Source organism: Cricetulus griseus, chromosome 6 (genome assembly GCF_003668045.3).
Source record: "Cricetulus griseus strain 17A/GY chromosome 6, alternate assembly CriGri-PICRH-1.0, whole genome shotgun sequence".
Classification (NCBI taxonomy): domain Eukaryota; kingdom Metazoa; phylum Chordata; class Mammalia; order Rodentia; family Cricetidae; genus Cricetulus; species Cricetulus griseus.
In genome coordinates, this window is record NC_048599.1 from 150,190,684 (window position 1) to 150,479,041 (window position 288,358).

General features: G+C 42.5%; 8 protein-coding genes, 1 long non-coding RNA gene, 1 other non-coding gene and 1 pseudogene across 28 annotated transcripts in view; 5 read left to right on the forward strand and 6 right to left on the reverse strand.

The window, feature by feature from the left end:
- Window positions 1–234: 234 nt before the first annotated feature.
- Window positions 235–30,206, forward strand: Olfml2a (olfactomedin like 2A). The gene is made up of 8 exons (XM_027423648.2): window positions 235–339; window positions 8,340–8,603; window positions 14,068–14,175; window positions 15,980–16,189; window positions 18,268–18,529; window positions 24,175–24,387; window positions 26,736–26,921; window positions 29,602–30,206. The coding sequence occupies exons 1-8, from the start codon at window positions 235–237 to the stop codon at window positions 30,204–30,206; spliced, it is 1,953 nt and encodes a 650-aa protein (XP_027279449.2).
- Window positions 30,207–39,578: 9,372 nt separating this feature from the next.
- LOC113836514 (golgin subfamily A member 2-like) lies at window positions 39,579–68,650 on the forward strand. The gene is made up of 5 exons (XM_035447099.1): window positions 39,579–39,583; window positions 40,682–40,689; window positions 41,066–41,403; window positions 41,950–42,060; window positions 68,477–68,650. Exons 2-5 carry the CDS (start codon window positions 40,686–40,688, stop codon window positions 68,648–68,650), a joined length of 627 nt encoding a protein of 208 aa, XP_035302990.1. The 5' UTR covers window positions 39,579–39,583; window positions 40,682–40,685.
- Window positions 68,651–69,088: 438 nt separating this feature from the next.
- Window positions 69,089–72,307, forward strand: Wdr38 (WD repeat domain 38). The gene is given in 9 exon segments (XM_027423647.2): window positions 69,089–69,166; window positions 69,785–69,905; window positions 70,641–70,757; window positions 70,843–70,940; window positions 71,234–71,314; window positions 71,391–71,522; window positions 71,627–71,776; window positions 72,013–72,060; window positions 72,167–72,307. Coding segments are annotated over 9 exon segments (957 nt in total). The 5' UTR covers window positions 69,089–69,097.
- Window positions 72,308–72,450: 143 nt separating this feature from the next.
- Window positions 72,451–76,456, reverse strand: Rpl35 (ribosomal protein L35). Its single transcript, XM_027423646.2, has 4 exons — window positions 76,304–76,456; window positions 75,925–76,061; window positions 74,957–75,038; window positions 72,451–72,631 (listed from the first exon to the last, which is right to left on the reverse strand). Exons 1-4 carry the CDS (start codon window positions 76,304–76,306, stop codon window positions 72,482–72,484), a joined length of 372 nt encoding a protein of 123 aa, XP_027279447.1. The 5' UTR covers window positions 76,307–76,456; the 3' UTR covers window positions 72,451–72,481.
- A 1,156-nt stretch (window positions 76,457–77,612) lies between these two features.
- LOC103160253 lies at window positions 77,613–80,871 on the reverse strand. Its single transcript, XR_003486828.2, has 3 exons — window positions 80,457–80,871; window positions 78,049–78,141; window positions 77,613–77,672 (listed from the first exon to the last, which is right to left on the reverse strand). It is a non-coding gene; the product is annotated as an uncharacterized LOC103160253 (long non-coding RNA).
- Window positions 80,872–80,909: 38 nt separating this feature from the next.
- On the forward strand, window positions 80,910–88,427 carry Arpc5l (actin related protein 2/3 complex subunit 5 like). The gene is made up of 4 exons (XM_027423645.2): window positions 80,910–81,178; window positions 85,333–85,405; window positions 86,121–86,297; window positions 87,630–88,427. The coding sequence occupies exons 1-4, from the start codon at window positions 81,030–81,032 to the stop codon at window positions 87,690–87,692; spliced, it is 462 nt and encodes a 153-aa protein (XP_027279446.1). The 5' UTR covers window positions 80,910–81,029; the 3' UTR covers window positions 87,693–88,427.
- A 330-nt stretch (window positions 88,428–88,757) lies between these two features.
- Golga1 (golgin A1) lies at window positions 88,758–139,448 on the reverse strand. 7 transcript variants are annotated; one of them, XR_003486827.2, is made up of 24 exons: window positions 138,910–139,208; window positions 138,546–138,593; window positions 137,062–137,344; window positions 129,565–129,655; window positions 125,621–125,695; window positions 124,750–124,847; window positions 122,756–122,788; window positions 120,530–120,658; window positions 119,866–120,035; window positions 119,295–119,406; window positions 113,133–113,258; window positions 111,030–111,125; window positions 110,570–110,665; window positions 108,391–108,540; window positions 107,420–107,515; window positions 96,199–96,288; window positions 95,154–95,256; window positions 94,936–95,069; window positions 94,473–94,616; window positions 93,055–93,114; window positions 92,431–92,601; window positions 91,958–92,044; window positions 90,845–90,991; window positions 88,758–90,406 (listed from the first exon to the last, which is right to left on the reverse strand). XR_003486827.2 is itself a non-coding variant. In XM_035446971.1 (24 exons), the coding sequence occupies exons 4-24, from the start codon at window positions 137,194–137,196 to the stop codon at window positions 90,911–90,913; spliced, it is 2,277 nt and encodes a 758-aa protein (XP_035302862.1). In that variant the 5' UTR covers window positions 137,197–137,344; window positions 138,546–138,593; window positions 138,910–139,072; window positions 139,296–139,393; the 3' UTR covers window positions 88,758–90,910. The 7 variants fall into 7 exon arrangements, 5 of the variants coding, with proteins under 5 accessions (XP_035302862.1, XP_027279443.1, XP_027279442.1 ...); XR_003486826.2 differs by having other exon boundaries at window positions 88,758–90,431; XM_035446971.1 differs by adding an exon at window positions 139,296–139,393 and having other exon boundaries at window positions 88,758–90,991; window positions 138,910–139,072.
- On the forward strand, window positions 114,438–117,353 carry LOC103160254 (annotated as a pseudogene).
- A 7,976-nt stretch (window positions 139,449–147,424) lies between the features above and the next one.
- Scai (suppressor of cancer cell invasion) lies at window positions 147,425–265,575 on the reverse strand. Of its 12 annotated transcripts, none has more exons than XM_035446261.1 (21): window positions 265,403–265,493; window positions 264,794–264,838; window positions 256,676–256,912; window positions 255,731–255,849; window positions 255,060–255,175; window positions 210,724–210,855; window positions 195,426–195,521; window positions 194,384–194,470; window positions 192,611–192,709; window positions 188,527–188,623; window positions 182,615–182,713; window positions 182,047–182,199; window positions 176,875–176,976; window positions 176,427–176,528; window positions 175,455–175,533; window positions 173,322–173,421; window positions 171,798–171,879; window positions 159,720–159,792; window positions 155,879–156,052; window positions 155,584–155,684; window positions 147,425–150,147 (listed from the first exon to the last, which is right to left on the reverse strand). In XM_035446261.1, the coding sequence occupies exons 6-21, from the start codon at window positions 210,828–210,830 to the stop codon at window positions 150,001–150,003; spliced, it is 1,698 nt and encodes a 565-aa protein (XP_035302152.1). In that variant the 5' UTR covers window positions 210,831–210,855; window positions 255,060–255,175; window positions 255,731–255,849; window positions 256,676–256,912; window positions 264,794–264,838; window positions 265,403–265,493; the 3' UTR covers window positions 147,425–150,000. The 12 variants fall into 12 exon arrangements, 11 of the variants coding, with proteins under 11 accessions (XP_035302152.1, XP_035302150.1, XP_035302151.1 ...); XM_035446259.1 differs by having other exon boundaries at window positions 255,731–255,965; XM_035446260.1 differs by having other exon boundaries at window positions 255,060–255,234; window positions 255,731–255,965.
- On the reverse strand, window positions 253,183–253,289 carry LOC113836530. Its single transcript, XR_003486856.1, has one exon. It is a non-coding gene; the product is annotated as a U6 spliceosomal RNA (small nuclear RNA).
- A 6,054-nt stretch (window positions 265,576–271,629) lies between the features above and the next one.
- Window positions 271,630–288,358, reverse strand: part of Ppp6c (protein phosphatase 6 catalytic subunit) — a 26,518-nt gene continuing 9,789 nt past the window's right edge. The window contains exons 1-7 of one of the 2 annotated variants that reach the window (XM_027423629.1): window positions 285,951–285,998; window positions 284,911–285,006; window positions 282,236–282,301; window positions 281,020–281,161; window positions 275,271–275,350; window positions 274,907–275,116; window positions 271,630–272,541 (exon numbers count right to left, since the gene is read on the reverse strand). In XM_027423629.1, coding sequence (XP_027279430.1) covers window positions 272,293–272,541; window positions 274,907–275,116; window positions 275,271–275,350; window positions 281,020–281,161; window positions 282,236–282,301; window positions 284,911–285,006; window positions 285,951–285,983 — 876 coding nt within the window. In that variant the 5' untranslated portion in view covers window positions 285,984–285,998 and the 3' untranslated portion in view covers window positions 271,630–272,292. Of the gene's footprint in view, window positions 272,542–274,906; window positions 275,117–275,270; window positions 275,351–281,019; window positions 281,162–282,235; window positions 282,302–284,910; window positions 285,007–285,950; window positions 285,999–288,358 lie in introns of those variants that run through there. The other variant, XM_027423628.2, reaches the window with a different exon arrangement.

The window sequence follows — 288,358 nt, forward strand, 5'->3', positions numbered from 1 at the left end:
TCTCTCCTCTCTCTCTCTCCTCTCTCAGAGGCACTTCGCAAAGCCACAGAACCGCAGGGAATGGGCGTGGAGGGGAGGGACGGGCACCCCCTCCATCCTAGCTCCGCCCCCAGCGGCGCTGCAGGGGCAACGGGCTGGGGGCTCCCCAGCAGCAGAGCCGGGCTGCAGCGTCAAGCTCGCTGTGCTGCCGGTGCTCCCCAGCGTGCTCGCGGAGACATCTGTGTTCGTCGAACCATGGCAGCGGCAACCCTCCTGCCTTGGTGCCCCCAGCTGAAGCTGCTGCTGCTGCTGCTGCTGCTGTTCTTGCTTCGTGCCGGTCCTGTGCAGCCCGACAGTAAGGTATGTGCGCACTGCCTGGAACTTGGCGCAGCTCGGCGGTAGCCCGAGTGAGGGGGCGCTATGGCTAAGGGTGCACGCCAAGGAAGGTGCCTTCAGCCGGGAGATGGGGACTAGGAAAGGCAGATCAGACTTGGGGCTCAGTCTGGACTCTGCTGGAATCAAAAGCCTTGAGGAAGGAACACGTGCGAGAAAAAGCGCTGGTAGTAATAGGGCGCTTGGGTCCTAGAGCCTGAGGAAGGGCACTTGGACCTTGCTGTTATGCTCAGAGATCAGGCCTCAAACACAGGATCAAGCAGGTGGTCTCGGGTGGGCAGGGAACTGGTTGAGTTTTGGGGGGCTTTGGGGTTTGTTTGTATTGTTTTTTGTTGTTTTGTCTTTCGAGACAGGGTCTCTCTGTGGCTTTGGAGGCTGTCCTGGAACTAGCTCTTGTAGACCAGGCGGGCCTCGAACTCACAGAGATCCACTGGCCTCTGCCATTCCCTACTATACGTGGTTTCTAGATGCAATGAGATTATGCAGAATGTTTAGGACCATACCTAGTAGGTGCCCAATAGATGACACTATGCTACCTCAAGAATCCCAAAACCAGGTATTAGATCCAGAACATAGAGGGAACAAGTATCTGAGACAGACCAAGAGCCCCATAAGGGTAATCTAGAAATGACCTGATGAAGATGAGCCTAGAGCAGCATTTTTCAACCTATGGGAATTGATTTTTATTTTATTTTATTTTTATTTATTTATTTATTTTGGTTTTCCGAGACAGGGTTTCTCTGTATTGTTTTGGACCCTGTCCTGGAACAAGATCTGTAGATCAGGCTGGCCTTGAACTCACAGAGATCTGCTTGCCTCTGCCTCTCGAGGGATTAAAGGCATGCGCCACCAGGCAGCCTGTGGATCTTGAACATTGTGAGGTTGAATGACCATTTCATACATTTACAATTCATAATAGTTATGAAGTAGCAATGAAATGATTTTTTGGTTAGGGGGTCACTAGCCTAGAGGGAAATGCTCACAGAGAATAAGGGCTTCAGTGACTTCTTTTGATATCACTCCATTTTTTTTCCTAGTAGAATCTGAGCCTGCCTGTAAGCAGGCAAAGGGTAAAAGTGTAGTCTGAGTTTCTTTTCCGCCTAGTCCCAAAGGCATTTAGTCCCAAATAAACACAGTGACCCTGGATTAATTATAAACTGTGTAGCTGATATTAATTATAAACTGTGTAGCTGATGGCTCAGGCTTCTTATTGGCTAGCTCTCTCTTAATTATTAACCCATTTTTATTAATCTAAGTATTTCTATGTGTTCTTATCTTAACCGGAGAATGCCCAGGCCTCTTGCTCCCTCAAGATATATATGGCATCTCCCTCTCGGCTTCTGTCTCTCTTTCCTCTTCCCCAGAACTCTCCTATACTTCCTGCCTAGCTACTGTCCAATCAGTGTTTTATTCATCAGCCAATAAGAGAAACATACATACAGGACATCCCCTATCATAAAAACTATTCTTTTCCTGTGCAAACTTGGAAATATGACTGCGTGTCTCTGGGCCTCAGTCCCCTCTGGCTTAGTGAACAAAATCCCAGATGACCTGCTCAACACTCTCTCACCCCCTGACTGTCTGTCCTCTGTGGCTGGGAAGGACTTTTGGACTTGAGCATCTGTGAGCTTTGCAAAGGGCTATAGAGGAGGAGGGCTTACATCCAAAACAAAGCCAAGACAAAGAAAACCCAACACCCTGTTTATATAGTGAGTCAGCCAAACACTTGCTAGGTTGGGAAGGGGGCATATTTACTTGGTCCAAGACAAGCTGGAGCTGGTGGAGTAGGAAGGATAAAGCAGCTGGGGACCCAGCATAACCCTCCCCTAGACACTTCCCATCCCTTCTCCACTTGAGCCAGCTGAGAAAAATAAAAATCAGGTGATGGGTGAATTTACTATGCATTCCTGCTCAGCCAGACTCCTGCTGGCTCTGCAGAGCTGTTTTCATTATCACCCTCTCTCTCCACAGTAATAACCCAACTTCTTCCCCTCCAAACCTGGCCTGTTTTTGTTAGGGTAAGATGGGGGGCTTAGAGGACCACCTTTGTACTCGAAGTGAATTGAGGATTCTAGAGCTTTATGTTTGCTCCTCTACAGGCTTTCTCTTTCTGGCAGGCTCCTGCCCATTATACTCACCCTGGTACTCTGTTGGTTTCCTTGCATTTTAAATTGATGTTTATAATGAGGCTTTCCTAAACAGGATTTGGAGTTTTCCATCTAAGGAAGTGCTTTGTCTGGACTGAAGTGAGAGGGGAAACTCAACTGCCTTGCTATTTCTGCATGGCTGCCCAGCTTTGAAGTTGGGGTGGACAGGCAGGTAGTGCCCCATGACACCCAGGCATGGCAGCAGACAAAGAGCCACTGGGACCTCACTCTACTTACATGCAGGGGTGGAAAGGGACTTGAGCAAAGAGAGAAGACTGATGCCTGTGGGAGCTAGAGCAAGGGACCAGACCACAGTGAGCCCAGCAGGCCATAGTTTCCTGGGCCAGGTCAGATGTTCCAGGCAGGCCAGTCCCAAGGGCTTAGGTGTTGTTCCACATTGATTCCTGGAGTTTCTGTATGTGGAGTAATTGGAAGCAGGCCCCTGAGCTGAACAAGCAGAATGACAGGGTAATGGAGTCATCTTTCTGGTACAGTGTCAGGCCAAGCCACACCTGACCATCTCTCTGTAAGAAATGGACCTGCCTAAACACTCCTTTGAGAACATAGAATACCAGGACCAAGGTCCATGCCCAGCATTTTACATTCAGCATCATGAACTATCAACGCTGCCAAGGCTTAGTGGTCCCTCCCCAGGGAACAGATTTGAACACCCTAAAGAATCACACTGTGGCTGGGTGGTGGTGGAGAACACCTTTAATCACAATGCTCAGGAGGTAGATATCTATGAGTTTGAGACCAGCCTAGTCTATAGAGATAGTTCCAGGACAGCCATGGCTACACAGAGAAACCCTGTCTCTCAAAGAAACAATAAAATAATAATAATATAGTAATAATATAATCACTCTGGGACACTGAGGTATCTGCATTTTCAAGTGTAACCCCAGGTACTTCTGAGACATGGTCCCCTTTGCGGCACAGAACTTATGGGGGCAGTATGGAACTAAGATCTGTGGAGCCCGAGAGTAACAGATCATCAAAGAAAGTGATTTTGAAAGATTAATCCAGCGGAAAGGAATGCATCCTGACATTGGGCTATGGTCCTGGAGTTGGTAGCAAGGTACAAAGGTGGGAAATATTTAGGGTAACCCTCAGGAAACCAGTACTAATAAGTTGTCCAGGGTACAAAGGAGGTGCAGAGACATTGTATGGGCAGGAGGGAAGGTAGACTTAGGGTGGAAGAGATGCTGCATAGAGCTTACCTGGATTGAATTTGGGGCCTCCAGAAAGAGGTGTCCAGATGACAGTGGACTTCAATTGAGGGCTTTTCGGGAAAACTGCCTGAGATGAGATGGGATAGCCATGAAGAAGAAAGCAGCACCAACCTCAAGACAACCACATATGAGCCTGCCCAGCCATTACAAGAACACACTCTTATTCCAGCTACTCTCTTTATCTGGCTCTCTCCAAAAACAACTCAAGCTACCTACCCTCTAGCCATCTCACTGTGAGCTTTCCTTGCAAATACCCAGAGGCCTTCTAAGCACTAACCACCACCACTGACACATTTGGGAGCTTTGGCAGAGATGTGTGCTGTGCACAGCTTCAAGGAAAGATGGGGGCTGAGGCAGGGACTTTCCTATTTGAAAGCAACTTTCAGCCTTCATGCCAAGGAACAGACCCAGGAGGTAGCCCCAGATCCTATGACCTCCTTCTGTGCAGACCTGTGGGTCCCAGCTCAGTTGCTTGGGTAGAAGTCTTGGTGTGGTGATCACAGGTGTTCAGAGGAAGAGCACTATGTAAACAAAATTTTGGAATCAGGCTGTGTGGACAAGCTTCTAACCTTCCCTAATGTACCATAGAGGGTGTGGTAAGGGCAAAGAGAGATGGAAAACATGGAGGTGATACAAGGGAGGGCTTCCAGAAGCAGCATATATAGCACAGATTGCTTAAATTAGCAATCTGGGCCAGAACTGTGGCAGGTGCTCCCCATATGCTGACTGCAGATTCATGACAAGCACAAGAAGGGATTGATAGCCACCCCATTTTACAGAAGAGGAAGCTCAAGTTCCAAAGGGACAAGACCATGAAGGAAGGAGGTATAAGTGCCAAGACTATCTATAGCTTTTCACCATAGTGCTTGGCTGTCTCTAGCTTTACCCCCACTGGAGGAAGGACCGTGCTGCATTCCCAGCAACTGGATCTGGGATCAGAGGTCTTCTTCTAGCTCCTAGTAGTGTGAGAGAGCCTATGTGTTTGGCACATAGCACATCATCTGAGGAGGAAGGAATGTAGCAGTATAATGTGGAAGCAGCTGCTAGATGGGTGTGGTTAGATTCAATAGATGGGGAAGCCCACAGTGGTTTGGCCACACACACACACACACACACACACACACACACACACACACACACACACACACACACCTACCTACCTACCTACCTGCTGGGCTTTTGACCCTGATTGGGAAGTAATACAGTGTCATGGAGTTTTGGCAGAGCTGAGAGAGGACTTGAGTTCCTCTCTTGTGGGGTTCTGGTGAGTCTGGCTGTTCAAAAGCAGGGGAACATTAGCCTGCAGCACCCAGAGTGCACTCCACCCACAAAAGACCAGGACAGAGAGCAGGACCACAGCCTCCTGTCTAACTCTCCTCTCTGCCCACTGTTCCCTGGCTCCTTCCTGCACAGCTACAGAAAAATAAATAAATAAAATAGGAAATCTACACTGCCCAGGCTCATCTTCTCCAAACTGGCTTAGGGGCTATTTCCTCATCTGTAGATGTTGCTACCAATAGAAGAGTAGACCAGTGCACCCACACAGAAAAAGATAGCCTACAGCTCAGCATATTCCTGCCCTGTCTGAGTGTGGGACTGGCACTCCACCTCTCAGCCCACCTGTGTTCTTGGTGGGACAAGCAGCAGGGATCTGTGTCCATAGGTGTCAGCTAGCCTGGTTAGCCCTGCACTGTAGTCTCCCTGCTATCAAACAGTACATTGAGCTGGGATGGGATGGGAGGCACACCTTTAATCCCAGCACTCAGGAGACAGAGGCAGGCCTCTTGTGAGTTTGAGGCCAGCCTAGTCTACAAAGTGAGTTCCAGTACAGCCAAGGCTACACAGAGAAACCTTGTCTTTTTGTGTGTTTGTGTGTGTGGGGGGGGGGGGTTCAAGACAGGGTTTCTCTGTGGCTTTGGAGCCTGTCCTGAAACTCGCTCTTGTAGACCAGGCTGGTCTCCAACTCACAGAACTCTGCCTGCCTCTGCTTCCCAGGTGCTGGGACTAAAGGTGTGTGCCACCACCGCCCGGAGAGAAACCTTGTCTTGACAAAACAAAAATTGCACACTTGAGGGGGTGAGGCCCAGGCTGTATGGACTTCCTGTGTTACTTCTGAAGCTATGGAGGTTGCAGGTTGCAGTGAAAAAAATGAAAGTTGGGAGGAAAAGGAAGGCAGAAGGATGGGCTGAGGATGAGATCCACTCTTCAGGGGCACACCCTCAGTGACCTACTTCCCCCCAACTAAGTCCCCTCTAGGGTTGCATACCTCCCAAAAAATGCCATCCAATTATGAATCCATCAGTGAATTAAGCCGAAGATGAGCTCAGAGCCTTTGTGGTTCCATCTCTGTGGCCCAGCAGCAGGCAACTGAGCTTTTAGCTCAAAAATCTTGGGGAACATTTCTTATTCAAGCAGAAAGCCAAGATCCTCAGCCAACCCTAGGACCCTCCAAGACTGGACTCTGCCATGTCCGTAGCCTCACCTCCTGCCACCCTGCACCCCTGAAAGCACCAGTCAGAGTAACCTTCCCACCTCCCCCAGGCCTCCTGTAAAGCAAGATTCACCCTTGTTTTGCCTGTCTAATTTGCTTCCCATCAATGCCCTCTCCACAAAGGTACCCTTCTCCTGGCCACATTCAGCAGTCTTTGTGTTCACTGGGTGGTGGTGAGGCATGTCTTAGTACCAGCACTCAGGAGACAGAGGCAGGTGGGTCTCTGAGTTTGAGGCCAGCCTGGTCTACAAAGCGAGTTCCAGAATAGCCAGGGCTACACAGAGAAATCCTGTCTCAAAAACCAAAACCCAGAAAACAAAAAAAACACACACAAAAAATAAAGAATGTTCCCTGATCTATTTCTCCCACACCTCTAGCTGTCACCCACTCAGGCCCTGGCAGAAGCCGGGGGTTCAAACAGATATCTGAGGGTCTAGAGAGGAAGTGGAAATCTAAATCCCTTTTCTTAGGGCCTTGGGGCTTGGCAGAGGCCCAGGGTGCCATGAGCTCACCTGTGTCCTTATGTTTTCTTATCCAGTGATTAGCTGATCATCTGTAGGCCTAGGGTGAGTTTTTGTGGACTGGGCTGGGACTAGCTGTACACTAAGCATCTGGAACCCAATGTGCAAACCAGGTGTATCTATGCAAGGAACCTGCCTTGCATCTCACTGAGTTGATATCTGAGAACACAGAGCTGGTGATATCCCAGAAACAAGTGACCACATCTGGTCATGGAGTGTTGAAGGAGGAGGGGGAGGAGAAGGAAACCACTGGCTTAAGGTCATGTTGTCTCATGTGATCTTCTCTTTGAGAAGGCTGGTTTTTGCAAGTCCTCCATTCTGCCATTGTACCATTGAAGAAATGGGGTTAGAACCTGTTAAAGGGCACCTCTACCCAGGGCATAGGAAATCAGATCTGTAGAAGTCACCTAGAAAAAGAGGGCCTTGAGTCCGCATTCCTTGCTGAGACTGGAACAGAAGAAAAACAAATATTTTGGACTATTGTATTGCTACTAATCTCATAATTTTTGTCATGATATTGATGGTCATATAGAATACTAACCAATTCTAGAAAAAGGATTCATCTACCTTCCTGTACATGATTCTGGTTTGAGCCTCTATCTCTAACTGTGAACCATGACCATGCCTAATAGTGACCTTTGAAGTCTCCAAAAGGAGGATGGTGCCCCCACAACAATTTCACTAGGACTATGACAACACTATGGAGCTGAACAACTCCAACTAAAGATTGGTTACACAATGTTGTTGGTCATAGTCAGGAAGAAAGTTGAACAAATGGGATTAAATTCAAGGTTTTTATTTTGAAAAAAAAAAGAATATAGATATGATAGGATTAAAAGGGTGGATTATTGGATCTACTCTGTTTTGTTTTGTTTTGTTTTGTTTTGTTTATTTTTCAAGACAGGGTTTCTCTGTATTGCTTTGGAGCCTGTCCTGGAACTCGCTCTGTAGACCAGGCTGGCTTCGAACTCACAGAGATCCGCCAGCCTCTGCCTCCCAAGTGCTGGAATTAAAGACCTGTGCCACCAACGCCCGGCTTGTTTTTTCTATATTTCATTGAATCTTCACTAGCCCCTGAGTCAGAAGCCCACTTTTCCAGAAGCAGGAAGATTACAGAAACAGAAAGTATGCTGCCTGCTGCCTTCTCACCCAGGATCCAGGCCTTATGTTCTTCCTTCCTTCCTTCCTTCCTTCCTTCCTTCCTTCCTTCCTTTCTTTCTTTTTTTTTTTTTTGACTGGGTTTCTCTGTGTAACCCTGGCTGTTCTAGAACTTACTTTGTAGAACAGACTCGTCTCGAATTCACAGAGCTCTGTCTGCCTCTGCCTCCCCTGTGCTGGTATTAAAAGAGTGCACCACCATGCCCCACTGACAGTTCTCTTTTTTGAACTTTTCCACAGCTGGGCATTAACATTTGAATTATAATTGCAATACTGTTGCTTAGTCCCTGTTACTTCTCTGCTACCTCTAAGTGCCACCCAAAGACCAGCAGGCTAGATTCTGCTACACCCTCCCATCCCCCACATCCTGTCCCCTCAGTACTGGCCAAATGGAACCACTCTTGCCCACCCTTTGCAGATATTCAGCAACCTGGACCAGGTACGGATGACCTCGGAAGGCTCTGACTGCCGCTGCAAATGCATCATGAGACCGCTGAGCAAGGATGCATGTAGCCGGGTACGAAGTGGGCGTGGACAGATAGAGGACTTCTACACTGTGGAGACATTAAGTTCAGGGACTGACTGCCGCTGCTCCTGCACTGCTCCGCCTTCCTCACTCAACCCCTGTGAGAATGAGTGGAAGATGGAGAAACTCAAGAAGCAGGCACCTGAGCTCTTCAAGGTAGGCTGAGACAGTAAGGGGATTGGCTTGGCTCTCCCATGATGTCAGTAATACAGGTCAGAAAACTGAGGCTTCCTGAGTGAAGCCAGCTAAAGTCAGTGGGGCCGCTTGAATTACTCACTGTCCTGGGTATCACCTAAAAAAAACATTTACCTTTTCCTAGCTGTGTTACAAATGCTGGGGCAGCTTATTGTTTTGTTTGTTCCATCTTGCTTTTTGAGACAAGGTGATACTCTGTTATCCATATTATCCTAAAATTCACTATATATACCAGGATAGCCAGCCTATGCTATTTGAAGCAGTCCACCTGCCTATGCTGCCCAATTTCTGGGATTATAGGCATATGCCATCATACCAGGCTTATTTTTGTTTATTTTAACTGATAGAGGTTCGTGTATTCCAGGCTTGCCTCAAACTTCCCATGTAGCCCAATATGACCTTGAATTTCTGATCCTCCTCTATACCAAGTACTGACATTACATATGGGTAGTGCCATGCCCGCACTTAGTGGGTCTGGTAGGGCTGGGATTTGAACCCAGGTCTTGTGTTTAAATCATCTCCTCCTCTGCCTCTCTCTAAAGGATCTTATAAAGGGCAAGTTTGTTTCCTAACTTATAAAATTACTTTACTTTTTATCTTATAATGTATGAGTGTTTTGCCTACATGTATATAAGTGTCTGCTGCCCATGAAGGCCGGAAGAAGGCATCAGATACCCTGGAAATACCCTGGAACTGGAGTTACAGGTGTTGAGAGCTGAACCCAGGTCCTCTGCAAGAATAGCAGAGGTCTTTTTTTTTTTTTTTTTTTTTTGACAGGGTTTCTCTGTGTAGCTTTGGAGCCTATTCTGGCACTTGCTCTGGAGACCAGGCTGGCCTGGAACTCACAGAGATCTGCCTGCCTCTGCCTCCCGAGTGCTGGGATTAAAGGCGTGCGCCACCAATGTCTGGTGAATAGCAGAGGTCTTAGCTGCTGAGCCATATCTCTACCCACTTCTTGGTATCTTTGTACGTCTTTCTCTTAAAGTCTCTTCCAGACATGCATCTCATTGGCCTGTTTGGTGTCAGAAACCATGAATGGTCTGAGGTGGTACCCTACTTGTTATATAAGTTTGCAAGGTGACATAGCCTGGATGCCAGTGGAAATCACAGACAGCAGCATCCTGGGTCACAGACAAAGAACGTCATGATTCCCAGCTAATCTCCATTCTCTCCCGCTGGTTTGATGTGTTCCAGCATACTGATTCAGTATGATATTCAGTAAGGTATGGGATAGAGGAACCCTGACTTCAGAGAACTAGAACACCCCGGCTGACAATCTGTCTTTATATCTCTGTTTTTGAAAACATGTGATTACTCACATTTCCTTATTATCTTATATATAGTTGGTAATAATAACTTTCAAGGGAGCTGGAGAGATGGCTCAGTGGTTAAGAGAACTGACTGTTCTTCCAGAGGTCCTGAGTTCAGTGTTCAGTTCCCAGCAACCACATGGTGGCTCACAACCACCTTGAATGAGATCTGGTGCCCTCTGCTGGCATGCAGGCAGAAGACTATACATAATAAATAAAATCTTAAAAAAAAAAAAAAAAAAAAAAAACTTTCAAGAAGTAGAAACCCGCTAGGTGGTGATGACACGGGCCTTTAGTCCCAGCACTGGGGAGGCAGAGGCAGATGGATCTCTGTGAGTTCAAGACCAGTCTGGTCTACAGAGCGAGTTCCAGGACAACCTCCAAAGCAATACAGAGAAACCCTGTCTCAAAAACAAAACAGAACAAAAAAGAACTAGAAATTTGCATTACATTGCCAAATGAGTTGTATAGGTACAATACCTTGAACCAGATTAGAAACATGTACAATGTTTTAATTAATCTCAAATTTGTATCAATACACAATATTTACATACAATATACAAAAGTCCAATCCAATGTAAAATATTTAAAACTAGTAGCTGCCTTTGAAAAGTAGATCCAATAATCTCTACCTTTTTATCTCATCATATCTATACTTTTTAGAAGTAGATTCAATAATCTACCTTTTTATCTTATATCTGTATCTTTTTTTTAAAAAACAAAAATCTTGACTCTAATCCCCTTTGTTCAACTTTCTTGCTTGACCGTAAGCAACAACATTTTGTAACCAATCTCCCTAAACAATGACAAATATCCATAACCCATTGAATGACAAAAAAACCACCCACCCCACCTCTTGGGAATGTGGGTGTTGTGGTTGGATTTGGGGTTTTGTTTTGTTTTGTTTTGTTTTTGTCGTTGGGTTTTGGGTTTTGGTTTTGGTTTTTCAAGATAGGGTTTCTCTATATTGCTTTGGAGGCTGTCTTGGAACTCCCTCTGTAGACCAGTCTGGCCTCCAACTCACAGAGATCTGCCTGCCTCTGCCTCCTAAGTGCTGGGAATAAAGGCATGTGCCACCACCACCCAACCGGGTATTGTGTTCTTAAAGTTACTTCTTGCTGTCTGGGGACAACAGCATCTTTAGGGGAACCTTAAAAGAAAATTTTGGAGTTAACTGTCAGGCTGCCTTATTTTTGTCCAGTCTCTGCATATTATGTAAGTGGAGAACTTGTCTCAAGTCGTAGCTAGAGTATTCTGTGAGGATAGATCATCCTAGTCAGCCTCCTGCAAATTGTTCTGAGCGTGTTTGTGAGGCTGGATCATCTCAGCTGACCTCCTCAAAATTTTCCTGATCAGTTTGTAATCCAAAGCTGATCTTTAGTTGGTATTGTTCAGCTTAATGGTGTTATCATAGTCCTGGTGAAATTGTTGTGGGCTTCCTTCCTCCTCCTCCTCTTCTTCAAGAAAGAGGGGGGTTCTCTATATTAAGAGTCCTGGCTGTTTTAAAACTCCCTTTTGTAGGTCAGGGGGCTTCAAACTCACTGAGATCTACATGCATCTATCTGCCTCCTGAGTGGTGATATTAAAGGGATGTGTGACCTCCACCCAACTTGGATTCAATCTTCTTTTTTGAGACTTCAGAGATCTCATTAGGTCAGATTCTTTCTTTCTTTCTTCTTCTTTTTTGTTTTGTTTTTTTGAGACAGGGTTTCTCTGTGTCGCCTTGGCTGTCCTGGAACTAGCTCTTGTAGACCAGGCTGGTCTCCAACTCACAGAGATCTGCCTGCCTCTGCCTCCCATGTGCTGGAATTAAAGGCATATGCCACCACCACCAGGCTAGGTCAGATTATTTCTTTTCTTGGTAATTTTTTCCAGGTAGTTCTTCCTTCATCTTTGGAAGTTTATTTGTCCAAATGTCTTAAATTCCTCAAGATGTTTGTTTTTATTTTCCTGAAAAGACAAAAACAAAACCCTTCCCCAACACTAACTTTGGGGAGGTTCCTAATCTAATCCTTATCATTTTTGGTCTACAACTTCTAAATTTTTTATTTGAGCTTCTAAAGCTCTTCTTTCATCCAGAACAATGTTTTCTTTCAATAGGTATTAGGGTATTTAATTGTCCTGGGAAGGAGTTTCATCCACAGTGGCAGGAAACAAATGAAATGGTGTTGACATAGGGACTTTTGACAGGTGCCTTCCTTAAGGCATTTCATCGGCAATATAATAGTCCTTAAATATGTGTTTTTCCTCTGTTCCATATCAGGTGGCTTTTCTGACATGAGACAGACATTTTTATTTTTCTTTAACTGGCATGATTGGGTTTAGAGAAGGAGAGAGAGCCACACTCTAACTCCAAAGCCAGCTTTAATCTTTAATTGGACTACAAAAAGACCAATTTGCATTATGTCTGTAGAGAAAAGCAAACACAAACATTTGGGAAGATTTATGAAGTTTTATCCTGTTGGAAATATGGTATACCAATAGACCAATTTACTCCTTTCCTTGGAACAATTTCTCTGTATTATTTGTTCCTTTTCTTCAGGTGTCTCAATTGTCCAGTCGATTCTGGATTCTGGATTCTGGATTCCTTAGTCTCCTGAAAAAAACAAAAATAAAACCCTTCCCCAATACTAAATTTTTTTCTTTTTCTTTTTGTTTTTTCTGAATCCTCAGGCAAGCTTTATTAAATCATAAATATGGGAAAGAAAGCCGGTGGTGGCACATGCCTTTAATCCCAGCACTCAGGAGGCAGAGGCAGGCGGATCTCTGTGTGTTCGAGGCCAGCCTGGTCTTCAGAGCAAGTGCCAGGATAGGCTCCAAAGCTACACAGAGAAACCCTGTCTCGAAAAACCAAATAAATACATAAATAAATGAAAGAAAGAAGAGAAAGCAGGCATGCCAAAGTTTAAGTATAATATCTTATGGGAGTCAACACAAATAAAATTGCTCTGCCAAGTGGCTACAAAACATCATAGAAAACCAAAATCTGTTCTCCTGCTCTGTACTGACTTTTACCACAGGTACCATGAGTAGTTTGCTCCCATCTCACTCACCCCAGCTCTGAGTGCAGGCTACTCCTCTGCCCAACATGTCTTTTCCCGACAGCTCTGCCAGTGAATGCTCAGTTCAAACAATACTAATCTACTAGGGTAGGAGGAGGGATGGTACCTCGGTTGAGAGCACTGGCTACTCTTGCAAAGGATTCCCAGAACCCACATGGCAGCTCACAAACATCTGTGACTCTAATTTCAGGGGATCCAATGGCCTCTTCTATCCTCCACATCACCCACGTGGTGAACAGACATGCATGCAGGCAAAACACCCATACTCACAAAGTAAAAACAAATTAAAAAGTAAAAAGGTTCATACTTTGGGTTAGGTTAATCAATTGAAGCAAGCAGGCCTCTTGGCCTGTGATTCCTAAAAGTCTGTTATAAAAGCATGCCCCAGAGACACTATAGCAAAAGTTCATAAAGGAGACCTCCCAGGTAAGGATGTGTCCCCAAGCCAAGGGACAGCTGCAGCTTGGCTCCTCAGTACACTACAACTATTGGTCATACCTCAGGGCTGCCTCTGGGGAAACATCCAGACTGTATCTTTGGAGTTTGGCCACTTTGTCACTCAAAAAAGAGGCTTACACAGACAGAATGATTGCTAGGTACAAAGTTCAGGTCAGGGGAAGAGCTCTCTTGTTTCATCACACAGAAGGGTGACTGTGGGTGATAACAGTTAATAGTCTATTTTGAAATACTTTATCAGAGAGGAACTTGAATGGTCCCATCACATAGAAACCGGAGATATATATCACCCACATATATCCCCCACTTGCTGGGATGTGATCCAGTGGTGGAGTATTTGACAAGTATGTAGAAGGCCTTCATATATATCCCCAGAACTTCAAAACTGAAAAAACAAATATGCTTATTTGTAAAATGCATTAATAAAATCTTACCTGTTCCTTGTCCTGTGATTATGAGCAGGCTAGAGCCCAAGCCACTGTGAGACTCTAGGATTCTGGGCTTCTTGAGGCATTGGAGCTCCTTTTGTGCCCTCTGGCCTATATGTTTATATCGTTGCTTTACCATCTGTCTCCCTCCTCCACCCCTCACCTTCAGTTGCAGTCTATGGTGGATCTCCTTGAGGGTGCCCTGTACAGCGTGGATCTGATGAAAGTACACGCCTACATCCACAAGGTGGCCTCCCAGATGAACACACTGGAGGAGGTAAGGGCAGGACAGGGCCAGTGGCCCAGGGCTGTATCCAAAGGGGCCTGGGACATTCTGTTTCACACTGGGGGCCACAGAAAGCAGAACTCCAGCAGGGAGTTCGAAAGGGAAGAGGTGTAGAGGTCTGGGGGTTTCAAGGATCCAAGATAGCGTAAAGCCTGGATGAAGAAACTAGGTACTCTTTGGTAGTATGAAATGAGTGTTGATAGGGTGCTGCCAACATCAGGGTCCACACTGCACAACTCTGGGGTACCATTCACAGAGAAGTACCATGTCAGTGGTGCCTCTGGATTGGTACAACGTAGTAGAACTGATAAAACCTTCCTGGGTTTGATAATACCAGTACTACCTGTATGGAAGCAAAGGCATTACAGAGCAGACTGGACAGGCTATGTATTCTATAGGACTACCCTCTGGGTACAAGAACAGCCAAGCCTGGAGAGGTCCAGGCTGAAGGTTCAGGACTTGCCTCTCCCTGGCATTGCCTGGTCTCCACCCATTTCCTGCATCCGGCCTCTGCTGAGCGCCAGGGGTCTAGGGACATGCAGGAGCAGGCGTGGGGACTTCCTTTCCCTGCTTCCTTTCCAGAGGGAGGAGGTGGCTGGGCATCCTGTGCCATGGGAGGAAAGACTAAATCCCAAACTGGGATGGGCAGGGGGTGGGGGTGGGGTGGTGTCACAGTGACTTAGATTATCTGAAACCTAGTGGATCATCTCCTCCTAGCTGATCTCAGGCCAGCTTGGAAAACTAACATGAGAATCTTCCCTGGGTACAGTATTACTATACATACTCTCATACTGCAGACTCTGAGGCCATCCTCCACTGACCTTTCCTCTTATTCTGTCTGGAAATGCAAGCTGGTTCCCCATAGCTCTGAGTCTGCCGATTGTCTCTTTTGCAAATTTGGTTTGAGTGCTGGGATCACAGGCAAGCACTACCACACCCAGCTCTGAAAAAATAATTTTAAATTAACAGACTATTGGAGACTTTCAGAGACCATCCTTAGACTAAATTATGGCCTAAGCATACAGTGGCATACTATGCATCCATGAAAAGGAGTGGGGAATGCTTTGTAGAAAGATATGGAGCTAGCGGGCGCGTTGGTGGCGCATGCCTTTAATCCCAGCACTCGGGAGGCAGAGGCAGGCGGATCTCTGTGAGTTTGAGACCAGCCTGGTCTACAAGAGCTAGTTCCAGGACAGCCTCCAAAGCCACAGAGAAACCCTATCTCGGAAAAAAAAAATAAACAAACAAAAAAAAGATATGGAGCTATTTCCAAAATAAGCAGTTAAATGAAAAATCCAAGTGTTGAAAAAATGTGCAAATATATATGTATATATTTGTCCCTATCGTAAAAACATGTAACATTTTGTCATCACTGAAAAAATAAAAGCGAGAGGGATTTATTTATTTATTTCTATTTATTTATTTGAGAGGGTCTCACTATGTGTCCTTGGATGTTCTGCAACTGCCTATGTAGACCAGGCTGGCCTCAAACTCAGAGAGATCCACCCGCCTCTGCCTCTCTAGTACTGGGATTCAAGGCATATGCTACCATACCTGGTCTACTCACATCTTTTTCATTTATTAATATAAATATATATTACCTATTTTCATTCATTTGTTCCTGAGAATAAAAATCATTAATCACTGAGTCTTATAGGACATACTTTTCTTCCACTCTGTTCACTAGTCCCAGTTTTATCTATGTCCCTCAAGTCTTGATGGCCAAGTTGGTGTGACCATCTAGGGTGGCAGCTCAGAAGCAGGGCTAGGAATGACCATGAACCCTGCCCCACAGAACATCAAGGCCAACCTGAGCCAGGAGAACGAGGTGGTGAAAGACAGCATACGTCACCTTGGTGAGCAGCTGAAGAGATATGAGAACCAGTCAGCCATCATGATGAGCATTAAGAAGGAACTGTCCAGTCTGGGCCTCCAGCTGCTGCAGAGGGATGCGGCTGCTGTCCCTGCCACTGCCCCAGACTCAAGCCCTGACAGCAAGGCTCAGGTGAGACCTTCACTCTCATCACGGGGACAGAAGGTGGCTGGGCTTGAGCCTCCAAACACAGACTTGTATGTGTTTGGAGCCTTGAGAGCAAGCTAACAGAAAGCACAGCAAGAACTGGGGAGTGCGTATTTCCACTTTGTGACTTGCACAGGTAAGCACAGTCCAGGGGGATGACTGGCCCCTAAACTGGGTATTCATTCTTATCTCCATTTGCCAAAGTCCTGGAAATGAGGTTGTGGAAACCTCCCTCTGGCCCTAGGGGTATTGCTTCTAGCTTCTCCTGCTGGAGCTAGGACCCTGGGTGAGTATAGAGTAGGTGGGGGCAGTGCCTCAGGGACCCCTGAAGACTAATACCATTCCACCCATAGCAGATAGCATGTCTTCACACAGACTTAAAGTCCCTTGTTCTAGCATATCTTCTTGTTCTAATTTGCCTTCAGAAGTAGAGCCGGGCGTTGGTGGCACATGCCTTTAATCCCAGCACTCAGGAGGCAGAGGCAGGCAGATCTCTGTGAGTTCAAGGCCAGCCTGGTCTACAGAGCGAGTTCTAGGACAGGCTCCAAAACAATACAGAGAAACCCTGTCTCAAAAAACCAAAACAAAAAAATAAATAAGTAGTGCTGTGATAAAGACCACGGCCAAAAGCAATGTTGGGAGGAAAAGGTTTATTTCTGCCTACAACTGTAAGGTCACAACTCCATCACTGAGGAAAGTTAGGGCAGGAACTCAACGAAAGACCTGAAGCAGAGGCCATGAAGGAACACTGCTTATGGGCCTCCTCAGCCTGCTTTCTCATATAACCCAGGACCACTTGCTTAGGGGTAGTACCACCCACAGTAGTCTGGGATCATCAAGTTATCAATAATCAGGAAAATGCCCATAGACTTGCCTACAAGCTGATTGGTGGAGGCATTTTCCCAATTGAGGTTATCTTTTTCCAGGTCAGCCTAGCTTGTGTCAAGCTGTCAAAAGAAAGAAAGAAAGGAAGAAAGAAAGCCAGCCCACTCCTTCAGGCAGAAAAATTGACCTCCTAGTTGCCAGATAAGTCAGGAATAAGTATCCTTTCTTGTGGCATTCAGAGTGTGTCACTTGGCCAGGAGTGCAACAAGTAGCCACCCTTTGATGTCCCTCAGATCAGTCATCCATGGCCATGGGCAGGACACAATCCAGTAGCCTCATTTTCTGGTGATATTTTTAGGAGTCCTCTGAACCTTACTTTCTCACATACCATCTTAGTTCATTCCACAACCTGCGAGTAGAATTGACCTCCTGCCTACTTGGCACATGAAGAAACATGAAGAGGTCACAGGGAGAAGGGGCAGCTTAGCCAGAGCTGCAGCCAGCCTCTGTGACTGCCAAGCCCCAGCCCTTCCTCCTCAATTTGCAACCTCCTGTGCTGACAATGTGATAGTGGCACCTTTGGTGACTGCAAGTGGGACTGCCTAGACATAATAAAGCGTGAGGAAGCCTGTGCCTTGGCCTGTAGCTGGCTGCCTGCTCAGTGAGATGTCTGTTCTGCAAGTGCAAGCGAGCCCCACTTTGGCCCCTGCTCAGAAGGCGGCAGATACTGTACAAGCCTTATCTGCCTGTCTCACAATGGGTGGCGCCCCATGTCCTGTGTTCTTGTGCCAAGCCAGCCTCAGAGCATTTGAGTAGGAAGTGAAAATAACAAGGCTCACAAATGTTAGACACAGCATTCCCTAGGGCTAGCCAGACCAACATGGGACAGGAAGACTTCTCGGGATGCTAGGATTTCAAGGCTAACATGGGGAGCATTCTGGGTACTCTGTAAAGGGACCCAAGAACTTCCCCTTTCCTATACACTAAGGTCAATAAGTGAGAGACAAGGCTAGGAGGTCTCCTCAGGAGCCAGCCTGTCAGTCAAACCAAGAGAACCAGTGGACAGGAGTTGGGAGTGAGCATGTAACCCTCCAGATGGGATCTCAAGACTGCAGAGGAGAAACAGGCAGACAAATTATCCACCGTGGAACTTCACAGACACTGACCCCTCTCCAGCTCACACACACTGAGCTGCTATGTTTACTGTCACCCAAGTCTGAGACTTCTGCTTTTTCCAGGACACTGCTGGAAGGCAAGGCAAAGACCTCAACAAGTATGGCAGTATCCAGAAGAGCTTCTCAGACAAGGGCCTTGCAAAGCCTCCCAAGGAGAAGCTGCTGAAGGTGGAGAAGCTGAGGAAGGAGAGCATCAAGGCCAGAATACCCCACCCCACAGCCAGGCCACATGCCCTGGCACAGCAGCAGGCTGTGGTCCAAAGCTTCACCTACTACAAAGCAGCCAGGCAGGAGGCCAAAAAAGAAGCACCCAAGGCCACAGCCGGTGAGTGGGAGAGTGGGGCCTATCTGAGGGATGGCCAGCTCCAGACATCCACCTGCCTGTTCAGCAACCTCAAAGACACAGACCTCAGCACTATTGTTTACTTTTTGGGGGTTCTTTGCTCAACCACACATTGGGTAGAAGACCCTAGGCAGGGTTGCTGGCAAGAAAATAATGGAGGCAATACAAGAGGCCCCTCTCTATTTACAGCTGTTTTCACCTTTTATAGATTTTGTTCAAAGATTTGCTGCTGGTCAGCTATGTACCAAGTGACAGAGTGAAGTGGACATGGATCCTGCCCCTCACAGAGCTTGCATTTCTGTGGGAGGAGCCACACCTGTGACAGTGGAGGTGGGAGAGCATGGGGATTCCGGGGAGCAAAATGGGCCCTCTCACTTCCAGACTGGCATCTCCAGTTCTCTCATATGTCATCTTCCTGAACAAAAACCCACAGACCCTGCACTTTTCCGGCCAGCTTGGTCTCTGGTGTCCCCACCTGGATCACAGCCATGGACTACACAAGAAGTAACTGGGTTCTTCCAAAGGTGGGGAGGTGGGACTGTTAGAGTCCAGTGTTCTTCAAGAATTCCCTCCAATCAGATTCAGTGATGAAATCCCAGGCACTCAAGAGGTTGAGGCCAGAGTTCAAGGTCAGCCTGAGCTACACAGTAAGAGCCTGACTCAAAAACAACAAAAAAAGGCACCCCAGACTTGGCAGCACTGGCCTGTAAATTGCAGCTAGTCAATGCCAAGGCTAGAGTATTGTTTTGTTGTTGTGTTAAATTTATTTATTTAGCCAGGTAGTGTAGATGGTGGTATCTGTTCTGCCTGGTTCCACAGCCGATTAGCCCCAAATAAATACACAAAGACATATTAATTTATAAAACCATTGGTTGATGGCTAGGGCTTCTTACTGGCTAGCTCTCTCTTAATTATTAACCCATAACTACTAATCTATGTATTTCTACATGGCCCTTTCTTACCAGAGAACGCATGGCACATCCTATCTTCCCAGTCTCTACATGGCGTCTCTTTCTGGCGGCCTCTTTCCACCTCCTCTCACCAGAATTCTCCCTGTCTCATAGCCTCGCCTATACTTCTACCTGGCTACTGGCCAATCAGTGCTTTATTCATCAACCAATAAGAGACATCTCCCATCATCTCTTCTTTTCTGTCTAAATAAAAAGAAGCGTTTTAACTTTAACATAGTAAAATTATATATAACAAAATGGTTATCAAGCAAGAACTATAATTAACAATATATAGTCTATTAACATTTAGCAAAATTTATCATCTATCCTATCTTTGTGAGTCTACAGTTTTATGTGTAACTTATTTTTTATCATAACTAAAGAAAACCATAACTATCTGTCTTCAACTCCATCAAAGATCTCAGAAGAATAATATATAAACTCTAGAATTGACAGAGACATCTTGCTGCCTTGACAGTTGCCAAAAGTTCTTCTGTAATGTTGGAGCATCCATTTTCATCCCATAGGCCATAGTATGTCTGGCAGACTTCTCAGTGAAGCAGGAAATTTTAAACTGTCCACCTGTATTGGCAGTTTGTCAGTCATTTTTCTATGTGTCTTGAAGAATGTCTGGCAGACTTTTCCATGAAGCAGGAACCCTGTAGGACTGTTCAGCAGTCACTTTCCTATGGGTCCTGAATGTCCAGTTTATACAGTCAAACAGTCCAGACAAGAGCAGTTTCTTACCCAAATGGCTAGTCTCACCATATTGAAAGCAAACTCCATATCGAGTTTCTTCAATGCCCATCTTCCTCTCTGAAGTAATTGGTGTTGCCAGGAGCAGTTGTAGTCACTTTCATGAAAACCCTAAACCATTCTAAATGCCATATTCTGTAGGTCATTGAAAGGTTTGAAGAATATCTATCCATTTGAAATATATCTCTGTATGTTTAGAAAATCTAAATAGCATAACTATAAGTTTTGATTATTGTAGGTGACTATAATCTGAATTTAATTATACTTTATATTTTAAAAGAGTTGTATAAACACAATACCTAAACAAGAGGAGAAATATACATATAACAAAATTGACATTAAATTTGTATCAATAAATCAAAACCCATACCATTATAGAGTATTCATTTCTATATCATATTCCCCTTTTTTTTCTTTAGAAGGAGATTGACTGTGATCATTAACCATTTATAATCAACACAGTTTAAATGAAAACAAACATTTATAAGCAATATTTGGGAATTTGGGCATAGTTCTCTCCAAACTGCTTTCTGCTGTTTGGAGGCACAGGATACCATAGGATCCCATGAAAACCCAAAAACCTGGCCAAATCCTGGCTTCCTAGTCTGAGAGGCTGTGTCATCTTAGCTATTTTGGATGTTGGATCACCTGGGCCACTACTTCAGGGGGTCTTGCTTGATCAAAACATATTAGTCTGGAAGGAATCCACAGCTTTTCATTTTCTGTGGAAACAAAAACAAAAATCTCTTTTCCAAAGTAACCTGTCCTTAGACTTAAATTTAGAATTCAAGGCATTGTCAAAATATACAAGTTGGATTAATCCAGCAGCATTTACTTTTTTTCATTTTTTTAAAACTTAACTTTATTTCATAATATGCATTGGTGTAGAGGTGTCAAATCCCCTGGAACTGGAGTTACAGACAGTTGTGCACTGTCATGTGGGTGCTGGGAATTGAACCTGGAAGAGCAGCCAATGCTCTTAACCACTAAGCCATCTCTCCAGCCCCTTCAGCAGCATTTATAATCAAATGTCTTTTAGCAGTTGTTCCTTCTTCAGCAATTGAACAATTCAAAGACAACACAATAACATACAGTATCCAGAGTCTCTGTATTTTCCATCTTTATGGGGCTTTTTTATTACTCTATTTCATTTTTTTAATGCTTTACCTTTATTCTCTTTTTATATATTTTATTTTATGTACATTGGTGTTTTTGCCATGGGTGTCAGGGCCCCTGAAACTTGAGTTACAGACAGGTGTGAGCTGCCATGTGAGTGCTGGGAATTGAACTCAGGTCCTCTGGAAGAGCAGTCAGTGCTCTTAACCCCTGAGCCATCTCTCCAGCCCCTACTCTATTTCTTTTACTTTTGTTTTTTCACTTTTTTGAGACAGGGTTTCTGTGTACTTTTGCCTGTCCTGGAATTCACTCTGTAGACCAGGCTGGCCTTGAAATCACAGAGATCTGGTTGCCTCTGCCTCCTGAGTGCTGGAATTAAAGGCATGTGCCACCAGCACCCAGCTACTCTATTTCTTTTTTAACCACTTTATCCTTTTTCTTTTCTCTCCCAAGCCTAAGTATATTTTGAAACACATTGTAAACCCTTTAGAGGTTTTTCTTCATCTGAATCAGTCTTTACTAATATCTCTATCTTTTTCTGACCGCATGAGTCATATCAGCTAAACAACATGGCTAAAAATTAAAGTGGATGTTTTAGCAGCTGGCTTTTCAACATGGCAGGGGTATGTTTACTGCCAGCACTAGGATCGGTGCTCACCACCTGGACTCTTGTCTATGCCACCATCAAGCAGCTTGTAGCACACTGCCCATAAACTTTTTTATTGTCTGTATAATAAAAGCTAAATCTGTCATGCAGCATGCTCTGGGGCTTGGAGAGTCAGCCTCTGTGTACCATGGAGGGAATCAGCCATGCTATATTCAAGCCCAATTGCCACAGTATCTCTGCACCATGGCCTGTATGAGATTGTGAGGAAGCCCATTGCAGCTCCATTTTATGTGGAAACTCTTGCCCCGAGTTGGGTGGTGCACACCTCTAATCCCAGTACTCAGGAGGCAGAGGCAGGCAAATCTATGAGTTTGAGGCTAGCCTGATCTACAGAGTAAGTTCCAGGACAGCCAGGACAGCCAGGTTCTGTCTCAAACTCTGTCTCAAAAAAACAAATAAGCAAGCAAACAAATATTTATTTAATGTATATTGGGCTTTGCCTGCATATATATCTATATGAGGGTGTAAGATACCCTGGAACTGAAGTTACAGTTGTGAGCTGTCATGTGAGTGCTGGAAATTGAACCTGGATCTTCTGAAGAGCAACTAGTGCTCTTAACTGCTGAGCCATCTCTCCAGCCCCCTCCCCTTTTTAAAATAATTTTTTATTTGATTTTAGAGATTTTATTTATTTTTGGTTTTTCGAGACAGGGTTTCTCTGTAGCTTTGGAGGCTGTCCTGGAACTCCCTCTGGAGACCAAGCTGGCCTCGAACTCACAGAGATTCACCTGCCTCTGCCTCCCGAGTGCTGGGATTAAAGGTGTGCGACACCACCGCCTGTCGAGATTTATTAATTTTATGTGCATTAGTATTTTGCTTGTACGCATGTCTGTGTGAGAATTCCAGAACCCCAAGAACTGAAGTTACAGACAGTTGTGAACTCCATGTGGGTGCTGGGAAATGAAACCAGGTCCTCTGGAAGAGCAGTTACTGCTTTTAACCACTGAGCCATCTCTCCAGGCTGATAGCACACATTTGTAATCCCAGCACTGGGAAGGCAGAGTCAAGAAGATCCCTCAGGCTCACTGGCTAGCCAGTCTAGCCTAACTAGTTGTCTCAAAGAAGATGGATAGTGTTTCTGAGGATATCTAAAGTTTTACTCTGGTTTCCACACACGTGCATACATATGCACCCCACACATGAACATGGGCACACACACACACACACACACACACACACACACATTCATAAAAGAGAGAAACACCTCAAAAGAAAAAGTCCCTTCATTTCTGAGCCCTTCAGGGTGTACCCTCCTCCCCAGTCCCAGATGCCAGTTGCTGTCCTTGAATCCTGCCAGCTTAGTCTGGCACAGCACAGGGCCTCTGAGCCCTGGCTGGGCCACTGCCCAGGCACAGCTTTGGGCATCTGACTGCCAAAAAGGCTCATGGGAACAAGCCCCCTGTCCTGACAGGCTTCCAAGGCCACTTCCTCTAGGTCCCAGGTATGGGGACAGAGTGGCCTGCCCAACTGCTGGCAAAGAGGAGCCCACTCAGCTAAGCCTGTGCCAGCAGTGGGGACCCAGAAGGTACAAGCACAGCTAGAGAGGTGAGTGTGGGAGGTGAGCAAGGGCAGAGGCAATGACAGAGATCTGTGGTCTAGAACTGACAAGACACTGGCTGCATCCATCCCTTCCTTGGCTGGGGTAACACTAGATGAAGGAGGCTTAAAGCTACGAAGGTCCCCAGGAAGGTGACTGAGAGAAAGTCTTCAATCCCGAACAAGGAATTTTGTCCTTGGAACTAAGTTTAAGGCATAACAGAATTGGAACAGCGTACTTAATACTTAGGAGAAAAAAGAACCTCGTATTTGCCACCACATGTTTGCAGAATCAATGCAAATGTTTTAAATGCATTTTCCTCTAATCAACACTATTGTAATAACACTCATTTTACAGAGGTGGGAACAAGAGGAGTGAGGGCTTGCTCATTAAAAACTCTCCCAGTAAAGGACTGGCAGAGCTGGGCCCCAGGACAGAGTGATCAACAGAAAGTCCTACCCTGTTTACTAGGAAGTCTACCCATCTCCTACTTGAGTCCTTTCAACTCCACAATGGTCAGAGAAGCCCCTGAGGAGTTCTGTGGCAGACCTGTGCATCAGCACTACTTGGGCATGGGCACTGAGTCCTCTTTTCTCCTCAGACAACACCCTCAAGGGCACTTCCTGGCTGGGGAAAGTACCACCCAAGATGGAGACCAAGCTTCCAGAGCCGAACTCTGCCAAACATAATGGAGTTATGCCGCAGCCTTCAGAAGGAGCCAGCTTGGTACCTGACATCTCTACTTCCACCCCAACTCCTATCACCACTCTCTGGCCCAAGGAGCCACATTTGCATCCAGAAAACCCTAGCCAAGGTGAGAAAGTCTCCTAAGAGTCAGAAAAGCTCAATTCATTTCTTGTTTGGTTCTTGATTCAAGAATATTCAGCTTTATCAAATTGTTTCTGGTTTTTTGTTTGGTTTGTTGTTGTTTTTGGTTTTAGTTATTTTGAGGCAGGTTCTTGCTGTACCTCAGGCTAACCTGGAGGTCATACCCTCCTGCCTTAGCCTCCTTAGAGTTGGAATAATAGACATGTGCCACTATGCATGGCTTAGTTTGAGATTTTTAATTTTTTTTTACAATGGGTTTTACAGTAGCCTGCAAGTTTTTTTTAAAGATTTATTTATTTATTATGTATACAACATTCTGCTTCCATGTATATCTGCACACCAGAAGAGGGCACCAGATCTCATAATGGATGGTTGTGAGCCAACATGTGGTTGCTGGGAATTGAACCCAGGACCTCTGAAGAGCAGCCAGTGCTCTTAACCTCTGAGCCATCTTTCCAGCCCCCAAGATTTTTAATTTTTTAAAAAAGAGCTCTCTCTCTCTCTATCTATTCTATCAATTCCTTTTTTTTTTTTTTTTTTTTTTTTGAGGCCAGGTCTGTCCCTAAAACTGTGGCTTTTGTTTTCTTGGTTTGGCTAAAAGCCAGAAAATACCAGTAAATTTCCTATCTCTGTGCCCCTCAGAACTGGGGTTGCAGGTGTGTGTGGACCTGTGCCCCTCAGAACTGGGGTTGCAGGAGTGTGTGGACCTGTGCCCTTCAGAACTGGGTTTGCAGGTATGTGTGGGTCTGTGCTCCTCAGAACTGGGTTTTCAGGTGTGTGTGGACCTCAGAACTGTGGTGTGTGTGCCCCTCAGAACTGGGGGTTCAGGTGTGTGTGGGAAGACCTACTTGCTAGACCTGTGCTCAGATCCAAACCCAAAGCCTCAAGATTGCACAGCAAGCACTCTTGGCTGCTGAGTCACCCCTCCAGCTCTACATTTAATTTATTTGTTTGTTTGGCATTTATCTATTTTTATTTTTTTTCAAGACAGGGTTTCTCTGTGTAACAGTCCTGGCTGTCCTGGAACTCATTTGTAGACCAGCCTGATCTCAAATTCGCAGTGTTGGTATTAAAGGCATTTGCCACCACTGCGTGGCTCTGCTGTGCATTTTTAAAGAGTTACATGGAAAAAGAAATACTATGGGAAAGAAGTTTGTCCCTCAGAGCCTAACATAGTTATCCCAGGAGCCTTTACAGAAAAACTACCAACATTTAAAGTGACTATTAAACAGGTATATTTACAATAAATTCTCTTTAAAATGCAACCTGGAACCCTATAACTAAATTCAGCCACTGATATCTTTGTTTAGATCCTCTTTCCAGTCTGTTTTCTTCAGGTTTCAAGGGTTAGGACTGAGCCCTTGGCGTCCAGCTGTCACCTCTGAGCTACGCCCCTAGTACTCTTGGGCTATTTTTTGTTTGTTTCTTTTTTTCTTTTTTCTTTTGTTGTTTGTTTTTTGGTTTCTGAGTTTGTTTTGTTTTTCTTTGTTTTAGTTTGGTTTTTTGAGACAGGCTTTCTCTGTGTAGCCATGGATGTCCTGGAACTAGCTCTGTAGACCAGGCTGTCCTTGAACTCAGAGATCCTCTTGCCTCTGTCTCCCAAGTGCTGGGATTAAAGGCATGCCCTGCCACCCTGCTTCTTTCCTTCCTTTTTGAGACAGGGTCTTGCTATGTAACTTGACTGGCCTGGCACTATATAGCCTAGGCTGGCCTCAAATTCACAGCAATGGCTATCTTCCTACCCCAGCTTTCACAATCTGAGGGTTACAGGCATTCACGACACCCAGCTTTGATTTTCAAGTGTTAAGAGATACCCTGAGGTCATTTTTCTGTCAAACTGTACTTCTGAAGTTTTGGTCAGCATCTCCCAACCCACTATTACCCACCATTCTATTCTCTGCCTCTCTGAGATGGGCCTCTTTTTTTGTGTTTTATTTTTCCATACAGTAGATGCTAGACTTTGAATGGAATACATCCCCTCTGTTCTCCTGACTGTTCCTGTTTTTTCCAGTGATTAGGTATTGCTTTGCTCATAGGCCAAAGGTCACCAACCTTTGAGAGAGTTAACATGGACTCGGATAAGCCAGGCATGGTAGCACATGGCTGGGGAGGCTGAGGCAGGCTGATCTCACTCAGTTCAAGGCCAGCCTGGTCCACAGAGCCAGTTCCAGGACATCCAGAGCTATACAGTATAACCCTGTCTCAGGGGGAAAAAAAAAAAAAAAAAAAAAAAAAAAAAGATACCTGGATCACTTTCCACTTTCCTAGACCCACTGCTCTGGGTTAGAACTAGTGGCTCTGTATGTCAAATGTCATGTCCTTTGCTCCTCACAGGTAGGGAGGACAGCTGTGAGGGTACCCTCGGAGCTGTGGACCCCCCTGTGAAGCACCACAGTTATGGGCGCCATGAAGGGGCTTGGATGAAAGACCCTACAGCTCTAGATGACAGGATCTATGTCACCAACTACTACTATGGAAACAGCCTGGTGGAATTTCGAAACCTGGAAAATTTCAAACAAGGTCAGAGAAGCTGGGTAGGAGAGAGAAAAGGGGAAAGGGTGTGGTTGGCCCTTCCTGTGCCTGTAATTTCCAATGTCCAGGCTGTCCTACCTCCAGGTAGCTAGCTGCCCTAAGGAAGGATGTCTGAGGACCCAGAGAATCCTGGTATCCACTGCTGGGAACTTGATACAGGGGCAAAGGAGATAGATAAGGTCCTGCCTCGTGACCTCATGAGTGTGACCTACTATTGAGCGTCCACTTGCTGAGTATTCTGTACAATTGCTATGTGTGTCTGTCTTAGTTTGGGTTTCTTTTGGAGGGGGCGGTTTCAAGACAGGGTTTCTCTGTGTAGCTTTGGAGCCTATCCTGGCACTCGCTCTGGAGACCAGGCTGGCCTCAAACTCACAGAGATCCACCTGCCTGTGCCTCCTGAGTGCTGGGATTAAAGGCATGCGCCACCAACACCCAGCCTAGTTTGGGTTTCTATTGCTTCTATGAAACACCATGACCAAAAGCAAGTTGGAGGAAAGGGTTTATGTGGCTCATACTTCCATATCACTGTTCATCATCAAAGAAAGTCAGGACACCTTTAATCCCAACATCAGAAGGCAGAGGCCAGCCTGAATCTCTGTGATTTGGAGGCCAGTCTGGTCTACATAGTGAGTTCCGGGACAGCCAAGGCTGTCTCAAACAAAACAAACAAAAACTATGCAGCTTAGCCGGGTGTTGGTGGTGCACGCCTTTAATCCCAGCACTTGGGAGGCATAGGCAGGTGGATCTCTGTGAGTTCGAGGCCAGCCTGGTCTCCAGAGAGTGTGCCAGGATCGGTTCCAAAGCTACACAGAGAAACTCTGTCTCGAAAAACCAAAAAAAAAAAAAAAAAAAAAAGAATATACGAAATAAAGTTTTGAATATAGTTAAAAAAAAAAAAAACCTATCCAGCTCAGTGTCCACTCACATTTTCTGAATCCTCCTAAATCCATGAGATTATTGCCTGCTTTCCAAGAAAGAAGGCCTCAGGCCTTTGAAGAGTTACAACTCTGGGCAAGGCACTCAGTGGGACTTGTTAGCACGAGGGTCAGGATTTTTGGTTATTAGATCTGGAGCAGGATGAGGGGAGAGGGCATTAAAACTGTCTTACCTTCCAGAAACTCATATTCTGGAAGAGGCAAAGACTTAAAGGAGCCTTCGTGGTACAGTTTAGGACAATCTAGTTCAGAACTCTGTGGGAAGACCATGGAGACACAGGAAGACTTCAGGGGGCTTCCAGTGCTGAACTGAGCTCTGTGTAGGATCAGGAGGAAAATGAAAGAGAAGGAAAGGTGTTCCAGACAGAGGGCTCAACATGTGTAGAGGCCTGACAGAAGCAGCATGGTGTCATGGAGTGGGGTAGTGAGAATAGGCTGGGGTACACCCTGTCAGCCCCATGAAGGAGAACCATGGGATCATAGAGAATGTCCTGGAATAGCTAACATCCTTTCAAAGTTCAAAATTGGCTTGGTCTGTGTCTGGAGCAGCTCATAGGCTGGCAGATGTGGCAAGTGCCAAGACAAAGTGTTAGGGTAGACCCTTTACTGTAACCTGGGGAGGTCACCTTGGCTAAGGACACTGAAAGACAGGTAGGCATTTCCTATGCAGATTGGATGGGGAGAAACAAACCTGACTCAATGAACATCATATGCAAAGTCTCTGAGATAGAGCACACGGTTAGCATCATCCTGCACCTCAATCCTAGCTACCACCATCACTACTGGGGACCTGGAAGCCAGGACTCATGGGTAATGTTAGTACTCCCTTTGTGGCACTATTGTATGATCTAGATGGTGGGCTCAGGTCCAGCCACATAGTCAAGTTTTGGTGCCAAAAACTTGTTGGGCACTGGTGAACCTTTGTTGGTCTCTCTGGTGAATGGGTGGTTTTCTAGTTTGCTTTCTGTTGCTGTGATGAACACCATGAAGCCCAAGAGACTTGAGGAGGAAAGGATTTACTTTATACTTCAATCACTGAGGGAGGTCAGTGCCAAGAAATCAAGGCAGGAAGCCCAGAGGAACACTGCTTACTGGCTTGCTCTCTGGATCATGTTGAGCCAACTTTCTTTTTGTTTGTTTTGTTGAATTTAGGGATTTTTGTTTGTTTGCTTGCTTTGTTTTCGAGACAGGGTTTCTCTGTGTAGCTCTGGCTGTCCCAGAACTAGCTCTGTAGACCAGGCTGGTCTCAAACTCAGAGAGATCCACCTGCCTCTGCCTCCCAAGTGCTGGGATTAAAGGTGTGCACCACCACTGCCCAGTGTGTTTTGTTGTTTGTCTTTTTGTTTTGTTTTGTTTTGTTTTGTTTTGTTTTGAGACAGGTTCTCACTATGTAGCCCTTGTTGTCCTGGAACTCACTATGTATACCAGCCTGGCTTTGAACTGACAGAGATCCACCTGACTCTGCTTCTCAAGTGCTAGGATTAAAGGCGTACACCTCTACATCCAACCCAGCTAGCCGGCTAGCTTTCTTATATAGCCCTGGCCACTTATCTAGACATGGTACCACCCCAGCCCTCCCCTCCCACATTCATCATCAAGCAAGATGATATTTCACAGATTTGGCCACAGGCTGATCTGATCTGGGCAATTCTAGGTTGATTGAAACTAACCAGCGCAGGTGGGCTGGAGCTGCCCAGGATACTCTGGTATGACTCTCCACTTTCCATATGCAGGTCGATGGAGTAACATGTACAAGCTACCCTACAACTGGATAGGCACAGGCCATGTGGTGTACCAGGGTGCCTTCTACTACAACCGTGCCTTCACCAAGAACATCATCAAATATGACCTGCATCAGCGCTTTGTGGCCTCCTGGGCACTGCTGCCTGATGTGGTCTATGAGGACACCACACCCTGGAAGTGGCGTGGCCACTCAGACATTGATTTTGCTGTAGATGAGAGTGGTCTGTGGGTCATCTACCCAGCTGTGGACGAGCAAGATGAAACCCAGCATGAGGTGATTGTGTTAAGCCGCCTGGACCCTGGAGACCTTTCTGTGCACCAGGAGACCACGTGGAAGACACGGCTGAGGAGGAACTCCTATGGGAACTGCTTCCTGGTGTGTGGCATCCTGTACGCTGTGGATACTTACAACCAGCGTGAAGGCCAGGTGGCCTATGCCTTTGACACCCACACAGGCACTGATGCTCACCCCCAGTTGTCCTTCCTCAATGAGTATTCCTACACCACTCAAGTTGACTACAATCCCAAGGAGCGGGTGCTCTACGCCTGGGACAATGGCCACCAGCTCACCTACACCCTCAACTTTGTGGTCTGAATGGGGACCTATGTTCACAGAGGAGGGCAGCAGAGGAGTAGGGGCTGTACAGACCAACTCCTAAAACTGGAATCACTATCAATTGGGGGTGTCCTGGGCTAGGTATTAGCTTTGATGACAGCCAAGGCAGTACTTCCTCAGCACCCAGCAATGACACTTCCACTGCAGAATGCTGTACTGAGGGCTTTTCCTGCATTTACCCTTTCGACTCTTTCCCCTGCTTCCCTTGGAGGTAGAGATCCTTAAGCCCATTGAGCAGAGGAGGTGACTAAAGCCGAAAGGGGCAGCACCCCAGTTGTAGTAAGGCAGGCTGTGTTATTACGATAGCCACATCTTACAGATAAGATGACCTCACCTAACTCTTCCCATCTCCAGTGCCCTTTCCAAGGCTCTGCAGAGCCTGAGGTCTTTGGTGCCTATGCACTGATGCTCTGCAGCTCCAGGCCCCTCTTCTGGTAACCTTGAGCTTCAAGCTCTTGACCTGTGGTCATCCCCTGTGCTCCCCTGCTCTGACTGACCACATTCCAGAAGTTCACCATCACAAACACTGGGCAGGAACCACACCCTAAAGTAAGCACTGGCTGGGTCCATTGGCTACTTCTTGTCGTCCTGTTCCTTGTACATTCCTCAACAGCAGCTCAGCTCTGCAGCACAGGGTGCTGGCTGGAGCTCCCCCATCTCAACTTCTGTACCAGAAGCCTTGGCCTTGGCCACCCACTAGGCCTTGGCTCCTTCCCTATCCTTTCTCAAAGCCTTGGGCCTCACATCCTTTGTGAGCCTTCAAAGCTAGTACTCATACTCAGGGATTGCTAGGAGTAAGGCCTTTGTCCCTGGAGAGGGTGGCCCCAAGATGGAATAGGATCCCTCCTTCTTGTCAATCCTGATCTGGTCATTTGGTGGGCTGGTCCAGCAGCCTGGGAATCCAGGGGAGACAGCACAGAGGGGTTCAGAAGAGACCTTGGGCCTTCTGTGGTTGCCGGGCAAAGCCAGGAGGTAGGATCAGGAAAGGGGAGACTAGGATCTCAGCTTCTGGATTTTCTTTGAGATAGGACTTGGGATTGTGGATGTAAAAATGAACATGTATCAGCTACCATACAATAGTATTGGCAGCTACCCTGGTACTGCTTGTTGCTCACAGTGCCTCTAGACACGGATAGCCCTGAAAACCTTTCAAGCCAGCATATGGCTGCTTTGGACATTCTTTTTAAAGCTTCAGAGAAGTTCTTTTGCCCATCTCCAAAGATTTCTTTACCAAAGAAAATACAGATCCTAGCAGTTCTAGGGTATGGGGTGGAGTCACACAGGGCAGGGCATACCTAATCTCCTTTGGAAAAGCCTTATACCCTCCTACCTGGGAGACAGCTCTGCCTACAAATACAACAGACCCTAGCACAGGACCCTTCTTTGTGCCCTTTGCCTGCTCCTAGAACATGTGCTGTGGAAACCCATTTCAAAATCTCACTGAGTAGGGAGATTCAGGCTCTGTGCAGACTTCATTTCTTCCAGACATTGTTGGATGATGTTCTGCTTAAGGAGTAACTCACCCCTGAAATAAAGAGGGACAGTGACACCCAGCCCAGCCAGGTCTGACTTATAGTGGTAGCCACATCCAGCTCCCCCACCCAGCTGACCACCACAGGCTCCCCTTCTGGCCTTGTTAGAGGACACCCCCTCCCAGTGCCTGTGCACACCCTAACCTTTCCCTTGGTCCTGGGTGTGTGTGTTTTGTGATGTCATAGCCCAACCATGTGAGAGGTGCTCAGGCAACAGCAGCAGTCTGAGGAAAGGGAACACAAGGACACATTGGTTTGAAGAGTAAACATGTGGCATAGTTTCCAGGGGTGGAACACAGGACCTGCCATAGTCCCCAATCATTCATTCTTCAGGTCCCTCCTTCTGTTTTCAGGCCTTTTTGTGTTGTATGGTCAATACAGTCATTTCGTCATTTATAAATAGTCACACTGGATCCCAGGTGAGTCACTTGTCACATAGGCTGGTAATAGAAGAGCCAGGTTTCCAAATCAGGTCACCTGTCACTGTTACCTGAGAACCATCAGTGTGCTGGACATACCGTGAAAAATAGACTATGACAGGGCCCATGGACAGATAAAGACGATGACATGGAGGCATTTACCTAAGATCACAGAGCAGTATAGCCTGTGGCAGAACGAGGGGTTCAAGGCTGATCAGATCATGTTTTTTGCCATCTTCATGCCATTTTGGCAACAAGCTCCAGAAGTGCTGAGAGTTGGCAGTCATTTAAGATAGCCATGGGAAAAGCCCCAAAGGCCAACTTTGAATGCCATGGGAAAAGCCCCCAAAAGGCCAGCTTTGAATACCAAGCCAAAGAGTGGACCCATCTAGTCAAGTCTAGAACAAAATGGTATAAACTAACAGAGCCAAGAAAATTCTTTCTTTTAGACTAATTTATTATGTATATGGGATTATGTCTGCAGGTCAGAAGAGGGCACCAGATCTCATTATAGATGGTTGTGAGCCACCGTGTGGTCTCTGGGAATTGAATTCAGGACCTCTGAAAGAACAGCCAATGCTCTTAACATCTGAGCCTTCTTTATAGCCCAAGCCAAGGAAATTCTGACATGGATTTCGTCCTGTTAGTGATGAAAAGCAGGGAAGGAGTTTTGCAAAGAAGCCTGAATCCGCCAGTTTGTGAGCTCTAAAGGAAATCTGGCTCCCACTACCACATACACACAACCACGTGTGCACTCACACATCCCTTGGTGTATTATACCAGGCAGGGTACTTCATAGGAGGTGGGGTCTGGAGTATATAGAACTACCTGCTGGCCTTTTTATGAAGGCAAACCATCTCATGTTTGAGTAACTATATAGGTGAAGAAGCTTTGGCTTCCATCACTGATTCCTCCCCAGAGATTGCCAGGCCTTGAATGGGTGTTGAATGGGTGTTGGGAATACTAGGCAAGTATTGGATCACCGAGTCACTGGAACCCCTCAGTCTTTGAATCTAATCCACTCTTCAGGGGGAAAGAAGGGGTCTTCTACCTTGGGGCAGCACAAAAGGCACAACTGGGGGCTCCTGTAGATAATTTTATTCTTCCTGCTGTATCAAAGAAGCGTTGTAGTATAGGGCAGGACACTGGGGAGCTGCCAGAGAGTCCTAGGTGCAGGGAATGTCTCTCCCATGCTGCCCTTCCCTCAGGCTGGAAAGGGGTATTAGGTACTCTGAGACAGCTGGGACCAAGGCTTGGTGAGGACACAGGACTTCAGGAAACCCCCAGCACCTTCCAGAATTGGAAGTCATCTTGTCTTGTAGTCTCACCAATCCATCCTAGAATGCCCAAGATTTCTCTCATTATAGGTTATGAACTTCAAGTTCAGAGAAATTGAACAATGTGCTCAGGGTCAGGTGTCTAGCATGTACAGACAACTAGGTTTCTTTAAACCAAAATCCGCAACTAACTATTCATGCTTTTTCTTGGTTTCAGCCAACAGGAAGCCCAAAGAAAGTTTGAGATCATTTAAAAAAACGTTTACAGAGTTTAACCAACTTCATTCTAGCCTTTTATATGTACCTTTACCCTGATTCAGTTTCTTTCTACTGTATTAAATATTTTATTGAGGTGCCACAAGATCTTTTTGCAACAGTATGGCATATACATAAATAAAACTCATGACTACAGCTGAATGTGGTGGCACACATCTTTGATCCTTGCACTTGGGAGGCAGAGGCAGGTGGATTTCCAAGTTTGAGATCACCCTGGTCTACAAAGCAAGTTCCAGGACATCCAGAATTACACAGAGAAACCCTGTCTCAAAACAACAATTAAAAATAAACCCTGAAGCTGGGCATTGGTGGTGTACACCTTTAATCCCAGCACTCAGGAGGCAGAGGCGGGCGAATCTCTGTGAGTTCAAGGCCAGCCTGGTCTCCAGAGCGAGTGCCAGGATAGGCTCCAAAGCTACACAGAAAAACCCTGTCTTGAAAAACCAAAATAAAATAAAATAAACCCTGAAAACTTGATTTAAAATTCTTAAGTATTGTTAGCTACAACTGGGGGTGTAGCTCTGTGCCACACTACTGCTTACAGCATATATGAGGCCCTGGGTGTTATTCCCAGCATCACACAAGAAGGAAGCAAGCAAGCAAACATTTCTGGGGCTGTATCCTTATATCACATATATTTAATAACTTTTCAACCTAGGCTTGCCTCAAAAGATAGTCTTAATTCCTGATTCTCTTGCCTTTGTTTCTTGAGTGGATTGCAGGCATGATATACCATGTCCTGCAGTGTTTGTCCTAGTTAGGGTTATGTTGGTGGGATAAACACACAATCCAAAACAACTTTTAGAGGAAAGAGTTTATTTCCTCTTAAGAGTCCAGGTAACAGTTTATTACTGAGGGAAGTTGGGGAAAGACTCAAGGAAAAACCCTGGAGGCAGGAATTGAAACAGGAACTCTGGAGGAGGGCTACTGACTGGCTTTCTCAGCTTCTTAAATATCCCAGTGTGGGCTCTACCTCCAGTGGCCTTGACTGTCATTAATCATGAAAATGTCCCCACAGAACAATCTGATGGAGGTAATTCTTCAACTATGGTTCCCTCCCATTCAGACAAAAACTAACCAGTGCCAATATTTAATAGCATAAAAAAAGTACTTAGAGCTGGGTGTGATGGCTGCACTCAGCAGGGTGAGGCAGGAGGATCTTGCCTTTGAGGTCAATTTGGGATACAATAGAGAAACCCTGTCTAAAAAATAAAGAAAAGCAAACATTCAGAACAGCAACAACAAAAGTTTGGTGTGAGGAGTGGCACTTCCTCTCTGTCACTGGAGACCAACCAGTGTACTGTGCTGTGAAGACTATAATGGTAAACTCTGTGGCCATTTTCCACTTCATGTGCCACTGAAGAAATAATTTTGTTTTTCTTTTTGTTTTTCTCACTGTGCCACCATGGCTGGCCTTAAGTTCACTATGTAGACCAGGCTGGCCTCAAATTTGCAGAGACCTTCCTGTCTCTGCCTCCAGAGTGCTGGGAATAAAAACATGCACTCCCACCCCCGAGAAAGAACTGTGTGCCCTTTCTCTGGGGTCAGCAGGAAGAAGAAGAAATGTTTCTGGAGAAACACTGTTGTGAACTGGGAAGTGGCCTCTGGCAGCCCTTGAGCCCACATTCCTCAAATGCCAGCCACTTGTCTTTGCTTCTCATCCCAGGACACCTCTCTATTCCTTAGATTAATTGATCCATCTACTACCTGCCATGTGTATGTGCTTGGTGTGTGGCGCTGTGGGTGCCATGGCACAGGTGGAGGTCAGAAGACTGCCTTTTGGGTGTCAGTCCTAACCTTTCCACCTTTTTGTTTCTGTTTTTGGCCTTTTGAAACAGGGACTCACTATTTAGCTCTGGCTGTTCTGGAACTTACTATATAGACCTGCCTCTTACAATTCACCTGCCTCTGACTCTTTTTTGGGGGTGGGGACAGGGTTTCTTTGTGTAGTCCTGGCTCTCCTGGAACTAGCTCTGTAGGCCAGCCTGGCCTAGAACTCACAGAGATCCACCTGCTTCTGCTGGGATTAAAGGTGTGTGCCACTACCGCCCATCCCTGCCTCTGACTCCTGAGTGCTGGGATTACAGTGGTCACCACTCCTAGCTTCTGCCTTGCTTGAAACAGGATCTCCTTGCTGTTGTCTGGCCCACTTCCCGTCTTCCTGGAGAACCACAGTCAAGATCGCAGTCAATTGTATTGCATTACTATGCCAGTTTTTATGTAGGTTCTGAGATCCAAATGCCTATCTGCAGGCTTGAGTGGCCAGTGATTTTTTCACCCAATCCTTCTTCCCAACCCCATGCTTCCCTGTTTGTTATAAATGCTCCCATTCCTTTTATAGAAATGCTTCTTTTTGCCAAAAGAGCTTTTAGAAACTGTTAGCCAAGCAAAACAGTTGTTTTTAATTTTAAGGAGAAAACTTAATTTTGCAGTAGTAAAAAGAGAGACGGTATCAATGATTACAAATAGAAAGAGACTGCACATCATTTGAATTCAGACAGTGAGGGGGCATTCTAGCTTGTGGCATATTGGCGGAATCCCCAGACCACCATCCTGCCCGTGTTTAAAGGGAAGGTAAAGAGTGGTGGAACACTTGGTTAATATATCCTAGGGCCTGGGCTTCACCCCCAGCACTGCAAAGAAAACAAATGGACTAGTGAGACGGTTCAACGGGTAAAAGTGGTCGCAAGCCTGATGGTCTAAATTCAGTCCCTAGAATTCTGGACTTAATGGTGGTTTGGATACATACCACCATGGACTACTTAACTGATTGTTGCCCCCCCACACACCTTTTAAAAATATTTACACACTTTTATTTTATGTATATGGGTATTTTCCCTGCATGTATGTAGGTGCACCATGTGCATGCTTGGTGCCCTTGGAGACCAGATGGGGGCAACAGATTCCCCTGTAACTGGAGTTACAGACAGTTGTGAGCTGACACATGGGGGCTTGGAATTTAACCCAGGCCCTCTCGAAGAGCAGCCAGTGCTCTGAACCACTGAGCCATTGCTCTAGCCCCTATACAGACACTCTTGGATATGTTCAGGTGGGCTTCACTTTCCATAGAGTTCAGGGCTTCTGGAGCTACACCCTCACCCTACACAGGGCTGACCATAGCTGGACTTTGGGTAACCTTGACCACAGATCCTTGGGCCTGTCACCATCCCCACTGCTCCTTCTGTAGCCCAAGATTCTGGCCAGCAAGGCCTTTCCATAAACTTAGCACTTATACCTACTGTGGAGCTTTGAGTAAGAATGGCTTTATATTGGGATTGGAGAGGTGATTCAGAGATTAAGAACACTGACTGCTCTTCCATGGGATCCAGGTTCAATTCCCAACATCCACATGACCGCACACAACTGTCTGTTAACTCTACCTCCAGAAGATTCAACACCCTCATGCATGCGTACATGCAGACAAAACACCAATGCACCTAGAATAAAAATTAATAACAAATCATTTATTTGAACAAAAGCTTATATACTTGAAATATATTTGAATATGAGGCTCATAAATTTGAATTCTTGGTCACCAGGGAGTGGCACCATTTGAAAGGATTACAAGGATTAGGGGATGTAGCCTTGTTGGAGTAGGTGTGACCTTGTTGGAGTAACTGCATCACTGGGATGGGCTTTGAGGTTTCAAAAGCCCATGGGAGGCCCAGTTCAGGATGCAGCTCTTAGCTACTGTTTCAGTGCTTGCCTGCATGCCACCATGTTCCCCACCATGATGAACATGGACTAAATTTCCAAAACTGTAAGCAGACTTCAAACTTGCCTTTTTTTTTTTTTTTTTTTTTTTTGGTTTTTTGAGACAGGATTTCTCTGTGTAGCTTTGGAGCCTGTCCTGGCACTCATTCTGTAGACCAGGCTGGCCTCGAACTCACAGAGATCTGCCTGCCTCTGCCTCCCAAGCGCTGGCATTAAAGGTGTGGGCCACCAACACCTGGCTAATGCTTCCTTTCTTAAGAGTCGTCTTGGTCAAGAGTTGTCTTTGGCTGCACGTCTTTAATCCCAGCACTCGGGAGGCAGAGGCAGGCAGATCTCTGTGAGTTCGAGGCCAGCCTGGTCTCCAGAGCAAGTGCCAGGGTAGGCTCCAAAACTAAAAAAAAGATTATCTAAGTAGTTGCTCAGGCTACACAAAACTCTTTAGAATAGTAAGTGGGACACATAATGACCTGTACTGTAACCCTAGTACTTGGGAAGCTAAGGCAGGAAGATTGAAACCACCCTGTGGTTTCAGAAGATCCCGTCTCAGTCTCATGTCTCTTCGCTTATTAAGTAAAGGCCTGAGTTCAATCCTTGGAGCCACTACAAATGTGGAAAGATAGTGTCAACTCTGTAAAATTGTCCTGTAACAGGAAAAATAAAAGACCCAGAGACAGATATTGAGATTCAAGCTTCAAGCTGAAGTTCAGAGAAGCAAAGTAGACAAGCCAGTCGATCTTACCTCTTCCCAGCTGAAATGGGAATCCTGTCTCCATGAATCCTCAGAGGCAAAAGCTCTGAATTCCTGTCTCCTCCTCCTTACATTCCTTTCTCCACCCAGCCATATCCTCCTGTCTCCACCTCCCTAGTTCTGGGATTAAAGGTGTGTGATCTCAAGTGCTGGAATCAAAGGTGTGAGCTCTGTTATTCCTCACTCTTATGTAGGTTAGAGCAGCCTTGAATTCAGAGAGATCCATCTGCCTGTCTCCTGAGTCCTGGGATTAAATGTGTGTGCCACCACTGCCTGATTTCTATAGCTAACTAGTGTGGCTGGCTTTGCAAACTGATCTCCAGTGGCTTTATTAGATCATAAACAAGATATCACTACATTGTCCAGTGACCTTCAAGTGAGCACACACAGACTTACATACAGTAAGCTGGTAATAATAATAGTAATATTAATAATAATAATAACAAAACTTCTTCTGACCTGCAGGCAAACATGCAGGCAGAACACTGCATACATAATAACTAAATAACTAAATCTGCAAAATAAATAAAGGTTAAAGTTCTCTTTAAAAGTTTAAAAATATATATAAACAAACAACATTAATATAAAATAAATGTAGGAAAGGATCAGAGAACTTATAGCCCTAGTGCATCCCAAGGGGGAAACGCTGACAACATGCCTTAATGGCCATGGGGACAGACTTGGGTTGGCTTTTCCTCAGGGTTCTCCCTCCAGAGAGGTTCTAAGATATTTTCCTAAATCCTAAACTTTACACTGGAGCTCTCTGCTACTTGGGAGCCAGAAGGCCCCAAGTCAAGCTCCCTGGGATGAACTGCATCTGTACTGTGGGGTCGTTCCTGGGAAACTGAACTTCCAGCTTGAAACTTCCCCCAATCATGTCAAGCAGGGGTGCCGCCAGCCACGGAGTACACACCAGGCATTTCTAAAGCAGCTTTCTGTTCGATTCTCCTGAGACAATATAAATATTAATGGGGTTAGAGGTGTTTGCATAGATTTGGAAGATTATAAAGATGTGTCTCTGAGATGATGTTTTACTGTACTTTTCCTGCTCCCACATCGCTAAGGCTGTGTGCTCACTGCCTGTCCCCTTGGGATATATTGCTTTAGGAAATACTGGTGTGTTGGTCTTTTGTTTGTTGTTTTGGTTTGGTTTTAGAGACAGGGTTTCTCTGTGTAGCTTTGGAGCCTATCCTGGAACTCATTCTGTAGATCAGGCTGACCTCGAACTCAGATCCACCTGCCTCTGCCCCCTGAGTGCTAGGATTAAAGGCATGTGCCACCACTTCCTAATTTTGTGTTGTTCTAACAGATGTGCTAAAAATGGCCCTGGTGGAGCTGGCACAAGGTATGGGGTAAAGAGGTACCTGTCTGTAACTCCAGAACTCAGAAGGTAGAGAATTGAGGATAGGATGTTTAACGTCATACACACCTTTAATCCTTGAAGCCAGCCTGGTACAGACTGAGTTCCAGGACAGCCAGGACTACACACAGAGAAACCCTGTCTCAAAAAACAAAAACAAAAAAACAAAACAAAAAAATGTTCAAGGTCATCCCCCGCTACATAGTAAGTTTAAGACCAGCCTGCGATACATGTACCCCTTCCTGAAAGTTAATAAAATTTAAAAGCCTGGAATTGTGGCTTAGTGATAGAGCAATTGTTCTACCAGTAGTCTTATCAGTAGCCCAGAATGACCTGTAACTCACTAGGCAACCAGGCTAGCCTTGAACTCATGGTAATCTTTCTACCTTAGCCTTCCAAGTGCTGAGGTTGCAGGTGTGACCCACTGTGCCTAGCTGAAAAGCCATCATTCTGCTTCATTTAAATGACACATGCAAGAGGCTGTTCTCCGCCTCCTGGCACTTTTCTCACATGGCATCTGAGCTTCTCATATGAGTTATCCATTAATCTGGCTCACTCTTGTGGGAAGCACTGTGGTGGATGAAACCTTTATTTTCCTTTTACAGTTCTCAAGCCAATCTGAGGCCTCTGATAGTAAGCAGCAGTTACAACATGCCATGGAGGAGCGGGCTCAGCTGGAGACCCATGTAGGCCAGGTGAGGAGGATGTGTTGGGGGAGAGGATGGCATGACCCCAGGTGGCCAAGGGCCGGTGAGAACCAGTGATAGCCCTTTGTAACTTGTGTGTTGACTGATGCAGCTGATGGAGTCTCTGAAACAGCTCCAGATGGAGAGAGACCAGTATGCAGAAAACCTGAAAGGAGAAAGTGCCATGTGGCAGCAGAGGGTACAGCAAATGGCAGAGCAGGTGAGGCCTGGCCCCTGGTGTCTCTGCTCTTCCTGAGCATCAGTGGGGCGCAGCTGAGGGGTTAGGGGCTTCAGTTTTATGGAGGTGGGACTGGGAATGGATGGTTCCCGGGATCCCCAGCTCTTTCCCTCTGCCTTTGGGCACACACTGAAGGAGGAGAAGGAACACAGAGAAAGTCAGGTACAAGAGCTGGAGACCAGCTTGGCAGAACTCAGGAGTCAGTCAGATGGGTGAGTAGGGCAACTGTGACCTGAGAGCAGGAGTGGGTCCAAAGGCCATTAAGGTGGCTTCCATTGCCTTGGGGTGGCAGGCGGGTACAAGGGCATTGTAGCAGAGGGCAAGGGGTCTCTGCCAGGAGGTAGCAAGTCTTGTCATCCCTCTGAGCATTGTCCCTCTGTGCAAAGCAGGGTGCCATGGCTACTGCTACCCCCTGCAGGTGACTGAGCATCACAGAACTGTACTAGACTGGTTTGAAATGCTTACCTCCTCTCAGACCCTGACAGACAAGAAGCCAAGGCTTGGGGCAGGGGGCCTGACTTGAGCTCACAATGGAGCCTATCTGAGAAGCCAAGGGCGGTTCCCCTCACTGCCTGCTTCCTTTCTTAGAGGAGCCGCCACCCCCACCGCCCCCAGCTGGACCCTCTGAGGTGGAACAGCGGCTGCAGGGAGAGGTTGAACAACTGCAGAAGGAACTGGAGAATCTGACAGAACAGCTGAGGGCCCAGGTGCAGGATAATGAGAGCCTGAGCCACCTGAACCGGGAGCAGGAGGAGCGGCTGCTGGAGCTGGAGCGGGCAGCAGAGCGCTGGAGTGAGCAGACTGAGGAGCGCAAGCAGATCCTGGAGAGCATGCAGAGTGACCGCACCACCATCAGCAGAGCGCTGTCACAGAACCGCGAGCTAAAGGAGCAGTTGGCTGAGCTGCAGAACGGCTTCGTCAGGCTGGTGCGTGCGCAGCCTGCAGGCCTCCTTACCCAAGGGATGGGGTGCTGTCCACCTCACATGAAATGGACTAGGCACCCTGATGGGGGATGTCCTTTTGTATATATGTTTCTCTTATTGCTTGGCCAATAGAGACAGGAAGATAGGTGGGGCTAGGAGAATTCTGAGAAGAGGAGGCAGGGAGCCCGCCAGAAACGCCTTGTAGCTGCCAAAGGAGAATCAGGTCTGGACATCTCCAGTAAGCCAAGACCACGTGGAAATACTTAGATTAATAGAAATGGATTACTAATTAAGAGCGAGCTAGCCAGTAAGAAGCACTAGCCATAGGCCAACACTTTTATAATTAATATGTCTTTGTGTGCTTATTTGGGGCTGAAGCACAGTGGAACCAGGAGGGAAAGAGACTCCAGCAACAGCACCGAGCAAGCCAGAGCTCTGGGGCTTGTAGGAATGATCCAGAAGCCTTCCTTGCTCTGTGGGAGGAGGTGCATATGCAGGTCTGGGCACCCTAGCCACGTTAGGTCCTACTGACGGCTGCTTTCTGTCCAGACCAACAAGAACATGGAGATCACCAGTGCACTGCAGTCAGAGCAACATGTCAAGAAAGAGCTGGCCAAGAAGCTGGGGGAGCTGCAGGAGAGGCTGGGGGAGCTGAAGGAGGTAAACCCATGGAGGTGAAGGAAGAAAGACCAGGAGTTCAGCATCACCCTCAGCTACATAGCGGCCTCGGCCTGAGCTACATGAAACCCTGTCTTAACAATCACACACTAGTCAGATGGCTCAGCGTGTTGCACACATCTGGTGACATGAGTTCAATTCCTGGAGTCTATCTATGTAAAGGTAGAAAGAGAGCTCCACAAGTGTCCTTTTCTAGAAGACAGAGCAGTAAGTACCCTTAACCCACCAGCCATCTCTCTAGCCTCCATCTATTTCGCAACCACCACATTCAGCCACCCCGTTTTAGAGGCTGTGATATAGGAAGGGCATGGCCAAGTGTGTCTGGATGCTGTTGCCTGTACCTTTAGAAGTCAGAGAGAGAGGGAAATCCAATGGCAACCAGCGTCCAGAGGTAGCCTGGCCTGGCATGGCACCAGCAGTTCTGTCCACTGGGCAGTCTGCATGGTTGAGAGTATTCCCAGGGCACAGAGCACAAAGCACTCCATCGGTCCTCAGGCAGTGCCCAGATACTGTCCACCCCCTGCTTTGCACTAGCCTGAACTCTGTCTATGTCTGGGGACAGGCGGTTGACCCTTGGCATTCCTGCAGAGACATTATGAGACAGAAACAGACGGAGCTTTCAGAATGTGTGCCTGCTGGCAGGATGAGTATCACCAAGATTATCTGCCATGAATGTAGGGTGGCACTTCATGTGCCAAAGGTTGGCTGGCCCAGCCCCAGCCCTAGCTGTTTGGCTCCAGGGCCCTCATTCCAAGGGGGGTAAGACAGAACCCTTATTCTCTTCCTGAATGAGAGGCCCCCGCCTCCCTACCCCCAATCTCAATCATCTCTCACTCCCACTCAGGGACTGGAGTTTTCTCTGCTTGTGACTTGGCTCCAGACCAGATTAGACAAAGGCCATCTGAAGTCAAGTTTCCCAGGCCCTCTGAAGGGAGGTATTTTATTGGTAGGGGAAGTTCCTAGGGTGTCCACTCACCTGCTTTTCTGCATGAGGTCCTGACAGTTGCTAACACCTGACACTGCTTGGATAAGCTCCTAGGGAACAACTAAGCTTTGGAGACTGCCCTCCACTGCCTCTGGGTCTGCCACCTGTTGCCTGCAGCATCCAGGTGTTCCGCTGGGTCTGTGACACTACTCTTTCCATCTGTAAAGTGAGGTGATGGCCCTGATCTCCCAGGAATGTTATGGGATTGAAATGAGTTCTTGGGTATGAAAAGGCTCTACAGGCCCATGGAAGACTCTTAGTAAAATGGTCAGAAAAGCTGGCCTAGGGTGTTACCCTCCAGCTGCCCTCTCAAAGTCCTCAGGTCAGAGCAAGGCCAAGGTGAACAGTGGGCAAACATGAACATAACCCATGGCATTCTTACTGTCTTAATTAGGTTTCTGCTTCTTTTTGTTGTTGTTGTTTGTTTTTTGTTTTTTGTTTTTGTTTTTTTGAGACAGGGTTCCTCAGTGGCTTTGGAGGCTGTCCTGGAACTAGTTCTGTAAACCAGGCTGGTCTCAAATTCACAGAGATCCACCTGCCTCTGCCTTACGAGTGCTGGGACTAAAGGCCTGCACCACCACCACCCGGCGGGTTTCTACTTCTTGTGATAAAGACTATGACTATATTAGTCAGGGTCTTAAGAGGAACAGAACTTATAGAATGAACATATAACTAGAATGGCTTACAGGCTGTAGTTCATCTAGTCCAACAATGGCTACCAATGGAAGGTCCAAGAGTCCAGCAGTTGTTCAGTCCATGAGCCTGGAAGTTTTAGCTGGTCTTCAGCATACACAAGAATTAAAGAAGTGTGCTATAATGCCAGTGATGGAATGGACTTAACATCGAGAGTGAGGGCAAACAGTCAAAGAGAGAGCTTCCTTCTTCCATGTCTTCATATAGGCTGCCAGCAGATGATGTGGACAGATTAAAGGTGTGCCTTTACACCTCAAAAGTTCCAGATTAGAAGTGGGTCTTCCCAACTGGGTGTGAATCAGCTGACCTGAACAAGGGGGAGCACATGGACCCCAGACTGATGTCTGGGAGGCCAGAACAGGATTGACACAGACCCCTGAACGTGGATGTCAATGAGGAGGCCTTGGCACTCTATGGGGCCTCTGGTAGTAGATCAGTATTTATCCCTGGCATAAGAAGGGACTTTTCAAGCCCATTCCATGAGGAGGAATGCTCTCTCAGCCTGGACACATGAGGGAGGGCCTAGGCCCTGCCCAGGATGATATGACAGACTTTGGGGATCCCCCATGGAGGGCCTTACCCTCCCTGGGGAGCAGAGGGGGGATGGGGTGGGGGAGAAGGGGAGGGAGAGGGAGAGGGAGAGGGAGAAGGGATTGACATATGAAGCAGGCTTGTTTCTAATTTGAACTAATAAAAATAAATAAATAAAAAATTCCCCACAGGTATGCCTAGCCATTTAGGTTTTAGTTAATTTCAGATGTAGCTGACAACCAAGAGTAGCAATCACAATGACCAAAATGAACTTGGGGAGGAAAAGGTTTATTTCAGTTCAGTTGTAGTCAATCATAAGGAGAAGTCAGGGCAGAAATGCAAAGGCAGGAATTGAAGCAGAGGTCATTGAGAAACACTTCTTGCTATCTTGATCCTCATGGCTTGCTGAACCTGCTTTCTTATACAACCCAGACAAACTGCTCAGGGGTGGCACCACCCACAGTGAGCTAGGCCCTCGGATATCAACCATCAATTAAGACAGGCTGTTCTGATGGAGACATTTCCTCTAGTGAGTCTTCTCAGATATGTCTAGGTTTGTGTCAAGTGATGGGGGATGTCCTTCTGTATGTATTGTATATATACAGTATATATACAATATATATTGGTTGATGAATAAAACACTGTTTGGCCAATAGCCCAATAGCCAGTAGAGGCAGGAAGATAGGCGGAACTAGGAGACAAGGAGAATTCTGGGAAAGGTAGCCAGAAGGAGACAGAGGGGATGCCGTGTAGGCAACCAAAAGAGTAACAGGTCTGGGCATTCTCTGGTAAACCAAGACCATATGGAAATACATAGACATATAGAAATGGGTTAATAATTAAGACAGAGCTAGCCAATAAGAAGCCATCAGCCAACAGTTTAATAATCAGTAGAGTGGCTGTGTGTTCACTTGGGGCTGAAGCAGTGGGACCTAGCAGGACAAGAAAAATCTCCAGCAACAGTCAAGTTGGCAAATAAACAAACAAACACCAACCAGAAAGCACACTTGGCTTAGGTGACAGGCAGCAGAAGGCAAACGTCTTCCCTCCACACTCTCTAGTCAAATTGATTGGTAGTGGCTGTCTATGTGGATTACCCACCAGGCCCCAGTACAAAGCAATGTGTGTAATGAGAGTGACATGTCAGGGGGTGGAATGTATACTACACTTGTCCTTTCTCTTCTAGAAGAAAATTTAAATAGTCTCCAGTCTTGTGTGTTGGATTCACATGAAATCCATGCTTACACTTTTTTTTCTTCTTCTTAGTTTTTCTTTTTTTTTCTTTTTTTTTTTTCTTTTTGGTTCTTTCTCTGTGTAACATCCCTGGCTGTCCTGGAACTCACTCTGGAGACCAGGCTGGTCTCAAACTTACAGAGATCCACCTGCCTCTGCCTCCTGAGCGCTGGGATTTAGGATGTGCACCATTACCACCTGGCCCTCTTCTCATGCTTTTAACCTTGACTTCAGCTATGTGACTTGAATTGCTAAGATGGAAATAGGACCATTGTCCTCCATTACCTTTAGATCTCCTTCCCTTTGTCCCTTCCCCATCACTCTATCCAATCTATTCCTAGAAGTGACATTCAAGTCTTCCACTTGCTTATCAGTTTCATCCACAGCCACTAACATCCGCACATCCCAAGTGTTCTGGTTCATTCTGTTGTTATGATAAACACACTGACCAAAAGCAACTTAGAGGAAGGGTTTATTTCAGTTTATTTCAAGCTGCAGTCAGGGAAGAACTCAAGCAGAAATCTGAAGGTGGGCCTGCTTGCTACTCCACGAAGTTTCACCTCTGACCAGGGAAATCACACAGTCAAATGCAACAGTAGGGATTCTGCTTGCTGGCTGACTCATACCGAACAACTTTTCTAATGTATTCAAGTATATAAACCACAGGGAAGTGGTGGCACACGCCTTTAAACCCAGGACTCGGAGGCAGAGGCAGTGAGTTCGAGGCCAGCCTGGTCTACAGCATGAGTTCCAGGACAGGCTCCAAAGCTACATAGAGAAACCCTGTCTCGAAAAAAAACCCAAAAAGAAAACAAAAAAACAATCAAGTCCATAGACCTATGGGGGACATTTCTTAGTGTGGCCTCTGCAAGTCACTACATGTTTATGTATGCAACTATGTACATGCACATGCATACACCTTACACACAGAAGTATACAGGGTGGGACACAAGATATATGGGTAACATTACAGTAAAACAAATTCTGGTGGAACTTCAGGTTCAGAAAGCAATGCAAGGAAAGCAAGGGCACTGCAGAGGGCAGCTGCCTAGGAATTCTTGGGACCACTCGAGGGCTGTGTGCCTCTGTGGATGCAATTGGCACATCCCTTCTGTACAGTGCCTTCCAGAAACCTCCCTTTACTTCCTGAGTCTTGGTTTCTGAAACCTCTTGGGTTAGGCTGCTTCCTAAAATGGAACCAGGGTCAGCAAGATGACTTAGTGGGTCAAGGCATTTGCCACAAAGTCCGATCACTTGAGTTTGATTCATAGAATCCACAAGATGGAAGGAGAAACCTAACTCCCCAAAGTTGTCCTTTGATTTCTGCATATATGCTATGGCACATATGTGTGTATGCATGCATGCACATGGACACACACACACACACCACACACACACACACACACACACACAAATGGACCTAGAGTAAGCCAGATGGCTTGGGAGTTATAAGTGGCCCCATTCATATTCTCCACAGCCTCTTCTCTCCCCTCCAGTAAGCTCCCAAGTCCTAGTAAAAACAGCATGCTTACCTTGATATATAATTGTTGCCAGACAAGCCCTTAACCACACTTCCAACTTGACTCACCCTGCCAGACCAACTCAAAATCAAGGAAATCTACTTCCAGAAATACTGGGTAGGATGATCCAGGGCAGCTTATCTGAAGGCTTAGCAACATAATTGAGACCCAAATTCTTGCTATTTCTGCTCTGCACCCTCACCAGTTGGCCTCAGCCTCAAGGATTCAAGATGGCTAAAGCAGTTCTAGACATCACACCTGCACATTGGTGTCCATAGGTAGGAAAAGGACTGCCTGGTACTTTTGCAGTAGTCCTCCTTCAGACTGCTTCTTCCTCCCTTAGCATCAGAATGGATTCTATGCTTCCCTCAGACCATATGATTAGCTTGGATCACCAAGGGTTACCGGAGAATATCGCCAAATTAGTGAATGAACTCTAGGGCAAAGCCAGGTCTGGCCAGGGGGTGATGATCCACAACTTTAATCCCAGCACTCAGGAGGCAGAGGCAGGTGGATTGATGGGGGATGCCCTTCTGTATATATGTTTCTTTTAATGGCTGATAATAAAACACTGATTGGCCAATGGCCAGGCGGGAAGAATAGGTGGGGCTACCAGACAAGGAGAAGCCTGGGGCGAAGAAGGCAGAGAGAGGCAGCCAAGAGATGCTATGTAGAGACCAGGAAGATAGGATGTGCCAGGCGTTCTCTGGTCAGATAAGGCCATGTAGAAATACATAGATTAGTAGTTATGGGTTAAAAACTAAGAGAGAGATAGCCAGTAAGAAGCCTTAGCCATTGACCAACAATTTTATAATTAATATGTCTTTGTGTGTTTATTTGGGGCTAATCGGTTGCGGGACCAGGCTGGAAAGAAACTCCAGCTACAAAATGGTGTCCAAAAAAAAAAAAAAAAAAGGTGTCCAATGTGAAGTGAGATTTCCACGTAAAACCTGACAAAACTTAAAAAGGGATTCTAAATACAAAAGACCAGAAACAAGCATGGCTTCTTGGTAGCAGCATTTTCTCAGGTGGGTTATGTTTGCTAAAGACAAGCAGAGGTTCTGCTCCTTTAAGGGAGGCTTCCTGACTCGGCATTAATGGCAAAAAGCACAGGGCTCTTTTACGAGATCCTGCTACCAAATAATTAAATGGTGTTTACAAGCTGTTTATGGCAACATAGATGAGAGTCATGGTGGTGAGCACAGCTCGCAATGCTGGCAGTAAATATACCCCCACCATGTTGGAAAGCCAGCAGCTAAAACATCCACTTTAATTTTAGCCATGTTGTTTAGCGGTCAGAAAAGATAGAGATATCAGTAAAGACTGATTCAGATCAAAAAGCCTCTAAAGGGTTTACAATGTGTTTAAAAATATATGTAGGCTTGGGAGAGAAAAGTAAAAGGAGAAAGGGGTTAAAAAAAAATACAGTAGCTGGGCAGTGATAGTGCCTGCCTTTAATCCCAGCACTTGATATACAGAGGCAAGCCTCGTCTACAGAGTGAATTCCGGGACAGGCTCCAAGCTGGGTGTTGGTGGCCCACGCCACCAACTCAGAACTCAGAGGGCAGAGACAGGTGGATCTCTGTGAGTTTGAGAATAGCCTGGTCTACAGAGTGAATGCCAGGACAGGCTCCAAAACAATACAGAGAAACCCTGTCTCGAAAACAAACAAACAAACAAACAAACAAAAACCCAAAATGCCAGGTCTGTCTGCAATGATGGAGGAAGGAGATCTGGCAACTACCAGTGTGGAAACACACACACACACACACACACACACACACACACACACACACACACACTCTTTTCCAGTCTCTCCAGATTATTGCCTTACTCCTTAGGATCAGCCACTACCTCCTCCAGAAAGTCCTGCTGTTTCTGGCTTCACAGAGAACTAAACTCCACCTATGGCTCTGGCCAAAGCTGCAACCATATACTTCCATATGTCATCATTTGAATTCAGAGCTGCTCCACCCTGAATCCCCAGAGTGCAGAACCTGGCACCAGGTTGAGTGCATGATGTTTTTTTGTTTTTTTTTTCTTCCCTTTTTTTTTTTTTTTTTTTTTATTACAGTGCTGGGGATGGAACCTCAGTCTTCACACATGCTAGATAAGCACTGTATAACTGTATAACCTGGCCCCAACAGACAGTTAACTAGACAAATGGATGCATCAGTTACAGGAAAGGGATGCTGAGTCTAGGAGGGGCCCTCAGACACATTCTCTCTGGGTCATAGGAATTGTTGAGGCATCTTAGGCAGAGCTTAGTAACTGAGCTCAAGAATAACTTTTGTTATTTCTTGGAAGGTGCCATGGAGAGTAATTTTATTTTTCTCTTGGCCCTCCCAGCTGAATTAAATCTTTTTAAATGATACCATGAACATCACTTATGAGAAGTTGTACCATATTTTTACCAAAACAAAGCTTTTATTTAAAAAAAATGAAGGAAAACAATCATTTTTTACTATGGGGGATGTAGAATTTGTGGGGTTCTATGAATTCCTTCCCACATCAGGAGCCCCAGTGGTGTCTAGGGTTCCCTCCTCCTGCTTCCCCAATAGTTTCAAGTTTGTTGAAAGACCCAAAGGGTATGCAGGGCTCAGAATTAAAATCAAGGTAGGGCTGATTTTTAATGAGAAATGACAAAGGTGTACGTACATTCTTTGTTGCCTTGCACGTGTTGTAATTGGGGAGGCATTTTAGCATACAGGTCACAGCCCATCACTCAGGGAAGCTGAGGCAGGAGTTCAAGGTAAGAACAGAAACAGAAACCATGAAGAAAGGTTGAGGCTGCTCACCAGCTTATCTCCCATGGGTCACTAAACTGCTTTCTTTCCTTTTTTTTTTTTTTTTTTTTTTTTTTGTTTTTGGTTTTTTTTGGAGACAGGGTTTCTCTGTAGCTTTGGAACCTGTCCTGGAACCCACTCTGTAGAGGAGGCTGGCCTAGAGATCTGCCTGCTCCTGCCTCCTGAATACTGAGATTAAAGGCATGCGCCACCAACGCCCAGCACTCAGCTGCTTTTTTGTACTATTCCAGACCACCTGCCTAGGAGTAACGCCATCCACAGTGGGCTGAACCTTCTCATATCAATCATGAATCAAGAAAATGCCTCCCACAGACATGCCCACAGGCCAATCTGATGGAGGAAACTCCTCATTTGGGGTTCCCTCTTGACAAAAACTACCCAGCACAAGGTGTTTATATTTTCCTTTTCTCCCACAACTAGAATTTAATGGGAGATGGTTGAATCATCTGGCTTTTTTTTTTTCATCTGTGTGTTTTGCCTGCATGCATGTTGTACATCACATGGATACAGTGCCCAAGGAGTCCAGAAAAGGGTATCTGACTCACTGAAACTATAGTTACAGGCAATGGTGAACCACCATGTGGGTAGGAATAGAATCACAGTATTTGCAAAAGCAGCTAATGCTCTTTTTTTTTTTTTTTTTTTTTTTTTAGTTTTTCAAGACAGGGTTTCTCTGTATTGTTTTGGAGCCTGGAACTCACTCTGTAGATCAGGCTGGCCTCAATTGTTTTTTTGTTTTATTTTTTGCAGCTGATGCTGTTAACCACTGAGTCATCTCTCCATCCCCAATCTGCTTCTTCCAATAAAGCCTTGAAGCCTGTTTCAAGCTATGTTAATGACAGGTATGGGAGGAGATCACCATTTGTTTTTTGAGACAGGGTCTCACTATGTAGGCCGGGATGTCCTGGAACTCACTCTGGAGACCAGGCTGGCCTCCAACTCACAGAGATCCCACTGCCTCTGCCTCCCAAGTGTTGGGATTTAAGGTGTGTGCCACCACCACATGGCTCACAGAGATTGGCCAGGATAATGAACTTCTGCTGAAAGATTTTAGTTTGCTGAGAGAAAAAGTTTGAATTTGTGGTTTCGGTTTGGCATCAATTTGCAGCCGGCCTTTGTTGTTTGGCTTGACTGTCTATCTCAATGTTTGTCTCTTTGTCTCTTTTTGTTTTTCACCATCTGACCATCATGGGACAACAACTAACGACCCCCTTAAGTTTGACTCTATACCATTGGGGAGACGTTTGGGACCGAGCCAACAACCAGTCCCTGGACGTCAAGAAGAAAAAATGACTTTCTGCAGTTCCCAGTGGCCAACATTTTTTAATGTTGGCTGGCCTCGGGACAGTTCTTTTAATCTTGAGATTATTTTTACAGGTAAAAGAAAAAGTGTTCAATTCTGGACCCCATGGACACCCCGGCCAGGTTTGTCTAAGATGGGGATGTTTAAGAGAATCAAAAAAAGAGCAAAAAGTAATAAAAATTTTAAAAGGGTCAAAAGAAAATCATAAAAATGTCAGAGAAGAATGTAAACTGTTTACTGTGGGCTCTCATATTTATTTATAATAGTAATACGGGTTAAAAATTTTGTCCACACCAGGTTAATTCTGTTTAAAATTTTTAAAAATTAATTCTGTATACTTGTTAAAAGGTTCTATCTGTGTTTTCTGGTATAAATGTAAATTTTATTATAAGCAAAAAGCCAAAACAAAAATAGTTTAAATATTTTTACTATCTAATGCTAACAACAGCCAGTCATTTATGGACATAGCTCAGAATTTAATATTAAAACTGTTTCATGGTTAAATCTGTCAAAAAGAGCCGGGTATTGGTGGCGCACACCTTTAATCCCAGCACTCGGGAGGCAGAGGCAGGTGGATCTCTGTGAGTTCGAGGCCAGCTTGGTCTCCAGATCGAGTGCCAGGATAGGCTCCAAAGCTACACAGAGAAACCCTGTCTGGAAAAACCAAAAAAAAAAAAAAAAAAAAAAAAAAAAGAAGAAGAAGAAGAAGAAGAAGAAGAAGAAGAAGAAGAAGAAGAAATCTGTCAAAAAGGTTAAAACTAGTAACACTGGAAATTGACAACATAAATTTAGTAGTCATCCAGATGTTAATGATTTTAAACACATCAAGGGTGCTTAATTTTTGATATTCTTACAAAAAGACATTAAAAGATTTTTAATTGTTCAAATTTATAAGGTTATATTTATGCTTCTGTTATATTATTAATATTTGTGCTTAAATCAAAAGAGCTAAAATTTAAGATCACAGCCATAAATTCCATATGTTAATAAAAAATTAAGCTGTTTATTTCTTATGATACAGTAAGACAATGACCTAAGTTTAACAAAGGACTTAAAATAACTTCTAAGCCCCTGGGTCTCAATTCTTTGGAGTTTTAAAAACAAAACTCTTTTATAAGGGTAGCCTAAGACCACTGTATGTCAGATGTTTACAATGACTAAAAATAAACCTGACAATATAAAGTCTTAATTTTATAAAAGTTGCTAACCTGTTATAAGATGTTAAAAAATACAAGTTACTAGCCATTCTTATAAATTAACAAGTTGCCAGATTTACCTAGGCAGACTTCTAATACTACAGAGATCTGCAGAATATGGCATTTAAAATGTTAACTAAAAAGTTTATAAACAGACAGAAAATTCCAGATCCTGACAGTGACCCAAAGTCTCTAAAGAAGATTATGGGGCTCCATAGATTGTGACAACGCTGGCCAGTGAGCATGATGCTCAGATGCTACACCTGCTGCCAGGCAGGACCGGGCTCAGACTGTGGACAGGCTACAGGACACTGGAGAACTGATTGTACCACCTTTGCCTAGACAAAATAAGGTCAGTCTTTTCCATGTCCCTCTTCCACAGAGAGAAAAAAACTCTCACTTTATAGACCTGGTGAAGATTTACTTCTGCCCCCAACACTATTGAGACTTGGGTGTGGCTAGTTGTATATGGACTGGACCCTGTCATTTTTAATGGATTCGAAAACTGTATAAAATTGGTCTTTCTCAGATCTCTGATAGTATTAATGGTTAAACTATAGCCAGCTTAATAGATCATTTAATAACGTTCTGATAAGCTGATAAAACCAACTGCCTGATGTTCAGTCACAAGCTCAAGGTTTTTGGGTTTACTTTGGTTATCTAAATGTAAACTTGAGGGGATTTTTATCAGGCCAGGGAGACCTCTGTCCAATCTATGCCTGACTCTCTAGACAGAAGAGAAATGTACAAGCTTCTAGCGCAAATCTGTAGTTTTTGCTAGAACTTAAAGATATAAATATATTTCTGCTGTTCTACAAATATCCAATATCTGCTTTTTCTGCAATGTGGATTTCAATACAGATTGGTAATGATAAAATGTCTAAAACTTCTATGTCCTATTATATAATAAAGTTCATGTATAGGCTTCAGAGGATCAAAAGTCATAAAGCTTGGATCCACTTCTCACAGGTAAAAAAGGACTCCAGATAAGTACAACTTTTGTTATCCCATCTATTTGTTCCTGAGGATGGGATTTTCTCCCTTGTCTTGGAACTCCTGTCCTTCTTGATCACTAAAAATATGGGCCCAAGAGTTCCAATAAGATGTATAAGTTTTAACTTCTGTTCCCAGTTTAAACATGTCTCAACAGGTTTCCACTTCTGGCAGACGAATATTAGTTGCTGACTACAGCCTGCTCCTAAAGACTGAGAGCCCTAGACTTGCTGTGGATGTGAACCAGTCCAGCTGATATGGACACCCCCTATCTCTGCAACAGAGTCTGCCAACAAGAAGCCCCTGATGGATTCTCCATTGCCTAAATTCCCTTTTTTTGCTTTTGACTAGCATTTCAGCCTTCTTGGGTCCCTAACTTCGTCCCAAAGTCAGCAGGAAGTAGAATGGAAAAGAATACATCACCCATTTTCCCTGGTTAAAATGCTAAGTCAAAAGGAACTCCCTTACATGGGGGAATGCCAATATCTCTCACTCCCTGATGGGGATGCGGAGGTGGCAGCCGGAGTCTGCACTGGAACTCCACCACTATAATGAGCTAAAAACAGCCATAGATGAGGATATTAAAGCCATAAAAGGATCCATCACTAAATTAGAAAAGTCTTTGGCTTCTCTAGCAGAAGTTGCCCTCCAGAATCGAAGGGGACTTGATCTCCTTTTCCTTAAGGAAAGCAGACTCTGTGCTGCCCTAAAAGAGGATTGCTGTTTCTGTGTTAACCAATCTGGAGTTATTAGGGATTCCATGGCCAAGCTCAGAGAAAGACTCAACCAGCGGCGAAAGAAATGGGAGTCCCAACAAGGCTGGTTTAAAGGATGGTTTAACAGTTCCTTGGCTCACTACCCTAATCTCCACCCTCTTAGGACCCCTGCTTATTCTTTTACTGCTGCTTACTTTTGGGCCATGCATTCTTAATCACCTACTCCAATTTATTAAAGAACGATTATCCATAACCCATGCCCTAGTTCTTAATCAGCAATATCAGGCTCTCAGGCAATAAAAAGGACCATAGGTTTTAGGATTAAAACCTCACACACACACACACAAAAATGGGGGAATGAAAGATTTTAGTTTGCTGAGAGAAAAAGTTTTGAAAGATTTTAGTTCACAGAGAGAAAAAGTTTCCCACAGGCCTTGGCCCAGGACAAGGTAATTGGCCCCAACTCGAGGGCAGACAAACAATCCTTTTTGGGTCACACCTGGCCAACAGACAATGGAGGACTTTTCGGGGTATATTCTGTAGTTTTTCCTTTGTAGAAAAGCAGGTCACACCTCTTTAGTGGGTGACCACTCTAACATGAGATCATACTTTGTAATCAATCACTTTGTGCCCCTTGCCTATATGTTGATCTGCAGTTTTTTCCTATATAAGGAGCTTACACCCCATGCTGGGGTGTGCAGCTTTCCCGATATTGCTGACACCCAAATGTGCATTCGTTCAATGAACCCTCTTGCTTTTGCAGCTCTTGGTCTGGTTTCTGAGTCTCGGGGGCTCCTCGGGATCCTGAGGCCCTTAGGGGTCTGGGGTCTTTCACTGCCAAGTCCATTCCTGGGCTCCGAGAAAATGGTGATGCAGGGTCTTATCAAGGCCACTAGTTCCAATCAGGTCCATTCAGGAGCAAGTGTACATCCTGACATATTTCCTGCCTACAATGTGATCAAGCACATCTCATGCAGATGGTCAAATAAACTTGTGTAGGTGAGTGAAAAACATGTGGCTTGTTATCTCTCCCATAAACAACAGCCTCCAGCATTTCAGGAACTGTCTGTCCTTGGGCAAGGGGCTTACAGATCAGAGGCATTTTTGTTTCATGGATCTCTTAGGCACAGTAATTAAAAGGTGACTGTCTCTCACATTAGCCTGAAACTCACCATATAGACCTCGCCCAAACTTCTGTTGACCCTTTTCAGTGCTGTGCCCACATGCCTGACCCCAGCTCCTGGGCCTTATTCCATGACTGTAGGAGCTAGAAAGCCAGGAGGCTAGGAATTCAGGCAGGAATGCTGCTGTTCTGAGGCAGAAGGTCTTCTTTGGTGAAGTATTTTGCTCTCAAGGCCTCCAGATGATCTGAAGAAGCCCATACACCCACTCACAGGGAGCAATCTTCAGATCAGCTTAGATGTTGGCTTAAGCACAGGAGCAGAGCACCTCGGTGGCTATACTGTATTGCCATTTTATAGACTAACCAATCACCACAGCCTAGTTGATGCATGATGATGAGAGCAGCCAACATACCACAGCTTCACACTGGTGAAACTGGGACTGAGACCAGTGGTATTCCCAGTATTACACCCAAAGTCTGGAACCCGAATGCAAAACCAAAGAGTCTTTATTTGCCAGTTAACTCGGTCCCTCTGTCCTACTGAAGCCGAGGCAGGGATAGCAGCAGCAAAAGTAGCAAGGACAGGAGCAGAAGGGGAGAGACTTTGAGCATTGAGGGAAGGGGGTTTTTATAGAAGGGAAGGCTTGAGACAGTCCAAGCCATCTGCCTTGTGATTGGCTGCCCCCATGGGGCGAGGTTACTTCCCAGCCTGAGGGGAATTACAAGCCTGCAGCCTTGGGATTGGCCAGCTTTTCCAGTTCAAGGATTGGCTGGTTTTGAGTCAGGAGCAAAGATGGCTCCAGTACCAGGGTCAAACTGTGTTTCTTCCTATGGTTCTTCTTGGCTTTTAGGCTCCAATTTTAGGACCTGGGCAAATTTCTTTTGCAGGTTCTGACTCTAGGGGCAAAATGTGTTCATTTGGTGCTAGTTTCAGAGTTAGAGTGTTTTTCACTGGCTCTAGGTTAAGGATAAGGTGTCTCTTTTGTTGTCTTGGGCCCTGATTTTATGGTGTGTTTCTTTTACTGGGTAGGGGCTGGGAACTGACCCATTCAGGGTCAGTGTAGTGGCTGTGGATCAGGGATCAGTTTGAGCCTGGGTATCTTACCAGCATGTCTTTAGTCCCAGAACTTGAAGGCAGAGGCAGGCGGATCTCTGAGTTCAAGACCAGCCTGGTATACATTGTGAGTTCCAGGACAGCCAGAAGAGAGCTACACAGTGAGACCCTGTCTCAAACAAAGAAGCAAAACAAAAAGAAAAGAGTGATAGACATACTAGCCCAGAAATGTACATTTTTGTTGCTGACATCTTGAAAATGTTTTTTTTTAAGATTTTTTAAATTTATAATGTATACAACATTCTGCTTCCATATACATCTGCACACCAGAAAAGGGCACCAGATCTCATAACAGATGGTTGTGAGCCACCATGTGGTTGCTGGGAATTGAACTCAGGACCTCTGGAAGAGCAGTCAGTGCTCTTAACCTCTGAGCCATCTCTTCAGCCCTGAAAATGTTTTAAATTGCATTTATTTATTATTTATTTATTGTGTGTGTGCATGCATATGCCACAGTGTGCACGTGGAGGTCAGAGGTTAACTTGTGGGAATTGGTTCTTTCCTTCCATGTAGGTTCTGGGGACTAGACTGAGATCTATCAAGCTTGTTGGCAAGTACTTTCTTCAGGAGTCACTGAGCTATCTTTTTTTTTTTTTTTTTTTTTTTTTTTTTGAGACAGGGTTTCTCTGTGGCTTTGGAGGCTATCCTGGAACTAGCTCTTGTAGACCAGGCTGGTCTGGAACTCACAGAGATCCACCTGCCTCTGCCTCCCGAGTGCTGGGATTAAAGGTGTGCACCACCACCGCCCGGCCATTGAGCTGTCTTTCGGACAGCTTCCAACACTGACTTCCCATCCCAAACTTGTTTCTGAAACACTAAAAAAGATCTGCCCTGTGCTGATAATGTCAGTTACAACCATGCCTATTCTTAGGCCTCTCTTCAGGAGGACTCATGCTCTGCAGTGAGTTAGAGATGTAATAATCCAGACAAACCTGGCTCCTTTCTTTGGGAATTTAACACAGCATGTCACCAATCTGTGCATGGCAGGCAGTATCCTGGCTCTGTACGAAGGTTCTCCTTTTAATAGGGAGACTGCCTGCTTCCGATCTCTCTGAAGAGGCAGAGAGATCTCTCTCTCTCCCTGTCTCTCTTCCTCCCTTCCCCCACTCCCTTCCCTTTCACAATAAAACTTCCTTCCCATATAAGTCCGCCCTGATGGTATGTTTGTCACCAGCCATGGGATCTGCTACACCCCACCTTGAGCCATATTCCTAACAGGGGAGGTGGACATAGGGGATCCCTGGGGCTTGCTGGTTAGCCAGCCTAGCAGAATGGGCAAGCTCCAGGCTTTCTGTGAGACTGGAGGGAGAGAGCGACAGGTGGGCAGGCAGACAGACAAACATGGGTGGGGGAGAGTTTGGGAGGGAGGGGGAGACATCAAAGGAATGAATCACAGAAGAGAACTAAAAGAGAGCTTGTCCTGTGGACTTAAGAGCAGGAAAGTAGCCCCCTCCCCCTCACTCTTATGCCATTTGACTGGCATGGGCGAGAGAAATATGCCCTCCCTGACACTGCTATAGGTGGGAGAGCCGATCTCAGGGCCATGAGAACAGAAGAGCTGGCCCTGCCCCTCCCTCACCTCACATGGGCAAAACAGTAGAGCTGGCCCTGGTGTTGTGAGTGTGAGCTGGACCCTAGAGTGTAAGATTAGGAGAACTGGCTCCGTCCTTGCTGCCTGCTGCATTGGGTGACCTAGCTGAGGAGAGCTGCTCGTCTGGGTGGTGATGAGGGCAAGCCTGTGGGTTGATCACCCAGCCACCACCCAGGCCCAAAGCCAGCGCTATGAGTTAGCCCATCCCAACACCTACCTCATCCACCTCATCTATAAAGTGCTGGAGTATGTGAAGGGGCTACAGGATCTCCATGACACAAGGCAACAAGATATCCAAGAGGAGTCCCAGTAAGTGTTCAGTATCAATAGTGTAGCAGAAGCCAGAGACCTCAAACCAGACCGATGCACTGAACACTTACAAGTAAAGACGTATGGACTAAAGTGTATACTGTGTGTCCCATTGGGCCACACTACTGCTTCCACACTGAGATTTTCATTTATTTGTTTTGTTTTTATTTTTAAATTATTTTTGTATGGGAGGAGTCATAAGGGCAGAGTGTGGAAGTGCATGGGATGAGTGGGATGCATGACGTGAAATCCACAAAGAATCAATATGTTTTTTTTTAAAAACTGCACCTGTTTGGGGATCAGGCATAGCTCAGTGGCTAACAACACTTGCCTCCAAGCCTGATGACTGGAGTTTGATTCCTGGAATTCACATGGTAGAATAAAATTACTCCCATAATTTGTCCATTGACTTTCCACAAATGTGGTACATATGCACCCCTTCACACACACACAAAAAAATGATAATATAATATATATATATATATATATATATATATATATATAATTTTCCTTGGAGATTAAGAACCATACTTGAGAGAAAATGATTCAATCTGAAGTGAAAGTGACTGGACAAGAAAAAAAAAGTGGGACCCATTTGGGCATTATCTACTAGGTCTGTGGGGACAAGACTACATGTGGCTGTGTTGCCTTTGTTCCTGAGGATTTTTTTCTTCAGTCAGTGTTGACTGAGCTCCTAGCATGTGCCAGACTCAGGTTCACTTGTGACTTCTCACAAAAGACATTATTCCATAGAAGAAACACTGGGGAGGTCAAGTCACAAGCCCAGAGTTACCCAGCCCAAGAGCAGCCCAAAACCGTGGAACACATGTTCTCTAGAGACCCATGACACAGAACCAATAAATGCCTCACTTTTCAAGTGAGAAAGCTGAGGTCTATATCTCAAGGCTAATGAAGAGTGGATCCTGAGATGGGGGTTGATGAGCCCAGGGCTAGGGGTGCATCTGGCAGCCGGGACTTATGTAGGGACCCATGGCTGTGGGGAGGAGTGCTGGGAAACTGACTTAGGCCTGAGCTTTGAGAAAAAAATGTCAGAGAGGAAATGTCCCCAAAGGCCTTCCTTCTGAACAGGAAGGAAAGGGTAATGGATAAAAAAAGAAGTAAAAAGGAAGGGCAAGAAGGTTTATTGTAGATGAGATAGGGACATCTGGGAGAGTGTGGAGTGAACAAGACCCTGAGCCATGTGAAATGAGGGAGGGGAAGGAAGAAGGGGAGAGAGGGCGACCAGGTTCAGCAGTCAAGAAGGCAAAGGTACTGAAGGGGAGGGTAACCAAAATGGCTGAATTATATAGGGAAGAGCCTTGGGGGGAGGGCAGCTCAACCCTTGGGCTGCAGAGGTGGGGGTGAAGGTGGGGGTTAGAGGTTAGAGTGTACTAGCCATACCCTGTAACAGGAAGGGGCTGAGGGGTGCTGGGAGAACCTGGTAGACATGTCTGCTTTGATATGTTAAATAGGCTATTTGTCCCAGGGATTAAGATTTAATAGGTAAATGTCCCAGACAGACAGGAGAAAGCTTCTCACCCTGCCCCCCTCCCTGCCCCTGTCACAGGAGCTGGGGCAGCTAGGCAAAGTCTGACACAAACTGGTCATTGACATAGTTACACCCTGGGAGCTGTGGTCACAATCCCCTGAGTACTGCTGCAGGGCTGCTAACCCTGTCAACTTTTCCATTAGGAAGTGGAGGCCCAGACAGGCTAGATACCAACCTGGGGTCATGATCAGTCATGTTCCATCACTCTGGCCATTGGGAGGAGGACCCTGTGGTGCCCAGTGGATGTTAGCACTGAGTGCTAAGCATGAGCAAACAAGTTAGGAATGTGAAGATTGTCTAGAGTTAACATTGGAGCCTCAGCTCCAGAAATTTCTGAGAAACAATACCCCAGAGGGGCCCAGAAAGGAGAGTGAGGTTATGCGACAAGTGAAGGCTGCTGGTGTCGCACTGCCTGTCAAGGGTACTCCCACTTTCTAACCTGAACTGTCTCATCTCCACCCCATCCTAACCCCCAGCTCTTTCGACCCAATGCCTCCCTGCTGGTGGTAGGTATGGGTAGTGCAGTTTCGATGGTTGGAAGGCAGAGGCTGTGCCTCACAAGACTCTGAGGAAGGGAAGGTGTTCTGCACCTCCCTAGGCTGTCAAAAAGGAGACCAGCATCCTTGGTCCTTTTCTGCTTAGTCTCTGGGACTGACTCGTCAAAATGGCTTTTGATTGCCTGTTTGCACCATGCTTATCTGGTGAGTGCTGTGATTGACTTTGTGGAGGCAGTGGTGGGTCTGTGATGGACCTGAAATTATCACTAGACCTCTGATGGCCCTGGAAGAAGATCGAGAGGCCAGCAAACTTCAGCAGAAGGGCTCAGGCACTTCTCTCCTTGAAAGTGGTTTGTGCCATTCCCTGCCCCTGTCACCTGTCTAACATAGTGTACTGATCACTTGCTTGGGGCAGCACAGAGTATTATGACTCAGAAGCTATAGTGATCCTAGAACCTTTAAACACATTATTTATTCAGTACCGTTGTGTTGGTTGGTGGAGTACTAGCTTGAGTAGGTATCTGTGCCTCAGCACAAGTATGGGCAGAGACAACTTTGTGGAGTTGGTTCTCTCCCTTCATCTTTATGTAGGTTCTGGAACATGAGCTCAGCTTGTTAGGCCTGTGTGTCATCTTGCTATCTCCTAGAACCTCTTTTTCCTGCAATGGGAGGGATGGGTAGGAGGGCCAGGCCTGTGGCACTACATAGGGCTGTGAGCTGAGGGGTGTCACTGCTGATTAAGCAGCCTGAGGACTACAGGTTCAGATTTTAGGGTTCTGCTCTGATATGGATGACTGACAGTCTCAGGCTACCTGCCCAAGGTGAAGGGGCATAGTCCCCCAAATCTCAGGACATAGAAAGGGCCACCAGGATACAAGCATTTGTCAATCATCTTTTTTGTTTGGTTTGGTTTCAAGACAGGGTTTCTCTGTGTAGCCCTGGCTGTCCTGGAACTCACTCTGTAGATCCTGGAACCAGTCTAGACTCCAAACTCAAAGGTCTGCCTGACTGCCTCCTGAATTGAAGGCTTAAAAGTGTACATCACCACACTCAACAAAGATTTGTTTTTACTATTTTTAATTGTGTGTAGGTGTGTAATGTCTGCATGTGGGCATGTGCACATGAGTGCAGGTGCTTGTGGAAGCTGGAGGTGTCAGATGCCCTGAAGCTGGAGTTACAGACAGTTGTGGGCCACCATGTGAATGCTAGGAATTGAACCTGTGTCCTCTGGAAAGACAACCAGTGAGTGCTCTTAACCACATCTCTCCAGCAGAAGCATGAGCCCATGCCCTCACTTGCCATAGTGGCTCCTTGGACCTCCTAGTACCCATGCTTTTCCCCAGGCAGGGGGACTATGAAAGGTGCCCAGCTTTATTCAGAACAACCTCGGCGTCTCTGAGCTCTGTAGAGGCAGGGCAGAGTAGCTGGGGACCTGGCAGGAGTTCTCTTTTGTTTGTTTGTTTATTTTGTTTTGTTTTGGTTTTTTTTTTTTTTTTTTTTTTTTTTGGTTTTTCGAGACAGGGTTTCTCTGTGGCTTTAGAGGCTGTCCTGGTACTAGCTCTTGAACTAGCTCTTGTAGACCAGACTGGTCTCCAACTCACATAGATCTGCCTGCCTCTGCCTCCTGAGTGCTGGTATTAAAGGCGTGCGCCAACACCGCCCGGCAACCTGGCAGGAGTTCTAAGACCTCATACCATTCATTTGGTTCTGACAACTGCCCTGTTGGTTCCTGGTTCCCATGCTCTTTCCCTGCTCCTGTACCATGTTTCCTCTTGTTCCTCCTCAGCTCTCTTATTGGCATATCTTTGGCATGGCCTGTGCACTTTTACTTTACCCAATAGGCTTCCCTGGAGTTTGGTCTGGTCATGCAGGGATTCTTCCCGAGACAGATCTGCTCCACCTATACCAAATCCATTGTCCTTGTTTGTTCCTGCCAGGACAGGTAGACCAATCCCTTCCCCCACAGGAAAATGTCAGGTCTCCTTGGCTTAGCAGCTAAAGGCAAGCACTGCTTCTGAAACTTGTATCCCCCAAAGACCACGGAGAGACTTGGAATTGCCTAGGTAGCTGGAGAGCTATCTCACTTCTGCTCATTTACTTATCCCTCTCAGATCTGTCTGATTGTGTTTGATGATTAGGGTACCTGTAACTCATTAGTTCATTAGTTAAGTTTGCTGCTAAAAGTACAGGTGTGCCTCTTTCACAGGCTTCATAGTGAGGGATTAACAGGTTGCAGATGTAACTTCAGAGGTTCAGCATTTTAAATTTCCTCTGGTTGTCTTTTAAAATGTTAATGCCTTTTAATCTAAAGCCATTGCCTTTTGCTATAACACCAAGATGTAAATCTGTTCCAGTTATTTTAAGGACACCTGCAGGTACCTGGGAAAGGAGCTCTGCTACTGTATCAAGAAATCTGGCCTGGTAAAAAACTAACAGCCCACAGTCCATTTTGACACCACCCAGTTTTGAGCATATCTTGCAGGTTTACTCCTCTTACCTGGGCCAACCATAGTGGGCCCTCCAGATAACACTAGCACCTACACCAGCTCCATTGGTACCAACTCTACCCAACTCTATGGGCTCAACAAGTGGACACCTACCCAATAATGAAATCTGTTTGCTTGTTTTTTGGTCTTGTTTTGATTTTAGTCTTCCTTCCTTCCTTCCCTCCCTCCTCTCTCTCTCCCTTTCTTGTTTTTTTTTTTTTTTTTTTTTTTCGAGACAGGGTTTCTGTTTCTCTGTGTAGCTTTGGAGCCTATCCTGGCACTTCCTCTGTAGACCAGGCTGGCCTTGAACTCATAGAGATCCACCTGCCTCTGCCTCCTGAGTGCTGGGATTAAAGGCATGTGCCACCACCTGACTCTAAATCTGGTTTTTAAAGGGCATATCTGCTCTCTGTCTCGCTCATTCACCCTTTCCTCTTCTCTACACACAGGGCATTTCTCCATTTCATTCATTCTGGCAGCTGTCACTTTTCCCATGGCTAGCCCCATCTTAGGGCCGATGATAACCATCTATTTTCTCTCCTAGCAACATGCCTTTTCTGCCTTCTCAAGGAACAGATGCCTGAAATCTCCAGGATGGCAGTTCCCTGGATACTTCTCCACCCATACATACTTCCTGCTGAATGTAAGCCCACTGATTTCCAACACCCCCTTCCCCACATTGTCCCTTGTCAGTAGGAAGAAGCCAGATTTAAAAAACCGGTGCCCCTAGACCCAAGGAGTAGGAGATGTTTAGATGAAAGCCCTACTGGTGTCTCCACTATCTAAAGAGGTTGTGATGTTGGCAATCTCCAGCTTCAGCCCCCTTCCAAATCCCACCCTCAGGGTGTCAAGCCGTGGGCCCCTTCCCGGGAGTTGCCTCCCTCCTGACTCTTCCCCTAAAAAGGCTGCTATTGGCGGCCTCACCCCTGGAGGGCATTAAAAGTCCCCACCCATCTCTGGGATCTCCTAGAGATTTTCTCCTCTCCTGGGATCATCTGGGAATGCTTTGCTCAGATTAAACCTGGATTTATTAATTCTGTTTATGAATTCAGGTGGTGGGTTTCTTAAAACTTGTCAGCTCCCTGATTTCCACATGCATGCTATAGCACGTGTTTCCCGCCCCAGTTAATTTTAAAATGTTTAAAAAAAAAATTAGCTATGGTGGCACATAGGTATTAGTTCGAGGCCAGCCTGGCCTATGAAGTGAGTTCCATGACAGCCAGGGGTATATAAAGAAACCCTGTCTCAAAAAACAAAACAAAAAATTAATAACAAATATATAAAATCAAAAAGTAAAAGGAATAGGTGTGAAATATAACATATAATATAGTGTGTCATTTGTATGTTCACTCACTCATGCATGCATGTACCATGTATGTGTTTGTTCCAAAGGGTCTTCTCAGCTCTTCTCAGGGCTTGGCTAGAGTATGAGATAATTATGGACTTACTTGCAGTCAAGAAAAAATGGCCAAAAAATCCCTAGACCTGGGCTCTGGGCTGCCACCCAGAGTGGGTATATGTTTGTTAATGGCTTGAGATAAATTGTTCTAAGTAGGGCTGCCTACTTCCCTGTATTAGTCAAGATTCTCTAGAGGAACAGAACTATTGAATGGATCTCTCTATAGAGAGAAGGGGAGTTATTAGAATGATTTACAGGCTGTAGTCCAGCTAATTCAATAGCTGGCTATGAATGGAAAGTTCAAGAACCCAGAAGTTGCTCAGTCCATGAGGCTGGGTGTCTCAGCTGGTCTTCAGTAGCTGCTGGGATCCTAAAGAAGCATGCTGTAATGCCGTGAAGGAATGGACTTGCTAGAACAAGCAGGCAAAGAGGGGGCAGGCACACTTCCTTCTTTCATGCCTTTATCTAGGCTGCCAGCACTAGGTGTGGTCAGATTAAAAGTGTGTCTTCCCACCTCAAAGATCCAGATTATGTGGATCTTCCTACTCCAAATGATTTAATTAAGAAAAAAAAATTCCCAAGCCGGGTGGTGGTGGCACACCACCTTTAATCCCAGCACTCGGGAGGCAGAGGCAGGCGGATCTCTGTGAGTTCGAGACCAGCCTGGTCTCCAGAGTGAGTGCCAGGGGCTGCAGCTATTGCTACTGACAACTATAGAGAAGGAATTTCCTTTCTCTGGGGCCCTTTTGAGGGTAGAAAGCATCCAGTGCATACTCTACGTCAACATTATGCAGCCAAATTCATAGCAACAGATATTCTGGAGTCTGTATTTCTTGCAAACTTTGCAAGGCAAGTTTTCTCCGTCAGAACTTAATTCTGGTGGGTTGATACTTAGAATATTAATTGCTACTTCTGTAATAAATGATTAAGGCTTTCAGCACAGCCTGGCCTTGAAATCAGAGATCTGCTTATCTCTGACTCCAGAGTGCTGGGACTAAAGTTGTGTGTCACCACCACCTGGCTCATGTCTTTGGTTTAAGATGCCATTAGGACTAATTTGTTTGTCTTACTCCTATTATCCCACCTATTTTGCCTGCTAACCCCCCACCCCCATTTAGAAACCCCATACCCCTGAGCTATAAACCCTTGTCTTTCTCATATCCAATGCTGACTTCTTGAACCCCACCTTAGGGGAAGGCAGTCCCTTGTACATGGATAAAAAAGCTTGGTTTAATTAATTGCTTGCTTTAATTAATTTGGCCACGATGATTTGGGTTGGTGGTAGCCTAAATTTTTTTCTCCCTGCTCATAGCTGTCTGTAACTCTAGTTCCAGGGGTCTGACCCCCCATACATACTTGCAGGCAAATACACTGGCCACCCCCTTTTATTGTTAAGACAGGGTTTTTCTATATAGCCCAATCTGACCTAAACTCACAATCCTCTTGCCCCAGCTTCTTTAGCACTGGGGTCAGAGGTGTGCACCTTATTACATGCTAGCTCCTTGGATTTCTGAAAAACACAGGTATTTTTCCTGGTGTCTTTGGGACCATTGGGTAAAGGGTCCACACAAGCCCAGCTCACCCCCAGGAGAGCACATATAGTGTGTTGGACACCCCCCCCCCAGCTGTGAGAACTCAGTCCCCAAAGTAGACGTGTTAGTCACCACTCTCAGCCAGAGTGAAGGACCATGGAGGAAACATGAAATGGATGAACAGGTCAAACAGGTGAAAGACAAGGTAAAGAGGCAGATTTGAATGTAGGTCCTGAAGAACAGGTGGAGGCCAGCCCAAACCTGAGTTTCTAGGTAGGCCCTTCAAGGTGTGCCTGCCCCAAGATGCCACATGACTCACGTTGGACCAATCACAAACTCTCCAAAGTTGTTGCAGGCTCCGACTCCTGTCCTTCCCATTTGCCATGCACCACTCCCATCCCCCACCCCTACACACACACACACACACACACACACACACACACACACACACACACACACACACACACACGTGTGCCCGAGAGGCGAGGCTCAGTCGTGCTCAGAGACCTTTAGTTCAGCTTTATGCATGCCATCTCTTCTCAGAAGTGTGTCCTTCTTCCACCCCACCCCATCAGCTGGTCCAAGCTCCTACTGGCACCGGGACAACCATCTGCTCACAACCATCTGTTATGACATCTGGTGCCCTCTTCTGGTGTGCAGATATACATGGAAGAAGAATATTGTATACATAATAAATAAATAAAATCTTAAAAAAAAAAGATTTTATTTATTATGTATACAGTGTTCTGCCTGCACGTATCCCTGGAGGCCAGAAGGGAGCACCAGATTTCATTGATGGTTGTGAGCCACCATGTGGTTGCTGGGAATTGAATTCAAGACCTCTGGAAGAGCAGTCAATGCTCCTAACCTCTGAGCCATCTTTCCAGCCCGCACATGGCATTTTCAAGAGAATAATGCTGCTGCAACCTCAAATGACTCCCGCATGAAGGTTACATTACTAGACATAGAGTTTCTGGAAGACTAAAAGGGAGAGTACCTTGGACTTGGCCCTGTCAATCAATACTGCATCCCATACATCCAAGAGGACAATGACAAATTAGTGCATGCAAGTGACGATGGCCTTGGTTAATGGAAAACCACAGCACCTGCAAGCATTCATTGCAGCTCCCTGAGAAACCAAAACCACTATATGCAAATGATTGTGGGGAAGGGGAGGGGAGATGAAGGAGAGAAGAAAAGCCACCCTGAATGCACAGTACTAGGAGAGGAACCCACTGAGGCCCATGCACAGCTTGTCAAGGCCTGGTGGTGGGCCAGGATAACAAGACACAATAGATTAAGAGGATAAGGAAAAAGGAGCATATTTCTCTGGAGTCTGGGATAAGTCTCCTGCCAACCGAGAGTCAAAGTGGGGGAATGTGGGGATGGGTGAGTGGGTGGAGAGATGGGTCAGTGGCTAAGAGCACTTGTGGCTCTCTAAGAGGACCAGAGTTCAGTTATCAGCATGCACATAAAACAGCTCACAACCACCTGTAACTACAGCTCCAGGAAATTTCAGTTCTCTTCTGGCCTCCAAGGGTACCCACCTCACACAGGTGTACACCCATACCATGTGCACATACTGACCCACACATGTGCATAAGCCTACTTGCCCATATATGCACACACACACACACACTTTAAAATCAAATCAAATCATTGGAGGCCAGTCTGGGCTACAGGACAAGACCCTGACTCAAGAGAAGAAAAGTGAAAGTTACCTTCATAGAGACAATATTTCTTTTATCTAGAGATGCTGCAAATAAAAATGTTAAAATAACTGTAATACTGGCTCAAGGCCTAAGCATAAATCACCTCGATTGTGGCCTTGTCCCTTCCCAGCTGCACATAGTTTTCTAGGCCTCTCATTAAAAATCCCCAAGTAAGCCATGCCAGTGGTGGTGCACACCTTTAATCCTAGCACTCAGGAGGCAAAGGAGGGTAGATCTCTGTGAGTTCGAGGCCAGCCTGGTCTACAGAGTGAGTTCCAGGACAGCTCCAAAAGCTACAGAGAAACACTGTTTGGGAAACAACAAAAAACCAAAAACAACCAATCCTTTTCCTCCCCAGTTTGTTTTTGGTTCCTGTCCTTCATCACAGCAACACTAACTCTAAACGTTATAGTTGGGGAGGGTTGCTGGAGGCAGGCAGTCCAGTGAACAGGCCCAAGTAGGAAGGCTAGGGAACATGCATGCAGGGTGTTGGTGCCTGAGCATAGGAGAAAGAGACCAGAGACTTCTGCTTCTGAGCCCTTTGTGTGGGAGTCATGTCTGGTGGTGGGGAGTTGCTTTCTAGTCAGCACAGTCAGGTCTCTGAGGAGCCAACTAAATGACTTGGGCCCTTTGGGAGTGTGGATGAGGGTGAGCCCGCTTCAAAGCTGCCATTGTTGCCTCCTTACATGCCTTACAGAGCAGGAATAGGGTGGTTCCATGAGAAGATTCTGGCAAACGGCTATGGGGGAAAGACAGTGAGTCATCGCTGGGAACCCTTGAATTTGACACCGCCAAAGCGGCTGCCCTGCCCTGCCCTGCCCTGCCCAACTCCAGGAGTCTGAAATCCACTAGGGGAAGGCCTCCCACACCCATCCCTGCCCACTTCGGTCTGGTTGAGGAGCTGGAAGGCTTGACTCTGGCCTCAGCTGTCATGGAGAACTGAGTGACTTGCCCATTCCTCATCCCTGGGGGCCTGTTTCTCAAAGGGACCTCGGACACCCGCTGTGAGGGCCCTGGTGACAAGAGAAGGGACCAACCCCACTCTCCATCTCTATTTCTTTAGATTTCAGTTTCCTTATCTGTAAAGGTTTGTTCTTTGCACGTTTCAGGTCAAGCAATCCATGTGCGATCCTGAGAGCTCCTGGGACCTCCTGTCTGCACCTCCAACCACGGGCCCTCAGCTGACACGTTACTTTTTCATGCTAGTCACTGGACACAATCTGCCTTCTGCTCCTTGCACCCTGGAGTGCGGAGGTGGCTGTTATCCCCAGCTCCAGGGCTAGCCAGCCTTTTCTGCCCAGAAACCTGGTTCTTCGTGGGTACCACCATGTGCTAGCTCCTCTCTCCCTCCTCCCTGCCCCTATTTTACTCAACTACGCCTTGTGCAGTGAGTGGTAAATTGGTTCTGTCTGTGGGGAGCAGTCTGGAGTCCTGCTGCGTTGCTGGTGCACCCTCTAGAGGCTACTCTGTTCAGATTTTTACTCCGCTGCAAGCAGGATGGTCCCAAGGCCAGAACTTGCTGCAGTTCCACTTTCTGTAATCTCACTTGGGCCTTCCAAGTAAGCCGCTTGGAGACCTCCCTGACTGCGGCTGCGCGCCCCACCCCATTACCATGGAGACTGCTCGTACACAGTTTTCTTTTCCCTTCCACCGGGTCCCCAGGCCCCTCCGACGGGACTGGTGCCCGCTTAGGAGGGAGCCCAACCTGCCCAGGCCTTCAGCGGGCGCCCATGAACACCGAGGCCCCGACAAAGCTGGCTGTGGGCAGAGTGAGGTTCTTCGGTGAACACCTCGGGGAGGTTAGCTCCTGCGGCTCTCCCGGGCTTGGCGGGGTCTCTCTAGGTCCCAGCTGAAGAATAGACTCTAGGTTTCTCTATTTTTGGTTTTCAGCCAGTGTTTCCTGTAGCTATGACTGCTCTGGAATTCACTATATTGACCTGCCTCTGTCTCCTGAGTGCTGGATTCAGGCGTTCGTGCCACTCCTTTTTCCTATTTGTAGCAGTTTGTCCAGGAACTGTTCAGGGATGTTGTCTTTTGAGGCAGCTTCAGGCAGTCTTTCCTGCCCTCTGCCTTCCCTGGTGCTGGGATCAAAGGTGCACACCACTATGGCCAGCTTGGATTCAATGCTCACTACAATCAATTTTGAACTTGTCATTTTTTTTTAACTTAAAAACAAAACAAAAAACCTTGCTTTGTAGACCAGGTTGGCTCGAAACTCAGATTCACCTGCCTCTTCCTCTTAAGTCCTCCTGTGCCACCATCCCAGGCTGAACTTGTCAACTGACTCAGAATTTTAGGATTTAGGTTCCAGCCTAGGTTTGCAGGGTCCTGTTCAACCCGAGTTCCTAGGCAATTTAGAGGAGAGGGGACAAATGACTTCTGACAGGCACGGGACCACTTTTGGTCTGTACTTTCAGGTCAACTGCTCTGCCTTCTCCCCTGATGGCCAGACCCTGCTCACAGCCTCAGATGATGGTTATGTCTACGTATGGGAGACCAAGAGCAGGCGACTGCTGTGGAGAATGGCTGGCCATAGAGGTGGGAGTTAGGCACCTGGAGCCTGTCTTGGTTACCATGACTTTTCGGGGAGTGCTGGAGCAAGTCTGGCAGGGGCTGTCCGTTAGGGTGACACCAAACCTCACACTCAAGGGACTAGTCTCTCAACCTAAGAGATCTGGACTAAAATCTTTACTGGGATTAAAGGCATGCGCCATCACTGCCTGGCTCATATCTTTTTCTAGTTTTTCCAAGACAAGGTTTCTGTGTAGCCCTAGTTACCTGGAACTAACTCTGTAGAACCAGGCAGTCCTCCACAGAGCTGGGATTATAAGCGTACACCACCACTGCCCGGCTTTGAATCCTTTCTTAAATCCTAGACATGTAGTCCTGCAGTACACTGATTCTCCAGAGCCTTCCTCTTTAACTGGCCTATTTCACTTCGTCTCATGTCCTCAAATTCAGACTACGTTCTTGGTCACAGAATTATCACAGGATAGATAAACCTGTGCAAGCAAGGTATCTAACCTGTTAAAACAAATGAGGGAATAATGGAACAGGATGACCAACATAAGTCAATTTAGACCAGAGCCAGAGAACCTAGGTGAACAGTGAGAGTATGTCACTAGGAGGGAGGACCTGGACTTGATGGTTTCCCAGAATGATAAACCAGAATGTGTTCCAGGTGAACTCAGCTCAAGCTTTGCAGGTAGACCCACAGATGACAAATGTGGACTATGAGGGCAGTAGGGCAACGCCACGGGTTCCCTGCCTCAGGCCCAGTGAAGTTCTGTCGCTTCTCCCCTGATGGCCGCCTTGTTGCCAGCTCTTCCTGTGACCGCACTATTCGCTTATGGGATGTGGCAAGACTCAAGTGTCTACATGTGCTGAAAGGTAGGGAGTCTGTTGAGCAGGGGCCACAGGCTCCTTTGCAGACCATGACCTGCCCTCTTTCCCACTGTTGGGCTGGTGCCTGCAGGTCATCAGCGGAGTGTGGAGACAGTCAGCTTCAGCCCTGACTCAAAGCAGCTGGCATCGGGTGGCTGGGACAGAAGGGTCATTCTCTGGGAGGTGCAGGTATGAGGATGGGGCCTGGGTGATATGTGCTCTCTTCAAAAACATTCAATGGTTCCCCCACTCCCTGCACCAACCAGGTACCAAGACTTTCTATTTGGCTGTGGCAGGCTTTCTAGGCCTCCCTGCACAGTGGCTTCCAGCATGTACTGACCGTCCTTGTAGCAAGGCCCAGGAAACTCCCTTAGGATAGTAGCTAAGCAGGGAGCATCTGGCCCCAAAGACTCGGCCTAGTAAAGTGCCTCAGGCTTCTGGGCTACCCACCTCCACCTCTGTAGCTCAGACTCTCTCCACAGTCTGGCAACAATGTGCGCCTCTTGCTTGGACACCGTGATTCAGTCCAGAGCAGCGACTTCTCCCCCACTGCAGACTCTCTGGTGAGTCTCACCCCCACCCTGTCAGTTGCCACAGGAATGGTAAGAGCCATTTCATACTCATGGTCACTGCTCATAGGCTACTGGTTCCTGGGATTCAACTGTGCACATCTGGGACCTGCGGGTGGCAACCCCAGCTGTCTCCTACCAGGAATTGGAGGGACACACCGGCAACATCAGCTGCTTATGCTACTCAGCATCTGGCCTCTTGGTAAGCCAAGCTGACCGGGGCTCCAGGCCAGTACCTATTTGCCCTGAGACCTTCAAGGGTGCAGGCCATTGTGGGGTCCACTGAGCTCAGGGATGTCTGTTTAGGCATCTGGATCCTGGGACAAGACCATCCGTATTTGGAAGCCCACAACAAACAGCCTGCTTTTCCAGCTCAAGGGCCATGCCACCTGGGTTAGAAGTCTAGCCTTTTCTCCTGATGAAATGAGGCTGGCCAGTGCTGGCTACTCAGAAACAGTAAGTCTATCCAGATCCAAGGCAGTCCCTCCTCCAGGCAAACCTCAGGCCTTACCATACTAGGCACACTCATGGGCCCAGCTGCATAGCAATGGCAAGACCTAAAGCCCAGCACAAAGGACCAGGTTGCCCTTCAGCCAACCTATGAACGTTTTACATTTCTGTGCCATCGGCTATGCCCTGGGACCTGGGAGCACACGACAACTCCCAACTCTACCGCCTGTTTTTACATCCAGGTCAAAGTCTGGGACTGCAACACAGGAGAATGTCTGGAGACACTAAAGGTAAGGTTGTACTACAGTGCTGACCAGGGTCAGTGCAAAGAACCCCGCAGAGGCCCAGGACTGACAGGACCTGCCAACCCTGACTCTGATGCTGTGCTACTGACAGGGCCTGCTGGATGTGGCCCATGCTTGTGTTTTCACTCCCGATGGCAAACTCTTAGTGTCGGGTGCTGCTGATGTAACAAGTTGACAAGTCTGCCGCTCAAAGTCTCAAGAACCTCTTCCTCGAAACTTACTACAGGCCTAAAGTAACTAGGAAAGTAGCTACCACATCTCGGTTACATGCAAGGACTACCGTATCACATAACAAGGCTGTCACCCGCTGTAGATTAAGTGGCCTCCCCCCATCTACTGCCTCTAGGTGGCCAGTGCAAAACAAGAAGCAGAAAGTCAGCGAGTCTTGCACTTTATTGCCTTCTCATCAGGCCTTAACCGCATACTTGCGAAGCGGGTACAGCCTCTCCTTCCTCTGCTGCTTCTTGGTCTTCAGCTTCTCTTCGTGTTTGGTGAGCCGGCGGCGCATAGCTCTAGTCTTCTTGGGTCGCAGGTCTAGAGGCTTGTACTTCTTACCCTGGGACAGAGACCACAGGTGAATCTTGAGTACTAAGGGCTACTGGGAAGATTCTGGGGGCAGGAGAGCACAATGGGCACCCAGAGCCTTTCAGCTTGGGACTGCCAATAAGGCACCAGAAGGTTGGCAAGCCCACTAATTGATCACAGAGACCCTAATTTCATGACTAAAGGGTTAAGAGGGGGGTCAAACATCACCCTTCCTAATTACCAATCAACAGTAACTAAAAACCACAACACAATCTAAAGGGCACAAGATACACACTGGGGTTCTGTGTTGGCAACAATTAACTGGATGATCCACCAGGCACTGTTTACTAATGCTCCATGGAGGCTTGGCTAAGGTCACCCTCACACAAGAGGTAAGACCCACCCCCAAACCTTTAAGGAAACTGTCCTCTTCATCTATCCCCTAGTCTTTCCCAAGTGTTCAAGTCCATTAGTGCAGTCCTATGAGTTAGGCTCCTACATGGAGAGCAGAAGCCCCACCAAGAACTCCAAGGCAGCAGCCTCCAAAGCAAGCTCCCCAGCAGTCAGCTAAAAAGCAGAGCAGAGCAGAGCATGCACAGCCTTTTAGAATGTGTAATTAGGGGCTGAAGAAGAGGGCTCAGAGGTTAAGCGCACTGGACTGCTCTTCCAGAGGTCCTGAGTTCAATTCCCAGCAACTACATGGTGGTTCACAACCATCTTTAATGGGATCTGGTGCCCTCTTCTGGCATGCAGGCAGAACACTGCATTAAAAAATAAATCTTAAAAAAAAAGAGGAATGTGTAGTCAAGCCGGGCAGTGGTGGCACACGCTTTTAGTCCCAGCACTCAGATCTCTGTAAATTTGAGGCCCACCTGGTCTACAAGAGCTAGTTCTAGGATAGCCTCCAAAGCCATAGAGAAACACTGTCTCGAACACCCCGCCCCCCAAAAAGAGACCGGGCAGAGCAGTCTACAGAGAAACCCTGTTCCAAAAATGTGTAATCAAGTGGCTACTCTACCACCAAAGGGACAGGTATCATGAGGCCACATTTTCTTGCACCAAGTGCCTGCAGGTGGATAGAGGACCCCAGAAAGCTGTGTAGGATGGCATGGAGACCCAAAGCCACCTCAGTTAGGCCCTCATCCATGTTAAGTTCACTTAAGAAGAGTTCTGCCCCAAGAGCACCCACTAAGCATCTCTGTCTATTCTTTCTAAAAACAGGCTAGACAGCAATGCCCACACAGCATGACACCCGTCATCACAGTTCAGAGGCAGGGGGTCTCTGTGAGTTCTAGACTACCCTGGTCTACAAAATGAGACAGAACAACAACAACAACCCCCCCCCAAGAACTTACAACCTTACTTTTTGTGGCCTGGGGGTAGCTCAGTGTTGCTTTGCTTACTAGCCTGACATTTGAAACCTCATGTTGTTAATTGTTCTTGTTTTTCAAGACAGGATTTCTCTGTGTAGCCCTAGCTATCCTGGAACTAGCTTTGTCCACCAGGCTGGCCTTGAACTCAAGAGATCCACTTCCCTCTGCCTCCTGAGTGCTGGGATTAAAGGGGTGCACCAACGCCCTGCAAAACCTCATGGTTTTAACCACCAAGCACCACCTAAATAAATAAAAAAAAAAAACTACCTCTTTTAGTCACAAATACATTACATGATAAAAAGCCCATGTGCCAGCAAGTCACAGGGAAGCACAAAATTTCACATAAATTGGTCCCCAGATGCTCAGAAACCCAGGAACACTTCAGGCCTATCCCCACACACCATGACAGCTTTCTGATATGCCAAACTGAAACACTAATGTGGTGAAATTTGCAGAGGCAATCAACCGGCTCCACCAGATGGCTTCAATCAAGGGAAATTATCTTAAAATGACAAGGTTCCTTTCAGAACAATCCCTTCAGTAGTCCACAGCTCTGTCACAGGAGTAAATTATTGTGTGACCCCGCAGCCTTGCTTTGCTTCTATATTAACATGACAAACATCTTGTAACTGTTCCGAGGCAACTGTCCCCGGGCAACCCAACCTCTCCCAAGCACGGGAACAGATGTACCTGGCAGGTGAAACAAACAATGGGACAGTGAGAAATCACCTAACAGCTAGAGGCCAGGGTTCCAGCTCCAACTTTTAGCAAAAACAAGCCAACACAACATGGCTGAGAAGGCTGGGCTCAAAGCTCGTGTCGAGCCAGATCCCCAATCTCATCGCGTGCCTTCTGGCACCAGCAGAACTTAACGCTTGTTCGGAAAGCCGATACTCTGATACTGGGCAAACTCAGCCACAATATAGTGCCTCTTAAGCCCCTACCCCCCAACCTATTCACAACAGCACCCGGGTAATGCTCACCTTGTAGAATTTCCTGAGGTTTTCTTTTTGAGTCTGGTTAATTACGGTGAGGACACGGGCAATGGATTTTCGGACGACTCGTCTATACAAACATGTCAGAGAAGACCAGGGAAGTGCCAAGTTGTGTTGGTGCCCCCCAACTCCCCCCCAATTATATTATCCAGGAGGCAAAGTCTTGGACTTGACAGGTTCCCCAGGGATATTCGTAGAAACTTAATGCAAATAAGACAATGAGGAGCCTGGCGTTGGTGGCGCACGCCTTTAATCCCAGCACTCGAGAGGCAGGCGGATCTCTGTGAGTTCGAGGCCAGTCTGGTCTCCAAAGCTACACAGAGAAACCCTGTCTCGAAAAACAAAAGACCATGAGGAGAGGTCATTTTTTTTGGTTTTTCCAGAGTTTCTCTGTAGTGTTTGGGAGGCTGGCCTAGAACTCACAGAGAGATCCGACTGCCTCTGCCTCCCGAGTGCTGGGATTAAAGGTATGCGCCACCAACGACGGCTGGAAAGTTTTTAATCCTGGCCAAGAGCTTATACCAAAGACTGAAGCCATGACATGAAATCTGACTAGTCTAACTTAGGGAATCACAAACTGGGGAAACTCAAAAGGTGTGAAGAGACAACACCTCGGCCAGCTACAGGCCGAGAGCAGTTGGTCAGAAGGGCAGGTCTATGACTGGAACACGTGGTCTGGAGGTCTCAGCACACAATTTTGCTTAGGTGTTTCTCCACTCATCCTCTCAAGATTGTCTGGGGTGCAGTACTGGTGGCTTCCATTAAACAACTCATGTTCTCTTCGCCAATTCTCTCAGGCCCTTACATGTCTCCAGTCCCCACTACAACCCATGTAAATTAGGTCCAGGTAGGTGGCCCCACCATGGACCTTATGGAATACTCAATTCTTTAAACTACTTAAGTTGGCCAAAGCAGAGAACAGTGTGTACCCAGCTAGGACCTCAAAGGCCACTTACATCTTGGAGAGTTTGGAAGCGGCTCCGCCAGTCACCTTGGCGACGCGAAGCTGGGACAGCTCCACCTTCAGATCGTCCAGTTGTTTTAGCAGCTCCTCCTTCTTCTTGCCGCGCAGGTCCCGAGCCTTAATCTTGGCCTGTGCGAGAGGCGACTCTATTGGTCACCGAGTGGAAGCTCCCGCTTTCACCGTGGCCGATCAAAGAGGGACCGGGTGCGGGCAGGGTAGGCGGTCTGTACAAGCCCGAACCAGGGGCAAGCATACAGTGCCAAGCCGCAGGCCCCGGACATTCCTTGAGTCCCCCACTCGCACCCCGCGCCCCACGTCCCTGTTTCCACGTGTCCCCCCGCCCGGATGGTAATCGATTCCCGTGGCCTCACCATAGCTGCGCCGCTCACCGCTGAAGCCTCCTGGTCCGAGAGAAAGAGGAAGAGGCGGGCACGACTTCCGTAACTACTGCGGGGTGGCACCGAGCACGGCCAATAGCGTCACGGCTTGGGAGGCCGGCCCCTCCTGTGCGCCTGCGCATCGGCGATGCCCGCCCCTTCCGGGTTCCCCTGCCCAACCTCCATTGGCTGGTCTTTATAGACCTCTGGGGAAACTGAGCCTTAGGCTGGGCGGGACGTGGCTGGAAATGGCGTAGTGAAGGCTGCAGTTTGTCTATTGGCTGCAGTTTGTCTATTCAGTAGCTTATTCGGGAAGCCTGTCGTTTCCTCAATCTGTTCACCTCTGAGCTAGCTGTGGGTGGTCTGGGGGTGCGGAGGGCATGAGGTGTGAGGTTTAATTCCCAAAAGTTTATTTGAGACAGGGTCTCTCACTGTATGTCCCTAGCTGGCCGGGAACCTTCCCAAAGCTAAGATCGATCGCCTCTATGCCACAGCGTTGTGGGGGAGGGGGAGGGGGAAGAGAGAGAATTAGTCCAGTTTTTTGTGGTCCTTCCAACATGTGTATCTCGGTGGTCAGGTTCCGAACCATTTAGTCAGTCCAGTTCTTTTTCTTTGGGGGGGGTGTCTTTGTTTTTAAATACAAGAGCTCCATATATTTTCTGGGCTGATCTGTAACTTATGTTCCCTAGACTGGCATTGAAAGTGTGCCACCACCTGGCAAGGGTAAGAATTTTCTATGCTGACAGCAGAGTCAAACTCCAGCAAGAACTGTTGGAGATCGTGTGGAATAGTAGAAATCGCATTCCCATAATTTTTGAATTTCCGATTATTGATCTGGAGTTCAAGCCTTCCTCACTACATAGAGTGTTAGGGATGTATTATTGAGACCTTGTCTCAAGACTCTAAAACGGGGGTTGGGAGTTTGGTTCCGTGGTTGAGTATTCACCTGACATGCACAAGACTCTGGATTCAGTCCCCAACACTGAAATACAAATAATTAAAAACAACTCCAAAACAAAATCAGATTCTTGCTTTATTGCTAGCTACTAGTTGATATCTTGGTAAACCCATTTCCATCTTTGGTTGGTTCTCTTATCTGTGAGATCGTCTATCTTTGAGGACTAGAGGAGCTAACCTGACAACCTGTAAAGCTCCCAGCCAAGACTTGATATGTAAAAATCGAATAAAGTGGGCTGGAGAGATGGCTCAGAGGTTAAGAGCACCGACTGCTCTTCCAAAGGTCCTGAGTTCAATTCCTAGAAACCACATGGTGGCTCACAACTCTCAGTTATGAGATCTGGTGCCCTCTTCTGGTGTGCAGATATACATGGAAGCAGAATGTTGTATACATAATAAATAAAATCTAAAAAAAAAAAAAAATCGAATAAGGTATCATTGTTACTAACATGGTTAACATTGCCACATCTCTTCATCCCCACAATCCCCGGACAGACCACCGGCATCTAGGTCACAGCAACATGGACTTGATCTGCTAGGTTTTTGTAATAAATGACCATAGGGACCAATTGGAGCCCTCCAGTCAGCAGCCACCCTCTCTAGCAGTTTCTCAATGTTGTTCAGTACATAATACTGACCTAGGTTTCAGAACAAACAAACAGGGACTCACTAGGTGGTGTAAGGAGGGTTTTTAGTCATCTATCCCTAAGAGTAGCAGCTTACCCTTGTACTCCAAAAGCGCCTTACAATGCTCTTATATAACAGAGTTAAATGATGTGTACCTGTTCCTGTTTCCAAAGCCAGTCTCAGAGGTGCTCTCCATGCCCAGGTTGTGACTACTGGATGGATAGATATATGAACCTTGTTCCAGACTACTGTGAAGTCAAAATATATGTAGAAATGAGTGAGTTAGTTTAAATGGAAGCCTAAAGGTACAAACAACTTCCTAGATGCTCAGGATTGGACTAGAGTTATGACTATGCATAATTTTGGAAACTTTTCAGTGTTTGTAAGCTCCTCCCCTGAGGGCCTCCAACTGCCAGGTTCCACCCACAGGATACAAAAACTGTCCTAACACCTGGATACAGCCCCCACCCTACAGAGTAAAAAGCCCAAACTCTGGACATGAAATCCCACCAATCCCCAACCTGGAAAGCCTCACCCTGAAAAGTTCACCCCCACCCCCCAAGAAACTCTATGTAAGCTCGGTATCCTGTTTAGTTTGCTGCTATATCTCTCCTGAGCAGATGCAGCCATCACCCTGGTTTCTTCCTGCCCACAAGTCTTGTGTGAGGTTTATTGTGTGGCATGACTTTGTGATATTCCTTGGCTCCCGGCTGCCTGATACCTTTCCATCCGAGTTGAGCTGTAACACATAACTAGGATTAAACCCAGGTGGCGCACGCCTTTAATCCCAGCACTCGGGAGGCAGAGGCAGAGGCAGAGGCAGAGGCAGAGGCAGAGGCAGATGGAGCTCTGTGAGTTCGAGGCTAGCCTGGTCTCCAGAGAGAGTGCCAGGATAGGCTCCAAAGCTACACAGAGAAACCCTGTCTCAAAAAACAAAAAAAATAAACAAACAAACAAACAAAAAAAACAAAAAAACAAAACCAGGATCTCCAGTGTACTGGGTAAGTATGCCACAATAGGCTGCATCCCTAGAAATGCATCGTTGAAGTTATCAGTCATCGCTTGTTTCTATTACATGCCCCATCTAATTTACCAGCAAATCCTGTAGGCTTTATCTTGAAAACACCTAATAGGTTCCCATCACCCCCTTTTTTTTGGCACCTTCAAGGCTTGAGCTACTATTGCCTATAGCCTACTCGTAAATTAACATTTAAAAAAACCCCAAAAAACCCAAGGTCTTGCTATATCTAGCCTTGGCTGTCCTGGAACTCATTATGTAGATCAGGCTGGCCTTAAACTCAGAGATCCACCATACCTAACACACCTTGAAACTTTTTTAGTTCTTGTTCCCAGATCTTTCTCTCTCTCGCTTTTCTTTTCTTTCTTTCTTTCTTTTTTTTTTTTTTTTTTTTTTTTTGAGACAGGCTTTCCCTGTAGCTTTGGAGCCTGTCCTGGAACTTGCTCTGTAGACCAGGCTGGCCTCTGCCTTTCAGGTGCTAGAGTTAAAGGCATGTACCACTAACTCCTGGTTAATGCAGACTCTTGGTCCTCAGGATTGCAGGGGTGCACTACCATGTCAGATTTCATATCATGAATTTAAAAGCCTATCTGATGAAAGGCCACGGACATGAGCTAGAACATTATTTCATTCACATAATTATTTGCGGTCACTTCCCTGTTAAACCAGTATTTCTGATATTAAGTTCCTTCTGACCAAGATTTTCTAGGAGAGAGACTGGAGTGATGGACTGATACATAAGAGCACTGGTTGCTTTTCCAGAGGAACCAGGTTCCATTCCCAACACCCCTATGACATGGTGGCGCTAAACCATCTGTGTAATTACAGTTCTAAAGGATCTCATGCCCTCTTCTGTCCTCCATCAGGCACAACACCCATGTGGTGCACAGAAATACCGGCAGGCAAAATACACATTTAAGTAAAATATTAAAAACATATTTAAAGATGTTGTCTCAAGAACATTTTTATAAGCCGGGAGGTTGTAAAGCTAGGACATTTCTTTAGTCCCAGCACTTGGAAGACAGAGGCAGGAGGATCTCTGTGAGTTCAAGACCAGCTTGGTCTACAAGAGCTAGTTCCAGGACAGGCTCCAAAGCTACACAGAGAAATCCTGTCTTGAAAAACCAAGAAAAAAAAAAAAAAGGACATCTTTTATAATATCAGATGTTAATTCCTGCTATTTTATGGCCAGCCTGCATCCCAGATTTCTTCTTATGTATGGGGCAGATATACAGGTAGGTTTTGACTACTTCCAGGATCTGAGACTTTATTCAGCATCTACTTGCACCATGTCTGCCTGGCAGTTTTTGATCTACAGATACAGTTCAATGGGAAGTAGGCAAAGCAAAACATGATGTTTCAAATACTGTTTTTGCACAAGAGTGCTATCAGATGAAAATGTAGTAAGTTTTCGTACAATTATGGGAAAAGCCCATTTTAGCCTACAGCTGAAATCAGGAGAAACCAGCATCCTAGGCCTCCTGGACTAACTGCACTCTTCCCACCGGTTTCTGAATTCTGCTGCTTTCGCCTCCTAAAATGCACCTCTTCAAGTCAGCATCGGCCTTCAGCAATAAAGGTGACCACGGCATCTTTTTTTTCGGAGCGCCCGGAGATGTTGCTACATCTTCAAGTAAAGATGTCCTCAAGCGTCATGTCAGTTCTTGGGTTATACGTTAACGCAGTTATAAAGCCCTTCACTCCTTTAACAAAGTCACTTCTCTGTAACCAGACAGGAATCCTTTTGTGGGTCAGTGCGGTTCGCGTCCAAGGTAGAGAGGCTCAGGCGACGCGCTTCACTATCACTCCTTCCTCAGCTCAAGGGTTTCTTCCTCAGGAGCTGACGGAGGTGCTGCCTGTGCCCGCAGGCCGGTAGCCTGGAGGAAGACACAGCAACCGCGGCACCGCTAGGGGAAGCCACAACAGGAACAAACGAATCCGCGCCTCTGTCCCGCCCACACAAGCTTCCGGTTCCGACGTGGCCCGGAAGTGGGCGGGCGGCGGCGGCTGCGCGTGGAGAAGGGCAGGAGGTGCTTCGCTGCGGCTTCCCGCCCCCGAGCGGAGCCGGTGCGGAGGGCAGTGGGATCTAGCCGGCTGGGCAGCCGCCGAGCTCCCGCCATGGCCCGGAACACACTGTCCTCACGTTTCCGTCGGGTGGACATCGACGAGTTTGACGAGAACAAATTCGTTGACGAGCAGGAAGAGGCGGCGGCGGCGGCTGGCGAGCCAGGCCCCGACCCCGCCGAGGTGGACGGGCTCCTGCGGCAATATCCTTCCCGGCGAGGCCGCTCGGACTCGGCCTTCGCACGCACCCTTCTCGCCCCAGCCCTAGCCCCCGCCCGGCTTCTACCAGTCCCGAGCTCCCCGGGTCCTTCGTCCCCGGCCTCTACCCTTCCTCAGCAGCGCGGCCCTGGAGCTCGTTTTACTCCTCCGCATCCCTCTGGGTACCCGTGCATGGGCCTTGATCCCTCCAAACCTCCTTGCAGGAGACTGGGCCATGCCCGGCCGCTGATCCGCGGGAGGGCCGGAGGTGAGCCACCTTGGATTCATTGAGCAGCCAGGGCCTCCGGCGGCCTGTCTATGGCTTTCTTGGGCCCGATTGCAGCCCAGCGTGAAAATAGGTGGGTGGATTGTTGGGGGGAAGATGGACCAGAGGGTGGGGGTTGGGGAGGGGAGGGTGTGACATTGCCGTGCCACCTCTTCTCACCTGTCATCACATTCCTCTGAGCACGTTGGGTTTTGAGCTTTTATGGGCCGAGCCACATTCAACAAGTGATTTGCGACTCTCCCATTAACTGCCTTGTGCAGGAAGCATAGAAAAAGCTAGTGTCAAGTGTAAAAGAGACTCCCCAGCGACTGGAAATGACTGCTCTTGTGGCCACAGAAAACTGACGTTTAGAACAGAAGAATAAAAATAGAGGTGACTGTCAACTGGCTTGAGCACCACGGGGAACTGACAATCTCACAGGAAGTTTTTATTCTTTATGCAAATGGTGTGTACCCTTCCCCCGCACTTGCTAGGGCCGTGTTGGAGGCTCTTGCTGTATATAAATCATGTTCTGGGTGTTTAATCAGTTGACTTAGCCTGGGAAGTCAGGCCTACTGCTTTTGGGAGGAGCCCCGTAGTTCTCTAATATACCTTTAAAACAACTCGTCCAGACAGGAGTGTTTTCAAACGTGGAGATTTCAAACTTGTATTTCCTGCATCATTCAAGTGGTTAAATGGGGTGATGAGAACGGTTTTTATTGTGGTGCAGGGAATTGACTGGTTTATGGGCACTCAATTGTTGACAAGGCTCCAGAGTGATTCATTTGACCCAGAATCCTAATTATATTGATGAAGAGACTGGGGCTTGGTCAGCTGTTGCCTTGGTACTTTTTTTTTTTTTTTTTTTTTTTTACCGGAGACAGGGTTTCTCTGTGTCCTGGAACTCACTCTGTAGAGCAGGCTGGCCTCGAACTCACAGAGATTCACCTGCCTCTGCCTCCTGAGTGCTGTGACTAAAAGTGTGCGCCACCAATGCCTGGCGCTAGCTGTTTTCATTATTTTTTTAATGAGGCAGTTTCAGGCTTTAGATTTAGAGCTTCTAGAGAGAGGAGATGGCAGTATCAGAAGCCTTGTTACGGTGGAAAATGTACCTCTTGGGATTGGGAGAAGGGAGGTTAGCAGATGAGAAGTGAAACCCTAGCAGATGTCAGCAGGTAGGGGGAAGGATGGAAGTAGTAATTGAGTGCCTTCCAGGTGCCAAGTGTTGGACTTCGATCATTGCATTCAATCCAAAGAACCTCATGGGAGGGAGTCTTGGAGAAGAGCAGAGGTTTGGGGGGGGGGGCTAAGAGGAAGTGGTCTCCGCTGTTGTGGGAATTGCCATTGTAGAAGAGCAGATAGAGTATTTTTCCCTGGTGCAAGAAGGGACTTTGAGAGCCCTTCCCACGTGAAGGGATACGCTCTGGCCGTGGACACATGGGGAAGGGCCCAGGACCAGCACAGGAAGATTTGGTGGACTTTGCAGAGCCCCGGTTGAGAGGTCACATACTTCTCAACCTCAGTATTCTTTTTCTAAATGATAGACATAACTATGCTGGCCTCACAACTTCAATGTAGCTTCACGGAACACACATCTGGTGTTCTCCACAGGTTGTGGTGATGGAGTGTACAGAGGGCTTGGATTTGTGACCTTGAGCAGGTAATTTCCCTTCTGGCTCAGTTTCATTGTCTCAAAGGAAGAAGTCAGGTTCTTGTCCCAGAGGATTTTTAAAGGAAGGTGAAATGTGAAATGTGACTGCATCTAGTCCTGGGTCTAAGACCCTGGGGAGATTTTTCCTCCACTCTGGCAGTTTTAAATTATCACTGTAGCTCATTTTCTTTCTCAGTGAAGCAGCTTTTGGTCCTTGAAGAGGACTATAGAGCACCATTTTGAGTGATTTCATATAGTTCTTTTCACCCCCAAGGAAATTTGACAATCTGGTGACACTTGTTTATCACAGTTTTAGGATGTTACTGGGAACTTTAACGGTAGAGGCCAGGGAGGCTGTTAAGCATCCTGCAACACACATCAAAGTTTTAGGGTCATGGCTGAGAACAGTCTAGAGGGTTCTGTAGTTACCACAGTGTGTTCTCTGAAAGTGCTGGAAGCTGTCTAGGTATGGAGGTAGTTTAGTAAACTTTGTGTGATCGTAGAGTTGCCCCCCCCCCCCCCCCCCCAGTTCTACCCAGCAGTAGCTTTTGTGAAGATTGCTTCACAAAAAGCTGCAGGTACTGTCTGGCAGTGGTGGCACAGACCTTTAACCCCAGCATTTGGGAAGCAGAAACAGGTGGGTATCTGAGTTCGAGGCCAGCCTGGTCAGGACAAGCGCTAAAGATATAAAGAGAAACCCTTTCTCAAAAAAACAAAAAGCAGTACTAAACTTAACATTCTTGTCCTTCCCCCATATCCATTTTGTCAGTGAAATGATGTTAGTCCACATGTACTGTTAAGCCTCTGGGACCCTGCTTATTGCCTAGTGTATACCAAGTTAAAAAGTTATGGGGTAGAAGGCTATCATTGGCTGTATCAGGACTAGCCTTTCTTTGTCTGAGGAAAAGGAATTCTAAAACGAATAGATAAGGTAGGGTCTGATTGAGCACAGTGGGGGAGTGGCTTGTCTTGTGGCACAGACCAGCTTTTCATGATGGCACTTACTGGGGAAGCTGGGAAATCAGGTTTGTACCAGAGGCTAGCTGTTTATACATAGGGATTGCAGCACAAACAGGAATTTTAAATGTCCTGATTGGACAGTCATTCCTTGTTCTGTTTTTTAAGTGTTTTGGCTTAAGCCAGTGTTTCACATGAGGGAATGAAAGTTGGCTGATGTAATTCAGTTTAAAATAGGTGTCACCTTTGGGGACATAACCTACTTTGTAATTTTCTTTGTGTGCCGGGTATTCAGATCTCAGCAGTGAATGTGGAGTTGGGATTGTATGTAAGGTTTGTGGGGCAAGGGAACAGATGGCTCATGGCTCACTTTGTAAGCCAAAGTAAGACTTTGCCGATCTGGAAAATAGACCCCCCCCTTTTTTTGAGACAGGGTCTAACCATGTAGCTCTCTCCAGCTGGCCTTCGACTTCTGCCTCTGCCTGAATGCTGTGCTGTCCATGGACTCATTCTGTAGACCAGACTGGCCTTGAATTCAGAGATCCAGCTGCTTTTGCCTCCTGAGTGCTGGGATTAAAGGCTTACACCACCACTGGGGCTGGCTTCAAGTTATTTGTTTAGTAGTTTAGAAAGAAGCATTGAGTGAAGAGTTAGGATGTGTTTGTGTCTATTTTTCGCTTTTAGAATGAGAGGGTGAGAATTCTTACAGTTCATCTGTGCATGAACTCTGTAGGGTAGACAGCCTAGCACTGAGGTGCATGTAGGCTGTTTCAGATTCTATTACAAAAGTGGGCAGTTTTCTTGGGCTGGAGAGATGGTTCAGAAGTTAAGAGCACAGGCTCCTCTTCTAGAGGTCCTGAGTTCAATTCCCGGCAACCACAAGGTGGCTTATAACCATCTATAATGGGAACTTGGTGCCCTCTTCTGGCCTGCAGACAGAACATTATATACCAAAGAAGTAAATAAGCCGGGTGGTGGTGCCTTTAATCCCAGCACTCGGGAGGCAGAGGCAGGCGGATCTCTGTGAGCTGGAGACCTGCCTGGTCTACAAGAGCTAGTTCCAGGACAGCCTCCACCTCAGGGAGGAATGAAGGAAGAGCTTGCAGGTTAGCAGAGGTTAGGAAAGCTGGCTCTGTCAGGCTGTGCCTGCCTGGGAGAGGCCAGCAGGATAGTGGGTGCTATGGATAAGATCTGTTTGATTACCTTTAAACTGTTTATGGAGTAAGGTCATTAATGAGAACATGGACATGTTTGAGCTTAGCCATCCTTAACTGGCCTTGATGCACAGGGGACATGCTTCGGGCATTCCATGCAGCCTTGCGGAACTCTCCAATCAACACCAAGAATCAAGCTGTGAAGGTAAAGAAGCCATACTGCAGCTCTGCCCAGTGTTGTCAGAACCAGGGTTTTGATTGTGTCCTTAACAGCAGACTGGACAGCAACTCTCATCAATGGGAGTTAGGTGCTACTGGGGTACTGCTTTCCATTGAAGCCACTTGCTATTCCCCAGATATTGGTGCAGTAGGTAGCCTGATAACCTTGCAATCTGTAGTTTTTTTTAGTTTTTTTTTTTTTTTTTTTTTTTTTTTTTCCAGTTTTTCGAGACAGGGTTTCGTTTGTCTGTGTGTAGCTTTGGAACCTATCCTGGCACTCACTCTGGAGACCAGGCTGGCCTCAAACTCACAGAGATCCGCCTGCGTTTGTCTCCCGAGTGCTGGGATTAAAGGCGTGCGTCACCAACGCCCGGCCTGCAATCTGTAGTCTTAAGGCCTTGCTGATATATCAAAAATAGTGACCCAAGGCTTGTGTAGCATATTGACTGCCCTGGGTTCAATCCCTGGCACCAAAAAGAGAAAGTTATCTGTACTAAACTACTTGTTTTTTTCCATACTAAGTAGAATCAAAATATGAGATATGGTGAAATTTAAAGCCAAACAAGTTTAGCTCATCTATGTAGCTCTGCCCTAGATGAATTAGAAAGGGATGGTGTTTCTGTCATGTTTTGTTCAGTGGTGGTAGCAGTGTTATGATTTTAATTCTTGGCCTCATCCTTTTTTTTTTCTTTCCTCTATAGGACCGAGCCCAGGGTGTAGTGCTGAAAGTACTCACAAACTTTAAGAGCAGTGAAATTGAGCAGGCTGTGCAGTCACTGGACAGAAATGGCATTGACCTGTTAATGAAGTACATTTATAAAGGGTTTGAGAAGCCCACAGAAAATAGCAGTGCAGTGTTACTCCAGTGGCATGAAAAGGTATGTGACTACATTGCTTCACTGCAGGCTGCAATTCACCCAGAGTTCACACTGGCAGGTCAGACTTAGAACAGATGTAGGATGGTCCAATGGTCACATAGAAATGACAGGCCTAAGCAGTAACACTGCACTTTTCCCTCACCTTCAAATACAGGCAGTCATGTTACATTTGCTTCTTAGCTGTGGATTAGGTTAGGCAGGACAAATTACCCTTGATATAGGACATGAGGCAGGTGGCATGGTGAAGTCGGGGCTTGATGTTTCCTTTGAATGTGGGAGAGAGCAGCTGCAAAGACATTGAAGACATCTTAGAAATGCAGGCCCAGTCTCACTGCTAGAAGAGCCAATTGGCAGAAATCTGAGTCAGTTAATATGGTTTCCATTCACATGAAGCAGCAAAGGCTTTTTTGTCCTTTACTTGAAGGATATATAGGACTAAGGCCATGCATGTGTCAAGCTTTTGTCCTGCTTGTGTGTCAGCTGCCCGCCTCCCAACACGTCAGTAAATACACCCACCACTTAAGGGGACAAGTCTGTGATGAATACAGTTCTTGCCAAGAGGTTCAGCATTAGATTTTATGAGGGTCTTGTGTAGCTCAGGTTGGCCTCAAATTTGTTTTTTAACTGGGGGGATGGCTTTGAACTTGTGATGTTAGTGCAAAGATTGTAGGCATGTGTCACCATATTGGGTTTGTATGGTGTTGGAATGGAATCATGGACTTCAGCCACATCTCCAGCATGAGATTCTTTGCCAGTGCTAGAGGCAGATCCAGGGTTCTGGTATGTGTTAGTCAAGTGAGTCACTGAAGTAGACCCCTTAGCAGTATTGAGTTTTAAGAACGCTGCTTTTTCTAGTAGGTCAGTTTCCAGCAAAGTATTATTTCATGGCCTCTGGTCCTCTTTGGGGTGCTGAGCCTTTAAAGCCTCATCTTTGTCTGGACTCAGAAGTTGCTACTGGTGGTGGTGGGTCTCAGGTGGTATGGTAGCCAGGCCATTTCATCCCTGTAAGGTGACTTTGTGTCAGTCTGTCAGCAGGCAGTTCTCTGTGGGCTGTGGTGCATTTTCATGGATAGGTAGGTGCTGGCAGGCAGTAGGCTTGTTACAGGCAACTCAGGCTCTGTTTTGTGCTTGGGGTCCTAAGCCAGCTCTGTTGCTTCAAGGGTTGGCAGCTTTTGGGCCCCTTGGCTCTCCCTAGAATTTGATCTTTCTCAGCAAGACTGTGACATGGTGGGATTTATTTAGGTTTGGGAATATGTGTCTCTCCAGGTGAGTAAAGCTCTCCTCTGACCAGTCAGGTACCATTTGACATGTTTCCTTTTCCTGTCTCCACAGGCTTTAGCTGTAGGAGGACTAGGCTCCATTATAAGAGTTCTTACAGCAAGAAAGACTGTTTAAAAAAAAAAAAAAGAATCATGTTACCTTAAGAAGAATTTTGGATGCCCAGGCTGGTGAAGAAGGGACTGATAATGGACCATATTCCTGAACTCCCAACTATATATTTCAGGAAACATATCTGCTGAAATGTATTTTGCTTTTAAGGTGGAGGGAGAAATAGTCTTATTGTTTCCTAAATTCTTTGCAGGATTGGTGTCTCTGCCTTCATTTACAGAGTAACACAGAATTGACACTTGACTATCACACTGACTGGCCAGATTATGTCAGGTGTACCTGTATGCACTGTCTGTTTGAAATGGGGAGGGGCTATTTGGGCAGGTGCAGATCCAAGGGCTGCTGTGAAAAGGAGAGTTTGGGTTCTGAAGTGAAAAAACCTGAGAGTTTGTACAGATACACTGTCTTCCCAGAGAAGACAGGCTCTCTAGGGTTCATTGTAAAGTGCCTGCTGCATCAATAAAGCTCTTGGCTCATTAGTCTATTGATTGCGGTGTGTTCTCTATATGTTAAATGGTAAGCAAAGGGATGGCAATGAATGACAGTCTGATGGTTTGGAAAGCTGATGTTGAAGGGGTAGAGGTGTTCCTATACTGCCATGGCAAGCATGGCAGTACCACAGCTATGCCACACCACACTGATGATGCCACCAAGGGGCATTTTGCTGAGTATATATTGTTTCTTACTCCTTTGATTTGTATGTAATTTTGGAGCTTATTTAATAAAATGTCAAACGTTTAATTGAGGCTTCAAAAGTTATCCGTTTGTGTGATTACAGCTGGAGTCTTGGGCAGGTTCTGGTCACCGTCTCCTGATAGGGTCTGATGAATTGCAGGAGTTTCTGTCATGCCTTGACAGCTTTACTTTTGAGACTAAATGAAACCTCAGCAATGGCAGTCCGCTATTAGCCATAAAGCAAGTATTTCTGAGCATCATTAATTGCAGCTTAAATGCTGGCAGAGGCCCCCATTTCATATTCCTGCAGCTTTGTGGCCAAAGTGCCATAGGCCTTGCCCTTCCCAGATTCTCTGCAGACCCACTGATTCTTGAGAGGTAGGACTAGGCTTTGGACGTCATTAAATCATATATTTATTCACCATTAATCTGGGGAGTTTGATTGCTTCTGATAGACAAACATCTGTAGCCCTTGAAATATTAAGTACAAAGCCAGGTGGTGGTGGTGCACACTTTTAATCCCAGCACTCAAGGCAGAGGCAGGAGGATCTCTTGAGTTAGAGGCCAGTCTAGTCTACATAGTGAATTCCAGGACAGCTGGGGCTACACAGAAAATCCCTGTCTTGGAAAAAACAACAACAAAAATCCCCTCCTCAAACTTATCAAGTAAAACTCACTGTAGTTGCATCCTGAAGTGCTTTAATCAAAAAGTATTGCACCACAAATGACTCACAGCAGTTTTTAGATAATGCCACCCCTATTTACATTGGTAGTAAGATCACAGTCCAGTGCTCATATATAAAGGGCTACATGTACTGTCTCGTTATCAAAGGTTATAGAAGTAAAGTGCATCAAGCTCCTTAGAATAGCTATTGCACTCTTCTAGTGCTGAAGGAGCTTAACGTGCAGCAGGAAAGCCATTTAAATGAGTGGGCCAGGCCCCACAGCTACATCTCAACTTCCAGGCAGGAGAGAGAGAGACAGACAGAGACAGAGGAGAGGGAGGACAGAGAGAGGAGAGAGAGAAAGCAGCTCAAGGGGCTGAGAAACCTCAGGCCTAGAAAGGGCCTCCTAAGCTGGGATTGTAGCTGCTTTTGGAGGGCTATGGACTGCCCAGTTCTCTGGGGGTTCTTACCTGGGGCAGGAGGAAAGTAGGATATCCTACTTGGTGGAAAAGCTACATCTTTCTCAGTAAAGTCATAGAACAGTGGGACTCTGGTTTCATGCCCCACTAAATAGGAAACTTTAAGAGGAGCCACAGCCAAAGCAATGCCATCCTGATTTAGAAGGCAAATGCTGCAAATACTTGGATTTCTGTATGGCAGGCACACTGTATGTGTGTACATACATATGTTGGCCTTAAGATGAAAAATATAAATTTACCTAGATAAATGTTAACTTTAGAAGCTCCAGTTATTACTTTAATTGCTAATGAAACTTTCAAACTCAAATCAAATGGTTTCCCTTGAGAGCTAAAGTGGCTTATCCAAAGCAAGTGTAAAAATGAACATAAGTTTCTATCAGATAAAACTGAGGCATATATGCTATCAAGGGCAGCAGCCAACTGGGCTGTCTGGATGCCAGGTATGAATGTAGTGTTAAATACTGGCAGCAGGAGAGTGACAGCCTGCTTTCCTTGAATTCAGCAGGTTGTTCTTAAGGAGAAAAGTGTGATTGGCTCTTGCTCAGTGGTAGTACGACAGAATTCAGAGCAAAGCCAGAGAAACTCCACTGCTTCAGAGGGCAGTTGCCACAGAAGGCAAGCATAATGACAAAGGGGCATGACTGGCACTACAAAGATTTGGTGCTCTGATTTTCCTTTTTAAATGTATTTTATGATACAGAAGACATGTTTATAATAGTGAAGAACATTTGCTATAAAAATAGTTTAAAATGGTTTACCAGCAACCCATCCAAGACGAGCACATTCATTAAGAAGGCAACTGAGTGTATTTGGTGCTCTACGTAGAGATCATTCCGTCTGCTTGCTAGCTTTCTCAGGACTGGAAAGTTGCATACTCATCAGTCCACATTGGCCCCGTTACCTATGAGATGGACACATCTCAAGTTCTAGGTGGTTGGGGAAACAAAATGAAATGATACTTTCTTGAGAGGCAACATTGCATGAGAACCCCAACATGCTACTGGAAGGGGACTTCAACGACCACCCTTGAGTTGGCTTTTCTATGAAAGGACTGACTCCCCCTTCAGTCATGTAACCTCTGTTTGATAATTAGTTGTTCCCTGATATGCCAATCACTTCAATTTTAAGTGCTAATGTTCAAAGATAGAGGACTCAACTATAGCTGGCCAGAGCTGGGATATTAGCAGCACTACGAAGATCTGGGCAGTGCCCAGTATCGCTCTTGTTTGGTGACCAGAATGAAGTTCATACCAGCTTGCAAGGAGGTTGGCCTAAGGCTTGTAAACAGTGTCTAGACACTTACACAAAAAACTGCAGTTAACAGCAATTAAAAACCCACCCAGTCTGGTGTGTCAGTATTTTTTTCACAGAGTGTCAGCCCATGTAGCTCACTCCTTGGGTGGTTCTAGGACCATGGTATCCGAGGGTTGGAGATAGATGGCCGGATGCTGCCCTTGGGAGCTGGTTTGGATCCAAACCAAGACATCTGCATTTGAAACAGAAAAGGCTTCTGAGCTGAGAAACAGAACTAGGGGCCATGGGAGCAGAAATAGCCCTTGCCTTCTAGTCATCCCCAGCTAGTCAGAGGAGTAACCAAGGAGCTTCCAATAAAGCAGTGTGCAGGGCTAAGAGCCCAGATTCAGGGAAAGAGATGGTAGCAGGGAATGACTCTGATGAGAAGCAAGTGGAACTGGAGGAAGGCTTCTCCACTCTATCACAGCATTTATGCAGGGACCTTAGCAACTTCATGGGGTTTGCTGTGCTGGTGACTGAACCTGAGACCTTGCATATACTAGGTAAGTACTTTACCACTGAGCTATACAAAAAAAATCCAAACAAACAAACAAACAAACAAAACAAAACAAAAAAACACTGTTAAATGTAGGTGCCAGGCCCGAACTGGAGCAGTTGAGGAAGTGACATCAATGAAAATTCTGTGATGAGCTATAGTTTGGTGTCTGGCAGTGACAAAGAACAGAACATTGGGGGCTGGAAAGATGGCTCAGCAGTTAAGAGCACTGGCTGCTCTTCCATAGGTCCTGAGTTCAATTCCCAGCAACCACATGGTGGCTCACAACCATCTATAATAGGATCTGATGACCTCTTCTGGTGTGCAGGTATATACACAAAGCACTCATACATAAAATATAAATAAAAGAATGTTCTTTGAACTGCCTGGTCAATTTCATCTTACGAAAGCAAATAAACTACCAGGCAGTGGTGGCACAAGCTTTTAATCCCAGCACTCAGAAGGCAGAGGCAGCTGGATCTCAAGTTCAAGGCCAGTGCAAGTTCCAGGACAGCCGGGGCTACACAGAGAAACACTGTCTCTAATGCCCCCGCCCCCCCAAAAGCAAATAAGCTGAGGTACTACTGTGGCTGGTCTGGGTGTCAGTGCCTGGGTGACTGACACCTGTGCAGCGGTGGAAACAGCAGACTAGGGAAAGCCTACCTTATACTCCAGAGTTTCTTTGAGCATGCTCTCTTCTTCTTGTGAAAAGTTCAACAGCACTGACACTGCTTTTATGAGATGAAAAGCCTGCAACAAAACCCACTTTTGTTGCCATAGGCCTTGGGGGTAGGCAGGCAGTTGAGGGACTAAAGAGCAGCATTTCCTGTTTCCCTTGGTTCACAAGGATGAGATGGTGGGTGCAGTTCTAGCTCTTTGAGTCATCTCTGACTTTGGGAGCCAAGAGAATATCCTCAACAGCTAACCCTGCTCTTCATGCTGGACAGACTCTTTCTAGGTCTTTGGCTTCAGCAACACAAGCTAAAATTCAGAGGGGAACCACTTCCCTTCATGGTCTGCTCAACAAGTCAGTACTGAGGGATGAGGGAAGAAGGTGGAAGCAGGCTGAGGGAAGCCATGCAGGACTGGCTGGCTGTACAAGCCCGATACCCCAAAAAGCATTTTGAAGTCTTTACCTCAGATTCTCGACAGGACATGAATTTTAAAACAACATGTTTAAGGTATTCAAAGTTGATCTCTCGGGCATCAGTCAGGTCAGCATTATTGGTGACAGAAGGGGCCATATTTGGTATCTCAGGGCCTGTCTTTTCCCGGACCTCAAAAAGCTCACTGTCAGGCCTGATTTTCTGAAAAGCAATGGAAAATGTGCCATGTCAAACCCCTCCAGCTAATTCTAGGATCACAGGAAGATTCTCCAGACCCAGCTGTAACTAGCTCTTCGACTAACTGCACATCATTGGGCAAAAGGGCCCTTGACTAGAAGGAAGTGCCTGAGCTGAGGAAGGCTCAGCTCTTCTCTTGGGGTCAGTAAGAGGAGTGAACTAGGGAACTCTCTATGTGAGAATGCAGGCAGGCATGGATAAGGCAGACTCAGACCGTGGGCCCTAGGTCAAATGGTCACAAGAACACTTCTCAAGCTTTAAGACCCTTCTCCCACCACCCCACACCTGACTTCTCAGAGAACCCTCTGCAATCAACTAAGAGAACACACCCCCCCCAGGGAGTCAATGACCTCAGGAGGACCAGAGAATCAGGGACATATGGGACTGAGTGCGTGGAGGGCACAAGTGGGCACTCACCAGCTCCTTCTGTAGAGTCTTCTTAAGTTCCAGCATCCTCTGCTGCATCTGCTTCATAATCTGAGGTAACCCCCACCCCCAATACCAGCTGTCAGTGCCATGTTAGAAGGCCCTAAGAGGCCCTCCTGTAGGTTCATTCTCAGGGCCCTCTAGGGCTTCCTTGCCGCTGTTCCACCCTTTGCTTTCCCAGGACCCACAGGGGCCACAGTATTAGCCTGTTCTTTCAATAGAACACTGCCACCCACCCTTGTGTGCTGGGCCCTCAGGCCTTCTGGCAGCACCCACATACTTGGAGCCTGCTGCTGTGAGTGGCTCTGTAGAATATACTACAGGTTTTTAAAGTATGGATGTTTGCTTTTAGTTGTGTTGAATGCCCTGGGACTGGAGTTGCCATGTGGATGCTGGGAGTTGAACCCAGGTTCTCTGTACGAGCAGTACTCTTAACCACTAAGCGATCTATCCAGCTCCTCAGATTCCTTTTTTTTTTTTTTTTTTTTTTTTTTTTGGTTTGAATCTCATGGTTGTCACTGCTGTACTGATAATTTCAGTGTTTTCTGTATAAGCCACTAATACTGGATACTGGTTTTATTTTTATGTTTTAATCAGTGGGTTTACTATAAGGCTTAAATGTAGTTTACTACACATTCCATCATTCATTCAAAAAGCTGTACTCCATTTTCCTAACTTGAAACTTTATAATCTGTCTCAAGGGATTTTATTTTCCTTAGCGACAGGGATCAAGCTCAAGGAAAAAAAAAATGTTTTTTGAGACAAGGTTTCTTCTGTGTAGCCCTGCCTGTCCTGGAACACTGTAGACTAACCAGTTTGGCTCAAACTCACAGAGATCTGCCTGCTTCTGTCTCCCAAGTACTGGGATTAAAGGCGTGGGCCACCATGGTGAGACCAGTCTCTAAAGAAAGCTTCTCATGGGCTGGAGAGATGGTTCAGAGGTTAAGAGCACTGGCTGTTCTTCCAGGGGTCCTGAGTTCAATTCCCAGCAATCATATGGTGGCTCACAACCATCTGTAATGAGATCTGGTGCTCTCTTCTGGCCTGCAGGCATACATGAAGACAGAACACTGTATACATAATAAATAAATAGCTATTTAAAAAAAAGAAAGCTTCCCATGGCCTAGGATAGCCTTTTCTTCTGGCCCTTCTGCATCTGTCTCCAGAGTGCAGGGTTACAGGTATGCATCACTATGTTCAGCAAGGACTTAACTTGCACTGAGAGATGTAAACACTGGAGGACAGAAGAGTGAGACCAAAACCTATCAGAAATCCAGCACCAACCTCTTGAGGAGAGATGGCAGACTTGGTGGAAGGGGTAATGGCACTGAGGAGGAACAGCGGGGCCTCAGGCCTGAGGGCTGGGCTAGAGCAGACCCACAGCTAGCCCAGGTCCTGGGTGTCCTCACCTTATTTTTCTCTGTAAGTTGCTGCTCTAAGTCCTGCTTTTCTTTCTGTAGCTGCTCTAGATCCATGGCTTCAACCTCACCATTTGGGGTTCCGTCTGCAGCCTGAAGCTCATACTCAGAATCCTGCATGGCTTTTGCGATGACCTACAGGATAGTGGCAACAGGACAAAGGCAGACTGAGATGCGGGTCCATGGGGAAGAAGTGTCAGCTCATTTGCACAGGTGGGATATGGCATATTGCAGCAGGCAGCTGGTGACAACTAAGGTCAGACATGAGATTTCTTCCATTGCCTGTCAGGTGAACTGGTGGATTTTGATGATTAATTAGCACACTAACAGGTGCTGCCAAACAGATGGTCCTATAGGTCCAAGCTCCCTAGGCAGCTGAGCACCCTTTACTACAAAGGCAGGACCCTAAAAGGGCAGGCTCTACCCTATGCTCCAGTATGGGGATAGCACTCACAAGTGGCTCCTGGCCCTGCAGCTGCAGGGGGTCCTCTCCTGTTGTGGGTTCTACAGCCTCCTGGGCTCTACAGCTCCTCAAGGCCTCCAGTTCACTCTGCAGTTGGTGAATCTGTAGTAGGGCAGAATCGTGACCTAGGGTGGTAGGAGTATAGTGTGAGCCAGTAACTTCACACTGCTTACCAGTGACACTTTGCTGGTCAAGGGTCAACTCCTCACCTTTCTCCAGCTGGCGAAGTTCCTGCTCCTTATGGAGAAGCACTTTGTCCTTTTCACACAGGTTCCGATTTTTCTCTTCTATGATGGTTGTCAGCTGGGCAGCCTTAGCAGGAAACTCAGCGTAAGAAGGGCTGACATAATCCCCTCTCCTACAGAGATTCCATTTTCCAACTGGGGGGTGGGGAGCCCTCTATGACATCAGTAGCTTAGAACAAACCCTTGGCAATCGGATCTGTTCTGTTGAATGACCCTGCCCCTCTGGTCTATGCTGGGCTGAGCCAGAGAGTGGATGTTTTGGTCAGCCTCTCAAAACATCTTTTCCTGAACACTCATGCTGCACTAGCCTGTTGCATTGCCTCATTCTGGTGTCAGAAGGTATGATTACCCTAAATTCTCTTCAGAGATGCCTAGGGTTCAGATTGGTCAAGAAGTCATTGGAGGTCTCTAGCCAGCAGGACCAGAGCCAGGTGCTCTGTCTGTGCCCACATATGGTTTTACCTACACTTCTGGCTGGAACTCAATTTTGTGAGTAGCAGGTGGTGATGTACCACCTCACAGAATCAGACTGTTAGATCTCTACCTAAGGACTTTGTGTGTGTGTGTGTGTGTGTGTGTGTGTGTGTGTGTGTGTGTGTGTGTGTGTTTTGTTTTTGAGACAGGGTTTCTCTGTGTAGCCTTGGCTGTCCTGGAACTAGCTCTGTAGACCAGGCTGGCCTCGAACTCACAGAGATCTGCCTGTCTTTGTCTCCTGAGTGCTGGGATTAAAGGCGTGCACCACCACCACCCAACTTCAATGTTTTACAACTAAATAACTAGCCATGAAAAGTTAGGAAGTGGCATCACCTGGGCTAAGGTTTCTTGGTAATATAGTTTCTCCTGTATTGTACAGGTCCAATTGACTGTGTTCCCTGAAACCCTTGACATGCCTACCTGGGGTTTGTGTGGGTGGCCCCTCTGATGGCCCCACCACAGGAGGCACAGTGCCCCTGAGACTGCAGGGGAACATGGTTTTGGCCCACACCTTGGTAGCCAGCTAGGGGCCTACCTGTTGCTGGAACTCTTCCCTCTGTTTCCGCACCTCCTCCAGGGCTTGTGCCATAGCTACACTTACAATTTCTCTTTGGCTCCATTCATCCTACAATTCAGAAAACAGGTAGATAACTGAGTCCCCCAAAAAATCTATATTTTCTCATCTGTGTCCTTTACCTGAAGCCCAACAGAGAGGTACCTACTACATAGGGTCAGACAGGCTTCCTTACATGCTTTTGATAGCTGCCTTGTTGGGCACTGCATCTACTCTCACAAATGGGCACATCAATGAGGGCCAACGGTCCTGGTAGCTCACCACACCCAGTAACCAGAACTGGTCTAATGAAACCCACACAAAACAAGAAGGCTCACAGGTACAATCTGGTCACATGATGTAAGGGAGCGCTGCTGAGCTTTCCAAGAGCTCACTCTCACAGATTCACCCACAACCCCCACCCCCACCCCCACCCCCACACTTCTTTTTGTTTTCCAAGACAGGGTTTCTCTGTGTAACAGCTCTGGCTGTCCTGGAACTAGATGTATAGACCAGGCTGGCCTCGTACTCACAGAGATCCATGTACCTCTGCCTCCCAAGTGCCAGGATTAAAGGTGTGCACCACCACTGCCCAGCCACAAAAGTAATTTTAAAAGACTTATTTATATTACTTATGTGTGTGCAAGTGTAAGTATATGTCATGTGTGTATGAGTACCTGCAGAGGAATTGGGCAGTAGGAATTGAACTCAGGTCCTCCAGAAGAGCAAGAAGTTCTTAACTGCTCAGCTACCTCTCTAGTCTCCATAATCCTATTAAAAATTTAAAGTTACATTTACTTATTTGTTGTGTGTGTATGCATGTGGGTGGGTATGCCACTATGTGCCTATGGAGGCCACAAAGCTTGGTAGCAAGGCCGTCATCTACTTAGCTATATCACCAGCCTATGGGCCTATTTTCTTTTCTTCTTCTTTTTTTTTTTTTTTTGGTTTCTCTGTGGCTTTGGAGGCTATCCTGGAACCAGCTCTTGTAGACCAGGCTGGTCTCAAACTCACAGAGATCCGCCTGCCTCTGCCTCCCCAGTGCTGGGATTAAAGGCGTGTGCCACCACTGCCTGGCTGAGCCTATTTTCTAAGAGTGAAAACAGCTCCAAGAGGTTTGGTGATTTGCCTCGGGTTCTAGAACTAGCAGGTAGCATGAACAGATTGAGAGCCAGAGCCAGGCAGACCCAAGTACAGGGACTCTGAATGCCAGCTTTTCCCATCTAAAGCATCTTTGATGTGAGCAGGAACATCAGTCCCTTAGCCGACTGGCAGGGCTTCTGCAGCAATGGACTGTTAGTCACCACTGTCCTCCTCTGGTAGTATGTTCCTGCTTGTCAAGAGTCCTAGTATAAAATACAACCTCTCAGGTCTTGACCACAGTTGGGGAGATTCATTAAGGAGAACATGAAGTAAAGCCCATTATTTCTGTCTACCCAGAAACCCCTGCTCTTTCTATGTAAGCACCTCATTTCTGTCCCTCATTCCCATCTTAAGACTCTCCATGGTAAGGACTGGGCTGTCAACAATGATGCCCTAATATTGTGGCATATGATTCAAGTCTGACCTATAATAGCATCTCTTTCCCTTGACCAAATTCAGCCAGCAGGTGGTTTTGCACCAAGAACAACCATAGTCTTTTGCATAAGGACCCTTCTTTATATTCTGAAACTAAGTTGAAGATAACCTCCTAAAATGTTCCAAGATCAGAGCTGATGTATGTCCATTCCCCAAGCTGTCTACTGAGGGAGTTTCTCTGGGTCTGTGGGATCCTGACTCTTCCTACCAACTCTTCCTGGGTCAGCTGTAGGACCATGACATACTGAACCTTACTTGAGTAATCACAATTGAGTCTACCTCTGGCATACAAGGACAACTGGTACCTGAACTTGAGAGGCTAAAGGTGAGACCTTGAAATACACTGTACAAGACTCCTTACCAGGGTCATCTGATCATCTACTACTACTACTACCAGATGTAGGTTTAGGATGGAGCTCTGTTGGCACAGGAGAAGAAGCTAGAGATTCTGGCTTGGTAAGAATGCTTTGCCTACTCAGGAATGTTTTGGGGGGAAGTTTAGGAGAGATGCTTGTGACTCCTGGAGTCTATAAGGCAGACAGCTTCAATATGTCTGAGAGAACAGGAAGGCAGGTTGGGTCACACAGGAATACATGCTGGGGAGTGGTCCTTGGCATTTTTCATCATGCAGCCATGTCTGATCCTCTAAATATTCTTCTTGATGTCAGAGGTTACCACTTCAAATTTAAAAAGATAACAGGGCCAGGCGAGGTAGCACAGACCTGCAATCCTAGTGCCTGGGAGGTTGAGGCAGAGAATTTCAAGTTCCTGGCTAGCCTGAGCTACATGGAGATACTCTATCTCAAAAAGGCAAACTACAAGGCTGGGGGTTGCTCTATAGTAGAGCACTCAACTAGCACAGCGGGGGCCCTAGGTTTCAGGCCCAGTACCAAAAGACAAGTAAAAAACCAAATACCAACTAAATACCAACTGCAGCAACACCACACACACAGACAGACGGATACACAGACACACACACACACAGACATGTACAAGCACTTATACTCTCCATTCACACATGCACAACAGATTTATGATAATGAGGGATTACAGTGGCAGACATAGCCAGGTAAAAATAACTCTCAAGTGCCTCAGAGACCCACGAGCCCCCAACTATTGGACTCTAAGTTGATATTGCAGCCTGCCAAAGATATAAGATATAAACCATGATTTTATATCTTTTAGAAGCTGTTAGGGCTCCCAAACATGGCAGCTATGTACTTGGGGTTGAGCCTGGTTTTGGCTGGGGGAGGGGAAATGTTCAGGGGACAGCTCGTTTTAAAACATAAAAATCAGTCAGTGTGGTGATGAACACCTTTAATCTCAGCACTTGGGAGGCAGAAAAGTTAAAGATGTAGAGTTAGCCTGTCTTTAAAACAATACAACAACAACAAAAAACCCTAAACATATGTATATATCAAATTACAGAGTCCTTTAAAAACATATAAAGAGGGGTTGGAGAGATGGCTCAGAGGTTAAGAGCACAGGCTCCTCTTCCAGAGGTCTTGAGTTCAATTCCCAGCAACCACATGTTGGCTCACAACCATCCTTTATGAGATCTGGTGCCCTCTTCTGGTGCAGATATACATGGAAGCAGAATAAATAAATAAAATCTTAAAACAAAACAAAACATATGAAGACAGGAAGGAAGGCTGGAGAGATGGCTTGTCAGTTCAATTCCCAGTACGCACAGGGCAGCTCACAACTATCTGTGGCTTCAGTTCCAGGGTCTGACACTCTCACACAGATTAACATGCAGGCAAAACACCAGCACACATGAATTACAATTAAAGAAGAGGAGCAAGGGGATCCAAACACCAATGAAAACGGGTGGCCCAGGTGATACAGAGTGCCTCTGTTGCAGTTTCCTCAGAGTTCTATATCCAGAACAGCTTCAAGGCTGCTGGATGAGATGGTCCAACCTCACAGACTACTCTAGCCAGGACCTCATATAAACTCTGCACTTTCCTATTGCACAGAGACTGGATAACAATACAGCTAACTCTTTCAGGACTTGACCATTATCCCAATCCCAGTTTCCCAGGATCTCCTAAAGATCCCAGACAATAGGAAGCAGTCTATTGAACATGACACCCACATTTCCAAGAGGTGGGGTAGATTGCTTTTGGTCATTTGATGGGTTATAGATGTTTGTCATTGTTTAGGGGGGGTTGTTTACAAGTTGGTCATAGTAAAGAAAAAAATTAAAGAAATTAGATTCAAAGATTTCTTTCTGAAAGAAAGAATATAAATGTTGAGGTATAAAAATGATGAGGTAAAAGGATGAATTGTTGAGTCTACTTTTAAACAGCCACTAGTATAGCCACTAGTCTCAAATACTTTACATTGGTATGGATTTTCGTATACTGATATAAATTTAAGGTTATTTTATGTTTCTATTTTTGTTTAAGGTATTGTACCTGTGCAGCTTATTAAAAAAAAGGTAAATTAGGCTGAGCCGTGGTGGCGCATGCCTTTAATCCCAGCACTCCGGAGGCAGAGGCAGGTGGATCTCTGTGAGTTTGAAGCCAGCCTGTCTACAGATCAAGTTATAGGACAGGACAGACTCCAAAGCTACAGAGAAACCCTGTCTCGGAAAAACCAAAAAAACAAAAACAAAAACAAACCAAAAAAACAAAAACAAAAGACTAAAAACAAAGACTAAAATTAAATTTTAGTCTTTGAAAGCTATTTAGGATAATAAATGCAGATTAACATTCATTTATAACTACTAAACTTGTATGTTTAGGTATGTTCTCAAGGTCATACAGGGATATGTTTTAGGTAGATAGATGACCTTCAAACACTTCAAAGACCACAGAGTATGATATTTAAAATTTTTTCATAACATAAGGCTTTTCTTGATAGTGAGACAAGTCTACTCCAAGAATGGATGATGGGCATCTATGGTGGTATTTTGTTTGTAATCTAAGAAATAAAGCTTGCCTGAAGATCAGAGTGTAGAGCTAAGCCACTAGTTAGCCAAAGAGGCCAGGCAGTGGTGGCACACACCTTTAATCCCAACACTCCGAATGTAGAGGCAGATGGATCTCTGTGAGTTCAAGCTACCCTGGGCTAAAAGAGAATGATCCAGTCTAAAAGAGAAACAGAGCCAGACAATGGAGGTTCACACCTTTAATCCCAGTATTTGGGAGTCACACTTCTTTAATCCTAGCACCAGGGAGGTGGAAACAGGAGTGATTTGGCTGGGTGGAGAGAGGAGCACATTGCATTCAGTCTGAGGATTCCTAGAGACGGAATTGCCCCTTTGGTCTGAGGATTCGGGAGAGGTTAAGAACTAGTAGCTGGCTGCTCTGCTTCTTTGATCTTACAGCATTAACTCCTATATCCGACTCTGGGTTTCTATTATTAAGAACAATTAGAACTTGTGCTACAGACATTGAAGAACCTCCATATGTAGTTTACTTTCTTTATGACAAAAGCTAGCCATTAGGGCAAGAAATTGCCCTTGCCTCAACAGATGATAGTATGCTGTCCAAGCTGGATCAGCAGGACACAAAGAAAAATGAGTGCTAACCTTTGCCAAGACAGAATATGACAGTCCTTCAAAATTCCTACTTCATAGAAAAGTCTGTCAGATATTTTAGGCATGTAGGCTGAAGATGGAGGCCCCAATGTTGCAGAGGAACTTTGACTGTCCAGGCAGCCAGGTATCTCTGTTGTTTCAGTTTTGAAAGTTGCTTGCCTTGCACTTCCTTCTTGGGTCTTTGGAGTTGAAGACTAGATAGACATAGTTTTCTTTGGTTATGATAGAAGGTAAATTAGGCTGAGCCGTGGTGGCGCATGCCTTTAATCCCAGCACTCTGGAGGCAGAGGCAGGTGGATCTCTGTGAGTTTGAAGCCAGCCTGTCTACAGATCAAGTTATAGGACAGGACAGACTCCAAAGCTACAGAGAAACCCTGTCTCGGAAAAACCAAAAAAACAAAAACAAAAACAAACCAAAAAAACAAAAACAAAAGAAGGTAAATTAAGATACAGAGCTTTGGAATCACCAAGATAGAATAAATAATGGAGTAGTTTCTCCAAATATGTCAAACACAAATGGACTGAACATTGTAAATACAAGTATTACCTGATAATTGTCCTTATTGTTTATAGTTTTATCATGTTAGAGCTAAAACCTTTCCTTTTTATTTAGACAGGAAGGGAGAAATATGGAATAATCTTTTTGTACACTGGTGAAGATTTGTCACTTGGATTGGTTTAATAAAAAGCTGATTGGCCAATAGCTAGCTATGATTTTCAGGGCAGGGAGGACACTAGGAAGAAGAAAGGCGGAGATGCCAAAAGTCACCAGCCAGATGCAGAGGAAGCAGGATGTGTAGGAGATAAAAACAAGCCATGAGCTTTGGGGCAGCACATAAATTAATAGAAATGGGCTAATTTAAGTTATAAGAGCTAGTAAGAAACAAGCCTAGCTATTGCCAAGCTTTCATAATTAATAAGAAGTCTCCGTATGTGGTTATTTGAGCAGTACAAGACTGCTCCTTCCTGAAGTCTACTTGGTCCTCGCATACATCCTTTTATACTGGCAGCAGCAATTTTGTCCTGAACTAGCAGCTGTATACACTTTGCAGTTTTCCTAACACTTGCTACCCAGTTGTTCCACCATTTCCTTCCTACACACTAGGACAGCTGTGCAGCACCCCATCCAAGGTCTGTGTGGTAGACATATGTTTCCTTAATCTAAATTTAATAGTTACAACTTCCTTACTTTACCCCTTCTCTGAGGGTCTGAAGATGCCCTTGCAGTTGCCACCTTTGTGGTATCTTTGTTCTTCTTTAAATAGAAATCTTCTATTGTGTCATAAAATATTACAAATTGTCTTGTGACCCAGTGACTTGTTTTTGTGGCTGGATTACAGATTTTATTCATCAGCCTACTACACTATTGCTTCTTCTAAAATATGGACACTATCTCCCCCCGCCCCCCAATGTGTAAGATTCTTGTTTTTAACAATTCGGGTTTTGAAATCAAACCAGCTAAGTGTGAAAACAAGTTCAGAGACACTGAACATGTGACACTTGTCCTCATTTGAATCCTGCCAATGAATTTGTCACCCAACATTGTGGATTTCAAGAAGAGACCCATCTCCTGAGTGACCCTCATGGGGAAGTATGTATCCACAGGCTTTCTGTGGTAATGGAAGCCCAGTGTCATCTTCTGCGAATAATTGCTGACAGCATCAACAGTAGTCTATTTCCTGACTGTAAGTCAATCCAAAGCTACTATTCTCACAGATGTTAAAAAAAAAAAAAAAAAAAAAAAAGAAAAAAAGTGTCCCTTTTCATTCTGCTTTGAGACACGGTCCTACAATGTGGCAATGGTGGCCTTTGACTCAGCATTTTCCTGCCTTTGCCAATTTGCTTCACCATACGCTTGCTAACCAGCTGAGAATGTCACCTTAGAATACTCTCTCAATTCAAATGGCTGGCATAGCTCTTGCCTTTTACTGAGCCAAGAATGACAGCCCAGACAGCAGAGCTTCTGGTGTCTGCACATTAGTTTGCTACAGCTGCTTTAACACATTACGTTGAACTTATTAACATGGTTGACTATGTTACTATAAAGTCTGCAGGCCTTTATGTACACTGAGCAAACACTGCCAACTGGGCTAACTCCCTAAGAAGGACTTAAGCAAGATATTAGCAGACTGTTCTCCCTCAGGAGCTAAGCCCTTTTCCTGCCTCTCCAAGCTTCCAGAACTGGGGCCTCAGCCCCAGGCCCATTCTTCCATCTTCAAAGGCAGCAGTGCATCAGTGTCTCTAAATCTCCACTTGAATTTGGGCATGGTAGCACAGGCCTGTAATCCTAGCACTTGGAGAGGGTGGCAAAAGGATCACGAGTTCAAAAACAGCTTTGGCCAGTGATTTTTTGAGGCAAGTCTTGGCTATGTGAGACTCTGTTTCAACCAAAACCAAAATACCTCTACTTGTTTCTGCTGTCACATCATGCCTTCTGTCTTGTATGGAATCATTCCTCTGTCTCACTGAGGACTTTTAATTATTTAGGGCTCACCCAAATACACTAAGGAGAACTCTCCACGCAGCTGCAGAGCCTCCATTTAATCTTACCTGCAGACTTCCCTTTGCAATAAAAGATGACTAAGAATTAGGATGTGCATACAGAGTGAAGGCTGCCCTTCAGCTTCTGCCCCTGCCTCAACCTCTGAGTACTGGGACGATATAGCATGTACCACTACACACACAATTTCAATTTCACATTACTCCCCCCACCCCAAGACAGAGTTTCTTTGTGTAGCCCTGGCTGTTCTGGAACTCACTCTGAAGACCAAGCTGGCTTTGAACTCAGAGATCTACTTGCCTATGCCTCTGTCTTCTAAGTGCTGGGATTAAAGGTGTGTAGCACTATGGCCTGGCAATATACTTTTACAAAATATATTGATATAATATTATGGGATGTTTTGTTGTTATTATTGATGCTTTTTTGAGGCAGGGTCTCTAGCCCAAGCTGGCCTCAAACTCCCTAAGAAGCTATGAATTAGTTCTCTCTCTCTCTCTTTCTCTTTCTCTCTCTCTCTCTCTCTCTCTCTCTCTATATATATATATATGTATATATGTATGTATGTATATATATGTATTTATATATGTATGTATGTATGTATGTATGTATACATACATGTATATATTTTTTTGGGGGGGGTTTCAAGGCAGGGTTTCTCTGAAGCTTTGCAGGCTGTCCGGGAATTAGCTCTTGTAGACCAGGCTGGTCTCAAACTCACAGAGATCAACCTGCCTCTCCCTCCCGAGTGCTGGGATTAAAGGTGTGCGCCACCACCGCCTGGCTTAATTGTTATATTTCTTGTAACTTTATACCTGTAAGACATATAGTAATGTTTCAGTTTTCATTCCTGACTTTGGGTATTTGTGCCATTTCCTTTTTTTTTCTTAATCCACCTTGACTTTCAGTTTTAACAATTCAGTTCAGTGAATCAACTTTAGGGACTGGCAAGATGGTTAAGTCAAGTAACAGTATTGACATCAACCCTAATGATCTCATCAAGTTCTGAGACCAGAGAACAACTTCTTTCACTTGTTCTCTGCCCTCTACACCCATCACCCCCCCCCCAATAAATGTAGTTTAAAAAAAATCAACTTTTGGTTTCAATGATTTTTTTTTTTTAATGACAGACTTTACTTAATCTCTCTGTGTGTGTGTGCGCGCGCGCGCGCACACACACATGGAAGTCAGGGTTGACCATCACCACCTGTCACCTTATTTTTGTGCCTGACTGTTTTTTCTGTTTTTGAGACAGAGTCTCATTATGTAGTCCTGGCTGGCCTGGAATTCACTCTGTAGACCAGGCTAGCCTCCAACTCAAAGAGATCCGCCTGCCTCTGACTCCCAAAGGCTGGAATTAAAGGAGTGCACTACCACCCCCCCCATTCCTTTTTTCCTCTCCCCTGCTCCCTTCCTTTGTGTCGTCTCTCCCCCACCCCCCACCCCCCACTGGCTTTCTCTCTGTGGCCCTGACTATCCTGGAATCCCTATGTAGACCAGGCAGGTCTTAAACTTAGAGATCTGTCTGCCTCTGTCTCCTAAGGGTTGGGATTAAAGGTGTATGCCACCACTACCTGGCAGCTATTCTGTTTTTCTAATTTATATCTACCCTAATCCACTGTCCTAACTACTAGACTTTTCAGTTAAAAAATTACCAGATATGTCCTAGACACACCTGTGAATGGTGGTATCTCTATGTGTACAGTTACCTCAGTGGCCAATCCCCTGGGCAGGTGGAATTTTGGTCTCCAAAAAACAATTTTGGTTGTCATCAGTGGGCTGGCTACTGACATCTAGTGGACAGAGACCAAAATACTCCTAGAGTCCCAACAATGCACATCTGCTGCAAGGTGCCTACAACAAAGAATCTTAGCTCAAATACCAATAGTACTGAAGCTATGGAACTCTGAGCACCATAAACCAAACCTAGGAGTCACTCCAATGCCCAGTTCTCTCTTTTCCACCCTGCAAACTGTGGCAAGTCCTAAATGTTCCATGGCTAGCATTCACCCAGAATCTAAATGTGTCTTCCATATACTCAATTAATAAGGCCATCCTTTCCTGCCCATGTTACTAAAAGCTTCCCTTACAGAAATTAAGAGAAATTCCTTCAAAGCAAAAACTCTCCCATGCTTTTCTGCTCAAATCCTGTAATAGCTTTCCATTATACTTCCTAATTACTGTTGTGTTCTGTACTGGCAGCCCTGTTCTCCCTACCACTCAGCTTTGGCCACACTGGCCTTCCTGCTGTTCTTTGAACAGAACAAACCGTCTTCTGTCTCAAAGTCCTTCCTTGAAATGTCTACATTGCTGGCCTCCCTATTCATATCTTTTGCTGAAATGTCTTAGCCGCCTTCCCTTCGACTCTGTTCTTCCCACATCTTCGATTTTGTTTTCCTTACAGCATTTGCTACAATTTGCAACTAATTTACTATTATTTCTAGTTATATGCTCCATGGGGGAGGGACTGACTGACTTTCCCAGCACCTCCTATGATGCCTGGCAATTAGGGGTACTCAGACATCGGCTGATGGAATAAAAACAAAACAACTCACTCCAATTTTGGCTTTATGGTGCAGGCCTGTAACCACAGCTACTTGGGAAGCTGAATCAGGTTGACTGCAAGTTCAGGACACTTCTCTGGGCTACAGAGAAATTTAAAACCAGCCTAAGCCAACTTAAACAGAAAATGATAAATATATAATTTATCATTATAGTGGTTATTTGATATTTTATTTTAAAAAGAAAATCTGATTGCAAGAGACATGCTTTTCATGATGCAGTACCATTGCTGTTAGTATCCAGGCATCTGTACTGTCCTGTCCTGTCCTTGGGGTTCTGACAGGGTATAGCCACTAAGAGTACCACCTGTGCATATTCACTATGTTCCCTTTTACAAGGGCCCTGCCCACCTTCCATCCTTCTTTCTCTTTGTCTGTCTGTCGTTGTTTATAGAAAGTCTGCAAAGGCTTGATACCAGGACCAAACTGGACAAATATTGTCATGACTTACCTCCCAAAGGTATTATGAAGGGCCCAGGCTGCCTAGAGGGCAAACAGAACATGGGCATACAGTTCTATCCAGGGAACAACAGGACTAAGATCTGATTAAAGCACCAACTTCACAGAAAAGACAACAACCCAGCACTGTTCACTTCTGTACAAGGTCCCTAACACACACACCCATACCCTCCCCACACACACCTGTTAAAGGACTTCTTTATGTGTCCTTTTGAAAAAACAAATCAGAGGAGTGCTCTGACAGCATAGCTTTCAGTCAGTTGTTGACAAGACATGGAGGAAGAACTGGGCTTTGGGATGGAGTGAACAGCTAAAGGAGACTAGCCCAACCTCTAACTTATGGCACTTGGATTGATTGCCCTCAGAGCCTCAACAGCAAAAGAAGAACAGCCTTCCTACTCCTGGGTCACTGGGAACACTACAGCAGATAATTAACAGAAGCACTGAAGCAGGAGCAACACCTATTTCCTCTTCAATGTAAGTGTAGGACTTTGATCTGCTCACTCCAAACATATGTGACAGATAGGAACTTCTGTAAAATGGATTCTATTAAATAAATACCTTTAGTTTCTTAAGTTCAAATTGGTGATGTTGTAAAGAACGTTCACATTCATTTCTGCTTTCTTTAAGGGCCATATTCTCCTGCTGCAGCTGTTGCTGTAAAGTGAGCAAAGCACATGTAAGAAAAGGTCTTCCCAGCCATATCTCTCTAGCATGGTCCTTTTGAAATGACCTTTCTTGGGCTGAGGAAATAGCTCAGTTGGTAAAATAGTCAGAGAGGTATGATGCTCTGAATTCAGATTCCCAATACCAATGTGGGAGAGAATGGTGGATCTCTAGGGTTCACTGGCCAGCTAGTCTAGCCCAATCAGTGAGATTTCATCTCAAACAGTAAGGTGGAGAGCAACTGGGGAAGGCATCATACAGAAAAATGACCCTTTTTTATTTTGGTCACTATAAGAGTAAGCAACGCCGAGCGCTGGTGGTGCATGCCTTTAAACCCAGCACTTGGGAGACAGCAGCAGGTGGATCTCTGTGAGTTCGAGGCCAACCTGGTCTCTAGATCGAGTGCCAGGATAGACTCCAAAGCTACACAGAGAAACCCTGTCTTGACAAACCAAACAAACAAAAAACAGTAAGCAACAACGTGGGGACAATGAAGAAAAACCCTAAAAATCTCCAGGTGTCGGAGAGTAGCTCAGTGGTATGGCCTATGCCTACCAGGTGTGAGGCTCAGTCTCTGGATCTTCTCAAGGAAGAGTAGCATGCTTCTTAATACTTTAAGACCCAGAGGATCATAGGAAGAAGTAGCCACTAGGGAGGAACTGGGAAAATCTAAGGAAAATCAGGAAGATGTCCTTGTGGGAAACCCATCTGCTGTGCAACTCTAAAAAGCAATGTTTTCACTTCCAGTCTCCTGAGCAGGTTAAGTCCTTCTAGGAAAGAAGTAAACTGCTCTCTCAGTGGTTCCCCAGCCTAGAGAGGCATGATTCTGCTCAATTGTAGTGACACAGTGCTCTGCATGGACTCACCATTTCCTTCTCTGAAGCTATCTTGTTGGCCACCCGTGTTTGTTCCAGAGCTTCAATCTGGGCCTCCAGAGCATGAGTGCGTTCCCTGCATTGCTGCTCCAGGGAAAGAACCTGCTGTTGGGAAAGGCTGCTTTCTTGGTTTTTAGTGATCTGCAGGAAAACCAGAGGACAGTTAGCCAAGACACAAAGATTTCAGAGTAGTACTGATTTCTGGCTATCTAAAACTACCTTCTTTGACCTCTGCTGCCCTGAGGTGGCTTCAAACACCTGTTCTACTATTGCTGCTGCATTTGGCCTTCCCTGGAAACTGAAGCCTGGCATTTGCCCTGATGCCACTGGTACATGTAGGGTGAATACTGAGTACCACCCTGTTTTCAGATATGGGCATCCGTCAGCTATTCAATGGACCTCTATGGTTGAGGTTTTCCTAGGGGAGGCAGGAGAATGAACTGGCGAAGAATAGGGATACACATGAAACTGATGTGAGTGTTGTCACTCTGAGCTTACCTCATCTACAGAATGAGTATGATATGCAGTGACAGTGTGCTGCAAGGACTAAGTAAAAAGCATTCTGCACAGGGTCAGGGTTACCACAAACAGGAAACCAATGCTGGCTGCTTTCATTTCTCCATGTCCAATTTATTAGCCCACTCAGGGTATGATGATTATCCAAATGCTTCAACCCATTTTTTTTTTTCCAATCCCAGTCCCCTCTCCTCTTGCTCCCCCCACAGCCCCCAAGAAGAAAAGTTAAAGTTGGCAGATGGACCGTGGCTTTTTGCATGAGAGTAGCCACCTCACCTCTCATTTGCTCCTCGGAGAGGATAAGGCCTCCCCTAGGAGGTCTACTAAGTCTGTCCCATCATCTTGTTGAGGCAGGACCAAGGCACCTCATCACCCCGACAACCCTGTGTGTAGGCTGGGCAAGGTATTTCACCATACAGAATGAGCTCCACTAAGTGAGTTTGTGCATTACAGTTAGATCTTGGACCCACTGCCAGTGGCCTCATATATGGGCCCAGCCACACCATTGTCACCTATATTATGGGAGTCTAGTTCGGTCTTATGCAGATTCCCCATTTGTCAGACCTGAGTCAGTGATCTCTCACTAGCTCAGGTCAGCTGATTCTGTGGTTTTCCCCATCATGGTCTTGACTCCTTTGTTCATATTATTACTCCTCCCTCACTTTGATTGTACTCCAAGAGCTTGGCCCATTGGTTAGTTGTGGATTTCTGCATCTGTTTCTGGAAGAGAGTTCAAGCTTCTCTGGGGTTATGGATTGTAGGCTGGGTATATTTTGCCTTATGTCTAGTATCCACTTATGAATTAGTACATACTATATTTGTCTTTCTGGTTCTGGGTTACCTCACCCAGAAGAGGGCATCAGATCTCATTATAGATGGTTGTGAGCCACTATGTGGTTGCTGAGAATTGAACTCAGGACCTTTGGAAGAGCAGGCACTGAGCCATCTCTCCAGCCCCCCCCATGATGGTTTTTTCTAGTTCTGTCCATTTGCCTGCAAATTTTAGGATGTTATTGTTTCTTACCACTGAGTAGTACTCCGTTGTGTAAATGTACCACATTTTCTTTATTCATTCTTCAGTTGAGGGGCATCTAGGTTGTTTCCAATATCTGGCTATTACTAATAATGTTGCTATGAATATAGTTGAGTAAATGTCCTTGTGGTGTGACTGTGCCTCCTTTGGGTATATGCCCAAAAGTGGTATTGCAGGGTCTTGAGGTAGGTTGATCGCTAATTTTCTGAGAAATTGCCATACTGATTTCCACCATTTTTTAAGAGGGTCTCGCTATGCAGGCTTGGCTGGATGGAACTCACCATGTAGACTAGGCTGCCTTGAACTCAGAGAGACCTGCCTTCCTCAGCTTTGTAAATGCTGAGGTTAAAGGAATGTGTCACCATATTCAGCTCATGCCATGGTTTTGATCTGTTTTCCAGAGCTAAGCTTTGAATTCCTGAGGACCCACCACAGGGCAGGATCATCACTAAACTACAAGTTAGTCCATGGCTCTGGGTAACGCTGATACTTCAGGGTAATCCTCCCACCCTTTCTGTTCATGTCGAGTAGTGATACCATTGCAGACATGGACACACATCTGGGTCATCTGCAAAGGTGTTAAAGGAAAGCACTGGAGCCTGGCACATAGTGAACACTTACAAGCTTCTGGATCTGGGCTTCCTGGGCAACCACAACATCCCTGCTCTGGCTCAGCTGCTCCTCAGTGGCCTGTAGGCTTTGCTCTAGATCCTTCACCTGAGGGGAAACAGAAACAATCTTTCTATTTACAAGAAGCATGGCTTAAAATTAGAAACAAGATGTAGCTGCACACACTTGTAAACAGCACTCAGCAGGTGGAGGCAGAAGATCACAAGTTCTAAGCTATCCTTTCTTACATTATGAGTCTGAAGCTAGCCTAGGCTACAGGAGATGGTGTGAGTGTATGTGCACATGCACACAAGCCAGCAATAGGTATCATATAAAAATGGCATATGCCTTTAATCTCAGCAGAAGGAGGTAGAGTTGGAGGCCAACCAGGAAGTTCTAGGTCAGCCAGGGCTACACAGTGCCTTCCAACCAGGTTATATCCATCACAGCCAATACAGGAGTGAGGTCATACCTGAGTCTCCAGGAGATCAATGGCCTTGGTGTGGCTGTTCCTGGCAGCCAAGAGCTGCTGCCTAGTATCTTCTAGATTCTGTTCGGCAACTGTTCTCTGTAAGTTAAAAGAAAGTAAGAGAAAGTTGTGAAAGTTGTTTCTACATTTAGTGAGTATTTATTGATACCAGGCATTGGAGACACAAATAGATAAAGCTATTTCAAATATAGAGGACATACAAATTTGGCACAGTCCTTGTTTCCTAAGCTGGGACAAATGACTAACAACAAAAGCATACACTAGAAGCTGGGTGCATTTATTTAATCTCAGCACTCAGGGGGCAGAAGCAGGCAGTTATCTGAGTCTGAGGACTGCTAAGGCCACATAAACTTTTTTTTTTGTAAAAAAAAAAAAAAAAAAATGGGGTTCCTGTGTTCACAGAACTACAGCTCCTCAGAAGCCAAGTGATGATGGACTTAGGTCAATAAAGCAGACTGTGACACTGGGCAAAAGGGTCAGATGATGAGGAACTCTTTAGTGCTGCCAAAGTTTTATTTTATTTGCAGGCAGAAGTTTTTCAAACAGATCTTTCAAAACCTGGCATTAGCTTTATTGGGAAGGCTGGCTAAATGTGAGACCTTACTCTAGACATGTTCATGTCAGCATTTCTGAGAAAAGGACTAGAGATATATGCTTTAAACAAACTCCCAAGTAATTCCCATTCACTCTTTAATAGTTGATTATGGAACAACTATTTCATTAACTATTTATGAACTATTTCATGATTTCATTAAGTTTGACAGAATACAAACCCAATTTTATAGAGAAGACAGTACAAAGAGATTAAGTGACTTGCTTTAAGTCACAATGACTAAACACAAGATACAAACACAGATGTTTGCCTCTAGAAACCAACTTACACATTAGAATCCATGTTATACTTAATGTAGATGTTTAAGGGAATTGTGGAAGATGTTCAAGGGAGTGAATATGCTCAGAAATACAGTTTGGGAAGATTAGTTTTATAGGAGTGATAAAGGTGAAGGAGAGACAGGTGCTGGGTGGCCAGCCTGGAGACATCAATGCACCTTCAGTTAGTGATGGACCACTGCAGTGGCTGGAGAGAAGCTCAGCTTGATAGACAGTGGAGTCTACTCTAGGATAAGCTCAAGGCTCATGGCTTTGTCAACTTTGTCATGATGAGGCCAATCACTGGGCTACAAAGAGGAGAGAAAGTTTACTATGGCATAAGGTCAGTCTGTTGAACAGCTCCCCCAGCCAAGGAAAACCTATGATTCGAGGTAGTTCTTGATTAAACTAAAGTATTTGACGATAATTTTCCTTCTCAGAGAGAGAGAGAGAGAGAGAGAAAGAGAGAGAGAGAGAGACGAAAGAGATGAGAGAGAGAGATGAGAGAGAGAGAGAGAGAGAGAGAGAGAGAGAGAGAGAGAGAACACAAAAGGGAGCAGTGTAACAAGACAAGACAGTCTGGGTACATCAGTCATCATATAGCTGTGCAAACAAAAGCTCTCCTCTTCTCTGAGAAACATACAGGAGACACATGCTTGGCTTTTGTTTTGAGACAGGGTCTCCTGTAGCCTAGGCTACCCTCAAACTCACCATGTAGGATGACCCTAAATTTCCTGATTCATTTGCTTTGACCTTCTAAATTCTGGAATTACACCTGGTTTATGCAGTGCTGGGGACTGAATCCAGGACTTTTTTTTTTTTTGGAGACAGGGTTTCTCTGTGTAGCCCTGGCTGTCCTGGAACTCACTCTGTATACCAGGCTGGCCTCAAATTCAGAGATGCACTTGCCTCTGCCTCCGGAGTGCTGGGATTAATGGTGTGTGCAACCAAAGTTGCAGGGAACTGTCATCTAACCCTTCAGATCAGAAACTCAGAACATAAGCAACATCTGGCATCACCATGCCTTTTTAATATTGGCCAGCATGTGTGGACATTACCTTTTTTTTTTTTTGGATTTTCGAGACAGGGTTTCTCTGTGTAGCTTTGGAACCTATCCTGGCACTCGCTCTGGAGACCAGGCTGGCCTCGAACTCACAGAGATCCGCCTGTGCTGGGATTAAAGGCGTGCGCCACCAACGCCCGGCCGGACATTACCTCTTTCAAGAGTTCTTGTACATGATCTTCTCCGGATAAATTCTGTTCTAATGCCTTTTCCAAGGATATAAGCTTCTCTTGCAAATGTGTGATGATTTTTTCTTTCTCTTGAGTTTCAGCAGTGGCCTGCAAGGGAAAGCAGAGCCCTCCTTAAGTCCTCTTTAGACCATCAGCCCTCTTACCTCTCTTCCCTGCCCTGTTTTGTCATCATGCTTCTCTGAAATCCTGTGCTCAATCACATCACAGAAAAACATGCAACTAAGAAAGCTTTCCTGAAAATGGGGGCAGAGATGCCATATGTGAACCAGCAACATTAAAGGAGGAGACCTACCACAAGAAGCAAGCACCAGATGAGACCAAGTGAATCAAGAAGCAAGCATGATCACTTTAAACACCCAATAATCTGGGAAGAAAAAAAACTAATCACTCTCCTGGTAGAGGGAGCAAGACCAATCCCATTGAAGAAGTTCCCTGAAATGATCTTTGGAATTGCATTCCTAAGGCCTTAGATTCAATCCCTAGCACTGACAATAAACAAATACCCCAAACCAGAAAGCCATAATGTTTGTTCTTGGAAATTCAAGAGCTAGGTACAACAGGGACAAAGCTGAGATAATTCGAAAGGCCAACAAGAGAACTTCTGAAACAAATGATAGGAACTAACAGGGCCACTGTGAGTCTCACAGCTTGGCATAAGAACAACAGTGCCCACTTCAGCTTGACATTCTGTCAATGAATGGAATGATGATGGTGACAGAATGAGAGTTGATTCCTTTCATCACCAACAATCACCAAATGCTGCTCGATGTCAGATCTGAGAATCCAGGAAGTACTGAATACACAGCACTCAGCTCTGTAGTGGAGCTTCCTCCACTGAGGATGCCCCCTTTTTTTTTTTTTTTAGTTTTTCAAGACAGGGTTTCTCTGTGGCTTTGGAGGCTGTCCTGGAACTAGCTCTTGTAGACCAGGCTTGTCTCGAACTCACAGAGATCCACCTGCCTCTGCCTCCCGAGTGTGGAACTAAAGGTGTGCGCCACCAACCCCCGGCTGAAGATACCCATTCTTTTCTCGAAGTAAAGTGCAGGGCATCAGGCTTTCACAAAGGGGTGTACACCCCTCACATTCATTCTGCTCCCTTACATTCCCTGTTTATACTTCCATTGCTCCAGTTCAAGCCACAGACATGTTCAACCTGGGTCAATCTCTCCTCAGGAAGATGCAGCTCTGAATACAAGTTTTGGAAAAGTATTTGTCATTCTCAACTGTTACCAGTGAAAGCAAGATTGAGCAGGAAGACTCTGAAGAATGGATGCACAACCACATAATTTAAAAACTTTCGTCAGGCCTAAACATTATCTGTTGTCTTCCAAGAATATACAGGTTCTGACCCACAGAAGTAAGAAGTCTGCTCTCTGGAAGTAGAGACGGATACCTAGTCATATAAGAAACTGTAATGTAACATACTCATCCTGTAAGACAGTGATATACAAAGTGCTTGAGAAAGCAAAGGTAGTAGGGATCAACTATTTGAGATGTTTGGTGGTGTACTGTCTATGATCTAATAAAGCTTGCCTGGAGATCAGAGCGCAAAGCTAGACAGACCCATAGAAACTGGATAGTGGTGGCACATACCTTTAATCCCAGGACTCAGGAGACAGAGGCAGATGGATCTCTGTGAGTTCAAGGTCACCTATTTAGGGCTACATAAGAGTGAACTAGTCTAAAAGACAAATAGAGTTCATGCCTTTAATCCCAGCACTAAAGAGGTATATAAGATAGGAGCAGGGTCTCAGAGCTGGCATTCATTCTCCAGCCATGTTGAGGACAGAAAGGCAATTAGTCTCCAGTCATGTTGAGGATTTGTGAAGCCAGATCACCCCAGTCTGAGAAGAGTTGGCTGCTTTGCTTTTTCTGATCTTCAGCTTGACATCTGTCTTTGGGTTTTTATTATTTGTGCTACAGAGATGCTCAGACTAGGCCTCCCAAACAGGCATGTTCAGGTGCACAGAGGCAGGAGAGGAAAGAATTGTGGGTAGAGAGCAGCACAAAGGTTTGTCAAGTTGATGCAATTTAAAATCATGCTGGAATAGAACTTCAATGAGGGATCATCTGCATCAGGTTGGTCTGTGGGCATGTTTGAGGGGGACTGTCTTGATTATACTAACTGATATAGGAAAACCCAGCCCAGTCCTTGGCTTTAGGTCTCGGGCTATGTAAGTATGGAGAAGGGGCTGAGCACAAGTGAACATGCATGCATTATTTCTTTTTTCTGTGGACTGTGAATATAATGGTCTGCCACCTTCTCTTCCCCTCAATAACAGACTATGTGGTAGATTGAATAAAGATGTCTGATGGGCGGTGGTGGTGCACGCCTTTAATCCCAGCATTCAGGAGGCAGAGGCAGGTGGATCTCTGTGAGTTTGAGGTCAGCCTGGTCTACAGAACAAGTTCCAGGACAGGCTCCAAAGCTGCACAGAAAACCCTTGTCTTGAAAACAAACAAAATGTCTCCCACAGGCTCATATATTTGAATGCTTATTCATCAGGAAAGTAGAATTATGTGAAAGGACAAGAACCTCCACAACAGACCCTGTCTCCAAAAACAAATAAAAATGGATTTGTGTTTTTTTTTCCCCCTTCTTTTAAGAAAGAAAAAGAGAGGGGAGTGGGAGGAGAGAAGGGAGGGGGAACTGGGATTGGAATGCAAAAATAAATTAAAAAATAAATAAATTAATCTAAAAAGAAAAAGAAAAAGAAGGCTAGCAGGGTGGTGAGGAAAGGAGACTTGAGTAATGTGGCTATTCCCTGCCACCCAGAGGCGCTGGATGCTCTCCTCTCTTGGGTGGTGGTCAGAGCCCTAATAGCATCCAGCACCTCCAGGGCAGAAGACCAAGGCAGCTCTTTACCTTCATTGTGTGAGTGCTCCCCAAATAAATACTTGATACTCGTTTTATCTGGGTGTTCGTGAACTTCCTTACTCTGCCCTAACTGAACCCACAAGACTCTGTTGGAAACTCATCAAGGAGTGCTGGGGCACAGAGACAGAAGCCGCCCAATTGTACTTCCTTCTTACCCAGGTAATATTATTTTCCTTCTCAGGTCTTTGATGAAGTTAAAGACTAGATAGTCACTGCTATTTATCCTCTCGTATCTTACCTAGGGCATATTAGGTATAAGACTTGAAACTTTCCAGGATAGGACAGCAACTAGAGTGATCTGTGTAATATGGCCTAAACATTTAGTATGTATTTCTTGCTTGATGCTGATCTTGCTGGTTGTGGGTCTAAATTCGTGTATGTATGTTTTTACCTTTCTTTCTCCTGGACAATACTTGATATCTGTTATTATTGTATACAGGTTTTTTTTTTGTGTGTGTGTGTGTCGTTAAAACCCTCTTATTTAGACAAAAGGGCGAAGTATAGTGGGAATCCATTCCACCAATAGTTTGGGGGTACCAGCCTTAGGGTGTGGCTTCGGTGTGCGGACACGATCCCTTATAAGAAAGAGAAGGGTTCTGTCTGGCTCTCTCTCTTGGGTGAAGGTTGGAGACCTGAGAGCAGCATCCTGTGCCTCCAGGGCAGAAGACCAAGGTAGCTCTTTACCTTCATTATGTGAGTGCTCCCCAAATAAACATTTGATATTCTTTTTATCCAGGCATTTGTGAACTTCCTTGCTCCACAGGTCAGAGCATCTGGAGGTTCATCTCCTCCAGGATCTGTCACAGCCACTAGGACAAGGGCAAAGGGAAGAATTTGCCATTTTCGGAGGAAGACAACAGGTGGTTGCTGGCTATGAGGATAATGTACTTTGGATCTGGATTTGCTATATGTTTCTTTATAGTAAGGCACCAGCTAATTAAGAAATAAGGATGCTTCTTAATTCATCCCTTTAACAGACATGAAGAATGTTTATAACTGAAAAATGGAGCAAGTTCTGGAATGCTTACACTAGATAAGACTGTAAATAAACTAATGACAGAAAACAGAGAGGGAAAGAGAAAGTGAAAGTGAAAGAAAAATAGAAAAATAGAGAACATGAAGTTGAGCAGGTAGGGAGGGGTGGGGGAATCTGTGAGGAGATGGAGAGGGGAAAAACATGAGCAAAATATATTGGAAGTGGCTAGAGAGATGATTCAGCAGTTAAAGGCAATGGCTGTTCCTCCAGAGGTCCTAAGTTCAATTCCCAGCAACCACATGGTAGCTCACAACCATCTATAATGGGATATGACACAGTCTCCTGCTGTGCAGATGTACATGCAGACAAAGCACTTATATACATAAGATACACAAATAACCTTTAAAATACCTATAGTATGGAAAAAAGAGCAAGACAGAATAGTCCTTCAGGGCTGAATGAGATGGCCCAGCAGGTTAAGGCACATACCAGCAAGCCTTATGACCTAGTTTGATTCTTAGGACCTACATAGCAGAGGGAGAGAACTCACTACTGTGGGCTGACTTTATTTATATAAATAAATTAATTTATTTTTGAGACAGGGTTTCTCTGTGTAGCTTTGGAATCTGTCCTGGAGCTAGCTATGTAAATCAGGCTGGCCTTGAACACACAGAGATCCTCTAGTCTCTGCCTCCCAAGTGCTGGGCTTAAAGGTGTGCACCACCATGGCCCAGCAAACTATTTTTATTTTATTTGCATTGGTGTTTTGCTAGCATGTATGTCTGTGTGAGGGTGTCAAGATCTTGGTGTTATAGACAGTTGTTAGCTACCATGTGGATGCTGGGAATTGAACCTGGGTCCTCTGCAAGAGCAGCCAGTGCTCTTAACCATGGAGCCTGTGGATTGACTACTAATCTATACACATACACTAAATAAAATGTAAAAAATAATGAATAGTCTTTTATACTTAGTTACTATTGTTCATCTATCTGTTCTCAGAATTTAACAGAGGCCTATAGTTTTTGCCTACTGGGCAATAAAATGTCTTTCAACAAAATGAGAAAGAAAACTAAAACATGATTTAAGTCCTAGTATAACTGAAGCCATGTCAGTGACTGTTACATTTTCTTCTACTGTGGATTTACTAGGTGGTACTTGAAGACATAATACTAATCTTCTTTAATGTGATAGGGACTGAACTCAGAACCTTATGCTGAGCAAGTGCTCTATAGCAGCACTATACTTCTACGCCCATAAGACATGGGTAGAACAAACAAATGACACATTTCATATGGGTACAATGAATGAGTGGCACAAGCTTTTAATCTCAGTTATTTGGGAGACTGAGATTGGAGAATTCTAAATTCTAAATCATTCTAGCAACTTAGACCATCAATCAAAAACAAAGCAAAACAAATAAATATTATGCTTTGAGAATTCCTGTTGGGATGCTATTTTATTTTATTTTTTTAACCTCTTCCACTTCTCTAAAAAGAAAGAAAGAAAGAAAATAAAAAGAATATATAAAAATTGGTGGTTTTACATTGTTTTCAAAGCCAGCCTCTGATGGGGGAAGTACTTCTGTGTATGTTTATCTTATTGATTGTTAAATAAAATACTGTTTGGCCAATGAGACAGCAAGTTAGACAGGACTAGGAGTCAAAGAGGATTCTGGGAAATGTAGTAGAGAAGTGGTGATCCAGGCAGGAAGTGACATAGCAGGGAGACTCATATTTAGCAAGGAAAACGGGAAGTATCCCCCTTTCCCCTCCGTTATTCCTCAAGTGGATCAATGTGATCCACCGGCAAGGAGGGATGCCAATAAGGTGTCCGATAAAATAAGTCTTATAAAATATATAGATGTATGATAATTGAGACTTAGCTAACAGATGAGAATCCTAGTCATTGGCCAAGCAGCATTGTACCTAATACAAGTTTCTGTGTATTAATTTGGGTCCTAACTCGGGCAGGCAGCTGGCATAAAGCGCACATGTGGCAGTGGGGCCTGGCGACTTTTGGCGGAAAGATTTATCGTAACAAGCCTCAAATGTCTAGGTCCAGTAAACCTGTGTTAGGTTCTAAAGTCTGTGGACTACAGGTATGTGCCACCACACCTGGAAATACTATCTTTTCTGTTGAGCAACCTGGGTAACTGAGTAGCTGCTTCACATGAGTGCAGCCTGGCTAGACCAGGAAGTAGAACACTTGGTTCACACAAGAAATACACACTCCAGCAGAAGGATATTTCTATTCATGCTCCTGTGCTTACCTTTTGCAAATCAATGGAAAGCTGCTGAATGAATGCTTGCAGTTCTTGTTCCTTTTGTTCCAGGACTACGATCTTATGTTCTGCAAATGCTTTTGAAGACATCATGCGATTTCTTCATTGAAAGAAAGCAGAAAATGAGTAAATTTGGTTATTTCCTATATGACACACTCTCCAAAAGAAGAATGCACATGACTCCTTACATTTCAGGGTGCAAGTGTTATTATAGCACACTGTTTATCTTTGTGAAAAAGCTCCTTGGCTTTTGGACGCACAAGTAGGAAGACCACCACGGTCTAAGTAAGGAATCCTGATTAGTCTGAGTACTAAATAACATTACAGCTCAAATCAGATTATTGTTATGCAGGATTGGAATAGACTTGTGCCTATCCAGGTGAGGGGAGAGCCAGTGCTGGGATAGTTTGGAGGACCCTAGGCATGTAAGGACAAATCCAGAAGCCTTTGCCAGCACTAAGATCAGAAAGTGTTATGATAAGCACTGGGGACATGTGGGTAGACTACAGCAATGCTACACCAGCACACCTCTCAAGGTCCCCACAAACCAAGCAACAACCTCTGTTCTTCCAGCGTTGAGCAGTGTCTCTGCAATTCTTCTATCCGCTGGTTTAAGTCAGATGACATCTGATTAGAAGTTACCAACTCCTCCTGAGTGCGATTCAGCTCTCTGGTTCGTGCTTCCAATTCTTGCTCCATTTTTCCTAAGGTTTCTTCTTTTTTTAAAAGCTGATAAGAAGACATAATGTCCCATTAGGCCACCATAAGAAACACAATTTGAGTAGATGATCAGACCACTGAGATGGTTCAGTGGGTATAGGAACTTGCTGCACAAGCTTAACCACCTGAATTCAATCCCCAGATCCCATGATGCAAAGAGAGAATGGACTCCTCAAAGTTGCCCTCTGACCTCCACATACACGCTGTGGCATAGGTATAACCTTGCCTGCCCCCCACTAACCCCCATACCCCCACATAGAGAAAAAAAAAGACATTTCTGGAGGATAAGAATTGGGCTTAATGTGTAGCACTTACACAGATAGAAGGTAAAAAAAAAAGATACATTTCAAATAGAACTTTTCCAATTAAAAAAATTTATCTGAAAACACTGCAATGTGGTTAGTATGAGGGCGTTTATAGTCATGAATGTGATGACCTCTTGAGGCATAAGGACTCATTGCTTCATGGTACTATTACTGAGCTTCTGAAATAGAAACACCTACCATGTGCTTTACTTTGCTGATTTCCTGTTGCTGGAACCCCTCTAGTTCATCAATTTCATCTCTCTTTTGAAAAAGGCTCAGGCTCTGCTTCTTCATTTCCTGCAGCTGAGTTGTCAGAAACCTTTTATCCTGTTTGCAAGAAGACACCAACTTAGGCAACCCAAGTATTAGAAATCAGTATTGTACAAGCAGAACATTTAAATTAGTTTTTAAATTGAGTGTCTGCAGATACATGCGTACATGCCATAACACATGTGATAACTTGTAAGTTCCAGGGATCAAACTCAGGTAGACAGACTTGGCCACAAGAGCCTTTCCCCATCTCTCCAGCCCCCCTGACATTATTTGAGACAGGCTTTGCTATGTAGCAACTATCTGCCTATGAAGCCCAGGAAACAATGGTCCCAGCATAATCATCTCATCTCTGTCTAGTCAAGTGGCTCTCTTACCTTCTCAGTGCTAAGCCTTGAAAAATGTTCTGTTTTCCCCTGTTTTGTTAGGCAGCATTCCCAATGTGACTACAGGGCCAATCAGGGCCCACCCCAGAAGCAGAAAACAGAGTCAATTTAGGGACTTTGAGAATGGTTTAATAAAAGGACTTATCAATGTTGTGAGAACAGATACCTATAGAAGTAATATAGTAGTAACTGCTGGCAAAGGGCACTAAAAGGAGGGAGCAATTATGAGAAAAACCATCTCAGAATGGACCATCTGAACCAATAGGCCAATGGAAGCTTAAATTTTTGACCATTGGATAAAGAAAATCCAAGGAACCCCATGTTGATAAAATTGAGAAATAAACATCTGAATTATACTCTTTCCAAGGTGTTCTCAAGTGGCCACTAAAAGCCAGAAGGTACCAAGCCCAGGTGATGCAGCAGCTATCAGCCTTCTGGTACATAAGGAAAGGATTGAGGGTAGAGAAAGAATATAGCAGGAAGGGTAACAAAGGATACCTAACCATCATGTCCACTAAGGAAGCATAAGAGGAAGGCTGTTGAAGTCAGTCCAATTACCCAGTGTCCTGCTTCCAGGAGGTACTATCACAACCAGTACTGTGAGCCAGTACTCCTACCCCCTCTCTTTCCTTCTGCTTTTCTGGGATTGAAACTAGAACCTTCCATAGAAATAGTCTATTATGCATCTTTAGCTCTCTAAAGACATATGGCTGTTCTTAACAATTGAATGAACAAATGAATCTGACTTGTTGAACTGAAAAGGTTACATTCTATGTCAATTGCCAATGATGGAACACATAGGGAAAGCCCCTAAACTTTGAATCCTGATTGATGGAAAAATGTAACTGTAAGTTGGCACTGTTGTTTGTGGGCTTTTGTGTTTAAATATTTGCTGCAATGAGTGTCTGGTAACGCAGTCAGTTCCTGAGTCTATGCTGTGGTCGCTCCTTTTTAATTTTCCTTCTTGCAAAACAAAACAAACAAACAAAAAAGAAACTAGAACCTCAGACATGCTAGGCAGGCACTCTACTACTAAGCTATATGCTCAGTTCTTTTTTAACTTTTCTTTTTTTCACAATATGTGAGATTTGTTTGTATTCATGTTTATTATTTGTGTGTGTATGTATGTTTGTGTGAATGTGGACACAGGCGTGCCATGATATATATGTTTGGATCAGAGAACAACTTGTGGTGATGGTTCTCTCCTTTCACCATGTGGGTTCTAGAGATTGAACTTAGGCTTATCAGGCTTGTCAGCAAGCACCTTTACATGCTGAGCCATCTTGCTAGTTCCTACTTCTAATTTTAAAAGAATTATGGTGACTGACTCAGTGGTTAAGAGCTCTTTGTACTATTCTGGAGGAGCCACTTTGTTTCCCAGTACCCATGGCAAACAGCTCACAACTAACTCTGACTCCAGCTCCAGGGGGGGCCAATGCTTCTGGCCTCCATGGTATGTAGTCACAGAGACACACATAATATATGTGATTTTAACAATCAATCTTTTTTTTTTTTTTTTAAATAAGCTTTTTAAAAACTATTTACTTACTTTACCTCTGAGTCATCTCTCCAGTTCCTCTTTTTACCAAGTGGTTTGGGGTGGTCTTGAATGTACTCTGTAGTCAGGGCAGGCCTTGACCTTGCAATCCTCCTCCTTCAGTCTACCAAGTACCAGGGTTACATGCCTTTACTAACTAAGCCTGGCTGCAGAACACATTTCGTAAGCCCCAGAGATAATGCTAGTAAGCACACAACAAAGATGACTAACCTTTTCAAGCTGGTCCATCTTTTCTGACCATTCCTAGAACAAAACAAGAGAAGTACAGTTTCCAGGGAGGAAAATCTACAGTATTAAGATTCTCAGAAAACAACTTGCTCCTAAAAGCTATCAATCAACCAAAAAGGGGAATGATAAACAGTAACACAAAAGCAAATATATATCCATAAAGTTGGTTAAGAAAGCTAAATGTCCTAAAAGAAAAGGAAAGTGCACTTTACATAAAATTCTAGAACACAGTGTAGCCTGCAGGTGTCCACAATTCATCAGAGTCACCCAAGAATGTTCTATTACTTCCTGAGAGTGGGCAGTTAAGAATCTACTGAGTTGGGCCACACGACTGATATTTAGACATCAGCTTACTGAAAGTCTAGTGGAGCATGACCAACAAACAGTATTTGGTAATAATCTGCTCCCTTGGCTTTATTCTCTGGTGTATGAAAAAGGAGAGGGGGAATTACACTACTTATTCACAAACTACAGAATACAAAGAAAAGAACATTGGTATGAAAGGCCCAATAGCTGCTCATCAAAATATACTACTTTTAAATTGGTTTCTTATATTTACATACACTCAAACCACAGATATCTATTGGGTAGCTGTAAGTGATACTTTTATATTTATACTCTAAAATAAATAAATAATTTGTCTATAGGATTACCACTATAAAACACTGATGCTTACCCTAATTTAAAACACTACTGACTAGCTGGGCATTGGTGGCTCATGCCTTTAATCTCAATACTCAGGAGGCAGAGGCAGGAGGGTCTCTGAATTTGAGGCCAGCCTGGTCTACAGAGTGAGTTCCAGGACAGTTAGGGCTACACAGAGAAACCCTGCTTCAAAAACAAGCAAACATACAAACAAACCAAAAGAAACCTAGTAACAATCATAAAAACAAACACTACTAAATATATCAAACAAAGCACACCCCATAGTTACTATAATATTATTTTTCCCTTTTACATTTTTTTTGTCTTGCCAAGCGTTGGTGGCCCACACCTTTAATCCCAGCACTCGGGAGGCAAATATAGGCAGATCTCTGTGAGTTCAAGGTCAGCCTGGTCTACAGAGCGAGTTCCAGGACAGCCTCCAAAACAATACAGAGAAACCCTGTCTCGAAAAACCAAAAAACCAACCAAACAAAACCCCCCTCCAAACCCATTTTTTGGTTTTAATTTATTATTATTTTTCCTTTCTTTGGAGACAGGGTTCATATAGTCCATCCAGGCTGACCTTGAACACCTGATCCTCCTGCATGTACCCAGGTATTGGATTATAGGCGTGCATCACACCTGTCTTACTTGACCTTTTGTCATTCATTTTTGTGTCTCTCAGTAGCTGTTTCTATGGAAAACAAGAATTCCCTTCTGTCTACACTTGGTTTGGGAGAAGGGGTCGGAAGGGCTATGTGAACAGTGTGATGGTGTCTTACACTGGAAGAGGCAGGTGTTTGTAGGTGTAGGTTTGAGGACAACTTTTCAGAGGGTGAGACCCTTTTAGTTATTTGTAGGGTCACTAGTAGATTATGGACATACCAGTTCCTGTCTCTATTTTGCAAAGATGCACATAGAGAGAATAATTCTGGACACATTTTCATGATTAAACCGTGAAGTCTGACTTTATAAGAAAAAGTCAAATGAGTTTTTAAAGAACTTATATTAGGGGCTGGAGAGATGGCTCAGCAATTGAAAGCACTAACTGCCCTTCCAGAGTACTTGGGTTCAATTCCCACATGGTAGCTCACAGCTATCTGTAACCCCAGTTCCAAGAGATCTGGCACCCCCACACAGACATACACAAAGGTAAAACACCAACACACATAAAAGTAGATAAACCTTAAAAAAAAAGGAAAAAAAATTATGTTTATTCCCTTCCTTCTAAAGGTTGTAAAGACTTTTACTAGGTCTGCATCATGATTTTTAAGTCAAGTCCCTAAAATGAAATCTTTTCCTAGCGTTGGGTAGTAGCACATATAAAATACCTGGTCCTTCCTGGCTAATGCCAAAGCGAGTTCTTCTGCCATTTTGGCTCTGTTGGCTTGGAATGTCTCATTCTGCTCTTGAAATTTCCGCATGGAAGCTGTTGATAAAGAGGTACTATTTGAGATACAGAAATACTTCAGACACAGCAGGACAAACAGCCCATGTGAGTAGTTTACAAATGCTACCAAATGAAAAAGGCAAGGTCATAGAAATGGATGGAGAAACTGTCCTGGTGAGATGAGTTTAATTTTCTGTCTGGGTCCTTACTTTTGCCTTCTGTAGTAGTGAAGACATCACACAGTAGGTGGGCAGAAACATCACCTACTATGGTTGCTGTGAAGTAACAGCTAACACTTCTTCATCAGAATTGAAAAACAAAATAAAAAAACTAGCAACAAAATAACAAAACAAAAGCATTCTTTAGTTTTCTTTCTTCTTCCTGTAGCATCTTCCTTGGATGACAATACTCAAGGAAAACACGAGTTGGAATAGGTTAGGGTAATTTATCAAAACATATTTCCATTCTATTGTTCATATAGTGGTGTCAGAACTTTCCAAAAGTTAGTCAATATAACAATAATGAAACTACAATGAGAATATTCTCCTAGGTTAGACTCAAGGGCCAACTGCTAGACTGTACCAAAATCTAAGGACAATTAGTAAGCAATGATCCCCTCTTAGAAGTATGCCCCCAAAGCAACAGATATACACTTATACTTGATAACTTTCAGTCAAACATCATATCAATCTGATGAGGAACACTATAAAATAGAGATATGAGTTCTGATAGACACATGCAACAATATACTAATTCATTTAAAAAGCTAAAGCCTGAAAAGATTAAAGAAAGCAGGAAAAAAAAATACGTACAATCTTGGTGTTTTTCTAATGCAATTTCAAGCTTCTCTTTTATCTTCTGCAAGTTTCGGACCTGTTCAGCATAGTCTTGGGTGAGGAGGGTGATGCACATACCAAGAGTGGACAAATATTAGGAAAGGAAGTTAATTAAACAAACAAAAAAACGAATGAAAATGATGATGATTTTCTTAACTTGAAAAACCAGTCCTTTTAAGGAAAGCTAGGTAGAAAGCCTCCATTAACAATGAATGACATAGGCAAACGGAATAGCACAAACTTTCCATGGTATAAACAGTGAGTACAAACAGGTAGATCCATTTAACCCTGACAGAGAAGAACAATTATGCCAGGGCTGGTCATCAGAAGTTTCCTGCTTTTTGAAAAACCCACCATCATCATTACACTCATTTCTAAGTCTCAGTATTCCTGTGCTGGTTTGCCCCATATTTGAATGCTTAGTCATCAGGGAGTGGCACTATCTGAGAAGGATTAGAAGGATTGGGAGGTGTGGCCTTGTTGGAGGAAATGTGTTTTATAAGAACTGCCTTAGTCATGGTGTCTCTTCACAGCAATAGAAAGGTGACTAAGACAGTTCCCACTTCCTGTTGCCCTTAGTTATATGGCAGATCAAGGGTATTCACTAAAAACTCACTCGCAGACCATACAGCTGAGCAGCAGTGGCTAGTTAAACAGCAAGCATCTTAGCATTGAACTGCCTGCCTTTATGGTTCAGATGCTTAATTCTCTAGACAAGTGTGCTCCCTTTCTATAGGAACTGAGTGACATATGTCACCTCAAAGGTGAAAGAATTACTTGGGGAGCCAAAGAAAATAGTTATGATATAGTATAAAAGTAGAAGCAGTTCAAATTCCAATTCTCTCAGTTCTTTGTTAAGGGTCTTAAGTAAAATACTGATCTGGAATATTAGTCTCTTCATATGTTAACTGATAATAATCACATCTATTTCTCTCTCTCTGAGACACTTTCTCTATTTAGTTCTGGCTGTCCTAGAACTTCCTTTGTAGACCAGGCTGGCCTCAAACTCAGAGATCCACCTGCCTATGCCTCCAAAGTGCTGGGATTAAATGTGTGTACCTGTAACATAATAAAAATCCACAGACAGATACTGGGTTCAAGCTGAAAATCAGAAAAGCAAGGCAGCCAGCCACTAGCTTTTACCTCTACCTCAGACCAGAATGGTGACCTGTCTCCACGAATCCTCAGAATGCAATCCAGACTGCACTGCTCTCCTCCAAGCCTCAGATTGCAGTTCTTGTCTCCTCCTGCCTTATATTCCTCTCTCCGCCCAGTCTCCTGTCTCCACTTCCCTAGTGCTGAGATTAAAGGCATGTCATCCCAAGTGCTGAGATCACCTCTGTGTGAGCTGTTTCTCTTTTAGACTGGATCAATTTTGTGTCGCTCAATGTGGCCTTGAACTAACACAGATCTGTCTGCTTCTGTCTCCCTAGTCCTGGGATTAAGGTGTGACCACCACCTGACTGGTATGGCCAGCTAGTTTGGCTGCTGGGATGTATCACCACTGCCTGGCTCTATGGCTGTGGCTAGCTTTGCATTTTGATCTCCAGTGGCTTCATTAAATCACAAATAATAAATCATCACATTTGCCTAATTACATGCCTGGACTAATCACATCTATTTCAAAGGAATCATTAAAGTAATTTGTATGCATTAAATGCTTGGCACAGTGATGAATAAAGCATAGCCACCATTGTTATTACTCATAGGAAGCCAGTGACAATTCCTAATATGTGAAATGGCTGATAAATGTCAACTCTCTCAAAGTATCCTCGCCATCATTAAGCCAAGCCCAACTACTCTCCTTTCTTTATTGGGATAAGCACACTACAAGTAGTTTCCCAAAATTAAGCAACAGTTATTTCACTTCTGTTACTGGTGTTTATAGATATACAGACAGAACAACTGACTTTATGTATAGGTGCACAAGAGAGTAACAGCTAACTTCAGCAGACTATTTGAAGCTAGGTCCAAATCTTAGTTTGAATCCCAGCTCTCTCACTACCTGTGTACCTTATCTTGCTGACCCTAACAAGCTGATCCTGAAGACAAAGCTACAGTGTGAACAATGCTTTGGACCCTTGATAGCTAAACAAACCTATTTCACATACAATCCAGTGAGTTTTGGTTTACTGTTTTTACCCCAATAAAACCGGCATAAGGTTCAGGAGCAAAAGGATACATATAAAGCATGGACCGTATCACAGGATGAAGCTATCAAAGTGTGTTCACTGTCAAAAACCAATATAAAAACTCAAAATTCTATCATGAACAGGCTTTGCTCAGGTAAAGGATATAAAGGGAGCTGTGTAGACTGTAAAGTGAACAGAGACTGTGGTAGCTTGCCCCAGCTGTGCATGATGGCCCACACCTTTAATCCCAGCTCTTGGGAGTTAGAGGCAAGTGGGTCTCTGTGAGTTTGAAGCCATCCTGGTTTACACAGCAAGTTCCTAGACTGTCACACAGAGAAACCCTGTGTCTCTGTCTCTCTCTCACACACACACAATGGCCCTTATAGACTCATATATTTGAATGCTTAGTCACCAAGGAATGGCTTTATTTGAGAGGGATTGGGAGGTATGGCCTTTCTGGACTAGGTGTGACCTTGTTGGAGGAGGTATGTCATTGGGGGTGTACTTTGAGAAGCCATCACGAGGCCCAGTGTCTTTCTTTGCTTTTGGATCAGGATGTAGTCCTCAGCTACTTCTCCAGCACCATACATACTTGCCATGATGCTAATGGACTTATCTCCTGAAACTGTAAATGAAGCCCCAATTAAATACTTTCTTTTTCGGAATTGCCTTGGTTATAGTGTCTCTTCACGGCCAATAGTACAGTGACTAGAGAGAGATTAAATGAGAATTACATCTAAATATAATTCTCCTAAAGAAGCAGGTATTAAAGTCAGGAAAAGCACTGGTAAGTGGCCCCAAGACCTGGAGCAAGAAGCCCATAGGTGATGTGAGCTACACCAAGTGGCAGTCCAACATCCACATCTGCTCATCATTCCCTACAGACAGTAGTCCCTTAACTTTTTCCACCTGAAAGTAAGCTATGCTAATGGTGGAACATGCAAATCTATTCTATACACACTTTTCTCAATTCTTCAGGCTGGGTGGTGGCACACGCCTTTAATCCCTGTACTTGGGAGGCAGAGGCAGGCGGGTATCTGTGACTTTGAGCCAGCCAGCCTGGTCTACAAGAGCTAGTTCCAGGGTAGTTACGGCTACACAGAGAAACCCTGTCTCAAAAAAAAAAAAAAAAAAAAAAAAAGAGAAAAGAAAAAGAATTCTTCAAGAGAACTGGCTGCTCTTCCAGCACCCATATGCAGCTCACAACTATCCCTAACTCCAGTTCCAGAGCATCTGACACCTTCAAACTAATGCATGTAAAATAAACTGAAAAAAAAATTAAAAAAACAAAACTCTTCCAACTTCACTTTTTAAAATTTTGTATGCACATGCATGTATGTGAAGATCAGAGGATAACTTGCAGTAGTTGATTCTGTCCTTCCTCCAATTGGGTCCCAAGGATCAGACCCAGGGTGTCAAGCTTGGCAGCAGGTGCACTGATCCTACAAGTCTGTCCCACCTCCAGTATCCTGCTATGCAGGCTAGGCTGGCCTTAAACTTAGAATCCTCATGTTTCCCTAAGTACCGTTATTAAAAGCCTGCACCATCATACCAGCCTCCACAGGGACATTTAGTCATGGCTAGAAACATCAAATTCAGTATGAATTTACAATATTCAGTACACTAAAATAAAAAAAAAAATCAAGGTAACAAAGTGGGCATAGAATGCTCCTTTTTAAGGAGATCAAATGCTGTGTGGAAGTTACTATAGTTACCCTATAAAGCAGGCTTATAGAAGAGAAGGGTCATCTGTCTTATGTCTGCTATTTATGGCTTTGAAACACATACCAGAAAGTCTGGCCTCTAACTTCCGTATCTGTTCATTTCTTCTTAATAGCTGGGATGAGAGATCTTCTCTGGAGCTGCTTCCATCTGAAGCCTGTTGGACAGATGAAAGGAGAAATCACAAGGGTCTCCAGCCCTGTGAGCCAGGACAAGCTAGAAAAGCAACACCTCATCTTATATTTGGTTACATTTTAATTGACCAATCACTAAAACTTTCCTAAAGTAACTGACCTTAGCTCCTTGGAAAGTGGAAGCAAAACTACCTTCCTCTGTGACAACAAGGGGACAGGGGCTGTTAAATATCAGTCATGTGCAGGTGTGGACTACTGAGAAAATGCAGACCTTTATGGAATAGTATGGAATAAAAACATTGCTTATGATTCTATTACACCAAGAATATAACGAAAAAAAGAAATCACTTTGTCTTCTAAAGATTAAGCTCCTGGAATAAAGGAAGAGAGGTTTAACGAAGAGCCAAAGTCTTGTACATGGCTAAGACTTTGTCCTATACTGATAAAGCTGCAGTATTCCCATTTATCAAACATTCATCCAATAGTTCAATATATGGATAACAATCCATTTCCCCTCCAACAGTCAATTACTTTAAAATTTATGGAAAGTTGGGTGTTGCACACCTTTGATCCCAGCACTGAGTTTAAGGCTAGCTAGCCTGGTCTACATAGGATATTCCAGAACACAGACACACACAAACACACACACGCACGCACGCACGCCAAACAAACTTACTTATGGGAAGCCAGGCATAGTGGCACAGGCCTTTAAACCTCACTGAAGAAGCAGAGGAGGTGTATCTCAGTTAGTGGCCAGCCCCCGGGGAACCTTGGTGAAATCTTGTCCTTAAAACAATGAAAAAGCCCCCAAACATAAACATTTATGAGCACCACTACTATTACTTTGGATATCACTTATTATTGCTAAGATATAACTTTCTTTTGGGGGGGGTGGTGTCTTTTTTATTTAATGATTTATTTTTTATTTTATGTGCACTGGTGACTTGTCTGCATGCATGTCTATGTGAGGCTGTTGAATCCCCTGGAACTAGAGTTATACAGTTGTGAACTGCCATGTGGGTGCTAGGAATTGCACCTGGGTCCTTTGGAAGAGCAGTCAGTGCTCTTAAGTATCAAGCCATCTCTCCAGCTCCAATTTCTTTTTTTACTGTTTTTGAGACAAGGTCTCATTCTGTAGTTCAGGCTTGTCTTGAACTTGGTTATATTATTGCCTCAACGTCCTGAATCCTGGGATTACAGGAATAAGGCACCATGCCTAACTGTTATACTGACTCTCATTTTTTGTTTTTTACATTTATTTATTTGTTCGTATATGTGTGTGTACATTTGTGTGGAGTCAGAGGACAATTTGCAGGAGTTGGTTCTTGTCTACCAAATGTGTCCTGGGATCAAACTCATGTTGTCAGGCTTGGCAGCTTTTGTGTTTACCCACTAAGCCAATTGACCAGCTTGGATATACAGACTCTTACCATTTTATCACCACCACCACCACCACCACCACCACCACCACCACCACCACCACCACCACTTCTGATGGAGATCAGTGAGATGAAAGAAAGTAGGAGTGGGATGGTAAGCAAGACAAAAGCAAGCACGTAGGAAAATGTTGTAAGGAAATCTGCTAATTGGCAAGCTACTTACAAAATATTTTTTAAAAATTGGGGCTAGGAGATGATGGTTCAGTAGATAAAAGTGCTTGCTGTATAAAGATTCAGTTTGGATCCGCAGCACCCACACAAAGGCCAGCTATGGTAGTGCACTCCTATAACCCAGTACTGTGTTGCAGGGAGAAGACAGGCCTATAGCAAAATGGTGATCTCCTTGTTCATCGGGTAAAAGTGCTTGCCGGGAAAGCATGAGGGCTCAAGTTGAATTTCCCAGCACCTAGATAAAAAGCCAAGCATGCCTATATACCTGAACCCCAATTTTGGGGGAGGAAGGTGGAGGCAAGTGGATTCCAGGAACTCCCTGGCTAGCCTGCATAGCCCAAAGGGCCTTCTTACTGATTGAGAGACCCATTCTGAACGAAGTCAGAGAGCAAGAGGAAGATGACCAACGCCTTCCTCCTAGGCACCCACATGCATACACAAACACATACTACACCAAAAAAGGTAGGGATCAATAGAGGAAGATCCCCAAAGTTGATCTCTGGCCTACACATGTGCCTGCACAAGTGACTGTACCTGCATAGATATGTGCACATATGCACATACCACACACATGTGGAGGGAAACAAACAAAATTTAAATACTAAAACAAAATCATCTTTTTTTTTTTTTTTTTTTTTTGGAGACAATGTTTCCCTGTGTAGCCTAGTCTGGCCTTGAAAGGAAGATCTTCCTTCCTCACCCTCCCAAAAGCTAGGATTACAGGGTCACTCTGATGACACCTGAGTCTTTGCTTTTATTATACAAGTTTTCAAAAACAGCAAAGTAGGGAGAGCGGCCTAGAGGTCATTTCCCATTTGCCTCTCAAGTGCAGGGTTGTTTTTCTCACATTTGCTGCTTCAATTCTTATTCTGCCAAGGTTCAAATAATAGATGTAAGGACCTTTCATTCTGAACTCTAACACACATTTCTAAAGAATGGTATTTTTTTTACTTATGCAGAATTCTGTTACCACAGCAAACAAAATTTAAAACAATACTAATACCCAGTCTTTCATAATGTTTCCTCATTTTATCCCCAAGATGGTTTTATAGGTGGTTGAACAATTCACAAACCATTTTAAGCATTTATTTAACCTGTTCAGCTACTTGCCATTCAATATTTACTGGGAGTTAGTTTCTTTCTTTTTTCTTCTGGTACTGAGTAAACCTAGAAACCCAGGGCTTTAAAAAGAAATTCTGTTTAGGGATAGAATCTAGGGACCCACTTATGCTAGGAAAGTACTTTGCCAGTGAGCCTTAACCTGAGGCTCAGTATCCAGGAGGATAAGTCTGTAGAGTCACAGCACCTAGATTTAACCTATCTCACCACTTAGCTGCAAGAACCTGAGCTGATTACCCAACTGCCTTGTACACTGTCTTCCTCATGGGCAAACTGTGACAGTGACTATGACTGACCTCCAGAGCTGTATGAGGGTATACAAAGCTGCACTTGTCAGGCCACAAAACAGAAGCTGCCATACTCTTACTTCTTTTTTTTTTTAATTTTATTTATTTATTATGTATACAACATTCTGCTTCCACACATATCTGCACACCAGAAGTACCAGATCTCATAACGGATGGTTGCGAGCCACCATGTGGTTGCTGGGAATTGAACTCAGGACCTCTGGAAGAGCAGTCGGTGTTCCTAACCTCTGAGTCATCTCTCCAGCCCCTATACTCTTACTTCTTAAGTATCGTCTTCCACTAGCTGTCTTCTGTTTAGGCTGCTGTAACTGATACCATGAATGCATGTTTGTGCATTCATGGGACTTCTCAGTTCTGAAGTCTGAGAAGTCTAAGATCAAGGCCCAGGGATAGCTTAGTGTCTGGTTCACAGATGGGCACCTTTCAGCTGTAGCCTGCACGGTAGAGAAGAAAAGGCAGTGTCCAAAGCGTTTTATAAGGGCACTAACCCTAAATACCCAGGGCTCCTGACTTAATCCCCTCTCAAAGGTTCCACCCTCCTAATTCGAAAAAGTGTCGAATCGTGGGGGACATAAACATAACAGGTGGCAGCTGGGCGTTGGTGGCGCACATCTTTAATCCCAGCACTTGGGAGGCAGAGGCAAGCGGATCTCTGTGAGTTCGAGGCCAGCCTGGTCTCCAGAGCGAGTGCCAGGATAGGCTCCAAAGCTACACAGAGAAACCCTTGTCTCGAAAAAACTAAACCAAAACCAAACCAAACCAAACAAACAAAAAAAAACTCCCCCAAACAACAACAACAACAACAACAACAACAAAAAACATAACAGGTGGCTTTGATTATTACTGTCAGTGAGATACCCTAGGTTTCAGCACTGTGCTAAATGTTAGGAATGGTGGTGAAACAGGCTTCCCTAAAGGGGACTAGCAACAGAAGTTGTTTATGAAATGCCTACTAAGAACTAGGTACTATAGGATTTCTGTTTTCATGGGATTGAGGATAGAATCCAGGCTTTATGCATGCTAGGCAAGCACTAGAACATGAGTACTCCTGGCGTATCACTCAGCCTGGGGGATGATTTGGGACATCCCTGACACATACTTTAATAAAGATAGATACCATTTCTATTCCTGTTTCACAGATAGGGGAACTAAACAAAGAAGAGAGATGGAAGCAGTCCACTGTCACACAGTAACAATGCACCAAGAAATCAAGTTCAGCTTGGTGTGTAGGTAGTCACACGCCTTTAATCCTCAGGTTCGTGAACCAGAGGCAAGGAGATCTCCATGTGACTAAGGACAACCTAACCTGGCCTACAGAGTGGGTTCCAGGCTACCTATGGTCACATAGTGAGACAATGTCTCACGAGAAAAAGATAAGAAATACAACCCAGGTTTTGGTCCTATAACTGACCTCTGTGAGTTATTAAGTGCTTCACTATATTGCCTTTCATGGAATGCCTAGTTTAGTGGAGGCCATCATGTGAGTTAGCACTAATAATTTTGAGTAGCAGACGCTACTACTAAGGAGAGAGGAAATATGCACCAAACTCAGGAGGAAGAAAGGGCTCTCTAAAGAGATATGTGAGGAGAGCCTTTGAAGGAAGGCCAAGAATCTTTCAGAGGAACCCAGGTAGGAAACAGAGACATCAGACATTCTACGGAGAGTAAATAGCATAGGCAAACATTTATAGGCAGGAAGCAATGAAGCCTATTCAATAAATTAAATATGGATCTAGCACAGGGTATAAAAAAGTAGAGAGAGATGAAGTCAAGTAGGTAAGCTGTGCTGAATCCATCAGTTTATACACCACAATAATGAAATCCTGAAAATGGTGAGTTTGAGACCAGCCTGGTCTACAAGAGCTAGTTCCAGGACAGCCTCCAAAGCCACAGAGAAACCCAGTCTCGAAAACAAGGAGAAAGCTACAGAGTTTTAAGCACTGAGCGATTGGAGGCAGGTCACCCAGACTGGTGACCTTTATCCAGGAAAAAAGGGCAGCCAGGGATAAGAGGAAAACACTAATAAGTGCACTAGCTGATGGAATGGAGAGGTATTTTTCAGAGATATTTAGGAAATGGAATCCAAACTACTTGTTGACTGAGAAGGCACTGAGAAGTCAAAGGAGGGAAGGGCCTAAAAGCCTTTATGCCTTCTGTTAAGGATTTGGGAAGATGAGATGCACATTTAGAGATGGAGTTAGGAATTCAATTTGTTCATTTTGTTATCTGAGATGTCACAGGGAGGATGTCTATTCAGAGAAATATATTCAGTTGGATAGAAGGGTTCAGAGATAGGGAATGAAAATCAGCCTATGTAATTACTTAAATTCAAATAGATTACTGGAAAAGTCTGAAAGCTAAGGAGTCCCTAAACTCAAGTCCATCTTTATGTCTGCAACACACTCTAGATGAGAGACTTAACTTATCACCAAGATGAAGGGAAAGCAGGTCCTTCTGCTTCAGAACTCATCGTTAAAACTAAATTCTTTAGCTAGGCAATCAATAGTCACTCCTATTTCCTGTTAATTACAGGAGCCAATGATAATCCTGATCTTGTAATTTTATTGCTCCACTCCAATAATCTAACAGCTTCTGCCATGTATCCTGGATCCAGTAGAGGAAGAAAAAGAGAAGGAAGATTCTGCTGACCATGGAAATAATTCAAATGTCCATCACAGCCTTTTCAAAAGTTGGAATTTTAGCAACGGTATAAATAAATGAGCCATAGCTTCAGGGAACGGATACATTTTGTTAAAACGTTAAGTTTAAAAAAAAAAAAAAAAAAAAAAAGGTAAGCCCAAGAAGACTTTGACATACCATTTTCATAAAGTTCAAAAATAAAGTTTTAAGTAATACATTATTTATGACTCAAACTGTTAAGATATTTTAAAAAGCAAGTGAATAATCAACATAAAAATTTAGGATACAACCTATCTGTCAGGGTATAGGGAATTTGGAAGTAGCATGTTGGTGGCTTCAACAGTATTAACAACATTCTATTTCTAAGATGGGCACTAGATTTACTTCATGACTTACACTTTATATATATTGTTCTTTACACAATTTCTTTCTTGTAGCACTGGATATGAAGCCTGCTTTTATGTTACACACATTCATATATAAGAATATAAGCAGGGCGGTGGTGGCGCACGCCTTTAGTCCCAGCACTTGGGAGGCAGAGGCTAGTAGATCTCTGTGAGTTTGAGACCAGCCTGGTCTACAAGAGCTAGTTCCAGGACAGCCTCCAAAGCCACAGGGAAACCCTGTCTTGAAAAAACAAAAACAAAAAACAAAAAACCAAAAAACAACAACAACAAAAAAGGAATATATATCCAAGGGCTGGAGAGATGGCTCAGAAGTTAAGAGCACTGGCTGCTCTTCCAGAGGTCCTGAGTTCGATTCCCAACAACCACATGGTGACTCACAACCATCTGTTATGAGATCTGGTGACCTCTTCTGGTGTGCAGATATACATGGAAGCAGAATTTTGTATAATATATATCAAGCACTATAAACACTTAAAGAGTCATTTAACTTAGTTTAATCCTTAAGCATGACCCTATCCTGATAAAGAAGCATCTTTATTTTGAAGTTTTACCAAACACACACACACAATTACTTTACAAACAACATGGAATACTGAATCCATTAGAAATAATTTTCCAGCAACTTTCCAGCACTCTGGCTATCTTAGGACAATTTACAGACCTTGTTAAACATCAATGAAAGTGAATGTGCCTGAAGAGGAAAGAGTGTTTTCAAGGCAGGGTTCTCTGTGTATCCCTGGCTGTCCTGGAACTAGCTCTGTAGAGGAGGCTGAACTCAATTCAGAAATCTGCCTGCCTCTGGAGTGCTGGTATTAAAGGCATATGCCACCATACCTGGCAAGGTATGCCTTTTAATAGACTAAAACAAAACAAACAAAAACCAAACCAAACCAAAAGCACGTTATATAAATAGAAAAGCAGGAAAAAAGGTAATGAACAAAATACACGAGGGGAAAATACACAAATAAACCAAATGCTAGTAAGAATGGAAAATGAAGCTGGGCAGTGGTGGTGCACGCCTTTAACTCCAGCACTTGGGAGGCAGAGGCAGGAGGATCTCTGTGAGTTCGAGACCAGTCTAGTCTACAGGGCAAGTTCTAGGACAGTCGCACCAAGAGAAACCCTGTCTCAAAAAACCACACACACACACACACACACACACACACACACACACACACACACACACACACAGAGAAATGCCTTTTTTTAAAAAAATATCTTATAAACTAGAAAAAGCATAAAATCATCATGTAATCTAAAAACTTTTATTGGAAAGATTTCTTGCGATAACATTTAAAAAGTATATACAGACTTCATCAAATATTCAAAGCAAGAAGATACTTACAAAGTCATCTCCTGAGTCAGCTCCCACAGAGGTCACAGACTCCTTGCTCACAGACCGTGGGATTCTAGTGGAGCCTCCTGGCCTCTGAGCAACAGCAGTCTCTTCTGCAATTTTCTTCTTTAGTTTTGCGAACATTTTTGCTGTGTGGCTATCTTGCAGGGGAAACTAACCCCTGAACTTCTCAGTGAATGAAATAAAGACACAAGTACCTACAAAGTTTCAGGCCTCCAGTCTAGCTGCATCCCACTTAAATGTAGGCCAAAGAATTTTGGCAACACAGTATCTATAAATCAGATGAAAGAGATAGTTCCAAGTTAAACACTGGAAAGATTTCACATCCCCATATTAAGCTTCAGGTTTCAAAAGTAGTTTTATAATAAGAATATACACACATAATAGAACACAATTATTAAACACTTAAAAAGCACTCAGGTGGGGCTGGAGAGATGGCTCAGAGGTTAAGAGCACTGGTTGTTCTTCCAGGGGGCCTGAGTTCAATTCCCAGTAACCACATGGTGGTTCACAACCATTTACCTTCTTCTGAACTGCAGGGATACATGCAGACAGCACATTGTATACATAATAAGTAAATAAATCTTTAAAAAAAAAAGCACTCAGGTGCTTTACCTGCATATATGGGTAAATAACTAGTCTGAAAGAGGCAGAATAAACTGCCAAGGACTGTATAGCTAAGTTATAGGGATAGTATCTGAATACAGAACCCTCTGACTCATGAACTTCGACTTTTTGACTTAGTATACTAGGCTAGTATTTGCATAAGGCACATAGGAAAAATTCCCAGGCCAACACCATGTAATCATGACTTAATGCTTTTGAATCTTCCTTCTAATAGTATGTTTACTAAGAATTTAGTGCTTCTTCTCTTTAAGTCAAAGACACAAAAGTAAAAAGATATGGAATATACAATGCAATCCCTGGTTTTCAATTAGGTGCTTCCTCCTAGAGGGGATAAAAAAAAGTCACAACATAGAAAAAACAAAACAAAAAACCCCAGGAAACCCAGACTAAAAGCAGCCATCAGACAGTCTAACTTTCCACATCTGTGTGGAAATGTGTGGTTTCCTTTTTGCTTCATAACATTACTTCATGCCGCAATTTCTTTTCTTCCCATATGATACTTAATATGAGATTCAAATTTTTTTCCTCTCAATAGTATACAAAACATTACTGGGCCAAATGTGGTGGTGCAGGCCTTTAATTCCAGCAGAGGCAGAAAGACCTCTGTGAGTTCAAGGCCAATCTGGTCTATATAGCAAGTTTCAGCCCAGTCAGGGATGCATGATGAGATCTTGTTTCAAAAACAAACGAAGCAAACTTCTACTGTTGTTTCAATCTTAACTTTTTCGTCTTGTGAAGGATACACTCTGCTCTAAGATGATTCCTTACCCCTTCAGATTATCCATTAAGTCTATAAAATCCTTCAAAAACTTTATCCCCATTATCTGTAAAACGATTGTACTCACCTGTCTTATCTACTGTGTTAAAACAGTGTGGAGGTCAAAGTCACTGTCCTGAGTAAAACAAAGATAAAATGGGTTGGATATTTCAAGTGCAAGACCAAAATGTTCGTCGAGGGAGGTTCCAAAGGAGGGAGGGGGGCAGGGATGACTTAAATGGGCGAAACACCTTGTCATTACTATCAAGAGGATTCCCCTCAGGCCCTGTGAACAGCCTACCCGAGTTTCACTTACAAGTAGAAAGAATTTCTCGAACCATTAGGTGCCTACATTCACTTCTTTCTAAGAGTCATGAGCATAACAATTGAAGTAGTTGAAGGCTTCCCATGGACAGTATTTCTCAGCGGATTATCACACACATAGCATTTACCTGGTCAGACTTGGTAGTCTGGTCCCTGAGATTTAACTCTCACTAAGTCGCTGGGGCAAAAGACAGCAAAGTTCAGGCAGATGCTTAAGGTCCAGAGGTGCCGGTCACCGCGATTTTGAGCCCACTTACCCTGGCTCGCCCCGGAGCCGAGTCCTCGACAGGGCTGTCAACCAAGGGAGGCACCCAATCTGTCTGACAACAGGAAGATTGCTCCCAGAAAGGAGTGGTTACTTAGCTAAGGTGGCAGGGCCGCTCGATCCACAGGCCAAGGGAGCCGCTTCCGTCCCCCGCCCTAACCCCCTGAGCATTCCCGCACCGCCCCCACCCCGGGACGGGTCCTGCGTGTCCGCTGGCTTCCCGAGGCCACGGGAGGAAGGGAGGCCTACTTGCTTCCTGGGGCTCCGGGAGCACACTAGCTGCTTTCGGGGAAGCCAACACAGCCCCGCCTCCGCAGACTCTCCAGAGCCCAGACAGCGTCACCAGCCCCCACCTCTTGCCTGCGAGCCCAGCACCAACACGGAACCACACGTTTGCCGCGCGCCGGAAGTGGTTGTGCGTCAGGGGGGCGTTCTCCGCTTGCGCATGCGCAACTTCGCAGAGCGCGGTTGAGGTTCCTGGGCCGTTGGGCTTGACCGGCAGCTGGGAGCGGGTGCTTCTTCATTGGCTGCCCGCTACTGCCGCCCTACTAAGTGCAGCCCCGCATCGCAGCTGGGCTGCCTTCGAAGGTCAAGAGCTTCGCTTCTGAAGTGGGAGTAACCCCGAGGCAGGCAGTACTCAGGGGCTACAGGAAACCGCTCCAAAAACTACAGGGCGCACCTTGTAACAGTGTTACCCGGGTTTAAACTTTAGCGTCGGAGCTCCTGTTGATCACACATTTCATACAACTGAAAGTTTCTAGAACCTCATTCATTATCCGTGCTCTGCCCAAGACTTCTATATTCCTCAATTCCAAGCCAAGCGTTCCATATTAAAGGAACGTCAGTCCTGCCTAGGGTTTGTTGATTCCGTCTATTCTTACACTTCTCTATGTCCTAGTTGTAGCCACCAGGCAGGGATAAAATAAAATCAGTATTCTCAAGTCTATACCGGGCGCCTTTAGTCCCAGCACTCCGGAGGCAGAGGCAGTTGAGTTCAAGACCAGCATGGTCTACAGAGCCAGCCAGTTCCAGGACAGCCTCCAAAGCCACAGAGAAACCGTCTCGGAACCGCCCCCCCCCACACACACCAAAAAAAAAAAAAGCATTCTAAGCGTGATTCGCTAACTCAGCAGACAGCTAAAAGCACCTGAGGTATAACCCCAAACAAGGAAACAGCTGTCAACAATACCAAAGGAATACACAAAACTTTAAGCAAATAATGTTTACTTTTTATATTAATGATACACTTAATATATACGTGATTCAAGATACAAAATTCATTTACAAGAGTTCACACTTGAATCTATACACATTCCTAGAGAACATCAATGCAAAGTTCTTTATTACACTGACCACAAATATTCTGTAATCTTGTTATTTAGCAAACATCAAAACAACATTTTACTTTCCATCTTCTAGTTTTAAGTGCCCTCAAGTGATAGGCACTGTGTAACAGGAAAGTACATTGCAATGCCTACAGAATCTGCTCTGCAGAATCACAGTGTTTACTCAGAAATTCATGGAGTGAAGAAGTGAAAGGCTTGCATCCTTCATGAATATGTTCAAGAACTTGTCAATATCTAAGGTCTATAAAATGTTAATTATAACAGACAAGAGCAGAAAATGACTGCTGGAAAAGAACAAAACAAAAAACCTTAAGAGACTGCATGGTTTAAGCAATTTAGAAACACCAACAGACAAGACTTACAACAACACAAATGTTCAAGTCAAATGATGTATAATTTTTCCCTTAGTCACTACAGTAACAGTCTCTTCAGAATTTACCCTCAACACATAAATTTTGTGAATCCAACAGTTTACTATATAACAGAGCTAGCTGACTGACAGATTAATTCTAAAGTATTAACTCACATATCCAATTTTAATACAAATGAACAAGACTGTCCCAAGGATGATAGTGATCTGTAAACAACTAGAGAGACGACTGAGAGCACTTGGATAGGGATTGTTACATGAAAATTGTGCTTCAATCTCTTGAGAGCTAAGAAATATAACTCTATAATCTCTATAGTGTTACAATTCTATAACATTTCAGTTACAGACAAGCACATTTTTTAAAAATAAAGTGTTCCATACTACTAGTAAGTCAAGTATAGTTTCTGCTATGATTTCAACAAGTGCATTTCTGACTAACAATGTAGACAATAGTTTCACCATTATTTTTAGGGTAAAGAAGATTAGACAACTTTAAAAATTTTTTACTTGATTAAATTAACCTTTAGCGATACTTTGAACAAGGCTAATTAACAGTCTTAAAGAGGAAACTGCTCAGAAAATAACAAGTTCTGTGAAATTATACTAATCTTTACAACACTGTAAAATAAATAACTTCTAACTACTTCATGTGATTCAGTGACAAATGCAACTACTACTTATATTGGTGCTACAAGTGAGGGTAACTTGTGTGGGGAAGTTACTTCCCTTGTAATCTCTACTAAGAATATGTTAGGACACTTAATCTGCATTTCTTCGTATGTAAGACCTTTCAGCCTGAATTGAAAGAATCCCAGAGCATACAGGACTCCAGTTGAAGATCAAGGCTTATTAAAATTAAAGGCATTAAAAAGAGAACTGGGGTTAAATTTTTGAAAACATACAGTGGTTCAAAAATGTTTACTGGGGAAAGTGGTAACATCATTTGACATTTTCTAACTTCTTTTTGCTGAGGTGGGGGTGGGGTGGTAGGTGGGGGTGGGGGGGTCCGAGACAAGGATTCTCTGTGTGGCCCTGATTGTCCTCTGCCTCCTGAATGCTGGGATTAAAGGTGCCTATAATGGATATATATGCTAGTTTCATGTTAAAATTCATGGTTCAAATTGTAATGTCTTGAACCAGAGACTAGTGGAGATTCATGACAGTTTTAAATGAGGAAAACAATGACAACAAAAAGTGATAAGGGATTGGGGATTTATGGTCTACTCAAGAGTTCAGTGGTAGAGTGATTGCCTAGCAAGTGCAAGTCCCTGGGTTCAGTCCTCAGCTCCCAGAAAAAAAGAAAAAACAAACAAAAACAAAACAAAACAAAACAAAAAACAGTGATAATACACAAAACATAAAAATTTAAATACCTTGTACTGAAGACCTATAACAACTAGCCATAATCCCTTTCTTTAATTTGAAAGTGATGTAACTCAGTCCATTAATTTTCCATTTCGTAAGTCTGCGAGAAAAATAAACCCTGAAATCTGAAATTAGTGATATTGCCACAAACAATATATCTAAAAAGATGTTTGTCTTAGGAGACAGACTAGAATTGTCCACTTAAAGGAAAAATATTTGCAATTTGTAGACTGTTCTGTGACCAAATTCAGAGTCAGTCTGTGAGCAAATCTGTACAATGCAATGTACTTTAAATTGTTTTTAAGACTCCAAATCTACTGTCACAATATGTGACACAACACAATGCAAACCACTGCATTGAGTAGTCTGCTAAGGCAAAACCAAAATTTAAAGCCACAGAAAGAAATAAAGATATCTCAAAATTGTGAAATGGTGTTACAGTTCTGAATAATTAACACTGTTGTGTAAAAATGGAATTCTATACTGATTTTTCACTTAAGAAAACATAGTTACAGAATTCCAATGGTACTTCAATGGTACCACATTAGTCATATTTAATACATTTAAGCTTACCTAATCATATGTTCTTCTGTATCATTCCTTTCTTATAAGCAGGCAATTATCCCATCCACACATAAATCATACTCCATTAAATACAAAGCATATTGAAAATTAACTTCTTGTGCTCAGCACTCAGGAAAATGGGATTAAGTATGGGTTTATGTTTGGAAGGCCTAGCCTAAGGACGATGAATCAATTTTTTATTTTCATTACATTAAGTGGCCCAGTATTCATGAAAAGACTTAGAGTTGACTTATGTGTACAACATCAGTACATAAGCATCCAAAAGAATGTGGGGAAAGGCTTAGTTTTCTCAGCAATTCGTATTTTATTCAACTGCAAAGTTACCAGCTTTGTAACTGGGACAGAAGTTTACCTACTATGCTTTAAAGATTTAGGTGTCAGTCTTTTGCCTGCATATATGTCTATGCGTCACCTGCATGCAGCGTTCACAAAGGCCAGAAGAGGTTGTCAGATGCCCTAGAACTGAAGGTTGTCTCGAGCAGCCATGTGGGTGTTAGGAATGAAACCCAGGTTTTCTTTAAGAGGCCTCTTGGTCAGGCATGATGGTGTATGACTTTAATCCTAGCCCTTAGGAGGCAGAGGTAGAACGATCTCTGTGAGTTCAAGGCCAGCTTAGGACAGCCAGTACTACATAGTCTGTCTCAAAAACAAACAAACAAAAAGAGGTGCTCTTAACTGCTGAGCCATCTCACCAGATCCTAGTTTCAACATATGATCTACTACCTGCTTAATGTTGCTTAACCAACATTACAGTTTGTGAACATTTTTTTTGAAGGATTTCTCAGAAAAAAACCACACTAATTCATGTTAATATATTTCAAGAAAAAGATAAGAGCATAATTGTAAAGTGTTATGAAAAGCTGGCTGCTTTATTAACAATGGGGAGGCAAATGAAATAATTTTAGAAGTGGTAGAATTGACTTTTTTTTTTGGTAGAATTGACTTGAACGGACTTTTTCTCCTTAAAACAAATTTAATGTTAATAAGAGAGGTTTGGTTTTTTGAAGAATGGAGTAGAAAGGTGCCTTGCAGTTTATACTTTACAATGCAGAAATAGCAACTCTTTTCAATGACAATACACAAGTGTGTTTAAAAATCCTTTATATTCATTCATGCAAATAACACATGAACTAAAGATATACTACGCTGCAATATTCCAAACATTCACAAACTGGCACTGAACATATTTTCTATAATGTTACTGTCCCCAACAAGTCTTTCTGTTATAATTTTGGAGCCAGGGTCTCCTGCAGCCCATGCTCTGTCTCTGAACTTACTATGCAGCAGAAGCTGGCCTTGAACTCTTAATTCACCTACTTCCTTTTTTTAAGAACTGGGATTACATGCCAGGAGTTGGTGGTGCACGCCTTTAGTCCCAGCACTCGGGAGGCAGAGGCTAGAAGATCTCTGTGAGTTCGAGACCAGCCTGGTCTACAAGAGCTAGTTCCAGGACAGCCTCCAAAGCCACAGAGAAACCCTGCCTCGAAAAACCAAAAAAAAAAAAAAATAATAAAAATAATAAATATTATATATATTATATATATATATTATATATATATATATCTGGGATTACAGATGTACTTACACACACACACACACACACACACACACACACACACACACACACACACACACACACGGTGCTTAACTGAAAGTCTAAAGTTTCTTAGCTGCTCGGGCACTTCATAAGAAATCTACCTAGACTGTGAGAGTGTAAATATATGGTTAAATTGCAGAGCAAAAATATTCCCAGAGAATTCAGGAATGAAAGGGGAGGCACTGAATTTGCTGGGAGCATTTTTTTTTCGGATGAACAGAATCATCTTTGATATGCAATTGCAGTATGGAAAGTCTACTTCAGCAGACTTACTCATCAACAATCCAGCGCCTCTCTGTCCAATCCATGAGGTTCGGCCTTCCTTAGCTAGTGCCCATTCTTTTGCCTCACAGAGACACACATACACGAGCATATATTAAAAAATTAAAATTTAACATCAGATATCAAAATGATAAACAGGTATTTCTTTTACTTAAAAGCCATTTCCTATTTTCAAATGTTTTCAGTAGCCCCAAGGTCCTAGTATATAAACACTTTTCCGCTCAATAGTACCACTGAAATATGGGCTAAGAAAAATAATGGACTAATAAAATTAAGACCCTGTTGGTGTCTCAGTTTCCCAAACTTATGTTTTCAGGGTTTCTAGCAATTTAAATTGTAGTTTGTAGATGACCTTAAACTTGAGAATATGCAGCCTTTTCTTAATATCCTAATATCAACTCTAAAGGAGTCCATTTTATCTCAACACAAGCCCCTTAAAATTGAGGCTTGTGAATGAGATCTAGCCACAAACCAATTATAGTAGCATGAACAATGCCACTCTGATGTCCTCACAGAACTAAAATAAATTTAGCCCACAATGAGTATGGGTATAGACTATACACACACTGCATAACTGCATACCAAGATATTTACAGATATGTACACATATATACAAAGTTTATAGAGATTGCATTTAGCATCAGAAAATATACACATGCCATTAAAAATAAGAATTTCAAATAACTAAGTTCTAAAAAGTACTTAACCTAAGTACTCTTTAAATTCTCCAAATAAACATGAAAACAGAAAATACTCCCAAATCACCAGGAGACAAGGCATTTAGATTTAGATTCATATTGTCTTATATTCACATATGATGGACAGATGATTCTGGCAGTGGCCAAGTTTGCAGATACTGGCACCTTAATGTGTCACCAGTCCAGAATATTCTCTGGTTATTTGGGTGATTATAAGTCTGCATGGATAACTGAAACTTTCCAACTAAGTTGAAACCACTCCTCAGATACAGACACAGATTGAACTTGGAGAAGAATGCTACAGAAGGGTCTGTGGCTGATTCGGATGTCTGATTTGGACTTCTTCCTTGACTTCAGTGAAATTCAGTAACATTACCCATTTAAGGGAATTCTATTGCATGACGGAGAAGAAAAACAAAACCAAACTCCAAACCCAAACCCTGAGTCAGGAAAACCTCAAGTAAGATCAAATTATACCTCAATTCCAAAACTGTGAAACATTTCAGTTTTGTTAAAAATATAAAGTGCACAATCAATTCTGTGCTTTGAAAGGTTTCCAGAGCACCACTTCCTAGGAAGGAAACACTCACATACAAAGGATATATCCTGACCAAAATTAAAGGAAAAAATATTTGATTTTATAATTAATAAAAATATGCTGGGGTCAATGATTCACCTGCATGAATATTCATTGTACTGGGAATTAAACAAAGGGCCTTGCAGATGCTAGGCAAGCACTCTATGATTGAGCCTTATCTTAACTGGTTTGAATATCTGATACAGGGAGAACAAAATCTTAAATATTCCCTTCTTGTTCATTACAGAAAGAAGACTCAGCTACTGGGGAGAGGGGGGCTGAAAAGAGAAAGTGTTTTCGAAGTTCAGTCACTGAATAATCAGCAGCTTCTGACATCTCAGCATTGCCTTCTATAGAACAGAAAAGGTGGCTGCTTTACATCAGAGATATACAGATATAGAAAGAAAACCCCATTGTGTTTCACTTTGCTTTGTGTGTAACTGGTATCTTGCAGTTTGATGCTTTCTAGTTGGCTTACAGTGGTTCATTTTTGTTTGTTTTTCAAGACAAGGTTTCTTTGTATAGTTCTCTGGCTGTCCTGGAACTAGCTTTGTACACCAGGCTGCCCCTTTTTCCTGAGTGCTGGGACTAAAGACTTAGGCCACCACTGCCCATTGTTTACAGTGATTCTTAAGAAGCTGGAAACTTAGGGCCTAGGTCCTGCTCCAAATGATATGACAGCCTTTGAAGATCCTGCTTGGAAGGCCTCACCCTCCCTGGGGAAGCAGAAAGGCGATGGGATAAGGGGTTGGTAGGAGTGGGGGGGGGGGATGACGGGGATTGACATGTAAAACAAGCTTGTTTCTAGTTTAAATTAAAAAAAAAAGCTGGGAGCTATTAGAATCTATAGAGATTTGTGCAATTTGAGTCCAAAAATGTTGCTTCCTTAGCTTTGTTGTTTTTAGTTCCAATATTTAAGTTTTTATAAATTCTAAGATTAAATAGGGCTTAAAATAAGCAAATTTGTTTTTTCCCACAGGGTCTGATGTAGCCCAGCGTGGTCTAGAGCTCACTCTATGTAGCTAGGGTGGCACTGGGAATGGAAACCTGGGCTGTGTGCATACTAGACAAGGTCCTACTAGTAAAACACAATCTTAATCTTCAATGCAAGGATTTTTAAGTCTTCTTTGTTTACAGTTCAAGTGCATAAAGAAAATGTGGTGCACCGAAGCTGTATAATACATGTTTTATTTTTCCCTTGGTTTTTTGAGACAGGGTTTCTCTGTGTAGCCCTGGCTGTCCTGCAACTTGCTCTGTAGACCAGGCTGGCCTATGCCTCCTTAGTGCTGGGATTAAAGGTTCGATTCACCACTGCCTACATATTTTGTTTTTTTAAGGCATAGATTAAAAAAAAAAAAGCTTCAAATTTCCTACTGTAGTTTTGCTCTCAAAAGATCCAAGATCTCTTAGCAATTATTTTTGAGATGGACTTTTGCTATATAGTCTAGGCTAGCCCGACCCTACAATCCTCCTGCCTTAGCCAACTATGGACTGGGATTACAGAAATCACCATACCCAGCTCAAAATTGCTTCTATTTTTTTTTCTTTCTTTTTGAATTTTTTTTTTTTACTCTAATGATGGAGACCAAACACAGGATTTCTGAATATTAGCTAAATGCTCTACCATTGAGCTACAGCCTCAGTTTTGTTCCACTTTAGATCTTTTATTATCATATAGGAATTGCATTACTAGTAGTTTAAGGGATCCTGTTATAATCTAGATTAACACTGTGATCTCTAAGACACACATATTTCTGATCATGGAAGGATAGTCTCTCTACGTAAGTCTCAAAACATCTAAGTAGGACCTAGGACTTTTTTTTTTTTTTTTAAGATTTATTTATTATGTAGGCCAGAAGAGCACACCAGATCTGATTATAGATGGTTGTGAGCCACCATGTGGTTGCTGGGAATTGAACTCAGGGTCTCTGGAAGAGCAGTCAGTGCTCTTAACCTCTGAGCCATCTCTCCAGCCCTGACCTAGGACTTTTTAAAAAATCTTATTAAACATGATATGGAAAGGATGTTATAGTGCTAAAAACACACAACTTTTCTGGAAGCAACAGGGGAGAAATCAACATTTTTGGAATCAAGGTTCCCAACTGTTTGAATCACAGACAGGAATAGGATCTTGGGTAAGTCACTATTTTATATAGAAAAGTGCTAAGAAGAAGACACACAAAGTTACTTGCCAGAGGGCATCATGCTAATTACTAGGAAAGCCAGGATCAGAACACTCAGACTTTCTGGTTTTGAAACAAGTAGTCCTTATGCTTAGCAGAAAAGGATTAAACATAGGACAGGCCACTTTAAATGACAGGGAACAGTAAAATGTGTGCTGCAGGCACAGCACTTAAGGGAACTGGACCAGAGGTCAGATAGCTAATGCTCATGTATTGCCACAGTCCAGGAGAAGAGTTAGGAAAGGAAAACCACCATACATTATGGTTCTGCAAACAAAGGGAAGTAAGATTTTTTTTTTTTTTTTTTTGAGACAGGGTTTTTCTGTATTGTAGCCCTGGATGTCTTGGAACTTGCTCTGTAGACCAGGCTGGCCTTGAACTCACAGAGATCTGTCTGCCTCTGCCTCTCAAGTGCTGGGGTTAATGACATGTGCCATCACCACCTGGTGGGAAGTAGGTTTTTAAAAAGAAAAACCACCACCTGGAAAGGGTCCTCCAGGGTAACTTTTTTTCTAAGCTTTTAAAAATACTGAATAAAAAAACAAACAATTTTAACAGCAAATTAAACATCTTAAATCTTTGACCCAAGCATAATATGGACTTCATGAAGTCAGTGCGCTGGATCAGATACAGCTACAATTTACACTTAAGTGATGCTCTAGGTGAGAGAAGGTAACCAGGTTAAAACACCACATCAAAATTTCCTTAGGGACACAGGAAAGAGGTACTGAAAACAGCCACCTCATTTCTCCAGGAACTAGGGTTAGACCATGAACCTATACAGAAAATAGGCAGAAGGCCTCGTGGTTCATGCATTTCTGACCTTAAATGCCATGCAACTCAAGGGAACTAGGATGGGAGAACCCTCACAGCTAGTGCCTTTGAGATTATGAAGGAGATAGAGGGAAGAACACACAAAAACCTTTGTTACATACTGAGTCCTATTTAAAATATTAATAATAAAAACTTGTGCATGAATATAAAATAAAAAAACAGGGAGTTTTAATATCTTACTTCCAAATTGTCAAATCAAAATCAACTCATGATTTACTTTCCCAATACCCAGTTATCCTCACCTCACATTGACAGTATCTCTGGCATCGAAGCCTTGGAAACTGGAATATGAAAAAGAATTAGAAACTGTGCAGTGAGTATATCAATGAATCCATCAAGACACCATTTAAAAAGTTCAATATCGTCAATGTATAGACTATATAGAAATCTACTGGAGACAGTGCAGGATTTATAAAGCCAATGACTTGAATTTTGGCTGAAATCTTTAAAAGTATTTTCCTTTGTATTTCCAGCATTCAAAACCACAAAGAAAATAAAATATACAAACAAATCTCATGATAGTAGTATTCACATTCTAAATAAGCTCTGTCACCTCAAAGTTCCAACTGAAGATTTAATTTCCAAATGTAAATCAATCCTAAACAGATCCTAAAGATTTGACAACATTGAATGAAATTCAGTGATTTTTAAGAAATCCCTTTGTACATTAGTTTCCTACCTATAAGTGTGGAGTGTAAAGGAGCTCTACAGAAGGGTTCTGCTCTTGATTTTCAGTAGTCCATGTGGCCAGTTTCACCACTATGAACAGTTATTTCCCAGACATTTAAAGGTCCAAGTATAACTTCTGGATTGTCCTCATTATGTAAAAATAATTTATTCTTCTTAGGGAGGCAATAGTACCTATTTGAATGTAGGAGTAGATGTTGGAGGTAAGTATCACATGTCAAAACAAAAAATAAAAATTTCAAGATTGAGACTTTAAAAGACTTGAAAGATTACATTTTAAAAGTTACCCTAAAAGTTTGAATGTTTTTCCAGTTTGCTTTTAAAATGGTGGTTCCTAAATTCACAAAAACCTAGTAACTGTCTCTGTCACCACATAAAAACTGCACCATTTAAAATCTGTGGAAGATGAAAACTGTTAAACAAGAGGATTTTAATAGTCGTCCATAGAATTCTCGAAGAAGATGTTTCGAACATCCAGAATGGAGGCCAATTCTAAAATATGCTTCTGAAGGTGAGGATTCTCCACAGTTTCATCCCTTGGCAGTTGTGGATAGGATTCTGGGTAATTTCGTGTTTCCTGGTAAATAAGGAAAGTCATGTGTCACAGTCTTATGGGAAGAAACTACTCGGTTTGACAGTATGAAGGAGTAGCTCAATATTTTCCTCTCGTCAGTTATTATTAGTAGTATATGTGTTTTTTGTTGGTTTGAACTTTTCTTTTTAAAGATTTTATTTATTTATTATGTATACAACATTCTACTTCCATGTATATCTACACACCAGAAGAAGGCACCAGATCTCATGTGGTTGCTGGGAATTGAACTCCGGACCTCGGGAAGAGCAGTCAGTGCTCTTAATCTCTGAGCCATCTCTCCAGCCCCTGGTTTGAACTTTTATTTGTTGACTTTTAGGCAGAATCTTGTTATACCTCTAACATATGGCAATGTTGCCAAGTCAGCCTCTGAGAGTATAATCACAAGTCTGCTTCTGTAAAGAATTACTAATAAGTGACAATTTTAACCTCTTCATATAGTTTAATATGGGTCAGCCTAATACATCTGCACACTGAATTATTTCAAAAATATTTGTTAACTTCTATGACTGTTAGGCCCAATATTTTGTACCATAAAATATATATATACATATATATATATACACACACACACACACACACACACATATATATATATACATACATACATACAGCCGGTCGTTGGTGGTTTAATCCATATGCCTTTAATCCCAGCACTTGGGAGGCAGAGGCAGAGGCAGACAGATCTCTGTGGGTTCAAGGCCAGCCTGGTCTACAGAACAAGTTCCAGTACAACCTCCAAAGCAATACAGAGAAATCCTGTCTAGAAAATCCAAAAAAACCAAACCAAAACAAAAAGCCATACAAATCCTGACAGAGATCCACACAAGGAATTAAAAAAAATATTTCATAAATAAAAAATGCTACAGTAGAAATCAAAATGAGTGAAAAGACAAAATCTAAAATAAAAACTAGGAGAAAACCTTTGTAAACTTAGAAGAGATAAGATTTCTTAGGGACCCAAAGAAAAAAGAAAACTCAATTAGTTGAATCTCCTGAACATTTCAAACTTTTGTTATCATTAAAAAGCAAACAAATAAATAAAGTACCACAAAACAAGTAATAAACTAGCCAGCCAGCAAGCAGATGGGAAGATTTTTACCACCATTACTGCTGAGTAAAATGCAGATTGGATCCCACCCACCTGGTCAGAATGTAGTCTGATGGCACCCAGTGCAGCCAGGCACACAAGCAACTTTTACATTTTATCATGGAGTGATAATGACCTGCTTTGAGAAAAGTCTTGCAGTTTCTAGAAATGGAACACACAACTTTCTGCCAATAAAACTCAAAAAGTGGGAAGGGGCAAGTGGTCCTGAAGTAGAAGACACATTCTACAAAGTCAACTCATACCAGATGTCAAACAGCAATGAAAGAAAAGTAAAACAGTGACAATAGGAAACACTGTGTCATGTCAGTGGAGAGGACAAAGAGGTAGGAACAAAGGGAGTGATGTCTGAGTTTCCTAATGATTATGTCTGAAGAGATCAAAACTGAAAAGATCTTGTGCTGCCACACAAGACACAAAACTAAGTTGCTGACCAAACTGCTGTCTAGTGGTGAGGCAGCATAAAACAAGACACTTTTATTAAAACAAAGCCTTTTCTGTAAGTGGGGAAATTAAAACAAAACAAAACCAAAATATGTCTGCAAAGACTCACACGACTTCTTCTACTTGTACTGGAGAGTTTCATTCACTAGCTAACGACTTACAACTGCCTGGGTGATGATCAATAGTAGAACAATGGACTAATGGACCACTACTCAGAAGTAAAAAGAACTAAGTGGAGTTCGAGAGAAGCTCAGTAGTTAAGAGCACTTGTTGCTCTTGTAGAGAACCTGGGCTTGTTTCCCAAAACCCACATGGCAGCTCAAAACCATCCAAAACTCCAGTTCCAGGGCATCAAATGATATCTTCTTACTTCTGTGGGCACTAGACATGCATATGGTACACATATACACATATAAGCAAAACACATAAAACAAAACAAAACACCAAAAAACAAAAACCAACTAAAAATAACGAATAAGAAACAAGCCAGTTGCCAGTATTCTGGCATCTGTACTGGCCTGCTCTTGGAGTTCTGACATGACATGTCCTCAGTTGCAGTCACTAAGAGCACCACCTGTGCACATTCAATACCTCCCCCTTTTAAGGGCCTTGCTCACCCCCCATCTTTCTCTCTCTCCTGCTCTCTGTCTATCTGTTCCTTTCTCTCTTTCTGCTGCTCTGCCTGTCTTTTTGTCTCCCTCCCCGTCTCTCTGTCTCTCTCATCTCTCCTGTCCCCAGAGGCTGGTCTCCCCTCCCCACTTTTCCTGTTCACTGTCTCCCAATAAAAAACCTCTCAACCCAAGTTCTGTCACATGATGTCTTTCTCTCTTGAGACACTTTAAAATTTACAACACCAGTGATAAAAGAAACAAAATGTGCCAATCTTAGTAATGGCTTTACGTAAGATTCTATAAAATGTGATTCTAGTTCATAAGGCAGTGTAAAAACTATCACATGAGTAGTGGCTAGTAGACTCACCAGAAGGGCGAGGGAGGAAATACTCTGGAATGATGCCGTTGTATGGCTTAGAAGATGTTTGTATTTACAATAACACAATATGTTAACCACGTAGTAGCACAAGTAATAATCAATGGTACACTTCAACTCTGCGCATTTTACTGTAAGCACAAATGCATAGTGGGGCATACCTATAATTCTGGCACTCAGGAGGCTGAGGCAGTAGGAAAGAAAATTCAAGGCCAGCCTGAAAAAAAAAAAAAAATCAAACCATGTGAAAGAATATTTTGAAACTAAAAGTTGCAAAAGTGTTTTAAAAACACACAACATATATGTTGCATACTGAAGCAAAAATTGCAACAGACAACATTTACAACAAAACAAAAGCAAGCAAACAAACAAACAAGTAAAAACAACCCCCCCCCCAAAAAAAACCCAAACCCAAAATCGTGAATACCAACTTGGTCAGGACTCAGTTCAGTGCATCACTCAGTCCTTACCATCGGTAGATGGTGTCATATCATGAAGACCTACAGTTAGACAATGTGCAGAGAATGGGACTGTGGAGCACTCAATCTTAAACAAGATATCTTCATCAAATCCTACCCCCCCACCCTCAGGGATCTATGCAAAAGAAGAAAAAAGACTGTAAGAGTCAGTGGTGATGGGTCACTCCAAGGAAACTGTGTCCTCTAAATACAACAGGGGTGATGCACATCTGAACTCACAGAGACTGATGAAGAAGACCAGCACAGGTACAAACCAGACAAACTCCCAACCCCAACCAAGAAGTATTTGCAATTGATACCTGCTGAGGAAAGGAAAATCAGTTTTCTACAATGGTGTGTCATTGGGTTTATCAATCACACTCCAGGGCAGGCCCCATGCCCAAGAGTAGTTGGCCAATATACTCTGTTTTGTTAATTTTTGCTTATTTGTTAGCCTGCCTGCCTGCCTCTCTCTCTCTTTCTTTCTTTCTTCCTTTTTTTTTTTTTTGATTTTTAAGTCAGGGTATCTATGTGTGACCTGCTGTCCTGGAGCTGGCTCTGTAGACCCGGCTGGCCTAGAACTCAGAGATCCACCTGCTTCTGCCTGCTGAGTACTGGGATTAAAGGCGTGTGCCACCACTGCCTGGCCGAGTTCATCAGGTTATTATTCATTTATTAATTTTTATTTTTAATTTTTTTCCAAGACAAGATTTCTCCTGGAACTCACTCTGTAGACCAGGCTGGCCTCACAGAGATCTGCTTGCCTCTAACTTCCAAGTGCTGGAATTACAGATGTGTGCCACCACCACCTGGCCATATTAGTTATTTTAAACAAGGTCTCACCATGTAGCCTTGCCTGGCCTCAAACTCATAGAGATCCTCCTGCCTCTGCCTCCTAAGTGCTGAGATTAAAGTATGCACCAACTACTATTACATCATTTATACAATAAAAAACACCTGGAAATAATCCAAAATGTCCATTATTTGCAGAATGGGTAAGTAACTGAGACACAGTCCAACCAAAGAACAAACACTATAATCAACAAGGCTTAATTGCAGCAACAGGTCATACATACACATACATATATGCATGTACATGGGTATATATATAATATAGATAATACATATATATATGCATGTTTATATACATACACACATACATGCATGTACATGGGTGCACAAGTGTGTATATATAATACACACATATATACATATATGCATGTAGTATATAATACACATATATATGCATATTTATATACATACACATACATATATGCATGTACATGGGTGCACAAGTGTGTATATATGATACATAGATATATATATATATGCATGTTTATATACATACACACATACATAAAAACATAATTTTGCCAGTGGATTGAACTCAGGGCATTGTGCATACTAGGGGGGCATTCTACCATTGAGCTATGTCTCCAGCACTTAGAACACTACTAAAATAAAGCAATATAAATCCATTTATATACTAGACAGAAAACAAAGCACACGTTTATTTTTTTTCTTTTTTCTGTGAGAGAGTTTCCCTGTGTAGCTCTGGCTGTCCTGGAACCCACTATTTACACTTAACTGGCCTCAAACTCAGTGATCTGCCTGCCTCTGCCTCTTGAGAATTGGGATTAAAGGTGTGTACCACCACCACTGCCATCACCATCACCCAGCAACAAGGTTTTATTCTATTCTATTTATTTTTAAGATTTACTTATTATGTATATAGTGTTTTGTCTTCATGTCTGCCTGCAGTCCAGAAGAGGGCACCAGATCTCATTACAGATGATTGTGAACTTCCATGTAGTTGCTGGGAATTGAACTCAGGACCTCTGAAGAACAGTCAGTGCTCTTAACCACTTAGCCATCTCTCCAGTCCTGAAATAAGGTTTTTTTTTTTTTTCAAGACAGGGTTTCTCTGTAGTACAATGTTGTAATAAAGGTAAATGATCACAATACTTGTTATCAGCAGCATTTGAGGAGAGATTTGGCAGGATCCACAAAAGTCTTCCCAAGTAAAGTAAGTTAAAAAAAAAAAGACATGTGTCTCATATATCCCAGGCTGAGCACAAACTCATTAGGCAGCCAAGGGTGACCTTGAACTTTGACCCCCACCTCTCAAGTGCTGGGAAAACAGGAAGCTCATGAAAATGTTCCTAATGGGAAGTTGTGTCACAGCATTGGTAATATTTTGTTATCTGTTTGTTTCAGCTTGTGGAGATAGGCTTTCCCTCAGCCTACCAAGTACTGGGATATAACCATGCACCATGATGTCCCCAATACTGCTCATCGTAAAGCTGCACATGCTTTCTTCTGAATATTATTCTGAATCTACTTAACCTTTAGTGTAAATAAAATACATGACTAGAAATAATGGATTGAAATGGTAAACTTGATCTTTAATGATTCACTGCCTACCCGGAAGGCCTTGTGCATCCTCATGGTGGCTGAACAGAAGACAAACCTTGTGAGAAGCAATCGAAGAAATTCATCCCCAAAAAACTGGAGAAAGGCCTGATCTGTAGAGGAGAAGGTGACAGTGAATTGAAGCATGTGAAAATGAATCTTCAATAGGGAACTAAGTTAAGGAAAGCCTTCATGACTTTCCTACCTGGGACAATTTACCTTAAAAAACCCAAACAATTTATAGTAGGAAACCATTTAAGCCACTACAGTAAGCTTTGTTAAGTGTGCAGGGAGATTAGCAGGGTACCTATTGAACGTGAATGGGTCAGTAGCTGGGCAATGTCACGGTTGATTTTTCGAAGATATTCTTGACACTTTTCCCACAGGCCTCTACGCATGCTTGACAATCCAGACACAAATAGGAAGGCCATTAGAGGATTGTTCAAAAAGAGGGTGAAGAGGCTACCTCGCTGAGACTGATCTGTAATAACAAACATGTTACATACAGACAAGAGGTTTACAAAAGGTTAGTGAACACATGAGGGATATTTTAATATACTGATAACATAAAATTAAAGCTGTATCAATCAATTACAGTTCAACAACATAAATTCTTCATGAAGCTTTGAAAACACATCCTAGGAATATTGCCTTTTGAATAAAATAAAAACACTGAGCCTCATTCAATTATAAAATGTTAAGTAAACACAATTCTGTTCTTTCCTTTTGGTTTTTTGAGACAGGGTTTCTCTGCATAAACAGTTCTGGCTGTCCTGGTACTAGCTCTGTAGACCAGGCTGGCCTTGAACTCACAGAGATTTGCCTGTCTTTGCCTCCTGAGTGCTGGGATTAAAGGTATGGGCCACATCACCCGGCTTAAACACATTTCTTATTATCTTAACACCAACTAATCAATTTCTTCCGAATATGGCAAGCAATCATGATATAAATACCTGATGCGTACTTGATCTGCCAATTTTCTGATTGGTTGTTCTTTCCCTGCAACCCAGGCCCTTTTTGAGACAGGGTCTTATGAAGCCTAGGCTGGCCATGAACTCTAAAGTAGCTAAGGACAAACCTGAACTCCTGATCCTCATGCCTTTTTACCTCTCAAGTGTGGGACTATAGGTATGTACCACCATACCTATAATCTGCCTGGCTCCTCAATGTCAACACTTTGTTTCTTTGGCCCTACATATTGTTGATCTCTCTAACTTCCAGGGTATTAGTTACTACTCATGTTCACGGCTGCCTAATTTTCAAAGACTAGGACTGAATTCCCTAGATTTGGTTCTCTATTGTCCTGTGATCTACTGTACATAGACTGGCTGCTCCAAACTATCTATGAAAGTATCCCAGACTTCAGAGACTTAGTACAAAAAGGCATATTGTTAATACTCACTAGCTATGTAACTCATCCCTCATTTCTACTGAACAGCACTGGGCTAGATTCAACTCCATTCTCAAAAAGATCCTGAATTCAACATATGCTTTCCCCTGCGGTTTTCTAGTGCAGGTTCTCATCAAGACTCAGGTTTTCTACCAATACTTGAGCCACAGACTCCTGTCTTCTCGCTTTCTGTTTCTCAGTCTATCAGCAAGGCCTGCAGCATTAGTGGGATTAGCATTCAGTCACTGTTGAGCTCCGAACACCATCACCTGGCTACTTCCCTCAACACTCCTCTAATTTGTCCTCTGTGTGTGGTGATATCTTGCTTGTACAAATAAAGCCTGTCAGAGAATGGAGCTTATCACTATCTAACCATAGAGGTTTGGAGGTCTGTACAGACAGACAGGAAGTAATGTAGCTGGGTATAAACAGGATATAAGCAGGGAGAAACAGGAACTGGATCTCTTGTCTGCTGAGATGCTAAGGAGGTAAGGTGTGGTGGTGGTTTGTTCCTTCTCACTGATCTCTCAGCATTTCCCTCTGTATCTTACTCCCAGTTTTTAATGGCTTCTGGACTGGGAGGAACAGAAACTCTGTCTTCATCTCTGAATGCTCTTTCACCCTCTGTTCAGCATCTTTCACTCAAATCTCTCCAATTCAAATCATATCATCCATCTTTAAAGGGTTTTTAGTCATTCAATCATACAATCTCTTCAGCCAGATACACTACTTAAACTTTTCTAAATGTTTATGGCTCTCATAGCTTAGGCTATAACACATACATTTTTTTGTTGGAACTTTCCTGCTTAGTCCCTCCCTACCCCCTCCATCATCCTTCCCTCTGCTTCATTCGTATGTATTAGCAGCAGGTCGTTGTTCGTACTCTTATGCTTCCTCTTGTTTGGTCGTCTCTACCTTCTACTAGACACTGTCTGTATGAGAAACACAACTGCAGTATCAGCAACACTGTTCCCTACTGCCTAGCACAATGGCTGATGAACAAATCTTAAAAACTGTACTGAATGAGCCTGGGCGTTGGTGGCGCACACCTTTAATCCCAGCACTCGGGAAGCAGAGGCAGGGGGATCTCTGTGAGTTCAAGACCAGGCTGGTCTACAAGAATGAGTTCCAGGATGGCCTCCAAAGCCACAGAGAAACCCTGCCTCGAAAAACAAACAAACAAACAAAACAAACAAAAAAACTGTACTGAATGAATAATGTATGTCTTGACTAATTATAGAGCTACAGGCACCAAAAGTGTAGGAAATTATTAAATACATTTACTACTTTGTGGCCAGAGTGCCAAGCTCTTTTGTAGAGGTCAGCAGCAACAATGCTATTGAATAAATCCTAAATGTTTTCCATAATAGAATATTCAATCTGTTTGGTGGCTGAATTTTACTTTAAAAATATTTGTAGTCTTAAGTTTTATAGTAAAGATAGGGTGCTAGGCAAAAAAAAAAAAAAAAAAAGGAGGCGAATCACAACTACACATATTAACAACACAAACTGAGTACTTTCTAGCACAATGCTGCAGGGTTAAGTACTATTATTACTCAGAAGTAACTGATCAACAAAATGGCTGAACAGCATTCCAAAGTCATATAGCTAATAAGTGACTAGGCTGGGACTTAAATTCAGCTGGCATTCTTAAGTCTGTGCTTTCCTCTGCTGTACAATTTAGTTCTAACTGAAGTTTGGTATTAACCCACTTGACCATGTAGTTTTAAATAAAACTACATTAGAACAGGATGATGACAGCACTCTTTGGTATTTACTGGGAAGAGGTTACATTCCTCCAGAAACAATAAGAAATAGGATGCAAAATCCCCAAAGCAGGAGAATTTTACCGTTGTTTGAAGGTAAGTTCTATCCCTTAGGATTTGTCTTTGTCTATGTGAACTTAGAATTGCTACAAGATTTTCCCTGTTAAACAGCAGAACTTACCTTAAAACAACGGTGTAAGTCTCCAGCTTCTCTCAGGCATTCAAGTGCTGAACATCACTTCCTGTGTCAAACTATGTCAGCAGACAGGACTTCGGGCTGGGAAGTAGCAGTAAAATGCCATCTCCCACAGAGAGACATCAGCACTATTCACAGTCAGGGAGATAGTGAAACAGTGACAAGTACTGCTAAGACAGTGTGAAGTTTCACTTAGCATTTGACCTAGGAAATGACTGGGGGTTAGATTAAATTTATGTGTAACTTGTGAAAGACAAAATACTAAGGGCAAAAGGCTTTTCCTTTGTAGCCACTGGAGAAATGGCCCAAACAAACTTGTCCTTCTGGTGAATTCTGAAGAGATTTTTATTTTAAAAGTACAAGATAAAAATGCAAAGAAAAAAAAAAAAACACAAACAAAAACAAGAAAAGAAAGAAGTCTTTTAAGTTGTGCCAACTCATGTATCCTAACTCTTAGACTGAGAAGTTTCCTAGACCAGCAATTGTACAGTCTTCAAAGATGCCTAAGATGTAGGAAAACCTTGCTATATGGATATGACAAGAAAATCAAAACCAATTTTTAAATCTAAAAACCAGGAGCTTTCTAACAGCAAGGGATCAAACCACTTCTTTCTTAGAGTTGAATTCTCTAATCACAGCACATTAGGGGAGCATTGTCAGCAAGGATTCCAGGTATATTTCAGATTGACACTTGCTACAAAAACCATACATCCATGTTTAATCATAATGGGAATTCAAAACAAACACAGTCTTTTTTCATTAAGACCTATTGGTGTATCAGGCACCAAGAACATACCTTGCAAAGCTTTTGGATACGTGGTGGGAGAAAGCAAGCAGACGAGTGGCTGTCCAAACAAGTTTGTGAAATTCTGCAATATATAAGAATTTAAGACTTTTATTAAAGACTTGACAAACTGTAGTTATTTAGTAATTTTTCAACGCACACAACTAGTGTATAGATTGGGCTCTTTAACTTACAAGCAGATGTGGAAACAGCAGCAGTTGCAGATATGCAGTTCATGTTTCATTACCATGCATATCAACTTGCTAAAAAGGATTGCCACCAAAATAGTGACTACTGATTTCTTTTTTCCCCCCAGACAAGGTTTCTCTGTGTAACTTTGCAGCCTATCCTGGCACTCACTCTGTAGACCAGGCTGACCTTGAACTCACAGAGATACTGCCTGCCTCTGCCTCCCGAGTGCTGGGATTAAAGGCGTGCGCCACCAATGCCCGGCTATAGACTACTGATTTTTAAAGTAACAGCAGATATATAATTGTGGCTTTGTAGATATAGTTCATCTGGGTCTCTAGAAACAGTGGTCCCACTGGATACACAATGGTGAATTTTCCAGGAGATCTATCTTTCAGCCTCAAAGGCTCTGGGAATGGGTAAATCCCTTACTGAGTCTCATGGCAACAACTCACACAGGATGATGCCAACATGCTCATTACAGCAAGAACTAAGTGGACACTCAAACTACAAGTGCAGGACTCTGCATAATTTAGAATATCATTTCTCTAAAGGCAGATCTATTAAAATAGATACAATTTTAATAACATAAATTATTTGGTGAAGCAACAAAAAGATATAATTCCTAGGAATAAACTGAATAAGCCAGAAAGTTAGAAATTCTAAAGGGTAAAAATAAAGACAAACGGGCTGGAGAGATGGCTCAGCGGTTAAGAGAACTGAATGCTCTTCCAGAGGTCCTGAGTTCAATTCCCAGCAACCACATGGTGGCTCACCACCATCTGTAATGAGATGTGGTGCCTTTTTCTGGCCTGCAGGCTGACATGCAGGCAGAGCACTGCATATATAATAAATAAATAAATCTTAAAAAAATAAAGACAAACAAATGGAAAGATACATTATGCTCTCACAGATGAACCCATTTTAAAATGTCAAGATAATAATGCATTAAAAGTTGAACCAATCTCAATAAAGACAGCTACAAGTGCGGCCCCCCCCCAACAGAAAAATGTTCTACTAAAGTTCACATGGCAAAATTAGTCAGGAAAGAAAAAAAAAAAGATTATCAGATATTAGGGTATACTTGAAAACTTCAGTAACTGAAATGTGTGGCATTGGTACAAAAGTCCAAAAAACAACTGCAAACATGTAGGACTTCTGTATGTATAACAAGTGATTTTTTTTCCACATCTAGAAAAAAATGCTGTCTCCATATTTTATGCTATATATATGAATATCAAATCAATCAAAAATCTAATGAAAAAAGCAAGCAATAAAAGTGGTGGCTAAAAATAGAGCAAGTTGGGCTGGAGAGATGGCTCAGAGGTTAAAAGCACTGGCTGGCTCCTCTTCCAGAGTTCCAGAATTCAATTCCCAGAAACCACATGGTGGCTCACAACCATCCGTTATGAGATCTGGTGCCCTCTTCTGGTGTGCAGATATACACGGAAGCAGAATGTTATATATATAATAAATAAATAAAATCTTTCAAAAAAATAGAGCAAGTTATTTTTGTGGCCTGGAAGTCCTTCCTCACTACTATGATTGCTAAGATTAATAAACTAGCTATATAAAAAGCAAAAACATCCTAGAAAAATGCAATATAGCCATGCAAGATGAAAATGTTCTCAATCCCAGCACTTGGAAAATGAAGTAGGAAGGTGAGGAGCTGGGGCCATCCTGGAATCTATAAAACCACATCTCCCAACAAGCAAACCCCACCGCCACCATCAACAAAATATACCCAAGCTTGCCTATCATGTATGAAGTTCTGGGTTCCATTCCTAGCACCGAAGAAGTAAGCCACAGTATTATTTCACATTTCAGAAATGCTTGTAGGTCCTTGCTCTGGATAGTGCTAAAGTGGACGACACTATCATTTATTTCCGTATTTCTGCTTGCTAGCCAAACTTCTGTCCTCTGACATATCTTATATACATACACGTATATACACACACAAATATTTTGCAGTTATTACAGTATGTCTGAAGCAGCTTATAAAGTTAGCTTTATTTGGTTTCTGGAAGTGATGTGTGGGAAGCTTATATGATTAGTCCTACTCTGCCTTGATGGGGCAAATGACACACTTTAGGGGAATACCAATATTCCCTCTGGAAGCCTGGCAGAGGACACCCTAGTGATCAGTTCCCAATAAAAGCCTTGACTTTGGGCTGGAGAGATGGCTCAGTGCTTAAGAGTACCTACTGCTCTTCCAGGTTCAATTCTCAGCACCCACATGACAGCTCACAACTGTCTGTAACTTGAGGATCTGAGACCCTCACACAGAGATACATGGAGGCAAAACACCAATGCACAAAAATAAAAATAAATAATTATTAAAAAAAAAGGTCTTGACTTCAGTTCTCTAGTGAGAATCAGTCTTAAAAATTTTGTGACTAGGTCTTATATAATCCAGGTTGTTCTGCCTCTGATCCTTCTCTAGTTTCCATGTCCCAAGTCCCGAGGACAGAAACCAGAGCTTGGCAAGCAGTGGAGGCACACGCCTGTAATCCCAGCACTCGGGAGGCAGAGGCAGGTGGATCTCAGTGAATTTGAAACCAGCCTGGTCTACAGAGTGAGTTCCAGGACAGCCAATGCTGTTGCACAGAGAAACCTTGTCTTGAAAACACCAAACAAAACCAAAAAACCAAAACCAAACAACAAAAAAATCCCAAACCAAAAGCATGCCATGAATACCAGACAAACTCTCTATCAACTGGTCTGCACTCCCAGCTCTGTAATAAGCAGCCCTAAAATAAAGTACTTAATCCTTATGGTCAGAATTTGTTGCTGGGGAAAGCACCCTGATTTTCTCTAGATTCCTGTTCATTCCTTATCCTTTGCTGATTTTGCTATCTTCATCTTACTATACTAAGTCTTCACGTAATTATATGCTTAGTATTGAGTCTTTCTTGAAATTATGTGCCCCTGGGGGTTATCATAGGATCCTGATGAATAATACTGGGTTGTATATATTATTTATTTACTTAGACACAGGGTCTCATGATGTTGTTTAGGTTAGATTTGAATTCCTAGGATGAAGTGAAACTCCCACCTCAACCTATCTGATATACCTGGCATATCAGATTATATTTACGTTTTGGTAAAATACTTGCCACATATGCATGGGGATCTGAGCTCCATGCCTCGTGAACATGCAAAAGGCAAAATGTGGTAACATGCCATCATTGAGAAGACAGCCAGTTGGACTTGGGGCCCACTGGCCAACTAACCTAGAATGACAGGCAAATCCTAGGTCCTAGTTGTTTTTGGCAGCACCAATCTACTTCAGAGAAGATGATGGCACTGAAGAAACTCCACATGGAGTTTACTTTTTTTGTGGCAAAAGGTACCCACTGGGCAAGAAGGTGTTCTTGCCTCAACTGCTGATAGTATGCTGTTCAAATTGGACAAACAGGACACCAAAAAGAGTGATTGCAAATTGACCAGACAAGGCAGGACAGTCCTTTAGAAAATCCTGCTTCAGGCTGAAGAGATGGCTCAGTGGTTAAGAGCACTGACTGCTCTTTCAGAGGACCTGGGTTCAATTCCCAGCACCCACATGGCAAAGTACCAATGCATATAAAATAAAAATTAATAAATTAAAAAAAATAAAATCCTGCTTCACAGAGAAGTCTGTCAGATATTCTAGGCCTATAGGCTGAAGATGGATGCACCCACATTGCAGAGGAATCTTGGGTGACTGTTCAGGCAGCCAGCCATTTCTGTCATTTTTTGGAAGACCACTTGCCTGCATTTCCTGTTTACTCAGTTAATATTTCCTTCTTGGGTCTCTGAGGGAGTTGAAACTAGATAGTGATAATTATAGTTTTCCTTGTTCACCAGACTCAGAAAAGAAACCTATTAAAGATGTGTTAAGTATGCAAGGTTTGAAAGACATTAAAAGATAATTTGACAATGCAAATTAGAATAGAAAGTAAATTAGGTACAAGACTTTGGACTCACCAAGACAAGATAGATAATGAAGTATTTTCTCTGAATTTATCAGATGCAAATGGACTAGACATTGTTAATGAACTCACTGCCTGTATATATTATATATACTTATTGTACTGATTGTATATAGTTTCTTATGTTAGTTGTAGTCTTCTCTACAAAAAAGGGGAATTGTGGTGATACGTTGTTTATGATTTATTAAAGCCATTGGAGATCAAAATAGCAAAGCAGCCACACTAGTTAGCTACAGAAGCTAGGAGGTGGTGGTACACACCTTTAATCCCATCACTTGGGAGGTAGAGGTAGACAGATCTCTGTCAGTCCAAGGCCACACTGAGCTACACAAAATATATCCAGTCCTACAGAAAAATAGCTCACACAAAGATGATCTCAGGATATGGGATCACACACTAATTCCAGGACTCATGAGAGGTATTTAAGACAGGAGCAGTCTCAGAGCTGGCATTCATTCTCCAGTCACACTGAAGAGAGGCAGCAGTCTGAGGCCTTTTGCCTCTGAGGATTTGTGGAGATAGGACTGTCTTTTCAGTAGAGGTAAGATCAATTGGCTTGGCTGTTTTGCTTTTCTGGTCTTCAGCTTGAAGCCTGAACCCCAATATTTGTCTCTGGGTCTTTTATTTATTGTGCTACAACCAGTGAAAACCCTATCTAATAAAATAACAAGGTGTCAGGGGCAAGATGGCTCAGCAGGTAAAGGTAGTCACAGGCATGTCTGGTAACTTGTTTGATCCCCAGAAAGCAAATGGTAGAGAAAAAGAACTGACTCACGACCTCCACACATACACAACCCACTCCCCAATACGTACATGTGTGTTTGTGTGTAATTGAAAACAATTAGAATTTAGGGGGGTACTACAGAGACGGCTCAGCAGTTAAAAGCACATTCTATTATTCCAGAAGACCCAAGTTTGGTTCCCAGCACTGATATGTCAGGTAAGTGACAACTGCCTGTAACTCCAGCTCCAAGGAATACAATAATATCTTCTCTTCTGGTCTGTGTGGACAACGATAGATATTTGACATATATTCACACACATGCACACATGCATGTACAAACACACACACTATTTTAAAAACATGTAAGTTAAAAACTGTATCAAACTGCAAGGCCTGGTGATTCATGCCTATAACCTGGGAGGCTGAGACTAGAGGATCTCAAGTTCAAGGCCAAACTGAGCTATAGAGCAAGACAAAATGAAACAGAACAAAAACTCCAGTACTAACTTACATCAATAAATATAGTATCCTTTTAAAAGTTCTATTCTCAGGATATGGAACAGACTCTGTCTCAGATGCTAAAGATAGGATAGTAAACAAAACAGAAAAACCCGGGGCTGGAGAGATGGCTCAGAGGTTAAGAGCGCTGACTGCTCTTCCAGAGGTCCTGAGTTCAATTCCCAGCAACCACATGGTGGCTGGCAACCATCTGTTATGAGATCTGGTGTCTTCTTCTGGTGTGCAGATATACCCGGAAGCAGAATGTTGTATACATAATAAATAAATAAAATCTTTAAAAAAAAAACAAAACAGAAAAACCCTGTCTCCCTGAAGATGACATTTGGACAGGGATGCAAGTGACAGATACAGGCAGGCCCCCAGTAAACAAAATGAATAAATCATATAAAGAGCTCAAAGGTCTGGGCCAGATCATGGAATTCAAACATTTACATTAATAGCACAGGTTTTAAAATCAGAATGTTTAAACCCAGCTTTGCTACCACTTAGTTGGGTGTGACCTTCGGTCTGGCAAGATGGCTTAGCAATACTGGCTCCCCTTGCAGAAGACCTGGGTTCACTTCCCAGCACCTATGCAGTGGCTCACCATGTGCAACTATAGTTCCAGGGAATTTGGTGCCCTCTTCTGGCCTCCACAGGCACTATATGCAGGTGGTGCACAGGCATGTATGTAGACAAAATATCCATACACATAAAATAAAGATATTTTAAAAAGTTTAAACTTTCTGTGCACTGGTTTTCTTATGAATCAGTGAGGATAATAAAAGTGGCAGTGGTAGGTCTATAATTACTGTAGGTACTTGGGAGGCTAGAGCAGGAAGATTATAAGTTCAAGGCTGGTCTGAGCTATAGAATAAGTTCAAAGCTAGCCTAAGCAACTTAGTGAAACACCACTATCTCTACATAAAAAAGAAAAAGAGAGTTGGGGCTGAAGCTCAGTGGCAGAGTGCCTACCTAGTACATGTGAGGCACTACATTCAAACTCAGTACTGAAAAAAAAGTGTCAAATTATCTCTGCGAGAATTAAATGTGCTCAAGTACATCAAACATTTAGAAAAACACACAGCACCAGCTGTCACGATACAAATATTAACTATCATGGTTATGAAGAACAATAAAGTCACAAGGTAAAAAAGGCATATGATCTGAAACATGGCAATTAAGGAGGACCTAACAAAGAGGTTTCATTTGTTCAAACACTTAACAAATATAAGGTACCTTTGAAAGGGCATTTAAGATAGAAAGGGCAGAATGCAAAGGGCCAGAGCAGAAGACTGCCTGGAATGAATATTAAGGACTGTACTAGTTAGTTTTGTGTCACAAGCTAGAGTCATCAGAGAAGGAGCATCAGTTGAGGAAATGCTTCCAGTGTAGGCATTTTTTTCTTGGTTAGTGATCAGTAGAGGAGGGCTCAGCCCATGGTGGGTGGTGCCATCCCTGGATAGGTAGTCCTGGGTTCTGTAAGAAAGCTGACCAAGCAAGCCACAGGAAGCAAGCCAGTAAGCAGCATTCCTCTCTCCATTGGCCTCTGCATCAGCCCCTGCCTCCAGGAGTCTGTCCTACTTGAGTTCTTGCCTGACTTTTCAGTGACTGACTATGACCCAGAAGTCTAAGCCAAATAAACCCTTTCCTCCCCAACTTGCTTTTTGGTCTCAGTGTTTCATTGCAGCAATAGAAACCCTAACTAAGACAAGGACCAGGAAGGAAATAATGTAGCTGAAGAGATTGGCAAAGAAGGTCAAAGATACCTGTGTGTCCACATGTGTCTTATTCTGAGTGAGATAAGCCACCATAGGAGAGTTTGAATAGAGACGGTTTATCTCAACACATAGGTACACATGCAGGAAGTGAGAGGTAAAGAAGGAAGAATAAGCAAGCCTAGCTGGGAAGCTACTTCAATAACTCAGGTGAGGGAGAACAGTGACACGGATCAGAGGAATGGCATGAAATGCATGTGATACAGGAAGGAAGGAAAGAAGGAAGGGAGGAAGGAATGAAGAAAGAAAGGAAGGAAGGAAGGAAGGAAGGAAGGAAGGAAGGAAGGAAGAAAGGAGAATAACATTAAGAATGAAGCCACAACATGCAGCTGGGATAATTATAAAAGCAAAACAGGCACCAACTGAGATAGGGAGTCTGGAGTCTGAAGTGGTATAGCATTGTCTTGGGTATGGTTGTTTCTGTTTGCACTTGTTTGAAGAATTTCCAACTGTATACATGTTGGAGGCCCATTGACTCTGGAAACTGTTGCTTACATTTGCTAAAGTAGCTTGGTGTCTCTCCAATACCTGCATTGTAGTGTGTAATCTCATGTGATGAGTATATGTAATCTCATGATTACACCTCAATCCTATTGGCACACATATCTGTGGGTGGTCAGGAAAATGATTTTTCATTTATCTGTATAATTTTGATATATAAAAAATATACTAGGATATGCTTCATATCTAGATCTATTTGCCCCAGGAAGCTTAAAAGCCTGCTTTGTTCCTTTTGCTCAGACTAACTGCATACAATTAGCTCATTTTTACCTCAGAACAAGTTCAAACTAGACTAAAGGCTTTCTGTAAATAGATCGTAAGTTTAAAACTTCACAGTTACTCACAAGGTCAGAGTAGCAGATGTCCAACCAAGGTTGCTACATAAAGCACCCCAAGAAGAGCATTCTTTACTTGCCAAGTCTGCTGACAATAGACCTATGTCTCAAAGTTTGTCACTGGGCACTGTCCTCCCCAACCCCCTCAACCCCGGGTCTGGTCAGTCTTACTCCTGTAACCTTGGAACCTTGTGTTGCCATGGTGAATGGCTCAGTTCCTTATCGCTTAACCTAGGAATGGGCTTTTGACTAATGAGAGGTAACTCTTGTAATTTTATTATTATTATTATTGTTCCAAGCCTCCTATGGAGAGTTTTTAGGGATAGAGAAGAAGCTATGAAGAATTAGAATTAGAACAGGAGAATTAGAATAGAGGCAGAACAATAAAGAGACATGTTTGGAACAGCACACATGTGAGAGAATTCATTTGCCCTCAGATACACTAAGAAAAAAAGTGCCTTTAGCTTGCTGTAGCATCCAATCTGAATCCTGAAGGGGACTTTGGGGATGGACCCCAAAGGCCCTTGTTAGATACACAAAGTAGGTAGATGATGATAAGTGGAGTTCTAGAGAGAGGTCTTGCCAAGAAGCCAGTGGGGGTACAGTAATTAAGACATGAAACAGAATGAGCACCAAGGGAGTCAGCTATGGCTGGAAAATAAGACTAACAGGTTGGAACCTAGGGACACTCCAAAGATGGTCAGAGATATGAGGAAAAACCACTAGAAGAGACTGGGCAAATGAGCTAATTCCAGACCTTGTGTGGTCTAAGACAAACTAGCTACTTGAATTTAAGTTTCAAAAGGCACACCCAGAAAAGGGCAGGGATCCATATCTGCTCACATTAGAGAAGAACCCTACAGTGCTATTCCTTTAAAGCAAGAATGAAGTAAAATCAACCTCACATGTCTTCCCACTAGGACAATTTCTCACAGAATGGTAAGGCAATGTTTCTTGGTGCTGAGCTCAACAGACACTGCTCACCTAAATTAGTTCTTGCAGGTTGTCAGCTCTCTTACATACCTGTAGCGTAAGTATCCACTGCAAAGGTGATACCGCAAACAGGATCCTAAGCTGGTAGTACTTCTAGATGTTTGATACAAGCAAATGCAAACCTCCTGAAACTGAAGGTTCCTTCATATTAGGCTCTCATGAACTCCTCCCAATTTTAAGGATTAAAGGGTAATAAATGTGTGCATGTGTGTTCTTGTGCTTATTAATCTCAAACAAGTAAAAGCAAAGACTAAAATAGTAAACTATAATGGGAAAGAGGCTCAAGAGTCAGCAAATAAAGAGATAATGACTGAGAACAGTCATTATCATAAATGAATGAACAACCCAACAGTTCAAATTGTTTAACACACCCTGACATGTTCAAACAAAAGTATAATCACTACAGATTAAGTGTTGAGTATAAGAAGCTAAGAGAAGGAATTTCAAAAGAACAAGAAAGAAATGGAACCCTAGAACTTGAGGGCAGCTGGCAGGGGACCAGGTGTAATTGACTATGTGGTAATAGTCATACAAGAGTACAAGCAATTTGCATACATCAAACTTAGGCTAAGGCTTATAGTGATATGTTATTTGTGATTTAATAAATAAAGCTTGCCTGAGGATTCAGAAAGCAAAGTCAGCCACAAGCTATAGAGGTCAGGCAGTGGTGGCACACACCTTTCATCCCAGGACTCAGGAGACAAAGACAGATGGATCTCTCTGAGTTCAAGGCCACCCAGGTTTACATAAGATTAAAACAGTCACCGGGCAGTGGTGATGCACGCCTTTAATCCCAGCATTTGGGAGGCAGAGGCAGGTGGATCTTTGTGAGTTCGAGACCGGCCTGGTCTGCAAGAACTAGTTCCAGGACAGCCTCCAAAGCCACTGAGAAACTCTGTTTCAAAAAACCAGAAAAAAAAAAAAAAAAAAAAAAGATTAAAACAGTCTAAAATCACACCCTTAATCCCAGGACTCAAAAGAGGTATTTAAGACAAGAACAGATTCAGTATGAGGCATTCATTCTCTAGCCATGCTGAGGAGGTGCAGCAGTCTGAGACTTGGTGAAGAGCTTGTGTGTGGCTCAGCCCTTCCAGCCTGAGCATGAAGTGAGATCTAGTGGATGCTTCTTTGCTTCCCTGACCTTCAGGGTTGAACCTCAATATCAGTCACTGGGTCACTGATTTTTCATGTTACAAAGGCTGTTTCATGATAACCTGCTTTTGACAGCCATTTGCAATGGCAGAGACCCAGCACTTAAATCTTCCCCCCTCCCCGAAAAGGAAAGAATTAAAAAGAATTTCCTAAGGTTACTGGGAAATTTTTTTTTTTTAATTTTATTTCCAGCTAGTGGTACATTACCACAGAGAAATGTCCACTTTAAAATTAATGGAAACATGTTAGGCAAAATATGGGTCACTGCTGTCACACAGATCTTGGTTTATCAATCACTTCCTCCTTCTGCCAGGAAGCTCATACTAGCACGCAAAGCTCCTTTTCTTCCAAGAGTGGAAAGAACAGGAATTTGAAATGAGAAGGACATTTAATCCTTAGCATAAAGATTCCTTATGGAGAAGATAAGGATAACAGACATTCACCATGTATTAATTAAGAATCTTAAATGTGAGGTGGGGGAGGACAAAGATATATGTATCCAAATAGCCATAGGGTACTCATCAGGGAAATTACACATATGTTGACATTCAGAACTTTATCTTCTAGGCAGAGGGCTTTATCTGATAAATATGATATAAGCATAAAGGAAGACCTAAAGACCTGATGTAAGAGTTTACTGCCCAACTAAATGATCCATCTCAAATATGACAAGTCATATCCACTCACCCAGTTTCTTGTCTCCATTCTAAAACAGAACCAGACAAGCAAGGGTTATGATACTCTGAATATGGTCTTATATAAAAAAGGCAAAAAGAAATAGAGACAAGCCATGAGGCAGTGGCACAAGCCTTTAATCCCAGCACTGGGGAGGTAGACGCAAATGGATCTCTGTGAGTTCAAGGCCAGCCTGGTCTACAGAGCTAGTTCCAGGACAGTGCTGGGATTAAAGGCGTGTGCCACCACCACCTGACCATGTTTTATTTTTAAAATGAAACTAAACATGAGAAAACAGAAAGCATACATGTTGGGTAACCATTCTTGGCTACAAAGCCATTTCCACTGCCATGCTAGAATAAACTGACTAATGTTTGCTTTCCCACTCATGTTGATAACCACAATAGAAGGAACTTTCAGGAGCAGAAACAAGCACCCAGCTCAATGTAGACATGCTTTTCCCTAATGAAACACCCGAATACAACATAAAAGAGGCCTGTCTGGTTTATTTTAAATGATTACAGCTTGAATTTTAATGACATCTAGTAGATTAGGATTTGTTTCTTCCTTTCTTTTAATTTTATGTGTACTGGTGTTTAGTGTTTAGTGTGAGGGTGTCAAAACTTGGAGTTACAGACATTTGTGAGCTGCCATGTGGGTGCTGAAAACTGAACCTGGGTTCTTTGGAAAGCAGTCAGTGTTCTTAACCACTGAATCATCTCTCCAGCCCCCAAGGATTTGTTTCAATAGCAAAATATTGCAAAAGTATTTCCTGGTTAAACCACTGTCACTCCAACATTCAGGCTCAGTCAAGAAAAAAACAAAGCACATGTAAAATTGTTAATATTCAAGATCATCACTATGTAACATAAGATGGAGTTTCATCTAAACTAAGTTAGATATGCTGAAATGCAGTGTTTAAAAACTAGAAAATAAGCCTCCCATATCATCTCTAGTTCTGTAAAGAAAACATTCGGGGTTATATAACAAAAATAAACCTCCCACCAGAGATCTTGGAAATCTTGAAATTTTTTTTTCTGCAGGAGGATTTATTATTTTCCACTGAGAGTCCATTCATGCGTTTCTTCTTGTTTCTATTCATAGCATCAGATCCTGACTAGCATGCACAACCTCAAAAGAAAAGAAACACTAAATACAAACTGTAAAATTAAATAAGTAAAACAAAGCAAAATAAAAGGGCACATGTTAAAAAACGAGGACCCTGGGGCTAGTGCTATATACCTGGCACACACACTAGCTCTCCAGGGACTCACCTTATAGGCAACACTGTTGGAGGAGTCCACAATGATAAACAGGGGTTTCCGTGTGAATGGATAGAGATCTCCAGGATGAAGGCTGCAGAAAACAAAACAAAACAAAACAAAAAAACAGTGAGGAAGTTTGTAACTACATGGCCAATTCTCAATAGGTTATTTCTAAATTGTAAGTAATTTTGTGGTGAATATGGAGTGCAGGCATCTGGTTGAGATAGGGTATTAAGTGACATAATTTCATTTCCTTTAGATATAGACCAAGAAAAGGGGTTACTTTTTTACAGTCTGCTTTTCTTCTTCTTTGTGTGTGTGTTGGGCATGAATGGAGGCCTGAGGTTAATGTTGGGAATCTTCTTAAACCATTTTTTTTTCCTTATTATTTGAGGCAGCCTTTCAATCAAACCCAGAGCATGCTGAGATGTGTAGTCTGGGAAGCCAGCTTGCTGCATGAGTTTCTCCTTCCCCATGTGGGGCCCCCACACACCCAACAGTTACATGGGTTCTGGGATCCAAACCCTGGTTCTCTTGTTTTTGTGGCAAGGGCTTAAACTGTTGAGCCACCTCCTCAGCTGTATAGTTCAAATTTATTCATGTATTTACTTATTCATCTGCTCATACATTTGGAGACATGAATAGCTTTGCTATGTAGCCCACACAGACTGTCTTGTACTTGTAAGTGCTAGCATTATAGGCATATGCCATTATACTTGGCCTATTTTAAACTTGCTAACATGTATTTATTTTGTATGTGTGATCTCTCTTTCTCCCCCCTCTCCCCCCAATGCACCATACACCTTCACCACAGTGCTCATGTGGAGGTCAGAGAACAACTAAATCTGTGGAGATTTAGTTCAGTCCTTCTACCCTGTAAGTGTACGGGATTGACCTTAGGTCATCAAGCTTGGTGGCAAGTGCACTCACCTGCTGAGCCATCTCGATGGCCTTATTTTGACATTTTGAGGAATAGCCATACTATTTTCCATAATTGTACAATCAAATCATATTCTCACAATAGTCTTCAAGATGCTCATATCCTCAACAATACTTGTCTTGTGAACAACTATCCGAACAGATGCTAAGTAATAACTTCTCATGGTTTTAATGGGCACTTATGAGATGATTAGTGATGCTGTGCATGCACTCACATATCTGTTACATGCTCTAAAATAAATGATTTCAAACTAAGGTGAGCAACACTGCCACATGTGGCTTGGGGAAACTTTAGTTATGGCATGAATAATATGAACATACACAGGCCTGGTTTCCTCTTTATCTATTTTTCAGTATAAACAGTTGATATTTAATGTAAAGTATTATCAGACAAACCCACTGTTCATTAAAAGCAGAATTTTCTTCTCAGTTAAAGGAATTCTGTGCTATAAAAACAGCAAGCAAGCCTTCACAAACAAGTACTATCAACATTAGTCTAAGGGAATCTGTCTAGTCGAAAAATGAAGCTCCCATTTATCTTAATATTTAAAGAGTTTTGATCCATAGCATAAAAAGAAACACTAGAATACATACCAGTGCATTTCCTTGTGGGATTGATTTCGTTTGTGGATTGCATCTCCATTTATAATGTCTCGGTTACTATTAGTAAGAACACCTCCAAAGTCGTAAGGACCTAAAGAACAAAGAAAAGAAACCTAGAATTCAACAGGAGGGAAACACAGACTGATCTGAAGCTCATATGCAAGAGTATGACTGAATCTCCCTTTGATACAAGTATAATATAAGCACAAAACATTTAAATAATCTTTAACATTTTACTGTAATGCAATATTTTCATATTTTCAGCACATTGCCTACTTCAATGCTTTTAAAAATCACTTAATTGTATACCAGCTTTTCAAACAGAATATAATAAGAAACAAAGTAAGAATCTACAGCCAGGCATGTTGCCACATCCCTCTAATCCCAGCATTCAGGAGGCAGAGGCAGGTGGATCCCTGTGCCAGATTACATAATGAGCTCCAGGACAGCCAGGGCTACATAGAGAGACTGAGAAAAACAAAGCAAAACAACAACAACAAAAGACAAACAACAAACAAAACCAACCAAACAACTCAGCAACAACAAAACCAAGAATCTACAGCATCCCACTAATTTGTGTGGTAAAAAGGGATGGAGACCTGGGATATTTAAAATAACATTTACACTTCGAACAAAATTTCAATCTCTGGTTTAACAAAAGTACCTCACAGAGAAAGCTGCTAACTTGTAAACTGCAGTCCCCCCCCCCCCCCCCCCTTCTTATATATTTATTATTCACTCTTTTTATACTTCTGCAAGGCTTAAGTGATCCTCCTGCTTTAGCATCCTGAGTAACTGGCACTACAGGGACACTATTGTATCTGATCCAGTAAACATTTTAAATTGACTACTACATGTAAGATTTAAAGAAAATTTAAAATTGAACTTGAAAATTCTGATTAACAAAACTTTATTTTTATGAAATATTATGGCAAATTCCAGTACATGGAAAATCCACTATTTTACTATTATGTAAGCCTCTTTAATTATGGTTTCCATGTTAGCCTTTCCCCATTAGTCATAAGAATTGAAGTTCAACAGTGACTGTGAGATGTTCAGATAATCTCTGAGAAAAGATCATTCAATTAGAACCTAGATCGACTACAAAATGTAAAATAGAGGCCAATAGTCTCATTTGAGACCCAGAATAGGTGCTTTAATAACATGTTTTCAAACAAGAGATACTTAAATATAAAGTGACTAACATTTAAATAAGAACTAAGGCAGTTACTGATGTTGTCTTTTTTTTCTTCCTCCCTTGTATCTGCCCATTAGTGTTCCACTATGCCCCATCCCCTCATATCACGGTTGGATTACAGTCCTTTAAAACATCACTGCAACATAAAGACTACAGAGATTTGCTCTGTTTTGTTTCCACTGTAACATTTTACTACTTTGTAGGTCATGCAAGGAAGATGGTGGGTCATGCATTTTATAAAGGAATGCCAATTCCAACAGACAGATGAGGAGGAAAATGTTGAAAATGTTAAACTATTTTTTCCTAAGATTTAATTCCTTCATTTACATATAAGTTGTTCATTAGTCTGAACAATTTCTGAGCTCATATGTTCTGACACTTTCACGTTTTACTCTGAAACAGCACCCCAATATTTCATGAGCTGAATCAATAGTAACAAAATAAAAAAGGACTGAAAATAAAAATCATAACAAGGACTTGAACTTTCACAGTTACAAACGTACACTGATTTCTACTAAGACTTTCGGCCATAATTGTTGCCTCTGACCAGATCCCTAAATGTATTAAAAGCTTACAATGATCAATGATGTCAAATAAATGGGTTGGCAGATTCCATAATCCTTTGCCATGTCAAACATTCAACTCTATATGCATAAATCTACATATGATGTTTCTGACAGATTTGATAGCAAAGTATGAATTTGATCTATGTATTGTTTCAGGATATTTGGATTTCAAGGGGTAACAGTTGAACGTGGAGAGTTAAGCACGTTCTTTTCAACATTGTCACTAAATAACAGAACAGGTTTTAAATTTGGAAGGTTCTCTAGAAAGCGTGAGGTGGTCTCTGGGCTGTGGGCCATTGTCTTGTAGAAAATAGAGAGAATTCAAGCCCTGCTCACGGTGGGAGCATTCCTTTATTGTACCTTCACCATCAGAACGACCTGTGGGGAAAACGCCAGTGGCTGACAGGTAAATCAGAAGCACACTATTGGCAGGCAGCTCCTGAAAGGAAAGAAAACCACACACACAAAACCACAGACAGAAAAAACAAAGTTTTATTTAAAGTTCAGGGCAATTTAGGGCTGTGGGGGAAGTGATATCGTTTAGCACACTGCTGTCATTTCCAAGAGAATTATCATATTCCCATTGTTCCAATTTAAGATCAGATGGTAAAATTCACTATAATCTACATTGCCTAACTGTTGCCCAAAGCTGTGAACTTATTTTCCACTTGCAACTCCCCATCTGTTAGAGCATGTTCTCTGAAAACATGAAATGGAGAGAGATCTCCATTGGGGAAAAAAAAGGGCAAACTCCCCTCCATACCTTTCTCTACATAAATTTTGGGGAGATCCCACCTAATTCCCATCATTCCTTTTCGTTCTTTTTTTTTTTTTTTTTTTTTGAGGTTGCATGGAGCCCACACTGGCCTCAACTTTGCTGTGCACTGATATATCTAGGTTGCCCTTGAACTTGCTAGTGTGTGGCCCGAGAAGCCTTCCAACTCCTGTCCAAAAGCAGGATTATAGGCATTTACCACATACTTCTATCAGATTGTAACAATGTTTCACAGAGCTGCCTGAGCACATGGCTGCTACACATTCTGTTCTTGTTTTTCAGTTTTGTATTGGTGTTAAGCCCAAAGTTAAACTTTAGTAATAAAAATCTGGAAGGGAGAGAATGATAATTAACCAATAGTCTCTGATTGATGCCAAAAAAATTACTCATCATCAGCAGCTACCATTCCCAAAACAGCAAGGGTCAGAATCATGACTGGAACATCATTTGTACATGTTCATAGATCACTACACACTAAGTTAGGCATCTGAAGAATGACCAAGTCCACCATGAGCACACTTTCCCCACTGCAGAAGAAAAGACTGGACCAGACATACCTTAAAAGATGCTGCTAAGAAAGTATACAGCTGGCTGAAAGTCGGTTTGTAGAGCAGATACTTGTGGGGGTTTTCTCGTCTGGTGGGCTTGTCAGCTGACTCCTATGGTGACATACCCAAACGGACATGTAAGTGTTATATGACAGCTATCAGAGTCAACAGTCTCTATTCTTTTTAGCAAATGTTCTCACTTTAATTTTATTCAGTGTTTAGAATTGTGCCGATCAACTTCTCTGTCTTTTTGAGAGCTCTTTCAGTTTTGTCACAGGAACTCACTATGTAGCTCAGGCCAGCCTCTAACAAGCAACAATTCTACTGTTTGGCCTTCTAGGGTGCCTTACAGCTGTGAGGCACCTATGGCAGGCTTGAGAGAATTCTTTATTTACACGTGTAAGAGAATCCAAAGCAGTAAAAGTTACCACTCTGGTAAATGTGGGCAGAAGGTCACCTGTATTCCTGGCTTATTCATCTGGGAAGCTAAATTCATTGGCTCCCTCTCCAAGGCTTGCAACATCCGGAACATGTCAACAGTCAGTTCACTGAATTTAACCTGTAAGAAAAATATACCTGGTCATCAATGTAATAAGCAGAACTTCTGATCTTTTTATAAAAAAAAATTAGTGTAGCCCTGGAACTCTCTCTGTAGACCAGGCTGGCCTTGAATTTACAGAGATATGATTGCCTCTGTCTTCTGAGTGATGTGATCAAAGGCGTATGCCACCACCGCCCAGCTTAACTTCTGGTCTTTAATCATATTATTACTCTTGATTTTCAAGTATACTTAATAATAACTGATATATATATATATATATATATATATATTATATATATATATGTTCATTTTTAATGTAGATGTTCCATTTTCACCCCACTTCCCTTTCCTCCTTCCAATCCTTTCTATGTACCACTGGCCTTGTTTCTTCTTGAAATCATGGCCTCTTTTTTCTGTAGTTGCTATTGGTGTATGTGTTAATGTGTATGCATCTAAACACATAAATACAACCTGCTCAGTCCATTTAGTGCTACTTGTATGTATATGATTTCACAGCTGACCACTTGGTATTGGATAACCAATTAGGGAATACATCCCCAAGGAGGACTATTCTTCCACAGTCAGCTTTCCTTAGTTGCCTGTAGTTCTTTGTCTATGGTGGGCTGGGGTTTTTCTTTGTTTGAGACAGGTTCTTACCCTGTTTCCATGGAGGACTTGGAATTTTCTATGTAGACCACAATGGCCTGGAACTCAGAGAGACTGCTTTTGCTTCCCAAGTGCTGGGATTAAAGGCATGCACCACTATGTCCAGAGACAGCTCATATTTTATTCTCAAACATTTAATTACAATATTTTCAAAAGGCAAATATGGCAGAAGAAATGTGCAGTGACACCCCTATGCTCACTATCTACTTTGTATAATTAACAATGTTTAGGTTGTTCATAATGCATCAGTTTCCTCAGATGGATTTTAAAAGGCAATAAAAGCTACAAAAACAGTCTTACAAAACATGGTAACATTTGCTTAAGCTGAGCTATGTCAAAATTCATACTTTATAATTTCTTCAATGTTTTGGTACTACACAGCATTTAAGAGTGCATTCTTCTCATGGGGCTGGAGAGATGGATTAGAGTTAAAAGCACTGGCTGCTCATCCAGAGGACCCAGGTTCAATTCCACAATCCCAGCAACCACATGGCAACTCACACCTGTCTGTAACTCAGTTTCAGGGCTTCTGACACCCTTACACAGACATACAAGCAGGCAAAACAGTGAACATTAAAAAAAAAAAAAAAAAAAAAAAAGTACACTCTTGTAAGGACATGGGATGACAGAACCAAGAGGAGAGGTTTAAAGGTATCTTTTTCTATAAAATAAAATAGAAATGTTTTAGTTAAGGTATTTGCTTAGAAAGATTATTCACCGAAGTTTCAAAACTGCACCTCAGACTGGGTGGTGGTATCACACCTTTAATCCCAGAACTTGGAAGGCAGAGGCAGGCAGATTTCTGTGAGTTTTCAGCTAGCCTGGTCTACAAAGAGTTCTAGGGTAGCCAAGACTACACAGAGATGGGCTCTGTTCCTAAAATCAAAATAAAAATGTACCTCATTCATACATACATAATACAGTGCTTGGGATCAGGATCAGGGGCCTCATGCATGCTCTACCACTAAGCTTCATCTTAACCCCATTTAATATCTCTTTTTAGCAGATCAGCAAAAACTCTATTTCTCCTCATTCAAAATTTCACAGGATAAAAAAGAAATTAAAAAAAATTATCAATAAAAATATTAATACATGTATTTCTGAAAACATTTAGCATTTCAACACACCAGTGAATTTACAAAACTGCTACAAAACTGCATCACAGCCTCAAATTGTTCACCACCCATCACTTCTACACATAGGACGAAACAAGTTCTAGACAAAGTAAGGAGACAACAACCTGGCTTTCTGTCCTTCTGCTGTCAGAGGAGGTAACCAAGAGCAAACTCTTAAGACAGAACCAATACTAGGAGTCTCACTCGTTCTTTTTTTCAGTTTGTTTGGACAGGGTCGTACTCTGTAGTCCAGGATGGCCTCAACACCTATTTCTGCCTTCCACAGGCTGTGACTATAGGCATGTGCCACCACGCTTGGCTTTTTTTTGTGTTCCAAGGAACACGCTCTACACATAGCAGAGTGTAGAGTTTCTTTCTTTTTTAAAAATATTTAATGCTGGGCAGTGGTGGCGCATGCCTTTAATCCTGGCACGCAGGAGGCAGAGACAGGCAGATCTCTGTGAATTCCAGACCAGCCTGGTCTATAAGAGCTAGTTCCAGGATAGCCAGCCTCCAAAGTCACAGAGAAACCCTGTCTCGGAAAACAAAACAAAACCAAAAAAGACCCCCAAAAATTTGAAAAAAATAATTTAAGTTTATTTTATTACATTGGTGTGAAGGTGTCAGATTCCCTAGAATTGGAGTTACAGATAGCTGTGAGCTGCCATGTGGGTGATGGGAACTGAACCCAGTCCTCTGAGGCATATATCTAACCCCCAATTTACAGTTTCTTATTTTCCTATTTTTGAGGTAGTTTGCTAGTTTGGTTACTCTTTTGTTTCCGAAGACAGGGTTTTGCCAGGAACGGTGACACACACCTTTAGTCTCAGCACTTGAGAAGCAAAGGCAGGTGTAGGGAAAAACCCTGATTAAAGATGTTGACCAAGTGGGTGTGGTCAGTTATATAATAAGGGTTTAAGGAGGAGGGAGGCACACACAGCTTGCTCTCTTTCTCCTGGCTGAGCTGACTAGGAAGCATTTCAGGGTCTGAACTGCTCCGGCGCAAACCTGGTCACTGGATCCTTTGCGTGAGTACTTTTCCCTAATAAACTACTGTTTGTCAACCTATCTCTGACTCTACTTTGTAAAATCTATAGCCAGGCTCAGTTCAAACATGCTCTTAATCTCAGCATTTGTGAGGCAAAGTTCGAGGCCAGCCTAGTCTACATAGAGAGTTCCAGGACGGCAAGGGCTACATAGGGAGATGCTATCTCAAAAATACTGTGACTACGACTATGATGACTACTACTAAAGACAGACTTGTTAGGTTGCCAAGGCTGGCCTTAAGTTACAGTTAATACTCCTGCCTTTGCAATCCCAAGTGCCTGATTACAAGTGTGTGCTACCACACCAAACCACTATTAAAGACCTACTGTCATGTCAGCAGGGCATATACATTCCACACTTCAAGCCTATTGGCCTTTATCAACTCTGAATGCAGATAGCAATGTTCTCAGAGCTGACTTAACTATCTTTAGTCCTTGGACTCCTCAGTCACTCACTAATACTAACCCCCCCCCCTTTTTTTTTGTTTTGAGAGAGGGTCTCATGTATCTGGCCACAGCCAAAGACAACTTCCTGCTACTGCTCCAACTTTCATAGTGCTGGGGTCAGAGTTATATGCCACGAGACCCCATTTTTTTTTTTGTAGCTTTTGGGCTGGAAGTCAGGGCCTTATGAGCACATAGGCTCTCTACCAATTGAGCAACATCTCCAGCCCTCACTAGCACTTAAATTATTCTCTAGTTCTTTATAGGTGGATTTTTTTCCCTAGGCCAAACCATGGAAGCAGGGTCACCAGAGCAATAGCTTACAGTACATATACACCTGTACAATGAAGCAAAAAAAAAAAAAAAAAAAAAAGTAACATTCACTCTTCTTTCTTTCCATGTGCCATGACATATCAATACTATGGACTGTACCTCCCAAGTATCTGTAGAAACCAGCTTTGCAGATCGAATATTACCTCTGTTCTGTAGCACAAGAAAATATTACCACTCTCTGAGATTTCTGTGAGTTTCCTAACTTTCTGCCAACTCCATTGCATCTCCAGTCTACTCTGCACAATTCCACCCCAGATGATCCTCTCCAGGGGAGGTGGATGAACAGCAGCAATGTATGCTGCTGTATCTACATTTATCTATATGTACATATGCAAGTGTAATAATGAAACCCATTACTTTTCTGACAACTAAAACCTAAAAACTAATAAATAATAAAAGTTATTAAAAACTACATTCTCAAAATGCAAGCCCTCAGCAGCTCCCCTCTTTGCCCTGGCCCTTTGCTAGTTTCCTGTGCACTTTGGAAGACAACCTTCCTGGCTTTTCCTGTGCCTCTTGTTCTCTTCAGCCCCTTCCCTCCAAGTGCAGCCTTCTATCAATGTCTCATCCTCCCAGCTCACCAGGCTCAGACAGTAGCATAACTGTTACTGCTGTTTGGCATGCTTACTCTGGACAACTTATTCTTTGGTTCTTAACCAAAGTACATTCTCAGAAAACACCCCATCATCTCCTCAGACTAGCTCAAATCCCCTGATGTCAGACATCAGAACAGTATACATCTCCTTTGCCACATCTGTTGAAATGTTATCTAAGTAGCTATTTTGTTAATAATTGTTTTTTACATTTTAACAGGAAGATCCATCAGTAAAGGCACTTTGTCTTTTTTGCCACACACACACACACACACCCTGGAGACGTGACTGATACTTCATAAATACTGTGCTGGGGATATAGCTCAGTGGTAAATTAATAAACTAATATGTATCCTTCTATGTCTTTAAAAAAATTCTCAATGATTTCAAAGCCAGCATTACATATAGATGGCATAATTTAAAAAAAAGATTTATTTATTATGTATAGTGTTCTGCCTGCACATATGCTTGCAGGCCAGAAGAGGGCACCAGATCTCATTATAGATGCTTGTGAGCCATCATGTGGTTGCTGGGAATTGAATTCAGGACCTCTGGAAGAGTAGTCAGTGCTCTTAACCTCTGAACCATCTCTCAAGCCCCAGCATAATTGATTTAACCATTCCTCACAGATGTTAGGGATCTTTCTTGGGGGAGGTTTCCAGACAGGGTTTCTCTGTGGCTTTGGAGGCTGTCCTGGAACTAGCTCTTGTAGACCAGGATGGTCTCGAACTCACAGAGATCCACTGGCCTCTGCCTCCCGAGTGCTGAGATTAAAGGCGAGCGCCGCCACCACCCAGCCATGTTAGGGATCGTATATGGAAGAATTCCATGATGCGCAAAACTAACCTTTTCAAAGTTAATTTTAAACATAATTCCTTCACAGTTCTTTACCTGATTATTACAATTACCAATAATGAGTGCATCAGCCAGAGACAACTGTCCCACAATCATGCCTTGCTCCAGCAAGGGGGCTCCTGTTTCAGTGAGGCGATTGGATGTGATAACAATGGTGTTATCATCATTTAACACCATCACAGGATCTGCCTGAAGAAAAAAGAAGCATGTTAATGACAACACAGAACATCACTGTTATTTGTTCTTCTCAAAGTCACATACACACCATAAACATACAACACAAGTCATTTTCCTACCTGTGACTGTGACAACTTTTTTTTCTCAAGAAATTACCTCAATAGGCAGGGTGTGATAGTGCACGCCTTTAATCCTACCACCTGGGAGGCAGAGGCAGGAGGAGCTCTGAGTTTGAAGCCAGTCTGGGCCTCAAAGTGAGTTCCAGGATAGCTAGGGCTGTTATACTGAGAAACCCTGTCTTGACCAAAAAAAAAAAAAAAAAAAAAGAGGAGAAAGAGAAGAAGAAAGAAGAAAAGGAAGAGGAGGAAGAAAGAAGAAAGAAAAAGAAGGAAGCAGGAGAAGGAAGAAAAAGGAAGGAAGAAATTACCTCAATAAATGCTGCCACCTCTTGAAGCACTAGGTTCCACTCTACTTGATCTTCAGTATTAAAGCGATGAGTATAATCTTCAATTTCATCTGACAATTCCTGGTATTAGAAACACCACAAAGAAAAGTGGTTATTAAAAATCTCTGTAAAAAGGCCACTGAGATGGGCTCAGCAGGTAAATGTCCCTGCCATCCAGCCTGACAACCTGAGTTCAATCCATGGAACCCATGCAGTAAAAGGAGAGAACCAATTCCTGCATGTTGTCCTCTGACCTGACGCCTATGTGACTATTATGCTTGCACATGCATGCACACACAATAAATAAATGTAAAAAATGTTATCTCATCTAGAGACCCCAGATGAGAAGAAATACACCTGTGAGCCCACCACCTGTAGTTCTGGACAGTTGGGCACCGTTATGGTGAGTGAATACAGGGTGGAGATGAGAGAGAGAGAGAGAGAGAGAGAGAGAGAGAGAGAGAGAGAGAGAGAGAGAGAGAGAGAGAATGAATGAGAATAGTATGATTCATGTATTCATGTGCAGGGGAGAGAGGCAGATCAGAGAAGGGTGCTGAGGAATGGGCTGAGGTAGATGCCCTACTTGTCCAAGCCAGGACCATGGTGATGGCTGAGCCTGGACTGTGGCCATGGGCCATGACTTGGTCTGTGACCCTGATGCAGCTGTGGGGATCTGTGTTAATGTCTGTGGCTCCTGTTACCATTGAGGACCCTGTGGATGCTGGAGTCGGGCCACTACCTATGACCAAGCTGATGTTCAATGGATGTGCTGTCATTATGGGTTGGGGGAAGCCATGCTGGTCCAGGATTCCTGTGTTACTACCTAGAACCATGGTGATGTCCAGCCTAGACTGCTGCTGGGGGTCATGTGTGGGTCTGTGGCCCTGCTGCTGCTGTGCTCTGAGTTGATGTCCATTGCTCTTGTTGCCACCAAGGGCAGTCTGGGCTGACACCTGAGACTATGTTGATCTTACATGGTCAAGCTGGTGCCAGAGCCATACAGACTTGGGTGGCCTGTGTTGCCACCTAGGGCCATGGTATCACTCGGTCCCAAACTGTGGTGGGAGGCCATGTCTGGATCCATGGCCCTACTGCAGCCAGGTTCTGTGTTAATTTCCATGGCTCTTGTTACCATCGAAAGGTGAGTGGATACCCAGAGTCAGGGGACATGCTGGCATTTGGGGGACAGGACTGATCTGGGTGACCTGCAATGCCAACTAGGGCCACAAAGACATACAGGCCCAGAATGTTACCAAAGACCATGTCTGCGTCTATGGTTCTACCTACAAGCAGCTCTGTTTTGTCCAGGCAAGATGCAGGGCTGGCTCTCCAGACTGCTGCACTTGGCTGTGGGCAGGGCCAATTCTTCTGTTCTCATGCTTCCTACCCTGTCACATGGCAAGGGTGGGGGGAAGGGCATATTTCCCTTACCCTTGCCATCCCATGGCATATGAGGGAAGGTGTAGGGACAGCTCTCCTGCTCTCACATCCACAGTACTGGCTCACCTAAACCCCTACCAACAGGGTCAAGTCTAGTGTTCTGCCAAAGCAAGGTACTGTGCATGCTCTTCTGTGTGTTGTAGCCAAGAAGTCAGCTGGAAGCAGTCATAGAAAAGAACATGTTGTCCCTTTCCCTGGTTGAGATGCTAATCAAAAGGAAACTCCCTCACATAGAGGACACATTGCAATAGATGCAAATGTCACTCCCCTAGAAAAATCTGTCAGCTAATGGCTCTTACGGCCTACCCCTTTGAGCACCTAGCAGGCAGGACCCATGATTGGGTCCTGTCAGTAGTACTTCTAGAAGGGGGAAATGAAGGGGCCAGACCTCCACCCAGCCCCCTGCTTTGGCAGCTATAACAGGCTGCAGAAAAGACCCAGTAAGATGTAGGCCTCTGACTCAGCTACATGTGCTAAGTTCCTGACCTTGTCCAACCTTCCAGTCACTAGGAAGCCAGATACCCTTCCAAGTGGCAAGGAACCAAACAGAAGTTAGCTGGTGGGCTCTGGATGTGCTTTATGGTAACAGTGGAGTGCAGTGCATAGCAACCTCCCTGGGAGGGCCTCTGAGCATAGCAACCATTCCTGACCACTCAGGACAGGTTGCCCAAGCCTGGAAGTGCACCAATCCTGAGACTGTTGCGGACCCCCAGACACTCCCCTTGCTCTACCCCAATAAATTCTTTGCCCCACAGTCCCGTTGGGTCCTTCTTGCTCCACCCACTGTGTCAGACGGATGTAGGACCTGAGTTAATACAGTAAACTCGTTAATTGATTAAAGACTCTTTGCTTTTGCATTGGATTGTTAGGCGCCAGCTGCGGTGAGGTGCCAAGTACAAAAACCAGCATGTGCAAGGGAGGGTGGGGACAAAGGGTGGGAGGGTGATGCACCGGCCCCTGCTGGGCTTCCTGGGTATGGCCTTGAAGTCTGCTGCAACTGGGGAATCCACCACTGGGTGTCAGAATCAAGACAATAACACACACACACACACACACACAAGGGCCCATCTCAAAGACTTGGAAGTTTCAAACTTTCTCAAATGGCCAGAATCAAGACAACACCACACACACACACACACACACACACACACACACACACACACACACACACACACACACACACACACACACACACACACAGACAAAAGGGCCCATCTCAAAGACTTGGAAGTTTCAAACTTTCTCAAATGGCCAGACTCCTCTCCATTGCTAGAGGATCCCACAAGGCCTGAAACGAATGGGAAGCAACCTCCCCAGCAGGCTGATCCAATCTTCAACTGGACAGCTGGTCAATCCAATCCTTGGTTGAATACCTGCCCCAAAGGGAAGTCGGGATGTCTCCTCACTTACCCAGGCCTGGCTTTATAGGCACATCTGCCAAGGCCCTCTTGACCTGTTACATATGACTTTAAATGGTGAAGATGAGTGGGATCAGGATGCATGATGTGAAATCCACAAAAATCAATAAAAATTAAAAAATTAATCTCCATAAAACCAGCTATATCATAATATTCTTGATAAAAAGTAGAAGAATTATGTTGATCAGTATCAATATCCAACCCAAATTATAACAGAAAACAAAGAATGAAAAACACAGTTTTGCTTCAAAATAAAAAATTTCAGAATGATACTCATCAAATAAAATCTTTATAAAGATCTACTTCCTACTTGATGTTATATCAGCAATGAATTTAATAACAGAACTGCCTGAATACAAACTAATAAACATTAACCGTTAGGACTATGGCTTGAGGTGGCACTGTGGAGAATCCCACGGATTCTCAAACATGACACAGGCAGAACTTATATAGGAAGGAATTTTTATTGGTGAAGGTAAGGGGGGGAGGAGGAGGGGGAGGAAAGGAGGAGGAAGAAGAGAGAGAGAGAGAGAGGGAGAGAGAGAGAGAGAGAGAGAGAGAGAGAGAGAGAGAGAGAGAGAGAGACTGATTTGAGATTTGTCTGCCTCCTTTGTGAGCCAGGGTACTGCCTGCCATGACCCTCTTTGCCAGTGCCAGGTCCCTAAGGGGCAGAGCTAGGTGTGCCTGGATTACAATACTCCTCCCTTCTTTCTAAGCAGGTTCTCCTGGAGGTTCCTCTGCTTGCTGACAGTCTTGAAGTGCGCTGGGACCCTGAAACCTGGTCACTTTTCCAACCAAGTATTGCTGGAATTATACACTCAACAACGGCATGTCTGGTAAATCTACCCCTCTCTCTCCACCTCTGTCCATGCTTCTAAGACTGAGAATTTGTTTCTCAACTGTGGTTTCTCAACATTTGCCCCCACGCCCCCAATGCCCCAGTACTGGGCAGCTACAGTTCTCGGGTTTTCAGAAGCCCTGGCTTCTGTGCTTGATGAAACACAAAAATCAGCCTGTGCCTCTCATACCCGATCTTCCCTTGATCTCTGGGATGTTGGAGATTAGGTATTAGATCTTACCTCACTCATGGAAATGGGCCTAACCCTGCCTTCCAAATGGCTGCTTATCGGGCACTCCGTATCCTGGTATTGCACAGGACCTGAACAACTTTCACCAGTGATCCAATAATTGGAAAGGTGTAATTTACTGCTCCAAGCCTTTTCTGTTCTTGTAAGGATTCAGGCATTATGCTGGTTGTGTCTGCTTGGAAATACTTTGTCTTCTCTGTTTCTTATGTATGAAAGAATGTACAAATGGTGTATGGTGAAGTCACACTGTTGTGATTTTGAATGCCTGTGTCCTTTATGTGCATCTTAATACGGTTTAAAACCTATAAGCTACCTTATAACACGTGGGCAGGTACCATCTTGGCTAAGGGCAGGTCAGATGACCTCACCACCATCTTTGCTTGAGGTTGAAAGAGATACTTAACAGCCATTTTTATTAAGGGCAAGACAGGTCAGATGACCTAGTCTCAGACCTGCATGGTTTAGCCCTGTGCTGAGCTGGCAGCCTAGCCCATACTCTCCTTTCCACCTTCAAGCCTGGGACTGGTACAACATTTGAAAGCACCAGGCAGAGTTCATTCATTCTCTTTGCCTAGTCTCTTGCCTCTTAATATCTTTGTCTCTAATTCCCTCTTACAATTCACTCAACTCCTGTTTAAAAAAAAAAAAAGTATAAACAACCCTAATCCTAATCCACCACAACCCCCCACCCCTTTCTTTGAGTCACGTGCCACACAAGGCAACTTTCTGTTTTCCCCGGGGAAGTTTTTTTTTTCTGTCTTTGGCTGTTGAAGTTTTTTTCTGTCTTTGTTTTTCTTTGGTTTCTGTGAAGCCTGGCAGGTCGGAGCAGGCTGTTTGACTGGCTGGTTAGAAAGGTTTGTTATCTATCTGTTGTGGCCCTCAGTCCGCTGCAATGTCCTGTGTCAGTGTGTCAGTTTTGTGTTTTCATGACTGTTGTTTTTGTTAATTGTGTAAATGTAAAGGTCCTATGTTGGGCACACTAGTGAGATCTGTAAGTAGGCCTACAAGGATTCAGGAGACAGGGGATTTAAGGGATGCCCCAATCCCTCGTTTGGGGTGAAGGTTCGGGTGGCAGCTGAACTGATCCGACCGAGGTAAGGGGACGGAGGGTGTGTGTGTGTCCTCTTTATTTGTAGGGGGAGACTGAGTCATTTGGCTAATCATCTGAGATTCTGAATAGGGCACCCTAGTCTGTGTTGTGTGTTTGTTAAGCCTTTCTTTATCCCGACGCTGGTGCCCAGGAGGTCCGGTGGGAACAGCTGCAGCTCTGGACTCCAGTTCCAGCGGCATGTCTCTCTCCCCACCTCTCTCCTCTCTCTGTCCTTACCACCCTCGCACATGGCATGCATGCATTCCTAACATCATACTTTGGAAATAGGCTAATTAGTAGCTGAGGATGGAAGATGACAGCAGAGTACAGATTTCCTTCCAATGGGCTTGTGAAAATTAGGATCTACTTAATGTATTAAGAAGTCTGGGGCTGGAGAGATGGCTCAGAGGTTAAGAGCACTGACTGCTCTTCCAGAGGTCCTGAGTTCAATTCCCAGCAACCACATGGTGGCTCACAACCATCTGTAATGAGATCTGGTGCCCTCTTCTGGTGTGCAGATATACATGGAAGCAGAATGTTGTATACATAATAAATAAATCTTAAAAAAAAAAAGTCTGCCATCAAGTTGGGTATGTGAACACTCAAGATTGAGGCAGGAAGCCTGTCAGTTTTACAGACAACCCAGGTTACATGTGTTCCTGGGCAGCAAGTGCCTTCCAAATGCTGGGATTAAAAGCATGCAATACCATACCTGGCTAGATTATAGTTATCTTACAATACATTTATAATCTCAACACTAAAGAGTCTAATTCACAGAGATTACAAATCCAAGACTAGCCTGAGTTGTATACCAAGACCCTACTTAAAAAAAATAAAAAATAAAAAAAGGTTATTTACCTTTACCAGGTCTTTCACAACATCCATTTTGTTAAGAAGAAGGCAAACTACTATAAATCTTGCATAGTATCGGAGTTTTTTAACAACCAACTCAGGCCTACAGTGGAGAAAGAAGAAATCAATCATTATATTAAAAAGGAAAACATGCTGTTTTGACTTCTGGATGGTTTTTTAAAACTTTATCATTTTAGAACAGAGATTAAAAATTTCTACATCAAAACACACAGCCTTAATTTGGCAGGGTAACACAAGCTTGTAATTCCACACCTCAGCTGGTAGAGGCAGGAAGATCAGGAGTTCAAGGTCAGATACCGAGTCCAAGGGCAACATGGGTTACACGAGACCATGTCTCAAAATCCAAATCAGACAGCCCTTTAAATACATTAAATCATCATTCTATATTCATTCACTCTCCAAGCATCTACTGAGAATTTAAGTGCATAAGAAACAATGCCATGATGGGGTTGGAGAGATGGCCCAGCAGGTGAGAGAACTTGTTTCTATTGCAGAGGATCTAGGTTTCATCCCCAGCACCCACATGGTTCTCAATAATCTGTAAATTCAGTTCTAAGGAATCCACCCTTCTTCTGACCTCCTTGGGCATGAGGCATGAATGAAGTACGAATACACTTCATACACATAAAATAAAATCTTAAAATCTAAAAAGATAAGAAATAGCTGGGTGGTGGTGGGGCAGGATTTTATTTTATTTTTCTCCTCCTCCACCCCTCAGGCACAGGATTTTAATCCCAGAACTGGGGAGGAAGAGGCAGGCAGATCTATGTGAGTTTGAGGCTAGCCTAGTCTATAGAGCAAGTGCCAGGATAGCCAGGGCTACATAGAAAAACCCTGTCTTGAAATATCAAAATAAAACAGAAAACAAGCAAAAACCCCAAATAATCATCCCCCCCAAACAAAACAGTGCCATGATGATAAAGAGACAATGATTAAAAATAAACAAAAATCCCTACTTCATAGACCTTACAGATGGAGTGGTAATTAAAATATAGTCAAGTAAATACACAAAACAGTAGAATAAGTATGACCACAAAAATAAATAAAAAAATAAATAAAGGATGAGTCCAACTCTGATTTGAATCTGACATGTTCCCACAAGCTCCCACTATTGAATACTTGGTCCCCTAGTGGTGGATTTGGGAGGCTCTAGGAAGTAGGTCGTTGGGAGTTATAAGTCTTAAGGGTCACCGAACAAGCCTCACTTCTGTCTCAGCATTCTGCTTCTTGTCTGTCAACTCAATATAACTAATCGCTTCCCAGTCCTGTTGTACCAAACTTTCCCTGCCGTGAATAACTATAACTGTACAGTGACAAGAAAAATAATCGTAAGCTCACAGGGTTAGATCTTGGGTGGAAAGGCAGTAAACTTCTAGGACTACAGGAAGAAAATTCTTTGTCTTGAAACCCCATTTTCCTGACATTAACATAACCAAATTGCTTTTTGGTGCTTCCTGTTTATATGAGTGTCTATTTTGACTGTCTTCTTATTTAAGTGTATCTTTTGTGAATAGCATATAGTGAAGTTTTCCTTTGTGATCCACGCTCCTGTCTTCTTTCGTCTGATGTACATACGTTATACACAGTGAATGTGGACATTGCTTTGGCTGAGTTTGGGTTCACCACTTGCTGTTTTTATGAACTGGAAAACACTGTTTAGTTTTCTACCTTATATGTGCATACATGTGGAGGTCAGAGGACTGGTTGTTAACTTATTGCTAATTTATTCCAAATAATTTACTCTAGAAGGTAACAAAGGGTTACAATAAACTACATTTTTGAGTTTTTAAGCCACGGGGTTCAAGGACAATTTCTATTTTGGCACTTTAGAAAATGCACAAAAAGAATTATATAAGGCATTTTGCTGTTGCTTCAAACTATTTTCTGCTTATATGTTTTCTTGTTTTTGGTTTGTTTTGAGACAAAGTCTTACTGTATACCCTTGGCTGGCCTCAAACTAATAGCCATTACCAAACCCAGCTTTATATGTATTTTTTTTCTTTTTTTTCTGAGACAGGGTCTCTCTGTGTAGCTTTGGAACCTATCCTGGCACTCGCTCTAGAGACCAGGCTGGCCTCGAACTCACAGAGATCCTCCTGCCTCTGTCTCCCGAGTGCTGGGATTAAAGGCGTGCGTCACCAACGCCCCACTTTGTATTTTTAATACTAATAAAGTGTTATATAACTTTTATATTTTTTACATGTACAATTTATTCTCTAAGAATTATGAGAAATTACTAGGAAAGAAAATCCCGAGTGAGGTAACTCAGACTCAGAAAGAAAAATATAGTATGTATTCACTCATAAGTGGATTATCAGACATAAGCAAAATACCCAGCCTACAATCCACAACCCCAGAGAAGCTAGAACCCTCTTCCAGAAACAGATGAAAGCAGATGCAAAAATCCACAACTAACCATTAAGCCAAGCTCCTGAAGTAGAATTGAAGTGAGGGAGGAGTAGTAATATGAATAAAGGAGTCAAGACCATAGTCAGCTGACCCGAGTTAGTGAGAGATCACTGACTCAGATATGACACATGGGGAACCTGCATAAGACTGAACTAGACTCCCTTAATATAGGTGACAATGATGCGACAATATATGAGGCCACTGGCAGACTCGTAGTTTTCCAGTCTCCCTTTCCCATCTCCTCTCTGGGGGGCTGGAAGGCCATCCAGGAGCGCTGTATACATTAAATGTGGGCTTTTTCTAATTCGGTTTGATTTGGTCTGATGTGGATTGCTGCTTTGGCCGAGAGGTTTATTGAGGTATAGAAACTTTTCACTCACTATGTAGACCAGGCTGGGATCAAACTCAGAAATCTGCCTGCCTCTGCCCCCAGAGTGCTGGTATTAAAGTCATATACTACCATGTCCAGCATAAAATAAATTAAAAAATCTTAAAAGAAAAGAAAACAAAAAGAAAAGAATTGTGGTGCACATCTTTAATCTCAGCACTCAGGTGGCAGAGGCAGGTAGATCTCTGTGAGTTTGAGGCCACAGAGTGATTTGCAGGACAGCCAGAGCTGTTTGTTACACAGAAAAATCCTGTCTCAAAAAACCAAACATAAAGTAAAATAAAATAAGAAAAACATCAAACTCATGTTATTCCTTCTACTACTAAGAAAGACCAATCTTTTTACTATACGTTGGTTGTGAGTCCTGTTTCTGGGAGTGGAGGAAACACTACATGTTTTATGCCTGAAAGTTCAACAATCCTTGAAATGCAGTAAAACCCTGCAGCAGATTCCATTTCTTATATAGCTGCCCCCTCATCTGACGGCTGCCAGTGAGCTTTGCCCCAGTATCTACCACCTCACCAGAAGACCAACTTCAGATAGGCCCTGGCACTCACTTGCCTTTCCCTTTCCCAAGCACTTGTCAAGGTATCATATACATGGCAAGTGTTCAACAGACTTCTATTGGGAATTGATGAATTTTCTGACTCTGTGAAGTAAACAGAGGTGGTGCTCCATTGGGCAACGTGGCCAAAACATACTGTACTTCTGTCTTTTGGGACTTTTTTGAGACAGTCTCACTATATAGCCCTACTGACCTTCAACCCTCAGAGATCACCTGCCTCTGCTTCCTAAGTGCTATAACTAACAGTGTTTGCCACCACATTTCACAGTAGTAGGTTTAAAAAAGAAAATTCAAAGAAAACTAGCAGTCTTTTCTCCGGTTGTATGTCATAGTTGTCAAAGGCTTTTGAAGACATATCAGTAAAGATTACATGCGCTAGACATAATAAAGACATTAGTTAAGCCTAGCTTTAGAATTCTTTCTTCCCTATGAAACCTGTGCAACCTACATCCGTCATAAAGAAATAACCTCACTGACAAGATGGCTCAGTGGATAAAGGTACTTGCCTGAAGGCCTGAGTGGGATTCTCAGAACCTATGTGGTTGAAGTAGAGACTGACTCCTCCTAAAAGTTGTACTCTGACATTCACATGTGCACATGGACACACATACAGTAATAAAAGGAAAAAGTTTTTTTTTTTTTTTTTTTTTTTAACAATTTCCATATGGACGTCTTGTCATCTTTCTGAAAGCACAGCTGACACATACCTGTCCTCTTTATTAACTTGAGAGTAGTATGATCTCTGTCTGATGGCAGAGTAGAAGGAGAAAGCCTCATTCAGATAGCTGGTCTCAGATGTTCGTAAACTATAAGAAAAAAGTTTAATATGACCCAAACTGGATGTATTCCTCATGAGACATGTGTACATTGTTTCAAATTGTCCTACTCTACACAGGCAATGCGAATGACTGTCCTAACTCTGAGTCTGCCAAGTATTAATCATGTTATCTTTCAACTGTCCAGCAACAACAGCAATAATAAAATATTTCCCTGCTGTTCCTAAGCTTTTTGGTAGCCAACCAAAGCACATGCCATTCTCATTCTACTTGAGAAGATCTGCTCCCAGGTCTAGACCTTCTATAACCACTTCCTAATCCTCCATTAATTGAACTTTGGCCCATTTCTTTCCCTTTTTCCTCTTTACTAACCCATATTACCCTTTGGGGGATGCTAATGAGCTATGTGGTCTGTTTTAGTAAGAAGCTTTCAAAAATAATTTATTTTAAAAATTTTATTTAATGCCTTGACAATTAAGACAGACAGACAGACAGACACACACACACACACACACACACACACACACACACACACACACACACACAATGCATTCTGGTTACTCTCTCCTCTCTCTCACCTTTCCATTCCTATCAAGTCTTATTTCCTCCTGTTCCTTTCCCATATTAATGACATGGTTTTGTTGTGTGACTCATTTAATTTACCCAGGACCATATATGCAACCATTATATTGGGACTATCTACTGGATCCTGGTGAGGTTGCCAGTAAGTATACCACTGCAGTACTGATAGAATTATGTATTAGTAGAAAATGGCTCAGTAGTGAGTAGAGCCCCCTGACCTTTCCTCCATCAAGGTCTGACTGTTAATGGGCCCTTTTAAGTGCAGACCTAGTGTAGACATCTGTAGATGTTGAGGGTTCATGATTACAATAGCTGTGTCTTATCCAGAAGATGGCATGTCCTAGCCCTTCTCCCTATCTGCAGGCTGATACTTTCTTCTTGCTCCTCTTCAATAATTGCTGTTTTCCGAGCCTGGAGGGATGGTATACATGTCTTCTTCAGGGATGAACACTCCAACAGTCATTTACTCTTAGCACTATAACAAAGGATTTGAAGATCTTGTTCTAGCAAAGAGGAATTTTAGTGGTGAGCATTCTGAGTGGCATGCCAACACCACGAAGATGAGAACTTTTCATCTTTTTGTTTTATTTTACACATAGGGTTTCTCTGTGTAACTCTGGCTGTACTGAACTCTGCAGACTAGGCTGGCCTGGAACTCACAGAGATCTGCCTACCTGAGATTAAAGGTGTATCCCCAAACCTTTTAAATTCTAAAAGGCCCAAGTCTTTGTCACTAATGTTACTTTGTGTTGAGATTTACATCTGTAAAGGAGATCTCTTCTTTCTTTCACTCCAAGGTAGGACTAAACAGATGTGCCTATTCTAAGTATGCAAACAACTGTCAATTTACCTCACATAACTTTTCAAACACAACCAACTAGGATGAGTGTTTAAAGAACACTGTGAACATTCAAACATACATGTGGTATGTCTCTACACACCATCAAGACTTAAAACACCTGACATAAATAACACTGCTTGTTTTATGCAAGGCCATTTCATGGTGCCATCTTGATCCATCTTGCCTGAACAAAATTTCATCTATAACTCACTGTCCTCTCCCCTACATGCTTTGTTTTAGCCAAAGTAACACTTTTTCCTTTCCATGTGTAATTCACTTACTAATAGTGGTAATACAGCTGCCCAATCTTGGAAGCGATTTCCCCTATTTGCCACCGCTTCAAGCCATATCGATTATCCAAGACTTGTCTGTTTACATAGGAGACAAAAAAAATAGAAATAACAAAATATAAATTTCAAAGATACCCAGTTCTGCAAATTCAAAGATATCATCTAATTAGTACAGCTTATGAATTACAAGATTGCAACATAACCATTCAACTACATTTAAAAATGTTTCTCTATTGATTGAATGATTTGTGTTACATCTTTGTGTGTATATGTGTATACAATCTGTGCATACATGTGTGCATGAACATGTGATTGTATAAGTGCAGGTCTGTATGGCTCAGCTCAAGTGTGGCAGTCAGATGATAGCCCTTGGGGTCAGTCCTTGCTTCTCACCTTCTTGGTTACCATTGTGCATGCAGGCTAGCCAGGGGCTCTTCTGTCTTTGCTTCCCATCCCACCATTTAATTGCTTCGATTGCAGTCTCACATTTGTAAGACAAACACTTTACCTACTAAGTCATCTCTCCAGCCTAGGTTGTTTTTTGGAGTGAGAGAATTTCATGTAGCCAAGACGTGCCTTGAAAAACTGTAGTTGAGGGTAACCATAAACTCTTGATCCTATTTCCATCTCCTAAGTACTAGAATTACAGGTGTGCAGCATCACACTTAGCTAAAAAATATTTATTAAATGTCTACTAAAGCCAGGCATGGTGGCACACACCTTTAATTCCAGCACTTGGGAGGCAGAGGCAGGTGGATCTCTGTGAGTTTGAAGCCAGCCTGGTCTACAACCCTGGAGATCAATGGGGTGACAGAGGTCGAAGACAGATCGTACTCACATCCCAGCCTGGTCTACATACAGATCAAGTTCCAAGACAGCTAGAGCTACACAGAAGAACTTAGTTCCCAAAAACCAACCAACAAATAAGCAAACAAACAAATAAATAACCACTAGACTTGTACTTGGTTAGAACTGTAGTTAACATACAATTATACAATGCCCCCTTTTGCCCTTTAGCTATGAAACTCTTTACCGATGTTGCTGCTGGAATTTCCATAGTTTGGTGTAAACATCAAAAGTTCTTCCAAAGTATGACTGCCACTGCTTCTGTCCATATTGCGGCAAATCTCTGTAAAAATAAAGTGTGTGTTCATTTTAAATTTTTGGAAATTATGTCTTGTGACGATATTAAAATACTTATATTCAGGTTTTCTCTGTTAAACCAAGTTCCACTTTTTGAAGCAAAAATAATTCTAGGGACCAGAACACATGCTTTCCTAGTTTTATGCCAAATTACAGTTCATCCCAGTGTCCTCTGCACACCCCTCCCCCATGAGGACACAATCATGTGTTCACCAGCAAGTGATACACTTCTCGGGTACTGCTGATTTCCAATGTTTATCTTTAGCTAAGACAGCAGCAATCTAGAAACACTCGTTTAGGAAATACAACCTAAACTAGAAGTGGGTGTGTAGTTGGTGCTATTCTACCTCCTTCTTAGAAGAGAAATACATGTCCTTAAGCCCGCTTTAGAGAAACAAATACTTTCTACTGTATGAACATTGGGCCTAACCATATTACCTTGTTTGGGGCAAAGGATATAATTCTAACTTCACCATCTGATCTAAAACTAACTACGCTACAGAGAAGAGATATTTAATGGATCCAGAGAGCCACAGACATCTCACAGGTAACAGAAATAAATGCCCATGGTAGTAAGGCATGTAAATCTGGGAACATTTGTTATAGCAGCAGTATGAAAGAAAAGACAGTATAAAAACTGGTATTGAGCAGATTGTTGAGACCCTGGCATTGGGCTGAAGAACAGCTAACTATTACCAATGGCTGGAAATGAGGCCATTGGTGGGATGGCAAAACTCTGCCTACTGTAATCTATAATGCAGGCAAAAACAGAACATTACTAGCTAGCCTTGGGTTGTATAATTAGATGTACTTTAATAAAATGCTCTAAGAAAAAGATAAACTCTGCCTAAGGGGGAGGGAGGAAAAGAAAAAGGGTAAAGGAAAGGTCTCTAAGTACTTGAAATAAAAGAAAATCTACAAATTCAAGAGGTTTCAGTATTGATAAATACAATTTCAAATACTTAGCTATAAAAAAAAAACCAAGTTCGGCATGGTGCTACATGGCTGTCATCCTAGCATGCAAAAGGCATAAGCAGGGGCATCATGATACTAAGCTACACAAAGGGAGACCTTGTCTATGCAACAGCACACACTACATACACATGTACACAAACAATGAAGAAACACATCCAGAAGTGTTTCTGAAGACTCATCCTAAGAAAAAGTATAAGATAAAGAAACAACAATCCCATAGCCTAAACATTTAATATTTCAGTAAACTTCTCATGTCAGATTATTGTAATATTTGCTTTGTTGTATAGCATGAATAATAAAAACCCAGAAACAGATACTGGGGTTAAAGCTGAAGATCAGAGATGTAAAGTGGCCAGGCACTGGAGAGTTCTCACCTCTAACAATGCTCAGACCGAAGAGGAGATCCACTAAACCTCATACTGCTCCCAACTGCAGTGTTTCTCAGACTCACCGAGCTCCTGTCTTCTCCTACCTTATATTCCTCTCTAGTGCTGGGATTAAAGGTGTGGGATCCCAAGTGCTGAGATCAACCTTTGTGTGAGCTCTGTTTCTTTTTTAGACTGGGTCAATTTTGTGTAGCTCAGGGTAGTCTTGAACTAAGAGATCTTTCTGCCTCTGTCTCCTGAGTTCTGGGATTAAAGGTGAGAGTCACCACTGCCTGGCCTCTATGGCTAAGGCTAGCTTTGCACTCCAATCTTCAGGCAAGCTTTGTTAGATCATAAACAAAATATCACCGCATTGTTGCTTAAATAAAGAAGCTGTGGGCTAGTGATATGGCTCAGTGGGTACAGTGTTAGCTGTTTAAACTGGAGTCTAATCTCTGGAACCTACATAAAGATGGAAGGAAAGCTGGGCAGTACACATTTTTAACCCTAGCATTCAGGAGGCAGAGCAGGCAGATCTCTGAGTTTGAGGCCAACCTGGTCAACAAAGTGAGTTCCAGGACAGCCAGGGCTACACACAGAGAAACACTGTCTCAAAAAATAAAAGCCTGCTCTCCCCTCTCCCACAAAGAGATAAAAGGAGAGAACTGACTGCACAGGTTGCTTTCTGACCTCCACATGAGCTCCATATCATAAGTACCTACATATGTAACAGACATATAGAATGATGATGACAATAAAATTGTATATACATATTTTTTCTTTTCTTTTAATTTCTAGACAGGGTTTCTTTGTGTAACAGTCCTGGCTGTCCTAGAACTGGCTCTATAGACCAGGCTGCCTTGAACTCACGGAGACCCACCTGCCTCTGCTTCCTGAGTGCTGGGACTAAAGGCGTGTACCACCACTACCTGGCTGTATTTATATTTTTGTTGTGAAGGGAGCAGGCAAAACACCTGGCCTGAGCACTGCCATTTTGACTTCAGACTCCATTTACCTGCAAGGTGAAATAAAGTACAGGTTCCCAAGCCCTAGGGGAGCTGAGAACTTTCCCATAGCTGACTCATCTCCTCCATAAGCTATAGACATAGTTGTTATGTATCTTTAGTTCTCTAGAAACATAATGGCTGTTCCTAACAACAGAAGAACAAATGAATCTGTTGGTTGATAATGATGGAACACACAAGGAAAGTTCCCAATTCTGATTGGTGAAAACTCTTAACTGTAACTTGGCAAGAAAAGTGAATTTTATGCTTATAAATGCCACTTCTGCCCCTGCTCAGGGCTGTCAGGAGAAACAAGGCTCCTGAGTCCTTGTCCTGAAGCCCTGATTGATCAGTGAAAGCTTATGTGGTGAATTAATAAAATCTTTGGAACCATAAGTGTTGTCTCTCTCCTTCTTTGTGGTGAATAATGGGCTAGGTGTACCAGTTGTACAAAACAGGGTTTTAAAGATTCATTCTGTATCCAGTGTTGGGGTTATTGGAAGAAGAAACAACAACTGGGATAAAAGTGATTGGTTTTCTAGTATCACTAAGGAAAAATCACCAAACAGGATTTGTCAGTAAATGATAAACACGAACATTTCTCATGTTTAGAACAATGAACATATATATATGTTCTTCACCATTTCAATCTAAATACTCAGCTACTAGACTATCAAGATGCCTTAGGAAGTAAAGGAGCCTGTTGCCAAGTTTGATCTGCAAGATCCACATGGTAGAAGAGCTCCAAATCCCAAAAGTTGTCCCTTTACCTTCACATAAATGACATGGCTTGTGAGCATGATCCCTTCCCCATACCAAATAAACAGTAAAAAATTTAAGAATCAGCTATAAAACAGTTTCTTTTACAAAATAAGGCTAACTTATTTCCTATAATCATCCTTTTCCTAATGACACACAGATTAGAAGGGTGGGGAATGCCTTTAGTCCCAATTCTTGAGAGGCAGAGGCAGTTAGATTTCTGTGAGTTCAAGGCCAGCCTAATGTACAAAGCAAGTTCTAGGACAGCCAAGGCTGTTACACAGAGAAACCCTGTCTTGAAAAACAAAAACAAGCCAGGCATTGGTGGGTGCACACCTTCAATCCCACCACTCGGGAGGCAGAGGCAGGCGGATCTCTGTGAGTTCGAGGCTAGCCTGGTCTCCAGAGCGAGTGCCAAAGCTACACAGAGAAACCCTGTCTCGAAAAACCAAAAAGAACTTTAGATAAATTCTAATATTTAGAAGCTTGACTCTGGCTTTTAACTCTGGATGCATCTTCTGATTATTATTGCTGTCAATACAATAGAGATGGGAAATTAATGATTCATGGAGTTAAATTAAATGGGGCTCTTTGAATTAAGTGACCTTGCTTTTCATTTTGCAAAGGCACTGATGTTCCCATCTGGCTGCTCATATTCTTTTTCTCAGATTTCAGAGGAATGTGCAGGTGTGATACCAATCTCTTTTTAAATTTTCATTGCGTCAGTAGACATCAACAGAAGGCTGGGAAGAAATACCAAATGACTAACCTGATCCTTTTAGGTGTAGCCAGTGTTAAGATGAGCTGTCAAAAATCTGGAAATTTCTTTCGAGTTTCTATAAATCTACCATCTTCACACACTTGAATGAGCTATGATCACTAATCTACCTATACATTACTCCAGCCATTCTCACTGTCAGTCTTCTGTGGTATGACACTTCCTTAATTCTTGACAACTTACGACTCTTCTGTTTTTACAATATCTTTCATTGGCTTCTCTTTTCTTAGTGTGGTACTCAAATGCTTAGTGTCTCTATTGTATGTGCTTATGCATACAAGTTTAAATACACATACGTGCACGGACTCACACACACTCCTGTGTGTGTGTGAAGTTGCTTGGGAATTGTGGACAGTATGATACAACTCAAATTCAAATCCCTTCTAACTCCTAATCTAATATTCTCTCTCTCTTTTTTTTTTCCCTACCATATATGGTAACAATCTAGACTTTCTTTTATCACCTTAGTACTGAGATGGACTGCAGGCAACACATATACTAGGCAAATAGTCTGCCACTGAGCTATATCCACAGCCCTAGGGTTTCTTACATTAGCAAAAAGCATATTGTTTTGTTCTTGAAGTAGAGTTGGAGCTTTAAGAAGATATTTTAAGTGGGGCAGTGGTGTCACACACTTTTAAATCCAGCACTTGACAGGTGGATCTCTGAGTTGAGGCCAGCCTGTTCTATAGAGTGAGTTCCAGAACAGCTAGCTACGAAGAGAGACCCTGTCTAGAAAAACAAAAAAACAAAACAACAACAAAAAGATATTTTAGTATAGATTTAAATAAAAGGCACATAGGCAACCTCCCCCAAGATCACAATTTTTGAAGAAAGATGCTCATACATTATTAGCAAAGTTCCTTTCTAAGAACCAATTCTGTCCTCTCCCAGGGCTAGGGTACTGCAGATCTCCCACAAAGCCATGCCAAAGGCCAAGAAATATGCTGGCTTCTCTGAATCAGGCTTTGGTCAACAAGCAACAAGCTCATGCACAAATCTGTATTTATGCAGAAAACGTTGTAAGGTAGACGTCACATCTGTTATAATCCATGTTCTTATGTGTTTATTAGATGAAAGGGCACTTGAGACTGAGAAAGCCAAATTGATGTTTAGTGCTAGCACTAAAATATTTTAAACTTGCCTTTATTTATTTATTGGAATGGGTGTATATGACATAACGTATATGTGGAGGTCGGAGAACAACTTCATGGACTTGGTTCTTGCATTTTACCATGTGGTTCACGGGATTGAAGTCAGGTCACCAGGCTCTAACAATTACCTAGAAGACACACCCTGGGGTATCAGTAAAATGATTTCCAGGGAGCTTTGACTGAGGCTGGAAAGTCCCCTCTGAATGGGTGGTGTTGCTCCAGGGGCTGGAGGCCAGAGTAAATATGGAGGAAAAGGCTAGAACACTAACATTCCTTACTATTCTCTGACATTCCTCCTCTTTCCAGGCACCGAGTTGTATTCTCCATCATAATGGGCACTACCTTCACACCGTGAGCAAAATGAACCCTTCTTTCCTGAAGTTGCTTTTGTCAGGTTTTTGTCTGAGCAACAAGAGTAAACTAAACACTACAGAGTGTTAGTTTCACAGGTGTAAAAGGTTGAGTGTTTCTGGCAAGGGAAGATAACCTTAATGTACCCGATGAACAAGCCAAGTTATTTATTTATTTATTTATGTTTTTTTGAGACAGGGTTTCTCTGTATTGTTTTGGAGCCTTGCTGGAACTTGCTCGGTAGACCAGGCTGGCCTCGAACACACAGAGATCCACCTGTCTCTGCCTCCTGAGTGCTGGGATTAAAGGTGTGTACCACCAATGCCCACCCTGCCAAGTTGTTTTTTTGTTTTGAATAAAAAGAGGGTGGGGGGGGAAGCTTCCCTGCTTATCTTTATGTCCTGTCCTGTGTCTATTGTGACACCCAGAACGGTGGTGCTGGCACAAAAAAGGCACTTAGTATATCATTCATTCCTAATGATGCTGAGTAACTGAATAATTTGAATTCAGACATACTAAGTCAAATAGAGCAATGGAATGCCATCTGAGAAAAAGCTGCAGAGGCTTAAGGGCATGAAATCTAGATACAAGCCTACTAATAACTTTTTTTTTTTCCAATGCTGTCATGCTCTTGGCAAAAGAGGTTGCCAACTTTGTGTTTTGCTCTTATAATTGCTATGCTGCCCAGGCTGGTCTAGAATTCCTGGGTTCAAGAGACCTTCCTGATCAGTCTCTGGGGTAACAGTATGATGGATGCCTGTTGCCAACAGCCAGCTTGGTTTACATCTTTAAACCTCATGATGCCTCTTTCTAAAATTTTAGGGCTCAATCCTGGCAACTGGCCAAGTCTATTTTATAGATGTGGTAGAATCTAAAAACTCCGGGATGCTGGTCGTGCCCCCCCCCCAACACAAGGTTTTTTAGACCAGGCTGGCCTCCAACTCACAGAGATCCAGCTGCCTCTGCCTCCCAAGCACTGGGATTAAAGGCGTGCACCACCAACACACAGCTTTGATGCTGGTTCTTTTGTGGAGCAAGAGACCAGAGGATTCTATTTCTGGAGTTAAGAACTAACTGATTTCTGAGATTCTTGTTCCTACCTTGGTGAAGAGCTTCATCCCTGATCTAGCTTCCAGCAACAGCTTAATGGGAACAGTAAAAAGGTCCTGCTCTGCACCCATTCACAATGTTAAGAGCTGAGAAGAGCTGTCTTATGAGACCTCTGAGAAAGCACCAGTCTGCTCTAGGTTTATTATGTCATTATTTAAATGGCTAGACTCTGTAGAAGCTTTGAATCTACTCAGAACCTTCCCCAAACTGACTGAACAATAAGACAACAAATCTAAAAACCCACAGAAAACATTTTTTATCAATAGTAACTTTGAGGCCCTAAACCAGTATGATTTGTGTCCTGAGATCTGGGCACACAGAGAAATGCCAGGACCCTCAAATAGCAATGGCTGTGTGAGGACACAGGAGACAAGACAGGTCCTCAGAGGAAAACAAATCTGCCAATGTCCTAAGCTTGGATTTGCAGCCTTTAGAACTGGGAGAAAAGTACATGTCTACTGCTTAAGCACCCAGCATATGGTACCTTGTCATGGCAGCCCTCAAAAAGGAATATAATAAATGATAAAGTGCCCGACAATCACCAAAATGCTGTCAGCATCTATACAGGGGAAGAGAAAAAACACAAGGAGAGAAGTAATGGACTAGCAAAGAAGAGGACCCAGAACAGCTAAGTAGGCCACCAAGACAAAGAAACCAAAATTGAGTAAAATTTGGCCTGAGCCATGAGCACAAGTCACTGAGAGCTACTGAGCACTATAAATAAGAATTTCTAGTCTAATCTGAATTGAGCCCCAAGCCAGTGTAAAACAGTCACAGAATTGAAGGACTTGATATGAAAAGGGATGTTAAATGTCTTGGTAAGTCCTATAGAGACCACATGAAGAACTAGAACTATTGACATATTGAATCAAAATAACACATGTTATTAATCTTTCTTTTTTACTTTTAAAAACGTTGCCAGAATATACGATTACATTTGTACCTCACATTAAATCTTTCTCTTTATTATTATTATTGGTTTTTCTTCTGATCCTATTGTGTAGCCCTGGCTGGCCAAGAACTTGTAGCAATCCTCCTGCCTCTGGCTCCCATACGCTGGGATTACAACTATACCCACCTCCAGCTCACATTAAATTTATTAACTGCTGAGCCATCTCTCCAGCCCCTCACATTAAATTTTTAAGTCAAGGCTTTTCTAGACCATGAACCCAAGACACCAAATGCATTTGGCAGCTGTTTATGCCGAATGCACACTTGACTCTTTTGAGTGGTAAGCCACATGAAATGAAAGCATGCAGCACAAGCCTGAACAGATGGCATCACTTCTGAAACAACATTATTAGTTTGCTGAACTGGCAGGGAGGAGATAATGGAACACACTTCATTTCTCAGTTTTCCTCTTTTTTTCTTTTTCTTTTCTTTTTTTTTTTAGGAACAAGGGCATCACAATGACAAGCCTCTAACAAAAGTACTAAAGATAATTCCTTCCTTTGTAAGCATTATGAGTACATTTATTTAATTTCTGTAATTATTTCTACCCAAGACCATTGCGTTTTACTTTGGTGCTTATCTACAACTCCACCCTACTCCAAGGTTTGTTTTGGCTTTGTGTACTTAATCCTCTAGAGTGAAATAATTAGGGAATTAAAGGCCTCCACTTTTCCAAGTTACCACTAATCACAGGGAGACACAACTGTGTGTCTCAAACCTAGGTCTGGAATTGCTGCCTGGAATAATCCCACCAAGAATTCTATTCTGCTTCCACAGTTTTAGTCACCTTGGAAACCAGAACCTGGTAATGCACTTGAGCTTTTGATCATTTTCTGAAAGCCTTTTTTTGTTTGTTTGTTTGTTTGTTTCTCTGAGGCTTTGGAGGCTGTCCTGGAACTAGCTCTTGTAGACCAGGCTGGTCTCGAACTCACAGAGATCCGCCTGCCTCTGCCTTCAGAGTGCTGGGATTAAAGGCATGTGTCACCCACGCCTGGTTCTGAAAGCCTTTTAAGATCACTATTCTTACTTCATGATTACTGTAACTACATGCATCACCACCATAAGCAAATTGCCATTCATTTTGCCCATTTCTTATTTGCTAGACTATTTTTTTTTTTTGCACAGTGAATGAAAAGCAGAGCTCATTATTATGCATATATTCCAAACAGGAAGCTTCTATTAAGACAATTTTGTTAAGATAATTACAGATGGAGAAACAAAAGGTTCTGATAAGTCAACTGAACATCTCATACAAGATGGAAAGACACTTGAGTTAAAAGACTTACCATGTATGCCTCAAATGAAATGATACACAGAAAACCTTGAAGCCTTTCATGCACTGATAGGTACCTCTAGACTCCACTTCTAAAGGGTTAAAAAACCCCATAACAGAGAGCACCAGGAGTTTCTGAAGCTGTACATTTTGTATCTTTATTATGATTCAGGTCACATGAGTATTTTTTTTTTTTTAAACAAAACAAAACATACTTGGGCTAGAAAGAAGCTCAGCCCGGAAACAGAAGCAGGTGGATCTCAGTGAGTTCAAGGCCAGCCTGGTCTACCAAGCAAGTTCCAGGACAGCCAGAGCTGTTACACAGAGAAACCTGTCTTGAAAAACAAAACAAAACAAAAAAAACAAAGTAACATAAAAAGAAAAAAAGAGAGAGATGCTCAACATTTAAGAGCAAACAAATGGTCAAAACCAAACCAAACTAAAGAAAAAAATATCAACAGTTGAAAGAAGAAAGCTTTTTAAAGTTTAGTAATTCAAAGAAGAAAAAGAAAACAGTGCTGAGAAGGGAACATTTCCTACCCTGCCACCCTGTGAACACTAAGCAAGGGCCCTTTCTAAGAATTTTCCAACTAAGTTGCAGAACTGGACAATAAACAGTTCCGTTTTAATAAACACAGCAAGCACATACAAGATTTTTATGTAATACAAAAATTAATTTTTTTGTAATGGAATTTTAATTGTTGTCCAAGCTAGTCTAGACATCTGAGTTTAGGAGATTACCTTGCCTCAGCCTTCTGAGCTGTCAGATTATAGACACTGTCCTAGTTTGATTTCTGTTGCTGCCAAGAAACACCACAATCTACAGCAATCTGCAGAGGAAAGGGTTTATTTGTGTTTCCCAATCACAGTTCATTATGATGGGAAGTCAGAGCAGGAACTCAAGGATGGAATCTGGAGGCGGGAACTGAAGTAAAAGTCATATTAGAGTGCTGCTTACCAGCTTGTTCCTCATGGTTTACACAGCTGCTTTCTTATACCTGCCCAGGGTGACAGAGGCTTTGGTGTATTGGGTTCTCCCACATTATTCATTTGTTAATAATTGCTCAACAGATTTGCCTACAAGAAATCTGAAGGAAGCATTTTTTTTTTTTTAAATTGAAATTCCCTCTTCACAGATAGCCCTAGCTTTTATCAAGTTGACAAGAAACTAGCACAGGTATATACCACCATGCATGTCTCAGAAAATTCATTTAACACACATTCTCATTTGAAGACATGGTTCAGCTGGAAGAAAGCACTTGCTGCTCTTGCAGAGAACTCAGGTTCAGTTCCTAGCACCCACATGGTGGTATACAATCTCCTGTGATTCCAGTTCCAGAGGACCTGGCATCCTCTCTGCTGGCACTGCACATACAGTACACACACAAATATATAAACAAAACATTCATAGATTTAAAAACATTAAAAAAAGTCATGTGGCTAGAGAGATGGCTTACCAGTTAAGGACAGGTACTAGTCTCAAAGAAGACCTGTGTTGTGAGAACTCATTCAGTTAACAGTCTCAGATGCTATGGATGGACTGGGAGCAAGCTGGTGCTCTCTTGGGTCAGAGAGATGAGAGCAGCATCCTAACCCTAACCCTTCATTGTGTAAGTTCCAGGCGTTTGGGAACTTCCTTACTCTGACTACAAATAGCACCCCACTTGTCACTTGTAATGGGAGACTTTTCTCTGGCTACTCCAGGTCCTACTGGACTGGTTTCTCTCCGCCCACCAGGTCCCAGGAGCTGCTACTGGCTTAGGCTTCTTATTGGCTAGCTCTCTCTTAATTATTAACCCATTTTTACTAAACTGTGCATCACTATGTGGCTTTGGTTTTCCTAGGTGATGTCTTGGGATCCTGCCTTCCCGGTAGCTACATGGCATGTGTGCCATCCCCCCTTCCTTCTCCCTGACTCTTTGTTCAGAATTCCTGGCCTAGCTGAATTCTGCCTGTCCATTGGCCGGAACAGCTTTACTCATCAAACAGTAAGAGAAATACATAGTTATAGCATACAGAGAATATCCCTCATCATCTCCCCCTTTCTGTCTAAATAAAAAAGTAAGGTTTTTAACTTTAATATAGTAAAATTATATATAACAAAACAGTTACCAAGCAAAAATTATAGTGACAATATTTAGTCCATTTACATTTGGCAAAATTCAAAGAAAATACTCTATCAATTACCCTATCTTTGCAAGTTTAAAGTTTTATATCTAATTTATCTTCTATTGTAACTAAGGAAAACAACTATAACTGTCTGTCTTTAACTCCATCAAAGACCCCAGAAGGATATAATATAAAATCAAGAATTGACAGAGACAGCTTGCTGTCTAGATAGTCACCCAAAGTTTCTTTGTAATGTTGGGGCATCCATCTTCAGCCCATAGGTCCATAGTATCTGGCAAACTTTTCAATGAAGCAAGAAATTTGAAGATCTCTTCTGCCTTGTATTGGCAAAGTTCATCAGTTGCTTTCTTCTCTGTAGTAGTTCAGGAATCCTGAAGAACCATCTTGTCTGATCTTAGCAAGTTTAGCAGTCCCTTTTCTGTGGGTACTGTACGTCCAGTTTACATAGCATACAGTCAAACAGTCCAGACAAAAACAGTTTCTTGTCCAAATGGCTATCCCTGCCATATTACAAACAATGAATTTCTTCAGCGCCCATCAGACCTGGGTTCAGTTCATGGCTTTCACTCCAGGTGGCTCACAAGGGTTAGGGATCCAGCTTCTTCTGGACTCCAAGAGCAGCTGTACTCAAAACTGCACTCGTGCGAACACACACACACATTCAGAATTTAAAATAATGTTCTTTTCTCTTCTTCTTCTTTTTTTTTTCCGAGACAGGGTTTCTCTGTTCGAGGCCAGCCTGGTCTCCAGAGTGAGTGCCAGGATAGGCTCCAAAGCTATACAGAGAAACCCTGCCTCGAAAAACCAAAAACCAAAAACCAAAAACCAAAACCAAAACCAAAACAAAAGGTCTCTCACTGACCTCAAGATTCACCAAGCTGGTCAGACTGGATGGCTAAGGAGCCCCAGGGATCCTCCTGTCTCCATCTCCCCAGGCAAGGACAAGTGTGTATCACAACACTCAGGGATCCATCTCAGCTTCCAAGGCAAATGCTTTACCAACTGAGCTACCTTCTTAGCCCCTCTACTAAAACATGTTTAATACTCCATGCTAAAAGTCTTTAGGGGCTGGAGAGATGGCTCAGCAGGGGCTGCTTTACAAGAGGACCCAGTTTCAACTTCTAGCTTAGATGGCAGCTTACAACCATCTGTCACTTCAGTTTCAGGGGATCTGATGCCCTCTTCTGGTGGCACTGGACTTGCACGTGCACAAACATGAAGGCAAAGCAACCATATACATAAAAATAATTTGAATAATAAAGACAGTTCTAGATACAGATATGAAACAATAAGCAACTGTTAAATAATAAAACCAATTTCTTTTTTTAATGACTGGGGATGTATATCTCAACAAAAGAATGCTTACCTAGCATGCACCAAACCTGGGTTTGATTCCCAACAATGGGGGGAAAAAGCCAGGGGTAGACAAGGCAGTTGGTAGAGAATCAAAATACCACTATCTCTATAAAACAGAGGCCAGGGCTACCCAGTAGGGTTGTTGCCATGAACCTTGCACAAGACCCAAGTGTCCACAGAAGATTTGAACTTTATTTAAGACTTAAATTGAAGAGGATCACTCACATAAAACACTAAAGTGACTCTCTGGTGGATTTTCTTATCCACTGTTCAAGGTAAAATATCAAAGTTTATTCTTATTAGTATTGTTAAAAATTAAGACATTACTTCATGAAGACACTATCCTGCATTCAAGAAGATTGTGTCTCAAAACCACACAGTTGTGCTACGAAGATACATTAGTTGTTAGAGCACTGGCTTCTCTTCCAGAGGACCCAGGTTCATTTCCAGGACCTGCATGGTGGTTTACAACTGTCCATAACTCTAGCTCCTTCTTGTGACCTTTACAGGTACCAGTCATGCATCCAAGCATGCATGCAGTATACTCACATACATGCATACACATTAAAAAAAAAAAAAAAAGAATAGGGTGCTTGAACCTGAATACCTTCATGCATAAAATCAGATGCCAATCAAGTATGAATGGAAAATGAACATAAAGCCATCTATAAAAACAATAGAAAACAATAAAATAGTCATCTAAAGAAAGAGCTCTTCTTAACTTGAGTAAAACAAATACTTCTTGTCTTTCCTATTCAGACAGATTAGAGGGAAACACCTCCCCTTGAATCAGAAGTTAAGCACTGCTAAAGCACTGTTAAACACTTGTTAGGGCTACAGAGATATCTGGCTCAGCTGTTTAGAGCACTTACTGTTATTACAGAGGATCTGGGTTTGGTTCACAGCACCCACATGTTGGCCTACAACTGTAACTCCAGTTTTGATGCCTTCTTTTCCTCTCCATGAGCACCAGGCTCATACATGGTACATATACTTATATACAATACAGGCAAATTGGTCATACATATAAATAAATCTAAAAACTTTTAAAATAAAAATACCCATTAAGTCACTTAATTTTATAAGTTAAATTTTATAATTCAATAAGCCTTTATTCCACATACCTACTTTAATGTTTCATTTTTCCTTGAAATATACAAGGATGTAGGGCAATTTGGTGATTTGACTCCTGATAGACATTAGACCTTTCCTGGTATCCCAGCTTGCTTAAGGGAAGGAATATCAGCCAAACTGCCTGGCCAACTATCTTCATGCCAACACTCTTTAGACATCTTGTGGAAACTACAGGGGTGATCTCAGTGCTTGCTAACAAAGTGCAACTCTGTCCCTAGAAGGTACTATTCCAGCTACAAGTGTTTCAAAACAGTCCTTTTGGCAGGAATATCTGCTATGGTTGGTGCAAATGTCCTTCCCACACCTCTTTCTGGCTATAGAAGTAGGCTGTTTGGCTCACTTGCGAAGCCAGCTGAGACACTGTCTTGTGCTGCCCCCTTGTGTTGCAACAACAGACACAGCAATGAAAGGTCTTTTTTCTAGCCTACTTTAGATTTTTATCATTTTGTGAAGAAGACTGAGCTAGTAGAACAAAGGCTGACATCAGCAGTGTCACCAGCAGGAAGCAATGGAGGAAGAAAAGGCAGTGTCAACTGCACTGCAAAGGAGACAGCAGTGGCAGGAAAGCTAGTGCATAAATGATGAAGATCACAGCCAATGACACAAGACCGTGAAGCTCAGAAGGTAAGAAACTGTAGGCTCTACTTGCTACAAGAGCTTCAGGGAGCTGTCAAACATTAAGGACAAAGGATCATAGACATCAAAGGCTCAAGACATATAACATTAACCAGTGCAGAGGGCTGAGAATCCCAATGCCCTTGTTGCTAAAGGCTGAGGGTTCCAACATCTGTCTAAGAGCTGTAACATTAGGAGTCACTGCTTGCTTGCTGTCTGTTGCCCTGATTACCAATGCTAGAAGAGGTTTATGTTAGCTTCTAAATACTGGGGCACAGAGCTACAATCCTCTAACCTGACTGTCCAAAGCTTTAAGTCCCACACTTTTAAAGTCTGGAACAATAGGCCCTACTCAAGAATCTCCCTGCCTACTCATAATTCCTATCAAGATAAAGCAAAAGACCCTAGCCTGCTGACTGGTAATGGTATCTTTCAGATTTATTTGTGTGTAACTGCCAAAGAGGGCACTGGATCCTCGGGAGTTGGAGTTACAGGTAGTTGTAAGCTGCACAGGAAACTGAACTTAGGGCCTTTGGAAAAGTATCAAGGGTCTTCAACCCAATGCATGGTTTTTCATCTAAGAGTAAATATTGTCAAAGAAAAAGACTACAGTCTCTTCTTTCTGTTTGTTCTTTGTATATATGGCTGTGATCTTCATCATTTATGCACTAGCTTTCCTGCCACTTTGTATATATGTATACATATATACATATATACATATATACATATATACATACACACACACACACACACACACACACACACACACACACACACACACATATATATATATATATATAAAGGTAGGTTCTTGTTTTAGGTCAGGCCAACCTGGCCATTTAAACCTCAGACTTAACTGTGATTCTCCTACCTCAGCCGGGTAGGAGTGCTGGGACTACAAGCATGAGCTTCTTCACCAAGTTGCAATTATTTCTAATACAGTGTATATATATTTAATATATGTAAAATACATCATATATCTGATTGTATGCATAAATTTTCTTTTTTCTTCCGAGACAGGGTTTCTCTGTGGCTTTGGAGGCTGTCCTGGAACTAGCTCTTGTAGACCAGGCTGGTCTCGAACTCACAGAGATCTGCCTGCCTCTGCCTCCCGAGTACTGGGATTAAAGGCGTGCGCCACCACCGCCTGGCAACTTTTAGAAACCTATTATCTATCAGCGAGGGAGGAAAGGAGAACTAGAGAAAAGTTTAATGTATCAAGAGTCTACTAACCTTAACCCATTGAACAGCTGCTTGGATTTATCCAAAAGGTAACAGAAATCTGTAACTGTCTTCCTCTCTCCTTGTGGGATGTCATCTTCAGCACCTCCAGATGACATGGTTTCTTTAAGAGTAAATTCAGTCCTGTAAGAAAACATATGCTCATTTACTCAGCTGATGAACAGAGGATAGGAGTAGGTCCTAATTACAGCAGCTGATGGCATTTTCTCAAGATACAGAGAATTCTTTTTTTTTTTTTTTTTTTTTTTTTGAGACAGGGTTTTTCTGTGGCTTTGGAGGCTGTCCTGGAACTAGCCCTTGTAGACCAGGCTGGTCTCGAACTCACAGAGATCCACCTGCCTCTGCCTCCCGAGTGCTGGGATTCTTTTGATTACTCAAATAACCAAAACATGTAATATATGTTGGAAAATAAACGATCTCACACCCTAGTGTTAAGAACTGGTGGAAACACATACAAAGCCATTTTTAACGTTCTTTCATCTAACAACTATAATTTGAATTCCTGTTCTGTTGCAGGCATCGGTCTGTTTAGTAATCTGAAATATTGATCCTTTTACCTATTTGCCCAATTTGATTCTGTAAATTTATCCTAGAAAATAATCCTTCTCACCTTCTCCATAATTTATTATTATAACAATCAAAACATACAAACAATCTAATGAGTCCAAAGAGTGAACCAGGGAAGTATTTCACAGAATATAAATTCCTGCACAGAATACAAATGCTATGTCTGATTTCCACTTCTATTTAAGGTGAAGGTGGGACTGGGAGATAGCCCAGCAGGTAAAGTGCTTGCCACAAAGCAGAAGACCTGAGTATGATCCCAGCACCCACACAAAAAGCTGAGCATGGTGGTACATATAATCCCAGAGGTAAGGAGTAAGAGACAGCCAGACAAGCTGAGTTGGCCAGCTCTAAGTTACAGTGAGAGAACCTATTTCAAAAAACAAGGCTGATAGCACATAACAAATGACACCCATCACACACATATGTACCAGTACACAAATGAACAGAAACACATATAGCATATGTACATACACATCCTTAAAAAAAAAGGCAAGGCAATGAATATAAAAAGGATAAAAACTGTCTCACAAACACAAAAATTATCTCACATAGAGGTATATACTAAAACTGTACTTTTGATCTGTCTAGCAATGCAGCTCAATGGGTAAAGAAAGAGCTTGCTGTCAAGCCTGATGACCTGAGTTAGATTCTTAGAACCCTATAGAGTAGACAGAGAGAACCAAGTCCTGTAAATCATCCTCCTTTTCATCATGTGAAAATATTTAATCTACATTTTATTGAATTCAAGCTATCTCCACATGTAATCAATTATATTAATTAGCCATTTTAAAAAGGCAACCTGTACTAAATTAAGATATAAAACAATAACTCATTTTGTTTACAAAGACAGAAATTCCTGGGACAATGCAGTAAACTTTGGTCCAGTATAGTGAGACAAGAAGACAAGAATAGACAAGTGCCAGAGATCAGAGCAAGAAGTTAGGGTATACTTACTTTTTAAATTAAAAATAAAAGATTTGTTTTATAGATGTACAAATAAAAGACTTGTTTTATAGATTAAAAATTCGAATATGTGTGTGTATAAGTGTGTGGGGGTTTGTACACATGAGTGCAGGTGCCTACGACTAGAGATACTGGATCCCCTGAAACCTAGTTACAGGTGGCTGTAAGCTGACAAGGGTTCTGAGAACCAAACTCAAGTCCTTTGGAAATGCTCTTAACTGCTGAGTCATCTGTTTAGCCCTTGGCAGAGTTATTCTAATGAACTTTTTTCTCTCCAACATTATCTGGGACAGACAACAGTGGATGCAAGGCAGTAAAACTATCAGCACAGCTAGGGCAGTCAAAAGCCTTCTGGGTAACACAAAGGTGTCACTGGAGACAGATGGTAGTAAAGCCTCATTCATTCATTCACATTCATTCATTCATTCATTCATTCATTCATTCCTTTTTTGGGACAGGGTTTCTGCTGGGACTAGCTCTGTAGACCAAGCCAGTCATGAACTCAGAGATCCATTTACCCTGCTTCCTGGGTACTGGAATTAAAGGTGTGTACCACTACCAACTGGCCTTTTTTTTTTTTTTTTTTATAAATTGAATGTATTTGTGTGACTATGTGTCTATGTGAGTGTGTGCCACGTGTGTGGAGTTCAGAGATGTTCGATCACTTTAGAGCTGTAGTTATGGGCAGCTCAGCTGTCCAATATGGGTATGGGGAATTGAACTCAGTCCTCTGGAAGAGCAACACATGTTCTTTTTTTTTATATTTTTTAACTTAAATTAAAAAACAATCTTAATTTACATACTAATCCCAGTTCCCTTTCCTTCCCATTCTCCCACTCCCCCCTGAAATACAGGCTCTTGGCTGCTGAGCCCCGATCTCTCCTGTCCTGAAGTAATTTTTAACATGCATGGCTAGTTTTTGCATGTTCCCATGTTCTGTTACCTATCGGTCTTCTCACTTCATGGACTAGAGGGAAGAGATCAGGAATAGTTTTGTGCCTAAGAGGGGAGCTCAAACCATAATATAAAAGATACGGAACCTGGCAAATCTCCTAATACACAACTGCAACCTGCCCCTTCATTTCCTAAGCACAACAGGAGAGGCATAAACCAAGCTGTAGCTTTCCTGATTCTATCTCATGTTCTCATCAGTGACGGCTGCTAATGTCTGCAGTCAGATGACTTCACAGGAGGAAAAAAATGTAAATAGAATAAAGTTCATTAAAGGAGACTATTAGAAACAAAGCAGGCAGATCTCTGTGAGTTCAAGGCCAGCCTGGTCTCCAGAGCGAGTGCCAGGATAGCCTCCAAAGCTACACAGAGAAACCCTGTCTCGAAAAACCAAAAAAAAAAAAAAAAAAAAAAAAAAAAAAAAAAAAAAAAGGAAACAAAGCAGGCATTGCTATTATAAAACAAATAAAACCTCCAAAACAATAAACTTTATAGAAGTATTGAAGAGCAAGATGGAGATTTTCAAAACAATTCATAATTTACAAATGCCAGCTTTAAGGTAGTCTGCCAAAAGTTATCAGGAAGAGATGAAAAATAAGTAAAGGGATACAAGGACTAGAGTGTTAAGATAAATCAATAATAGTGTATATGGACAGAAAAGCTGACCAAGGAAGAAGAAACAGTTATAGAAATAATCAATACATTTCCTAGACTGAAAAGACTGCCCAACAAAATCAGATTGGTGACTACCCTAATTGTCGTCATAGAACCTCCATCCAGTAACTGATGAAAGCAGATGCAGAGATCCACAGCCAAGCACTGGGCCGAGCTCCAGGAGTCCAATCGAAGAGAGGGAGGAGGGATTATATGAGCAAGGGGGTTGGGAGTAAAGAGGATTATATGATCATGATGGGGAAACCCACAGTGACAGCTAACCCAACCTTATGGGAGCTCACAGACTCTAGACTGACAACTGGAGAGCCTGCATGGAACCAACCTAGGCCCTCTGCATATGGGTGATAGTTGGGTAACTTGGTCTGTTTGCCCTGAGCAGTGGGACCAGGATCTGCCTCTGGCAAAGGACCTGGCTTTTTGGAACTCATTCCCTATGATGGGATGACTTGTTCAGCTTTAATGCAGGGGGGAAAGAGCTTGGTCCGGCCTCAACTTGATATGTCAGGCTTCGTTGCCTCCCATGGGAGGCAGTACCCTTTCTGAGGAGTGGATGGGGAATATAAAGGAGGTGAGGGAAGGGAACATGCAGAGAGGAAACCGTGGTTGGAATGTAAAACAAATAAAAAATAAACAAAAAAAATTTGTAAAGGTACAAACCCATGAAAAAGCCACTTGCCTGTGGGTTTGAAGCCATCAGCCCAGGCCAGAACTATACGCTGGGGTGCCACCCCAGGCCAGCTAGGATTTTCTCCCCAAGTCTTTGAGTAAGTTTGGGATTTTCCTGTTGTAGCCTCTCTAAACTGTCTTCACCCAAACTCCCCTAGACCGGTTGGCTGGCTTTGCCTTCAAATCGTATTTGCCACATGTGTTTTGCCACAAAATCCCATGTGTGGGTTTTTTAGACAGCCGGCTCCCCCGACCCCCACCATGTATTTTGGGCTTTCCCTACTGCCCCTCTCCTCGGCTGCCACTCTCAGCTCACAGACACAAGCTAGTTCTCAGATCAGATGTGCTACATCAAATAGTTCACTGACATTGTCAGCAGATTTGGTAAGGCAATTGGGAATTCTTAAAGTAAGGAATTAGTTAAGAGAAGAGACTAAAACTATTAAACAACAGTGTAAAGCTAGAGGGATAGAAATCTCTCAAAATCAAATTCTTGGAGAATGAGATTGTGCTACTACAGAAAGGCAATTTCTATGTGATGACCATGCCCTGGCTTTATGCCATGCAGCAGATTTGAATGCTTGGGACAGAACTGGAGAAGTAGGAAGGAAAATTGAGTTATTTACTAATGTTATACAGGGCCCAAAGGAAGACTTCACAGATTTCTTACAAAGACTGACTTCAAAAGTAAATAGAATGATACCAGATTCAGAAGCTAGACAAATAATAATTGAATCTCTGGCTTCTGAAAATGCTAATTCTCAATGCAAAAGGATAATTAGGCCTTTAAAGGCAAGATCAGCACCTTTGGAGGAAGATACAATCAATATTGAATCTCATGACCAAGATGATGCATGGATAGAAGAGGTGATTTCAAGAAGTTTGAAGAAAAATCAAAATGTCAAATGTTTTAATTGTGGCAACAAGGTCACCTTAAAAGGGATTGTAAACAGGGCGTTCCTACAAACAATGATTTTTCTAAGCATAATCCAAACAGAATGCCCCTCACTTCTGGACTGTGCAGAAGGTGTGGCAAAGGCAGGCATTGGACTAATGAATGTAGGTCAACAAGAGCCATTCAAAGTCTGTGAACTCCTTGAGGGGCCTCTCACAGGCCCCTATGCCTAACCCGACTCAGTTGTTTCCTGTCAACATGGAGGAAACTCCTTCCTAGAGCAATTAAAGAATCTAATGCCTATTGTAAGAAAACATACTACTCTGGATGACTGAAGAGTTTTAGAAGATAAAATGACAATTTCAGGAGAAACCATGAATCAAATTTGATAAAGATTAGATTAGGAATCTCCCCAAAGTTAGGATTGGGAAGGTTTTTGTTTTTGTCTTTTCTGAAAAATAAAAACAAACATCTTGAGGAATTTAAGATCTTTGGGGTTATTTTGTCTATTTTTTTTCCCCCCGAGACAGGGTTTCTCTGTGTTGCTTTGGAGCCTGTCCTGGAACTCGCTCTGTAGTCCAGGCTGGCCTCTGCCTCCCAAGTGCTGGGATTAAAGGCGTGTACCAACGCCCGGCTGAATTTAAGATCTTTGGACAAATAAGCATTCAAGAAAAAAGGGACAACTACTGGGAAAAAATTATCAAGAAAAGAAATATTCTGACCTAATGAGAACTATGAAGTCTTCAAAAAGAAGATGGAACCCCACATCAACAATTCCACCAGGACGATAATAACACCATTAAGCTGAACAACACCAACTAAAGATTGGCTTTGAACTACAAACTGCACAGAACAATTTTGAGGTGGCTAGCTGAGATGATCCAGCCTCACAGACTACTTGAGACAAGCCCTGCACTTTCCCATTATTCAGAGACTGGATAACAAATGATATGGCAGCCTCTCCCAGGACTTGACAATTAATCCAAATTTTTCTTTTCAGGATTCCTTGAAGATGCCATCACCCCCAGACAGCAGGAAGTAGCTTTAAGAACACGATGTCCACATTCCCAAGAGGTGGGGTGGATGGTTTTTCATTGTCCATTGGGTTATGGATATTTGTCATTGTTTAGGAGGTTGGTTTCAAGTTGTTATTGGGTATAGTCAGGAAGAAATTGAACATGGGGGATTAGATTCAGAGTTCCTGTTTTGAAAAAAAAAGGGGGTACAGGTTGTTAGATTTTTGTTTAAATTAGATATAAAGAAAAAGAGGAGTGCAAGATGAGACATATTAACCAGTTTATTATAGGCCTGGTAGAGTAGGGAGACTAAGAGAGAAGAGGAACATGGTTAATGGCTGACCGCCATGGCCAGTCGCCACAAAGGGTCAGAGAGAGTATAAAGAGACAGGGAGAAGAGAAGAGCAGAAGCAGAAAGAAGAGTAGAGAGAGCATAAATGGGCAGGGGTCTGTCTTTTAAAGGAGTCCTTTGAACCTGCGTGCAGACTTAGTTCCTATGGAACCCTGGGCTGAACCAGGTACTGCCTGAGTGGATTCTGACAGGTAACAGAGGCAGGCCAGCATAATGCCTGAACCTTTCACAGGTATGATAGGATAAAAGGGTAGATTATTGAATCTACTCTAAAAGAAAAAAGGGAGGATACAGACATTAGATAAAAGGTAGAAAATTAAATCTACTTTAAAAAGCAACTTCTAGTATTACTCTACATTGGATTGGATTTTGTATACTGTATACAAACTTTGTATATTGATACAAATTTGAGATTTTGTTAAAGCATACTGTATATATGTTTCTAATCTTGTTCAAGGTATGTACAGTTCATGTAATGCAAATTTCTAGTCCTTGAAAGCTTTTATTACGAACTATATAGGATGATATGGAAATGCAGATTAGTAAGTAGTCACCTATTACAATCAAATTTGTAGTTATACTAGGTATGTTTACAAAGTTAAACATATATTTTAGAAAGACTGGCCCTCTTCAAACACTTACGAGATCTACAAAATATGGCATTTAAGATGTTTTAATAACATAGGTTCTTTTCTTTTTTTAAAGACAATGAGACTTGTCTGCTCCTGGCAGTACCAATCTACTTCAGAGAAGATGATAGGCATCAAAGAAACTACACTTGGAGTTTACTTTCTTTGTGGTAAAAGTTACCCACTGGGCAAGAAAGTGTCCTTGCCTTGACTGCTGACACTATGCTGTACAAACTGGACAAGCAGGACCCAAAAGAGAATGACTACCAAATCTTGTCAAGACAAGAAGGGACAGTCTTTCAAAAATCCTGCTTCACAGAAAAGTCTGTCAGATATTCTAGGCCTTTAGGCTGAAGATGGAGGCCCCAATGTTGCAGTGGAAGCTTGGGTGACTGTCCAGACAGCCAGCTCTTTCTGTCATTTCTCACATCGTTTGGAAGTTGTTTGCTGGCACTTCCTGCTTACTCAGTTAATATTATTTCCTTCTTGGGTCTCTGAGGGAGTTGAAACTAGACAGTATAGTTATAGTTTTCCTCATTTACCAGAATCAGAAAGGAAACTAAAGCGGTGTAAAGTGGAAAAGGTTGAGACACATTAAAAGATAAGTTGATAATGAAAATTAGGATAGTGAATTAGGTACAGTGTTTTCGACTCATCAAGATAGGACAAACAAAGAAAACCCAAAGAAAACTTATGATCCAAAAAGAGGCAAATTAATTATGTCAAACGACACCTGATAGAGTAGTGTGTGTTTTACAGAAAGATATTATTTGGGAGGAGCACAGAAGAAACATGGTGGAATGGTTAGGGGTACAAATACAAAACTATCTCCACTAGAAACCCTGGCTCTGCCACCAACTACTCAAATGTAGCTGGACAATCTTAACAAAGTTGTTTAACTCAGGACTTGACTTCCCATTACATAAAACGGGGATAACAGGAGCTGCTTCTTAAGAACTGTCATGTATACTGAGAATATGCTTTAAAAAAAAAAAAGTCTGCATATAGTAAATGTTATCTAAGTGGGATCTCCATTTTATTTAGCATATAAACTGGGACAATTCTGTGAGAAGAAAATATTGAGGAGTTCTATTAACAAGGATGACATAATAACGGAAAATATGTGATTATATCATGGAAACTGACACATATAGGCACCCTATAACTAATAGGTAGAAGAAACAAAAACATGAAAAAATACAAAAGAAAACAAGAACATGTGAGCAGAAAGAGCAAAGCTCCCTCTTCACATAGAGGCTACCTATAGATGCATGGACCTCATGTTTATTTGAATCATTTTCTCTGAGAGAGTTGTGGAACTAAACAAGCATGGTTTACTGTTGTAAAATAAGTTATCTTGTTGAAGCTAGGTGGTGGTGGCACACACCTTTAATCGGGAGGCAGAAGCATGATGGGGTATGTCCTTCTGTATATATGTTCCTCTTATTGGTTGATGAATAAAACACTGTTTGGCCAATAGAGGTAGGAAGATAGGCATGGCTAGGAGATGAGGAGGATGATGAGGAGAGAGGCAGAGAGGCACCGTGAGAGGACGCCATATAGCCGCCAAAGGAGTAACAGGTCTGGGCATTCTCTGGTAAGCCAAGACCACATGGAAATACATAGATTTATAGAAATGGGTTAATAAGGGGCTGGAGAGATGGCTCAGAGGTTAAGAGCACTAACTGCTCTTCCAGAGGTCCTGAGTTCAATTCCCAGCAAGCACATGGTGGCTCACAACCATCCACTATGAGATCTAGTGCTATCTTCTGGTGTGCAGATATACATGGAAGCAGAATGTTGTATACATAATAAATAAAATTCAAAAAAAAGAAGAAATGGGTTAATAATTAAGACAGAGCTAGCCAGTAAGAAGCCCTAGCCATCAGCCAACAGTTTAATAATTAATATATGTCTTTGTGTGCTTATTTGGGGCTGAAGTGGCAGTGGAACCAGGCGGGAAAGAGAAACTCCAGTAACAGGTAGGAAGATCTCTGTGAGGGAACCCTGGTTTACCGAGTGAGTTTCAGGACAGTCAGAACTGTTACACAGAGAAACCCTGTCTTGAAAAACAGAACAAAAACCAAACAATTATCTTATTGCAATTATGTAATGCCAATTGTGCTGACTGGCATTTCATAAACTATTGAGGCCAAACATACCAGAGACATGCTAATGTAGAGAGCTCTGAGGTATGGTTCTTGTCCTCAAGAAGCTTACCAACAGGCAAGGTGTGGTGGTGCTCACTTTTGATATTAGCACATCTTTAATCCCAAATAGAGGCAGGTGGATTTCTGAATTCAAGGCTAGCTTGGTCTATAGAGCTAGTTCCAGGGCAGCCATGGCTACATAGAGAAACCCTGTTTAAGAAAAAGAAAAGAGTAAGAACTCACTACTAGTTAAGTGAACGATGCCTTGCCTGTTGAGACACTCCTAATTTATAGTCTCCAGGAGCCAGAGTTACACGGGAAACCTGAAAAACAGTTCAGATAAAGTCTGAAAAAGGCAAGAAAGACCATCTAATCTGAAATACAGACATCATGAAACAGAAAAATGAAGGATGAAGATACAGTTCACTGGCTAAAGAGTCCTTGCTGCTCTTGAAGAGTACCCAAGTTCAGTTCCCAGCACCCACATCAGGCAGCTCACGTCTGTCATTAACTCCAGTTACAGAGAATCCAAATCTGTTTTCTGACCTCTTACAGTAACTGTACGCATGTATACAAACCCATGTGTGTGTGCACATTAAATGTGGTTGTATGTGTATGTTGTGTGTGTACATGTGTGCTAGGATTAAAGGCATATGTCACCACTGCCTGGCAACCAAGAATTTCTTAAGCAACTATTGTCTGACACTGGAGATAAAGAAACTTTAAAACGAAGATTTTGTCCTGATGGGAGATGTCTTTCTGTAATATATATATATAATATATATATATATATATATATATTTATTTCTCTTATTGGTTGATGAATAAAACACTGATTGGCTGATTGGCCAGGCACGAAGTACAAGCAGGGCTAGGAGATGAGGAGAATTCTGGGAAACGTAGGCAGATGGAGTTGTCATGTAGAGAGGACATGCCAGGCGTTATCCAGTAATCCAAGACCATGTGGAAATACATAGATTAATAGAAATGGGTTAATAAGACACAGCCAGCCAATATGAAGCCCAAGCCACCAGCCAACAGTTTTATAACTAATAGAGCGTCCATGTGCTTATTTGGGGCTGAAAAAGGTGGTGGGAGCAGGCTGGACAAGAAACTTTCATCAACATTCTCCTCCTGGGGTTTTTAATTATATTTGGAGATAGATGGTAAATAAGTAAATTCATAATGTAGCTAGGGTTCTTCTCCGAAAAGGTGGTTTGACTGGGATGTTGAGTAAAATGATGAATTAGACATGTAAGTCTTTGGAAGAAAAATATTCCAAACTGAGATTTTAGTAAATGTGCAGTCCTTAACTGAAATGAGCAAGATTATCAATAGAGCAGGTTTTTTGGGGGGAGGAGGAAGGTAGGGTAGGATTCAGTTTTCAATGTGGTCAGTTATCAGTGCCAACTGGCCATCCTCACAGAGATGTCAAGTAGGGAGTTGTAAAAAGGAAACAAATAAGACAAGAAGTTTAATGTGCAGCTTAAAATCTTGGGAGTTGTTGGTGTATATAGTTGGTATTTAGAGCCAGGAGTGTAACCAGACTTGGTGTTATATCCCTGTAATTCCAGGCCTTGGAAGACTGATGCAGAGATTGCTGGTTCAAGGCCAGTGTGCCCACATACTTCAAGGGCAGTCTGGGATACAAAGCAAGATCCCGTATTTAAAAAAAGAAAATGAAAATAAAAAAAAGCCAAGATTGAGTATGATGGGCAACTTTTATAATAAGTGACAGAGAAAAAGGTCTCAGAGATCAGAGGTTGAGGACATATTTCTAATGCTTGGAGGCTGAGTCATGAAGGAGAGAAGATGGGTTTTAGGATCTAAGTGAGGGATGTTTTAAGAAGAGTATGGTATCTCAATGTTGCTGAGTAACATTAGTGAAGACTTGCTTGTTAACTTTGCTGGTATAGAGATCACTAATTCTGACTAGAAGTGCTGCTGTAATGAAGGGGACAAAGTGGATTAGTTGATGTGAATGGAAGACAAACCGAATGTAGCCAAAAAGACAGATCTTTAAAGAATTATTTGTTTCGAGACAAACAAAACAGAATGAACCACCATGGGTTACAATATGTGGTGGTTTGAATAAAAATGGCCCTCATAGATTCATAGGGAGTGGCATTATTGGAGGTGTGGTCTTGTTGGAGTACATGTGGCCTTGTTGGAGGAAGTGTGTCACTGAGTGTGAGGGCTTTGAGGTTTCAGAAGTTTGAGCTAAGCCCAGCGGCTCACTGTCTCTTCCTGCTGCCTGTGGACCTAGATATAGAATTCTTAGCTACCTCTATGGCACCTGTCTACCACCATGCTTCCCGCCATGACAATAATGGACTAAACCTCTGAACTTCCTAAGCCAGCCATAATTAAATGTTTTCCTTTGTAAAAGTTGCTGTGGTGGCCTTTAGTCCAAGCACTTGGGAGGCAGAGGCAGACAGATGTCAGTGAATTCAAGGCCAGCCGGGTGTACAAAGCAAGTTTCAGGACAGTCACAGCAGTTACACAAAGAAACCCTGTCTCAAAAAACAAAACAACAAAGAAAAAAATTCTTGGTGAGCCTAGGTCCAGCCCAGGATGATTTGGTAGACTTTGGGGAGCCTCATCGAGGGCCCTAGCCTGCCTGGGGAGTGGAGGGTGGATGGGGTAGGGAGCAGGTGGGGGGTTGGGGGGAGGGGAGGAATCCCAGTTCTCTGGAGGCACAGGCAGGCCTTCAAGAAAGGACTTAGTGGGCAAATTCAGCCCCTGTGGGGTTCTCCTAGCAAAGCTGCCTTGTCTAGTCAGGTTCTTCTCATGGTAGTCTAAACCCAATGAGTGGCAAGAACAAGGACCTTGGATCTTTTTGTTTCTCTAGCTTTCTTTCTGGGTCTTAATCACAAATTAGACATAATTTGGAACATTCCCTTGTGAGAACTGCCACGAAGCTGCTTTTGGGGCAACTATAGCAGCAAATTCAGCTAGACAAAAATTCAGCTAGACATAGGCACAATCAGGCACTCCAGCCTTATGTAGAGCAACTCTGTCTTCTAGAACAGCAGCTCAAGGGCTCCCCATGCAGTCAGTGATGGCTACTGTTAGAATAGCAAGCACTGCAACAGCTTCTCTGGCCAAATCCTACTTCACTCCTATCATGTCCACAGTGGTTAAACCTATGGGCACGCTTTAACATGTCACATACCAAATTCTGCCTGAAATTCTGCTTCCTAGAGACCTAACCTGTGACACAATTAAAATAAAATGTGTGCTTGTTAAAACTAAAACCCAACCAAACTAATATCCTCATAAAATACAAAGTGGGGATGTCTACAGATGGTTCTATGATACATGCTCTTTTCTTCTATACAAACAGTTGCATAGCAGTCTCCTATTTTAGCTGGGCACAAGACCAAGCAGAATAAAACTATTTTCCCTTGCATCCAGGGGAGGTCATGAAACTAAATCACAGCCAATGGGACTTGAGCTGAAGTAAGATGTAATTTCCAGAACTGGTCCTTATCAGAATCAATGTGTTCTTTCCCTGCCTTTTCCCTCTGTTTTCTAACAGGAATATGAACATCATTTTGAGTATTATGGACCACACAGATCTGGGCAATAACCCTGTGACAGCACAGCAGTGAGAGGAGAGGCAGCCCGAATCTCTGTGAACCACCATAATAGTCCACATCTCCAAAACCTAGCACCTGCAGGCTTCTGTAAGGTGACTTCATGCAGGGCCCAGGCACTTCCTGACCTACCCTTTCCTCCATTGGAGGTTCCAAGGACACAGAACAGTAAAGAACCACAGGCTCTACTTCCTTTCTTTGGTCACTGACTTAGTTTAACTCTAGCTGTCCACTTAGCTTTTCTTGATGTTACAACTCTGCTTGGGGTCCAGCCTCAGTCTCCTTCCAGTCCTACTTTCCTCCTCTCTGAAACTCTAGCAAGTCATTTTCCTATGAATCTTTATCTCAAGGTCTGATTCTGCTCAGCCTGAGGACTTTGGGTCCATTCCATTGTCTAGGGCTCTTCACAGTCAACAAGTATACCATTTCAAAACCTTTTCTTTGCATATTAAGCATGATATTTTCTTAAATGAAAATGGAATTGTACAGTATAAACTATGCAACTTGTACTTATTTAAAATATGCCTTGGATCACATTCTATGACAACTGTTTTATGAGTGTATAGGGATACATGCATATTAAATAAATGTAGATATAATGTATCATCCTTCTAGGTCTATAAATACTTCAGGGTTTAAAGGTCTGAAATATATTATGTATATGTAATCATAAATCATATTAGCATATTTAAGTATTTTAGATTGGGATATGTATGATTTTCATCAAAAATGTTCTTCCTTTGATTTGTGTAATTCAATGAGGAAAGAAAAAATGAAGAAGTGATGCTGGAGATGGTAGCACACTGTGTAGTGGTTTGAAAGAAAATGGCCTCTAAAGGAAGTGGCTCTACTAGGAGGTATGGTTTTGTTGGAGTAGTTATGTATAGCCTAGTTGGAGGAAGTGTTTCTCTGTGGGGGTGGGCTTTGCCATCTCCTATGCTCAAGATACTGCTTAGTATCACAGACCACTTCCTGTTGCTTGCAAGATGCAGGACTCTCAGCTACCTCTCAAGCACCATGTCTGCCTGCACATTGCCATGTCCCACTATGATGATAATGGACTGAATTTATGAACTGTAAGTAAGCCATCCCAATGATCCCAATGAAATGTTTTCCTTTATAAGAGTTGCTGTGGTTATGGTGTCTCTTCACAGCAACAGAAACCCTAAGTAAGACACCCTGTTGTTTTAAAAAAAGAATTGTACAAAAATCTTTCCCAAAGTATGTTTATAAGGAATTTCTTTTGTTTCTGTCTTGAAATACACCTACCTTTCATTACAAAAGAGATTATAGTACTTTGTGAATATCTAAGAATCAATATGATTGTCAATGAACAACAGAACTTTCAAGTGAGGTAGAGCTTGTGATAGGATCTCACTGTTGAACATAGGGCAGTCTCAAGTCCAGTATCCTCCTGCCTCTTCCTCTAAACAGTGGAATTACAGGCTTGTACCATCACCAGAAGACATTTCATTATTCCAGCACTAACCCTATTGATTAACATATTTAGTCAGAATACATGCCTATAGTCTAGCTATTCAGGAGGCCAACGAGGTCAACCCAGGCAACACAGAGGCCCATTTCAAAACAAAGTAGTGAACAAGAACACAAATCTATTTAGAACATAATTTAGAGTATAACAATTGTCTTAGGGTTTCCATTGCTGTGCAGAGACATCATGAACACAGCAATGGAACACAGGGAAAACATTTACTTGGAACTGGCCTACATTTTCAGAGGTTCAGTCCATTATCATCATGATGCAACATGGTGGCATGCAGGCAGATGGGGTTCTGGAGAAGGAGCTGAGATTTCTACATCTTGACTGAAAGGCAACAGTGGGTGTGGCTTGAGCATATATGAGACCTCAAAGCCTGCCTCCACAATGACTCATTTCCTTCAATAAGGCCATGCCTACTCCAACAAAGTCACAATTCCAAATAGTGCCCTTCCCTATGAGTTTATGGGGGCTAATTATATTCAAACTACCACAATAATAAAAATGACCTTTTATTGGAGGATAAATCTAGAAAAGTAGAAAATGGACTTATTAATAAGTCGAGACTGATGCACAAAAATCAAACAGAAGCTTTCAAGCATTATGGATACTATGGCTGTATTAATCTTATTATAAAGTTTCAATGTACATAGCAAACAGTTTGGATGACTAATTACCTGGGTCACTATAATCTCTGAATTCCTAAAATGAGGCAGCAAGATACAGACAGACACAATGTGGTAAACGGAGAAGTAGGGCAGGTCAGATGTGGGAATTACTGTCTTGGTGTTTTTCCTATTAGTGCACTGCAAAGAGATGTCTCCAATCTAGTTATTAAACGTTCACTCTGTCTGGGATAATAGCTATTATTCGGAAAGCAATTACTCTGGCTAGAACTAGAGATATGAGGGGCAGGTTGTTGTTTCAGTAGAGGTTCGATAATTCCAGGGTTTGCAGAGATGTGCCCTATTACTCAATCAGCAAACACATTTACAAGTTTAAAACTCTCTCTCCTGCTTCCAGTTCTTAAAAAGCACAAAAACAAGTACTGCAGAGATGGATCAGCAGTTAAAACCACTTGCTGCTTGTACTGGCTAATTTTTTTTTTTTTTTTTTTTACATCAACCTGACATAAGGATGTGTCATTTTTGAAGAGGGAACCTCAATTGAGAAAATGCTTTCATCAGACTGGCCTGTGTATAAGCCTATGGTGATTGATGTTGGAGGGACCAGCTATTGTGGGTGGTGCCACCACTGGGCTGGTGTCCTGGGTTATAAATGGAGGCGGAGCTTTTGTCTTGAACGTCTGATCCCAAATAGTCACACAAAGCTTATATTCATTACAGAATGTCTGGCCTATTAGTTCAGGCTTTTTTTTTTCTTTCTAATTAGCTCTTATAATTTAATTTAAATCGACCCATTTCTATTAATCTATATTTTGCCATGTGTTTTGTGGCTTTACCTGTCTTCTAACATATCTTGTTCCTCTGGAGGGTGGCTCGAATCTCTCTCCAGACTTGGCCCTCTTTCATCTCTGTATTTTCAGTTTAGCTTTCCTGCCTCGACCTTTTCTGCCTTGCTATAGTCCAAAGCAGGTTTATTATCAATCAATGAGAGTAAAACATATTCATAGTGTACAGAAGGATTTGGTTCCATCAGAAAGGCTGAGCGAGCCATGAAGAACAAGCCTACTAGCAGCACTTCTCCATGGCTGTCCTGACTGCCCTTTGAACATGGACTGTGATGTACAGGTGTAAGATTAAATAACCCCTTTCCTCCCCAAGTTGCTTTTGGTCATGGAATTTAATCACAACAATAGAAACCCAAACTAGACAGGTGTCGGTGTGTGTGTGTGTGTGTGTGTGTGTGTGTGTGCGCGCGCGCGCGCGCGCGCGCGCGCGCCAGTGTGTGTTCGAACACACACACCTTTAATCCCAGCATTTGGGAGGCAGAGGCAGGCGGATCTCTGTGAGTTCAAGACCAAGCCTGGTCTACAAGAGCTAGTTCCAGGAAGCTACACAGAGAAACCCTGTCTTGGTGTGTGTGTGGGGGGGGGGGGACTCAAACTTAGATATTACCCTTGCAAAAGACCTGAGTTTGTTTCCTAGTACCCACATGGCAGATTACCAGGGAATCTCACAACCTCTTCTGGCCTTCTTGGGCACTGCATGAATGTGGTGCACACCGATGTTGTAGGCAAAATACACATACTCATAGAAATTTTTTTTAAATTAAAATGAAAAATAACACTGTTAGAACATAGTCCATGAATGGAGTCATGTGAGGCAATTTCTGAGTGCTTGTGAGAAAACTCCAAGGAACCAAGACAATAGTCTTGTGATCCCAGTGTCTTCAAAAACAAGGAATTGTTCTTGGATTATGCTTTTGTGTCCCACCCAGGTGTAGTGGATAGGAGTGAGTTTACTTCATATTATTCATTACAACTAGCTATTGTTATTTGGTTATATAACTTCATGGAAAACCATATCTGTCACATACAGCTTGTTCTTGTAATTGTATACTTTACTCATGTGACTTCTCTTAACCCTCAGAGTATAAATTGGCTGATGGTCTGAATAAAGTTGGTTATTGCATTGGGCTTTAGTCTGCCTCTTATATAAGCTCCATTCTTCCAGAGCCCCTTTTCTTCTGCCTCTAGAGCAGTGACAAATATACCTTCACATATGTAAGAAATACAGAAAAGACATATTCAGTTAGTCCCCAAATTACACTGAGCACAATGTAATCCCTATAGATTTTCTGTTTTTTTTTTTGTTGTTGTTGTTGTTTTTGTTTGTTTGTTTGTTTGCCTATTTGTTTGAGACAGGGTTTCTCAGTATAGTTCTGGATGTCCTGGAACTCACTCTATAGACAGGCCTGGCTTCAAACTAATAGATCTGCCTGCCTCTGCCTTCTGAGTGCTGGGAATAAATGCCTGTGCCTCACCAGACCTGGCTCAGAATTTTGTTAAGAAAAGCTTTTGCTTCAACAACAACAAAAAAGTAATAGTATTTCCTTTAACAAAGTGTAAGTATTATCATTAGTATCTTGGTTTAAGTTCTACCTGAATTTGAACACTCCAAGCTTAGGTGCAGGTAATGAACATGGAGAAATTACATGTCTGTTAATAAGGTATGTTAAATTCTTTTTTTGTTTGTTTGTTTGTTTTGGTATTTCTGAGAGAGAAATGTAGTGATATATTGTTTATGATCTAATAAAGTTTGCCTGTAGATCAGAATGAAAGCTAGCCACAACCACAAAGAACAGGCAGTGGTGGCACACACCTTTAATCCCAGCTCTAGAGAAGTATGTAAGACAAGAGCAGGGTCTCAGCTGGCATTCAGTCTTAGACAATTAATCTTCATCCATGTTCAGTACAGACTGCCCAAGCCTTGGCAGAGGTAAGAGCTCTCTGGAGGCTTGGCTTTGATTTCCTGATCTTTAGTTTGAACCCCAATATGCTACAAATTAGTGCCCAATATAAAGGTATGAATTCATGAAAAATCCACTTGTCTGTGGCTTTAAAGGTACCGGCCCAGGCCAGAGCTGAACATGAGGCTCCTGTTGGAGTCCCTACCCAGCCAGCTAAATTCTTTTTTTTCCCCAAGTCTTTGAGTCTGGGATTTTCCTGTTGTAGCCTCTCTAAACATTCTTCAGCTGCCACCCAAACCCCCCTAGACCAGCTGGCCCTGCCTTCAGCCACATGTGTTTTTCCATACAATCCTGTGTACTGTTTTTTCAGACCACCACTGTCCCCACGTCCCTGTGGGCTGCAGGCTTTCCCTACAGCCCCTCTTGGGCTGCCACTCTCACCTCAGGGCTGCCAGACATGCTACACCTTTCAGTTCATAGACACTGTTGGCAGATTTATTAAGACAATTGGGAATTCTTAAAGGGAGGAATTAGTAAAAAGAGAGTCCCCCACACACATTAAAAAATAGGAAACCCTATTACAATGGAGAGGGTTAGGTCACTGCATGATTTAAAAATGGAACAATTATATGAGGGGATAATCAACTTAACCGGGATTGACATCCTGCTAATTATCAAATAAGCATTCAAGGAAAAAGGGACAACTACTGGGAAAAAATTATCAAGAAAAGAAATATTCTGACCTAATGAGAACTATGAAGTCTTCAAAAAGAAGATGGAACCCCACATCAACAATTCCACCAGGACGATAATAACACCATTAAGCTGAACAACACCAACTAAAGATTGGCTTTGAACTACAAACTGCACAGAACAATTTTGAGGTGGCTAGCTGAGATGATCCAGCCTCACAGACTACTCTAGCCAGGACTTGAGACAAGCCCTGCACTTTCCCATTATTCAGAGACTGGGTAACAAATGATAAGGCAGTCTCTCCCAGGACTTGACAATTAATCCAAATTTTTCTTTTCAGGATTCCCTGAAGATGCCATCACCCCCAGACAGCAGGAAGTAGCTTTAAGAACACGATGTCCACATTCCCAAGAGGTGGGGTGGATGGTTTTTCATTGTCCATTGGGTTATGGATATTTGTCATTGTTTAGGAGGTTGGTTTCAAGTTGTTATTGGGTATAGTCAGGAAGAAATTGAACATGGGGGATTAGATTCAGAGTTCCTGTTTTGAAAAAAAAGGGGTACAGGTATGATAGGATAAAAGGGTAGATTATTGAATCTACTCTAAAAGAAAGAAGGGAGGATACAGACATTAGATAAAAGGTAGAATATTAAATCTACTTTAAAAAGCAACTTCTAGTATTAAATACTCTACATTGGATTGGATTTTGTATACTGTATACAAATTTTGTATATTGATACAAATTTGAGATTTTGTTAAAGCATACTGTATATACATTTCTAATCTTATTCAAAGTATTGTATCTATACAGTTCATGTAATGCAAATTTCTAGTCCTTGAAAGCTTTTATTACGAACTATATAGGATGATATGGAAATGCAGATTAGTAAGTAGTCACCTATTACAATCAAATTTGTAGTCATACTAGGTATGTTTACAAAGTTAAACATACATTTTAGAAAGACGGGTCCTCTTCAAACAATTCAACGATCTACAAAATATGGCATTTAAGATATTAAGGTTCTTCTTCTTTTTTTTTTTTTAACAACAATGAGGTATGTCTGTTCCTGGCAGCACCAATCTACTTCAAAGATGATAGGCATCAAAGAAACTCCACATGGAGTTTACTTTCCTTGTGGAAAATTTACCCACTGGGCAAAAAAGTGTCCTTGCCTTGACTGCTGACCCTATGCTGTACAAACTGGACAAGCAGGACACAAAAGAGAGTATTTGCCAAACCTTGTCAAGACAAGGTGGGACAGTCCTTTAAAAATCTTGCTTCATAGAAAAGTCTGTCAGAGATGCTAGGCCTGTAGGCTGAAGATGGATGCCCCAACATTGCAGTGGGACCTTGGGTGACTGTCCAGGCAGCCAGCTGTTTGTGTCATTTCTCACATCGTTTGGAAGTTGCTTGCTTGCACTTCTTATTTACTCAGTTAATATTATTTCCTTCATGGGTCTCTGGGGGAGTTTAAGACTAGACAGTTATAGTTTTCCTTGTTTACCAGACTCAGAAAAGAAATTCGCTAAAGAGTTGTAAAGCATATAATGTTGAGTGACATTAAAATATAATTTGATAATGGAAATTTTAATATAAAGCAAATTAGGTACAATACTTTGGACTCACCAATATAGGATAGATAATGGAGTATATTCTCTGAATTTGTCAAATGCACATGTACAGACATTGTTGATGTACTTACTGCCTGTATATACTGTATATAGCTATTGTACTTATTGTACCTGGTCTTTCTTATATTAGTTATAGCCTCCTTTTCATATTAGACAAAAAAGTGGAACTATGGTGATAGATTGTTTATGATCTAATGTCAGTAGGTCAGAATGCAAATCTAGCCACAGACATAAGAGGTATATACCTTTTTTAGTTTGTTTGCTTTGTTTTTTTGTTTTTTGAGACAGCGTTTCTCTGTGTAGCTTTGGAGCCTGTCCTGGAACTAGCTCTTGTAGGCCAGGCTGGTCTCAAACTCACAGAGATCCACCTGCCTCTGCCTCCCAAGTGCTATTATATATATTAATGGTATATATGATATACCTTTAATCCCAGCAGCCACACTAGTTAGCCATAGAGCAGGTTGGTGGTGAATGCCAATCCCAGCTCTAGAGAGGTATATAAGACAGGAGCAGGGTCTCAGAGCTGGCAATTAGTCTCCATCCATGTTCAGGACAGGATTGCCCTAGACTTGGTAGAGTTAAGAACTCTCTGGTGGCTTGGCGGCTTTGCTTTTCTGACCTTCAACTTGAACACCAATATCTGTCCCTGGGTTTTTATTATTCATGCTACAGAGAATTGTACTATGTAACCCAGGGTATTTGTCAAGCTTATAATCCTCATTCTATGTTGTGGGACTATGGGAGTTACATGCAATCTGGGGACACTTAATTCTTTTTTTTTTTTTTTGAAGATTTTATTTATTTATTATGTATACAACATTCTGCTTCCAAGTATATCTGCACACCAGAAGAGGGCACCAGATCTCATAAGGGATGGTTGTCACCATGTGGGTGCTGGGAATTGAACTCAGGACCTCTGGAAGAGCAGTCAGTGCTCTTAACCTCTGAGCCATCTCTCCAGCCTGACACTGAATTCTTTAAGTAGATTCTTATAATAATACTTGACATTTTGTACCTAGCTTATTTTACTTAGAAGGATGTCTTTAAAGTTTACTCAAGTTGCATCTGTCAGCAATTAATTTCTTTTTACAACAGATTGTATGTGTACACTATTTTGTGTATAAATTCATTCATGGATGGGTATTTGTTTTATCCTTTTGGCTACTATGACCAGTACGCTGCTATGCATACTGTTGCATAATATATTTGAATCCCACCTTTCTATTCTTTTTTTAAGCTATGAGGGAAACATGTAATTCTAGGTAGAGAAAACACCAAGAATACAGGCCATGATTCAAGTCTCCCAGAGTGTCTAAGGAACAGCACGAAGGTCAGGTATAACAGATGTTTGACAGGTATAACAGAAGTTTGACATGAAGATGGAGGAGGTGCTTGGAGAAGTGGTTTATATCAGGTTTCCTGGACTTGTATACTAAGGGAACTGAGGAGCCACAGGGGCATTTTAACTAGAAGGCTGATTTAGATCTACAATCCAATTTGATGATTCCCAGCCTTTCTAACACCTGATACAATCTTTCGAATGAACTGAGAAAAGTACCTGAGATCTGGTAATAAAGAAGCCAATGCCTTGAATTCCATGGCTTTCTCCTCCAAATTCTTTTTCCTGCACTGGTGGCTTTCTTTTAGGTTGTTTCCCTGAATCTGTTGGCAGTGATTGCCAGTCCTCTTCCACATAATTTCCACTATTCCAAAATCCTTTAGATGTATTAGTATAACCTGAGATTCAAATTTAAAATTCTATTTTTAACAGTTAGTTGGCAGATTTTTCAGATCTTGTAGTTTTTGTTGATGTTTTTGAGACAGGTTCTTTTTTTGTTTTTGAATTTGTTTTTAAATTTAAATTAGAAACAAGATTGTTTTACATGTCAATCTGCGTTCCCTCTCCCTCCCCTTCTCCCCTGCCCCCCACTAACACCCTACCTATCCAATACCATTTCTGCTCCTCAGGGAGAGTGAGGCCTTCCATGGGGGGGGGGCATCTTCAGAGTCTGTCATATCCTTTGGGATAGGGCCTAGGCCCTCCCTCGTGTGTCTAGGCTGAGGGAGTATCCCTCTATGTGAAATGGAACCCCAAAGTCCATTCCAATGCTAGGGATAAGTACTGATGTACTACAAGAGGTCCCATAGATTTCTGAGGCCTCCTCACTGACACCCACATTTATGGGGTCTGGATCAATCCCATGCTGGTTTCCAGGTGATCAGTCTTGGGGCCAAGAGGTCCCTCTTGTTCAGGTCAGCTGTTTCTGAGGGTTTCACCAGCATAGTCTTGACCCCTTTGCTCATCACTCCTTCTTTGCAACTGGATTCCAGTTCAGTTCAGTGTTTAGCTGTGGGTGTCTGCTTCTACTTCCATCAGTTGCTGGATGAAGGCTCTAGGATGGTATATAAATTAGTCGTCAGTCTCATTATCAGGGGAGGGCATTTAAAGTAGCCTCTCCACTGTTGCTTAGATGGTTAGTTGGTGTCATCTTTGTAGATCTCCAGACATTTCCCTAGTGCCTGATTTCGCTTTAAACCTATACTGGCTCCCTCTTTGATGGTATCTCTTATTTTGCTCTCCTCTATTCTTCCCCCTTATGTCCTTATGTCCTACTCACCAAGAAGCTAGGTTCCAACCACCTAATAATCCAATTAAAAAGTGGGGTACAGAACTAAATAGAGATTCTCAACAATCTAAAATTCTCAACAATCTTAAAATGTCTGAAAGACACCTAAGAAAATGTTCAATATCTTTAGCCATCAGGGAATGCAAATGAAAGCAACTCTGAGATATCATCTTACTCCAGTCAGAATGGCTAAAATCAAAAACACCAATGATAACTTATGCTGGAGAGGATGCAGAGAAAGGGGGATACTCCTCCACTGCTGGTGGGAGTGCAAACTTGTACAGCCACTTTGGAAATCAGTATGTCGATTCTTCAGGAAAATGGGAATCAGTTTACCAAAAGATCCAGCAATTCTACTCTTAGGCATATACCCCAAAGAAGCACATTCATAAAACAAGGACTTTGTTCAACGATGTTCACAGCAGCACTATTTGTAATAGCCAGAAACTGGAAGCAACTTAGATGCCCCTCAACTGAAGAATGGATACAGAAAATGTGGTACATTCACACAATGGAGTACTACTCAACAGAAAAACAACAACAACAACAACAACAACAATGGAATATTGAAATTCACAGGCAAATGGATGGAACTACAAGAAACCATTCTGAGTGAGGTAAGCCAGTCACAAAAAGACAAACATGGTATGTACTCACTCATATATGGATTTTACACATAGAGCAAAGGATTACCAGCCTATAATCCACACCACCAGAGATGCTAGGCAACAAGGAGGACTCTAAAGGAGACATACATGGTCCCCCGGAGAAGGGGAAAGGGACAGGATCTCCTGAGCAATTTGGGAGCATGGGGGGAGAGGAGATGGAGTTAGGAGAATGAGAAGGGGAGAAGAGACAGGTTCTTAGTAAGTATAGCACTAGCTGGTTGTCTGGAACTTACAGAACTTACTGTCTCTGACTTCCAAGTGTTGGGCTTAAAATGTGTCACCATGCCATACAATCGGCAATTTTGTAAAATAAAAGTAATCAGAAGTAATACTAACATCAGCAATAACAACTATCATCACCTAAAAATGGGTCTACCTTCCAGGCACTGAAGATAAGCACTTCATACATACTTAAACACTTGATTTTCTTCTAATAACCTCAAGAAGTAGGCTTTACCAACTCAGCAACATAAGTGAAATTATACTCTCAGAGAGGTTGAGTAACTTGCCTATACAGCAGGTAAATCATAATACCAGGCCTGGGATTGGCCTCTACTGCAGAGCCAATGCTTCTTTAGCTAAGCAGCATTGCTTCATTTTTTCAATTACTCCCCAAAGTTTAATCCTCTCAGATCTTCCTAGGGCTACACACGTATAGGACAATTCAAGGTCATCATTACTAACAGTATCTCTTGGTCTCTGTATTAAAGCACATATTATTTTTCCAAGAATCCTAGAGCTGGACAGAAGCCAATGTTATATCCTTAGCTCTAAGCTTCAGGCACATCTCTATAATCCATTCCAGACAGATGGGTATTTTCTATTTTTTTTTTAAGGGTAGAGACCTCCGTTAGGCTCCACCTCTTTTTTTTTTAAAATATTTTTCATTTAACTTTATTTTATGTTCATTGGTGTAAGGCTGTTGGATCCCCTAGAACAGGAGTTACCAGACAGTTGTGAGCTGCCATGTGGGTGCTGGGAATTGAACCCAGGTCATCTGGAACAGCAGCCAGTGCTCTTAACCGCTGAGCCATTGCTCCAGCCCCTATTTTCTATTTTTAATGACATCTAGGGAAGGAAATTCTTGCACACTAAATTTAGATTGTGAGCCAAAGGAAGGAAGCATATTCAATTTTATGCTTGATAGAACTACACCTTCACATGCACCCTGAACATTATTGTCACAAATAAAATTACACTAACTACAATCTAAAAATAAGGTTGGTAACTAGAAAGGGAATCCACTGGACTCTCCAACTCACAAGAGAACACAATAGTTCTAGTTTAAGGTACAATGGAACTGACACTGCAACAGCTGTTCCTACTATCCTAAAACGCACCTCCCACTAGTAACTGGAAAAATGACAGTGCCCAGTTATGATGCTTGTTACATAGTTGTAACCTGACTTAAATAATAAACTTCAAGCCAGGCATGGTAGTATAGACATTTAATCCCAGCACTCAGGAGACAGATAGATCTCTGTGAGTTTGAAGCCAGCTTGCTGTGGAACAATCTCTTTGTACACTGTGAATATGTATTATTCTCGTTGGGTAATAAAGAGCTGACTGGCCAATAGCCAGGCAGGAAAAGATTAGGCAGGACTTATGAACAAAAAGAGAGTGAGGGAAAGAAGGGTGGAGTCACAGAGTTGCCACAGAGGAAACAAGATGAACATGCAGTACTGAGAAAAGGTACTGCCATGTGACAGAGTGTAGATAAGAAATAACAGTTAAGTTGTAAGAGCTAGTTAGTAAAAAGCATAAGGTATCAGCTGAGCATTTATAATTAATATTTGGGAGCTGGCCAGTGATCCCAACAAAAACTCCTCCTACAAATGGTGCCCAAAGCCCGGCAATGTATATCCACATAAAACCTGAGGAAACTTAAGGTACCAGACACAAAAAACCAGAGCCAAATAGTTTCCTAGTCTCAAAGTCTCTCATGTGTCTCTCGGTTGTTGCCTGCAGCTTGAGCCACCAGTGTGAGGCCTGCCAACATGCCATGAGCTAAGCTGCGTGGCAAGTTTAAGGTTCTGTTCATGCAAACAAGAAAGATCAAGATATACAGTAAAGACAGATCTAGATGGAACAAACCTCTAAATGGGTCACAGTGTGTTTAAAAATGTACATAGGGTTGGGAGAGAAAATAGAAAGGGTATAGGCAGTCATAAAAAATAAAAGTAAGTAGCTTAAAAATAATAGAAGTCTTTAAAGAGAAAAGTAAAATAATAAAAAAAGAAGCCACATAGAGATGGAAAATACACAGGGTATTTGGATCCTGTGTGTTATTTTGTTGTGTTTGAATTTTTTGATTGCTGACAAATGAGCAATAGCAGCTAAGAGACATTGGCTTATGGAAGCTGTTGGATTAAGGCAACCTATATGTTTTACAAATACCTTGACTTCAAAATGGAAGTCAAATGGTGTGTGGCTTTGGGGAAGAGGCTATGCTTTCTGTTCCCACAGAAATGGTTGAAGATCAAGTTTGATTGAGGAAGACCCCTAAAAATCCTGGCTACAGATATAAAGAAATAAACCTACGAAAAACAACAAAACATGCAACATATATTTTACCTGCTCAAACATAAAAAAAAATCATCTTTGGCTGACTTGTGTACAACACAGTCTATTCTTGTATTAATGCAGATATTATGTTACCATTAAGTTTATGTATTTTCAGGGCAAGGGGACTGGACACCGATAAAGACGAATGGCTAACGTGATCCAGTATCTCAGAACGTCTCTGTTACAGTTTCTTCAGAATTCTACATCTAGAACAACTTCAAAGCTGCTGGCTGAGATGGTCCTACCTCACTGCTACTCCACCTATGACTTAACCGTTATCCAGATTTTCTTAAGATTTCTCCAAAATGCCAGTACACCCAGACAACAGGAATCAGTACAGAGAAAAGAACACCCACATTCCCAAAAGATAAATCATGGATGTTTGTCATCATTTGGAGTAGTGGTGGTTAGAAATCATTATTAGTCATGATTAGGACAAAAGATAAACAAAGGAGTTAAATTCAAAGATCACTTTTTAAAGGAAAAAAAAGGGGAGCATGATATAGAAATGAGATAAAAGGATAGATTATTGAATCTACTTTAATCCAAAAGCAACTATTAATCTCAAAATAGTTTACATTGGTATGGATCTTGACTTATTGACACAAATTTAAAGTTTGTATATTAAAGTTTTGTTATACATATATGTATGTTTCTTGTTTGGGGTATTGTACTTATGTAAGTCATTTAAAAATGTAACGTATAATTAAAATACAGGTTAATAGTCATCTAAAATAATCGTGCTTGTCTTATTAGGCATGTTTTCAAAGTTAAACAGATATATTTAGATAGATAGAGGGTCTTCATACACTTCAAAGACCTACAGAATATGGCAGTTAAGGTGTTTAATAACCTGAGACACATCTGCTCCTGAGAGCACTAATTTACTTCAAAATAAGATGATGGGCATCAAAGAAACTGCATATTCAGTTTGCTTTCTTTATGGCAAAAGCTAGTCACTGGGCAAAGAAACCGTTTTTGTTTCAATTACTGACAGTATGCTGTCAAAACTGGACTAGCAGGATGCAAAAGAAAGTGACTGCCAAACTTTGCCAAGACAAAGCTAGGACAGTCCTTCAAAATTCCCTGCTTTTTAGAAATGTCTGGTAGATATACTAGCCCTGTACACCAAAGATGGAAGCCCCAATATTACAGAAGAACTTTGGGTGACTGTCCAGGCAGCTAGATGTCCCCGTTGTTACACACTTCTGGGGTCTTCGATGAAGGTAAAGACTAAATAGTTAGACTTATAGCTTTCCTTAGGTATGATATAAGTATTTTATGTATAAAACTTCAGACAAAAATAAGATAGATAATAGAGTATTTTCTGTAAATTTGCCAAACACTAATACACTACTACTTGGTAACTGTTTTTGTTTTATATTGTTTTACTATATAGAAGTTAAAACCTTCCTTTTTAATTCCACAAAAAGGGGGAAATGCTGTGGAACAATCTTTTTGTACACTGTGAGTATGTATTACTGTCAATAGTTTATAAAGAGCTAGGCAAATAGCTAGGCAGGAAAATGTCAGGCGGACTTGTTGACAAAAAGAGAGCAAGGGAAGAAGGGTGGAGTCATGGAGTTGCCAGGAGACACAGAGGAAGCAAGATAAACATGCTGTGCTGAAAAGGTACTACTAAATGACCAAGCATAGATTAAAAAATATGAGTTAATTTAAGCTGTAAGAGCTTGTTAGTAACAAGCCTAAGCTGTGGGCTGAGCATTTATAATTAAGTTTCTGTGTGGTTATTTGGGAGATGGCCAGAAGTTTTTGACAAAAAAAATAAATAAATAAATAAAACAAAACAAAACTCGGCATACACCAGTCTAGTCTATATAGCCAGTTCCAGGCGGGCAAGGGCTACACAGTGAGACACTAGTCCATCTTCTCCTCTCTCCTCTCTCTCTGTCTCTCTCTCTCCTCTCTTAAAAAATGACTCTAGCTTGTGTCAAGTTGACATTATAAACTAGGACAGATTCTGTCTCAAAAACAAAAAATGAACAAAGAGAAAGTTAACTCTAAATCTTAATACTAAGTTTCTAAGGCTAATGCATGCAACATAAGTTAGTAACACTTTAATGGCTAGTCTTTATTCTTGCTATTATTTTAATTAGCTCTAAGCTTTGTTTTATAAAGGTTTATTTTATTCGCGCGCGCGCGCGCGTGTGTGTGTGTGTGTGTGTGTGTGTGTGTACAGGTGCTATACGAGACCAGAAGATGATGTAGGAGTCTCTGGGGCTGAAATTACAGGAGGTTGTGAGCTGCCCTGTGGGGAACTAAACTCCTGAGTTGCTGCAAAAACAGTATGCACTCTAGCACTGAGCCTTCTCTCCAGTCTAGGCTTTAGAATCCAAAGATTTTAGTTTAATTATAGCTGTCAAATCATCTTCTGTCAGATATCAACATATTAAAGGCAAAGCATAATTCACAAATTCTGCAAAACAGAGATTTCTAATAGTGTGTTTAATGGAGGGGGAATTCTTTACACTATTAGCACTAAAAGCTAAAATATAAGAGCATTTTCCTCCATTAATTACTAGTTACAGCTGACACAAAAGTTAAATCAGTCCTAAGTAAAATATTTCCAAATTCACAGGGCAACGTAGCACACACCTTTAGTCTTAGTACTCTGGAGACTGACTGGTGGATCTCTGTGATCTGCATGACAGCCAGAGCTACACAGAGAGATCCTGTCTCAACAAAACAAAACAAAACAAAACAAAACAAAACTGTATTTAGATATTTTCTATCTTACCAGCCAGTTTCTGAAAAACCACTCAGAGGCTTAATATTAGTTATAGTTGTTTGTCCAATGGTTTAGGCATATTACTGACTAGCTCTTGCAATTAAATTAACCCATTTCTACTAATCTGTTTATCACCACATGGCTGTGGTTTAGCGGTAATGTTCTGGCATCTTACTCTTTCAATGACTACATGGCAGCTTCCTGACTCTGCCTTCTTTCTCTTTCTCACACTGTTTAGATTTCCTGCCTAGCTATATTCTGCCCTGCCATGGGGCAAATCAGCTTTATTTATCAATTAATAAAAGCAACGCATATTTGCAGAATACAGAAGGACATTCCATTTTACAAAACAAACAGACAAACAAATCTAAACTAACCACTGAGCTTGAATTTCTTCAAAGTCAGGATGGCTTCTGAAACATGGTGGTTTCTAAGAGCGTGAGCTCCAGTCAGATTATGTCAAATTAAACTCACCAGTTTATGTTTGCAAGAATTGCAAAGTAATCTCCCAAATGAAAGTAATGACACTAAAATCTGGCAGAGACAAGCAATAAATTCAAGTTGATAAAGTTAAGGTAATATTCACATATTACAACAGTAATCTTGGTATAATTTCAAAAATCTGAGTTCAACTAGCTTTGTGAATTCTAATTTTTAAAATGTTTTTTGTCTTGTGGTGATATATTGTTTATGATTTATTAAAGCTTACCTGAGGATTCAAAAAGCAGTCAGCTACAAGCCATAGAAGCTAGGCAGCCAGAGGCTAGGAGGTGGTAGTACACACCTTTAATTCTAGGACTCAGGATTAAGAGATAGAGGATCTTTGTGAGTGCAAGGCCACAAGAGTGAATCGGTCTAAAAGAGAATTATAGCTCACACCCAATCCCAGGACTCATGGAAGATATATAAGACAGGAGCAAGGTCTCAGTATGAGGCATTCATTCTCAGCCACATTAAGGATTCTCCAGCCACGATGAGGAGAGGCAGCAGGATCAGCCCATTCAGCCTGAGGTAGGGGTAAGAGCTGGTGGCTCCGTTACTTTGCTTTTCTGTTCTTCAGCTTGAAGTTTGAGCCCCAGTATCTGGATCTTCTCTCTTCTCTCTCTCTCTCTCTCTCTCTCTCTCTCTCTCTCTCTCTCTCTCTCTCTCTCTCTCTCTCTCTTCTTTCGAGACAGGGTTTCTCTGTGTAGCTTTGGAGGCTGTCCTGGCACTCGCTCTGGAGACCAGGCTGGCCTCGAACTCACAGAGATCTGCCTGCCTCTGCCTCCCAAGTGCTGGGATTAAAGGTGTGTGCCACCAACACCTGGCATCTTTTATTTTTCATGTTACATGTCTGTCTGTGTATGAGGGCATGTGTGAGTGCCATGTCACGCATGTAAAAGTTATAGGACAACTTGCAGGATTCAGTTCTTCCATGTGCGTCCTGGGGACTGACTTCTGGGAATCAGACTTGGTGGCAAGTGCCTTTACCCATCACTTAGCCAAACAGCCAGACTGAAATGACTTCCTCTTCCTCTTCCCCTCCACAACCTGGAGCTAAAGGGCCCACTAAGCTAAATTCCCAACCTACCAAGATTATTTCTTCAAGAGATCTGTTTTGGGAGCTGGAGAGACGTGTTATGGAAATATAACAGGATACGTAATAAGAATAAGATTGGTATTTTATTGTGGAAGATTATTTACACCAAAAACCCAGGTTAGTCTCTGCAGCCTTTCGAGACCCTACCAGAACCCCGAAAAGGGAGTGTGAGCGCCTCCTTCCCAGCTCTTTTATCCCACCTTCTGTGAACCTACAGATTACTCCCTACAGAGATGGCTTATTAGTTTGATTCTCAGCACTTCCATGGTAACTATCTAAAGATGGAAAATACAGAGAGTTTGGATACTATGTTATTGTGTTGTCCTTAAATTGTGTGACTACTGAGGTAGGAGCAAACCACTCCTACTTGATTATAAATGCTGCTGGATTAATCTAACCTATTCTCAAACTTTAAATGGGTAAGAAGCCCAGTTCACTGGCATGAGCCAGGCAATGATGCACTTTTACCTGGTAAAGTGAATAATTAGAGGTCTTGGGGCCAAAATGTTCTCAAACTATTCTCAATTTTTAAATGGGTTAATAATTAAGAGAGAGCTAGCCAATAAGAAGCCTGAGCCATTGGCCAAACAGTTTATAATTAATATATCCCTCTGTGTGTTTATTTGGGACTAAATGCCTGTGGGACAGAAACTTCATTTACACATTCTAGTAGAAACTTGGGAGACAGTAGTGCTGAGAGCAATGTGGGCAGTGGAGGCCCAGCTTAGGAGGATACTCAGATAGACACAGTATTATTAGCAACTGGGCTAGAGACCTTTTTTTGTGTGTGTATTTTGTCAAAGAATGTGGCTGCTTTTTCCCAAGTCCCAACAATCTGCCTGAGGCTAAAATGAAAGGTTTTAGACTAATTTTGTTGGCACAGGAGATGTCAAGACAACCTAATAATGACTCTGTCACATGGTTCTTAGTAATTATGCATATGCAGGTCTACAATGAAAAGGAGAAAACAAAGCAAAAAGAAATGTGAAATGTACAGCCCAAGGCAAAAAAAAAAAAAAAAAGCATTAGAAAATTTAATGGTGGAGCAAATGGTCTGAACTGAAAGACAGAAGGAGAGGCTTGATGAGAAATGGAAAAGGAGTAGTGTCCTGGGGGGTAAGACCCCACCCAGGTAATCGTGCAACCTTCAAAGGAAAAGGTCCACGTAACTTTCTCTGCCTAAAAAAGCAACTACAAAGCAAGGTTTATGTAAATGCATTTCAAAGAGGATATCACGCTCCATCCCAAGCAGGCAGACAACTTGAACAGCTTTGGCCACATGGTTCTGGCTTAGAGTCATGAAGGGAACAGGGGAAAAGGGGCTGTGGAATCTTCCTCCAAGGTTAAAGAGAGCCTCTGAGGCCAGGCGTGTATCAAAAGAGTCTGCATGGAGGTCATGAGAGGCCATTTTATGAAGCTATGAAAGTGAAGCCTGAATTTCACTGATGATCCCAAGATGTTAAGGGTGCAAGATCCATGAGATATCTTCAAAGGAGAGCTGCAGGCAGGGAGTGGGACCAGACAAAGAGAAAGACATGTTATTTCAGTCAGCAAAGCTGGAAGGGCAGAGCCGTAAGTCCTTTGATAGCAGACAAGGAGCTACAGAATTTGAAATTTTCCCTGCTGGGTTTCAGTCTTGCTTTGGTACAGTATTTACTAGCTATACCTAAATTCCTTCCTTTTGAAATAGTAATGCATATTCAGTGCCCTTGTATGTTAAAAACATGTGCTGAGTGGTGGTGGCGCAAGCCTTTAATGCCAGCACTCGGGAGGCAGAGGCAGGCGGATCTCTGTGAGTTCAAGACCAGACTGGTCTACAAGAGCTAGTTCCAGGACAGCCTCCAAAGCCACAGGGAAACCCTGTCTCGAAAAAACCAAGAAAAAAAAACATGCAATTTATTTTGATTTTGATTTTACAGGGGGTTACAATTAAGAGACTGCATTGAACCTCACACTTCTGAAACAGTGTTGAGACTGTGAAATACTATGGAAACTTTTTAAATTGGACTAAAAGCATTTTGCATAATGATATGACTATAAGCCCATGGGGGCCAAGGAGTGGAATGTGGTGATTTGAGGAAGAATAGGCCCCATAGGCTCATATATTTGAATGCTTGGTCCTTAGTTCGTAGAACTGTTGGGGAAGAATTGGCAAGTGTGGCATTGCTGAATGAGGTGTGGAACTGCTGAATGAGGTTATGTCACTGGAGGCAGGCTTTGAGGTTTCAAAAGCCCATGGCATTTCCAGTTAGTTGTTTCCTTCTCATAGATAAGTATATAAGCTCTCAGCTACTGCTCCAGCACCATGCTTGCCTCACACCACCCTCCATGATGGTCATGGATTCTAACCCTGGAACCATGAACTCCAAATAAAGCACTTTCTTTTATTACTTGCCTTGGTCATGATGTCTTATCATGGCAACAGAAAAGTTACTAAGATATACCTCTACAAGCATCTCAAACAAAAATTATTTAAGGTATACTAAGAAAAAAGATGAGAAAAGGGTAACAACCCAGTACTGACATTAAAATAGTTATTACACTGCTAGGTCTGGTAATACACACCTCAGAAATTGGGAAGCATGGGTGGGCAAGAGTAACTGTGAGTTTGAGGCCACCCTGAGCTATAAAGCATGAACATACCTGAAATGCTTAAATATGAGGGGTGGAGGACACATGGTATCAAGGTTAACCTAACCCAAGCCCGTCAAGTGTGGAGCATGTACCCTCCATATAACAGGTGGAAATCCCACCATGCAGTATGCAGGTTAAATAGGAAAAACAACAGACAATTCACAGTGGAGAGACAATCTGTAGAAAGCAGAGCAGTACTCCTCAACATAGCTATGGTCATCAAAAAGAAGAGTTCTACACTTGGTATAGTGGTACACAAAGCAGAGGCAGCCAGATCTCTGAGACCAAATGGTTTACAAAGTCCCAAGGTAGCCAGGGATGAATAGTGAGATCATGTCTCAAAAGGAAAAAACAAAACAAAACAAAACAGAAAACAAACAAACAAAAAAGCTTGGAGAAACTGTCACTGTCAAGAACCTGAAGAAATTTAAGTAAGATAAAGACAATGCAGTACTCTGGGTAGAATAAAAAGGAGCTCTGCCACCATATTACCAAAAACAAGTAAGTTAATAAAGCATACATTTTTAGATAAGAACTTTTAATAAGTGTATACAATCATATTTTTCTCAGATGCCTTGTGCTATAGCTCACTATAAAAGAAGCAGGAACATAAATAAGTAAAGCTGATGGGAAGCTAGGCAGTGACACATGCCTATGATCTCAACACACAGAAGGTTGAGGCCAAAGGAAGAGTTTGAGATTAGCCTGGCTACACAGCAAAAATTTCACTCCTTGAATATAACCAAGATCAATAACGCAAGGCTGAGGAATGTGTACGAAGGCATATGAACAATTATTTTACATTTTCAACAGAAATACAGTGACACTTGTGGGGCCATATGGAAAGTGTAAGACCTGTCTAGTTCAGGTTTAGCTTTAGCCCACTAGATACTCTTTCTACAATGGTTAGGACTGTACTTCAGTTGTCAGCATGCACAATGCCCTGGGTTTGATCACCAGCATTATATAAACTGGATGTGGTAGTACAAGGAAGGAGGATCAGAAGTTCAAACTTATCTATACACAAAAAGTTTAAAGCCATTAATGACTATAGAAAACCTTGTCTCAAAAAAAAAAAAAAAAACCCAACAAAAATCAGTAACACATCCCTTTTAATAATGTCATATTTGAAAGACTTGTTTTTTCAGGGGGTCAACATCACCACCTGGCCAGGGGCCAGTGAGACAACTCAGAGGGTAAAGACACTTGTTATGCAAACCTGGCAAACTGAATTCAAAACCCAGAAACCATGTAAAGATGGGAGAAGCAACTCCAAAGCTGTCTGTCCTCTGGCCCCCACTGTAGTGCATTCATGCCTTCTAAGGTTTGAAGAATTTTACAGAACATATCATATACCCTGTTGTGGGATATTTTGATCATACTCTAACATACCCAAGGCTGACAATAAAGTTTACTTTCAATGAGAAGGTGGAGATAGTTACTAGCTGACAAAATTAGTCAGAGGTTTTAGAGGACTGAGGTCACACAAAGAAACACAGGAAGTATCAGGGTGGAGCACAGAAAGATTCTCAGCCTTTTTGGATTGAGGAAGCAGAGAGAAAGGAGGTCATTGGTCACTTCTCTGCCACTATTCTGATCATTTAGGTTCTTACTCTGACATCTGACTCCTGAGTTTTTACTGATGAAGAATAATTAGGTAAATGCTTCATCTGGTGCCCATCATGAGGTACAAAATCACAGCCCCCATCATGGCTGGCTTCCCCCTCCCCCCGGCCCCTCCTTGGGTCCTCTGTGCCTGTCTGTTGCAGCCTCGATAGCAGCTTTCAGCTGCAGCCTGGTCCTGCCACCAAATGCAACAGGTGGCTGGGCCCCAAAGGCCCACCACCAGCCAGCTTTGTCATTCAGGGGCCCCATAACCTCAACTCCTGCCACGCAGGCTGCTTCTGCACATCCTGTGTCCACTTTTCAGGTGGTTGGCTTCCTCTCCCCATGGGTTACAGGCTTCCCCAAGATCCCCCTTCTTGGACTAATGTCACTCAAGGTCAGCTGCCTTGACATCCGTTTGGCTTTCACTGTAGCTGACGCTGCCACACACTCTCAGCACCCAGCTACATGTGAGCAGCTGAAACTCCCCTCAGCAAGGCCAGGGATTTCTTAATGGAGAAATCGGTTTTTTTTTTTTTTTTAAAGAATGGTGAACAATATTACAATGCTGGGAGTTAGGTGGTCTCTGTATGGTTCCTCAATGGATAGTTTGAAAATGGAAAAAGTAAATGAAGGGATAATTAGCTTATCTGGGATTGATACAATGCCATTATAATCATTATGAGTTTGGTAATTCATGTTTTATCCTTAAAAAAGTGGTTTGATATGAGTGCCAAATACAAAAAATTGGCTGATAAGATATAAACCTTAGGAAGACCTACTAATGAAACCAAGAAAAATTTTCACACACAGAGGAGTTTAGAGCAGGATCTACTGCACCATTACATTATTAAACTGAAGAGGAGTAGCCCAAGGTCATTAAAAAAAACTTAATTAATCCAGTTACCATTCAAGAATGACCACCAGATATGATATGTATCCCCAAGGCCATTCAGAAGTTAACTGGAATCATGTAGAAATGTTAGATTTGAAAATATTTAGGAACAGTCATTTCATATGATATGTACTCACCCTTTGTGAAGCAGATGCTAAATTCATGAGCAACTTATTTCACAAGATTGGAAAGATTTAGCTACAGCAATATTGGAAGCTGAGAGGAAGCTAGGGTCATAGAACAACGAAATAGGGCTAGAGGTATTGAAATTTCCCAAGAACAGCTTCTTGGTGAAGGCCAGTATGCTGATTTGCAAAGATAGATTACAGTGATGACCATACCTTGGCACTAAGCTTAATAAGCAGCTTTGAATGCTTGGGACAGAGTGAAGAACCAGGAAAGAGGACTAAGTCATATCTAAAATATTATAAAAGGCCCCAATGTGGTGATATATTATTTATGATTTATTAAAGCTTGCCTGAGGATTCAGAAAGCAAAGTCAGTCACAAGCCACAGAAATCAGGTACACACCTTTAATCTTAGGCCTCAGGATTAAGAGGCAGACTGATCTACATGAGTCCAAGGCCACCCAGATCTACACAAGAGTGATCCAGTCCTGAAGAGAAACAGCTCACACAAAGAATCCCAGCACCTGGCATCATAAGCCTTTAATCCTAGCATTAGGGAGGTATATCAGACAGGAGCAAGGTCTCCAGCCACACTGAGGAGAGTCATCAAGATCAATCCTTTCAGCCTGAGGTAGGGGTGAAAGTTAGGACTGGCTACTTTGCTTTCTCTGACCTTCAGCTTGAAGTTTGAACCCCAGTATCTGTCCTTTTGTTTTTTGTGTTACTCCCCAAGGAAGCCTTCACTGATTTTTTTTTTTTTTACAAGAGCTGACTTCAGCTGTAGATAGATTCATATCAGATTCAGAAGTTAGCCAAATATTAACTGCATCTTTGACTTTTGAAAATCAGAATTCAGAATGATGGGGCCTTTCAGAATGCAAAAGGGTGATGAGGCCTTTGAAATGCAAGGCGAGCACCATTAGAGGAATGGGTTAGAAATGCAACTGACATTAGATCTCACACTCATGATGGCATTTGGATAGATGATTTCTCGTCTTTTTTTTTTTTCCTCCTTCTTCTTTTGAGACAGACCTCACCATGTAGTCTTGGCTAGTCTCAAACTCATAGAGATCTGTCTGCCTCTGGCTCCCAAGTGGTGTTATTAAAGGCATGTGCTATCAAAGCTGGTGATAAGTGATTTCTAAAAATTTTAAGAAAAATCAAAAGGTTAGATGTTTTAATTGTGGTAAACCAGGTCATTCGAAAAAGGACTGTAGGTAAGGCGCTCCTAGAAACAATGTCACTCCCCCCCCCCCCCAGAGATAATCTAAAAAGAAGGCCCCAGCCTTCTGGAATATACAGAAGGTGTGGTGAAAAAGGATGGCATTGGACTAACAAATGCAGATCAACAAGGGACAGGCAAAGTAACCCTTTGCCATCGAAAATGCCTTAGAGAGCCCCTGGCAGGCCCTAATATCAAATTTGGTTCAATCACTTTCTGTCAGCACTAGGGAAACTCATCCACAGAGCAACTGAAAGACTTAATGTCTATAGTGGACAAAACAAAACAAAACAAAACAGAAAACCTTTGGATGACAGATCAGCTTCAGTACATAATTAGTAAAAAACAAATTTTCAGGAGAGATCATAAAACAAATATTTTGGTAAACTTCTATAAATGATCAAAGACCAAAGCTAAAAATACAAATACATGGCATTGTTATTGAAGGCTTACTAGACACAGGTGCAGATTTACTAGACACATCCTGATTGGCCTCTTCAGGAGGTAAATATTCAGCTTCTAGGGATTGAAACTTTATTTCAGGTAAAACAAAATGCAGTCTGGGTCAAGTTTATACGGTCAGAAGGACAGATAGGAAAATAAAGCCATGTGTGGCTAACAGAGCAATGAATTTATTGGGACATGATTTGTTACAATGATGAAAAACCCAGATTAAACATCCCTTCAATCTTAGAAAGAAACCATAAACTAATGTATGTTTCTGAGAAAAATATTAAAAGGTATTATTTATTGTAACTGAATAAATGACAAAGTTAATTCTGAATCATCTAGAATAAATTAAGCAGTTTCAATATGTAAAACAATTCTGCATATTGAGAGTCAGCAACTATATTAAGAGGTTCAGGAAAATCTAACATCATGAGAATAGCATATAATTCTGGCTTTTGAACATAATCATAAGGGATTTGAGCCACTTTACTTAAATTTCCTGACTTTTAACTTGTTTCCCCTGACTTGTTTGCATCAGTGTAGAATATAAGAGCTCCAGAAATTGGTGTTCCCTACACAAAGTGAGGAAGGATCCAATTGGTTCTCTTTATAAACTGAAGTCTCTTGCTTTTGGGATATTTGTTGCTAATCTCTCCCAAGAAGTTACTGCAAGCTCTTTGCCAATGTTCACTGGCATTGATTTGGAGTGTGGCTCTCTACTTTTCTAAACCCAAGCATGCTTGTTAAAGAAAAATCCAAAATCTCTGTCTCGTGTTAGAAGAGCCACGTGGCACGGGACAGAACAAAACCAAAATTAAGGGGCTATTATGTTGCCATTAATCTCATAATCCTTTGGGTATTTTTTTTTTTTTTCCAAAACAGGGTTTCTCTGTGTAGCTTTGTAGAACAGGCTGGCCTCAAACTCAAGAGATCGCCTGCCTGTGCCTCTTGTGCACCACCACTGCCCAGCCAAATTCTGTCTATAGACTTAGGTTCTAGCTGTGAAATTGCTTGACATACAGGTACATATTCCAAAATCTGTGCTGACCTCCAAATCTGCAACATGCAGGTCCCAAGCATTTCAGATACAGGACACTCATCAATAAGGGTAAAACTGTGCAAAACTGTGTTTGTCTTGACCACTTCCCAATCATTACCTTGAGCAAATCTCTGTTTCCTTGGGTCTCAGGGAAACCATGTCTCCTGTAGAATAATAATAAACCATGTAGAATAATCCACCCGTCTTCCAACGAGTTTGAATGAGGTGAAAAATAAACCTGACTGCAGATGATATCTCCTCTTGCCCTCTTCCTTCCCCTTACTTCAGTGCCTAATGAAAGGAAAATTCCAAGATGATCTAAAATTTAACAAGGTCCAGAGTTGGAGAGAAGAAAATGAATGAAGTTTATCAGCTAACAGCTATGTATCTCAAACCAAAAGCCTAGTCTAAATCCCTGACTTGAACAATACCCAGAATGCTGTGGGTTGTTTACACAGAACCATTTGCTGTAACTAGTACTTAGGAACATTCTCCTATCAACTCCCCCCAACCCATTTCATGAAATCCCTCTTAAAGTTTACTCTAAACAATCGAGGTTTTTCCCTCTGGGTTTGGCCTTGTTGTGGGTACTTGTAGAACTTGGCCAACGACCATGTTTTGTTTGTTTTCCTAGACAGACTCTGTACTGCTCAGGAAGCTCTTTATTTCTGAAACCCTTCAGTCTAAAGTTTAATACTGTTCTTTTCAACACTCAATCTAAATACTGAACAACTGAGAATAAAACACACAAGGAATTTACTATATACTTTATTACATGTAAAATATGTCTCAATAAACCAAAGGGCTGGTCAAAACTAAACATAGTGCAAGCAGGTAATATATCTGAGACATTGCTTTTAATCTTTCAGTTTACTCTGATACTACTAACAAATCCTAAAGCTACCACAACCTTCCCCTCAACCTGATTTCAAAATTTCTCCATTATCTTTCTCCTAATGTATTTCTTTTCCCCCAATGGTCAGTATGGTCTTCATTTCTTCAGTAAACCTTTAATGCCTTGAAAAGAACTGAAACATATTTATTAGCCCTCTCGGTGTTCTCTGACCTTCTGTCTTTAAATTCTTGGGTGTGCTACGCATTATCCATTTTGGGTCACAACTTAGCAGCAGTGATAACTGGACATCTGCATAAATCCCTGAAGTCTCTTTCATGATGGCTCAACAGTTAAGAGCACTTGTTGGCTTGTAGAAGATCTGGGTATTCCATTTCTAGCACCCACACCACCATCTATAACTCCAGTTCCAACTGACCCAACACCTTCTTCCAAGTTCCACAGGCACCAGACACATGTGCACATACATGCAGGCAAAACACTCACACACATATGATAAAAAAAACTTCCATATCATTTTTATAGATGTATTCCCCTCCCCCCAACAAACACAGAGCAATACAACTGGCTTGACTGATACCAAAGTTACTGCTTTATCAAGACTGGGGTGGGGGTGGGGCTGGAGAGAGAGAGCAGTCACTTTTTTTAGAGGATCCACATTCAATTCCCAACATCCACACGATAGCTCATAATTGTCTATAACTCCAATCTCAGGGAATCTGATGTCCTCTTCAGGCTTCTCTGGATACCAGTCATACACACAGTGTAGGCATACATGCAGACAAAAGACCCATACATTCATACACATATACATAAAGTAAGAGATGCAGCAAGAGTGGCAGTACAATGTCTGTAACCCCAGCATTGAAAGAAGTTGAGTGGAGCATCATCTGTTCAAGGCAGCCTGTGGTACACAGAGGCGCCACAGAAAGGTGCAAAAAGCACATCAAATGTAGCTTAGTTACTTTTCTATTGCTGTGATAAGTAGTACATCATGATGAAAGGAACATACAAACCCACCTCAAAACTGGGGACCAAGAATATGAAACCCTGAGGACTATTCTTATCCAAACAACCACATTTTCCATGTAGAAGTACATGAAAACAGGGATGCCTACACAGTAACATTATTAGCAAGTATTTTTTAGTAAAAATATATATACATATAATTTAATAAACATATAAAATGGAAATTAGTGAGGTAAGAATCAGTAAGGGCACAGGACACGTAACTCATTCATATATGGGGAAATTAAATGTCTTCAAAGATAAAAATAATTTTCCTTTCAATTGAGGCAGGCCAATTCATGGTGTGATCTCTACTATAAATGTTAGCACAATGAAAAATCAAGTCAATCACCTACTTTAAACTAATTTTTCTTGGGTTCATGAATCTACATTCTGGGTGGACTTGGCAAGGGCACATCTTTGTAGATAGAGGGCTTTGGAAGGGACCTGGAGGTTCTGCAGTTGTGATAGACAGCTCAGCACATGGCTGGCAAGCTGAGGTTATATGTCTGCTGGGAATTCAGCTGGGGTTAGAACCAGGGACTTCAATTTCTCTTACACAAGCCACTCATGACTGCTTGGCATCTCATAGCATAGCAAGGTAATTAAGTTCTAAAAGGAATGGTCTAATCCCCAAATTCCCTAAATGTTACTACAGTCACATTCTATTGGTGGTGGCAGTTACAAAGGAATGCTCTGGTTAAAAGACAGGACATGGACACGAAAGAAGTGCTGTGGTCACAGTCCAAGTAGAAGATAAGGGATAAAAGACATAATCTATCAGAAGATAACAAAGATGACTTTTAGTTAGTCATGTTCATTGGTTGTTATTAAGTAGGCTTTTCCTATAAAAAGCACAGCAGACAGGAGAGATTTCACACACTTTTAATCCTAGCACTGAGAGGAAGAAGCAGGTGGATCTGATGGAGTTTGAGGCCAGTCTGGTCTACAAAGTGAATTCTAGGCCAGCCAGGGCTACATAGTAAGATCCTGTCCCCAAAACAAACAAAACAAAAACAAAAAAGAATAAAGAGATTAAAGCAATAACTAGTTTTTCCTCCCAGTGACTAAAATGAATCTAATGGCCTGTTAGTATCTTCAGAGTCTAATGAGTTAAAATTACAAAGAGGAAGAATGATTAGATATTCCCCACAATAGTCATTAAAAAAAATGAAAACCAGTGATCTTTCTCCAAAAATTAAACACACTGAGTTGGACAAGTTTTTTGATACTAAATAAGTCTACTGCCTTTACCTAGCAGATACTAAAGAACAGGCTCTCTCATTTATTTTTCAATTGAGACTCAGGTGTGATGGCTATTATGGTTGTCAACTTGACTACATCTGGAATGAACTGAAATCCAAAAATGGAGGGCATACCTATGAGGGATTTGCTAAATTTCAAGTGGAAGATCCACTTATGATTTGGATCTTTTGAATGGGGAAAGAACATGCCTTTAATCTTTTTTTCCCCTTTTCCTTTATTTGGTTTTCCGAGACAGGATTTCTATTTGTAGCTTTGGAGTCTATCCTGGATCTAGCTCTGTAGGCCAGGCTGGCCTCGAATTCTGATTAAAGGTGTGCACCACCGCCACTCTGATCTTGAGTTGGGAAGACACACCTTTAATCTGGGCCACATCTTCTACTGGAAGCCTATATAATATAAGGCATGGAAGAAGAAAGCTTTTGCTCTTTGACCACTTGATCTCTCACCATGCTAGCAAGTCCATTCCTTTACTGGCATTGGAGCTTACTTCTTCAGGATTCCAACATCTACTGAAGACCAGCCAAGACACCCAGCCTTGTGGCATGAGCAACTTCTGGATTCCTGGACTTTCTATTCACAGCTAGCTAATGTTGAATTAGCTGGACCACAGCCTTTAAGTCATTCTAATAAATCCCCTTTCTATGTATATAGAGATTCATTCTATAAGTTCTGTTACTCTGGAGAACCCCAAACTAATACATCAGGAAAGCTGCTTTTAGTAAAATTCTAAAAGGAAAGAATTTTCATTCATTCATTTCGCTCTGTTGCCACTAAAGTAAAAAACCCGTAAGTCAGAGTGAAGAAAAAGCTAAGGCACTTGCAGACTGTTTCAAAGGCAGGTTTCCTGGCAGAGAACAACATATTACACAACCAATGTTGAAAAAAAATGAATGAAACCCCTAGGGCATGTAGAAAAGAAGACAAATGACTCACAGTCTGCCAAAGCCTAGGGGATTTCACCAGCACATGGGAATATACACTCTTCTAATGTTCCGCAAAGACTGCCCTTATATATAAGCTGCCAGTCATTTCTGTAAACTAGAGCAAGAAATGCCTGCAGAGATGTCTGTTCAGGTGTTTGATGGGGGATGTCCTTCTGTATATGTTTCTCTGTATTGGTTTCTCTTATTGGAATAAAACACTGTTTAGCTAATAGAGGCAGGAAGATAGATGGGGCTAGGAGATGAGGAGAATTCTGAGAAAGGACGCAGAGAGAGAGTGGAAAGAGATACCACGTAGCAGGCAAAGGAGTAACAGGTCCCAGCATTTTCCAGTAAGCCAAGACCACGTGGAAATACTTACATTAATAGAAATGGGTTAATAATTAAGAGCGAGCTAGCCAGTAAGAAGTCCTAGCCACTGGTCAACAGTTTTATAATAATACATGTCTCTGTGTGCTTATTTAGGGCTTGAGGGTGGTGGGACCTAGCAACAGGTGTTCCCAACATACTGAGGCAAAAGGAATTCTTTTCTTTTCTTTTCTTTGGCAAAGTAGAGCTGGTGCAAAATATGGAACGCTTCATGAATTTGTGTGTCATCCTTGCACAGGGGCCATGCTAATCTTCTCTGTATCGTTCCAATTTTAGTATATGTGCTGCCGAAGCGAGCACAAAAAGGAATTCTTTTCAAGAGTAAAAATTCTGTGGACTACCATATGATCTATGAAAAAAATCAGGAAGGACACAGTACCATGAACGAGAACCTCTACTAATTTTCATTTGGATTTTGTTGTAAGGGCATTCATATAAAATAGTATGTTGAAAAAATAACTGACTGGGGTAAATTTCTTAGGAGACATCAAGTAACTATCAATTATTGGTAAACATTTGCATATATTTGAAAAAATAAGACTGGGTGTAAAGGTATACACCAATAACCCTAGCACTCAGAGGCTGACAAAGGAGGATGGCAAGGCCACAGAGTAAAAAACCCTGTCTCAAGAAAGGAGAAGGAAGTGAGGGCTGGGAGATGGCTCAGTGGGCAAAGCACCTACAATACAAGTTCTAATCCCTAAACATACAGAGCTGGACACAGAGGCCTGTGTTTGTGATCCCAGTGCTCCTATGGCAATATGGGAGAAGGAGAAAGAAGCAAAGGTCCCCAGCTCACAATCCAGCTAGATTGGCAATGAAGCAACCCACATCAAAGAGAGCCTGTCTCAAACAAGATGGAAGGCAATGGTCAACACTGGAGACTGTCTGTCCTCTTACATAGAAATGCACAACATGGCACTTACCCACTTGTACTCACATGAACATGAAAACAGATACATACATGTACCCACATCACAAATATGTATGAATATACACCATTCACACAGAAAAAATGAGACAGAAGACACTGTGACAAATTTTTCATTGTTTCTAGATTTATTTTGTGTGTGCGCTCATCTGTATGTATGCACAAATGCACAGCACATGTGTGGAGGTGAGAGGACAACTTACAGGAGAGTTGGTTCTATCCTTCCATGGGTTCCAGGGATCCAGCTCAGATCACCAGGCGTGGCAGCAAGCACCTTGATCCACTGAGCCATCTTGCTAGTTCTCTAGAATTTTTTTTTTTTTTTTTTCAAGACAGGGTTTCTCTGTGTAGCTTTGGAGCCTATCCTGGCACTCACTCTGTAGACCAGCTGGCCTCTAACTCACAGAGATCTGCCTGTTTCTGCCTCCTAAGTGCTGGGATCAAAGGCAGGCACCACTGCCTGGTCACATATTCTTACTTAATTAAAAATGTAAGAATTCACTACCTAGTTGAAAGTTTTCACTTTTTATTTTTATTTTTTTAAGACAAAGGTCTCCTTTTCTTGTGTATCTCTGGCTGGTCTAGAACTCACTACATACATGGCCTTGAACTTACAGAGATCCTCTTGCCTCTGTCTATCTAATTCTGGGACTACCTTCCTAGTACTGGTACTAAAGGCTACCACACCTGGCTCAAGACACTAATCGGTTCCAGGCCAGCCAGAGCTATAAATTGTGACCCTGTATTAAAAAAAAGTCAAGGAGGTCTGGTAAGGCGACTGTGGGACCCCTACCTCTCTTTGCTTTCATGCTTCCTGGCCATGAGATAAGCAGCTTTGCTCTACCACACCATGTGTTGCCAGCCCTAAAGCAATAGGACCAGCTGATCACAAACTGAAACATACAAAACTGTGAGCAGGGGGAAATAAAACAAAACAAACCTTTTCTTTTTAAAAGCTAATTACCATCTCAGGTATTTGTCCCAGTGACAGAGAAGTTGACTAATGTGAAAGCACATATGTTTTCAAGGCCTTGTGGAAAGTATAGAACTTAATAGAACGAGGGTGATGAAAAAACACAAAGAGATATCTAGCATTCAAGTGAAGTGTTTCCACAACAGGTTTATGAAAATCCATGCACCTTTCCTTTTGCTTAGTTTGTGTCGAAGATGGCCATTTCAAAGCTGACTGCAGCAGAAGGAACCGTCATATCTAGCACTATGGAAGCTCTGACAGGGCTGGAGCACTTGGGAAAACCTGGAGTGAAACAGAAAGCAGGACTACAGATGGCTGGACTGAGGTTCTTGCAGGGTTCTCTAGAGAAACAGAACAAACAGACTTACTAGAAGGAACTCACTCATGTAACATTGAGAAATCTGAGATTAGCAGTTAGCTAACTAGAGACCTGGAAGAGCCAATGGTGTGGCATTAATCCAATATGAAGATGAGGAAATAAGGACAGCTGATGGGACAATAACCCAAGGGCAAAAAAAAAAAAAAATCAAATTAAGAGCCAAGGTTTTCGGTTGAACCCAAAGTCAGATATCAGGCAGGAGTTATGCCTAATTGTATTCTCTCTAGGTCTTCAAAGGATTAGATTATGGCATGTGTTTTACTTGGTCTATTCACACAAATGTTCATCTCAAAAACTAGGCATAGGGGCATACTCTGGTATTCCCATTCCTCTCGAGGCAGAGGCCATAAATTCAAGGTCAGCCTAGTATTGCTACTGAATTCCAGGCTAGTCAGGATATAACAATACTCTGTCCCAAAAAGCAAGCAAGCAAACAAAATAACCAAAATTAATCTTACCAGATATACTTATAGGATGCTCTGGGATCACACATCTGGGGACCTGTGATCCTGTCAGGCTGACCCATGAAGTTCATTACCATCACTGTCTTATTTCTTTCCAGACAGTCAAGATGGCACTGAAATGAATTTGAAACCTAAAGCTGGGCATAATGGCTCACACCAGTAATCCCAGCATCTGAGAAGGTAGGAGGTCATCCTCAGCTACATAGGGAATTAAGAAACCAACAAAATCCTGTCCAAAAACAAGCAAATAAGTAAATTCTTAAAATCTGGTACTAAGTAAACAAGTACCAGGCAGAGGACTCTTTATCTCACACAAGCAGCGATCTCCTCTCCCCCACCCCCCAGTCTGTGGAGTGAAACTGTGACGTAAAAAGTCAGCTCTGAAGATGCCATGTCACTGCCTGAAACGGAACTGCCCTTCAAAGCCTTAAAGAGTGCTCTGGGCTGTAGTGCCACTCAGTTTCACACTTAGCATTCCCAAGGCCATGAATTCCACCCCTAAGAAAAACCTGCTTTCAAAATATAATATATTTTTTATTGTTCTAAACACACAAATATCGTCGTATGTGTGCAAAAGCATCTGGCCAGTCAGAGAACTATAAAAGAGCACTCAAAGGCTGAGTCCTTTGGTTACAGGAGAGCCAGTGCTAGAAGAAAGGACTCTTCAAGGAAAATTACAGGGGTCAAGGTGTAGGCCAGACTACAGTCATCTCCACACCATTCTACATAGGAGGATCCCATCCAAGCTCATTCATGTGGTTGCAAGCAGAAAGGCTGCTAGCAGGCTCACTCTTGTGGTGGGTGCTAAACCATGTGTCTTCCCCACTTGTCTGTCCCATGGACATCCTAGTTTCTATCATTTCAGAGCTGCCTCACAACGTGGTCTCTTCCAGAGACAGAGACAGACAGAGGAAGACAATCTGAGAAGTGACACCTTACCATGTCAGCTGTCTTCTCTAGTCATTAGAAGCATGCTACCAAATCCAGCTTACACTTCACGGGAGGAGAGTTCAGAAGGACATAAAAATGACTTTGCATACATCTTTTTAAAATCACCAGAGGGGCTGGAAAGATGGTTCAGCAATTAAGAGCACTGGCTGATTTTCCAAAGGGCTTGAGTTCAGTTCCCACAGTGCAGCACATATTCTATAAAACCACCAGAGAGACCTAAATAATCTAAGGAAAATAAAAGAAGTCAAGCTAGGAATAGTGATACTCTTTTCTAGTCCCCCCTATTCCAGAGGCTGAGGCAAATGGACTCTTGAGCCAATGAGTTCAAGACTATACCAACAAAGCAGTATCTTATGCCAAAAACCAACCAACCAACCAACCAAACAAACAAACAAAACAAAACCTGGGTAAATTCTTAAGACATCAACAAGGGGAGGGGTTACAAAGATGGCTCAATGGTTAAGAGCACTAGCTGTTCTTCCAGAGGACCCAGGTTTGATTCCCAGCACCTATATGGTGGCTCACGAGTATCTGTAACTCCAGTTTAGGTGATCAACACCTTCTAGCCTCTGTGAGCACCAGGCATAAATGTGAGTTCACAGACATAAATACAGGCAAAATATGCATACATAATAAAAATAATAAATAATAAAGTAACAAAAAAAAAGAGAAAGACATCGATGGATCCTTTTTTTTTTTTTTTAAATCCTGACCACATTCATCAATCCCCAAGTCTCCTTTTCTTTCCCAAGGGAGGTTTATGTTTGCTTCCTGATAATATAAATTTCTTGAGGAAACTGTGACCAGAGAAAGGAGAGAACTGGCAGACATGGTTGTCATGCCTATTATCCTCACCTTAGGGATACAGGCCAGCCTGGGGTACACAGTACAAGAAAATTGAAGGTTATGTCATCAATCAGGGGAAGGGATCCTTAGAGATGTTGTAAATAGAGGAGGTCTGAAACTGTAGTTCCCAGGAGTACTAGACAAACAGCACAATTGCATAGGGAAATAAGTAAAGAAAGCTAAAACCCTGATTACAAAACCCCTGGGCCAGAACCCATTGGAGATTGTGCCCTGAGGCTGCCCATGACCATTACATATATCAAACTCCATAGATCCATTTTAGTCAAGCATTTCATCACTGTGACCAAAAATACCCAAAATATTAATTCAAAAGGAGAAAATATTTACTCTGGCCCATGCTTTGGGGGATGACTTTAGTTCATGGTTACTTGGCCAATTTATTCACTTTGGGCCTGCTGCAGCATAGTACATCATGACAAGAGTGCACATTCATCTCACAAGACCAGGAAGCAAAGAGATAGGAAGGACTCTGGCGTCCAAAGTCCCCTTCAAGGACATATTTCTACTAGATCCCACTTTGTATAGGTTCTATCATCAATATAAGTACTAAGTCTTCAACAGAGGACTTGAGTGGTACATTCAAGAATCAAACTGTAGCTACATGGACTGAAAACTAACGTACCCTTCCTTTAGTTACTTATGGCTTCTCAAATTCTTTTTTCTTTTGGTTTTTTAAGACAGGGTTTTTGTAGTCTGGCTGTCCTGAAACTCGCTCCGTAGACCAGGGTGGCCACAGAGATCCACCTGCCTCTGCCTCCAGTATCTGGGACTGTAAGCATGCACTACCACTGCCTGGCTCAAACTTTTATATAATCTTCCCCGCGCCCCCCCAAGACAGGTTTCTCCATGGCTTTGGAGGCTGTCCTGGAACTAGCTCTCGTAGACCAGGCTGGTCTCGAACTCACAGAGATCCGCCTGCCTCTGCCTCCCGAGTGCTGGGATTAAAGGTGTGCGCCACCAACGCCCGACTTTTTTTTTTTTGAAATTTTTATATAATCTTAACAAAGGATACTTATACCAGGTGGTGTTGGTGCACACCTTTAATCCCAGCACTCGGGAGGGGTCGCACACGTATGCAGATCTCTGTGAGTTGGAGGCCAGCATGGCCTACAGAGCGAGTTCCAGGACAGGCTCCAAAGCTACACAGAGAAACCCTGTCTCAAAAAACAAAAACAACAACAAAAGAAATGTCTTCAAATAATATCTGAAACCTGTAACAGGGTTTTTGCAACCTTGCTACAATCTACCTATAATAGACCTCTTTAAAAAAATATGTTATTTCTATTTTTGTGTGTGTTGCCTCTATGCACACAAAGGGACTGGAGCTTGAGTTACAGATGGTTATGAGTCGCCATGTGGGTGCTGGGGATTGAACCTGGGTTCTCTGCAACATCAGAGTTCAGGCATGGTAGTGTACATCTCTAATCCCAACACTCTGAAGGCTAAGGCAAAAAAAGTGAAACCAGAGCTGGGTGGTGGTAGCACATGTCTTGAATCCTAGCACTCAGGAGGCAGAGGCAAGCAGATCACTGCAAGTTCAAGGCCAGTCTGGTATACATTGTGAGCTCTAGGACAGCCAGAGTTACATAGAGAGACCCTGTCTCAAAAACAAAATAGCAAGAAGTTCAAGACTTCCCTGGATCACCTAGCCTGATCTTATAAAAAAATAAAGGAAGGAAAGAGAAAGCAATTAAAGTCAGAGGTTAAATATTTTGTCTAAGTGTTCAATGTTATTACTTAAAAACATTGTAATTCAAACTTTAGTTCATCATTTGTCTCAGCATTATTGACTTTCTAAAAATGTTTTATTGTTTATATACAGGGACTGGTTATATATAGTCAAGTTGGCCTTGACTATTCAATCCTCTTTCCTCTGAAGCCTGGAATTACAGGCACATAGACACTGCTGATATTTGAGCTAGGTAACTGAGGCAGCTGTCACGGCATTGCAGAGCGTATAGCAGCATTCTCCCACCCACTAGATACCCAAAGCTCTAACAACCAAATGCTTCCAGACTCTGCCAAATGTTCCTTAAGAAACAAAAATCTCCTTCAGTTGATGTGTTAGCTAGGGACAAGAAACAGACTACCAAGACCCATTCCCTTCAACTAGTCCACATCCCCATATGTTTTCATGAACTGCTAACAGTGTATCAGACTATGAACCCACTGACAAATTAACCTATCAGTGCAAGTCGGAGTCCGCATGATCCAATCACTTCCTTAAATTCCCTCTTCCTCTCAACACTGCTGCATTGGGGATCCAGCTTCAACACATGAGCCTTTGGGGACATTTCAGATCCAAACCATTAACAGTTGAGAAGCACTGCTTTTTTCCGATGTTCATCTCTGTCATTCCAACAGTCACACTATCACCAAAATTAGCCTTCTTGACCTGCAGGGACTACAAATGTCTGGAATCTACCCTTATCACCAGAAAGCAGAGTTAACTACAAATCCTTTGTATATAAACAAAGTTTTCACACTGTCTCATATTTCAGTGTGTTTTCTCCAGTATGGCCCGCCATATATCACTATGTCTACATCTCAAGAACCCAGAATCAGAAAGGATTCCAATAGAACTCCAATTTGTTTCTCAACAAATTACATATACCAGAGCCTAGAGAGGTGGCTCAGCAATTAAGAGCACTTACTGCTCTTCCAGAAGATCTGAGTTAGTCCTCAGTTCACACTGAGAGGGGATCTAATGCCCTCTTCTAGCTTACATGAGTGCTAACCTGCATTTGAACTCATGTATGTGAACACACACAAAAATAAAAACAAAATAAATCTAAAAAAAAAAAAGATGCTCGACATTCTAACTAGTTACAGTAATAGAGACATCTTTTGGGCCAGTGAAATGACTGACTTTCTGCCAAGTCTGATGACAACTGGAGTTTGATCTGCTGAAAGGGAAGAGCCAACTACCTCCACATTTACACAGTGCTATGCACAAACACACCAAAAACTGTAATTTTTAAAACGGCATCATTGCATGCATGCATCATCTATCTATCTATAGATCATGCTGGGGGTTGGTCCGTCTGTCTGACGTGCTGGGGATTTAACCAGGACCTTGCACAACTGACTAGATTTCAGCAATGTGAATTCTATCTATATAAACTGGACTTTGTTCTAAATAGGATCTGAAAGATTTCTCCATCTCAAAACTAAAGCATTACTAACAGGTATGTTGAACCACCTAATTTTCAAAAACCAGAGAGAGATCAACTTTCCTAATTTGAATCTCCTTTCAGTCTAATTCATCTACTAGAGACATGCAATCATATCACATGACTTTCAACCATCAAGTCCCCAGCTCACAGGAACCTCTTTCACTAGCCATTCATTTGTTAGCACACTAGTTTACTGAGCTATCTGTCTATCAGTACAAAGTACAATGAATTTTGAACATAGTACTAGGTAGAAAGATGAACTAAGATGAGTAAATGAAAGTTTAAAATTAATAGCAGTAGATCAGCAGGTGCCTTTGGAGGTGCCTCAGTTCTGCTTAGACTGAGAAGCATTCTAAGGAATAATCCTTAAAAATTCATTATGGATGGCTGGGGAAGGCCTCATATCTAAGAGTATATAGCAGTATAAACTGCACTTGGGGGAGAAATACAGACAAGCATGTACACACAAAATTGGGTGGTCTGGGAAAGGGGGATGGATCTGGAAAGAGGGGTTGAATACAATCAAAATACATTATTCAAAATAAAAAATGAGGACAAGTGTGCTGAAAAGATGACTCAGTAGTTAAGAGTACTGACATCTCTTCTTAAAGACCCACCAGGTTCAATTCCCAGCACCCAGATGGCAGTTCACAGCTGTCTAAACACCACCAGATCCAAAGCCCTTTTCTGGCCTCTACAGGCACCAAGAATGTACATGGTGCACTGGTTTTCATGAGTTCTTTTTTACTTGGAGCTTACTGTGTCCAGAAATTTCTGTGCCAAGCATTATACCAGGAACTTTGTAATCCTGGGACTGTTGAACTAATTTTCTAGTTTGCTCCCTTTGAAGCGGCGCCCCCTCCTCCCTGCCCCCAGCCTCGGAAAGAAACCCTCTTTCACCCCTAATGGTACTGAGGATTTAGCTCAAGGCCTCATGCATGCCAAGAAAAGACAACAAGTGTGGGAAAGAATCTTTACTCAAGACACAGCGGATGGATTGGGAAATATTTACAGAGTGAACACTCTTATACATTATCTTAGCCACAGTTTATGAACTCACATGCATGTGAGAGGAGGTGGATTCACATTCAGCCAAAATCATCCCAAGTACGTATGTGTATAGGCAATTATAGGAGCTAAAGAGGAGAGCCCAGGGAAGGAGAACTGGATGGAGAAAGCCTCACTGAGGATGTGATGCATGTGCTAAGTTTTAAAGAAAAGAATAGAGTGAAAGTACCCAGAAAGAAAGAATAATCATGTACAAAAATTAAAGAAGAAAGAAGAAAAGTTCTGGAAATGGCAAACAGAAGATACATTCAACAGTTCACTCATCTTGGCTTACCAGATTTCAGGTCCATCAGAGAGAATTTCTATGGCTACAGCACTAACAGTGGCTGGAAAGGCAAGTAGAAGTGAAATAGAGACAGTCCTCAGATGCTACACTTAGGTTAAAAACTCTGAATTATGTTGAACACAAAGATGAAAAACATGAGGCTCCTACACAAGGAATACATGATCAACTTGAGGAAATTGGTCAGGAGGCTACTATAAGAAAGAGTCAGGCAGTGGGGTAATGAGAAATAAACTAGGGCCATCATAAAAAATAAATAATACAGCTTTGTAACTTTTTTTTCCTTTGGTTTTTTTGAGACAGGGTTTCTCTATATTGCTTTGGAGACTATCCCAGAACTCACTCTGTAGACCAGGCCGGCCTCAAACTCACAGAGATCCACCTGCCTCTGCCTCCTGAGTGCTGGGATTAAAGGTGTGAGCCACCATCGCCTGGCAGCTTTGTAATATTTTTATTTCTAGTTACCACCATTAGAAAAAGTTAAAAATAAATGTTTATTTATGTGTGTGTGCATGCATGTATGTATGTACACATAAATGTAGTGGACTTATATTGCTGGTAGGTCAGAGATGAGGGAAGAGATAAGTAGATTCACACTTCAGACTATAAGAAGCCTATTTTATGGCATAGTCTACAAAGAAACAATAGGCTAAGCAGTAACTAGAGTACTGCCAGCTATAAAAATAATTTTAGTAATATCAAAAACTACATAATTTAGTTCAGTGAGATAACTCAGTGGATAAAGACACTTGCCATAATGCCTACAACCTGAGTTAAATCCCTGGAGCCCACAAGATGAAAGAACGGACTCTTGAAAACTGTTCTCTGACCTCCATATTTCTACATACTCACACATATATGCATGCACACACGCGCGCGCACACACACACACACACACACTAAATAAATGCAAATTTTTAAATTTATTTACCCCAGTACACCTTATTCTACCATGTAATGATTAAAATTTAAGAGTCAGAAATCTCATATTCATATTTTTTGGGCTAATTTAAATCTAATTTTATACTTGTCTCAATTCAACACTAAATTTTAATTGGTAGGTTTGGTAAATATTTAGACTTCATAAAATTTACAGATGAAAGAATAGATTTACAAACCCAAGAATTCTTAAGACATACTTAAATGTTTTCCAGTGAGTGAAAAACTTGTAAATTTAAAATAAGGAGCCAGCAAGATGCTCAGCAGGTAAAGATGCCTTCAACCAAGTAAATAACTTGAGTTTCTGCAAAGGGACCCACGTGGTACACAAGGAGAAGTATTGTAAATTATTCTTAATTTCCACTTGCAATTTCCACACTCATACATACATACATACAAAATGATTAAATAAACAAATGTAAAAAATTTAAATCACATTAAACCTTCACAGTACTGGCTGGTGGTACCTTTAATCCCAGCACTTGGGAGGCAGAGGCAATTGGCTCCTGAATTCAAAGCCAGTCTGGTCTACAGGGTGAGTTCTAGAACAGTCAGAGCTACAGAGAAACCATGTCTTGAAAATCAAAAACACAAAAACAAAATTAAGAAAAAGAAATCACAGTACTGGGGTAAAAATAGGCAGACAGATCCAGGGACCTGCTGGCTAAGTAGCCAGCTTAGCCAAATGGTGAGCCCCAGGTCCCAGTGAGTCAACCTGATTCCAGAAACAAGGTGTGCGAACAATAAAAGCATACCTTTGGGCTCCATATGGACACACATACATGTGCATTTATAGGAACATACACACATATACCTGCATACACAAATACATACCCACCTACAAAAAATCCAGTTCTTTAGGTATGCTAGCCAGCCTGTGGGTGGGCAGTAGCTCTATGTGACTATGACAGTGGACATTTAGGCCTAAAAAGTAACAAAATTATTTGGCTACTGTTTACTCCCACCATTGGCATTTCCATCTCCTTAATATTGAGGATATCTGCACATTAATAGACAGCTTCCAAGGTATTAATTATGAAAATGGTGCCACTGGCCATATTCTTACTTCCTCAATTCCAATACCAAGATAGGTTAAAAAAAAAGGAAATCTTTAAATAACTAAATAAAATTGTGATGTAGTACATAACATATTTGTGGGATGAACACTCTTTTTCATGGCTCAAGGAATAATTCAGTTATCTGTGGCCTATGTAAGTCCTTAATTACTATTTTCCTATTAACCATTTAAGTTTATTAGGCTTTATTTTTTAAAAGCCAGAAAAATGCTTTCAACTATATATTTATTAGAAGCATTACAGTATAATGGTTAAGAGCATAAGCTCTGCTGTCAGCCTGGAATCAAATCCTAGTTCTATCATTTATTAGATGTGTGATCTTGGCAAAGTATTTGGCCACTCTATGGTTCAGTTCCTCTTCTGCAAAAGTGTGCCTCAAAGAAATAATACACAGAAAATTTATACACAACACTTGGCACACAGCTGTTCAATGAACATCTCTGTTAGAGAGATGCCACATTAGTTGCAATCATGACTAAAGCCGAAAAAACTAGGCTTCTTAATTTTCTGTTTCCTGCACCATATACCTGGGGGGAGGGGGGCGATTTGAAGTTCTCAATAGGAATATCTTCGTGCAGTTGCACTCACTAGAAAAGCCATATAAGAAACTTCATCTACCGACCATGTAATTATGCAGCACAGGGGCAGCCAAGCAAACAGAAAAACACGAAGCTAGAGAGGAAGGCATCGGCCTTACCTGCTTTTCCGTTTTCGGGGTGGTTTCTCCACTGTGCCCGTCAGTCTACAGACCAAACAAACGAGACCTGTAACTAAAGAGCGCACACCCTCGGCCTCCCCCAGCCTGGGGGGGCACTCCATGTACCACCTCCCGGGGCCACAGGTTGACTACAGGTTGGCCGCCCCTACCCCTGACTTTACAAACCCCTCATGTCGGGCTTTCCTTCCCTCACACGACAGAGCGAAACCGGCACTCACTGGCCCCCGAATACCCTCGGTAACGCGCCCCAGTGCTCGATTGCCCCAAACCACCAGCCCCGTCGGCCTCATTGTCTGCCCGGGGCCGCAGGCGCCCCCAGCCCCCCTCGGCCGCAGCCCCGCCCCTCAGCCTCGGTCCCCCGCATTCCTCTGCCCCCGGTGGGGCGCGCGTCCTCCGCTCTGGCTCTCGCATCCTCCTCGCTCCCCGCCCCGACGAGCTGTTCGCTCTCGGCGCCCCCAGACGCTGCCTACCCCCACCTCCGCCCCTCAGGGCGCCCCGACGCCTCGGCCCCGACGCCTCGGCGGCTACCGGGCCCACTCCCTCGGCCCCCGGCCCTAAACCTCCGCCTGGCACTGCCGCCCGACCCACCTGGGTGCCAGGCGACTCCGCGGCTGCTGGGACTGCCGGGCTCCTCTGACCATCCGGCTCCGGCTCCGCCGAGGGAGCTGCTCCGGCGGCCGCAAGGCTCGCTCGGGATGCTGAGACGGCGGATGCTGGAGTAGGCGGAGAGACGGGAGGAGGGCCTCGCGCCTCGGCCGGGCTAGCCGCGGGGCCTGCCCCTATCCGCGCCCCTCCTGGGCTCCTATTGGCTGAAACTGCAGCGTGCCAGAAAGTCCGACTGCCGATTGGGCGCTCGGGCCTTCACGTCCCGCGCGGCTCACCCCGAGGTTTGGTTGAGACTGCAGGTGGCGGCAGAGGTGCCTTAAAGACTGCTAGCAGAGCGGGAGGAGCCCTGCGCGCCACCGTGCGCCACAAAGAGGGAATTGCAGTTCGTCGCCAAACATCTGCCTTCAGGTTCTTTGGCTCTGCATCCTGCATCCTAGACACCTACTAATTGCCCTGCTTCCGCACCGCCCCAGAACCCAAATCAAGTACTGCACGGTCTCCAAATACATCCAGAAGTTCGAGGGTAAAGCAGCTCTCCTTCATAGCGTCGTTCTGAATCACCTCGAATGCAGTCCCTGCCAACATTTTGCAGAAATGGCCTCGGCTTAGTGCTACCCTTCAAAGAGATGCAGCAATATAAAGTGGAAAGACCGTGAGCTTGGGTGGAAGCTTGTAAGAAAGCACGAGAATTTCTGTAATTATCACAAAAAAGAAATGGCATAGTAAAAAGAACCAATTGCAGTAACTACAAGAAATGTATTCCATTTTGAAAAGCATAAAAAGAACTGCTTCTTGTGTAAGCTAGCCATTTTGTGTCATTGCAGATAATTCAAAAATCTGTATCAGGTGATCAGTTTTAGTATAAAATCCACTGCATTTTGACAGACTGAAGTATGCAAAACTACCACCGTGTAAGTACAATAAGTATTAGTAGCCTATTCTACTCTCACAAAGCTATCTTTGAAAATATAGCAGATGTATATGTACTGCATCTTAAGAATATTTTGTGGGGGGTGGGGAGTGGGTTTCGAGACAGAGATTCTCTGTTTAGCCCTGGTTATCCTGGAACTCACTCAGTCCACCAGGCTGGCCTTGAACTCCAAGAGATATACCTCCTTCTGTTGCTTGAGAGCTGGGATTAAAGGCGTGAGCTACCATGTCCGGCGAAGAATGTATTTTTTTAAAAAATAATTTATTTAATTTTATTTTATCATTGGTGTGAAGGTATCAGATCCCCTGGAACTGGAGTTACAGTTGTAAACTGCCATGTGGGTGCCTGGGTGCCGGGAATTGAACCCAGGTCCATCTGGAAGAGCAGTCAGTGCTCTTAACCTCTGAGCCATCTCTCCAGCCCAGAAGAATATAATTTTAAAGATGAGTAATAACTGTACGTATTTATTCCTATGCAAAGTTGTCTGGCATATCCTAAACCCTAAATTCATTTCTTCCTGCTAGATTTGGGAGGAGGCATAAAACTTTCTCTGAAGCCACTTTCATTTTATTAGAACACATTTTGTTAAAACACACAAACAAAAGCACTGGCAGAGATATGGCTCGCCAGAGTAAAAGGTGCTTGCTGTTCAAGTCTGACATTGTGAGTTCAATCCTGGAACCCAAAGAATAGACTCTCTAAGACTCTGACCTCCATGTGCACATGACAGACACACCTGCACACACAGCATATGACAGCAAATGAAAATGCATGAGGACAAATATCCCACAAATCTCCATATGGTGAGATACTAGTTTTTCACAGAACCAAATGTATATGGTGTAATGGGTTCTTCTTTATTCCTAGATGGTTCATCTTGTTATCCATCCTTGATGCTAAATGGCTTTCCTTTCATGAAATAATGGGATACAGCAAGTTGTAGTGGGATTTATTTTTTGCTTTGCTGAAGAGCTCTTATTACATTCAAGAGAGGGAGGTGGAGGGATGGGAGGAAGACAGTGAGTCATGTGGGGACATGTAGGGGAACAAAAGTCAACTTGTGGGAATCAGTGGTTCTCTCCTTTCATCATGTGGGTCCTAGGGGTTAGACTCAAGTCACTGAGCTACGCTGCTAAGCTTGCTGAGAATGTAGCCTAGGACCCCCAATATGTGCTCCTCCACAATTGCATTTCTAGGTGTCAGCTAATTGTTGGTCCTTCCTAAAATGTACCCTTCATGGTGTGTCCAAGTTCTATCATTTCAGCTTCTGTGCTCTTGTATAAAACATGCACATTCCATTACCCAGCCCATTATTTCATGCCTCCTCTTGCATCAACCAATTCCTCCAAATTTCTTGAACTTAGAAGGCTACACTGTTGGCTCAGTGGTTAAGAGCACTTGTTTACAGAGGACCTGGGTTTAGTTCTGGACCAACATGGTGACTTAAAATCATACTTAATCTGGTTCCAGGGGATATGATGCCCTCTTCTGAACTCCGCAATATGTAAATGCAGGCAAACAATCACACTAATAGAACAAATTCTTATTTTTAAGAAGCTATACTGTTAATAGCCATGTTTCACCCTGAGTTCCTCTTTCTAATAATACTGATTTGGTTGACTACTCAGGAAATAGCAGCTTTTGTGGGCATTTTGTGGGTGCTATTCATAAATATTTTAACCAACTTCATTATATTCCTTTTATAACAGAGAATTCAATTTGTTCAGAGTCTTAAAGATGCAAAACCCAATAATGCTTAAAACAGAAGGTTTGAGCAATCACTGTGTGCCCTCCAGGGGGTTCAATTTCCAGTTATCCTGTGTGACCTTGACAGGTTAGTAGTCCTTTCCAATCCCATTTCCTCATCTGAGGTAGGCAGGGGGTGGGGTGGGAGTAGGAGCAACTTAGAGATCCACACCAAGAGTACCACAAGATATAGGTTGGGCACGGTGATGTATGTTTTTAATCTTGGCACTTGGGAAGCAACACAAGGTGGATCTCTGGAAGGCCAGTATGTTGTACACGGCGAGAACCTGTCTCAAAATAACCAGTTCCCCCAACCCAGAAACAAACCAACCAACAAACAAAAAACAAAAAAAGGATCACAAAACAGGACATGTGCTGGCTGGGAATGTAGCTCAGTGGTAGATTGCTTACCTAGCATGCACAAGGTCTTGGGTTCATTCCTCAGCACTGCAATATAGGGCACGGTTAGCACTTACCTAAAATGCTTAATTACAGATTGAAAAAAAATTCCACTCACATTTATATACAAAATGCTGAGAACCATTATCAGGCACTCAGAGAATGGCATATACTATGCAATAAATGTTTTTGTATAAACTTCATACATTGCTGAATTAAGAACCATGTTATTAATCTAAACATAACCTTATTTTCATAAGAAAGGTACATATTCATGTGATGAAGGAAACTTTCATTATTCTAGGGGACTTCTCAAATGTTTCCTTTGGTTTTGATTACCACATCTTTCATTATCATTACCACACTATAAATACACAATTGACAAGAGTTGTGATGACCTCATGAAGCATGGTTCTGGGCATAGAATCTAGGTTGTAATAAACAGTGCTTTTAAGGAGCTGGAACACTTAGCCCATAGGCAAATGCAGGGGAAAAAAAGGTTAGTTCCATTTATCAGTCACACAACCAAGTGAAAGAGTAGGCATTTCTTTGAAAACATAAATTATATGAAATGCTACCTTCTCAAGGAATACTATAGACTGCAGTAGATAAAGTTATTTTTCACAAACTTCCTACAATCTTTTTATTAATTGACATCGAGGGGAATACAGCACCTTTCATTCAAAGAACTAGAGGCGCTTTACAAACATTAGCAATTAAAAAACAATGACATTAAAAAATCTGGATTCTTGCAGTTAAATATCAACTCTGTACACAATTTTCTAGAGGCTGAACAAAAGTGAATCTACTTCTGACAATGGCAGGATTTCACAGTACAGGCATTTTCCCAACACCTGGAGCTGGGTTTATAGAGCAAATACACACATTTCTTAAATGCAATGAACATTTTGAACCTTATTTCAAAAGCAAAATTCAGTGTTTAAGATGTCAAAAATTTCTAACAATTTTAGACATCCAGAAGAAACAGGAAATAATACAGGTTGCATATTAGATGTAGTCTTGATCAAGGCTTTTTAAGATCACGCCCAAGCGAAAATATTTAAAGAAGTGAGATTCTTCAGGGGGTTAGCCTTGATCTATTGAAAGCTAGCCAAAATCAGCTGTTGAGTGGTGGTGGTGCATGCGTTTAATTCCAACACTCGGGAGGCAGAGGCAGCTGGATCTCTGTGAATTTGGGGCCAGCCTGGTCTACAGAGTTCCAGGACAGGCTCCAAAGCTACACAAAGAAACCCTGCCTCAAAAAACCAAAACCCAAAAAAAAAAAAAAAAAAAAAAAGTCTATTAGCCAAATGAAGAAAGGGAGGAAATGGCAATTCAAAGTAGACAGTTCTCACTGGAGCCTAGGACACTTTATTAGAAACCAATTATATCACAGGCAAATAAAAATAGTTCTTAGTCCCATTGATACAACATAGGGTATTTTACATTCAGCCTAGATACAGGGAGTAGTAGCAGATCCCTAGCCTACAGATCTCTGGCTTGCAAGTATCTCCCACCACATGATTACTCTGTATAATACATAGCCCTTGTTTAGTAGAGATTCAAATACACTTTTTAAGCCTTGCAAGTTCCAATACATTCACTCTCTCTTTCCTTCACAAGTCTAATAGTAAAAACTACTTTTTTCATGCCTCAAAGCCATTATTCAGTTGAAGAAAAGTCAGGCAAAACAGAGATGGCAGTTAAGGGATGGACAGAACATTATTGGCACATACCCAGCTAGTGACAAACAAAAGCAGTACACCATGACTTGAAAATAAGTCACATTAAAGGAGAATGAAAACAGCCACATCAACCTAAGCTAAGGAGTGTGAAGTAGAAAGAGGGGACTGAGAGTTACTGATTTTACTGGTATAACTTAAAAGCAGTGGAGGGCAAGCACTTAACTATAATTTATGGTAACACAAACAAGAAACCACTGCAGAGAGCTGTTAAAAAAAAAAACAAAAAAGCACACCAAGATGTCTGCACCATTAATTCCAGTGTTTCACAATTAATAAAATACATAACTACATATTCTTGTGAGATAAAAATACCTTTCCACCTGAATTACACTGGGGTTAGGACAGTAACACAAAGCTACGGACTCACCATTAGTTCAAGTGTGTGCAGCAAATGTGTCACTTCTTTCATAGAGCTACACATTTAAAAACTGTAAAAGGAGCTGGGTGGTTGGGGACAAATAAAATCAAAACAATATTGTGCTCATTCAGCAAAAGAAACCCCAATGAAAGATTGTTTGCCAAGAAGCTTAGACTACTAGGATTTTTATTGCATTTTTAGGTAACCTGGAAGTCTTATCCTGAAGGGGAAAAGTTGTTTTTCTTTTTGTTTTTGTTTTTTTTTTTTAAACTACCTGAACAGATGCTAAAGTGCTTTATCAATTGCTTCACATAGATTTCCTGGGATAACAAAAAAAATTATCACTGTAAAGGGATACCAACAATTTCACAAGATGGAACATCCCAAAATCATCCATGACAAGTCTCAAGAGATAATGATATACTTGTCCTTATTAAGTGAACAATTACATATCAAGAACTGATCATCACAAACCTTTAGATAGTCAAATTACACACACAGAGCTGAAATATGGTATAACAGACCTTCACAAGAAAACAGTCTGTTTCTTTCCACACTTTAAATGATCTGCTTAAGATTACAGTTCACAAAAACAAGGGTTCTGATTTTTCAGTCTTTAAAGTTGCAGTTAAAAACTGAATACTTTGTAAAGTTAAGGTTAAGGGTTACAGAGAGAATGGTTGCTGTTGAAAGTGATACTCATGACAGTGTAAACTGGATAGAGCACATTCTACTCAACTGGTTATCAAATCAACACACCAGTGTTACAAGTATTAAATGTTTTTCTATTACTATAGAGAATAGAAATTAAAACATTAATATGGCAGTTATGTTTTTTAGGCACAATTTAGTGAAATCTTAAAAAAATATTGAATTTCAATTGAAATTTTAGACTTACTAACCAAAGGGTCAAAAACTCTTAGGAAAATAAGGAAAAAAAAAAAAAAAAAAAAAAAAAAGGAAAGAAAAAGAAAGAAAAAGTAACTTTCAGATAACAATGTAAGTTGTTTAAAATTTCTAACAACCTATCTGGGTTTTAAGATTACTTTATTAAAAGTACAAGAAATCTGAAAAAGATCAGTACAATTATCTTAATGTACAAAGTCATAAGCTGTAGCAGTTTTTAACTAAAATTTAAAAACACAACAAGGAGGGCAGCCCTTTAGACCAATTTATTTTATACCCTTTTAAAACATCAAATCATCATCCAGTAAGGACAGTGAAGTTTACAGCTGGGACAAGGGTACATGACTTAGGCATTGCAGTCCATCCTGCCCACTGGACAACTTTGCTGCTGAAATTTCTTAAACCCTACCAAACAAAAACAGAAGCCTGGCTGATATAAATGAGGAGGATTTCCATGTAATTGTCAATTGGCTTTTTAAAAGAGGAAATGCGTCCTGTTTCCCCAGAACAGCAAATAAGCAAGAGCTACATGCAGCAATGTGAGTATTAAGACATTTCTCAAGTCTTCTCAAACAAGTCCAAGATGGGGATGGGATGAGTGACAAAACTGATAGAAAAACATTGCTATGGACACCATAACAAACAATAAATTTAGATAATTTAAAATTAAAAAAGGCAAGAGGCAGCATTTCAGCAGCAAAGTGCTCAATAAAAAGTATATTGTAGAGGGTACAAGAAAGGCGGGATATAAGAGGGCAAAAAGTGGGCCAGTGGGATGGCAATGGCCTCAAAGGAAATACGGCGTCGTGGTTCTGGGAGGAATAACACGTTCTGAATCTGGAACTGCCCGGAATAACTTTGGTTCTCTTGTATTGACATCTTTGAAGACCATGATGGAAGCGATGTTTCCACATCGATAGCAGTAGTTAGGAGCAGACCACACTGTGACCAGCTTCTCATCAAACATAAACTTATAGCCTTCATGAACAAGTTGATGTGCTCTGCAGATGAGTTTTAAGTTGTTGATGTGAACAAACTGCAATTTAGAAAGACTTTGTGAGTAACCATTGGAAGCAGCAAATATCACTACTGAAGTTACGATTCTAAATCCCACTCTATAATCACCCCAAAATTTACAGCATCACTTTGGCCCAAGTCTATTCTGAAGTACATGACCCACTATTTGAAGTTTCTTAGTAAACTTATGGCTAGGTTGGTAGAGGTGATTGTCTACAGGCCTGATGACCAGAATTCGATCCCAGAACCCACATGGTAGGAGAGAACTGACTTCCATAATTGTCCTATGACCTCTTCATATCTTTCCAACATATATATATATATATATATATATATATATATATATATATATATATATATATACACACACATGCACGCAAGCAAGCAAGCAAGCAAGCAAGCAAGCAAGCAAGCAAGCAAGCAAATAAACATTACAGAAAACACTAGGAGAATTGAGTTTGAGGCCAGCCTGGGCCACCTAGTAAGAACTATATCTAGGAAAAAAAGATTACATAATTACCACCAGATACAAAACAAAGGTTTTGAGGCAGGCAGATCTCTGTGAGTTCGAGACCAGCCTGGTCTACAAGAGCTAGTTCCAGGACAGCCTCCAAAGCCACAGAGAAACCCTGCCTCGAAAAATCCCAAAACAAAACGAAACAAAGGTTTTCTATTTAATGACATAATAATACATTACTATCAGTCCTATTATGTGAGGATTTAGTGTATGCTACAAAGAGATTATTATTCTTTGCAACCTAAAGAGAAAAGGGTTCAGACTTGGTAAAGTCTTTCCATAAGTTAGGATAAACCAATGGCCCTAGCACCTAGTTCTAAACTCCATCATGTTGAAACACATCTCAACAGAACATCATTCCTGTGTGTGTGAATGCTATCTGTCCATATTTGTTCATAGCTGCTTTGATGTATGCATTGTTATACATATGTACAGGGCAAATAGGTACATAATTTGATAAAGCCACAGTCATAAAATAGCAGTAGAAGACGCTGGATGGTGGCGCACACTTTTAATCCTAGCACTCAGAAGGCAGAGAGTGAGTGTGAGTTTGAGGCCAGCCTGGTCTACAGAGTGAGTTCCAGGACATCCAGGACTACATAGAGAAACTCTCTCTCAAAAAACAAAACAAAAAAGAAAACAGCAAAAGGTGTTAGAATTTCTGTATCTTATTTCTAAATTATTTGCCCTGAAAATTTATAGTAAACATTTCTGAATTTTAAAATTGTTGTATTCATGCAGCCAGCACAGTAGATTATTAGAGACCAAAGACTGTAATCATAATGTCTTGTAAATTGTAAGCAAGGAGTTATTTTTTTTTTTAAAGATTTTATTATGTATACAGTCTTCTACCTGCAGGCCAGAAGAGGGTACCAGCTCTCATTTACGGTGGTTGTGAGCCACTATGTGGTTGCCGAGAATTGAACTCAGGACCTCTGGAAGAACAGTCAGTGCTTTTAACCAGTGGTGAGCCATTTCTCTAGCCCCCAAAAGCAGTTATTTTTATATTATTACTGTCTAATTATTCATCCTAATGGTTCTTGTTTTCATCTACTCATGGAGATTCAGTAAGTGCCTTGGAACAATACTGAATTCTTTTTGCTCAGGTGTTACTCTAAAATTTGAATTTAGGCTGGAGAGATGGTTTAGTGGCCGCTTTTCCAGAGGACAGAAGTTTGATTCCTAACCACCATGCAACAGTTCACAACCACCTGTAACTCTAGTCCCAGGGGGTCTAACACCTTCTTCTGGCCCTCACAAGGTACTTTATGCACATGGCGCACAGACATAGAATAAAAAAAATAAGGTTAAGCCACGCAGAGTGCTGCACACCTATAATCCCAGCACTGGGGAGGCATAGACAGGCAGATCTCTATGAGTTCGAGACAGCCTGGTCTACAGAGTGAGTTCCAGTACAGCCAGGGCTGTTACAGAGAAACCCTGTCTTGAGAAAACAAACAAAACAAAAAGCCAAAATAAAAGAAAATGGTTAAAAATTTCATTTGAACAAAAAGTAAGTAAAAGAAAAAATGTGAATCAACTGGGATTAGAAGACTGTCAGAATATATGTATGTTTCAGGATATTTGATCTGCCATTAAAATGAACAAACAAAAAAGTTGCCTATCTTGATCTGGCGATCCTGTTACTTAACTATTATTTCAATAATATCAGCAGATAATACTGGAATAGGTGCTTTCACTATATAATCTCACTATATAATCTCTCAGGAAACGTAATTCAATCAACTATAGTAAAAATCTGATACACATAGCAACAATAATTTTAGTAAATTAGGCTGAGTTTGATATCTGAGATTATTGTTATTTTACCAATCAAAAACTACTTTTCCCAAAAGGCTAGCTTTACCTCATTTGTGACTTTTGCTCCAAAAAGCCAACCTGCTCCTCTGGGACTGATTGCCCAAGTGTCTACATCTTCAGGATCTGACCACACCAGGTCACAAAATGCTCCTTTGTGAGGAATTTCCTGATTTCGTTCAATGGTTCGAATTTGATCCAGTGTTTTGATATCAGGAGATAAGCCGCCATGAACACACAAAATTTGCTCATCTATTAACTAGCAAAAAAGAATAACAAAGGATAATAATAAACTCAGTCATGTTTAAATTCAACAGTAAATACTAAAACTAAAGAAATGGCTTCAACTGATAAAAATATGTAATATTATTGGCAAGGAAAATACTTGAGGTTCTAAGGAGATTCATACTCACAGCTGCTACTGTGAGCATGTCAAAAACTTTGGTACAATATCTCCAGGCATTAGCATTTCCATATTTGGTTTGGCACTCATCTGTGAAGAAAATAGAAATGTTCTCATTAACAAAATAATATATCAAATGCTAAAGTTACAAAAGAAATTCACCTTACTCTAGAGTAGAAAATTATGGTGCATATTCATCCCTATTTTTCATACACAACCAAAAGGAGTCTACTAACAACACACATATTCTAAGGAAGACTGAGATATAGCTCAGTGGCAGGTGTTGTGGAATATCCCTTTACACTGTGTGAAGATGTGTGTCACTGTGATTGGTTTATAGCAGGGACTTCTGGACAAAGGGAGTGCTGGGAAGAAGAAAGGTGGAGTCAACAGCCAGACGGAGAGGAAGCAGGTTGGGCAATACAGAGTAAAGAACATAGATTTAAAAATATGGGTTAATTTAAGTTGCAAGAGCTAGCTAGAAACAAGTTTAAGCTCAGGCCAAGCTTTCGTAGTTAATAATAATTCTCCATGTCAATTTTTGTGAGTTGGCAACTCAAAGAAAATCTGTCTACAGGTATGTTCTTACCTTGCATGTGTAAAGCCTAAGTTTAATCCACAGCACATATATACATACATACAAATAAGATGGGACTGGAGAGATGGCTCAATAGTTAAGAGCATTTGATACTCACTTCTCAGCAGCCAAATGGCTCACAACTACCTGTAACTCCAGTCAGTGGATCTTACATTCTCTTCTGGCCTCTGTAGGCACCAGGCACAAATGTAGTGAATATACAACATTCAAGCAAGACACTCATGCACAAAGAATAAAAGCAAATCTTTAAAAACCATATCCCCTAAAGAAATTGTAATCCTTTTAAATCCAGAAATGATCCTAAACTGAAGTTGGAAATATCATCCAAAGGTTATCATGTGGAAAGAAATTACTGATATCATACATGCCAAACCAAATGTTTTGGTCAGTTACATTAATGCCAAGTAATTCTATAAAACAGTGCATTTCTTTAATATGACTACCTTATTTTAGAAGGATAACCAAATAAATTAAAGGACCCTTAGTTACAAGTGCATGAGTAATTCCCATCTCAACATTTCTCAGGGTGAAGTTTGTTTTTTGTGAGATATTTTGAAAACTGCAACTAAATGCTGGCATCTAGTCAAATTCTAATAGGCATAAAGTCAAATTCTAATTAGACTTGGAATATTTAAAAAGGGCCAGGGAGATGGCTCACTAGCTAAAGGCATTGACTCTAAGCCTGATGATGTGATTTTGATCCTCAGGACCCACATGGTACAGAGAAAGAACTAACTCCACTGACCTCCACAGACATGTACATATACTCTCAGTGATCCACCCTTCCTTGCCTCCTGAGTGCTGGGATAAAGGCATGAGTCACCACAGCCCAGCTTCATACATTCTCAGACATTCATGAGAGAATATGAACATATGCACATACATACATGCACAAATAAATGTAAATAGAAAATTTAAGTCCCCGATATATGTTTATCAGTGTGAATTAAGCAACCAATATGATTAACAGCTATCCAAGGCTTTTAAATCACTGTAAATCCATGGTAAATAAAATTATTTTTTCCTGAGTAGCTACTAATCTTTTTGTTAAATAAAACTATAAAAATTAGGTGAACACACTTCTAAGAGAACATTCAACACCTAATTTGGTACTGTTATCATTTTCTTCAGCCAAAGCATATTGAGTAAAAGGTCCTACAACCTCCCTCCCTCCCTCCCTTTTTTGCTCCTTTGCCCTACATTGAAGAATGTGGTATAATTACACACATAAGCCACTTATCTCTTAGACACACATTTTTGAGTTTCCATAATCTAAAAGTCTAAAATTTAAAATGCTGCAAAAAAGCCAAACTTTCTAAGTATCAAGATGATGACATACTTGGCAAATTCTATAAATGACTTCAATCAAAACGGAAACACACTAAAAATAATACTGGGAGGCTGAAAACTAACTAGGAGGTTGGAGTGAAGGCTCAGTGGTTAAGAGCTGTGTTAGTTTGAATGCAATGGCCCCCAAAAGCTCACCCCCAAGTGGCACTATTAGGAGGTGTGGCTTTGTTGGAGTGGGTGTGGCCTTGCTGGAGGAAGTTCATCACTGTGGAGTGGGGCTTTGAGGTCTCATACACTAAAGCCACGTCCTGTGTCTCACTCAATTCACTCCCTGTTGTTTGTGAGTGATGATGTAGGAATCTCTCGCTTTCTCCAGCACCATGTCTGCCTGCATGCCACCAGGTCACACCATGATGATAATGGATTTAAGTCACCCAATTAAATGTTTTTCCTTGATAAGAGTTGCTGTGGTCATGATGTCTCTTCATAGCAATAGAAACCCTAATTAACACAAGAGCATGTAATGGTCTTGTAAAGGACCTGGTTTCAGTTCCCAGTACCCAACATTGTGCACAGACATACAAATAAGCAAACACTCATACTCAAAATAAAAATGAGTAAGTCTTAAAAATAAAATAAGTAAAAGCCAAATGAGGAAGAACAGGCAGAATGGATTTCAAGGTGGTTCACAAAGGAAGTTCTAGGTCATCCAGGGATGCATAGTGAGTATGTAAAAAAAAATTAAAAATATAATTATAATAAATAAAATAAAGATTAGGATAACAACATCAGGTTTGCCACCAAGTCTGATGATCTGAGTTCAATCTCCAGAATCCACATGGTTGAAGAAAAGAACCAACTCCTATAAATTATTGTCTGACTTTCACACATGGCCATGGTACAAACATTTTTAATTTTTTTTTAAATTTTATTTATTTAGTATACAGTCTTCTGCCCAATGCCAGATCTCATTCAAGGTGGTTGTGAGCCACCATGTGGTTGCCGGGAATTGAACTCAGGACCTCTGGAAGAACAGTCAGTGCTCTTAACCGCTGAGCCATCTCTCCAGCCCCGGTGCACACATTTTAAATTTATTTCCATATTCCTTAAAAAAAAATAAGCTGGACATGGTGGTACATGTCTTTAATTTCAGTGCTCAGGAGACACAGGCAGGTGAGTTCAAGGCCAACGTGGTCTACATAGTCAGTTTCAGGACAGTCAGGTGTAGGTAGAAAAGACCCTGACTCAAACAAAACAAACGATTGAATTGAACCAGACATAGGGATACACATCTGTAACTTGGGAGGCTAAGGCAGGAAGCTGCAGAATGAGACCCTGTCTATAAATAGGTAAGTGAATAAATGTTTGGCCAACAATTGGGAGACTGATTCAGGAGAATTACTCAATTTTGAGGCTAACTTGGGAAACAGTGAATTCCAGGCCAATCCAAGCTACAGAATGAGATCCTGTCTCAAATAATGAAACAAATGCCTTAAATATCCCATTTGAGTGCTCAGGTCCCTAACCCCAGCATTTAGGAGGTAAAGCTTGCAAAAAGACTGTCACATGAGTTCAAGGCCAGCCTGGGCCACATAGCAAGCTCTAACACATCCAGATCTATATAGCAAAAATCCTGTCTCAAAATTTCAGAAACAAACAAACAAAAAGAAATGTTTGTGTTCTATAGTGTTTCAGATTTCCAGAGTGTAAATTAGGGGCTGAGTGCTTACCTTATATGCCCTGGGCATGTGTATGGCACATTAAAAATGAAAGTACCACAAATCTGAAACTTATGAGTGTCATGGTGGTGCTCAAAATTTCAGACTTATAGATGATGACTTGGGGCTGTGGAGTTTCAGTTTATGGATACTGAATCAGCCTTTTACAAAATTACTTTCAGACTACATATATTACATATGTAATACATAAAATTATATTTTATATAATAAAATTATATATAACACATACATGAATAAAACATAATGGTGTTAGATTTGTCTTATCCTCAAGAAACCTGTTTTTCCAAATATTCTAAATCATCCTCCCTCCCCCGCAAAAAAAAAAAAAAAAAAAAAAAAAATCCAAAATCTAAACTACTTTTGGATAAGGGACACTAGATCTATATACCATCCTGGCATCTTGTTCTATAGTCATTTTATAATGTGCAATAGTCTATGATTGCCACATATCAATAAAATCACTGAACAAAGCATTTCTCAGAATTTATATTAGTTTTGCTTCACTGAGCTAACACCACAGTATACTGATTATCTAACACTCAAAATACTGATTATCCTGCAAAAGAACAAAGCATTCAGTTTGGTACTGCGACAAATGCCTGTAGTCCCAGCATTCCAGAGGATGAGACAGGGAAATGGAAGCGCATTTAAGGTCAGACTGGTTTACATAGTTTACACCAGAACCACATAGCAAGACTATCTCAAACAAACAAACAAAAACGCAACTAAATATCCAATGAGAAAAAGATGGATTAATTCTAGTACATCCATACACTGTAATATGATATAGCTATAGAACAAGGAACTGTAGGTGGTGGTAGATGCCTAGAATCCCAGCACTCAGGAAACTGCCATAGGAGGATCATATAATTAAGGCCAGCCAGGATGATAGTTGAGTTCTAGGCCACTTAAGGCTTCTATGGAGACATCCTATCAAAAACAAACAAAACAACAAACCAGCCAAAAGACGAAGGCAGTAAAAGGCTAAGGACACAACATAGCATTAAGGAAGGACTGGGGATACAGCTTAATAGTAGAGTGCTTGCCTAGTATGCATAGGTTCTGGATTCAATCTCCAGCATTGACCTAAACAGAGAAGACAGGAAATGGGAGTGGGAGACGGGAGGAGGGGGAAGGCATGCACAGATAAAATCCCAGTATTGAATGTGTATAACGTCTACAATCAGCAGATTTGACCTAGGGTCCATTGCCAACAGAATTTGATTATGATATTTGAAGTGATACCAAACAATCTACATTAATATTTTTTTTTTAACTATTTGTTTTTTTGAAGCAGGGTTTCTCTGTGTAGCCCTGGCTGTCCTGGAACTAGTTCTGTAGACCAGCTGACTTCAAACTCACAGGTTTGAACTCTGAGTCCCAGAACTCACCTGCCTCTGCTTCGTAGTGCTGGGGTAAAAGGTATGTGCCACTACCACCCACCAAATAATCTACATTAACATTTTTTTAAAATTAGGGTTTGAGAGATAGCTTAGCAGTTAAGATCCCTTGCTGTGGATTGGAGTTCAATTCCCAGTATCCCATCAGGCAACTTGCAACTGTCTGTTAATTCCAGCTCCAGAGGAACCAATGCCTCTGGACTCCCAAGAACACTTGAACTCACGTGCATATACCCACATGCATGCATCCACAAATCTAGACATAATTAAAAGTAATGAACAATCTTTTAAAAATTATATTATATTTATTCATTCTCTCTGTGTATTGGGAGTTATGCTGAAAAACCTGTGTGTGGAGGTCAGAGTATAATATTCAGGAGTAGGTTCTCTCTGTCCACCATGTGGGCCTGGTAAACAAACTCTGGCTGTTAGCCTTAGCAGCCAAGTGCCTTTGCCCACTGGGCCATTTCACAGACCCACAATCTGCATTTTAAACAAGCACTCAAAGTGGGAAAGTTAAGATTACATTTTTTTCCACACAGATTTAGAAAGATGTACACTAAAGCCTTAATAGTAGTAGTCAGCCTTTCACTATATGGCAAGATTTTCAGTTGACTGGGGGAAATGTGAAGTAAAGTAGAAAAAAACCAAAACAACAAAAACAAAGTACACACACAACTTTTCCCCCCAAAAGTAAAATACCACTCAGAATCAGAGAAAAGAAGGTCTTACCATAAAATCCATACACCTGTGTTATCTGTCTACTCTCATGATTTCCTCTTAAAAGTGTAATACGATCAGGCCATTTAGCCTTTAGTGCAAGAAGATAAGTGAAGGTCTCCAAACTATAGTAACCTCTGTCTACAAAATCACCCTGTAAAGTAAAAGTTTACAGTTATAAACCATACAATAGCTGTACTAGCCCAAAAGAACAACAATAAGGAGCTGTACATTGTTTTTAAAAAATAATTTCTTAAAAAATATTTAGAAACAGGATCTGTTTCTCTATAAGCATGAGGGGCTTCGAGTGCCTAGTACCTGTATTAAAAGGTGGCTGCACACACACATAACCCAAACACTAAAGGGACTGAGAAAGGTGAAGCCTCAGTGAACCTACTGAAATGCAGAGTTTCTGGTTCAATGACAGACTCTGTTCGCAAGGCAATAAAGTGGGGAACTAGCCTGGTCTACCTAGCAAGCTTCAGGTCAGCCAGGACAACACAGTGAGACCCCCCTCACAAAAAAGAAAAGGAAAACAAAACAAAACAAAAAACCCCACTCATACATGTATAAAATACAATTTACATTTCCAATTAATGTCTGACTTGGGCCAATATAATACCAATATTCAGAAAATAGCTTTAAAAAATAGTAATAAAAAAAATAGTAATACAGGGCTGGAGAGGTAGCTCTGTGGTTAAGAGCATTGATTGTTTTCCCAGGAAAAAAAAAATCCACCACAATAGCTTAGGAAAAAGTATGAAACACCAAATTATACCTGCATGTATTCATCCATCAACAGACTAAACCAGGGGCTCTATGTGGTCCTTCTGCCATTACTGGCAGTTACAATCCAGTCCTAGTTGTACAGTAAGTTTACAAACATAGCAATTATATGTAAGTAGAAGATATGACAAAATACAGAAAAGTACAAACTCTTGTTGGGCGTTGGTGGTGCACGCCTTTAATCCCAGCACTCGGGAGGCAGAGGCAGGCGGATCTCTGTGAGTTTGAGGCCAGCCTGGTCTCCAGAGTGAGTGCCAGGATAGGCTCCAGAAACCCTGTCTCAAAAAAAAAAAAAAAAAAAAAAAAAAAAAGAAAGAAAGAAAGAAAAAGTACAAACTCATGTTTTCATACATTTAAATAGCAATTATTACAAAATTTGCATGTAATAAGCCAGAACCCTTTACTTTTAAATAAGCACTTGGCATTACTAGTGTTTACATACCATAAATATGTAGTTTGTGTCAGGAACCTGGCCTCCAGTTCTGAACAGTTCACAAAGATCATAGAACTGTAAAAGAAAAGCAATATATGCTGATTACAAATGCCTGTGAAAGAGTTAAGATAACGTGAGAATGATGTGTGTAAAGAAACAGTTAAAAACACTGGCTGCTCTTCCAGAGAACCTAATCTGATTCCAGCACTCACATGGTTGCTCACAATCATTTGTAACTCCAGTCCCAGGGGATCTGACACTGTCTTCTGGCCTCTGTGGGCAATGCACACATGTAGTACAGACATACATGCTGGTAAAACACCCATACGCACATATAAAAACAAAGGAAAAATTATATATGTAACATTAGAAATTAAGATTTTTAACATTTAAATTTGAAATCATTAAACAGTAACATAAATCTTTTTTGTATTTTTTAAATTAATTTATTTTTTACATTCCAATCCCAGTTCCCCCTCCCTCCTTTCCTTCCACTCCCTCCTCTACCCCCTCCTCCCATCTGTTCCACAGAGAGGGTAAGACCTCCCATAGGAGTATATTGAGTCTGTCCTATCATTTAATTGAGGCAGGACCAAGGCACCTCTCCACCCCCACACCCCTGTGTCTAGACTGAACAAGGTATCTCTATATATAGAATGGGCTCCACTAAGTCAGTTTTTGCATTAGTGTTAGGTCTCGGACCCACTGCCAGTGATCTCATACGCTGTCACAGTCACACCATTGTCACCAATATTAAGGGAGCCTAGTTCAGTCTTATGCAGATTCCCCATTTGTCAGACCTGAGTCAGTGATCTCTCACTAGCTCAGGTCAGCTGATTCTGTGGGTTTCCCCATCATGGTCTTGACTCCTTTGTTCATATTATCATTCCTCCGTCACTTGGATTGCACTCCAGAAGCTTAGCCCAGTAGAAAAAAGATTAGTTGACTTATGTAACTTTTAGACATATGCTGCTGGGTGTGGTGGTGCACAACTTTAATCCCAGCACTCAGAGGCAGATAGATCTCTCTGAGTTGGAGGATGCCTGGCCTACACAGTGAGTTCCAGGCCACCCAGAGCTATATACTGATACCCTGTCTCCAAGACCAAAAAATACAGAAAAAAATCATATATGCTAAGATATTGCTTATATTAACATCCTTTGTGTAACAAAATGCAAATGTTAATTACATTGGAGTTGAGTTACAAGGAAACTGAAATCATTCTCTAAAATTTACTCTATAGATTGCTAACAGAATGAAGATGACATTATGAGGCTTCTATTTAGAAGCTGGCATTACAGAGGACATACAGGGGGGCTGGAGAGATGGCTCAGAGGTTAAGAGCACTGACTGTTCTTCCAGAGGTTCTGAGTTCAATTCCCGGCAACCACATGGTGGCTCACAACCACCTTGAATGAGATCTGGTACCCTCTGCTGGCATGCAGGCAGAAGACTGTATACATAATAAATAAAATCTTTAAAAAAAAAAAAAAAAAAAAAAAAAAAAAGAGCACTGGCTGCTCTCTTCAAGAGGTCTTGAGTTCAATTCCCAGCAACCACAGGGTGGCTCACAACCATCCGTTATGAGATCTGGTGCCCTCCTCTCAGAGTACACATATACATGGAAGCAGAATGTTGTATACATAATAAATAAATTAAAACAAAACAAAAGCCATCCAGAAAACTACTTGAAAAAGCAAAAAAAGAAATAGCTTTGTAAGTCACCAAGATGGTTTTTATTTATGAAGCAGCCTCTATTCAGGGCCATCACATCAGTGAGGTAACTTGCAGTCAGTCAATTGTATGGTAGAGCGATTCTTCACAACATATTCCAGGGCCTACAGTCCCAACTACACTGTCTGTACACATCAGGCTATGAACAAACTTTTCAGTTTTTAACTCCCAGTGACAAACTTCTACAAAGTCAGGTAAAGTTAACACAGAGACAGATACTAACAGTAGGGTCTAATGTTAAGGTGTGCTCTGTAGTCAGTGCCAAACAAACAAAAGCCAGCTGGAGAAATGGCTCAGTGGTTAAAAGCTGAGGACAAACTGCTCTTTCTGAGGACCAGTATTTAATTACTGGTACCCATCAGTTAGCTCACTACCACCTGTAATTCAAACTCCAGGAGATCCAACTCCTTTGGCTTCTATGGGTGCCTCCACACACATGCATATTACACAACACACACACTTAAAAATAATAAAATTTAAAATAAAAAAATGAAAAACTAAAAGTCAGTAGGTATTCCAGGTCCTGTAATCCCAATGAAAAAAAAATGAACTAAATCTTTTTCCTCTCATTCTATCGGTGACTTTCTATAAAATCTTTTCTGAGCTTTTGCTAGTCTCACTCTCACTAAAGAAATGAGCAGAAATAAGGAGAGCACTTAAAACCATTGCCTGCTAACTATAATTTCTATGAACGTCTATGTTTATATTTTGCATCTCCCACCATCATGGAACACCCTATACTACTCCACAGAACACAGCAGTCTATACACTCTACGAATGGAATTCAAACAAAGTTAATGAAATATTTTACTGCTTTTATTTGCCAGCCATTCATGGCATGAAGACTAATACTACCTAATCACCAGCTGGGTTTTATTTTATTTTGCAGCACATTAGAAACAAACGGATCACTGACCCTACAAAGCTTAAAACGTCCTTGTAAAATTTACCTGTCCATGTATGTCTCCACACACTGTTACTGGTGTTGACACTGGCTGAACATTCGACTCTTCCAATAGTAGATCACAAACATAGTCACACAGCCGCTGAAAGGCAGAGGGAAGATAATGTCAAGTTTTATGACAATATTAAAACTAATGGTCAAATATAAAAAAATACAAGGACTAATATTTAGAAAAACTAAGTCTCCTTTAAAAAATATTTTATGTTCACGTGAATTCCTAGCATCCAGTTGCAGAGAGGGAGGAGTGATGAACAAAGGGGTCAAGATCAGTCTTGTGAAACCTACAGAAACAGCTGACCTGAACAAGGGGGAGCTCATGAACCCCAGACTGATGACTGAAAGGTCAGCATGGGACTGATCCAGACCCCTGAACGTGGATGTCAGTGAGGAGGCCTGGGCAATCTATGGGGCATCTGGTAGTAGGTCAGTATTTATCTTTGGAGTAAGAAAGGACTTTGGGAGCCCATCCCACCCAGAGAGATGCTCTCTTAGCCTGGACACATGGGGGAGGGCCTAGGCCCTGCCCCGGAAGATATGACAGATTTGGGGACCCCCCCCCATGGAGGGCCTCACCCTCTCTGGAGAGTAGAGGGGAGGGAGAGGGAGCTGGGATTGACATGTGAAACAGGCTTGTTTCTAATTCAGATAAAAATAAATTTTTAAAGAAAAATAACAAAATATACGTGCACATATTTTGGGGTTTCCTTAAAATAAAAACATAAACTAGTCACATAAAGATGTTTATGTTCATGAGTATTTCACATGCATGTACCACTTGCATGCCTGGTACCTAAGGGAGTCAGAAGGCCTCAGATTCTTTGAAACTACAGTTAATGTGAGCAGCTTTGTAGGTGCTGGGAGTTAAACCCAGGTTCTCTACAAGAGCAACAAGTATTCTTAAACCATGGAGCAAACTTTCCAGCTCCCCAAACCTCAAGTCCTTCCTTTTTGATAGGTAAGAAAATTGTATCATGCACTCAATCAATAATAGATTTTTTTTTTAAATTAGCAGATAAAAGCACACACCTGGGGAGAAAACAGGATCCTGCCTGGTACCATTAAGACTGAGCAGGATAAAGAGACCCATGTATCTGTCCACTCTGAGCATCAAGAAGGAAACATAACCCGTGGGGTTTGGGAGAGTCAGAATTCATATCCTGTGGAGAGGCAGATCTGAAGAGGTGAGGGCAGTGAGGATCAGGCTGACATTGGGGTGGCTTGCACCTGGGCCCATGCCTGGATATGAGGCCCTACTGTAGTGGCTTTCTGTGTTTATGTCCATAGCTCCTGTTACCACTGAAGGCTGAGAGGATAGGGCTACACGGAGTTGGCCCCACCACTCACTGGCTGCAGTACTCAGGAGAGTGGGTCTTTCACTTGCCTGGGCAGCACAATAGAGTTGACTGTTCACGGGGTGGGTGGGAGGTGGTGGTGTGAGGGATAGGGAGTGAGGGGGTACAGGTGAGCTGGTTCTGAGGGCATGAGTGGGAGATCTGGTTCTACCCTCCTTGTCTGCCACATGATGGCATGGGTGAAGGAAAGATACCCTGCTCACCTGTGGTAGGTGGGTGAGCTGACCTAGCCTGTTTGACAGCTGCAGCACTCAGGAGAGCAGGCCCTGCACCCTGCCTGGGCAGCACAGTAGAGCTGACCCTGTTAACGGGCATGGGTGAGCTGCCCAAAGATCCGAGTGTGAGTGTGGGAGATCCCCCCTGCCTCCAGCAGGTGGGAGAGTAGACCCTGAATGTCATGAGAGCAGGAGAGCTGGCTCTGCCCCTCACCAGCTGCAGCACTTGAGAGAGTGGCCCTTGCACCTTGCCAGGGCAACACAGTAGAGCTGGCCCTGGTGGCGTGGGTGTGGGTGAACAGACCCTGAATTCATGAAAACAGGAGAACTGGACCCATCCCTTGCTGCTTGTTGCACAGCGTGAACTGGAGGGAGGTGGGACATAGCATTTAAGCTGAAGAGTTCACCCTGGTAGTGAGGATGAGGAGGCGCTGGTGGGCTGATCAACCCTGAAAACACCCAGGCCTAGAAGTAGGGATGAGTTAGCTCACACCAGCATCCATCCATGCATGACCTGCTGGAGCACATTAAGGGGCTGGTCCTGGAGATCCAAAGCTGCAGGACCTCCACAACACAGGGCAACAACAGGATATCCTAGAGAAGTCCCAGTGAGGGCCTAGTATCAATAGTGTAGCAGAAACCAGAGGCCTTGAACCAGATCAATGACTCATTGCAGTGAACACTTGAAAGCATACTATATGACAGTACAGCTTCCATGAGGAGATCTTTCTTTTCTTTTCTTCTCTTAATTTTATTTTTTGTGGGGGAGTCACAAGAGCAGAGGGATGATAATGAAGGGATGAGGAGATGAATGGGATCCAGATGCATAATGTGAAAGCCACAAAGAATCAATACAAAGTTTAAAAAAAAAAAAAAAAGCACTCATCTGTAAACCTAGCACTGTGGGAAGCAGCACCAGAGGATCAGAAATTCAAGGCCTTCCTCAGCCTACACAGAGAACTCCCGGCCAGCCTACCTCCCACCTCCAAATTAAAAAAACAAAACAAAAAACAAAAACAAACAAAAAAAGTAAGTTAAAAGTGTGTACTCACTAAATGACCCAAGAATTGTACTAAGTTCACATAAAAATTGGGATCCATTTGCATAACATAAAATACTACTCTAGAATGAACTATCACTACACAATAATCTGAATTAATTTCAAGGGATTTACACTGTCAGAAAAAGTATCTGAAGCATGCTTTGATTCTATTTACATACAATTCTTTGGTGCTGTTGTTTGAGACAGGGTTCCATGTACCTCAGACTGGCCTCAATTAGCTATGCACCAGACTATGAACCTATCCACTGCCTACACTTCCCATACCCAGCTATATAAAATTCTTTATTTTAAAAATTATTTTACTATATGTGTATAGGTGTTTTGCTTGTATGTATGTCTATGTACCACATGTATGCCTGGTGTCTGTGGTGGCCAGAAGAGGGCATCTGATCCCCTGGAACTGGAGTTACAGATGGTAGAGAACCACCATGAAGATAACTGGGAATTGAACCAAGGTACTTTGGAAGAACAGTCAACATTCTTAATCACTCAACCATCTTTCTAGTCTCTACATAAAATTCTTGGAAGAATTACAGAAATGAAGAACAGGGGCTATAGAGCTGGTTCAGCAAGTGGGGGCACTTACCACCCAGCTTGACAACCTGAGTTGTGATTCAAATGGTGGAAGGAGAAAACAAATTCCCAAATGATGTCCTCTGACCTATACCTGCATGCCATGGTGCCTGCACCCCCACCCCTCATAAAAGCATATAATAAATAACTAAAAATGCAATTAAAAAAATTAAAGAGCCAGGTATGGTAGCACACACCTTTAATTTCAGCACTCCTGGGCAGGTGCAGAAG

Bases quoted from the DNA above. Each gene is read 5' to 3' on its own strand.
- Scai (XM_027423639.2), bottom strand. From the start codon at position 265,455: ATGGTCAGAGGAGCCCGGCAGTCCCAGCAGCCGCGGAGTCGCCTGGCA. The intron at 176,529-176,874 runs GTGACCTTCTGC...ATGTCACCATAG, and splicing joins TGAATAAGCCAGGAATACAG to GAGTCAGCTGACAAGCCCAC. The intron at 156,053-159,719 runs GTATGTTCTTGG...TTGTTATTACAG, and splicing joins GTATCCAAAAGCTTTGCAAG to ATCAGTCTCAGCGAGGTAGC.
- Olfml2a (XM_027423648.2), top strand. From the start codon at position 235: ATGGCAGCGGCAACCCTCCTGCCTTGGTGCCCCCAGCTGAAGCTGCTG. The intron at 18,530-24,174 runs GTGAGTGGGAGA...TTTTCTCCTCAG, and splicing joins AGCACCCAAGGCCACAGCCG to ACAACACCCTCAAGGGCACT. The intron at 24,388-26,735 runs GTGAGAAAGTCT...TGCTCCTCACAG, and splicing joins TCCAGAAAACCCTAGCCAAG to GTAGGGAGGACAGCTGTGAG.
- Arpc5l (XM_027423645.2), top strand. From the start codon at position 81,030: ATGGCCCGGAACACACTGTCCTCACGTTTCCGTCGGGTGGACATCGAC. The intron at 85,406-86,120 runs GTAAAGAAGCCA...TTTCCTCTATAG, and splicing joins CCAAGAATCAAGCTGTGAAG to GACCGAGCCCAGGGTGTAGT. The intron at 86,298-87,629 runs GTATGTGACTAC...CTGTCTCCACAG, and splicing joins TACTCCAGTGGCATGAAAAG to GCTTTAGCTGTAGGAGGACT.
- Golga1 (XM_027423642.2), bottom strand. From the start codon at position 137,196: ATGTTCGCAAAACTAAAGAAGAAAATTGCAGAAGAGACTGCTGTTGCT. The intron at 125,696-129,564 runs GTATGTGTTTCA...TCCTCACCCAAG, and splicing joins GTTAGAGGCCAGACTTTCTG to ACTATGCTGAACAGGTCCGA. The intron at 120,659-122,755 runs GTTAGTCATCTT...TCTTGCAAACAG, and splicing joins AGATGGACCAGCTTGAAAAG to GATAAAAGGTTTCTGACAAC.
- Rpl35 (XM_027423646.2), bottom strand. The intron at 75,039-75,924 runs GTAAGTGGCCTT...ATGTTTGTATAG, and splicing joins GCTTCCAAACTCTCCAAGAT to ACGAGTCGTCCGAAAATCCA. The intron at 72,632-74,956 runs GTGAGCATTACC...TCTCTGTCCCAG, and splicing joins ACCTCAGGAAATTCTACAAG to GGTAAGAAGTACAAGCCTCT.
- LOC113836514 (XM_035447099.1), top strand. The intron at 41,404-41,949 runs GTGCGTGCGCAG...CTTTCTGTCCAG, and splicing joins AGAACGGCTTCGTCAGGCTG to ACCAACAAGAACATGGAGAT. The intron at 42,061-68,476 runs GTAAACCCATGG...TGCACGTTTCAG, and splicing joins GGCTGGGGGAGCTGAAGGAG to GTCAAGCAATCCATGTGCGA.